The 229,303-nt window shown below is 43.2% G+C and overlaps 6 protein-coding genes and 3 long non-coding RNA genes across 14 annotated transcripts; 4 read left to right on the top strand and 5 right to left on the bottom strand.

The window, feature by feature from the left end:
* Positions 1 to 24,790: 24,790 nt before the first annotated feature.
* LOC118232858 (neuritin-like) lies at positions 24,791 to 31,832 on the bottom strand. The gene is made up of 3 exons (XM_035428030.1): positions 31,596 to 31,832; positions 27,577 to 27,721; positions 24,791 to 26,253 (listed from the first exon to the last, which is right to left on the bottom strand). The coding sequence occupies exons 1-3, from the start codon at positions 31,648 to 31,650 to the stop codon at positions 26,025 to 26,027; spliced, it is 429 nt and encodes a 142-aa protein (XP_035283921.1). The 5' UTR covers positions 31,651 to 31,832; the 3' UTR covers positions 24,791 to 26,024.
* Positions 31,833 to 65,621: 33,789 nt separating this feature from the next.
* On the top strand, positions 65,622 to 123,895 carry LOC118233845 (ras-responsive element-binding protein 1-like). 4 transcript variants are annotated; one of them, XM_035429861.1, is made up of 13 exons: positions 65,622 to 65,937; positions 99,300 to 99,425; positions 99,729 to 99,928; positions 102,945 to 102,980; positions 103,223 to 103,309; positions 104,458 to 104,621; positions 112,226 to 112,367; positions 112,504 to 112,643; positions 114,891 to 115,080; positions 115,294 to 117,862; positions 118,714 to 118,872; positions 119,618 to 120,394; positions 120,769 to 123,895. In XM_035429861.1, the coding sequence occupies exons 1-13, from the start codon at positions 65,898 to 65,900 to the stop codon at positions 121,281 to 121,283; spliced, it is 5,145 nt and encodes a 1,714-aa protein (XP_035285752.1). In that variant the 5' UTR covers positions 65,622 to 65,897; the 3' UTR covers positions 121,284 to 123,895. The 4 variants fall into 4 exon arrangements, with proteins under 4 accessions (XP_035285752.1, XP_035285750.1, XP_035285751.1 ...); XM_035429859.1 differs by lacking the exon at positions 65,622 to 65,937 and adding an exon at positions 66,064 to 66,291; XM_035429862.1 differs by lacking the exon at positions 65,622 to 65,937 and adding an exon at positions 66,342 to 66,851.
* A 603-nt stretch (positions 123,896 to 124,498) lies between these two features.
* On the bottom strand, positions 124,499 to 131,098 carry ssr1 (signal sequence receptor, alpha). 2 transcript variants are annotated; one of them, XM_035430689.1, is made up of 9 exons: positions 130,879 to 131,098; positions 129,343 to 129,455; positions 128,955 to 129,051; positions 128,571 to 128,833; positions 128,131 to 128,207; positions 127,690 to 127,768; positions 127,430 to 127,523; positions 126,850 to 126,864; positions 124,499 to 126,288 (listed from the first exon to the last, which is right to left on the bottom strand). In XM_035430689.1, the coding sequence occupies exons 1-9, from the start codon at positions 130,946 to 130,948 to the stop codon at positions 126,221 to 126,223; spliced, it is 876 nt and encodes a 291-aa protein (XP_035286580.1). In that variant the 5' UTR covers positions 130,949 to 131,098; the 3' UTR covers positions 124,499 to 126,220. The 2 variants fall into 2 exon arrangements, with proteins under 2 accessions (XP_035286580.1, XP_035286582.1); XM_035430691.1 differs by lacking the exon at positions 126,850 to 126,864 and having other exon boundaries at positions 130,879 to 131,097.
* A 1,086-nt stretch (positions 131,099 to 132,184) lies between these two features.
* Positions 132,185 to 140,665, top strand: riok1 (RIO kinase 1 (yeast)). Its single transcript, XM_035429719.1, has 17 exons — positions 132,185 to 132,365; positions 132,678 to 132,897; positions 133,106 to 133,196; positions 133,938 to 134,007; positions 134,113 to 134,155; positions 134,260 to 134,352; positions 134,967 to 135,079; positions 135,213 to 135,293; positions 136,514 to 136,600; positions 136,956 to 137,093; positions 137,202 to 137,305; positions 137,797 to 137,903; positions 138,090 to 138,155; positions 138,701 to 138,820; positions 139,007 to 139,060; positions 139,411 to 139,542; positions 139,808 to 140,665. The coding sequence occupies exons 1-17, from the start codon at positions 132,310 to 132,312 to the stop codon at positions 139,916 to 139,918; spliced, it is 1,686 nt and encodes a 561-aa protein (XP_035285610.1). The 5' UTR covers positions 132,185 to 132,309; the 3' UTR covers positions 139,919 to 140,665.
* Positions 140,666 to 140,667: 2 nt separating this feature from the next.
* Positions 140,668 to 195,307, bottom strand: nebl (nebulette). Of its 2 annotated transcripts, none has more exons than XM_035429721.1 (7): positions 194,437 to 195,307; positions 190,569 to 190,663; positions 167,612 to 167,696; positions 160,849 to 160,956; positions 143,309 to 143,477; positions 142,626 to 142,744; positions 140,668 to 142,115 (listed from the first exon to the last, which is right to left on the bottom strand). In XM_035429721.1, the coding sequence occupies exons 1-7, from the start codon at positions 194,503 to 194,505 to the stop codon at positions 141,939 to 141,941; spliced, it is 822 nt and encodes a 273-aa protein (XP_035285612.1). In that variant the 5' UTR covers positions 194,506 to 195,307; the 3' UTR covers positions 140,668 to 141,938. The 2 variants fall into 2 exon arrangements, with proteins under 2 accessions (XP_035285612.1, XP_035285611.1); XM_035429720.1 differs by having other exon boundaries at positions 140,668 to 142,118; positions 194,437 to 195,303.
* Positions 143,512 to 147,075, bottom strand: LOC118233783. The gene is made up of 2 exons (XR_004766566.1): positions 146,512 to 147,075; positions 143,512 to 146,478 (listed from the first exon to the last, which is right to left on the bottom strand). It is a non-coding gene; the product is annotated as an uncharacterized LOC118233783 (long non-coding RNA).
* Positions 188,408 to 189,065, top strand: LOC118233784. The gene is made up of 2 exons (XR_004766567.1): positions 188,408 to 188,489; positions 189,013 to 189,065. It is a non-coding gene; the product is annotated as an uncharacterized LOC118233784 (long non-coding RNA).
* A 24,860-nt stretch (positions 195,308 to 220,167) lies between the features above and the next one.
* On the bottom strand, positions 220,168 to 221,814 carry LOC118233578 (SKI/DACH domain-containing protein 1-like). The gene is made up of 2 exons (XM_035429337.1): positions 220,423 to 221,814; positions 220,168 to 220,195 (listed from the first exon to the last, which is right to left on the bottom strand). The coding sequence occupies exons 1-2, from the start codon at positions 221,490 to 221,492 to the stop codon at positions 220,168 to 220,170; spliced, it is 1,098 nt and encodes a 365-aa protein (XP_035285228.1). The 5' UTR covers positions 221,493 to 221,814.
* A 176-nt stretch (positions 221,815 to 221,990) lies between these two features.
* Positions 221,991 to 223,062, top strand: LOC118233176. The gene is made up of 2 exons (XR_004766470.1): positions 221,991 to 222,192; positions 222,827 to 223,062. It is a non-coding gene; the product is annotated as an uncharacterized LOC118233176 (long non-coding RNA).
* Positions 223,063 to 229,303: the final 6,241 nt, after the last annotated feature.

Here is a 229,303-nt window from a genome sequence, read left to right as displayed (position 1 = left end):
TCTAGTAAACCAAGCACAAGATTAGCATTAATAGGCATTTTCTGTAAATTACATATGTCCAGTACGAAAAAGTTTTTCCCCAACTTAGCTTAATAGGTATAGCTACCAAATTTAACATGGTGCACATTGTAACAGAAAAATTAACTCTGACTTAATCCACTGAGAAAAAAGGGTTTAACTAATATGCAAATTTGTACTTTTTCATTATTTCTGACCTAATTTGCATATGTTCCTAGAACATAAATAAAAGTCATAATGCAAAAAATATTTGCAGCTATGTCAACATTCAAAATATATAATGTCATTTTGATTGGAGGAAAGGCATTTTTTGCACTATTCACCTGTGGTACCTACCCTTTTACATGTGTTAGGTTACTATGGTTAATAGCTATACAGATATGAGCATCAGTTGAGACCTGTTCCCACATAAATTTCCTTGATCATTGGTTGTCACAGAACTAAGACCATCAGGATTTGTTTTTTAAACTACTGCTCATGGCTGTAGTAAAACTGTTCCTTTTATTCTGAAATGAAATTCTAAGAACTGACAGAAATTTTATTGATCGGGTACATTTCCAAACATCTGAATTAAATTTCTCATAATTATTTTATGAGACATTAACAGAATACAGCATGTGATTTTTAAAAATTTATACATTGTAATCAAATTTTGTGTTGGAAAGGGAAAAAATGCATGACTCAGCTAAGCTGTTTTTATGTCTTTCCAGTCACGGTAATAATAACGGATGCCGGAATTCTTGGAGAGATGTTCGGTAAAGCAGGTTTAATTGGGACTTATCTCACAGCCTGGCGAATCAAATAAAGCACAGAATGAAGGAAGCTCTCTCACTCCCTCTTCCTGTCTTTCTTCTTTTGGCCTTTCCCTCACTTCAGTCTTAGTCGCTCATCTCCTTCTGTTTCTCTCCTCATTTTGCTCTCATCTCTTCTTCTGCCTGTTTCTCATCTTTCTCTCTAATCTAAATTCAAATTCAATTGTGGCCTAATGGAATGCCCACACCAATAGCATTTATGTGCTGTGGTATATGTGTTGATTATTTAGTCATGCCACCAACAATGCAGACATAGATAATAACTAAGATGAAAAAATAAAAAGTTGATGCTTATCTTTTGACGCTCCAGCTGAGCTGTAGTCTGACAGGTTATCTGCCAACCCTGTTCTCATCAGGCCAGTTGGCAGGTACATACTGCACCTTACTAGTCATGCAATCTACTCTCCCATTACAGAAGGGTTTCACAGCCGTCGCTGTGTCAGACTCTCTGTTTTTCATGCATAGTCCGTTACTCTCTCTCTCTCTCTCTCTCTCTCTCAGTCTCCTCTCTCTCCACTCTGTTTCCACTGAGCTGTGTTTAACAGGGGAATTCCAATTAGTCACTTTTTCTTTTTTTTGTACCTCACAGATGTGTCTTCATGTTTTCCTGTTATTTAGAGACTGGCTGTGTTGATTGGAATGGGAAATTGGCTGAGAGCCAATGAAGTAGTGCAGGCAGACTTTGGCCAATCACACGTTGAGTAGTTTGACTAGTAAGATGCATTTTCACTGACTTAACCTTTGAACTTGTGTTTCTACACTTTGATAGCACATGGTAATTAAAAAACTGTGTAGCTGTTTTGTGAATATTGCTATAAGGTATTTTTTTAAACAAAATCCAGCTGTGATAGAGGTTTTCCCAACAATATAACATAAACCACCATAATCATCAAATGGATATAATAACCATACTATTATTATTATTATTATTATTATTATTATTATTATTATTAGCAGTAGTAGTAGTAGTTGTAATAATGATAATGATTTAATGACTAGTGTTGAGTTAAGACCAGAATTGAGTTCCTCGTGATCTAGAGTCCATCCTTCTCTAATTGCCACAATAAGGTACAGCTTTTCCTTCTACAAGGAAGTATAAAGATTGCTTGTGTTCCACTCTGGAATTTGCAACTGATCCTTAAAGTGATCATGAGAGACAGACGTGCCTTAATGCCTGGGCTAACTTCATTAAGATCTGTTGTCGAACGACCCCCTGCAATCAGTAAGAGCAGCACAACCACCAGGCATTAGCCCAGCTCAGATGGGGGTGGGTTTTTAGGCGCAAGAACAGCTGAAATCTGTGCACCGTTGATCGAGTTCGGCTTTCTCCCTCTCAATTAAGAAGGATTGTTTCCTTAGCGGCTCGCCTGCAACGGGCTGTGTTAATCATATCAGTGTTGAGGCCTGAGACTTGGGCAGACGCATTGCTGTGGGGGGGTGGGGGGGGCAGTGCGAGGGGTGTGGACGGAGGAATCCTCGGCTTTCAAGGCTGTCTTGATGAGGCACATCGCACACGTATTGCAGGAACATCTGAAAAAACGAGGAGAACATTCTATTAATCAACGATCAGCCACAACGGAGCAAACCGAAGCGGCGCACAGAGCAGCCACAATGCAAACTGTGATCTGCGCACGGCAAACATCGCCGATTTCTCCAGCCTGGCAGCCATTCGCCGATTTTTAAACTGCGCCTGAGTCCATCCATCTCTGCTTAATGGCCTGCTGAACGAGGGTGACGTCTCCTTGCAGAAAGCTGCCAGTTGAGCCCTCTCCTTCCTCCCCCCTCGGAGCTGAGGACTGCTCTTACGAAGGGCGTTTGATCCGTGGCTTTCAGTCTGTTTTTGGCCGAGTTCTGCCGGCTCACTTCAGCAGGAATCAGGAAGGCAGAGGTGGAAGTCGGCGATGTTCTCCTACCTCTTGTTTTATATGTTGCTTAGTGGCGTTGATATAGCCTGCACCGGTGGCAGTTCAAATGTATTTCAAGTCGGCCGACTGGCCACAGCGTGATGCACGGACAAGTAATGGACTCGCAATATTCCTAACGATGCTCATGCAGGTAATCCAGAGGTCCAAGAAACAGAAATCTTTCTCAAATATCCTTTTATGTTATGCAAACACCCCCCCCCCCCAAAAAAAAAGAACTAGACATGCAGACTTACCACCAGCTGTGTATGTGAAGAATTCAGGAGGGGAGGCGGTGCCTTGCACCGATCACACTGCCATAATAACAGCTTTACTGTCAGCCCCGTGGTGCTATGGGACTCATTAAGCAGCACAGTTATTCTGATCCTGTCCCATTAAGGAACCCTGTGCCCCCACACCCCCCCTCCACCCCCCACCGAGCCACGCCTGCTTCTCCAGGTGCAACATGCATCAGTCACAGGTCAGCCCACTCCTCCCCACCCCCCCCATGTCTCCACAGATTAATTTCCATTCATTGCATCTATAAGGGCATTGTATACCCATTCCCACTGTTAGATCTAAATCTCTTACCTTAAAATCAGCACAGCACTTGTGTACTATATGTATATTTGAATACACACACACACACACACATACACATACAAACACATATCCCAACGCTGGATTCTTTCAGTGTTCAAATATTGCAGTCGTTGCGCAACTTGGAATATGATTTGAGCTCCATGTTCTCCATGAGCAGTCTCTGATACCCGCTCACGGAAACCGCATCTGCTCCGTGTTGCATGCAAATCGCTGATCCACTGGCTACAGGCTGCGAAACCATCCGAAAGGGCATCTGAAAGAGCGCCTGTTTGGTCCTGGAGGAGGATCAAGGGCACTTTATTGACTGCCCCCAAGAGGACATTTAAAATGACAGCTGCAACCTGTACATGCAAGTCATACATACAGGGTGTGCACTACATCAAAAATATTACAGTACAGCACACAAAAGAAAAAAAACACCGTGATGGTGCACCCCCAAGAGGAATGAAAAATAATGTATTCTTCAGCATCCCTGGTTTTGTCTCCCTGGAATATTGTGTGGCGGCGTATGGTTTAATACATAGTTAATCTCATACTTGATGCATTTCATTTCTGCGTGCGTATTGGACATGCTCAAGTGGTCGATCTATATGTGATATGAAGTCTTCACCTTGACTTATAACAGGATTTCGTCTTGTGTAATTGACATTCTGTAGGCTCAGCACATTTCAGGATGACTGACTTTCAGACACAAAATGAATTATTTATTTATTTATTTTTAATCATCGTGTGATGTCATTTCTTATATACTGTCAGATGAGAGCTTGTGGTTCATAATTATCATACCTTGCCCCTTTGATCTCTGAAGGTGCACGTGGAATTGTCTTTATAAATACAGTTTATATTTTTTGAGCTCCTCATGAATACATATTAAAAATGTAAATGAGTGGCATTTGGTTTGGCCCGTATACTACTGCTCCTATGAGATATATTATCATTTTGACATGGAGCAGTGACCAGCAGTGTAGCCAGAATCATGAAATAAATTCAAAAGCCTGAGTCTTTTCTCTTCTCCTCTGCTAAAATCAGTTCCATTTTGGGCTCATATGTTACCCCAGACTTTTCCTTCTATCTAACTGCAGTGTCTTTGCCATGGTTTTTCGCATTTTCACATTGTTTGGACCATAATCAAAAACAGGGTAAATGAACAAAATTAAGAATTGATGTATGCCATAAACATACATATGCCCAGTACAGCACCATTCTCAGTGACCAATTAGACATTTGCATTATCGTACAAGAATATAGAACAGCTTATGAAGCAGTCAACTCCTTGGAAGAGTGGGAAGAGACTAGAGGAGTTCTAAGATTCAAAGCCCCCTCCAATCCCCCATACCTGCTAGCATTCTGGTCATTTCTAGGTTGTATAGTATTTTCAGGGGTTTGAACTGTTGGTTTTGAGCAGACTGACCCACACCGGTGTTGTGCTATCCTTTCCATAAATTTTAATATGACGGAGTGTAGCACAGCGGGTAAGGAACTGGGCTTGTAACCGAAAGGTCGCAGGTTCGATTCCCGGGTAGGACACTTCCGTTGTACCCTTGAGCAAGGTACTTAACCGAAATTGCTTCAGTATATATCCAGCTGTATAAATGGATACAATGTAAAATGCTATGTAAAAAGCTGTGTAAGTCGCTCTGGATAAGAGCGTCTGCTAAATGCCTGTAATGTAATGTAATATTTAACAGACATGTTTATCTGGAGAAAATTACACTGCTTTCAGTCTTCACATGTAAACAATTTACACTACTGGATATTTACCAAATCAATTTACAAATAAGGTATGGTACCTACCCAGGTACAAAGGGCAGGGTCCAAACTTGGCAATTGAACTTTCATCTTTGGATATGCAAGCATGGTTGAAAGTCAAGGCGAGCTGTGCATGAGGTGAGTGGCTCTCATCAGGTCTGAACAGTTTATGCAGGCTTTTGCAAAAAGCAGGGAAAAGGTCAAGAACGTGAATTTATGCCAATCCTCTAGAACTCCTTCAAAGAGGCTGATGCATAGGTTCTTTAGAGGTTCTTTTTTATAGATCTGCAGAATAAAATGTGTGGATGGCACTAAACGCATGGCCAGTGAAAGCTGCTGACTCAGCGAATTATGTCAACAATGTTCTCCTTTACAAAGTCATTAGAAAGTACAAAAGTCTTTGAAGGGTTTTGTTTTCTGTAGTTTGTGAGCCATTGCTTCCCTCCTTGTTTTTAGAGATGTCTGTTCTTATTTGGTTTTATGTAGTGTAATAAAAAAAACATATCAAATTCATAATATGTTCTTCGAAAAGTACTTGAGTGAATATTGTATGTTCCCCAATTTTTCCGCTGGCATTGTTGAATGGTTTTCAGATTACAGCAGTGCAGCATAATGGTTAGGAAACCAGTTTTACAACTTCAAGGATTTGGGTTTGTTTCGTAGTGAGGCCCCTGTCATTGTATCCTTAAGCAATGTGCTTATTCTAAATTGCTTCAGTAAATATCCAGCTGTATAAATGCATTGTATGTGAAAGGCTGTAAGCTGTGTGAGTCGCTCTGGATAATGGTGTCTGCTAAATGCCTTAAATATAAGCTTGATGTAAGTGGCAGTGCAGTACCTGGCTTTAGACTGCTGAGATGAACAAACTGTTCTCTGTTTTTTTTTTCGCCCGCAGTTGTTGCTCGTCTCATTTTCATGTCTCTCGGTTTCACGTTGATTAATTGAACTGTTACAGCTCAACCCAGCTCCAGAGAACACGGCCCTCAATGGCCATCGCATCAGAGCGTAATGACCCTGAGCCCAACAGCTCTGTGGAGGCCTGAGGAACAATCGTCAATGATTATGTGTTCACCACCTCCCATATGCTCCTGAGACCCGGCAGAAAAGGAGAAAAATTAAGTATTTTATTTTTTCACATTATACCAGTGCCTAGGATAACAAAAACTTGTTGCAGTGAATTTCAAAATTATTTATTGTATTAGTATTGAACATCCCTTGTAGTGTAGCTTTTGGCATAGTAGAATAAATGGTTAATGAGATTAACACCAGAGACTTGTGTCCCCTACAAGGGACAAAAATTGTTGGGTCTTAGAAGTATAGCCCTTAAATTGAGGGAAACAGACTCGGTCCTTTTGCAAGCTTCCTCAGTCTGTTTCCTTGAAGCGTGGATGATTTTATATGTAAATAGCTTTGGCTCTCATCCTTGTATCAAAGAGAACTGGAGCATCTGGAATTACCCTTTTCCCTGACAAATGCAAAATTCACTTTGCAGAGACAACCCCTTCCTAAGAAATGAGTCCATTTCTCGTTGGATCACTTCTCCAATCATTTGGTTACCTTTGCAGAAATATTTTTATTAGGTCTAGACTTGGCTTAATTTTTGAATTTGCTCTCTCATTTATATTGTCTAGAAAAACACTTATGTTTGTAACTTTTTATTTTATATTATTTGTCATGTTATGCTGTTTGTCCTTTCCTGTTTTTCAAATGAATGTACTGGATCACAGGCACCACTGAGTGTGAAAATCAGTAGAATCAATATACCTATGGGAGTTGCATACTACACATTTGTACTGTGAAACGTGTGATTTCTTGTAAGTCATAAAGTGAGCATTGACTCACTAAGCGTTATTGTCTTGCAAAATATCACACCTGTAGCTTTACAAAGTCATAAAATTATAAATGATGAACCTTGGTCTGTCTGCGGTACAGTCTCACCAACCAGTTTGGCTGTTCTTGCAGTTGTCCACTTTATATCCTGTGACAGTTTTATTAAGTATGATGTTAAGCTTTTTGTCAGCCTCTTTACCCACAGACATCATTTCTGTGCTTCTCCAATTGAGCTCAGACCTCTTTGTGTCGCTCATGAAGCACTCGTTTGCAGTTGTTATACAAAGGACTCAAACATTTATGAAAATGATTTTCTCTCCTCTGCTGGGGTCATTTGTGGGGTCTTAGCTTCCCCCGACCTGCATTACCCTGACCCCCAAATCACACATACACATTCCAGTGTTTATAAATGGATGGGCAATCGTGATGGGTTGATGATGTCAGACCATTATCCAAGTTCTGCGTAATGGGTCTATGGAAATTGATTCACTCCACCACCCACCCACCCCCCACCCCCTCCTCCCCTCTCATGCCAGGGCTTTGTTTGCTTGCTGGTTTGTTTGTTTGGTTGGCTTGGTGGTTAGGGGGGGGGGGGGGTCCAGAGGGGTTTGTTACTTGGCTGAATGAAGCATAGGGGTGCAGGGGTGACACTTCTGCCTGTAGGGGCCAAATCAGAATATCGAAAGAGTGCAGACTAAAATCTGCCAGAGCTGAATGGTTGCCATGGAAATTTAGTTCATGTTAGAGGCATATTTCATCCAGACAATGTCAGATGTGAATTTTTGATGTTGCGCATAATATCAATGCAGGAAGCACATTTTTAGCACGCATAAGTTTTACAAAGCGTTCTTGTGTTTTAGCAGTGGAAAGAAATATCACTCTTCCAGAAAGAAATGCCAGGCGACCAGCAGGAGATAATCTCATTGGGGCAGATGGGGACAGTGAAAAAACCAGTAAAAAAAATGGAAAGGAGGCTGTTTGCGCTGCAGTCACGTTGATTTTTTCCCCAACGTGACCAGACCGTGCTTCATCATGTATTCCAGAATTAAACAAGTGTGAAATTTGTCCTTTCCGTTCTCAGCCTTGTAGCTACCGCAGCTGACTAATGAAAACACATAATGAGAAAATGTTAAACTTGCTTCAGATTGATACTGAATAAAAACATGAACGTGCAAAACATGACCATTCATCTGCCTGTCTTGCATTCATCAGTTTGGCATATATCTCTAATAATAATCATTAAACAGCGTCATTGTTTGTGTGATACCGTCAGAGTTGATGACTCATGTATTGTGCCGAGACTGGATGTGGGTGTGGGTATTGCTTTCAAGATGCTTTAAGATTGAGCCCATGAACATGGCTTCATCTAGTCACCGTTCCCAAGATTCCTGTCTTTTCTGGTGCCCTCAATGAGCAAAAGAAGAAAGTCAACCTGGTTGTGTTCCAGCAAGTTTCAGGCAAACTGAGACTCACCTTTACCATTTCTTCAAAAAAACAGGGTTCCCTGCGCAGACATGTAAATGGGTTCAGGCAGCTGGGCTTTTTGTTTTTTAAGGTTAAAAAACAGATACACAAATGAGTCAAAGCGAGAGTAAAACAGCTCAAACAGTGCTGCCGTGAAGAAGGCGGGCCTAGATCAGCTCCCAATTGGGTTTTTTTTATTTATTCTCGCAAATGCAAGGCAGATATTTTTAGAAGTGAGTGAATCACGCTCCCAAAACGTGATCACCATACGCATCTCACAGCGTTATTGTCGAACTCTCACGCTGCACTGGAAATGATGAAGTGATAAAGACATCTCAGCCACTGACGCACGCCCAGAATCAGACGCAGGGGATACAGACCCATCTCACAGTGGCTTTTTACCTCCTGCGTACAGAGAGGGGGGTGAAAGTGAGACAGAAGGTGTGTGTGTGTGTGTGTGTTTGTGTGTTGTGTGCGTGAATATATATGTGTGTGTGTGTATGCTTGTGTGTGTGCGTGTTGTGTGTGTATATGTGTGTATGTGTGTGCGTGTGTGTGCGCGCGTGTATATATGTGTATATGTGTGTGTGTGTGTGTGTGTTGTGCATGTGTGTGTGTATGTGTGTGTGTGTTGTACGCTTGTGTGTGTGTGAAAGAGAGACTGTATATGTGTGAGTATGCATGTTTGTAGGTATGAGAGTGTGTGTTTATGTGTGTTAAAGTCAGAGAGAAAAAGAGAAAACCCAATTTGTGGCATGTGTTTCCCATTTTTACCCTACTTTATAAGTACACTGCATTATGAATTAATACTTGGATTTTTATGCATTTTTTTATTTCACTGAGAGGCCGTTTGTTTATGGAAATGAGGCAAGTTTGAAAGTAGAACTGTCCTCTGAAGTTATGTGCTGAGGGTCTGTCTTTTTTCTCCCTCTGACTGCATGTCTCCATATGGACACAGAAGGGTGAGCAAGCGGCCTGATTCACTGATGTGGAGTCAGTGCCTTGGACATGAGAGGGTGTCACTGGCCTCGGTGGAATTTAATCAGAGGATCAGAGCTGATATACAGTGCTGGGTGCTTTCAGAAACGTCAAGCTCAACAAAACACACGTGTAATCAAACACACACACAGCCAAACAGGCTCATGCCCACTCACTCTCACCCAACACACATAAGGGCACACATGGCTGCGTCAGTGACATTCCTGCACCCAGTCTGTTGAGTGAAGTCACAGAACATGTGTTCTCCTACAGACAGTGAAATCTGCACACAAGCACATGCACGTGCCCCCCCCCCCCCTCTGTAGTTAAAATAAAATGAACGAATAATACAGCAGAGAAAAAAGAATAACAGGTGAGTTACTGACCGAGGTAGTCACTCTCTCCCTCTCTCCTTCCATCTCTCTCTCTCCCTAATGCATATACACACACACACACACACACACAAACACACAGTAGTCTAATTAGACTGCTTTTTCAAGTCCACATCTTGCTCGGTTCTTTGCATATCCATGCAACCCTCAACAAACCCTTACACACAGGGGGTGTGTGCAACGTCTTCACTGGAGAATCGCTGAATGAATTAACAGCAGGATGAACACAAGGAAGGTAGAAAGGAGGAAAGGCGCTTCAGAGGAATTAATAGCACTGCTGTACTGCATTTCTGTACTGATGTCTGCATGTTCCCTGCTGTGGTTTAGCAGGTCACCGTTCTCTGAGAGTTTCTCTGGCAGCTTGCTCTGTGAGACGATCCTAATTTTCATTAATTCCGTCAAAAGCTCGCGTATTGAGTTTCTAGGATACATTATTCATTTGGTTAGCCTGTGCCGCTTCCCAGTGCCTGATAATCGCTGCTGCTCATTCCTGCAGCCGAGATTATGTGGGACTAAGTAGGCTGAACAGTGGCCGGGGGAGAGAATGGCTCTCCTCTCCGGACCCAGCTGCCGAAACCTCCGCTATCGATCGGGAAGCCTGCAGATGAGCACGTGCCCGCCTCCGAACGTGATGTCAGCCCCCGCTTCATACTGCACCGCTGTTCGCAGGTGGGGCTCTACAGGTCCAATGTCCTAAGGTATTTTAAAAATAAATGTGTTTGTCCAACTTAATGTAAGTAACAGATGGTCATCTTGGCTGTCTTCATGACCGTGATGAGAGAGACAGAGAGAGGGAGAAGAGAGAGCCAACAGGACAGAAGAACAGTGAGGAAATCAAATTTAGTCCTTGGCTACTGGCTCCTTTCTACTATTGTCTTTTGTTTTGCCAAGGGTTCGAAGTCAACACGCTGCACCTCGGCTGCTCTTGCCATGGGGTGCTGAGCAGTCGCATGTGCAGCCCGCCGCACCATTAGCATCGGAGCTGAGTAAACAACACTGCGATCGCTCGCCCTGCACAAGTAACTGGAGGACCACAAGGCCTTGTTGAAACAGGAAACTGAGTCAATCGTCTGACTGCTTTTTAAAGAGGTTCCAAAGCACCTCTGATGTTTGTACTTCTTTTTTTTGGAGATGGTTGGAACAGCGCCAGCCTTAGAAGTAATCAATAAGAGATACATCTCTCCTGTAATCAACACTAACTCTCTTAAGAAAATTGTCACTGGCTCTCAGGTACGAGAATCAGATGGGGTATGCTCTTTACCAGCAGTGCCCTGTGTATGGGGGTAGTTGTGTCACAGCAGTGACAAGAGGGACACATTTGGCAGTGTCACGTTTTGCTTTTGGGGAGACTTATTCGGTTCATTTAATGTCCGGCTGTTAAAGTTATATTAGTTAAGGCTAATTTATGAATGACCGGTGAATATTACATGTTCTGGCACCTGCACAATTCAGAGGATGGTGTGCACTGCATGTGCAAAGAAAAGCAACAGGGGGCATGGAAATTTGATTATGAGCAGCAGAAATTATTATTTTTAGAACAATGTGTGCTGGGAGTCTCGCAGACAAGAGATTCAATTTCATGCTTTAATTGATACGTGCATAGCTTCCAATTACATTTGATCTCTGCAGGTAGATGCTACGTGCAGCGCGATATGCTGCTGCCAACCCCAGGACATGTGACAGGTCTGAAGTTAATTGATCCCCAGAAAGACAAGTCAGAAGTTACCACATTGATATTTCACTACAAAATACAGACTGAAGTATTTAAAGATTGAGTGTGTGTGTGTGTGTGTGTGTGCGTGCGTGTATGCGTGTGTGTGTGTCTGTGTGCTTAAAATGCTGAATTATATTGATTTGCTAAAAACAAATAAATACTGAGGAATTTTGTCCTGCATTAAAAAACATAGAAGAAAGATGAAAGCGATACTATTGTTATTTTAATTCATGTTTCATACTTGTGTTGTTGTGTGTAATTAAAATATTGTTTTGTATTCAGGCGCATGTGTTGGTAAAAGAATCTCTTTATTTTAATTTCCTGCTGAGAATAGTCCTATTTAAGGAACTACAGGAGAAAAGTGTGAATATGCTCCTGTCAGGGTACAACTGTTGTCACAGAAAAAAACTAATGAAAGAGCCTTATTCATTTGAAAAGAACCACCATCAAGTCATCAGGTATTTTTTCACTGAAATCTATTGAGTCCTGTTCACACTATAGCTAAGTATGGCTGGGAGTTATTTTTCTTCACTTAGTATGGCTATGTTCACATACAATATGGTTATGAAAAGTAGTAACATTTCATTGCCAGCCCTGCTGTCGTAAGATTTATCTCAGCTTTATAGTGCGGTGTATGAAATGTGGGATTTATTTATTCATGCACCAGCTCAAAGCAAAAAAATAATTCAGCCGCCTCTGACCAAAGGCTTACAGAAATGTTCCTTGCATTTTCTAGGCTTCCTCTCTGACTAAGTGTGACGTTTTGAGTGATAGACACAGAAAAAACCATGTCTGAAAAATAGGGTGTAACAGTAGCTAATACTGACGTGATTTCACATCATGTTTTTTTGTTGTTGTTGTTGCCATGTCCCCTTGATATATACGCTCAGTGGCCACTTCATTTGGTACACCCATCTAGTACCAGGTAGGAACCACTTTGGCCTCCAGAATAGCCTGAATTCTTAGCGGCATGGATTCGACAAGGTGCCTAATACGTGGTGAAGTGTAAAATTATAGAAGAAATCAGATATAATGTTAATTGATGCTTAACCGTTAATTACATTATGTTCTCCCCGTGTCCACGTGGCTTTCCTCCGGGGACATGCAGGTAAGGCTAATTGGAGACTCTAAATTGCCCATAGGTATGACTGTGCGAGTGAACGGTGTGTGCGCCCTGGGATAGATTGGCAGCCTGTCTAGAGAGTATTCCTGCCTCTCGCCCAATGCATGCTGGGATAGGCTCCAGCAGCTCCAGCAGCCCCTGCGACCCTGCCTAGGATAAGTGGGTACAGATAATGGATGGATGGGCAGATTAATTAGATTAAATTAATTATTAGCAAAATAAATGACTAGTTGATTAATGATTAAGCTGAAATATATAGTATGCATGTTTTAATTACACTGTTTATATACTATATATATATATATATATATATATATATAATATTATATGAATAAATGAGCAATTAACCTCCTGTCATGCTCAATGAAAATGCAGAGCAGGCTTAGTTGACTGTCAATTTTGGATCAAGATGGCAAGAGGAAAAGATCTAAGTGACTTTGAAAGAGGGTTCATTATTGGGACACAGATGGCAGGAGCTGTGTCAGCAAGAACAGTTCATCAACAACTACATACAGTAGTGAGGGATAATACAGTAGGGTTGCAGTGCATAAACCCCCGTGTGCATGTGTGGCGTACACCAAGAGAATGGTACAGGCCTGAATGCTTGACCCCTATTGTGAGGGTGTTCGTGGCTCTGTTACACCGTGGGGGGAATTTTCCTGGCATGGTTTGAGTACACTTTTCACTTTTGAGAAAAGTGTCACTGCAAATCAGTACATATTTATTCTAAATGATCACCTTTATTCAATGATGAAACATTTCTATCCTGATGGGAGTGGTCTCTTCCAGGATGACAATGCCCCCATCCACTGGGCATGAGGGGTCACTGAATGGATTGATGAGTATGAAAATGATGTGAATCATATGCTATTGCCTTCGCAGTCACCAGATCTCAACCCAACTGAACACCTATAGGAGATTTTGGACCATCGTGTCCAAACGTGTCAAGGAACCACCATAAAAATAAGAAGAAAAGCCTTCTTCTCCAAGGCTCCAAAACCAACTGCAACACCGCTCCAAAATTTCCCTGGGGCCATCTTTACATACCTTACCCAGCAGCAGCAGGGCTTGAGGACGCGTGCCCACATTGGTTGAGGCCCGGTTAAGGTGTGGAAAAAAGGGGTTGGGGAGCAGTCTCATTTATGCAAGGACCAGCCCATCTAAAAGCTGACAATTTATTTAGGAATCAAAGTGACATTATGTTGTTGAAAGCAGGGATAAGTACCATGATTATCATTATCAAAATATTTATGATATTAGCCTCTTTCTAATGAGACCAAACATTAATTTGTTAGGACATAATTCAGCTCTGCAACTGAATACCTCTACAAGACAGAAATTTCCTCCTGCTTTTAACAACAGATGTGATGGTTATTGGTGTGTATGTTAGAGGAGGCGCACCAGGGACTAGCGAATAGTGTGATTTTAGGTTTGGCTGAGAAAACAACATTGGATGCCGTGTATGAGCTTTGTCAGTGCAACTGATAGAATATGCAGTTTCACTGTAGCCTGATACTCCCGATCTCTCCCGAAAGGCAGATCGTGGCGACATTTTAATTGTTCACGATCTAATAACGTCATATCGCCCACCCCTAGTTGCAAATTCCAACTGGAATTCCACAACAACCAGTCTACTTAGACAGGAATTTCGGGTGATGACTTCAATCAAATGTTGTGGATTGGCATTCAAACTTAAATGGGAAAAAGGAAACTATGACCTTCATGGCAATCTGCGGCCACAATGGGCCCTCACACCCCATAAATAGCTTTGTGTTCTGGTGTCTCTTCAGAGACAAATTGTGCAGGTGGGACCCGTAGATTGTACGGCTAGCTTAGAGTATCAGCATGGCTTTTAATTGCCCCAAGGATGTTTCCATTGATGTTTGTGGAGGGGACAACAGGTGGAGAATTATATCACTATCCAAATACTTATGGACCACACAGTACATCTGTCCCTTACTGGTTAAATTGTCCCATTGAAGACAGGAAATTACATACAGTGCTCATAAAGTGAATTGGAGTTCATAAACTGTAAATGCTTAACTTAGGACTGTTACACAATGGCACTAAAAAGACACTTTTATCATCATATATTCTTATTTGTTCAGACACTTCAGAGGGTGCGAGAAAGACATTTCCGCATGACTATTAAAGAATATATGATGGATAAAGTTAGCCTTGTGAGTGTGAAACCACCACCCGTTCTTAATTAAAACTGTCCTATCTGCCAGTTTCTGTCAACTAACATCCACTTTTGAATATTATCCACAGGTGCGAGTTCACACATTCGTCCCTGCTTTAGCAATGTGGTCCAGGTAAGGAGAATAAGATGTTCAGCTACTGGGAGGACTTGGTGTTGTGACAAGATACAACAAAATCAACTTATTTGAGCGTATTTAAGACAATCTATTATGCTCATCATTCTATTTAAGATAAATTATATGTCTTTCTTTCTACTCTAATTCTAATAACAGCTGCGTTCCTATGAATTAACTAGCTTTCCTGGCAGGGTCAACCAAAATTATGCATCTAAGAGAGTGTATCCATGATTTACCGATTCAATGCACAGTGCCACAGAAAATGATGCCCACAATATTTTTTTCTTCAAAGTCAAATTAATCCCACGAGTTACAGGAAACAGACTCAAAATAGTAACAATTACCACAGGGATCAGTGCTTAATTTATCTCCTAATGACTTGCTAATGAAAGATCATCGCTCTAGTGAACAGTGTTATTTCCCAAATTGTTACAGAAATTATTCAGATGTCTGAGTATTTTTTGACAGCAGAATTTTGCAGATTGTCTTTGCCTTAATTTTGTGCATGACTCAGGGAGATTTCAATGTTTTACCTCAATGTTACAAAAGCTGACATAAAGTATAGTGTTGTGGTCAGGGGTGGGGGTTGGAGGGCCTTGACTGACAGGTTAGGGGTGGTCTGGGGTGGTGGGGCCCAATGTGAGATCTGCTTGGAGCCCAAATGCCCTGGTAGCACCCCTGGATATAGTCCACAATTAGTTTTGATCTGGTGTGCATGAAGAATATTGTGATAACAGGAATGTAATAATACAAGGACAAAATCATATTACCTTAATGTAGTGTTGAGATATATGTCTGCACTTCTAAAGCATTGGCTATATAAATTACCACTCACAACTTAATTGGGAGAATAATGTGGGGCACAGGGGCCCAGAGTTCCTGGACGTACAGATCACACAAAGGCCCTTTACATCTTGCTGGAACTTGAGCAACAGTCATCAAGTTATCTGAAAACAGAGTTGTCGTTATTTTCTTCTTCTAATATTTTATATTACTTCACAATAACGATGGTCTAACCAAGACATTCTAATATCATGCATAGTTCAATCAATAATGGTTGCCGGTATGGGTAATTTAAAAACAAACCGTCAAAATAATAATAACAGAAATATATTTAAAAGGGTTTTGGTCAGTAGTGAAACTATAATATTTTACATTATCATGTACGATCAATTATTAAATAAATTGAATTGTTTATCAAAATTCGATGTTACGCGTGGGATGGGCAAGGAGCATAACTTGATGAAGCACAGTAGCCTATGCTTACTGTGTGAATTAACGTGTTGGTAACCTACGTTGCCTACACAAGTCGACATAAAAATACAAAATGAGCAAATGGCTACCAGGAACAGGACGCTAACAGTTTTTTGGTTACAGTGGCTCCTCATCTAAGTGGAGCACGAAAAAGGTAAATAGAAAGAGAAGGCTGGGAAGGTAGGCAGGCTACCAAAACGTGTTCTACTGGCCACACTGTGCCTGTGGAAAATGTTAGCTTCACGGAGATGGGAACGACCAATGTTGCCAACGTTAGACCAGCTTCCATGTCTTGTTAGGCGGTAGTTTTGGAAAGGTTCGCTTTGGAAACAAACTCACCAGGTAATTTAAATATTATATAATAGCGAAGGCCCCGTGCAAAGCTACTGGCCATTTCCCTAATCGCTCTTTTCTTCTCATACTCGGAGGAGGTAGGTCACGCGCCACTTCGATTAACTTGATGAGGATAAATTGGCTAATGCTGAGCGTTATTTCAAAAGATGCTTATTTATGACTCAGATAATGCAGATTCTCAAGTTTTCGATCTACGGTATGAAGCGATGCAGCCAACTACCTTCCATTCCGAAAGGATTGATTAACTTTTTAAGGAAGTGGTACGATTTAGTGGACGTTTATGAACAGGCTTTAAAGAGGACATGTCAAAGCTGACTTCTGTAATATAACTGGGGGGGGGGGGGGGGAAGTTAATTGTTGATAGTAACAGTATCAATGCCAGTTTTTGTGGAATATGAACATCTGTGCCTTTTCCCATTTCGGTAACCGTCGTAGAAATCATTCTCAAAACTTAAACTTATAAAGAGCTATTTGAAGAGCATGATGGGACGGTAGCGATTTTCTGAACTTGGATTCTGTTCGTGGAGAATGACCCTGCAAGGACGTTCTCAAGAAGATTACTACTGTACTTTGAAGAGAGCGGGGCAAGAAACAGAGTATATGTCTGAAATGATTGAGTAGACTGCATATTTACTGTTTTATTCATGGTGCATCTCGTGTAAGTGCACATTCATGTATTCAGATTCCAAATTGTGTTTTATTTCTTGATTTCTGGGTGGAGTTTGTTGTTTGGCTGGTGGGCTGGGTGGCACTCCTATTCTTTGCATGACGGCCCGGAGGAAAGTGCACTGCAGTCAGGGCCATCCCGGACTTTTTGGGCTGTATATGAAGTTTTATTTGGACCTTTTTTCTTTCCATGACTATCATCCAAGCTAGGAGGGCGGGTGTGTAATTGCGATCGCAGACTGGGGGGCTGTGATTATGGACCGGGGGGTGGGGGTGGGGGTGGGTAGGGTGACGGTGACAGGGCCCCTGAAAGCTTTCCATTCCCATTACCCCTCCCCCCTGCGTGGGCCTGACTGCAGTAATAACAGTGTGTGGAGATGAATACCTGAACAGCTCAAAAGCAGTCTGCACAGTAAAAATTGCCTCCGTTAATTCGGACCATATGTACTCTAAAGAGCTGATTTAACGCTGACCGTTTTACTGTGTAGCCTTTTAATGTCAAGCAGCCATGTGCTGTGTTTGAACCGTCCCCTAAAAGTAAAAGCCATTGCTGAAAGAAGAGAAACAAACCATTGCTTTAATGAGATGTGTGGAAGATACCTATGGGGAGATTTTGCAATATTTGAGATTAATAACAAAGAAAGTCTGTGGTCTCGGGGCAGGGTAATGCAAATCTCGATTCAAATTTGTGTCCTCAGAGGCTACGCAATCACGTCTTTCCGCAAGAATATTCAAAGTGAACAAAAATCTAACCACTCAAGTGTGAAAATGCATTGTCGATGAATTTTGCTGTAACTTTCCAAGTGATCAGAGAGCTTTTTTTTTTTTTTTTTGCAGTGACAGGTATGGCAGATTTACCTTGTTGAGCCACTGCACAAGAAAGAGAATTTGGTTGATCAGCATCATCAGGCATTGCACGGATGTGAATGTGATTGGGTGTGCCTTGCATCGGATGATGAAATAAGGCGTTATTGCCAGCATGTTGCTGTAATGAGAACAGGCCTCCCTGGGTAGAACTGCATATAGTGTTTCATTTAAGCTGGCGTAGTCGGGTGGAACACAGGTGAAAGAGAAACACGATGTTGATTCACCTGACTCAACATTACATTTCTGAAGCGTTACTCTTATTTCCTTTAAGGGTGCACCAATAGGGCTATTGTTGTGATTTGTATTAGAACCGCCAATGAAATGTCAGATGTAAGTACCCAATGAATAATTGACAACTAAATGTACCATTTATGTCATGCTCCCCTTTAATGGTGGTTTGAGTGTGCAGCCGATAGCGTTTGCTTATTCTCTTATTCACAGAATTGACTTCTTGGTCAGTGCAAATACTATAATGTTACAGTATTTTGGAATTTGCCGTTTCTGTGTTATGAAGAACTTGTGTCAGTATTCTTTCAGTATTCTTTGCCTGTAAACTGTAAATATGAATTTAATAATGAATGGTGAAGGGGGCTGTACAAGTCAACCCATTTCTTTAAATAATTAAAAACCTTACATAAAGGGAGACAACAATGTTATTTATTGTTATTATCACCCTTTTGAAAGCCTCAGTTATCTTGACAAGTAGGCAGAGAAAGTGAACTGCTTGTCTTTATCCAGCAGGTTTCTGGCATTGTACCGGGGGGCACATTTTGAATATCTTCCAGGACTGTGACTCTATGTTGATTTTTTTATGCAGAAGTGTTTCTGCTGGGCATGTACAGTACACAAGTAAATGTAGTAGACAAATCCAATACCTGTGAACCAATCAGGTTCGATTACTGTGAGCCCTGCTCCTGGTACCATAGATATTATTATATGCAGGTTAGTGCACTACGCAGGCCCCCAGGAGTTGGCTCTGGCTTCATCTCAACATTCTCAAAATAGTCCTGGATTTTACCTAAATGCATTGCACCATCTGTACATTACATTACATTATATTACATTAGTCGCTTAGCAGACGCTCTTATCCAGAGCTACTTACAAAAGTGAAGAACATCAGTGTTCATCTCAGGAATATGAAAGTGCCTTATCACCAAGAAGGCACAGTAGGCTCATTTGCAACCAGTGAATCGATCACTGTAACATTAAGTCACAAGCAAGGTTTTGAAGATATCATTGTGTTTGTTTGGCAGCAGTGCAGCATAATTGTAAGGGAAATAGGCTTGCAACCTCCAAGGCTGTAAGTTTGATTCTCAGGTCGGTCTCTGCTGTTGTACTCTTTGTTAGGGATCCCTAGTGCACACATTCCCCTTTGGCACTTTTTGGGTTACTTTTCTTTCTTTGATTTGAGGTCATTAGCCAGCTCGGAGGGTGGAGCCAGGATAACACAGCACCTGATGACTGGACTCATGACCCCTTGAGCAAGGTTCTAAATTTGAATTGTTTCCGTAAAATAGCCAGCAGTATAAATGAATTGTATGTAAAAAATAAATAAATAAATAAAGAATGTTAGCTATGTAAGCCATTCTGGTTAAGAGCATCTGCTAAATGGTCAAATGCAATGTAAGGATGCTGTTCCACTGGCCACTACAGACTGGATGGAGAGTTGGGCTAAAATGAGTGAAGCACCACATCCTGTTCCACTGGATGATTTGTAAAACATTATGGGTGCTTTGAAGACGAGTACAGGGGCACTTTACTCAGATAATGAGTTGAAAGGCGAGGAAATGGGGATTTGCTGTAATGGATTGTGTGCGGTTGTGCTTGTTGAATGGAGGCTGATCGATGAAAGACATTTTACTGCTACTGTGAGGAAACAGAATATGCACATGGATAATTATCCATCTGAAACAGGAAGTGGTGGAAAGGACAGGAGGAAATGCCACGATGGTCTCCATTGTATGAGCTATTGTATCGTTAAAGATATATTATCTCAGAGTTCATGTACCACTCAATTTGAAATTGATATATGTTGATAAAATGCAATTATATGCAGGGAGGTGGCAACAATAGCCTATATGTGCTCTATTTTTTCACTGAGCTGTACATTTCTGTGAGCTTCAAAATATTCCTCTTGAGGAATATTGAGTAAATCACATTGTGCAGTATGTGCACCAACATGTGTAAATCACATGTCCCAGAAACTTAGTAATGTGTTCTTACTACTATTAATATCTTAATTTCACAAACTACATAGGCCTACTGTATTATAATTTGTTTTTATTGGTCCTTCCCTGGTTTAGACACATCACCCAAAGATTTTTTACATTTACAGTAGAGTGTGCACATTTGCATTCACTAATTGGATTTACCTCCATGGTTTGTGTTACTGGAATTTTCTAACAGTTACCATAATAGCTCCCTTTTCTTTAATTTGATGTCTCGTTTAAGTTGAAAGTCATTATCTCACAGGCTTTTCTGATAGTATACTAAAAATGATCTTACGCCAGTTCAAATGTTCATGTTTCTCAAGTCCACAACATTCAGTACCTTTACAAATTCATGCAGATGACTTTGGCCACAGACAAGATAAGATATTCCAGATAGCAAATGCTCCAACATGACCTTTTTAGAGAGTTCTACTCATATTATCAGAATACTAATCAACATTATTTAGGCTTCAACATGACTCTTTAAAAGTGACCAGCTTTTTGTATGTCGCCAGCAGAGCTTCAAGTGAAACACCTGCTCTGAGGTTTTGTTTCTGATGGATTGTCATATTGATTTCCCAACGCTTGAAGAGGTTTCTGAAACTGGCGCAGGCAGAGTTCATGAAAGACCCTGTCCTCTGTTCTTGTGACTAAAATCTGAGGAGTAACACAGTCCTCCATGGCTGGGGAGGGACCAGTGTTCGTAAATGGAGAGCATCGAACATCGGTGAGCAAACAGCATGCCTTAGTGTCAGATCTGCACAATGAAAGTTAGCAGCAGACATGAAAGCAGGGAGGTCTGAGTGGTGTCTGACGTTTGGTCTGTTGTTTATGATCTCTTATCTTTACATTACATAACAGTCACTTAGTAGATGATGTTATCCAGAGTGTCTTAAAGAAGGGGAGAACATCAGTGTTAGTCTCATGAATACAGAAGTACCATATCACCAAGAAGGCTCAGACGGCCCACTCATAATCAATAAGTGTCAAGGCCAAACAAACCAACAATTAGTATTGTAAACAAAAGTAAACACCATGACACAGCTGGCATACTATCAACAGTCATTGCCCCTGTAAACCATCTGGTTGTCATTCTCTCCTCTGTTTCGGTTGCTTTTCATACAGCATTGCTCTGTACACACATCTGATATGCTGTCATCTTTTCTCCAAAAAGTATCTTTTTCTTGCTGGGTCCTGGAATGGAAATGGATTTGGTAGGATGCATTGTGGCAGATGTTGACAGTGAGTGTTGGCTGTGCAGAACAACTGTGAATAGAATTGTCCCAGCTGTTAATGTATCCTTTTGTTTTTGATTGATTTGGCAGCAGAAGGTAAAGAGCATTTCATGCAGGTATTTGCTGTGAATATGGGCTGTCAAAAAGATGCCAGTGTAAACTTACTCCTGGTTTCTGTTGATTATCTAGATGGATTGATTGACTACACGGTAAAATGTCCAGTCTTAATTCAACAGTGACAGAGTACATATTGGTCCAGTAGAGACGGTATGTGCTCTGTAAGAGTTGATTTAACTCTCAGCATTGTACAGTGTAGGCTGCAATGTTTGAGAAGCAAAGCAGTGACGCTTTGGCAACGATGTATTCCCTGCTATTATAATACAGGCCTTTACAATGAGTCTTACCTTAATATTTTAACATGAGATTTTTGAAGTGTGTTTGATGTTTCACTGATCAGCTTCTGTCTCTGTATGGAAAATTAATTTGTCCATGCGTTCGTTCATTCATTCACTCATTCGTATTATTTTTCAAGATAAATTTTCACATTTATAGCTACAAGGATATGTGGTTCATAGCTCTGGTTTTCTTTTATGCACTGGTTACCATGGTGATTATGATTTTTTTTTTAACCCTATTTTTGTACAGCCGAATTCCTAACCCGTGGAAAACAGTGGTGTGCTCATATTTCTTGTTGATATGCCTGAGTTTGTAGTGAACAGGTACTGAATACTTCCTTCAAGGTGATATTGTAAGGACCAGCAGGCCCTTTTAACAGGCGGTTTAGTAACGCATGTGAACAGGGCGTGTTTTGCTTCTGGCCGGTGTTTTAGACACCACAGTCTGCTCCTGACATCATGGTTTGATCCCAGTGGCAGTGAGTTCTGCGTTCTGATGACTCAACGCAAATAGAGGGTGGTAAATGATGCGGTTGTGCGCGAGGCTTTCAGATAATTAGCAGGGGTGGTGTGCATCTGAATGTAGGTCAGAAAAATAAGTGGAAAGCCAAATGATCATAAGACCTTAAAAAGGGAAAGTCATTTTTGAACACGTGCTTCCCAGGAGTGTGTGCCCATGCAGCTCACGCATCCTTCATTCACACATCTCTCACTGCTCCTCCCACACTGCTCCTCCCACATTGATAAATGAAGACTAATATTTCTGTCAGTGTCCTTATCACTTGCGTCAATATATATATATATATATATATATATATATATATACTTCCGGTGGCATTACCTCTCATCTACCTTTGTTTCTAACGGAAGTTATTTGTAAACGGCCGACTAGACGCTTTTTAAGTAGTCCATATAGCATACTAACTGCCCATGTGAGGTCTACTTGATATCTCACTTTCTCACATCGCCATTGTGATTTCAGCAGGTAACACTGAAATTTTATTTAATTTTAATTCACTACAAAAATAGCTTGCATGTGTTTTTTCTAAGATATACTCACTCAAATATTTTTTCTTTCAATTAAACGATTTTTCTAGAAATGGAGACACAGTCTCTGCTTTCAATACCAATAGCCTATTTTTTGACAATAATCTGGATCATCTCTTGAGCGTACAGATGTTTTTGCACTTTTTACACTTTAGGCAAAAGATGCTAGTAAAAATGAAGAGAAATGCCAGTTATAGCCGGACAAAGAAAACGTGAATCTATCTTTCGGTCACTTGTGTTTATAGTTTCCAAATATATGCTTGCCTGAGAAACTAATCTGTTCACCAAATTATCTTAAGAGAAGAGAGAAAATTGACCAAGCGATAGCCTACTTTAAAAAAATCGAGATATTTTTGTTAGCCTGCTTTAAAATAGGCTACTTCTTTACGTGCCGAAAAATTTCTGTTTCAATCGTTCTACTCACAGTATAGGCTATATGCTACCATTGCGTTGTAAGAATGTATTATATAAAAGTAAGCTATTTGCATTGAAAACTAATAATTTAAATAAGTCATTAAATAAATAGCGGTCACACGTGGAGAGACATGCGAAGTGTCACCCAGCACAATCCGTCATTAACGCTGATGATTAGGCTACTTAACTCCACACTCGGATTCTTTCATAAAGCTAGTGTTTAGTTGTTTTAAAAGACTGTAAAAAATGTAGAGACGTATCTTGAAACTGTAAATAAATATGTAGCCTATCACTCGGCCTAAAAGTTGTCACTTACCTAAATATTATTACTGACTAATGGTTGAAGTTTAAAAATATATAGCCTGCTAAAAGTTAATAAAAAAATTAGCATTCTGTAAGTTATCTTTGCATCTCAAATCGCATTTAATTTTTTATTTCTGTCCTTTTTGCGATAATATTTGCAGAACGTGTTCATACAACTGTCAATAGGCTAAATGTATATGCCTATGAATTCAGCTGGAAAATCAGCTGTTTTCTATGGTAAATTTAAATATTTTACCATTGTATCTATTTTTATTTTCCAGCGCAGTTTGATGTAAGCCTCTATGGTATGTAAAACATAATGATATATGATATATAAAATAATATGATGTGTGCTTATTATAAATACAAAAAGAAATAAGCTCGTACAAGTTGGTAGAAATAAGAATATGCAACTAGGCTATTTGTGTCAAATTCAAAGACTTGTAGGCTACTGTCGGTAAATGCTTTCTGTTTACAAAAATGTTATGATTAATTTGTTTTACACACTGACGAAATGCAAACAGGTTTTTTTTTTTTTTTTTTTTTACAATTTCACAAATTTACAATTAATACTATATAAAATATTCACATAGTCACTCTGCAATAGCTGGTGTTTTTCTCCTTTAATCTAGCCATCTGACAAAATGCGCCATCTGTGCTAAAAATAGGCCAAAGCTGGGGCTACACACGGTGCCAAATCGATAGGAAGCAGCTTAATGCCATTCGTCCAGGGGTGCCTTATTAATTATGAAACTATGTCTGCTTCTACATAGATCGCCGAATTTTAGCGGTTTTGTCATTTATAAATATCTCATATGCCCGGCCTTAGATTTTTTGTTGTTGTTATTGTTAAAATAAAGACAAATTTGGCGCCCTTGCAAAGAATTCATGCATGACTGTCGTTGGTTGCTTGCAAAAAAAAAAAAAAAAATTGCTTGGACGGAGAAGCCTTCAGTGACGTTATTAGCCTTTAAATAATTAAAATCGTTTTTAAATATTAAACCCGCAGTTTACAGTATGAGTGGGGGCTTAGTTTATATTCCTATGACCTATCATGTAGTAATTGGTATTTCCTTAAACCATATTATTACAGACTTTGCGAGTAAAACAATCCATTATGGTTGAAAGAACACCACACCAATATTTCAAACAGTAAATGGTTTATTTAATATATATTTTAATAATTTGTAGCAATCTGAATTTTAAATCTCTTGGGTTTAAGTTATCACTCTTTCTTAAAATCATCTGATATACATCTTGCCATTGCGGTTTCCCGTAGGCTATCTATGGTTTTGGAATATTCAGGTATTATAAGTAACATCCCCATAAACAAACAAAATACATATACTTGTAAAGGCTGTGAAACGTGATCTATGCCTTGGCAACATCAAATAAAGCTAGCAAATTTCACTTCATCCAACTGTTTTTTTTTCTTTTCTTCTTTTTTTGCAGCCATCATGTTGTGGTGATACAGTACGTTTCTTTTATTTATTTTTTATCCTCTATGTAGCCTATATGACAACATTATATGACGGAAACACTGTGGGGCGCGGTGGTAACAGTCAAAATGTATTCTGGGTTCTTCTGAGATATTGGGCGACGGCATTGGCTTCCAGATATCCAGTTGCCATAGTTTGGTTCCATGGTTACCTCCGTCTCACCGTGTTCCTCTCCTTTCTGCACAAGTTTTTTACGGACTCCAACCGTTCTTCTTTTTAACTTGTATTTCCTCTTTTGTTGATCAGAACGCAATGGGTGAGTCTGAGCAAGAAATGGAAACCACGGTGCAATCCACCACTACTTGCTCCAACTTGACTTGGCATTATAAATTTGCAGAATGAAAAAAAGTTCTAAATTAAAGTAATGAGGAAGCAGACCTGGGATTAACTGTTTGAACTTAATTACTTTGTAATTAAATTAACAGTCAAAACGCTGTTTGACTGCCATGCGTGCTGCTTCACAAAATGATAAACGTGATTCTAAATTCTCTGGGAGATGAATCTGATTAGCAGCTTGGCCGATATGGAATAGGAAATTTAGCATTTTCTTAAGAATGCATAATTGAACTGTAATCGATTAAGGCGGTAATGAGGAGAAATAACATTGAAATTCAGACGTATACGCTGCTAAGTGCTTATAGCCTAAATAAGAACTGGAATGAACCCCAGACCAGGTCTGAAAGCGACGATGAAGTATTCCCAGAGGGCTGCCTGCCAATTTTTAAAAATAAAAAAATCAGGTCGTCTCTTCTGAATGAGGGTGATTTTCAAAAGTATATAAATCCATGTCGGTGTAGCTACAATAAAGTGTATTAAATTGACAGAATTAATTGTATTATTACGTTGATAGTCATCATCATCGTTGTTGTTTTTTTCCCTTAAAAAGCAAGCCATGTCACTAGCGCGGAAAGTGCTGCCAGAAGCATCGTGACGCCGATCGGCACAGTGGGTCGGGGGGCCCCGTTCTCTCCTCCGCACAGTTCAAACAAGCTGCCACGGAACTCCAGTTTTCGGGATTCTTTTTGGAGTTTTACCCATAGATCCGTTGCTTCTTCCGGGCAGTCCGCGAGCGCGGTTTTGGCGCAGACGTTGAAGTCATCCCAGTATCTGCAAATCGAATAATCAGAGAGGTTTTTCATGAATCCGATTCTATTGGAATATTAGGCCTGTAAATGTGGCTATGGATGGGGCATATCTGTTTTTTCAACCGTTATTCACTCTTATGTGTTGCCTTTTTGTTTCTATATTTTTGCTGATAGCCTATTGTCCACATTAGTTCGCTATTCTCCTTGATTGTATTTTGTAATTAATATGTCATAAACGATAACACATCTCGATCTAATAACGTAAAAATAGTGCTAATGTACCATGCTATTAGAAATAAATCCTATTTAGTACATATCTTTAGTGACATTTAATTAGTAAGTCCTTCGTGAATGAAAATAACCAAAAACAGGTCAAATGCTGATAGTAAATTCTGTTTTCAAAATAAACGCACTTTGATGGTTCACTTGAAGGATCTCTATCCCACCCACCCTTCGGCTGATATGGTGAAACTATGCTGAGTTCATACATTTGTAATAAATAATGAAATATAGGCCTACACATGCCAAGGGGGCCTTCCCGCTGTAATCGCGTCTCCCCGTGGGAAATCAAGGCTTCCCCCTCCTTTCATGTGCACTGAAGAAGGGACTAGACACTGGAGAAACGCACCTGACCCGCGGTATTTAACCCTTTGGCAGTCTGGCATGGATTTTCAGCATTTACATTTACTCGCACATAATAAAAGCCGATCTATTTTTTCCAGTATATTTTGCAAAATTATATGTATTGAAAATCCATCTACTTTGACCACAAAAAATTGGCGTATACTGGGATGGTGTAGTATCCATTGGACCGCCTTCCGTTTTTCAGTATGAAAAGATGGGAGTTCACAAGTACAGAGTCGTATTCTTAACAGTAATGCCAAAGCCGCCACAAAACGTAATTTGATGTTTAAATTCAGTTTAATTAGTATTCATTCCTTTTTATACGCATTTTCTCATTGGAAGATGCTCTGGCCGACAGAACTGAATTTAAATTTGAAATACTGATATATTCCTAAATCGTGGGGCGCTCAAAGTGACCAAATCCCACCCCTCCGCAAAATGTACCAATCGAATTCAATAGCAAAATACCTCAAGACGATGCAGTGGCAATGGTTATATTCCCTTCCTGTTAGTAAATGTGATCTGAACAGGGGCTCTGTGCCCTAACGCGCGCTTGCTGGTGGTTTTGGTGAGGGCGCTTAAGAATGAATAAGAGAGGTCTCATCTCGTGCCATCTGTCTTCAAATCTCAGCCTGAGTTAACTGGGTCACGGTGTAACCCCCCCCCCCCCCCCCCCTCCCCTCACATCGAACGTATTCTGCAGGGTAAAAATTCCACTTACGAACAGATGGTCTGTAGGTTTTCTCTTTCGTCCAGTTCCTTTGGGTAGTTCACCATTTTCTGTCCCAGTCTGAGCAGGCAGTCTGAGAAGCCTTCAAATACGATATTACATTTCCCTGTAGCACCCACTGCCTGCAGCAGATACGCTGAAATTAGAAAAGAGAAACGTGAATTACTAATTGAATTACGGGTGTTATGCATTGCGGCTATATCCATGACCAGTTATACTTACAGTAATGTATGAAATCATTATCGGTAGGCTATTATATTCCATAGTTCGTGCATGCTATTATTATGTATTAAATATATTACCTCTAAATTGTTACATTTGTGTAAGCATCTAGTTTTAACATATTTAACGCATCGTTATAAACGAACAGACATGGTATAATAATTATTTTTAATTTGACACCTTCGTTTGATTAATGTGGGTTTAATAACCTGTCCGAGTTATTATTTGCACACAAAAAATATGGTGCGTATTGCCCATATGACTTATTTCAAATTGTGTGTGTCTATGTCTGAATGAACAGACACACACATTGTTTTATTTCCCTATATCTGTGAATAAAATGACCATGTATCGTGCGTTATCAAACGAGGCTGAAGCCACAATGGAACATGAGGTAATGCTTTTAAAGTAAGGATGGGAGATCTATTTCTTTGTGGTGCTGTGGTTGTGAGTGGAGATGGGTGGGCTGGGTGGGCGTGGCACAATGCTTAATATACAGGAAAGGCTTGAAATTCATTCGATGTGTGTGTGCGTGTTCGTACGTGCGCGCGCGCGCGTACACGCCTGCCTGCGTGCGCGCGTGGGCATAGAGAGTCCATTAAGTGTAGTAGCCTAATAAGACGTGGTTCAGGTGTGGGGGAGGTGTCCAAATGCTTACATATACACAGGTGATGAATAAAAGTTGGTTCCAAGCAGAGGCGCTGTAAGGTTATCTCTTTAATCTTGGCCAAGCTATTTTTTTCGCGTTGGAACACGGGGGTGGGAGGCACGGGTTTTCCCCTTCCGGGGCTCAGGCTTCGTTGAGCAGGAGATTCAGTCAATTGATCAGATTGTAACAATCCTACGAGCTGTCCGCTTGAGTGGCTGTGGTCAGACAGTGGAGCCGCTTGCCTCTTATTTATCCTCGTCTACTGATAGAGGCGGTCGTGAGAGAGCTTCGGCACGATTGACCAATACAACTGTTTTAATGGCAATTAATGGCAAGAATCATTTTTAAAATTAATAATAATAATAATAATAATAATAATAATAAATGATTGCTATTTTGTTTCTAATATAGACCTTTTGAATCGTTTTTCGTAGTCTACCGGAAATTTCGAGCTTCCACAAATCCAACTGTGGACTAGTTTAAACCTGATAATCATGAACACTGACAGTATTTTGCATTAGAAATAGGCTCAATCGACAAAACCATAAAGGAATTAATCTAGGGTGTTTTACTTCCCACAGACCTCCGCATGCCCGTGGCGTATAGGATGCTACGAACTGCCTTTTACGTACCACCCTTATGCACTTACAACCTCCATACGTTATTACAACATATTATATTCAGATTCGGTCCCAAATATGATGTAACTTTACTAACCTTGATTTCACGAGCCCTGATTCTTCGAAGTATCTTTTCCAACCCATTGCAAAATTCTATTCTTTTTACTGGAAACCACCAACGATGCTGCCACTATTTTCTTATGGGACTACATATTCCAACTGGTAGGTTTTGTGTACGTGGTTACAATCCGTTACTTTACCAATCCGATGCGCTCAATAAAACTGAATACAACGTTGGCTGTTTTATATTCAGCAAGCCCTGCGAATATTTTAGACGATGGATACACATAAAGAGATAGATCACAACGCAAGTTAGCCTTGTGTATCGAGTACAAATTGTACTATATACCACCGATTTATTTTATTCAGAAGGAAGTGATGTCATAAACAGGCTTCGTTTGCATTTTGTCCGTTCAAATGATCTCCGGACAAGTATCTGATGGGCAAGCTCTGCTCTTAATTTTTTTTAGACATTATATAGCCTAGCTACCTGCTTTAAAAACATTAATTATTTACGAGGACGCATCTATTTCTGTAAAGGTCATCCAAAATCCCATGGTATACAGGAATTGTAGCCTACATGCGCAATTGATAAAATCGTGCTTTCTTGGCAGCCCAGGCTTTCTTTCCTTTTTTTTGGGGGGGGGGGGGGGGGGGGGGGGGGCAGATCTACAACTGCTGCAGGAGATATGCTGTGCGTACTATGCCCGAATCAACCCTCCTTGAAATACTCTAAAAACAATGCAAGCCATTTCCACTCAGCGAAGTCGGTTGTTGCATAACCTATTGTAGTTCTCTGTAAAGGGCGCAAAGAAACGAAATAATGCAACATTTTAGCATATATCAAATCTTACACTTCTCGCACTATTTATGTAATAAAAGAGGGGTAATTTATTATCGTACAATTGTATTACTACCTTGTTAATTCATTATCTAAAAAAATTGGAATTGTCCCATAGTTATCATTGTATGTGATACCAACAATGTTTTAAAATAAGCATTTGGCAAATACAAAACTGCAGGCTATTAAGTACATTTAATATTCCTTTATTCCACTCTGTCATAAACGCTAACACTTCTCAGATAGCCATATTAAATGTGCTCTGTAAGTAGTTTCAGCCAATAGTAGGCTAAATTGCTAAATTGTAAAAGTGTTGGTCAATACCCCGATGTTGTTAATGGTAATCGGGGTGATTAGAAACCAAATGTTTCAGTTGGAGTGTATAATGCAGTGGAGCAAGGTTTGTATACAAAAATCAATTAGTGAAAACAGTGTGCATAAATGTGTCATGTTTGGCATGAATGGTTTGATGGTTTTCAACAGAAACTGAAGATTTGTAAATATATAATTTTCTTTCAGTTTTTCAATTATTTGTCCATAGTCCCTGCCCTCAAAAAACCCAATTATGCGTTACAGTATCAAAACCACCAGTCTATCAAATCAACAAAGCGGTCATGTCTATGACACTGTCACCAATGTTATCAATACCTTTTGGTACCGAATTTTAAATTATATAAGAAATAACTATTTATGTTGTTAAACGCGTGGATATTAATATATTGTTTAGATAGACATGTTCCATATAAAATGGTTATAGACTACCACGTCCACGTTGGTGTTATAGAAACACTGTTCCTGGCTCCAGCCGTTGCCGTTGAGGTAGTAAATTTTTTTAATTTCTGTAATAGACTACACTGCCATGGTGACTTCATGTGTAAAAGAACATAGCATAGTGCTCGGCATGCATTTGCAAAGTGTTTTTTGACCTGCTCTGCATGTGAGCGTTTAGCCCGAATAAAAATAATTCAGTGCAGATTCATGTGAAATATTTCTCTCCAGTGGCACGCACTGATGCGGCTTGAAATACTGAAATAACCCATGCCTGCTGCTTATTAAGACGCGATTGCCACTGTACTACCTTCTCTAGCTGTAATGTTATGCAATGTTTCGAGAGATGGCTGCACTGTTATGCGGGTAACTGTTAATTCGTGACCTTGTCCGTTCAAATAAAACCTTCGCACGAACCAATATAGCCAAATATTAGGCTACTTATTGGACATATTTAAATAAAAAATGCTATTTGGTTCGCAAAGAGAGGCAATACATCGCTCACTACATCACATTTCTAATTCTTTCGCAAGTGCCAAGAATCTCCTCAGTTCATACAGGACACACGTTATTCGTTTAATTTGGATCTTTTTTTCACAGCTCAAAGTTTTAAAATAAAAAAAGCCAAATTTTGTGATTTATATGAATGTAATTTGTTATTTTGCCTTGATTCACGTGACACCACATTATGACAGTCTTTTTTTATAATTAAAGCATTCTCTGTAACATGCTTTAATGTTATTCGTTTAAAATGCCCCGCCTACTAAATTATTAACCGATTAGGACAAAACACTAAAGCATGCAATACTTTTTTTTTTCAAAATATAGAAAACTGTGTCGTCCGACTCACCTAATTGCACTGCAAGAAACAGTGAGATATATCTGCCGTTCAAAGTTAATCCCATCCTACGTTCAGTAAAACCATTTGAGTGTGCACATCTTAAATAACTGGACGGAAAGGCGGGAGTAAATTCTGCACATCAGACATTGCCGCAACGTCCGAGCAGCAGCAGCAGTTTCTCTCGTTTTCCTTTCCCTTTTTTACGCGCGCGGACAGTGAGGCGGAGAGGCGAGAAACTGTGCACCCCATTAAGCTAGGGCGGTGATGCTTTTTGCCTCACGCCCACATTGCTCGGGTGACGTCGAAATGATTGACAGACCCCCTTTTTCTTCGTTTTTCTTATTTGCCAGGGAAGGCAAGCACTTCATTCTTTTTTTTCTTTACACACACATTTCAGGGGACCGCGGTGATTCCACATTTGGGTCATGGACGCGCCTGTAGGCTACGCCGAAGACCACCACTCTCCGGCGTTGACCCCATAGTGCTTATTGTGCATAGCGTTGATGTTTCGTTGTTAATGGTATTTTAACATAAAATGACAGACGCTGTTGATAGATAGATACATAGATATATAGACAGATAGAATTATACTTAAATACATACATACATGAACACACGCACACACACCACACACACACGCACGCACGCGCACACACACGCACACACAGACTTATGGATTGTCCGGTGGCTGCTGCCTGTATACTGATTTGCCCACGGTAACACTTCCTCCCAGGCCGCGGGGAATTAGACACCGGACGCCCTGGTGTGAAGTCGGGACAGTTATTACGTTTGTGCACCATATTAGCCATCTGCTGCACTTATTCATCTTGTGGAATGTTTGTGATGTTCTGCAGAGCAGCATTCTGAAAGGATGCAGTAACCAGCTATAGATCGTACCCTGGTCCTGTCATAATGCGACCAAGATGAGTGATGATCCTCCTGCAAAAATACACAAGTTATGACGTGAAAATAACTTTGAGCATTTCTGCTTTGCTCGTGTTTAAATAATTTAGGAGAATCCGAATGTGATGGCTGGAGGGGGAAAGTGGGTAAATGGGTGTGTTTCTCGGGATCACCTAAATGGACGAAAGAATGACGCTCGACCTCTTCGCAGAGAAATCATTTGTTCTCCCCCATTCTGAAGTTAATTAAATTCAGAGAGATGCCGACTTTAATTACTGGCTTTTTCGTTTGTTTCGCACCATACGCGTCTGATGAAATTAAGCCGTGCGCCCATTAATAAGGAGAATTCACGGCAATGAGACCACTCGCTTCTCCTGCAGCAAAGACTACTGCCTTTCTCCCGCGTGCGTACCCAACTGCTGAATAATTGGGTCCCCGGACAGCTCATTTACAGTGGCCAAATCATAATGTGCGTTTAGGAAGCTAGATTCAGGCATGGTTGCGCGGTTCCCACAAGGGTAGTTCTACCAGCCTGAGTTATTTCCTGAATATTTTCCGCCACATTCATTTAGACACTGTGAACTTTGTCCAGTGGTTTGACACTTACAGTATGCAATAGGCTAACTTGGACGAGAGGGTCGTCCCTGGATTAGCATGAATGTGTGTCATTGTTAGAATAGACAGCAAAGACAACATTCACCTTTAGATCTCCATTTTTCTGTTTCGTGCTAATTCTGATTCATTTAAAATTCTGATTAAGTCTATTTAGGAAAGGCTTGTTGAGTTAAACCAAATTATACTGGTTGGAGAAGCTCTCCATCAGCAGGGTTTCCTTAATGGCAAGTTAAAATAATTACAGATCAGAAATAACAACTCAGGTGCAAACTGACCTATTGTTAGATGAATGTAGAAAAACTCAAACTAGCAAGTAGTGGGCTGCTCCCTTTTTTTTCAATGGGGAACCCAGGCAGCGATCTATGATTTAATTAAGAATTTCTCGCCCTCTTGTGGTGTATGATGGTAATTGACCTGGCAGGGTGGCGTGAACAGGCCTATGACGCACTTCCAATGATTCTCAGAAGCGGTCACGACGCCCGGTGTTTGAAGAGAAAGAAATTTCGAAAGCGGACACTGAAATTTTGGAAAAATACAGTTTTTTTAAAAGTACATAGGTATGTGGATTAAAGCACGACTTTAACATGCAGAATACTGAATACAATAAATATAAAACGAAGAGGTTTTGCTCCCCTGATGGATATAATAGCTTTTGTTTCACAGCCATATTGGTAAGCACTGTATGTTTATTCTAGAAGAAATTAGACATCATAGATGGAATATCAAAATAAGGCGCTTATTCTAGCATTGTGAGACATGACTACCCGAATATGTCCGGCATCCAAGGCATTGAATTACAGTATTTAGCGGAAAGTCTTGTCCAGAGCACCATTCGAAATTGTATTTTCTCATACAATCAACTTATACAGCTGGATATTTTACTGAAGAAATTCAGGATGAGCACCATGCTCAAGGGTCCAGTGGCGGTGCCCCTGCTAGGAATCAAACCCGTTAACTTTGTGTTACAGGCCCAGTCTAAATATTGCCAGACCTAAGTAACTGTCGCATCGCCCAGGGAGACAGTGTTTCAATGGGCAGGGTAACCCCTGAGACCTGCAAGCTGCTTTAGACTCCGGAATTAATGGAGGGACTGATTGGACTACTGCAACTACAACTAGCCATTACTACTATGACAAATGCTATTGTCTTTTAGCTAAAATCAGCTGTGTTAGCGACCCTCAACTGCTGTGCTCAGCAGACCCAGTAATCACTGGCTTCATGTCCTAATGAGTCTCACAAGGTCTTTATCCCCAACCGCAGTGTCACCATTCTGCTTTTCGCCGTTTATCTATGGACCATCCCCTGTTCTTTAAACATTTTGTAACCTTGTCCATTTCTTTGTTCTTTTCCTGGAAGTACAAATCCCAGGCACGTCCGTGTGGTGCTTAGCACGGGTAACGCTGGGTTGTTCAGTCATGCCTCCTCTCCTGTTGGAGAATGACCAGGAGACACGGGGGATTCTGACCGAGATCGTTTTTCCCCTCACGCGCCGACACGGACGTGCGCTGTCACCCTGACATTTCCATTGGCGGTAAAAAGGCAGGAAGAGGTGTTCCTCTCCTCCCGCGCTCTGCCTCCTATCATGGGGGGCTCTCAGGCTTCCGAAGAAGCTGCAGACTCGTCAGAGACGCGAGCCGACGCACGTCAGGGGCTCGCAGGATGATGCGGGGGGAGCTCTACAGACAAATAGCTGCTGCTGCAGCTTCAGTGACCTAGAAACGAGCAACGCTCAGGCAGGATGGAGAGGCACGAAAGGGGAGGGAGAATATCGCTCACATTCACCTTTGCATGCCTGCATGCACGTGTGGACACAGGTTTATGCACGGTCCCCTTTCCAGACAGATGTCTGCAGGTTATGCAGCAGGTATAACGTGCCTCCCAGATCAGGAAGATTCTGCTGTAATCTCCTGAATACTCACAAATTCCGTTTTTTTACCCCCAACCTGGCACTTTTGTTTTTGTTTGTGAAACACCAATTCAATCCTGTTTGGAGAGAGTATTACATTTTTTCAGTTCAGTGCCAGATTTATGCAAATCAGCAATGAATACCTTCAGCTACCTTCCAATGCTGAACATGTTTCCTATAATTGCAGGCTGAGGTTGACACTGATATGGGAATCAAACATGGGTTGTCAAGTTGTCCCAATAGGATTTTGACCCCTGGCCATTTGAGGGGCAAGAACAAAAGCCGAACAAAGGAAGTACACTTCAGTTTTTTTTTTTTAACCACCTCTTCGCTCCACCTCGCCCTCAAAAAAATCTCTTCCAACCCACTCAAGTCATCCTTCAATATGATCAAGTTTCTGGAATCGTGGAATGGCGCTGCACCTCGCCCGTAAGAGGCTTGGCTGGCCGAGCTCTCGGTTCACGTCGCCTCATTGTCTTTCGACGGTGGCCTGGCAGTCTGTGCCTGTGAAATGTGGCACAGACACTGTTAGTGTGTGCCACGGGTTCGGTCCCCAGCAATTACAAACTGAGGGCCGATGTGAACTCTGCGTGCGTCTGAGTGAAAATTGAGTGAAAATGTACTGTCGCCCTCCTAGTGTCTGTGGGGTAGTCGTGCATGTGCAGTGATGATAAACCCTGGGTCCTTACATAGTAAATTGGAGGGAAATGGGTCCCTGCAGGTATGCTATTCCAGACACATTTCTTTGAAGGGGTGCGTGCGTGCCAGCAGAATCGCAGCGTGGTGCGCGGACCGAGCCCGCAGTCACCCGGGCATGCCGCATGCGTCTGTCACTCTGAATGTTCTGTACGGCAAAGATCGGCATTCTGAGTCAAATTGATATTCAGTCTACGGCAGCGCCGTGCTTCCTCATTCAGCATGTGTCCCTATAAATAGCTGGAGAGGCATTTAAAATGCATGACCTGATTAGACTGAATCCCCCAGTGTTCCAGGGTCCACTCCCTCGCAAGAGCATTGTCACTGCAGCCTCTATCAAAACGCTCTGGGCTGACGGTCATGCGCCCACCCCCCCCCCCCCCCCCCCCCCCCCCCCCCCCCCCCAGGCCGCAGAGAGCCTCTTGTTGCATGAAGCCCCCCCCCCCCCCCCCCATTCCCTCCGCTGGGAATTCCTCCCGTCAGCTCGCGGTGCCTCCCAGCTCTTCTGCACAGATTTCGGGCTCAGTCTCAGGATCCCGTTCCCGTCATCAGTCAGTCAGCCCGCGTCCTCAGGGCACGTCCTCTTCCGTCTCGCGCGGCTGGCCATCGCCTCATCACCGGGACGCCCTGAGGAGTGCTGTCCCACCCGAAACAGTGTCCCAGGCTTAGCAGGAGGAGGACTGTTTGCGCTCACTGCACTTGGACGTACTTGTGGGGTCTGTTCTCTCTCACAGACTGGTTAGATGGCAGCTCTTCTCAGCTGGGGAGCATGGGGGAGAATGTCTGTTGTGCTCACTACGTTGAGATTTCCCCAAACAAGCTGGACGATGCAGGAGTTTCCCTCTCAGGGTGTTTTCACTCTTGGTTTGTTTCAGCTTCTCAAGTAGACTTAGACCAATGACTCAGCATTTTTTGTGGATATGTGATCATGGCTAAAAATAAATAGCAGAATGGCTGCTGGTGATGTTCTGGTGATTGTGTGGTCAGAATAAACCTGTGCTCTTCATTCATCAGCTTCCTCAAAATGTAGCACACCCAAATGATAAACACAACTGCAGGCTGTCTTGAAGAAAATTACCCATAATCATCGATTTACATAAGTGGTACGTAAATACACATTAACTACACATTAACTGCAAAAAGACCAAAATGCACAGAAATGTTATGACATAATGGTGCAAATACCTACCTATTTTTAGGTACACATTCCATTAGGAAATCAAATTGCCATGCATTTCAATCTTTTTGCCATTGATGTGTACTTACCTACCACTTACATCAACCCCAGCCCATATCCAATGTTACAGCAACGGGGTCCCAGTTCTAAAGCAGCTGGTCCAAGATGGTGATGAAAGTGGTCTGAGATCTCATCAATGCTTAAGCAGACCAGAAAGAGAGCCAAGTTCTCTTTCAAGTCCACTTACAATGAGAACACAAAAAGGACTGCGTTCATTTGCACCTGGTTCAAATTAATTTGTGCAGTTCATTTTAAAAGAACTATATGTGAAAGAATCCTTAGGCCCTTCAATGCACATAAACAGCTAAAATCATAAACAGTATGCTGAACAGCTGAACATTTAAAAAATGAGTTCAGCCTTTTTAAAGAAACAGCCAATAGATGCTAAATCCAGAGAAGCATTCAGTTAACAGTGCAGGCAATCAAAACAAGGTTATCTTTAAAAAAAAAAGAATATTGGGTCCTAAGCAGGAAACTCCTCTAGTGAGTGGTTATAACACAGCCCCTGGATATATTAATACCAACATTTCCTATAAGCACAGAAATCTGGTATGAGCAAAATGCCTTTGCCCTTAATGCAATTTTTTTTGTTTAATTTCACAACACATTGCTAACACAAACAAAGGCCATTGCAAAGAAAGCGCACCTGGGCATGTTTGAGAGCTTGAACACCAGCAAGGCCACATCTGTGCAAGCATAATGGAAATGAGAAACAAGTATTAAAAATCCCTCTTAGGAAAAAAACAATGTTTCTTTCTTACCCCAGTGGCAGGAAATGGTAAAGTTTAATTCATTGATTTGGAGAGATAATGTGGGGAATATTATGCAGTATCAAGTAACAAAGGCAGAGTTCTCATGAAAATGTCATTAAGTGTTTCAAAGGAGTACCCTGGGGGAAGCTGCTTTGTTGGACGTATTCAGCTCTCATGGAGAGAATCTCTCCCACAAGGGGGGCCTACAGGTGCTTGGTGCTGTATGGCCAGCAAAATGTTTTCCTGAGGAGGTGTTTCTGTCAGGGTGTTGAGCTAGGGAGCAGGGGCCTGAAGACATTTTGGCTTCCGCACTGGTCTCGGAGGGACCTTAAGTCTCCTCGCACTGCCATCTGCCAGCAAGTATTCCCTTCCTGTGGAGATCTGCCAAAACAGAACCCCTTATTCCCAAGAACTGTCATTTTCTTCCCTCTCTAAACACAGCCCCTGAATTTAAATGGCCTGCTAATAACCACGCTTTTCCCTGTGTTTGGTATATGTGGCTCCCGTTTTAGCAAGATTCTGAAAATGTTTCTGCCTCATCACCTGCATCTTTTTTGCCAGCAGAAGCTATCGGCTCTGACCCTGATGACTTGGCATCAGCGCTGTTCTTTGCCAAAGTCTGCATGCACTCATGTAGTTTGCTCTGGACAAGCATCTGCTAAATGCCTAAATGTCAATGTAGAAGCTGCCTTGTGTGCAATATATGGCCATTTGAGTAGGGGGGTTTCTTTCTCTTTTTTGGGGGGTGGGGGGGGAGACTGCTGTCAGGGTAGTTATCATACTCCCCCTCCCCCACTCTGAGATGAGCATTAAGTCTGCGGAGACAATGAGATTCAGCAGCGCATTTTGGGGGGGGGGGTTTGACTGGGGGTTTTTGGTGTTTTATTGTGTGAGGTCAGTCTTCATTTGTAGGCATGCATCACAAATCGAAATTGCAGGTTGAATGGTTCTGCCTGGCATGGAAATAGAACGGGATTGGTCAGGGGAACCCCAGTAACCTCGTATCCCCACTTATGATTGTTCTTGCATGAGCTTAATTGCATAACTGCTCCCTGAAGATGGGTGCTGTGGTTACTGTTTATCCAGGTTTTTCATTTTTATTTTTATCCAAATATTATCCAATTATTATCCTCTTTCTCTCTCACATACACACACACACACACACACCTACACACACACACACACACACACACACAGGTTTGAATAACGTCCCCTTTCCCATTTAGTGACTGGTGGAACTCATCCCTTTTCCCGGTAGCGATCGGTATTACATTACATTACATTACAGGCATTTAGCAGACGCTCTTATCCAGAGCGACTTACACAACTTTTTACATAGCACTTTACATTGTATCCATTTATACAGCTGGATATATATACTGAAGCAATGCAGGTTAAGTACCTTGCTCAAGGGTACAACGGCAGTGTCCTTACCCGGGAATCGAACCTGCGACCTTTCGGTTACAAGCGCAGTTCCTTACCCACTGTGCCACACTCCGTCCTACGGTAGTGTTGCTCACTCCCCTTCTGGTTAGTGAGTCACTCGGAACCTTTTATTAACAGCCGTAAAAGCTGAGCCTGGGTGTAATGAAGGATGAGTCTGCACCAGAACACGCGCGCGTTTATGTAGCTTCTTTTTCCATTTTTCGCGCCGTCGCTGGTTTCTCGGGCCAGGGTTAGAGGAGAAGTTCATTAGAGCGCAACCTCCCGTAATGACATTACGCTGCGGTGTGCCAGCGGCTGTCCTGCCTGCCGTGGCACGTGTTGTTTTTCCCAGCGCGCACACCCCCAGCAGGCTCCCAGGATGATTCAGACCAAATGGGAGCATAACTCTGATGCGGAGACATTTATGTGCGGCACTTCAACGAGGACTGAACACACTTCACAGATCTTTAGATACCAGCCTTCCCCCTCCCAATTTAAGGAGGTATTTCGGATGTTCTGCTGCTGGGGGTGGGGTGGGGTGGGGGGGGGGATCTTCTGTTCAGTGAGCAAACGCCAGTTGCCTCAGTGCCCAGATGAGGGAGAGCCATGGTCAGGGTATGTCAAATAGGGCTCCGCAGTGGTGGCCAGGTAGACCTGGCATGCGGGCACTGCTCACTGACACAGAAGGTTGTGGGTTCAGAACCCATTGAGATGCAAAATCCTTGCTTATAATGAAAGTAACTATTCACATATATGCAACCAAACACTTGTCCTGTTTTTATAGTTTTTTTTGTCCAGTAAGCAACTGTAAATTCACTTTAGAGCACTGTGCACATTCCCACATAAAATCGAAATACCAAAATGAGTGAATGGACTGTGAAGTCTTCTTCTTTCTGCTGCTGTGTGTCTGGCAAGGTTGTACATAATCCCTGCAGTTTGAACATGGGGTGCCGTCGGACGCAGCGGCACGGAGGAACCCCCAAAAAAGGAGCACAGCTGAAGCTGGACATAGGATAATATTGTAACGATACATTTCAAATGAGACCTTTGCAGTTTTGCTCTCGGTTCATTATTCAAAGCAACCAATCAGAAAGGTCTCTGGCCTAGAAGTGGGGTACAAGGTTACCCTAATTACTGCGGCTCGCCTCCCCTCGGAGGTTGTGACATTTCCGTCCAAGTCACCTGCTCCCAGACGTCACCCTCGACGAGCCAATTTACAGTAGTGAATACAAATTGGGGGGTGGGGGGAATCCGGTCCAGGGTGACGGCCTGTCTTGTAGGCCGGCGAAGCTCCAATCTTAGCCCTGCTGACTCTCATTACCGTTAAAGACAGTGAATCAGCCCTGCACCTCCATTAGAGAGCCCGCGTACCAGCAGGATCGCCTTTAATCTCTGCCTCGTCTCCCAGTGGAGAGCATGTGCTGTGCTGAATGTCTCATACAGACCAGTAGTCCTGTTGCGAATGGAATGAAGTGGCACTGACTTATTCATTGTTGCAGTCTTTCTGGCTGACAATTGCAAAAAAAAAAAAAGAAAAGGTAAGAGAGCATGAGTACATGTAACACATTAACACACATGAAAATATACTCTGGGCAGTGTATTTTCCTCCCAGTTTGGAATGCCAAATTTGTGTCTGTTCTTGCTTGTTTCTGCAACCGCTGTCTGTCTGTCTGTCTGAGAGAGAGCGGACAAGCAAGCGGGCCTCTCTGAACTGTGCGCTGTCAGCCGCTGCGTCTTTCCACCACGGTCCCCCTGTTAAACGTGCGTTTACATCGAGGAGTCTGCTTCATGTGCAGCTTGTGCAAGCAGACTGCGGGTAATCCGATTGACCAGAAGGGGGCGTCGCTGAGCAGTGAGACACAGATGTCCAGCCGATTGCAGTCCCTATCCCTACAAGCCCTGTTATGGTCCCGATTCGGTAACAGACCATGGGGCAGATCTACACGCTGGAGCTATGTCTTAAAACACAGTGAACCTAGCAGCAGCCCTGGAAAGGATTCAAATTTGAAAGCTGTAATTCTACTGATCTTGCATGCAGAAATGGCCAGAGGAACAACAGAGCAGGAGTTTACAGTAAAACAGCAGTGGAGTTTTACACAACACAACCCCCAATAAAAAATTACTTTGTTGGCTTAATCTCTTTCACCAGGTCCAAGACACATTCAGATTCTAAAAATATGTGCTTGGCCCATTGCCGTTTGCTGCTGTTCCAGCAGTCAACGAATCAGGTGTGGAGGGCGGTGATGTCAATGGAGTCAGTCCACGCAAACGTCACCCTTCTCTTCTCCCACTCGCAAATGCAGTTTAATGGTTTATGAATGAAGGGCAGCCGCACTTGTGCCATCAGAATCAGTGACAGGTGAGGCCCAGTCAAAACGGGGACGTTACTCAATCCTCAATGAGGTGGCCTTCAGAACGCAATCCTGTTCTCCAGTACTGCTCAATGAATTATTAAACAAACGTGTCAAGCATTTTCCCCTTGTCTGTCATAAGCATTTTCCCCCCCCCTTTAATTTGTTTATTTGTTTTATGGAGAAACAGCAGGGCTATAGCATTTGCGGCAGATGATTTTCAGCGAGAGCTTTCAGACAGTTGTGTTCCACACTCGCTGCTTCGCTTGGTCGCATTCGGCGGACCTTAATGGTGCCGCTAAGCAAACAGAAGCAGGTTTCTGCAAAGTCTGTTTCGTGCGGAACAATAAATTCAAAACTCAGACAGGACATTTTACGCACACTGCTGTTTACATCTGATCCAACCCGGTTGTATATCATTCCTGTCTTGCAGATGTTGTGGCCAGACTTTTGGTCTCATGCTACTTACACGTTCTTATTTGCACTAATAAAAAAGAAATTAGAAAGCGGGGCTTGTACCAACAGGATGGCTTGAGTTCCAATCTATTGTGATTCTGCAGAACAAAAGTATAAGATTTATGTCAAATGTGTAAACCCACAGCTGTGCTTCTTGTCCTTTTACTTGATAAACAGTCAATGTGAACCAGCAACCTCCTGGTTCCACCCAGCCAAAGACTCACAGACTTGTGGTCCTTTTTTGCTTTGGACAAATCATCCACACCTGCTCTGTTCTGATGATATTCTTTATCTTTGATACTGGCTGGTGATGTTTAGTAGTAGCTTGCTGCTGGGTAGCAGCTGGTCAGGAACTATACCAGATGGGTACTGGATTGAACTGTGGTTGCTGCTGCTGCTGTATTATTATTATTATTATTATTATCATTATTATTATAGGCTGGCTAACATAACGAAAAATTTGGAGATTTATACTTTCATATTCATACATACGTGCAGTCATCATACAACGTTTCGAGGAAGTCAAGGAAAGAATACCTTTCTCCATTTAATCTGCAGTGCAATACACTTCGTAGAATGACGGACATCTGCTCGCCCGCATTGGCTGACCAGGAAGAGTGCCGTTCGGAACAGCGAGACTCAGTCCTTTATAGGGCGAGGGCCGCTTCCCCGCTTCTCCCTTCAGAAGCATGGAAATGGTAAATTAATTGGAGCAACAAAGGGAACACGGCTTAAATTATTCATGCCGCTCAGCACGGTCGCGTTATTCCAGCATTCATCCGCGGGCTCATTATGTGATTATTGCCGCCTTGGCGGGGATCGCTATTGTGATAGAGCCGGGAGAATGGCGTTTGTCTCCGTGCGGACCGGTCCCACTCGAATAGGGCGAGCGCCTTTTCATTTTCGTGAGCAGAGCAAATAATAGCCTTCGATCATAGTATCATTTCTTTTTTAATGCGTGTGGTTTTTTTTTTTTTTTGAGTGAATGTAATGAAATATATTGGATTGTCTCCGTTGGTGTTGACATTGTTCTGCTTGTGTTATCTGGCATATCTGCCTTCGGAGAAAATCCTAATTGACGCGCACTTCCTGTTTTTGTTTCCCCTGGAGGGGTCTCTGCAAAAGGAGCCTTGCTGCTTGACCTGCCAAGTGTGAAAATCAGCAGATCTGGCTCCACTCAAGCGTGGGCTGGTACCAGGGGTGTCCACTCCCCATCCTGGAGATCTACGGTCCTGTGGGATCAAGGGCTATCTTTCAATCACCCGTTGATTGGCATCTGTAACAACAGGTGATTCAAGTTCCTGTCCAACCAGTGTATCCAATTATATTATTAGAACCCGGAATGTCATGAAGGAAAGAGATCTGTAGTATCAAAGCATGCGGTACACACTCTAAAACCAGAACTGGTGCTGGAAGAAAGGGGAATCATGCAAGGTAGAAAATATCCCCTGAGCAGTTTAACTATCCAAACCGAAATGTATTAGCTTCGGGGCAAAGACGTATCAGTGTTGTGCCCTAGCCTTTGTCAGAGGTGGCATCACCTGTAGAAAGTGTCACCTGGTTGAAATGTTCTTTGTTGTCCAGCCAAGAAATCAGTAAATAGGGATGTTTTTAAGGCTGCAGTGAGGAGAATGGCTTCTGGGAAATGCCTCAGGGCTGTTTTTACTGTGCCAGCATGAATCGGAAGGCTTCCAACAGCACGGGAGTTAGGCGTTCATCTGAAGCCCAATACCGGAACCGCCCCCATTCCAAATACAGACACAGACACAGACGTGGATCATTTCGCTGGTTTGAACAGACACAGACACAGATGGTGTTGTCAGTACACACCCCTATTGCGAATATTACACGTCACTGTTCTTTTTCTCTTTCATTTCTCAGGGTTGAAGTTTGGGCCTCCTCTTGCCATTTTTAAGAAAGTATAAATTATATTTCATGCTGCAAACCCCCCCCCCCCCCCCCCCCCCCACCTCCCAGGGGCCGCCTCCCCACACTCTGCCAATGAGCACCCGGGGCTGGGGGCTGTGGAAAATCCTTTTTAATTGCTGTGGTTAATAATCTAATAGCTTTGAATTATTCTGCGGATGAGTCGGAGGCAGGCTTTTGATCATCCTAATTGCGAGGAATCCCAGTCTGAAGTGTGAGAGGCGATGAGTCGTGTGGAACCTTCTTCTCCACCATATTTTTCCCTTCTCTGTCACTACAGAACCTTGTGTCTTCCACACTAAGGTTTCTGTTCAATACAATTGCAGTACATCTCTTGAAAACTGAAAACATTGTCATGAATGAATGAACCTGTTCTGATGATTTTACGTAATTGACTGACTTGTCCTTTTAAATTGGTTTGTGACATCTTTCTTGACATGCAGGCCCGTTTTAATGTTGCTGTAGCATTTATTGTAAAATGTGCAAAATTACTGCTGTACAGTAATGTTACACATTTTGAATGGTGTCTTCTACGTAAAATGCAAAACACCATGGGCTATCACTGGGTGGCTCATCCTTTAAAATGTGTAGTTCACTTTCTGGGGTTTTTAAAACTATAATTTCTGTTTTAGTGCATGCTTTCGATTAGCCCAGACAACTTTTGTGTGCGTCGCAATGAAGGATATTTTAGACATTTAGAGAAGTCTAAGAAGAATTGCTGACTCTAAAACAACAAGCTGCTTAGGAGTTACTTGAGGTGTATTTTCATGCTTTGGACCACAACCCGCCAAAGCACTGTATGTGCCATTGTAAAGCTGACGGGTCAAGAGAAACTTCAAAAAAATGTCTAAATACAGGTGGAATTTCTCTACTAGAGCTGACTCAAATATTAAACATGAACAAAGAAAAAAAGGTTCAGGACAAAATAAAGCAGGTGTCGGAGCTGTCAGGTGGAAAATCCAGTCACAGGTTAAAAACAGAGCGAAGAACAACTTCATTTCTGCGAAAAGGGACCACATATTCTATATTCTGTGTTAATTAACAAAACAGAAGCAGAGAACGTTTTAAAAACAAACTTTGGTAGGAGCAGCCTTTGACCTACACAAATTAAGCTTCAGACTTTTAGAGCCTAGCTCCCGGAAGAACACCCACTGATTGAAATATTATGTGATTCGGGCAGTGTCAGAATAACAATAATGAAAATTGTTTACAAAATGACAGGCCTATTTGTTTCAGTCTTAAGTTCTTATAACCCCCGGTGGCCATTTAAATGAGACATCAGCATCTAATGATCGTTTAATAAACATTTTATACAGTCTGAGGGGAAAAGGATTAATATTTGATTAAATAATTCCAGCCATAATTGAACATTAGCTGAGCACTACTTGCACTTTTTTATTTTTTTGTGTACATTGTTTGAGGGGGTTAAAAACAAAGCTTTAAAAGACTGCTAAACTACACGGTAATGTACGCTAATGAACGCCAAGCTTTCAGACACTTTTCCCATCAGCCTTATTCCCACATTAACATTATCCATATTGGGCCAGGTTTATCACATTGCCCGCTATAATGAAAAGAGAATATTTATTTATATATCTATCCAGTGTATTGATAAAGAAATAACCACAGCATACAACTTTTTAATGAAAATTTTAAGGCTCGTAGGTTTATGAAAGGGTAAATATCATTTCCATCCTGATTTTCATCGATTTGTTTAAATTGGCTCGGGATAGCCGCACACCCATCCATCACCCGCTTATTGTTCACAAGTCAACAGATTCCAAAGGGTCGGGGCTATCAGATGACACTGACAGTGCATGTTGCTGGAGAGAAAAACATTTGTCTTTTTGTCGTAATGATACCACCACCTTGTTTATGAGGAAAGCAAAGCATCCTGGGAAGATCTCTCAAGAGTGCAGACCCACAATGTTTCACTGATCGCTGTATTTTGCCAGCACAGCAGGATATGCTTGATTTATGCTTTATTTGCACACATGCGCTTCCTCCCTTTGTTATCCCCGCACTGAGGGTCTAAACAGGGGCCTTACCTAGAAATCCACGGCTGATCTGCACCCCAACAATTGCAACCGTACCCCTGTGTGTTTCTGCCTCTTCCTGGGGGCATCAGTCCAGTCGTAATACACCTCCCAAAAGTCCAAGTACCTCTCCAAACGGGTCATTAATAAAGATGGTGGCACATCTGAGCACCCTAATTGCTCTCTCTTTGTCCCTCATTGAGCAAATCATCTCAGCCGGTGTCTTCAAAGGTCAATCCATCCGATTGCGGAACGCCAATAGGAATGTAATGGCATCATTTTTCACTTAGTGAATTAACAGCCGCTAATTCTCCCCCATTCTCTTTTCACCTATAGCTTTAATTTAAAATGCATGCTTGCTAAGCCTTTCTGTGCATTTTAAATGTGTTTATCTGTTTCCCGTACAATGGCATCATTTGTCTTGTGCCCTCTGGGTTTTGAAAATGTCCTCCCAGCAGAAACCTTTATTAAGTTATAGACAAGCACAAATGGTTTGTTGTTCTTTTCTTTTAACTGGGAGACTGGAACATAATATTTCAATGATGGTACAGGCACTCGCGGCTAAACCTTTGTGGTGTGGACGCTACGCTAGGCTTGGCTCTCAGCTAGTTTTGATTCATAAGGTGTAGGTTAGCCAGAGGCAGCAGTAGCACACTAATGCAGTCATATCGAACCCGCGTCCCTGTGATGTGATGTGCATTCCCTGTGCTTTCTCTAACAGAAAGGATCAGGTGAGGATATGTCAGTTTTTCCCACAGACTATAAGGAGTCTCCCTCAGTGGAATAAGGATAAATTGAGTGGTTGTTAAGTTAATAACGATGATATCCTTTCATGATCTTCGGATTGAATGCTCTGCCAGATGCCACTGTTTATCAAAGCTGGTATTACCCGCTGATGAATGTGATCTGTTTTAAATGAAGTGTTTGTATGGCAGTGAGGTGGCCCAAAGTGCATCTCCCCTTTGTGGTGTGTGTGTGTGTGTGTGTGTGTGTGTGCTCATGTACAGGTCTGCTTGAATGTTGCTGCTAAGACCACCGACAGGCATGCCAGCATGTCTGTCGTGTTTTTGACTTAGTGCCCAGGGTTATGTTATAAGTGGCCGTGTTAGCTGTGATGAATTGTGGGATAGCATGGCCCAGTATCACTGCATCTCAGTAAATCAGTTTAAGGTGGGTCAGGATGGCGGTCGGGAGTGGGGGGGGGAGACCTTGCCTGGAGCCCAGCCCCTGGGTCTCGCTAATTTAGCTGCATGTTATTTATGGGGGATGGCTTCTCTCTCTCTCTCTCTGTCTCTGTCTCTCACTCTCCCTTTCTCTCTCTATTCTTCTCTTTCTCTCTCGCTCCTTGTCTCATTCTCACTCTGTCTAAAGCTCTTCCTCTCTCTATATATTCTTCTCTTTCTCTCTCTCTCCCTTTCTCTCTCTCTATTCTGCTCACAATTTTTGTTTAATTCTCTCACTCTCTCTCTCTCTCTTTCTCTCTCATTCCCTGTCTCCCCTTCCTATGACACAGATGCCACCAGCTCTACCTCTCTAATGCAGTATATTTTGCGCAGTAGGTTCCCAGTGTTATACACTTGACACTGTTTTTATTTCTTTTTTTTGGGGGGGGGGGATGAGGGTGGTGCAGGCCACCCTGGGACACAGGTCTGTCAATCAGAGCAGGGATGAAAAAAAAAATCTACCAGAAATTGACATCTGAAGGGTTTGAGAGTGGTACCTGCCGCACCCCTGTAACCTTTACCGCCATTGATCTTGCTGACAAACCAGAAGTGCTTTCATAGGAAGTGGGGTCAGTTGTCCAATCAGGTAATGGCACTTTTAAACTCACGAGTACTTGTCCCCACCTCTGTCCACACTGACGGGGGTAATAATAACTGTCTGGGTTTGTGGCCATATCAGCAAATAAAGAGACTTTGTAAGAGACACACCAGTGTGCGCAGGAGCCTGCTGGGACACAGGGGGCCATTAAGCATCTCAGAAAACATCCCTCCAACAAACATCAGAAGCTGGCCTGTGCCCGGACTGACAGAGACCGGTCAGGCCGTATTTGTGTGTTTACGAAGCCCAAATGTCCAAACGGGATAAAGTGCTCATCCGGAACATTTAGAGCTGTGACCTGAATGTTGAGGCTGACTGAGGGGAAAAATGTTTTGTTTTGACTACCCACCGACACCGGAGACATTCCCAGAGAGTCCTTTCTTTTGACCGGCTGCACCCCCGTGCGCTGCCCCGTGTGAGCGTTCGCCTGGTGTGACCTACTATTTGAGGAGCTCTCATACTGCCGGGACATCTGCTCATCTATTCCTTCATCAAATGGGCGGAAGCAGAAGATGATAATCTGAAAGGTGAAGCTTAGCGTTCTGTTAGAGGTATCAAGCCTGCTGAACGAAAGGCTCTGTAAAGGCTCCTTACGTGCGGCTTCTTAAATGCAAACAGCTTGTTCTCGGGCTTTAAAGCGGTGGTATTTACGCGGCGTAGGAAAATGCCGTGGCATTTCGTTTATTAAGCAGCTCGCTCACGCGCCATAATGCGGCACGGAGAGAGCTCCGCGGCATTCAGAACTTTGAAGGGCGGAGCAGCGCTCGCTGAACGCACGGACCGCTGGGGGGTGATGTCACTGCGTTAGCCCCGTTACACCATGACTGTAGGGTGGTGTTATGGATCAGAACAACGAGCTCAGTTTGGGATCCGAGCCCACCTGGACCCCTCTCCTGCCGTTCACAGACTCCAGCTGTGTGCCTTCACCAGAACAAAGGATGGATTCCTCCACATATGAGTCTCTTCATGAGTGCTTTACTGTAGTCGTACAGAGTAAATAACTGGACACGGTCTCTGTCCATTTTCTGTCAGTGAGTGAACGAACATAACTCATAGTTTTCAGTTCCTGGAACAGAGCACAGATGTTTCAGATCATATGGGTGTGGAAGCAGTGGGTCATTCTCTGTTGTCCATATCCATTCAGATGGACATTCACAAATCATTATTTCTGAAATACATGTTAGTGTGTAGTGTGTGGGGCATTTTTAACAGTCAAGTGAACTGTATTATTCTTAATCTCAGGTGAGATATTTAACGGTTTAGCCAAAGTGACTTGTTTGTTTTCTTCATTAGAATTGTGTTGAATTTACAGGTGGGCACCTGTGCTGTGTATGTGCGTGTGTGCGCATGCGTGCGTGCGTGTGTGTGAGCCTGCGCGTTTATAGTACGTCTGTGTGTGTCTGTGTGCACGTGATGTAAACACACCTTGTTCCAGGTGACATGGTTATAGCATAGTTATAGTGAACAGTCATGGAGGACTTCTGTTCTGGAAATATGAGATGACCTCGTTTCAACCCAAGCACAATTAACCATGTTTGATTGAGTATTTAATTGTCTTGAGTTTGATATCACTCTGCTGTGCATTGATTCTTTTATTTTCTTTTTTCTTTTTTGATTGAGGATGGTGGTGTAGTGGCTTTGCTTTTAAAAACTAACTGGCACAGACCGGTTTAACACCACATAATGTATTTGCTTAGCCTTTATACAGGGTTTCTTTAAAATGGCATAATGCACAATCTAGATGCACTTTGTCCTCTTTCCTATCATGGGTAAAATATGGAGGGAACAGCGGCCCCTCTTCTAAGATTACAAACTAACTTTCCAGGTACAATCAAGCTCTCTTAATTAACCACTTCACCTCACCAGTGCTGTTATGTAGTGAGCTCAGGGAGAGGAAAAGCCTGTTTTGAGACAGGCCGCAGGTTGGCCCAGATAATACTGCGGGTATGACACAGAAAATATATTTTCCCTTGGTTATGTAGTCTGTTAATGTATCCCGACACAAATAGAACATCTATATTTTTATATTTAACCGCAGGAACACTGGGGTTTATGTGAATAAAGCAGTTGCAGATGTTTAAAAAATCTTTAAAGAGGCAATTCATATTTGCTGACAATTATTGGTCATGACACAAGGTGTGACTTTCTGACAGTCTGTATTGGCAAGATTTGTTAAAAAAATAGCCAAAAAAGCTCTGGCAGAGTCCTGACGTTTATTTGTTGTAGCGTGTCAATATCCTGCCACTCACCGATGTTTTTTGAAGTTTCTGATTTGTGTGTTGTTCAAAAAAGTGTCAGTATTAAGGGCTGTTCCATAATCACTTGATGGATTGGAGCTATTGAAGAAACAGCCCAACCTTGGCGTACCTCCTGGTGGAACTGGTATGCGCCAAGTGCTTGTTAATTGATTAATTGATTAGCAGTAGAGCGTTTCCTTCTTGCCCATTGGACAGTCAATCAATTGAATTATGCCTAAAGTAATTATCGTATGTACTGTGTGAGTGGGTTTTCTGTCATAACATCAATGCGGCACATCTTAGCATCATCCGGTACCTGGGAAATGGGTTCAGTTGTGACTTTGATTTATTGTGTCCATTGTAGCAATGCTTTTCCTTTGTGGGACAAAGTTTGGGGTTTATTTATAGAGGCAGAAAGGAAAGAGTTTTTGTTTAAGATGTACTTTGCATGAGAAGATGCCTCTCTTCTCTGTATCTCAGTGGTGCCCAGTGGATATCTGCTGGTTTCTGGTCATTGCTCTAAGGATTGGTTGCCACTGATTGGACAGGATCTTTATTCATCACAATGGTCCAAGTTTCATTCAAGTATTGATTTAGAAGCACTTAAAACCCTTACTGTAAGCGTATGCCTGGAACGTTTCTGACCACATCTCTACCCGATATTCTTTACTGCAGTGATATCAAATCGCTATGTTCAAAAGATCACTGCACACCACCCTACTGGACGAGCCTGCACTGAACTCAACAGCACAAGCTTTAGCAGTTTGCTGTCCTGCAGACTAGTACTACTCTAGATTTCAGCCAGAATTCCTTAACGTCTTTTCAGTTTTATTCATTTTTTATATTATTTTTTATCGTCAAAGCTTTCCTCTCTGTCCCCGTGTAACCATGCAACAAGCACTTAGGTAACGGTTAGGTGACCTGTGCCTCATGTTGCATCGAGACCGTCACTTCCAGTGGAAGGCTCATATAAGTGTTTTTTGTCTGCTCTTGCCTGGACACACCCTATTACGTGGGGTGTTTGCGAACGCAGGCAGTGATCCAGTACACACACACAACTCCCTTTCACCTTTGTACCCCCCTAGCTATCTAGCCAGCTACCGTTACATCAGTTGTGTTTTCATTTTGGTGCTGACACAATTCCCACCTTTTTCCACTAGGGGGGACTTGTAGACGGCACCTTTCAAGGGCTGAGGTCTGTGGGATTCCTCCCCTGTGTGCAGTAACCTAGCGCTGTGATGCATTATACAAGATTTGTCCTTGAACAGGGGTTTGACCTTGAATGTTTGTGAAAATATGTTGACAGCTGCAATATAGACCCGCTATATCCCTGTTTTCCCTCTCTCTGCACCTCATTCCTTATCAGACCTTCTATGCCCACCCCACCCCGCCCCTTCAACCTCTGACCTCCACAGCTGGATGTAGTGCAGATGGGGGCCCCCTCTGGAAGGTCGCATCACAGATAAATCTACAGCCCCTGCCTTTGCCCCTGCTTCCTTCCACAAAGGCATCCAGGGAGTGCACCTGCTCCATTGATCTGTGTTCAGAGAGTCCTCTCGCCTTTCCATGGAGAGAGGAGCTGCCTGAGAATATTTCATCCAGACGTTTTGTTTATGACCAGCACTCCCCAGCTAGAGAGCTGAACATACTGCAACAGGACAGAAATAACCTCACCCTTTCACAATCTTATTCATACTTTATACCGTAGCAACTGGAAAATTATGCAAACAAATTGTTTGTGAAAGGAATTCAGATTCTGTCGAGTGGGCTCTGCCAGTCTGCAGTGTGTCTCATTGGCCAGGAGGGGGCATATGAAACTTGTGAATGACCGTGCCTGGCTGCCTAGACTCTTGCTGTCTCTTATTTATTGAATGGGAACTAATAACCCACTGCGCCGTCACGCCTGTCTGTTTAACTTCGACGGCAATCTTCAATGCTACCTCCTTATGGCCGTTTGTTCGCTATACGGTTGTTGAGCTGTCAGGCCACAACTACGCAATGAGAGCAAAACACCCAGTTTGACTTAAAAATGTTTTTACTGACCGACATTACACTGTGATAGATTCCATTAAATTTTCTACTTTCCACATTCGTCAGGCCATATTCGTCAAGACCAAAACTGTTTTTTTAAATTATTGTTATTTGCATCACAAACAGTAAATTAAATTAACACTATTCGGGGGAAGTGAGCTATTTGTCATTTTCAGGGGGTTGAAATGTATTGTATCCATTTTAACGTCAAACCCATTTGTAAACCCGATATCCGCTATTTCAATGTCATTCACGTTACCGCATTCCCGTCAATTTCGCCGGCACAAGGTACATAATCCCAAAATGTATGTAGCTGAATTACGCGCGCTGTGAAAGCGTAACGCTGTAGAAACCCTGTTGGCCAAGCCGCCTGTAAATCTAAATTTGTCATACTGTCCAGTTACCACAAGGACCTGCCGTGAACTGGGTATGTGCATTTTTCCAAACCGACAAGAACAGGAAAGGCAATTTTACTGTTCACCAGCACCACCTAATGGCAAATCCTGTTAAAAATCAGGCTAAAGTAGGGCACCCTACTGGAATCCTGAGGATCACCCGGAGAAAAGAATTCTTTCACATGCCTTGATCTCGAGGGGGATGTAAGCCAGTAGGCTTTGACCATGTTGTGCTCCAGAAATAGCAGCACTTAAGAGGATGCATTGCACTGGGTGACTTCCTTGTTTTGTCAAATGCAGCGCATGCAAAACATGATCTGGCAAGATGAGGTGTGTTCTCTAAAAGCAAAATCAGGTGAGCTAATAAATGGAAGATTCACAAGCGCTACGAATTTGTGAGGAAACTGCAGAGCTTATATTGCAGAATGTAAGTGTCCCTGTGATTCATGGAAGGGTTCTTCTTCCGACTGATCTGTAAGGTCTCCTTATGTGGGAGGAGGTACTTGGTGTCTAGTCCTGCCATTATATCCATTGTGTAGGCCTTTTTGTACATAGTCCCCCCATTTTATGGGAGCAAAAGTATTTGGACTAAATGATATATTTAGTACTTGGTTGAAAATCATTTGTACTTGATGACTGCCTGTAGTATGTGACCATATATATGGTCCATAATGTTTTGAACAAAGGGTATTTTTACCCTGTAGAAATTACAGCACTTTTTATACATTAGGCCAGAATGACTGACAGGTCAATGGTTACAAGGTGACTGTTGCTAGCGGCATGTGGCCACAGAAGGGAGACCATTTCTATTTGTTTCATTAGGATCTCCATCTTTACCATATAATCATAGTATATATCCCTGTAATACCCATATTAAGTAATAAGATATATTATATGATGGCACACATTTATACATAAATTGTACATATACATATAAATACAAACATATACATATACATACATACACACTTTCATACAAGATTTACAAGATGTGTTACCATGAGGAGCCCTGTTGAGCCAAGAGATGTTGTTTAAATAAGGTTTTGAATCAATCTTCATTATTTTCTTGGATAATATACATAGGCAGAGTATTCCTTGTAACCATTGTTCTGTACAGAACTGTACTCTGAAATATATTAGTATTCAGAGGATTGAGCTGCTGTTCCCATAAACTTGTAAATTAATATTCAGTAAGAGGTGCCTGTTTACTGTCATATTTCATCAGTTCTACACAAATAAAATGCTGAAGCAGGAAACTGATTCCTATGGTTCATTAGCAGCCATTGGACATTTATGCTGTAAGGGTAAGATATGATCATCAGATCTTTGTTTCCATAAAGACAGATTTGTTATTTTACTCTGCAATGAATAAAGTTCCATAAATACACTTTAAATGTAGCAGCTTCAATTTCAGTGCTACGTTGATTCAGATTTCATTTCTCTATACACACAGTTGCTCATTCATGGATCAACAGTCATGGCGGGAGTTGAGACCAGATCAACACAGTGAGGGTTTTCTTGAAACCACAGGTCGAATGACAAGACCTGATGGCCTGAACTCCCTGTTCATTTTATAAATCAGTCCTTTTATATTGTCATTGGAACATTTGATTTGGCACATTGAAATTCATTATTAGGACATGGAGCCAGCCTCTGCTCTGACACCTTTAATGGCTTGCTTTCACTAATTGGCTGTGATGGCCTTTCTTTTGTGGCCTGGGGCCATTGTTCTCTAATCTCCTTGACAACGCTGATCTGTGATCAGTCACTCAGTGAGTGAACAAAGTGAATGATGTTCTTAGTATTTACTGCATATCAAGACTGATGAGGAGAATCAGGACTGGCTTTACAATGCAATCCAGGACAGCGTTTCTCCTTAATCAAGCTTCTCTCTCTATTTCAGAGTGCTGACGAATGTTGGCACCGGCAATCACTTGAAAATCTTCTGGTTACACTGAATGAAGGTTTTCTTTTCACTGACTTTCTTCCTGGAAACCGCCTCTTTCCTTCTGCCCAGCTTCTACATGATTCCATGTGACTGCGATTAAAAGCCAGTGAACACACAATTCTTTGATTCTCTGTGATTAAAAACATCCTCCAAAATATTAGTGTGTGTGGTGGGGGGGGGGGGGGGGGTCATCTGGGTACTTCTCTCATGATGCACAGCTTAACATATTCAGCTCAAATTGAATCTAGAAAATGATTTAACGAAACAGAGGTTTTCTGAGGAGGAAGCACAACAGTTTGTCAGTTTCCTCCCAAGTGATTCTACTGACTTTCAGGGTTGGGTCTGTTTCACTTTCTCTTTGAGCTCCAAGAGCTTTCTTCTTTTCCGGAAACCCCCCCCCAAAGAAAATAGCAGAAACTAAAAGTTTCCTCAATCAGGGTACCAGAACATCACCACCCTTAGTGTTTGAGCTATTTCCTTCCCATAAACCAAACTCTTTAGAATTCTCTGCTGGGATTGTTGGTTCCCTAATAAATGGCATGGCTGTGTTTAATTGACTGTTTAAGGTGGGGGGGGGGGGGGAGGTTGTAGCAATGATTTGCACTTCTCCCATTCCATCAGTGGAAGGGAGGGCCATAATTGCTCTGGAAGGACAGTACTGTGCCATCACACACGGGAGCCTCCCTGACCCCATTCTCAAAGCAATTTTATATGCTGCCATTAATTGCTGTGTATCATATTCTCTGAGGAACCTTAAACGCTTCAGGACCTGATCCACAAGGCTCTGTAATCACTGTAATTAGATCATAAACATGGCACTGGCTAGCAAATCACAGCCATTTGTGTTCTCTGTTTTGTTATCAGGGCGTCTCATCCGTAGTGACTGGCATTGGTATCAATGAACTCTATTGACCACTGGATATTTCCCAGTGCACGGGTGATTAAAGAAGGGTTCTACCAGGAATCAGAACACAGGGACACTGTTTAGTTTGGACAACTTGAAATTTTTTTAAAAATGGCCCTGCACACATATGCACACACACACATGCACACACGCACACATACAGTGCACAATACATATCCCCAGTTTAAAACCAGCAATTAAACACAACAAAAGCCGGGGTTTCTTATACATAGTGAGTGCTGTATCAGGAAATTTGTGGCTGGGGTGACATTTTGCCTAAGTGTGAGTGTGTGTGCGTGTGTATATGTGTGTCGTTTGCAGGAATTGCTGTATTTGTTGCTGGTTCTGACATCTGTTTGTCTATAGAATTACATATTTGAACCATATGCTACACTAATATGGTGCATATGGTATTAGATCTGCTTTGACTTCAATAACATGTGTTGTTACGCCAGCAAATGAAATTGTGCGGTTGAAGCACTGTTGGGTGGTTGAGTGGAATCGGATCTGACAAAGCTCTCTGTGTGATCCGCTAAGTGATCTTTGTCATCAGATCAAGCAACATCCTGGGTTCCCAAATGATATTTGTATGCACAAGTCACTAGACATCACTGTTTTATCAGAAAAATAAATGAACCAAAATCTAAATCACGTGTTTGTTTGACATGTCACGGTTACCCGAAATACAGGACATTCGCAGAAAACAAGACCGATTTTCAACAAGAGAACAAAAGAGAGTAGATTGACGAGTCACTCACCTTGTTTGTCAAATCGTGAGTGTGGTTATGAAGAGTGATCAGAGATATCAAGTTCCACTGGTACTAGTGAATGGAACCCAAAGAAGACAATTATTTATAGGGGTTGTCATGGAAGTGAGAGTTGGAACTCAGTCTGGCCCACAGAAAGACATGTTGAAACTCTTTGGGAGAACCCACACAGTGATGTCTAATTTTGGTCAATAAGAAAGAGTTACTGGGGTCAATTTGGTAACATTATGCTGGGAAAAAGCACAATTCCCTACAATTGCAGCACAATTATTCACCTATAGAGGGGGCTGTTGGGCATATGAAGAGTCACCTTACATGCAAAGAAGGAATCCTGAAGATAGCCTTTCCAACTGGCCACTTTGTTTTCAAACAATTGCTATCTTTACATTTAATTTTTTACTCCTTTAAAAATTGGGATCCCACAAATTTAAATTTTTGTTTTGGCAAAACTACTACTTTTTTGTAAACAGAGCATCTTTGTGTCACTGGCCTGCTAGTGAGTTTCCCCTACCCATCCCCCGCCCTCTGTCTGAAGTGGACCATGAAGCCCCATGATAGCTTGACTCTCCTGTGGAGCAACAGTTTTTAAGGAGAGGTGTTTGAGTTCAGGCGACTGATCCATCTCTTCCGGGGGTTGGGGAAGGGAAGGGGGGGAGGGGGGCTGTGGGGGTGTTAGGCAGCACACTTCATCCTGCATCTGTTCCAACTATCAGCCGTAGCTGCCCTTCCTACAGGGGAGAATGACCGCGGCATGTGCAGAGACTGCCTTTTGCACAGAATAAAGACGCAGTTATTCACACAGCAGAGTGTACCCCCCTCCAAACCCCCCCCCCCACACACACACACACGCACCACTCCTACCCGCTCCCTCAACATCTGCTGTGGCTTCATCTCACATCACATCTATGCAGTTACAAAAGTTGAACCCCAAAAAAGCGTTGGTTTCTGTATACTAAACATTTGAGTTTTAGATTTAATTATATTTGTTTTACATCTGTATATACTGTAGAATGATTGGAGCTGTCTATCCTATAACAACAACAACAACAACAACAATAATAATAATAACAATAATAATAATAATAATAATAATAATAATAATAAGAATAATAATAATAATAATAATAATAACTAAGCACTTTCTAGTTCCATAATACAGAGATATTTTGCAGGGTTGAACATTGTCATATTTATTAAACTGTTCCAGCTCTTTAGGTCTGGATCTCCTTCAGGTATAAATATTATAAATATTTTAATCCTGTTTGTATAAATGTGATGTTTATTCAGATAGATACTTTTAGTACACCATATTAATTAACACAAGTCAAGTTAAAAAAATTATTTTCTTATTGAACTCAGACACCAACAGTAACGACTATATAAAACATTATCACCGAACATTTACTCATTGATAATAAGTGCCACAATCAGAAGTCTCATTCTCCTCTAATCCAGTTGAATGGAGCCAAATGAAGGTATGCAGGAGTTCTCCGTCACCTTGCCTGACGATAGTAGGGTTATTTAGGCCACAGGAATGATCCAGGTGACTGTGGGTCAAAGGCACTGTGTGGTTTACTATGTAACCAGCTGTATCAATAAACCCAGTGCAGACTTTCACTGTTACGTAATAGGCCGCATGCAGGTAGTATGGCACCCTCTTGTGGCTGCATGTGAACATACGTGGTCCTGTACGTCTGTGTCCCAGATTCTTCATGGCCCTGAACATAAACACACAAGGAAAGAATGCTGTTTCCTTTACATATATTGCACTTTGCTAAAAAAAACAAAAAACAAAAAAAAAACAAAGAAGAAGAAAAGTAATGACTGAGCCATCGTAAACAGCTGAGAAAGGCTGCACAAGGTACTGCACCGGACCTCCGGATCAATACCAGCTTCCTCAGCCCAGAATCGGAGAGCCACACTGAGCCATTTCTAAAGTATCACTCGTTTCATCACAGCCCAGCAGCCAAAGACACAGATGAGCCCAGCCGTCCGGCACTTTGACATCTGCAAAGTGCAATGCCTCACCTCTGTTGAGACCGGGTACAGATATGCCTTTAATGGTCTGCTTTATCGCACTACGTATCAGAAAGCGTACTGTTCCTGCAGCATTGGCCAGCCGTTTTGGTGATTTTTTTTTTGACAGTATGATTAGAGCAAGGTTCCGCTGTGCAGTGATAACAGGCCTCTCCCCGTACAGGGTGCAGTATACAGGAGGTGTGTTTCACTTCTAACGCTTTACCTTGACCAAAGGTCCTATTCCTCAACCCCTTTTTTTATCGGGCGGGACAGTCACACCAGGTCGTAACTCAGCCTCCATCTTGCCCTTGGATCGTGCGACTGTTCAAACAAAGGACATAAATCCTTATCGCTTTGTCCTGGGTACCAAAGGTCCATTTCTTCACACAGTTGATAAAGCCGGATGTGAAAAATTAGTAATGAAGTTGCAGTAAACAGAATTGCAGTGGAGCAGATCTTACTTTCTTTCTGTGGCCTGCATTTTTGCAGTGTGTTGCGCAATACAGATAAGTTCCCTGCATGCAACTGCAATGGTGCTGACATGTTCTGTTCTTGATGTGGTGGTGCAGTGGTGATTCCACAGTTTCAGACTGCAATGTTCTTCCCCAAAATGCATCCTCACTGATCTGTAATGGTGGAAGGTGTTGTTTGTTGCCTGGTGTTAAGCTGTGCAGGAACAGGCTGGCTGAGCACTCCTGCGTTAGACTGTGGAGAGCTAAACAGACATCTTTAGTGAGCATGTGCTCCCCAACAAGCCCCACCCCTCCTCAGGTCCGTCCCTGACCGCTCTGACGGTGCTGCTGGCCTCCACCGAGTCACCCATCACCCCAGTGACATCCAGACCAAGCGCACGGCAGACTCACAGCAGGGGACATGGCTCCGACACCAGCCGGTCACTGATTAACCCTGGGCCAGCATCTTCACGCTCCTTGCTTTCACACTAACGCCGTGTTAAACAGTGACAGTGGTCTCTGAACATTTGTGGACTCCCAGAGCACTGGCAAGGGTCTGAAAGCAGCTGGGCGGCTGAAGTGTGTCACGGGATGGTCCAAGCACACTGTGGCCTTGTGGGTAAAAATAGGCCAGACTATGCCAGTGCATTTGAGCATAGAGTCATGAGTAATGCTGTTAACACCATCCGGCTGATTTTGTTTTGTTTTATTTCTGTTTTTTTGTTTTGTTTTTTGCATAGATCCTCTGACTATGATTTGTTCCAGACTTTTGTCTAGATCTTGACCCAGGACTTCATTCACTCTCCATAATCGTTGGCCTCTCGCCAACTGATAAATGTTGCACAGGGCATTCAAGTTTCCCTTAATGCTCTGTTTAGTCAGATGCATGTTTATCCACCAGTGTTTGCAGACAAATTGGGTGTGACAATACGTCGTCACCATGAGACAAGGGGTGTATCCAAATCCATTATCTAATCTTTACTAGCTTACTTAACTCAGTGCATCAACTGGTTTTGGCAGATGCAAGCAAAATGGTCGCCATGCTGGGGGTTGTCCTGATCTATACACAGGCAAGTGAAAGAAGCCTCTGTTGGCCTCCAGTATGTATCAACCGCTCTCCCCTTTGAAAAACCATACCAATTCCTTGGAAGAAAGATAGGACAACCAGGACAGTCTACTAAGAAGAAAATGTGTGACAAAAAAGGATGTTCATCACAGTCAATTCAACTTTATTTGAAATAAAACTGATATTATTTTTTAATGATATTTAAATATTTATTTGGCAGATTCACTAGGCGGTTTATACCCATTATATATTCCCGACAAGTTGTAATACCAAAGCAAACAGAGAAGCCAATATTTTGCGGGCATTCAAATTTACAAATTTGAATAAATTTGGCTAATATGTGACCAGAGCAAATTGATTCATTTGATGGAATAATCTAAGACTATATAATTGACAAAAAAGAACAGGAATGCTTGCCAGACAGGCAGTTTCTCCTTGCAGCTGTTGTTTCTGGCTTGCTTTTACAGGGGTTAGGCCAGGCCAGGTTAAGCTTTGTAAGTTGATTGTGACAAATCATTTGCGCATGAGCAATGTAAATAAATATCGACTTGCTTAGATTTTGTAAATGTTGGGTAGAAAAGTGTACAGAAAACACTTCAAATTAAATATGTTATTTTACCTGAAATATGCCATCAAAGAAGGGAAAACACAATGCACGCACACACACACACACACACACACACATACACACACAAATGTAAAATACACAGGAGAGACCGCTAAAAAATAAATAATCATTGTTCATGGGGTTAACAATAAAGCTCTCAGCATCAGACCAGCTGCTCAAAGCTGAACAGAACCTGCTGTTGCTGTCAATCTTTCCAAGACCAAAACATCAAGAAAATAACAGGGAGCAAAGTAATATCAGATTAATCTTGGGCCCTGCCAGCCCTTCACTGTTGATATTTTAGAAGTTAAAAAGCAATCTCCTGTGATCATTTTATCAAATGCAATCCTTGAATAAAGGGGGCAGCCCTGGGTATGTGAACATCCGAATAGGGCAACACTTCCACAACAGATGTGAAATAATACATTAAAAATGCTTGCAAATAACATATCTGTGAAGTACAATGCAATGTATCATAAGAGGTTCTACCACAGGTTCTGCCATCAAAAACTTTCATTTTGAAGCTACAATAAGGAGATGTACAATGCCCAATGTACAAATTTTTAAACATTTTACTTGTTGAGAAACTATTTCTAGGGTGAAGAAATATTTACCTAAATAACACTACAATTTTAATTCACCTCTAAAGCTAAGTCCCAGGCCCCAAGTGTAATCTGGACCAATGAGAACAAGAAGGTGGGACTGCAATGATCTGTGTCAGAGAACACACATAAGCTCAAAGGGCAGATGGCAGAATATCATACTAGTAATAAGATGTAGAAGACAGACATTCTGTCTGTTTTGCATCTTGTATTGACCAAAGTTCTTGTGTATTAAATAAATAATGATTTTTTCATAGGGCTAAAAGGGACAGGCAGAAGGTGCCTGTCAAGAAGGATTGTTGTGCCAACCTGGGAAAAATACAAGGAAATTAAATTGCATTTCTAAAAGGCATCCTTAATGCATATATGGCAATGCATATGTTTGGATGAAGGTCTGTAATCACCAATGTATTATGCTGATAATTGATTGCATTAAATAAATTGATTTGTATCTTGTGATCTCAAAGTGCTTCACAGTAAAGGGGAAACACAGCTCAACCACTACTAATTCTGTTTGAAATCATGAAGGTTCCCACATTTACACTAAATCAGCAGTTTATGTAAGAAAGCAGATTTTTAATCAGTATTGACAATACTGGATAAGTATTGCTAATATTGAAATAAACTTCAAATTGTTAGTCAATGAGACATAATTTGCTAATCATGTGTCTCCTCCAAACGTAACACCAAATAGAATTCATAAATTCATATACTTGAATTAAAAGATTAAAAAGTGACCAAAGATCAAACAGTTTTTATGGATAAAATGTAAATCTGTCTATTCTATTTTGCTGATTCTGTTATTATTATTATTATTTATTATTATTATTATTATTATTATTATTATTATTATTATTATTATTATTATTATTAGTCTGTATATTGTTTTTATATGACCATGAAGAGAAGCTTGATGTATATCTATTATATGCTCCCAACATTTTACATTTTAGTTTAAAATTTAAGAATTAAATAAAAAACATTTTAGATTAATAAATTCCTTTTATGGATTACCCAACAACTACTGTAGGTAAAACAGTGATGCAATTCACAAATCAGGCCCGTGGAAGCTGCTCCAGTTTATATTAATGATTCATCAATGCTTTCTAGATCACTAGTAATAAAAACAGACGCACAGGATAAAATCTATGCAATCTTATCTATGGTTGGTGTTACTTGGAAATAAAATGGCTGCAATCGAAAGACAGACAATAAATTAAAAGACAACAAAAAGCCTTCGTTTTAAAAGTGTTTCAACTGAGCACCCCCGTTTAAGTAAGATTGCATACAGACCCTGCATTAATATATTGGCTACGGTAGGATACATTTTGTGTGCATGGTACTTAGGAATGTGGCAGCTAACCAGCCATGCTAGAAATTCTTCAGCTAAGGTCAGATAACACCCAAACTGCGGGCCACCACACGAGCCTATAAGCGTCCCATCAGCATATTGTTTTAACTGAAGAGCAAGTCCAGTCGAGTCCTTTCGAAACTAAAATTTGACTGCTGCGTTATTATTGTATACCGTTCACTTTAAAGGTTATTCAGTGGGGGCCATTTACATTGCTTCTCGGTTACAGGCAAACAAGTGTTACCCACAAATCATCCGTTGCCATGGGAAACCGGTTTCTACCACTCCCTCCTCTCTGTCCTTATCTATACTTTCCCCAGTGCCGCGTGGTGCACAGCAGTTGAGAATCGGTGCAAATATACACCGCCTCGTCATCTAGCTGTAAATTCTACTCGTGCACAGTATGTATTATGTCGACATTCTTTAACTAACGATATGATTTTAGTACTAGTTCTTGAAAGAAACGGAGAGCCAAAGTTAGTTTTTTTTAAAGCGTGTCATAGTTAAGATTTCGCAAGCCTTCGCCTCCCTGGGTTTTCCTTTTCCCTCCCTGCCAAAGGCTGCCAGTCTCGTTCTCGAGCGCTCAAGATAGAAGCCTTCAGTGCGCAGGCGCGTCACCGATTTGGTACCATGCTTGTGTAAGAATGCTCAGGTCATTAATTTTAATACGGCTGCAAAGAGCTGCCAGTGCGAGCGTATGTGAGTGGGGGATGCTGCGCAGCACTTCAATGTTTTTTTTTACAGTGCTGCGCTCGATGTTTATTGGGCCTAAGTGAAAATAACACGTCACCAAATGCAGTTGTTTTGCACTATAATAACCTATTAAATCTCGCATTGTTAAAGTCGAAAACGACGAAGCCACTGTTACTTGAATGAAGCCTCTGGATTACGTTCCCCTAAAAGGTGCATTTCAGCTGCCAATTTAAAACCTATTGTCCTTCCCTTATAAAATAAAATGATTAACAATTTCTGTTTAAAAAGTTAAAAAACAGGAACGTGAAGCGTTTCCAGTTTACTTTTAAGTTTAATTGGCACGAAGCCGCAAATAAACGTGTCATTTTTTTCTTTTTCAAAAAGCCAAAAGCACAAAACGTCTGACGCCTTTTTATGTTAGTAATCGGTGTAGTGGATAAGGTATTGATTACACTTCAATTTATCACCAGACTGAGACGACCAACAGGTGTTCGTCTCATGTGATGGGGGAGGCGCTGTAGTGCGAGGGGGATGGTATCCGTCCATCGTCCTCGATTACACACTTTTTGTTACGAATTATAGGCTATTTTCTACAATCCTATGTGGAACTTGTGTATTTTGCGATTAAATGCGGAGTATTCCGATTATTTTATTGTGTGTACACGAACACTTCTTTTTGTCGATTGTGAGAACGTTGAGGAAGGGATCCAGCGAAAACAGTCGGTCGTGTAGAAGTATTCCCACTCGTATTTTCATCTGATCCGCCTGAAGTTGCATCCCATTTGCTGAGCTAGACCTAACCTGGGTGGAAAGTAAGCGTTCCTGTTTTGCGCCAGTGTCAAACTCGTCAGTACTCGATCTCGCGGTGGATGAGGAACACCTTTTGTTGCCGTTCAAGAGGGCAGGTGGTAATTCCTAGGCAACCAAGCTGGGCTCGGACACCTTAGTTACGGCGAATAAATAACATCACTCGTTTTCTACCATTGTTTGGTCATTTCGCTAACGCCCCTTTTCAAGCATACTTCTCATTTTAAATGTCCAAACTGTATTTTACACACTTTATCTTTTACATAATAGACTATATAAAAACATTTCAAACATCATTAAAACTAAATGGTGAAATATAATTAGCATGAACCTTTCCCAATCATCCATTGCTTTTGTTTTATATACAAAAGATGCAAACTTGGTTATTCACATAGCAGTTGCATCACTTATTCCAGGTTTAGTGATGTTTATCCCTCTATTCGAAGTTGGGTAGACAGTTGTGAAGCGAGGTCTTTTATGCAAGAGACCTGTTCAAACCTGCCCGTACACTCTGCCCGATGAGTCTGCTCCCAAAGTTCCCACAATACCAACTGCATTGACCTCACCCAGTTTTACTTAATGTTAAATGACAAATTAAATTATTTGAGAGAGAGTTGACAGTTGCATACTCACACGGTTACGGTAATTGTTTCATTTGTTTCATCACCAAAGAATAGCTGAATTTTCTCACTGATGTCTCCCCAAAGATATCAGTGAGCAATAACAAATACAGGACTCTTTGCCCAGGTGGACACTGTAGGATTAATTGTAATTTATCTATATGTTTATGCCCCTTGATGCAAGACCACATACTTATTTTTATTAATATTATTTTTATTTATATTTAATGAAGCTGTTAAGGTGAACATGCCAGGAATCAGTTTAGAATAAGTGCCTACCCATCTGGTCCAAGGATAGAACAATGACACAATGCAATATACCCACTTTTAAAGGTAGCAACCAGCCCACAGTTTACAGTCTCCCTGGTGACCAGTGGGCATTGAAAATTTGATGTGCAGCGAGTGTTCAGTCACAAAATGGCTGCCATGCATCACACAGGTGTGGGTGGGGGTTGATTTGAGTTTACTATTTTGATATCATGAGATGAAAAGTGTACTATATCCATTGTTATTGTGGATAAGGTGATCACCACTGGCTTTGAGTGACACCATAATTGACAGGCGGTACAGCAGTCTCCCTTTACAGTGTAGTGCAAGAATATCTGGCAAAACTTGTTGGTTTGTCTTTCTTCTTGGGGGATCACCAGCCCACCACAGCTTTCCTTTCTTCTACACTCTTGTGGCACTTTTGATGGGTTTTCTGGCTAGACTATTCTATTCATGCTAATGCTAATCAACATAACATGGTCATTTTAGAAATATTTATATTTGTACAAATGTAAATATCTGCAATATATGCTTATGTATGTGTATTCATGTTTTAAATCTCTGTATAATGTAGATGTAACTTGTTAGTAGTCTTGAAGACCCTGCTGGTTTGTGTGATCACAGACAGCTTGAGTATGATATTAGTGATAATAATGAGGAGACCTTTGTGTGTGCATCTGTGTGTGTGTGTGTGTGTGTGTGAGAGAGAGAGAGAGAGAGAGAGAGAGAGAGAGAGAGAGAGAGAGAGATAATTTTTATGAAATAAGTTGGTTTTATGTTTACAGTATTTTAGAGAGAACATGAAATTAATAATAACCCTATTAAATGTTTAGGTACACCCTATGAAAACCTATCAAAAACGGTATGTTTTCATCGTAGGCTACTTTATGTTAGCGGCAGTGTAAAGTCTTGGGGTTGGTCACTCTGAGACATGTTTAAACGGCGAAACGAACATAACCGTCGAATATATCTAAATACATATATTTTATCTACAAAGGAGTTTAGTGGCATGGTACCAATGACTTTGGCAAACTTTTTCAAACCCTTCCTCTGTTCTGCTCGATAGAGACCCCCTCCTGTGGAGATGCTTGCAGGCAGAAGTCTAGTGGTAGCAGCCTCAGTAACACGTCCCCTTGGAGACTAGGGAGCAACACGTGATGCGTATACTTATCAGGTTTAGAGAGCAGCGCTTAGAGACGGAGTGAGAGAGAGGAGAGCGAAATAAGTGAGACTTTTTTATACCTCCCTCCGGTCAACTCTATTCTCTCATCTTCCTAGTCCTGGAAGAAAAAGTGAGAAAGGGGTGACAATATAAAGTTGGCGAACTTTGTTCATCCTCAGAAACGCCATTTTGCTTCCTCTCCGGAACAAGTTTGTAGCTTTTTTTTCTTAGTCCATCATCACCATTTACCATCATCCCCATGTCTCGGCGCAAGCAGCCCAACCCCAACAAAGTCAAACGTAAGTACTTGGATCGTTTTCTAAACGCCTCGCTGTTTTCTGTCGACATCTGGTCGGATTTAAGCAATATGTGTACCGGGTAAATGTTTTGTGTCACGAATGTTGAGTAAAGTAGGGTAAGGGATGTGTAGATATTTAGTTTTCGCAACAGGATTGCTTCCTAGTTTTCGCTCATGGACCTGATGCTCATCCATGATTAAAACGTCTGAGCTGTGGAATTTCACTGGGTCTCTTTCTCGTGCTCGTATATTTTTAACTACCTGTGTATGCTAACCGAGAAAATCAGCAAAGGATCGATCGACTTCGAACTTTTTCCAGAGTTTAGTTTGGAAGGATGCGGGCTTGCGCCGAAAGGTACAAAGTTTATTACTTCTGTTGCGCGTAGCATCCACATCTTTAATGTACTTTGGCCAGAGCGTACGGGGTGGCCATGCGTCCTTTTACGTTTTGACCTTGCACAGACATTTACTTGTTTTTTTGTAATAGACTAATATACATATTTACTGTTTGCTTGCATTTTATTCCTTAAAAACTCATCATATGACTGTTCGTCAGTCGGACATGTTTTGGAAAGATATTCTTGAAATGAGCATCGCCGAAAAGGAGGAAGTCACAACTGTCTGAAATTAAAAGTACTTTATTGCGAATTGTGTAGTCTCTGGCGTTGCCATGTGGAAACTGTGATGGTTCGCGTCGAATCAAGGATGCAAACATGCGTCGTCGTTAACTTTTAAGTTAAGAATTGTTTGGTGTTTTACACAAGGAGGGAGCATCACGATAATAGCAACTCAAAGGTCATTTTATCGTCTCGCTACTTCGTATGAGTTATTGGCAGCTTGGTGGGACACTGAAAAGTTTCGCGGCATTGTGAGTGAATTGATGTCTACTTAGTTCATCCAGTATTGCGCTTTACGGTAAGCTTTTAGATTTACTTTGTGCATCTTATTTGTAACCATCTTAACATGTAGTTCAAAAGTTTTTTTAGTCGTGCAGGTATTTTGCTATAACGATAAATCCGCTATTGGTTAATCTTATGGACAGTTTCGATGGATGTAGTTATGTTTGGGCGTGTTGGCAAAAAAAAAAAAAAACCTGCGGTGGTTCCAGCGAGGTTCTATCGTGATCTGGTTTTCGCGTTCCCCTCCGTGGCCACTTGGATAGAGCCATAGAGTGTAGGTCCGGATGAGCAGTTCACATTCCATCACGAAATTCTACACGGGTTTCGAGCCGGCCTACAGAGGCAACACCACACATTCACTGTTTGAAAGCATACAATTTGAAACCACCGAAAGAGTTCGGTTCTGAGGAAGGCGTAAAGATGCCCACAGACCGAAAAGTTATGCTACTTTTAAAAAAATTTAAAATCGTAATCTTGTTTCTTGTCGCATCCATTAAGCAATAGTTCCCTTGTTTTTCATCATTGCTCCACGTGCAAGGAGTTAACCAGTATGACTGACTTTCAAAACCCATGACGGTAATGTAAGAGACTGATGTCAGCGGGGTTCCATCAACCTAAGGGTCTAGATGTGGGCAATTAGCCAAGAAAGTGGGCTGAAGTTGTATCTGGCAAAATGGCAGCATCCAAAACGTGTTCGTATTGTTTTAGTCTTAATTGTGTTTGTAAATTTAAACAAACGTTAGTTAACTACAGAGTACTATCTGTTTATTAAATATGTAAACAATATAAAGGTAAATACAAATCTGTGAGCCAAAACGTCAGTGATTATCGTTATTTATTTATTTATTATTTTTATTGACACACTGTTTTGTATAGGCTAGTAACCTGTTTGAATTTGGTCATGGTTTTGTCTTTGTTGTTTTACGTGTAAATAGGATTTATGGCTGATTGAGTGATCTCAGCGGTGAACAGAGTTCAATCCAGTGGAGTCTGTAAATCTGACTCACCTAGCATAACGTAGGTGTCAGAACCCAGCTGTGTTTTTCATCAGTAATGCAGAATCATCATCTCCTCCATTACATTACATTTATTTAGCAGACGCTTTTATCAAAAGCGATGTACAACAGTGCATATCATGGTCGTGGGGACAACTACAAAACACAGGTTCGATCCATGATTGATTCTCGTCTCCCAGGATTTCTGTCTCTGGAAGCTGACTTGTAGCCTAATTGTTCTTTCCCCAATGTCCATGCTGCCTCGTTTGTTTTCTCTCTGTTTGATTGGACCTCACCAGCCTGCTTCTGCGGTGAATATTTCTTTATCCCCTGGTTATCGAGGGTTAGCCGATGTTGCTGACTTGTTTCTTAAATGTAGTCAAAATGACGCCGTTGACTCGTTTGAAGCTTTTAAGTTTGTCATGCTTTATATGTAAATACTGCAGTTTGTGTTGTACTACAAATGCAGTGTTATACATCAAGATACATTTGTTATTGGGATGTAAATGTGGTCCAAAATCTGCTTTAATCTTGTCCTATGACTAAATGGATTAAAACAGGTGGGTTGGGTGACATTTCATCTTTTTGAAACCAATGTCCAGTTAGTTATCATCAGTCACTTAGATGATGATATTAATGAGGAATCAGTCCAGTGGTCAAGGAGTGACAAGAAAAGACTTCAGTTCTACCTGTATTGTACGACAAAATACATTAGTATTTTAACTGTTGCTGGCTTTGCCAGGTGAAGAATATTAGATTAAATCACTTTTTCTGAAGTGGTAATGAATGGCCATCTTTTTTTGGTGTTACGTGCTGTCATATCTGTCAATGCAGTCAGCTGGATACCAGTGTGTGCATTCAGTATATTAGTTAGTTTTAACTCTATACGGTTATACGGTCACAAGCGTGTTTAATAATTCTGTTGTATTTCTATTTTTCCCATTTTATGTGAGGTCTGCCACCCCTTTTGATTTATCTGTGAATTACAGTTCATAGGCTCCTCTGAATGTTGAATGAAAATTGTATTGTAAGTATTTGTTAGATTGTGAGGGAGTAGCAAGTTTAAAAAAAGTTTTGTTCTTGTTCAGTTTTTAGATATGAGCTGTTTGTCCTGTGCAGTTGTCCTTGGCCTTTAGTAACCACCCAGTTTTCTGAGCACTGAGCATCTCTGAATGGTGGTCTGTTACAGAGCAGACTAAATCAAGCAATTTTCACTATTTTAGCTTGGTGGATGTCTATTGTAGTATGGAATGGGTGAAGATTTTATTTATTTAAATTTAAGTCTATTTTGTTATTTCACTCCAAGAGAAGTTGGAAGTTCCTGTTTTTTAAGTGATCATTTTGATGAAGCTTGCACTAAAGTTGGGAGCCTTTTCAGAAACTCAGAAAGTTTTAAGGAAGTTTCCATTTGCTTCACTGGTGGATGTGGGGGGGCGTGTAAGATGGAGAAAGTTTTCTCTGTGGCTTTCTGTGACTGCTGCTAGGGCTGTTCTTTCACATTTTGCGTACCTTCCGTCCCAGTCAAAATTATGGGTACATTGATGGACCAGCCGAAGAGGAGAGTTCTCCAGAACTGGCGCTGAGTCTGGGGTAGCCGATCACCCTGCAGATCTACCTCTGAATCCTGAAACCTTTCCTCCACGTTTTCCCCCCTCTTGAAAAGGCAGTGCTCACAAAAGAAGTAGGTGATGGGTGGAGATTTGTTTGTTCAGTGCGATTCAGACACGTGAAGCCAGGAGCACCGGGAAAAGTCAGACACAGGCAGCCTGAATGGTCCAGCAGGGATTGAGGTATAATCTGCCCTGCTCTCAATGGAGGGGGTCGTCAGAGGAATGGGAGAGGTCATTGTACGCCATTGTAAGAGGCCACATGGGATCAGCCAAACAGGCATGAACACATGGTATTTTGTGTGTGTCTCACAAATTCACCCCCCTCCCCTTTACTTTTATTGACATTTGTTGCTCCTGTCAACATAAGTGATGAACTTCCTATGTAACTTTTTCAGTGTGAAGGTGGGTCAAATTATATGTGTTTATTTATATTCACAATGATTAGATGTATGCTTTGTCTGAGAGGAGGCATCCTTTGTTAGCTTGTGATGCTTAAATGAATCCACACCACCGAAGCCTTGTCGGCAGTTCTTCTCCAGAGTGGCGGTAATGATGTGTCCCTCATTCCTTCAGTCTCTGCTGCAGAGGTCTGGACATGAGCAGTTCATTTGAACACACCCTGCCCCCAACGGCTTTTCTGTCAATTAAACAGTTCAGTAATTTAACCCACATGGGAGGGGAAACTACCTGGCCACCATTTACGGTTGTCACAATGCACACAACGTCCCAGATTTATTTTTTACTTTTATTTTATAAAATGTTTTCCTTTCTAGGGCTAATAATAAGAAAAGCCCTCTATGGCATTTAAGAAGAAGCAAGAAATGTCTCTGAAATGAAAATATTTCCCTGCAACAGTAGAGAAGTAAAAGATATAAGTTAACTGATGCACCCATCCCAAAACGACCCATTTCTCACCCCTTGTGATGGAGTTTGACTCACCCAAGGGTACACATGGGCTCCCTGTGTGGCTCACCAGGCTATTTTTAACCAGTCTATTTTAGATAAGGTTATGTTCCATCCTGGGACAGGGTGCTGATGGGCAGTCTGGACGGCTGAGCCAAAGGAGTAATGAGGTACAGTACCTGCCTCTTGAACAGGAAGAGGAAGTGGGGGGGGGGGGGGGGGGGCAGGAGCAGGATAGCTGTGCTCTCCACATTCCAGGGCCCTTTGATCACAAGAAGTGATCACATGGATGTGGAAATACTTGGCCAATTACTTCTGTACAGCATACACCTGCTCAATGCTGCTGAATAAATTTTTTGTGGTAAGGCAGAACATTTGTATAAGGATGTATTTCTAATTTATACACTTTTTACAATTCACCCAGGATTTTAAGAGGTTGTATGGAAATCTTGTTAGGGCTATAGAGTTAAGATATTAGGAGTTTCATCAGTATAAATAAATGAGTAGAACTACAAAATGTCCTTTCAGTACTGATAAGGAATATTGTCATGGAATTTTAGAATCCATGTTGAGTAGGGTAATTGTACATTAAAAATGGTTCCCCCTCCACTTTTACAAATTGAACTATATTTGACAGTCTTTTATATATAATAAAGTTAAGAGGGGTAGTTTTTAATGGTTTGAATGTGAACTATCCATATAGAGCCATCTCGTCTCTCTTCCCCAGTGGAATGCAGCACGTAGACGACCTGCCCCAAAACGTCTGGCAGCTTCCTCCTGGGCCCCATGTAAATATAGAGGGAGGGAAGCGGTTATATTTGTGTGGGGAGAGAAAACACCTTTGTGTAGTTTGTCTTTGGGGCAGTGCAGGTTCATCCCAGCTGATTGGATACACATCCTGCACAAAGCCGCAGTGCCGAGAGGACCAAAAACCCGCGGACATCATTTTGTGGTCCTGCGCACTATAGACGTATGCAGAAGAGGTTTTGGCTTGATGTTTAATCTGAATGGTGTCGCTCAGGAAAGGTAGTTGTCGTAAAGCTCAGACGCACAAGTTAACATGGGATTCTAAATAAATAATTAATTAAGCTTTTCCCAGAATGAAAGGCACGTGGGTGACAAAAGAAGGGCAAAAGTTCTCACACAGCTACTACACGAGTGCTAAATTGTGGACTGTTACAGATTTTCTGAATGCGGAATCATAGCATTATTTATAAACAGCGATGTTTGCCAGTAGGAAAGGTGTCTAGTCATGTATGAGGTCTGACAACAGAGAAACAGATTACTTCATCCCTCATTACTGCACATGACATTATCTGGGTGTGGGGGATGTTCCACATTACAGCTTCAGTTGTACAAAGCCAACTATCAAAATCATTTTCATCGTTAAAGCAAAAGGCTAGAGCAGCTCGGTTAGGGACTCAGTCTTCAGCCTTAGTTTGGAACTGAAACTTTTCGACCTTAGAAAGCCTGCAGTAGGCACCGCTCATTGCTACTCTTATTTTCTTAAGTGCTGGAGGGGGCAGGTAAATATCCACACGCCACGTGATCTCTCCGCATAGCGATGTTTTGCACACCGTGAGACCGTGTTTTGGAGCGTTTCGTGGGACCGGGAGGATCAGTAATGTGTATAATAAGGCAATCGCTCGGTCTGTGGCTTTCTCACCTTGGGAACAGGATATTCTTAGGAGTGCCATGTCTGTCCTCATGTGACATCATGTGCATGAGGGGAGCTGGTATATAAAGCGTGTGCTGCGCTCTCCTTCGGCCTTGAAGTGGCAATCTGTCAGTAGCGGTGCTGATAGTGTGAATAAACTGTCCTCCCGTTCTTGTTTGATTTTGCAGAAATATTACAATGTCTGTCACAGCCTATGCCCTGTGTTTTTTTTTGTTGTTTTTTTTTAATTAATTTGTTTTTTCTTTTACTCGTGCACACAAAGGCAAGAAAATATTGTGCCCTGGGCGCGTTGTGCTCACGTCACGCATGTTTTCGGTTTTCTCCTTGTGCTAATTTCAGGCACACCGTAACAGGATTCTGCTTCATGCTGAGCATTTGAAATTTTACTTATGTCATTTGAGCGTTAAAGATGCAATTGTATGTGTATTTACTATTATTATTATTATTATTATTATTAGTATTAGTATTATTATTCTTTTGAAGAAGCCTATTTTTATTGCTGTTAGGGTCATGCATTAATTAGACATGCCTTATGGAATGACTATTAGCACAGACAATTGTGGCGTTTTCCTGCGGCTGTGTCTTCTGAACGTGGACGCGCCCAGAACAGTTGAACTCAATGTGAGACCGTGAAGCTTCAACATCAGTGTGTGAGCGGCTAGGATACGGTCCTCATTCTCAGTGAACGGCATTGATGGCCCATCCGTCCTTCTGATTAGCACGTGGTCGAACTGTGAAGCCACAACTAATGCATTGATTTGTGCAGCGAGGCAAGATGAAGTGTCTGTTCATTGGGCCTAAGGAGGGGAGTGTATCTGTTTGTTCCCTCAACATGGGTCACTATATTCCTGCTGGGTCCTTCGTAACGCTGTGGAATAAGCAACTGAATGCCTCAAATATGCAATCCTGTCAAAAAAAAAAGGGCGAGGTACAAATTTGGTGAGTGAGTATAGCAAGGCGGGCGATTCTGGTGATGTTGGGATGGGCCTCTGTTCTGTTTCCCACGTGAGCACTGGTAGCAGTGAGGATAATGGGCCTGAAACCTTGTTACAACCTTGTCAGGAGTCTCCTAGGTCACTTCTTCCAAACAGAAAGTAAAATGAGGCAGCCATTTTACTGGTGAATGCCTGATATCTGTGGTTTTCTGGGGTCGTGGAACTACCACCGGTGACTGCAACCGTCCTTTGAAAGTTGTGTAAGTTTAGTGTGGGCATATTTTAGCGACCTGCCTGTCGTAGCCCATATGGCAGTGCGGTGTGGTACGGTGCACTATGGAGCCCAGTACTGACACAGTGTGCCCTGCCTCCTCCCACAGCTGAGAGTGGCAAATAAAGCAGGTACTTACTGTGGGTTCAAAGTCTGCTGCAGGGCTGTGTCACTGATGTGAAAGAATGCGCCAAGGAAGAAGAGGGGGAGGGAAGAAAGAGGGAGAGGAGAGGGAGGGAGGCGGAGAAAGAGAAGAAAATGGTGGCTGCAGCAGCCGCACCTGGGGCCATGCGTGAAGGAGGAGGAGGAGGAGAGGGATATGGAGGACAGGAAGTGAAACAGTCTGTGCCGGCAGGGCAGAGCGATGGAGGAAGTGTTCAGACAATGGTGTGAAGCAATCGCTCTCTCTCTCTCTCTCTCTCGCTGTCTCTCTCGCTCTCTGTCTCTGTCTCTCTCTCAAGCTACTTTTTTTTTTGTTTCCATCCTGGTCAAACATGGTCCATCAACTCTAGTAGTGGAGGAGGATTGAGTGTTTGGTTGTGGGCCCCCACGCCCAACACCCACCACCCCCTCAGGGGCTGCCGCAAAGCTGTCAATCTTGAGAATCACCCTGACCCCTCCCGTCACCACGGCTACTCCCTCCTCCCACCCCCCCTTACCTCACAGTCTGAGGCTGTGTTTGCCTCTCCTGTGCAGAGCGCTGCCTGCATGTACAGTCAGAGTGGAAACAAAAGGTTAACAGGCAGAGGAGATAGAGCGATGGAGATGTGTGAGAGAGAGAGAGAAAGAGAGCAGTAGGCGGAGAGGATGATGAGTGCCTACAACAAGAATGGCTGCCTCGTTCTTTCTTGCTCTCTCTCTCTCTCTCTTTCTCTCTCCCTCTCTCTCTCTGCAGCCCCCACCCCTCTGTCCCTCCCTCCCTCCCTGGCTCTGTTGCTGACTAAACAGTTTTGTCAGCTGGCAGTTGTTCAGTGGATTTGCGATAGCTTCTAGAGGCTGGGGGAGGGGTGGTACTCGTAGACAGCACTTGTTGCTCAGTGGAGTTGAGAGAGAGAGAGAGAGAGAGAGGGAGGGAGGGCGGGAGAGAGAGAGAGAGAGAGGAGGGTGAAAAAAAGGAGCGCCCGGCAACAGCATCGTCCAACCTGTTTCTCTGGAAGCGGCAGCCCCTTTTGTAAACCTTCCCAGGCGCAGGGCGCCTCGGGCCCGTGTGGAACTATGCAGCATGCAGCGGCATTTTAGAGAGCTGCCACGGTGAAGCTGCATTTGGGTGATTAGCCTCTTACTTTAACATACACAAATTATTATTTTTTTAAATCTAACTTATGGTCCAGATTCAGGGGAGCGACTTTGTTCCTCTGCATTCACTAATCTTTCTATCAGATGCTAGCTGCTTTTGTTTGCCTGGGTGGTGCTGTCTCTCTCCTGTGGGTGGATATCGAGAGTGGATGTACGGTAGTTTACCTGTGCAGTGCATGCTGGGAGGAGACTTGGTCAGGTGATGCATATGCTTGAGTGCAGGGCACTCCGTAGCAGAGCCAGTGAGCCGTCTGCAGGCAGGGACCACGCCGCAGAACAGAGTGTCCAGCAAATGGCACAAAGCAGAGTGCATGCTGGGATATTTTTGTTCTTCTTCCTGAAATGAATTGCGAATTGTTTCTTTCATTAGTGGGGATAAAAGTGTATTCTTTTTGTCCACTTCAAATGCAGATTTCTGGTGGCTGGCTCGGCATTGAATATCTTTTGTTGCACATTCTGGAAAATCTTCCCTTCTGATATTATTGGGAGGGTGAGGAGACGAAAGGTTTGTTGGTTATGTGTGCCAATGAGCTGATGTATAAACTAAATTTGGCATCATGAATGAGAGAGGTCTAGTTTAAACTCTTTTAAAGCTTTGTGTTTTTGAACAATCTTCTGTTTTCTGCTGTCCTTGAAAGTCATCCAGGGCTAAAAGAAATATTTTATCACTACTTGATTTCTTTTTTACTCAATTACGTGAGTCTAAAAGGAGACTGACTTAACATTAAAGGGAGTACCAAAATAGTATTTGGTTGGATGTACTAAGTATGGACTTACAAAGCTGAGCATAACATATTTTCTATGGCCAAATGACTACTTTCCCTGGGTTATTATTTTTTCAGACACCAAGTGTATGTTCTTTTGAAACTTATACGGAACAAAGTTATTTTTCTTTCTTTAATTGTAAGGTAGACTCTACTGAGAATAATTCTTTTGTCCACTGAGTAACCCTGGGTGTCCTGTAAGGCGTTTAGTGCTTACATCTGTTGCCAATATGGCGATCCTTCCCGTGAAGGGGGGGGTCGACTGGAGTCTGTGAATGGGATTGGGTGGCAGCCACAAACTTGGACAGGGACTCGCCGGGGATCACATAGAGGCATATCTGACACTGCAGCTTCACCGGCGCTAACAGCCAACCGCAGAGTTTCACTTCTCTAACTGTCGCGCTCTGTCCTCAGAGGGATGAACTGGTCCTCCTCAGCACTCTGAATGCGATCTGCAATGGAAACCACATGCTTTTTTTTTTCTTCATGGATTCTGTTTCCCCACACGACGTAGATATGTGTTGTCTTGCCCCAAAAGTTTTACGCTGTGTGGGCTTTGAGTGAAATGGCCACGTGGATTCGAGGAGACTCCACACTCTAGATGCTGAAGAGGACCGGCTGTGGTTGAAGGCTTAGCGCTCTTCATTTTTACAGGCGTGAATGAAAATCCTCCCCCCTCTGCAGCAAGGGCTTCCCACCTGTTGGGCGGACCCCCCCTGCCCTCGTCCTGTTAGAATGGGCTGTAAAGTCTTCACACACGTACACACCTCTCATGCCCCCCTGCTGCCCTGCTGAAAAGGTACCATTGTTTGGTCTGCAAACAAAGGCCACACCTTGTCTCCAAGGAGACCAGAGTCTTTGCACTTGTCTTGTTGAACGTTGCTGCTCCTTGTGCCTGAAAAGAGTTGGCTACAAACATGCATGTGCGCACACACACAACCCAGAAACGCACACAAAGAAACACACACACACGCAAAACACAGAAGCACAGATACACATATGCACGCACGTACACAGACACATTCACGGACCAGATTACCCATCTTCTAGCATCTTCCTGGGGGGAGGGGAGCACTGGTGGGTGTGGTACAGGGACAGAGAAGGCACAATGTGTCAGAGAATGTGGGTGGGGGGGGGGGGGGGTCATGAAAGCGGGTGGGGTGTCTGCGGATTCTCTTGGGGGGTGACGCCATGCATGACCTAGGGGGACTTTTAAATTGCACAGTAGTCTGGAATATTGTTCACTTCAGGAATTTTAAATTGTGAAACGCTGTAGGAGGAAGTAGATGGAGACAGGAAGTACCACCTTGGAGATTAAGAGGTGTCAGATTGGTTTAGTGTTTTATTGAGGAAAGCGGTGTTATTTGAAACAAACCAAAAGTTTTATCTGATTATACCCTATTACTGGCATAACAGGTGGTACAGGATATATCATCTTTAAAATATTAATACCATATTTGAAATTATTTGATCACAAATGTGGCTAAATTAACAACAAAATTCACACCCAGGACTATAATGAATGTTATATCAAATAGTCCTCGACAGTCCTGGGTGTGAACATTGTTATTAATTAATCCATATTTGCTTTTAGGAACTTCAGGCGCTGGATGTTCTCCAAGACCCGAGCGGATATTTTGGGTCGATAATAAGCTGCATATGTATGGCCTGTCCTACTTTTAGACTACGGGCATGCTCCTTTATTAATGTCTGTCATTAGACATATGACTCACACGGACCCTGAATGAGCTACGGGGCGCAAGGTGTCATTAGGGTCACATGATGATCGATGAAGCCAGCAAGTCCCTCCCACCCCATCATCAGGGCACTGCCCAAATGCCAGCAGTGCTGACTCGCGGCCTGTCGTCACGCGGGGCGAGGCCGCTATACGGAAACTCCCCGAGGTTTTCAGCTTTGGAGCAGAGAAGGGCGGGAGAGCAGGGCCGACCTCGTGCTGCAAAATCCCGGCTCCCGGCAGGGATTAAACCCGCCATCGGTCCTGTCTCATCTAGAGACTGCGGCATCGAGTGGAAGGATTGTACAGGGCTGAGACCAGGACTGTTTCTAAAACAGTTTTGTTATTGTTTTCCCCCTGTAAAGCATGAGGGGGCATGGTGGAGAAGGTGCAATCCAATGTGGCTCTTTAAGCAGGGGGTGGGTGTCCCCAGGATGGGGTTATGGTACACTATCATCATCCTCCAGGAAGAGGGTCAGACAGATTTATCCCAGAAGGCCCCAGGGCAGGGTGGACAATGAGCCAGTGAAACTTTGTCTCTCCCCCCTTCAGAAGGTGCAAATGCAAAGGCGAGACTGGTGAACTGTTCCTCTCCCAAAATCTGCTCCCACATTCACAGGTGAAGCAGCAAAGCCACAACCTTCTGCCATGAACACCATGTTGGCTCTTGCGTTAAATATATATATATTTACTCACCAAGTGAACAAAACAGCCAGCCCATCCTCATGTTTTTCACTCAGCAACCCATAGGCTAAGAAGAAGAAATCTTGAGAGGACCCCGGATATTGAGGGGAGCCCGTCCTTCACTGGCTGGCCTGGTGTCAATAGGCTAAATAAATGAGCTAGTAAAGAAGTTAAAGATAAGCTAGATGGTAATAGACAGGTAATTGGGAATCTACTGGAGCAAATAATCAGAACTGTTGGGCAGAAACAACCTGAGGCATTAAAATAGCTGGTAAAATAGACACTCCAAGTGAAGAGGTGCATATATATGCAGATCAGAAAGGCCAATGTGATGCATCTGAGCCACCAGGTTGAATCATAGTGGTAAGGTTGGGGGGGGGGGAATGTAGGAGCTGGAGGTCCTATAGCACAGACCAAATATGCAGTTCAGCAGTTTCCTTGTGTTAGTGATTGGTTTACCTTTTCAGCCATATTGCTGCCACTGACTTGTTTGCTTTTTCCTTAGCCTGTGAATGTGCATTACCCACAGCACTGCGTGATTTTACCTTTGCTTTCGTTTAATATCGGATGTGTTTGTTTATACTCCTGGTTGACCAGCTTTGCCAAAACTGAAGAGTAACAGATTTAAAAATGACCCTGCCAGTTATCAAAAACCCAGTGAGAGCTGATGGTGTTCTGGCATCTGCACATTTGAATGAGGATAGGGGCAGATCACAGTTTGAGGATATTTTGTTATGTAAAGCTCATGCACGTTCAGTTCACCAAGCTGCTGTGTCACCCCAGATCCTCCATTTTGCAGGACGCGCACCTCTAAGACCCAGACTGTTTTCCCACTCTCTCACTATTCAGCCAATGGTGTCTGGGCATCTCACTCTATCCACAAGTCCTCATCCTCTCTTAACTTAAGCGGGTCTTACCGCTGTTCTCCCCACAAGCACACAGATGCTCCTGTGCTGGAGTGCAGGCCGAGGATCGCTGGCACACTGCTGCCTGTGGGCAGCCTACAGTGCTTGAGTTTGTTTAGCAAACATGCCCAAGGCTTGGCATGCCTGAGTTTGTTGTGGAAAGCTGTTGATGAGGTCATAGCATAAGGCTCTAGAGGGCACCCGTTGCATCGCGGTGTTGAGATGTGAGGGTAAGCGCTGCAGAGAGGTTATTGGGAGGTGGATTAGCTGCTATCTCTCTGCCCCTGCCGTGCACCCATCTCGCCAGAGAAAATGGAGGACAGCATTGGGTCTGACCCTAAAGGAGGAGGAGTAGATAATGGGAGATTTGGGGTTGGGAGATACCGGCAACTGCCAGTTCTGAAAACAAAGGAAACACTTGAGTAAATTAGGGTTACAATGTATATTGAAAGCAGGTGTTTCCACACGGGTGTGGTTCCTGGGTTTCTTAAACAATTAACATCCCTACATGCTCAGGGTTATGTATAAAAATGCCAGGAAGGCCCAGGTACCCATTATTTTGGGTAGACCTCAGTGAGACAAGAGACCTCACTGACTTTGAATGAGGGGTTTTTGTTGGGTGATGTTGACATGGAAGTGTGAGTGTAAGACATCTGCAACTATGGGCAATTGTGGATCAAAAATCATACTCCTCAACGTGGATGTCCATGCATTGGTTTGAGATGCAAGGCAAAACAGATGAGCAAATATGAATCAGTCGAATTCAAATTTCAATCTCAATCACAGTTTCATCAAGAACTTTACAGAGAATTGCTATTGTTGGTGTTCCTCTTATTTTGTCAGTTTCCTGTGTTTGTGGTGTTTGCCCTACGTGATGGAAGACGGTGTGCTCCAGAGCGGAGCACTCTCCTGCAGCCTGGTAGTGATGCAGGGCTTTCTCTCTCCTCTGCAGTCCTGTTATCATTAACTCCCGGTTAGGCAGCGTCACGCCATTTTGCAGTGAACTTTGGTACCTCTGCTGGAAGGTGGAACGGAGCAGAAGCGGTCATGAACCTGAGCGATGAAGTCGGAACCGCTCGGCCCTGGGGCAGTCGCCGTGGTACGCGCGTTCCGGATGGGCTGGGTTGGGCTGATCATCCCGCTCTCGCCTGTGGTCACCTTCTCCCAGATGGCCACACCCTCACCTGCTCGCTGGGTCCAGTCTTCCTGTTTGCGAGTCTCCACGCCAAAGACACAGCGTGTTTCACTAAAAGGCCCGAGGTCCCAGTGAGACATGTGTTAGGTTAATCAGTCTCCATAATCATACTAATTAAGCTATAGGGAGCTCAGGTGGAATTAAGCTTAGAAGACAATTGGAGGCCCAGTGGGATTTGGGGGCGGGGATGGGCTGTTCTCTCCTTTGGAGTGAGTGTTCATTCATTCATTAATGATTTGGATTAAGTCAGTTGTGGACCCCTCTGGATTTGCCAGCCTTTGGGGCGTTTCCAGGTGATGCTACATCCCTGGATACCACATGTCGTTCCTGCAACGTTTTGGCAACATAGAATAGCATTGCGCGAAACACATGAAATGTTGTGACAACGTTATTTGTAAGCCAGAAGGGAAGTGCACCTCCTAGAGGGAATAGCATCCTGTGATGAAATATGTGGTACCACATGCAGAAAGAAAAACATTTTCTTAATTTGATACAGAAAGTGTGTTTAAATGTACTATATGTAGACACACATTAATGTGTCACTAGGTCTTATCTGATCTCAATATGATGATGAACATTAACTAAAAACACTTATCTGGAACCTTGTCTGCCTGCCACATTCATATAACACACACATACACACATACATGCGCAAACGCACATATAACACGCATATACACACATACTTGCACACACAAACAAAAACATCCTTTGAGATGGTGCATTTGTACCTTCATCTGGACAGGAAACTGTGAAAGCTTTGTTTTTTCAGGTTTTTCACAGTTAGGATAAATGCTGTAAATCATTGCGGGGGTCACTCTGCCTAAAGGAGGGGGACGGGATGGGACGGGGGAGGCAGGAGCGCTCCTGCAGGAAGAGGCGGCCCCTTTGAAGGAAGAAAAAAAACACACACACACAGGAGGGTGAGGGGGAGAACTCCAGGCAAAGTTCACCCCTCGCACTCCCAAAGCCTGTTTGGAGCTGGGGTTACAGTGAAATATTAACTACTTTATCACACTGCCAGGGACATGTTCTCCCACACAGCCCCTTAGCACTGGGGGCCACGTGTGAGTGTGCCCCCCCCCCTCCCCAAACACCCCACCTCATCACTTTGGAGTAAGCTCATGCCCCAGGAGATAATCACCCCTCTCCCGAATGGAATTAACCCATTTTTGTTTGCGCTGGTGGGACCTGACAGAGTGCGGGGAGCCCCAATCTGCCGAGCGCCGTCTGACGGGGGCCGTCTCAAGTGCCCCGTTGGCCAAACGTTGGGGGGGGGGGGGGGGGGGGGAGAACACAGATGCAAATGAGGCCTTTGTATTTAAAAGTAAACTCCCGCTCGTGGCATTGATGCGGCCGACGGCTTACGGACCCAGCCGCTCCTGTAGCGCGGAGCGTGTGCAGCAACCCCCAATTGCCCCCCACCGCGCAACCGCGGGGGTTCTGCTTGCATACGCTCCGGAGTTCCCCCGCGTTACGTCCGGGCGCATTCTGACACGCCGCACCCCAGTTTCTGCGCCGGCGTCTGCTCCTAAACATACTGTTTTGTGAGGAAGATATGTCTGTGTACAGCGGTAACTCTTCATATCCTGTAGCTGGCTGTATCAAATAAAGCTTGGCTTTAATCCCTGCAAGCCGTGTATGAAACGCAAGTCCATCTGTGTGAAAAGAGCTGAAGGATTTCAGGCAGTCATGCTGTTATCAGTGTGGGGCTATTCATCAGTGTTGAAGATTGTTGTTAAGCAAAGAGACCTTGACTGCTGATCAATGATCAGGTCATTTTATGATCAGATTTTCAAGTCATAAAATATTCGGTCTTGTCCTCATTTAGCTTGAGACGTGGTTTTAGTATTTTTGTTTGTTTCTTTTTTTTGTTTTTTTTTGCCAGTGAGGCTTTCGTACCATTTGGGTGGACTCCTCCATGTTGTTTTGATCAGAGGCTTCAAAGGTTTTATTGCCAAACTCCTGCTGTCGTAGTTCTGCGTGCATCTGCATACATTTGCCTGCGACAAGTCTTTTTCTTTCTGTTTGGCAGGAAAATGCTTGTCAAACACGTTAAGAGTGTTTGGGCCAGACACACAGTAAAAAAAAAAAAGAAAAACTTTTTCTTTGTAAGCCTCTTCCATGCTCTGAAAGAAAAATGCATTGCGGAAGAACAGTGAAATGTTCATTTTTATGAACGATATTGTTCCCGTTTTCCTGTTTCGAGTGAGCGGATTACAGATGCACATGGAGCGCAGAGAGTGTGTGTATGTTTCTGTCCATTTGGGTTCTGAAGTATTCGGCTTGACTGGAGCCTTTTCTCCCACCCTGGACATCCCCCTGACGGGTCCCTGCTCCTCATCCTCTTCACAAGATGAATCGCTGCCTTGTAGGAGCATGTCCTCGGGCCCTGCCTTGCAGAGAGAGCCCAGCTCAACTGGAGCTGCTGAAGCACAATGTGGCTCTTATTTCAGAGTGGGCCGGGGGGGCCGGGGGGGCCGGGGGGGGGGGGGAGCGTGAGATATGCGACGTGATGCTGGGGAGCTCCCGCGCGTCCGCGTCGCGGGTGATGGATAACCCCTGCTGCACGGCCCGGCCCTGCTGTCACTCACACCCACCCGCCACCTCTCCGCTGCAACAGCTGGCCGCCGCTCCCCGATTGGCCCGCGGCAGAGCACGTGACTGGCCGTGTGGGAGGAGTCATGGCTCCAGGGCTGTGGTGGGGGGTGGGAGACACCACGGCAACAGTTGGCTGATGTTGTGGCCTTGTACTTTGGCCTGCATCCTCACGCTGGAGTATTTGGTCATGTCGATTCATTGGGGGGAGGAGGAGGGGAGATGGAGGGCTTGGGGGATTGGGAAGAGAGAGATTAATTTGGAGGTCAGGAGGATGGTATCAGGGGGTTTAGGCAAAACAGGGCAAACCTGGCTGGCCACTTTACTGAGGGAGCTCACTTTTCCTACTGCCTTCAAGGCAGAATGATCATCACCGTAGAAACAGGTCCTGAGCAGCAACTGAAGATGAGTCACGTAAAAATATTGTGTGACTGCATTCGTATGTGCGTTAGCAAGAACGCCTTTATTTATTTTTTTTGTTATTTGTTTTTAATTATTATTATGCAAAATGATGTGTGCGTACCATTATAGAGAAGCTGGCTTCAAATGAATTGTCAAATTTTGGAGAGAAAGACAATGGGAAAAACTGAGAATTGATACAATGCGTACCCTCTGTCCTACAAAGAGCTCTATTGTTGCATTGCTTGTGATAGTTGTCATTATAGCCATCAGCACTGTCTGAACTATGTTTACACCTCAGAAAGATGAACAACACCCTCTAGCCTTCCCAGGAGCAGAAGCCCTTGCTTGCCTCTACTCTGAGCATCAGGTTTTTCATCTTAAAGTTTTCCTGTGTAATTATTTTGGAAAAAATTGCCTTGTGGAGATGATTTAGGAAAATGTCCTGCTTGTGACATCATAATTGTGGCCATGATTTAGGAAGATGCACAGCTTGTGACATCATAATTATAGAGGTGATTTAGGTGGATGCACAGGTTGTGACATCATAGGCTACGTCATACCTACTTGTTTTGAAAGTGCTTTATTGTCCACTGGATTCTGAATATTTTAGAACAGAGACAACTGGAGAGGAAACCTTAAGGAATCTTCTCCTGCTGCCTTGTTCTGTGTAATAAAATGGAAGGTGGATTATATAATGAGACGTTTCTGTTGTCTGATGTATCAAAAACATACACTAAAACTGAAATAATATCAGAAACCCCAGACAGTGGAGTATCTCTTAAATTCAGTCACGTGTAGACTTGTGGTCACATTTTACCCTCCTGTTTTAAGGAGATGTATGATCCATTTTGTTGCCCAGTATGGTATTGATAGTAGCTCCTTAGAGTATGTAACTATTGCGCATGCTGTGTTTAAGCTGTGTCAGGCTTGCCTATGTGTGCATGCTCTCACGGTGGAGAAGGTGGTCTCTCTCTGGCACTGTTGTTCTTCACTGTAAGAGAGAAGCTGAATAAGTGGTATTGTTATTTATATTTGGAGTTTTGGATTAAATCAGTTTGCACATGTAAGCTAGACTATGTTCTGTATTTTCCTTTGGGTTCTCACAGTGGTCTCAGCCTGGTCAGGCCTCACTCTGTAATGTTTTTGATTTAGTAAAACAAACACAGGACAAATGTCTTGCAGTGCATTGCCTGAACTGCAAGAGAGACAGAGTAGCACAGAATGTTTCTTTTCCTGTGGGACTGAGGCTGGTTGTTACGACATGACTTTCCATCATGTAAGACTGAGACTATGTGAATTTACTCTGACTCTCCCTCCTGTGGACTGAGGTCTGCCAGTATGATCTGTGACTCCCTGCTCGAATGATCTGTGACTCCCTGCCTGAATCCTCTGAGGCTCCTTGCCCAAATGCTCTGTGACTTCCTGCTCGAATGATCTGTGACTCCCTGCCTGAATGCTCTGAGGCTCCTTGCCCAAATGCTCTGTGACTTCCTGCTCGAATGCTCTGTGACTCCCTGCCTGTATGGTCTGTGACTCCCTGCCTGTATGATCTGTGACTCCCTGCTGAATGCGCTGTGACTCCCTGCCTGTATGATCTATGACTCCTGGCCCGAATGCTCTGTGACTCCCTGCTCGAATGCTCTGTGACTCCCTGCCTGAATGCTCTGTGACTCCCTGCCTGTATGATCTGTGACTCCCTGCTGAATGCGCTGTGACTCCCTGCCCTACAGAAGTGAGGGCTGCTCTGCTCTGCTCTGCCTGCTCGTGCCCCTCTGCCTGGGAGCTCTAGAATTTATTGAGTGGAGCAGTGACACTGTGGCCTGTGAATGAATGTGCCATTTGTTGAGCAGGGAGACAACTGCTCTGCCTGCACTGCCATAAAAGCCCTGCTGGGGGCTGAGGGAAGGAGGGAGGGAGGGAAGGAGAGAGGGAAATGGAGGGAGAGTGAGGGAGAGAGAGAGAGAGGGACACAGATCACATTAGTGGGAGGGAGGGAGCATTTGAAAGAGAGGGTGAGAAACTGAGACAGAGAGACAAAGGAATGGGCAAGAGTGTGAAAGAGGAGGCAGTTGGAGGTGAGGGAGGCAGAGAAGGGTGGCTGAAGAGCAGGAGCTGAGGACTCGCAGGAGGGCAAAGAGGGATGGAGCGTCTCAGTGAGCAGTTCAGTGCCGAAGAGTTGCAGTTTGACCAAGACTGCGATGGCTCTGCTCTTGGAGTCAGAGGTCATTTAAGTGTGCCCTCTCTAGCCAGCCCATTGTTATGAAATAACAGGTACAAATGCAATCTGTGAGGTAGATTTGCTGCAGGCGCAGGTTTTTAAATAGCCTGGTATGCCCAGCGCTGGAAGTTCAGTGTGTTCCTGTGTCTGTGGACAGCACCTGTCAAAGCCGCTGCAGTCTGTCAGCACAACGACTCTGCACCGGCAGTCCCTGCCCCAGGATCTACCTGCTAACCTGTGTGATTGTGTGCATACATGTGTGCTTGGGTTTGTGCTTTTATCTGTGTGTGTGTACGTGCATGTGTGTGCGTGAGTGTGTTTGAGTATGTGTGTGCACGTGTGTGTTTGTGTGCGTGAGTGTGTTTGAGTATGTGTGTGCGCATGTGTGTTTGTGAGTGTATTTGTGTGTGTGTGCATGTGTGTGTGAGTGTGTTTGAGTATGTGTGTGCGCATGTGTGTGTGTGAGTGTGTTTGTGTGCGTGAGTGTGTTTGTGAGTGTATTTGTATGTGTGTGCACGTTTACATGGTACACTCTTGTCCACATCTGCACACACTGTTCAGACACATTTGTGCTGGTGTTCCTTGCTCCTGTGTGCCAGGCCCGCTGGTCTGGTAATTGAGCTGAACTGGCCTGCAGGGAACGGTGGAGGCCAGCAGGCCAGCGGTGGAGCTTAACCCAGACGAGGCCCTGCCCCCTGCTTTCAAAACCCCGCCCCCTGCTTTCAGAACCCCGCCCCCTGCTTTCAGAGCCCTGCCCCCACTTACAGATAAGGACTGACTGACTGTCCCTCAGATGGTCTTTGGAGAGGCATACAGCGGCGCAGGCTAAGCTAGCCCTCATGCTATTTAGCCCAAAACAAAACGGGGCGGTGTGGAAAAAGGCTGAGATGTCCTGTCAAGGGCACCTGCTCGGAGTGACAGCTGAGTCCTGGGCTGTTCCAGCGTCCTGCTTCTCCTGTTAACCCTTGAGAAGCCGGGGTCCTGGTCCATACATCAGCGCATAACGTGCAGACAACCTCTGGCCTCTTAAGAGCCTGACAGCGTCTAAGATTGTGATGTCCCTTTTATGATATCTTAGTTGACCAGATGTTTAAGGCTAATAAATGCTAACTTTTTGTAGTAATTGTTGTTTAGCATATTAACTTATATTTCAGTTTTGAATACACAAATTTCCGGACACAAAAAGTAGTGCTCTGTTATTGCTTCCGTTATGAATGAAATGCTGACTGAGCCATCCCGAACCAGATCACTGATCCCAGGCCAGTCTAACACCTCCCCATCTGAACTTCAGCCATGTTTTTAGAGCTGTGGGAGCTGATCTGGGATCAGGGAACAGAACTGGTCTGTGCTATGGCAGAACGAGGGGAACTGAACCTTCTGTGCGCGTGACGCAGAGACGCTCCCCACGGTTTCTGCTCGGCCAATGCTTTTGCAGCGGCGCGCAAGGCGCGCGGGGACGAGCACGGGCCAATGGGAGCGCGCCTCCTGACGGGCCCGTCTGTCTCAGGGCGGGCACAGCCCATATTCAGCGTGACAGACGCGGGTTCTGTCAGGCTTACTCTGCCTGGGCCATATTTGGAGAGAGATGGACAGATGCAGCTCTCTTGCACAGCTCTCGTCTAGTAGGCAGGGCCTGGGTGAGGACTGGGGAAATATGCATGGTCCCCCACCACACACATGCACACACACACACACGCACGCACACGCACACACATGCACATGCACACACACACACACACGTACGCACACACACACACACGTACGCGCGCACACACACACACACACACACAGTGAAGTGGGTTGATGGCAGCAAAGTGCTCGGGAACCCTGGGGCATCCCACAGATGACAGAGAAAGACACCTGCAGAACTGGTCTGACCTGTTTCTCACACACACACACACACACACACACACACGCTGCTACACGAGCTGAGAGTCATTTCTGCCTCACACTCTTGCTCCCTGATGCACTTCATCCCCCATCTCCCAGTTTCTCTCTCCTCTTCTCCCTCTCTCTTTTTTTATCTCTGTCCTCTTCTCATTCTCTCACTCTCTTCTCCTCTCCCTCTCTCTTTCTCTTGCTCTCTGCCTCTCTCTCTCTGTCTCTCCCTCCCCCTCTCCCTCTGTTGAAGCTGATATAGGTGGAGGATGGAGTGTGGAGCAGGCTCTCAGTGGTATCTCCCTGTGCCAGAAGCTGCTCAGACCCAGGGCTGCGCACTTGTCTGTGCCTGTCAACCCGCCCAGCAGCAACATGCAGCATTCTTTCTCACACACACACACGCGCTGAGACACGCATGCGCACACTCACACACGCGCTGAGACACGCATGCGCACACTCACACACGCGCCGAGACACGCATGCGCACACTCACACACGCGCTGAGACACACATGCGCACACTCACACACACACACGCGCGCTGAGACACGCATGCGCACACTCACACACACGCTGAGACACGCATGCGCACACACACACACACGCTGAGACACGCATGCGCACACTCACACACACGCTGAGACACGCATGCGCACACTCACACACACGCTGAGACACGCATGCGCACACTCACACACGCGCTGAGACACGCATGCGCACACTCACACACTCTTAGAAGAAACTCATACATCCACACACATGCGCACACTCACACACTCTTAGGAGAAACTCATACATCCACACACATGCGCACACTCACACACTCTTAGGAGAAACTCATACATCCACACGCATGCGCACACTCACACACTCCGAGCCACTCATACATCCACACACATGCGCACACTCACACACTCCGAGCCACTCATACATCCACACACTACACACACAGGCAAGCAGGAGTGTCCCTTTGTCACCCACATTAAAGCATCCTAAGCTGGACGTTGGCCCGTATCTTTGACTGTCTGGTCGGTCAGTGTGGTGCAGAGGCCTTGTTTAGCAGGAGCCTCTATTCCTGGCCCAAACGGTGATGGACCGGGTCACCGCCCCCCCGCTTTCTGGGGGGGTGCAGAGAGAGTTATGCGCTCGAGCTCTGCTGCCGGGGGAATAGCAAGTGAGCCGTAAACGTCTCCTCAGCCCAGCCCATTATAACTACCTCCCTGACACTTAATTGGGCAGGTCTTACCAGCTTCTAATCTGCTAATCTCTGTCCCGTCTGCTTCACCCCCCCACCCCCGTCTCTCTCTCTCTCCCCCCCTCTGTCTCATTCTCTTTCATTCTTTCCATTCTCATCACCTCCTTTTCAAGCCTCTTCCCCATAGTACTACGTAAGCTGTCAGAGATATGTGCAATACCTCTCTCTCACCCTCTCCTTTCTTCCTTATTCATCTTTATTTCTCTTTCTCTTTTCGCCTCCCTCTCTCTCTCTCGGTTTCAGAGTGTTAGCCAATGCGAGTCTTGGAGCTCGTGTTCTTCTCAGGGTGGGATAAACGCAGGCCTGTCGTAACACGCTGGCTGCACAGCCCTGCTCTGCTCGGATAACCGCCACTGAGGAGAGAGAGATTCAGAGAGGATGAGTAGGCCTCACCTGGCCGTCTTTGTGCCTGCGTGCCCTTTTCTGTTCTCTGCCCTATTTATCGGTTCGTTGGTATGATAATTACAGCACGCCAACATTAGTAACATTAATGATAATAATAATAATAAGCCTCATCATCACCATCGTCATCGTCACCATAGTCCACAAACCGAAAGTGTTTCGCGTTTCTGTTTGTTTGCTGGTTGATGTCTGCGTGTCCCGTGACACAGTCCTCTCTGAGCATGCTCAGTTGTTTACGCAGATTAGTTGGGTGTGTAGGGCACACAAGGAATGTAATACCTGCCTGTGTGCTTGACGTGTACGTTTTGGCAGAGTTTTCTAAAACTGAAAGATTGATTTCACAATCGTCTCTCTTTTATAGTTCAACTCATCATGTTAGCAAATCATCCTCTGGATGTTTTTTTTTCCGAAGCAGCCATGTTAAGATATTTAATGCAGGTTTTAGGATGTAAGGGTAGGCCATGATCCTGTGATCTTATTGTGCAACTTTATTCTTTGGCTGCAGTAGTACACCTTGGTGTAAGAAGCAATTTATCTGTGTTAACTGGTTCACAGTTGGAACTGTACTTATCTGTCCAGTGTCTTTTGGCACCTTTGAGTCAATAGAAATTTCTAAATTCTCAGGACACCAATCAGACATCCCTTTATAGGTCACATGGTATGCTCCATGTCTTTGATGCATGGCGTGCTGGGAGCAGACAGGAAGTATCCATTTACAGCTTAAAAGCGAGGCCTTAAAGCACAATTGTCTGTTCTTCCTGTTACCTTTGGACACCTGAAGTGGTGCATGATGGGACGGATGTCACCTGATCTGAGGACAGGCCGCTGCGTGCTGTGCGCTGTGCTTCCAGTGGACGGACAGGCTCAACGCACGCGTTACACTTCCCCCCTCGTACCCAGGCCCAACACCGACCAGTTTAGCCCAGGGTGCTTCGTGGAAAATATGCTGGACAAACCTGAAAAAGCAGATAAAGAAACATTGTAATTTAGTGTGTGTGTGTGTGTGTGTGTGAGTGCATGCATGCATGCATGTGTGTGTGTATGGTCTGCACATGCATGTTTACGAGTGTGATCTGCGTACGTGTGTATGTGTGCGTGTGTGTGTGTCTGTGTGCATGTGCAGGCCTGTGTGTGTGTGCGTGTGTACATACACATGTTGTGTGTGCGATCTGCTGTGCTGTATAATCTCCAGGATATGGTATCACAGTCCGTCACCATTGTCTTGCGGTGTTTATATGGAGTGAGGACGCAGGCTCGGTCAGGGCGTACATGTTATTGTAGTTAGAGTGAGGCATGATAATCAGATGCAGTGCATGAACCAAAGGCTTTTGTCTTGGTACATTCCATTCCTGACTCATCAGATCGGCCCACTTCATTCTCATCATTGCCGTGGCCTTATTGTCCAATATGGACTGAGTCATTATCTGTTTCTTGTTGCGGCAGGGTGATTTGTTTACTGTTTTTAATCTTGTTTTGCTAATCTGGGGCATGGAGCATGCATGCTTACCTATTTTGTTGAGTGGCTGCGATCGGCCAAAGTACTACTGGAGCTGCTGTGGCCAGCCCATTAAATCTGGTTTTGTCTTGCTGATTAGTGTCGCCGTAGAACAGCGTTTCTGATTGGCTGGCTGGTGCGCATCTTACCGAGAAGTCCCAGTTTTGCGCTCGGGAAGATGGATTCCTGCATTTCGCTGTCGACTGCCTTAGCTGTTCTTGTTGTTTTAAAACATTAGAAAAGCGTTTACTAGCACCTCCTGTGTTTGGTATTTTCTGGTCATCTGTCACATGTCACCGAACTGGAATAAACCATTATGGCAGCATCCGTAGGGAGGTTATTTAAGGGCTTCAGTTTATTTTTCCCTCTCTGCCGGCATCCAGCCTTGCGGATTTTCGAGCCGAGTTAGACGGGAAGAGTGAGCTTAGGCCCAACCCTTTCATCCCAGATGCCAATTATCCCGGGCAGGGAAGAGGAAAGGGAAGCCATGTTTCCTTCATTTTAGATCTGTCCACCCCCACAGCCATGCATCGCTGAACATGTTATGTAATACAATACAGTACAATATACTGTAATATCATTTAATATGATACAATACAATAAATTCATCCGAACATATAATGTACTGCATAAGTACTGGTTCTCGTCATCAGTATTGTCCTTCCCTCTGTCGCTAGGCTGGTGCCCTTCCGTTGCCTGGGTAAATGTTGCAAGGCCTGGTGTCTGTGCTTATCTGTGACTCAGGAGGGCAGCTTCTGCTAACAACCTGTTTGGGCCGAAGGGGGGAGGATGCAACATGCGACGCTTTGATAGGGCCAGCCTTTCTGGAACAGGGATTAAGGCTGAATGTGCATGTGTGTGTGTGTGTGTGTGTGTGTGTGTGTGTGTGTGTGTGTGTGTGTGCGTGTGCCTGTGTGTGTGAGTACCTATGTATATGTGTGTGTGTGTGTGTGCATGCTTGTGTGGCGATGAGTGGGCGTGTGTATGTGTGTGTGTGTGTAGATATGTGTATGACTCATTAGGTTTTGCGATGATAAGCATTTGCATTTGTGTTCCTTTGCTTGTAGGAGCCCCACACACCCACAGCTGTGCTTTGAAACCGTGTGCAGTCATATGTGCACTGGACCACTGTGCACTGCACACCATGCTGATGTCACAGGCCCAGGCCACTAATTCCTGTTTGCTGTGATACATGAAGACAGAATGGTGCGCGTGTGTTCTTTAGACAAAGCTTTATTCCCGTTGAATGCCATGCTCTCCCACACTGCTTAGTGCCATAAAGAGTCAAAATGGTTCTTTTGTGCGTAGTTAGTTGCATAATATTACGCGGCCACATAGCTGGGCTAATACGATGTTCCATCTCCTGCTGTAGTACTGTAGGCTGTGTGCTGCCCTCGGGAGTGGTTGTGCAACACGCTGAAACATTTGAGGAGAGAGAACAACCTGGATATGTGGCCCTGCTGTGTGTGTGTGTGTGTGTGTGTGTGTGTGTGTGTGTGCGCAGTCTGCAGTGAGGGTGAATGATAGTTCCATACCCCCACCCCTGCACGGTGGCTAGGGGAATGCTCTGCCTTAGTGAACTTTGCCCAGAGCACACTGGAGGGATATGCAGTAAGAAGGTGTGTGTGTGTGTGTGTGTGTGTGTGAGTGTGCGCGCATGCGTGTGTTTGTATGTGTGCGTTTGAGTGCGTGTGTGTGTTCGCATGTGTGTGTGCGTTTGAGTGCGCTCGTGTGTGTGCGCATGTGTACTTGTGCGTGTGTGTGCTGTGCATGCTGTCAGGTTTTAGTGTGGCCCTGTATGATATTTGTACAGCACTCCCCCCTGACCTGAACCATATAACCATCCCATCATTCAGATCAGATAGTGCTTATTACGCTGTGCTTGACAATAATAAAGATTTCAACAGAGTGCTCAGGTCTAATGTATTATCGGCACTGTCACTGTGCTCAGAAGCCGTGCTGCAGAGTGTTAAGGTCTATGGGTTAACAGACTGAGATCGCAGAGGATAATTGATAGCTGCCATGTGGCAGTTGCTCACCCCACCCTTCCCACCCACACCCCCCTCCCCAGAAGCCCAACCCCCCTCCAGCCAGCTCAGCAGTGTGAGTGGAGTCCTGTACACCCATCCCCTCAGGAAAGACACACACACACACACACACACCACTACCTGTACCTCCACATGCAGGCCAGTGTGTCAGTTGTGAAGCTAACAGCTGTCCTTCCTCTCTGTGTCTGTAGTTGTCGTGTGTCAGTTAGTCAGCTCTTCCTCTCTGTGTCTGTAGTTTTGTGTGTGTGTGTCAGTTACTCAGCTCTTCCTCTCTGTATCTGTAGTTGTGTGTGTGTGTCAGTTATTCAGCTTTTCCTCTCTGTGACTGTAGTTGTGTGTGTCGGTTACTCAGCTCTTCCTCTCTGTGTCTGTAGTTTTGTGTGTGTGTGTCAGTTACTCAGCTCTTCCTCTCTGTGACTGTAGTTGTGTGTGTCGGTTACTCAGCTCTTCCTCTCTGTGTCTGTAGTTTTGTGTGTGTGTGTCAGTTACTCAGCTCTTCCTCTCTGTGACTGTAGTTGTGTGTGTCGGTGACTCAGCTCTTCCTCTCTGTGTCTGTAGTTGTGTGTGTGCTTTGGCTCATGTGCACAGCCTGTGAGCTGCTCTCAGGGGATCGATAGCTCTGCTAGTATAAATAAACGGGTAGTGAAGCCAGGGGCACGCCGTGTCAGTGCTGCCCATTTGGCCGTTTATCTCACATTGGCACACAACTGTCTCTGCAACTGAAGGGGTCTGCTGTTTTATTCAGCCAATTTTTACACTCATCCTTCTGAAGCTCATCTGCCTAATACTGCACCTGCTACATACAAACCCTGTGTCATCAGCCAGGCTGATGAGTCGTTTCCAAATAAAGTTCCACCGGACACAGGGCTACTCCACCCCCACAGCTCTTGCCATTGTAATGCGATGGTGTTGTAATGAGGCAGCATCATTCCAGTAGTGGAGCTGTACGTGTGGCGGTTGTTTAGCATAATGGGTAGGGAACTGGTTAACCCAAAGGTTTCGGGTTTCGATTCCCAGGTAGGACACTGCTGTTGTACCTTCGCTTCAGTGTATATCCGGCTGTATAAACGGGTACCGTGTAAAAATGCTAAAGGTTGTGTGAGTCGCCCTGGATGAAGGCCGGTAATGTGCATGCCACACGGCAGGAAGTCTCTTCCTGAGGGGACCTCCGAGCTCCTGTTCATTCCTGGCAGTCGCTCGGGCCGCAGAGGGCCAGTGGGCCACCCCGCCCTTTATTGGAGGGGCGCGGGGGCGGAGCGCTGTGGCTGAAAAGCGCACGCTTCTTTCTCTGGCTGGTCCACCGGCGGTTCTCCAGGTGCGTGCTGCGGTCGTGCCAAGCGGGCCCGAGCGAGGGTGCCGACGGCGCCGGGGGAGTTTCCCAAACCGCTAGCTGGCTAGCGCGCTGGCGGAACGCGGGAAGCCCTCGCTCTCTCTCTCTCTCTCTCTCTCTCTCTCTCGCTCTCTCTCTCTCTCCGCAGCGGCCAGAGGTCGCCCCCGCGGAGGGGAAGGAGGGAGCAGTTTGGAATGTGAACCCAGGGCTGGAGGAGAGGAAAGAGGGCAGACTAGTGCTGAACACCTCAGACATTTAACACCAGAGGGGCCGTCACAGAACTGGTTTCAGGCCCTTTGTTCTGCCATTTGTGTGTGTGTGTGTGTGTGTGTGTGTGTGTATGCATTCTGAGAAAGAAAAGGGCAAGAGAAAAAGAAAAATGAGAGTGGGCTGAACGTAAAAGTGAAGATGGAGTGTTGCAGAGAGAGAGAGAGACAGAGGGAGAGACAGCGAGAGACAGAGAGAGAGAGAGACGATGGAATAAAGGAGGTGCATTCCTGGGGCCGGTGCAGCTTGAATGCCGAACAGGAATCACATGTGTTCCTCAATCGAAAATAGCCAGGAGACTGGGGGGGGGGGGGGGTACTGGGTGCCATCCTTACACACGGAGCCACTGGCCCCATCACCACTGTTACTCTCTTTGTCTGTCCTGATTACTTTTACAAGGATGTGTGAGATTTTCAGGGCTGGGGGTTTGGTGTATGTGTGGTGAGGAGGCGGGGGGGGGGGAGTGAAGGAGGGGAACAGATGCTGGAACAGCAGCCGCAGCTGCCCTGCTCTCCTCCTCCCGTCCGTGGAAGTGAACGGGGGGGTTGGGGGGTCAGCCCCAAACAAGTGTGGCAGTCTTCTCTAACAGGCCTCCTGTTCTGAACTATCACTGAGACATTACACCCTGCTGGAAGCTGTCTCAGACTGTCTCTCTCTGTCTCTATCCCTCTCTCTGTCCACCTCTCTCACTGTTTCTCTGTCTCTATCCCTCTCTCTGTCCACCTCTTTCACTGTTTCTCTCTGTCTATCCCTCTCTCTGTTCATCTCTCTCTGACTGTCTCTCTCTGTCCATCTCTCTCTCTCTGTCTCTATCCCTCTCTCTGTCCATCTCTCGCTGTCTCTGTCTGTCTTATACTCTCTTCCTCTCTCCCCCACTCTACCTAATTTTCTGTTTCTTGCTCTGTGTCTCTCCCTGTCTCTCCCTGGTCTCTCACTCTCTTCCTTGTTCTCTCTCTCACTCTGTCTCTCCCTCCCTCTCTCTCTCTATCCCTCTCTGTCTATCCCCCTCGCTGGTGATATTATTTTCTCCATCTGTTATGATCAGTTTTAGCACTTAATTAATTGCTGCCCCAGAACCCGGCCCTGCAGCCAGATAGCCAGCTAATACAGAAGATTAAATCCTCTGATAATCTCAGATCTGCAGGGTTGTCCTTTATCTCCATCTTGCTTTGGGGAATTTTGTTTCATCAGCATTAGGATTTACTTTAAAACCCCTAATATACCCACCAGAACAACCCAAATTAATGGATTTTTTTTTTTGTTAAGTCATTTTTACTTTGTCTAGATTGTAGCTCCTTGATTGCGGTTGTATATTGGACATTGGACAAGGCCCCTGACTCTTTTAGGTGGTCCTGATAGGGAAGAAGATGGCCGCACTCACGATTGAACATTAACTAGTGAGCGAGCGGCAGCAGTGATAGACAGCTGTGGGGTGGGCTGGGGGGGGAGGCGGTTTGGGGGGAGACGGATGGGGAGGGGTTGGGGGGTAATATGAACACTCTGGGGTGACGTGTGGCAAGCACAATGCAGAGAAATCCATCTCTGCCCCTGGGGTAAATATCTGACACTGTGCACCTGCTTTGAGAATGTGTGTCCAGGTGGATGTGAGCGGGTTTGTTCTGTTCATAGTGTACCCTTTTGCCAACGGTGTGAAAACGCACTGTGGACACCACCTGCAGCCCACCCCCCAATGCCCTTACACACATACACACACACACTCACACACACACCTACACACCTACACACGTGCACACGCACACACATATGCACACCTACACCCACACATGCGCACACACACACACACACACACACACACTTACGCACACCTACACACACACACATGCACGCACATGCACACCTACACACATACGCACACGCACGCGCGGCTCTACTCCTGCAGTCGCCCCCTCTTCAGGTCATATCTCAGGGAGCACATGGCGACTGGGAGCCTGCTGCTACCCTGCCCTGCTGCTCTCAGCCACTTCCTGTTCTTGCGCTCCACCCCCTCCCTGTGGCCATGCCCATCAGGCATTTAAGCCCTCCTGTGTTTCCCTCTGCCTGAGTAATATTCCAAAGGTGTGCATGTCTCTGCCCCTCATCTCTCTCTGCCCATTCTCTTCACCTCCTTTTCAGGTCTCATTCACATAGTACTGCCTAAGCTGTCAGAGCTGCGTAATACTTTTCTCTCACCCTCTCCTTTCTTCCATATTTATCTTTGTTTCTCTTTCTCTTCCTCCTTCCCTCCCACAGCCAGTCCATCTCCTCTTAGGTTGGGCTTCAGTGCACAGTAGAAATACCCACCAGCTCTCCCCCCCCCCCCCCCCCCACCCACACACACACACACACACAGACACAGTCATTGGAAAAAGAGGCCTTGTCTGATGTCTCCTGTCTTTGACTGTTGTGGACTACACTGAGGGAGAAGCAGTTGCTCTCTCTTTGTCACTTGTGAGAGCTCTAAAGACCGAACTGGACTTTGAAAGAACAGCGGACTGATTGTTTGAGGCGGCTCAGCGGATTCAGAGCTTCCTGCTTCAGCTCCTGTGACGCGCGCTTTTCTCCTTTGCTTAGGCTGGCAGAAAATAAAGACGTAGTTTTACTGGGACAGACGCCATTACCATTGATTCATTCCTTGCGTTTGTTCTTGTTGCCGCCCTTTTGACGGTTACTGTTTTCATTCTGGCATTGTAAGTGTTTGCACTGTTCATGGATGTAGCTTGGTGAGGCGCTGGAAGACCGTGGACTGGAGCGTGAGCGATTGAGCGATCGAGGGCAGTGGTTGGCATTTGTGTGCGGAGAAGCGGCTGACTGCTTCTGTATCTGTGCTGCCTTCACTTCTCTGCACCTCCCCCTCATAAGGAGGAAGTGGAATGGACCGGAGAGGAGTTTCCTGTGGGCTATGCAAGGGAAGCAGCAATTAGCCGGGGGGGGGGGAGACTGTTTGACTGCATCTCTCTGGTGCTCAGTACTGTTCTCTTGTCACTCTCCTCCCTACTTGGGCATCAGAGGGATTCTAGTGCAGTGCATCTCCAAATGTCCTTACTGAACAGAAACATGCTGCCATTGTGCAACGTCAGTAGATAAAGGGCTGCTAGGAGTCAACCATACGACCACGGCAGGCCTACTCCCATCCCCCTCCCCCCATCCTGTCTTCTTCTGAGCACCCCTCCCGATCAGACAGACCCTGTGCTGCTCAGCAGAGATTAACTGGGCGTGTGCAGTGAGGACCAGAATGCGGAGGGAGGAGGGGGGAGGGGGGACTGAGGGACATCCTGGGGTTAGCGTTCAGGGGAAAAAGGCCCATTCTGGCTGTGGAATTTTACGCAGGATAAACACGCTTCCCACTCCCTGCCACGGCCTGGGCTCCAGGTGGAAAACCCGTAACACGCCTGGGATCGGGGAACATTCTGTCAGCCAGGGTCACGTTGCCATGGTCACCTCTGGGTCTCCACAGGTGCGGCCGGACCTGTGACTAATTTGGGTCAGCGGAAACTCAGAGATTCTGATGGTGACGCTTGTGCAGTGGGAGAAAAATGGGGTGTGGCCTGGGTGGAGCCTCTCAGCCTGATTTCCCACACACGGACCCATCGACACAGTTTTTATTCATACTGTACCATTGAAAGGCAGCCCAAGCGGTGTCATTTTACTTTGAATTCAAGAGCAGCATTGTTGCATTGTGGGTAACTGCAGAAGGCCTGATTCCATAATAAAGGAACTGGTGGGTGAATGAGGATGAGGGCACCAGCTGTGGACTCAGGGCTGGTCCTTGGGAGGACAGATGGAGATTACCTTGTGTCTGGCTGTGATGCATTCTGGGTAATCTCCCTGCAGTCCACCTGGATGCTGTGTAGTAGGGCCTCTGAAGGACGCTATCACCTACAGCCAATAGGAGCACAGCTCTACAGCACAAGCTAACAGTGCCAACCAGTAATCGCATACTTATTGTTGATTACTTTTAGAATACAAAAAAATATATCATAAAATCCCTAACAGACATATTTAATCTCTGACAGACATTTAAGTCATATCTGTTTTACGATATGTGTAAGAGCAGCAGCATTTGGACCTGTGACCATGTATTAGAAAGTGGCTAAGGGGTCATGTGCTCACAGATGGACAGACAGACAGACAGGCAGAGCGCTATCTTCCAAGCTGTGTATGAGATGCATTTTGGATATAATATCATGAGAGGAGCCAGCCCTTTGTCACAAGACAATTGTGTGATGTGTTACCACAACCAGTCAGTCAGCATCCACTGCCTCTCAAGACTGCAACTACAGCAGATCTCCTTCCTACTTACAGAGTAATCGTATCCTGTGTTCTTCACTGCGTGTACTGTACAAGGCCATGTTTTTTAATTCCTTTTGATCCTTCATAGTTTTTAAACTTTAATAGTGCAGCTGATGGAAATCCGATCCCCAGTTCAACAAACTTTATTTTTTATGATTTCAGTGAGGCTTGTGCTCCCCGAATGTTTAAGTCAGTGAACTGGTGTTGATTTTGGCCCTTTCTAATTTGACCTCAGGCAGTGTACTTCCTTGCTTGGTTCTGTTTTGTTAAGCTTCTGCCATCCAGTCAGATTCCGTGTGACGTGTCGGAGCTGTTGAAATGTCAGAGTTCTTCATTTTCTGAATTCTTGTAAGTTTTAGGTAACCTCAAGCATTCAAACAGGTGAAAGCCCATCTGCATGACTTGTTGTTTATCTTTGTTGACACACAACGTCTTGCTGCGAGTGAACTTTCCTATACAGAGTCGGAGTTAAACATTTTTTTAAAAATCAGTCTTAACTATATCACTGTAAGTGTACAATTTCCTGGGCAAAGCTTCCCCTGTGAGGTTGCTTGGTAATAGGTTTCCCCTGTACATTTGCTTCCCTATTGCTTTTGCTACTGGTTGGTCACCCTACAGTGGTACTGGTAGAATTTCCATCTGGGTCTTTTTTTCCCCCTTTGACAACTTCCGGTCTGTCTTCAACCGGAGGTGAGTATTTATGCATTTAACAAATGTCAAACCAAATCCCATCTGGGTAGATAAGTGGAGGGCTCTCTTTTTTTAAAAAGAAACCCCAACATCAAGGATTTGAGATCATAAAAACATTCTCACAGGAACTCCTCTACTGTCCTTCTCTGTCTGATCTTGATGCTTTAGTTGCCATGTTTATGTATTGTGTGGAAGTTCCCACTGCTTTGCTTGGCTGCGCTGATTGGACATATTTGTCTTGCCATGAGGATGTTGCTCCGTACAGAACCCTTGATGACTGTTTATTTTCCATGTGGACTAAATAGTATGTACTTTGTTCATCTACAAACAGTTTGTATTAAGGGTACAGGAGAAATGCTTGAATGGAGATTTGAACACATGCACTTCTGGGGTATGTGCCCAGTTCCACAATGATGCTTCACCAAGATAGGCCCCCTTTGTTGTGGTTTTGTGGACGTGTTACTCTGTGATCAGCCCACTGGGGTTTTCTGTGTGACAGACCCAGTCCTTGTGATTGCTGGGCTGTTGGTCTCTGAGAGCCGTTTGATGTGGCTCTCTGGGGCTTCTGCTCTGACCCGAGACGCTCCTGACCTGCGTTTTCTCTCCCTGTCCTTTGCGCAGTAATGGAAGGCGCCACTGAAGACAAGGGACTGGGGGAAGGGGTCAGCGGGGCTCTGAGCACGGCCACGGAACGTTCCGGAGAGAAGGAGAACCTCACTTCTGCACAGACACACAAGGAGCACGCCGGTGAGAAGACCGAGACGGCACCCGCCCTTTTATTTTTCCCTCCCGTTTCTTTCAGACAGATGTGTCATTGTCTTCCCCATGAGCTACATGTGGTCCCTCTCCATCTAAACTACATACATACAAGGAAGCCTCAGGGTGTTTATATTGCTCATTCATTAAGGAACAACTAAGAAAAGCTGCATTTTAGTAAACCGTGTTTCTCCACACTGCCCCCTACTGGCCTGGCGTCCTGCCTGCTGGGCAGCTGTGTGGACGTGTGTGGGTCCTGAGCTCTGGGTAATGGAGACGTCTGTGGTTTGACAGAAAAGAGCAGCGAGGCAGAGGAGGACGAAGCTGGCGAGGCAGACGGAGGGGACGGGGTGGACCTGTCCTCCATCAACGCCATGATGTCCACTGTGATGAGCGCGGGTCAGCTCAACGGGGGCAGAGACTCCGCCTCCACCAGCCCCGCCAAGACGCCCACCAAGTCGCCGTCCGTGAACCGCGCAGGGAGGAAGAGCCAGGTATAAATGCACATGCAGACAGGCACACGCACGCACCCATACCCACACACAAGTCACTGAACAACTCTGACACTGATTGGTGGAAACGTCCCGGTAATTTCCAGGGATACTTGTATATGGAACTGTAGTGAGAGAATTTCTACAGATCGCTGTTGTTGTGGCATTCTAATTGTTGTTACCAGCCTACTCTGTGATTGGTGGGTTTCTGTAGGTTTTCTGTGTCGTTATCCCTGACAAAGACCGCAGAAGACATTGCTGCATATTATACTGAGTGCTTGTCAAAGTGATCAGTGATCACGTGTTCAGGGTCTTTGGTGATCAGTGTTCATGAAACATGGAAAATTGCCTGTTCTACAGCACACGCTTATTTCACTGTACCCAGACTTAAGGAGAAAACATTGGGTACGAGGTTAGGAAAGGTGAACTTGTGTCTAGGTCTTGCTCGCTGGTAAGTGTTTAGGTTTAGAAATTCCACTGGGGGGATTCGTTTAACAGACAGACTCATGGGAAGAAGATGTAGGTGAACAGGGGGTCAGATGAGTGTCCAGCGGGACACAAGCTGAGAAACGTATCGCGACAAATGGCCCTGGGAGTCCTTCAATCGCCCCTTTGTCTGCGGAGATGCGCATCCCATGCCTCCGATTAAAGCGTGGGATTCGCACTGAAATGCCCCTCTGTCCAGTAATAAACAGGTGTCACAGTCTCCACCCCCCTGCTCGCTTCTTGGGGCCTGTAGCCCCTCCCCCAGTCGTGCTCTGGCCCCTCCCCCATTCATTCAACACCATCAGGAAAGTTTTGTCTCTGGACAAAATGTCTGCTCTGCTCTAGAATTACGTATGACTGCCAGCAGGACTCGAGGCTCGCTCAACTGAGCTGGAGCAGGATGCTTGAACTTTATTTCATATCAGAGACCGTATCTCTTTAAAGTTCTCTAATTTTGTCTTGATAAGTTAGCATGGACCCACGTTGCCCAGAACTCTAGCTCTTGTTTAGAAAACCTTTTAGATGTGCCTCTTTCTCCCTGACATTGTGTTCACTGGTTTCCATGTCTTGGTCTTGTCCTTTTGTACCATCGCTAACTGCGCTTGTTAACTATTTGGTTGCGCGGCTTCTCGATTTCCATCAATAATTTTGGGAATCTATCATTATTATGGCACAGATGGCGTTTGCAGTTATTGAGCAATAAGCCGCATGGGCTGCTCTTAGCATTCTTTCTTTGACGGATCTACCCCTCAGATATCTCACTTTCCCTGGTGAGATTCCCGATTGAGTAACAAAAGCAGTAAATAAAATTTGCAATATTATTCAGTAGAATTTGGGGGTTTGTTAGCCTACAGGGGAGAGCTGTGGTTTCACAAAGTTCAGAAGAGGAAATGTCAAGGGAACCTGGTCTGGCCAACCGCTCTCTTGCTGGCTCAAGGTAAAGGAAGCAAAACTGTATCTGTTTCCAGGGCAACTGCGGAATTCAGCCAATGTTTTGTTTAGCCAGTTGGCCCACTGCTTAGCAGTGCATCATATTATATGAGAGAGGGAGGGAGGGAGGGGGGGGGGGTGAGGGTGAGGGTGGGGGAGAGAGAAAGAGGCAGAGAGGGAGTGAAGGAGATAGGGAGGGAGAGAGACACACACACAGGTGGAGTGAAAGAGGGGGAGAAAGAAAGAGGGAGTGAGTGTACTAGCTCCGAGTAGCTTGTGTGTATGTAAGAGTCCACTGCATGTTCTGGTATGCTGCTGAGTGGAGTTAATGTTCAGCCCCAGTGTCAACATCAGCAGGAGTCTGAGCACTGTGGTTGCACTGGTTCACTGCTCTCTGTGGAACACACGTACCGGTATGCACCAACATACACTTACACATACTGATGATCATTTATTAAATGGGAAATGTCTGCCACTTGTTCTTAATATGTCTTTTCCTTGTCTTGTTAAGTAGATGCTTTAGTGTACCTTACCTACCTAAAAAAAACATTGTGTTGGAGATTTGAGTAACTTTCAGAGTGACAAAAATACTCTGATTACTTTATGAGAACACATGGTGAGAGTAATCACAGGTGCAGCTAATGATTATCAAGCTCTGAGAACAACTAGATCGAAACTTTCCACGGGAACTTTATCCTTCATTTAAAGATGACTTCTACACCACGCAGGACATTTTCATTACAGACTTCACCTTTCTCTGTAACCCAGAGCTACAGTTCAAGTCCAGTGCAATGTCTGCTGGTGTAAACTTTAACATTTTTCCACTGTCTCACTAGAGTGGTTCTTATCTGTCCTCCCAGGTCTGCCGTTGGCACCTTGTAGATCAGTGCAAGCGGCTTGATTGGAGTGAAGCCCACTGTATTTTCAGGAATGACAGCAGGCGACATTGATGATTGAATCCAACACCAACCCTTAAGACAAAAGCAAATTGCAATCAAGCTCTTAAAATGAAACCAGGAAAAGGCAAAGATTGTAAGAGATGTCTAGTGCATTGCCTTAATGTCTCTCCTTACTAAAGAGCTTCATTGCAGCCCTACAACCATCTCACCATCCCATTCAGTCTAAAATGCTGTTGCATTTATGTTCTAAGCCAGATTTCCAACTGAGCCCTTCCCATCTATTTACATTGGAGCACATGCAGTACACATCTACATTAGATCTGTAATGGATATGCAAGCAGAAATACCTTATTAATTCACGTGTGTGTGCGTGTGTGTGTGCGTGCGTACCTGCGTACAGTTTAGTTTTTGCACAAATGATGCATGTGTATATGAATGTCTCTTACAAGTGCTGCTTCTGTTTTTAGCATAAGCATTTCAACACTTCATCTTCAAGAAAACCTTTGCTCCATGATTTGGAGTTTGCTTCAGAATGAAAATAAGTGGTGCTTGCCTAGTTGCCCTCAGGGCTGGGAGGCGACTTCCAGGATAAAGACGCTCGCGTTGAAGTGTTGAGGGTTGGCGAATGGTGTAAATGGCATTTGAAGCCAGCGCGGAAGGTTGTGGGTGCAGTTTGGGTGATGTGTTTGTGTGTGATTCCCCAGGCTGCACAGATGACTCCAAACTGTGGCTCATCACAGGTGTGTGAAAAAGGGTTTTTTTTATCCCCCCCCCCCCTTTAAAAAACTTTTATATGTGCCATTATCTGTATTGTCTATTTTACCTGCTATGGACCTCTTTTTAAGATGAGTCTTGAATAAAGTTGAAATGGAAAAAAAAAAAAAACGAATGTGGCTCTCTCCCCGTGTCACGCGCACGCAGAGACCCGCGGGACGCGCCGAGCGTCTCTGATGCTGTCACTGAAGCCCTCGCTCTGTTTCAGGAGCCCCGAGACGACCGCTCCTTCATCTGCCCCCTGTGTGACAAGAACTGCGGCACTCAGCATCAGCTCACTATGCACATCCGACAGGTACGACACACGCGCGCGTGCACGCGCACGCCCAACGTGGTTATACATTTCTCTGAATGGGTAACAAGCTTAACCAATGATTTTCAGCCTCAGAAACACTCCTCCATCCCATGTTATATATTTGTCATATCCATGTTACAGATTTATTTTTTATGTCACAGGCTTACTGTCCTCCTTAACAAAACTGTAAGCTAGGTTAGGGAATTGTGAGTGTAGCAGAAACATGGACGCTTTCTTACAAACCAGTCTAGTGGACTAAGGTGTGAGTCGCAGACCCTGCTTGCCAGTGCTCCAGAAATAAAAGGCATTAATATTATTGGCAGAATTGAGCTTTTATGGCCTGGTGTTGCATCTCTGCAGCCCTACTGAAACTGTGAACTCCTGCTACTCATGTAGATGTAGACGTGCAAAACTTTGCTGTGCGTGCGTTCTCTTTCCTGGAGGTGTGTCTGTACACCATGCATAACATTTTGACTGACTTACCATTCCTCTGGTTGTGCTATACCGTAAAACCATAGCAATTTGGGTGAATGTAGCATATTTAAATCAACCATACAAGGGGCCTTTGAGCAGTCGAGTGTCGGGTATGTCCAGCTAAAAACTTTCCAGGGGGCTATTCTTTGAATACGTTTGAAAGCCTTCTAGAAAAATGTATTTCAAAGTCAAATTAGGTCGTTATACATGCACGGTTAAAACTGTAAGATAAAACCAGTGACTGTTTTTCAGAGAACAGACATTTCTGCCTTTTTATGGAATGCTGTCACGTATTGCATAGAGAGCTAGTGTTGAATCAGCCAATCTGAACTGCTTGATTAATACACGTTCTGGCCTTTTTGAATCTGCTGATTTTGCTCTACTACTGGTGCATGTACCTGAGAGAACAGTTACAGGTAAAGGGCACACTGACAGGCATCCTGTAGGTTGTTCTAATGCGTTTCCTTCATATAGAGTACTATGCTCCATCTCATGTAATATGATGACTGTGTTGTGTTCAATTCTGTTCAGTTCAGCTCAGTTTTGTTTAGTGTATTTTAATGGACACACTGTCACAAGGACACTTTCCATAAACAGGAAATGGGAATAATTAGGCCAGACTAAGCCTGAACCTGTTCCGCAGTTAATACCTGTACCCACCCCACCCCCCGCAGCACAACACTGACAGTGGGGGAACGGACCACTGCTGCAGCATCTGTGGAAAGGCCCTGAGCTCAGCCAGCTCCCTGGACCGGCACATGCTGGTGCACAGCGGGGAGAGGCCCTACAAGTGCTCTGTGTGTGGCCAGACCTTCACCACCAACGGCAACATGCACAGGTAGCGCCCCACCCCTCTCCTGTCTCCCTCCCTATGAGCTCACACACAAATAAGACTCCACACCTCCCCTTTCCCCCTCCCTCCTGGTTTACTCACAGGTATGACCCCGCACCTCCCCTTTCCCCCTCCCTCCTGGTTTACTCACGGGTATGACCCTGCACCTCACAACAGCCAGGGCTCGATAAGGTGCCAGCTTCTGAAGAAGAAAAATAAAAACCTGTCTGACCGCCTGCTTTACTGCGCGGTGGGTTCCGGAACGTTTTTCTGAAATGGCGGGAGCGGGGGCTCTGATAAATGGCCGGCCCCCTGTGCAGCCCTTTTGTCGGACATCGACCGGCGCGCATGCTGAAAGTTAGACCGGGCAGCGCAGTTGAGTAAATTCGGGTTTTCCTGTTTTGGTGGCTTGTTCCCAGCGGGTCATGTGTTCTGAACATGCATGAACTTACACTGGAGGAAAGTGTCTCTCTCACTCACTACCTCCAGTCATCCTATACAGGCCAAACGAGTATCACCTTTTTGATGCAAATGAGCCATAAATCTCTGGATGAATTTCTTCTCCCGGACTGTTTTTGTGCAGTACGTGCCCTTTTTAAAGGGTGTGTCTGTGCTCCTAGAAACTTGGAAAGGTGGAAGGATAGATTTCACATAATGAAACTTTCCAAAGATTTGGCCACACCTTATTCACCCAAGTTGATTGAGCCACACATCTGCTCATAACTGAACACATGCTGACACATGCCTCTTGATCACAAATTAGGAATTAAACTAAATAACTAAAGCCCCCACACTTGCCATATTTGGTAAGTTCGGCTCTACAGAATACACCTGTCAATGCCATAACCTAAACTTAAAATACACTGGCGTTGAAGGAATTTCAACTGGCTACAGATTTTATCAACTGAGCTGCATGAGAGGAATTGTTCTTATTTTCATGCCGGAACTTTTATCATTTTTTGAACTTGGAGAGCACAACTCTTGAAAAATGGAATGACATCACAAACTTTTTTGTTTGTACGACACATACAGCAAAACAGTAATTTTAGGAATTCTATCTGTATTTACAAATTGTGACAAGCATGTATGTATTTTAATAATACAATTACTTTATTGTCTTGATAATCTGTGATTTGTAAACGTAACAAATTGCAATAGTGCCATGAGAAAATGACTCCTCAAGGAAACATATTTCCGTAGTTGTCTGAGCAGAGGTTGTGTCAGGTTGTGCTCTAATTTGGACTTGACAGCACACCACTACTGCTGTTAGCAGAACCAATCAGAACACAGAGATCAGTTAAGAAGGGTTCTCAACGGCTGCAAAAAATAAAAACCGTATCAGCATCCATCAGACACACGCACATGCTCCTGTTGGTGGTACTCAATTTGGAATGCCGCATTGTAATTAAAGGCCTATCCCATATTTGTGTTGCTGTTCGCCGGTCCAGAAGGGCACACAAGTACATATTTACAGTCAAATCTGAGAATATGATTGTGTTTTAAATAAAGCCCAATTGTCCATTTGCTAAGCGATTTGGATTGCCTCAAGCTAAAAATTAATTAACTTTTTTTTAACACAAGAGACACAAAAATACTGTTCATGTAATGAATTGCTTATTGTGGAATTTTTTCATTTTATTGTATTGCACTTTGAAATGAAGTTTGAAGTTCTTTGTTCCTTGAAACAAAGTAGCCCTGCCTAAATTTATTATGAAATGCTGAGTCACCACAGCGACCGGCTTTATGATTGACCTGAAGTTAAAAACGGGTTGGTGGCACAGCCGAACTTGCCAGTTCACTGCAACGAACTGGTGTTGAGGACGTGTACGAGACGGTTTGCGTTGACTTTGATTTCATTTTATTAAAGTTTGACGGGGGCGTTTCTTCTGCAGACTGCGGAATTTTAGCACTGAGCTATCGCTTGGTGCATTTGCTGTTGAATTTCAAAGCTACAAGCTGATTTTATGACGTTCACAGTGTAATTATCAAAACGCCTCTGACTGTGACAGGCATTCCTGAGGGCTGTGTCTGTAGTTTGTATCGGCCCCTGGTTCTTACTAAGGAACACAAAGGCCTCGGTCTCAGTTCAGAGCTGATTTTTTTATTGGCTGTGTTTCTTTAGCTTCTCTCCCAGATTGATAACATGTTTGAAAGCAGCTTGATGATTCACTACAAATGTGTGGTGCAGTCAGAGCCCTAATGTAGTTCGAGCGGGAACAAGTCTACGTGTTATAAGATTTACGGACAGTGCTAGGCAATTCACTCCCATCCCTTACGAAACAGGAGAGCATCTGTAGGAGTTGATGGAACTGTGAATATCACCAAATTCTGTATAGCGCCTTTATAACTCTGTGAGGGTGTCGTTTGTAGCTGCGATGTTATTGATGGTACTGTCTTAGTTTGTTGCTAGGATCACAGTGAGAATCAAGGATCCATTCAGGTTTTATTTTGTTTTGTTTTTTTTACGTCGCAGCCATTGTTCATGGTTGCCATAGCGACCACATTAACTGTTGAGTTGATGAAGCAGGTTCGATCTTATGGCAGAATTTGCTGCGAAATAAAGGTGCTTTAGGGGTTTCCTGTCACATTGGTCCATTGAGAATGGACTCTAACAGCATACCAGACCTCTAAGGCTTTATACACGAGCTTAGAGCTAGGATTTGGGAATAAAAGGAAATCCCTCGGTTTTTTTTTTTCGTCTTTTGCAGATGTTTTCGGTTCGTGGCAACAAAAGATTTAGATCGGATTACACATTACAGAGCTACAAGGCGTGTGAGGTCACCGTTCACACAGTGGTTTGTGCTTTCTGAGCAGAGCCTTTGGCTCTTGACTGCTCACAAGTGTTAAACATGAACAGGAGTCAGTGTAACTTTAACTTTTCTGACCGGCCGCATTCCCAGCATGCCTCTGACCTTACTGCAGTGTCATGATGCGCCGACTGAAGCATTCAGAGAATACAGTTCATTTGCAACACATTCTGCCCTGATTTTAAAGTGGAAGGATATCCACAGTGTAAAATTTACAGTGTTAAATCAACTCTAACTGAGTACATGTGGTCTCTGTTGGACTCAGATGTACTTTGTTAGAGTTGAATCGACGCTGGACATTTTATTGTGCAAGTAAGTGCTTATTTTGACTTCTGTTTTTGTCCAGCTTTGGTGAAAGCTTCAGCTGCCTGTATGGTTTTGGGAGAAAGCTTCTATTGTGGGAAAAAGTCTAATCTTGCATGTTTGCACCTAGTCTTAGACTGCCAGATCGCCAGGAGAGTGGGAGAGGAGTGCTCCCCTAAGATAAATGGTGCTGTTGGGCGCATGTGTTACATATATTCGTGTGGGTTTGTGTGTTTGTGTGTGTGTATGTTTTGTATCTGTGTGTGTGTGTGTGTGTGTGTGTGTGTGTGTGTGTGTGTGGGTGGGTGGGTTGTGAAAGGGGCAAACAGAGCTGTCCTTCGTGGAGGCGAGTGGATGTGCCGGTTGTTGATTGGCAGAGAGGAAGAGCAGGAAGTGGGAAGACAGCTTCGGTCTCTTCCCCGTCTGTAATGGTATCTGGGCCCAGCAGGCCGAGCCGATGCTGGAGATAAACAGCCATTTCCTGCCCAGCCGGCCCGGCCCACCTTGTGACTCCGCATCACCCAGGGAGGAAGAGGAAGAGCATGCAGTGAGGAAGGGGGGAGGTGGAGTAGAGGGTTGCTCAGGAGACCTTTTATGTGATGTCTTCTGTAAGTGTGCAGTGGCAGGGTCGGTGTGTGTGTGCGTGCGTGTGTGTGTGTGCTTCTGGCCTGTAGAGCACCTTCCTGCTTCCTGTGTAGTTCAGGCATGCTGACATTCCTGATGGAGGCGGGAAGAGGAGGCAGGGCAGAGGGGGTCGGAGGTGTGTGTGTGTGTGTGTGTGTGTGTGTGTGTATTTATAAAGACGGTTGCATTGTAAGACATTTCGTGGTCCTTCAGCACTATACCTCCTCTGTTATCTTCCAGTTTTAAAAAAACACCCCATACCACAGAGTGGAATTATGCTTTTAATTATTATTTGTATGATAATACTATGTATTATTCTGCAGGTTTTTTAAATGTATTATTTATTATAACTTAATGTTTTACTTTCAGGAATATGTGTGAGATGTCAAGCACATTCATCATTAAGGAGTACTATACTTAACTGGTGTGGAAACAAATTTTGTGCACATGGCCTGGTTTCATTATAAGCAGTTTCCTACTTTCACTGTGAATGGGTGCACAGGTTTTGAACCTGATGGAGACATTGTGAGAGTAAACTGCTCCTGTTACTGGAAATAGGTGGCAATTTTCTTTGCCAGAGCAGTGCATTATGGGGATGTTAATTTTAGTTTTTTATCCCTTTATGTCTTTGTGTATTTTATTAAATGCCTCAAACAGATGAAGTGTCCCTGCGACCAAATGGAGGAAGCTGCCAAAGGTTACATGCTGGTCCTGATATGACAAAGCAAATAATAAGGGCACCAGATCCACAGCACCCTCTGCACTCATGAAGATGTATTGCATTAGAATTTCAGGATCAGTGCAAACTGTAATTGCAAAGCTGTGGAAGAGAGAAACCAGGTTTTCCGGTCCATGTTAGGCCTGGATAGTGGGCCATAAGGCACTGGCAGTTGTCCTGTAGCTCTGCCACCACAAAAAATATTCCTGGCAAAGTAACACACCACGTCTCAAATGATGCTGCATGATTTTGCATAATTTTGTTGGGAAAGTTGTAGAAAGCTCTCTTGTCTAGTGCCTCATGCTCCTATTGGTTATTAGCTTCATAGGAGAAAACCTCACTGGACAGTTTTGAAAGACCCTGTCATTAACACTCCTCTTGCAACACCCCCCTACCCCCCCCCCCCCCAACCCTCCATTAATTTATGGTTAAATAATTGTAAGTTAAAAGGCTGTGTTCATCCAATTGCAGTACGCTGGCATGGCGGCGTATCCTAGGGCAACGGGGGCCTGAGGGACAAGGGAGAGCAGGCCGTGGCCTGTCAGGTCCATACATGGGCGTCCAGCGCTCTGCCCGCTTTTAATAACCATCTAACAGGAGAGTGAAAACCGCGACCCGCAGCTTACCGCTGGCTGGACGGCGCTTCACGCACGTGCACACACGCGTGCACTCGCGCGCTCACACTCTTACGCACGCACCGCCCTGCACACTCTTCTGTCACACGCGCTGTCTGTCTCCCCCTCTCGTAAGCACGGGAGCACGGAGAGGCGTAGAGTCACATGCCTGCTGGAGCCTGAAGGGCAGGTTAGAAGTTTGTTTTGCTGCAGGTGACGGGAGATCTGGGGGGGGGGGGGGAGGCGGAGGAGGGGGGGGGGGGGGGGACATGCCCCAGCGTGTCTCTGTGTGCCGTTTTGTTCAGTTTCACTTGATTTAATCTCTCCTCTCACTGCATTTGTTCCTTAGTGGGATAGAGAAAGGGAGAGAGAAAGAGAGTCAGAAGAATGGAGATAGGGAGAGAAAGATAAACAGGGAGGGAGGGAGACAGACAAAGTGATTGTGGGAAGCTTTTAGGGAGCATTTTTCATTGTTTTTAAAGGTGAAGGGCTCCCTTAGTTCCCTGTCTCAATTGTCATTCCACCACACATATACTTACTGTAAGTTCCTTTGAAATAAATTTTCTCTGTAAATGAAAAAGGATTGAAAAATGAAATGTTGACATCAAGCTTTATTTGTAATGCCCACACAAACATGAGCACATAGTTTGCCATGTCTGATGTATGTACAAACGCACGAATGTGCGCGCACACACACACACACACACACACACATAAACACACAAAGTAGAGTTTACCATACAGTATGTCTGATTTATATTGTAGATTGTTTAAGGACAGAAACCCAATGGGTGGTTTCAGATCGAGGACGGTATTTGGCCTACCAGTAGGGACCCCTTAGAGAGGCCAGTCCCCCCTTACCTGCCCCCCTGAGAAGCTTTATCGAAATAAAGGACGAGGAGTCATGCAAATCCATGTCCCACGGCCTCTTTCATTTGCATATTCAAATCTAATTTCGTTCATTTTCTACACGTCTCACTCCCTCCTTCATTTCCCTGTTTTTCTCCCTTCCATTCCCTCACTCCTCTCCTGTAGGTTTTCTCTCCCTCTCTCCCTCCCACTTTCCACCCCTGTCTCTTCTCCTGCCCCCCCCCCCCCCCCACCCATTAGACACAACACGGCAGCTGAAGTGTGTCACTGTCGCAAAGCCTCCTTTCTAAGAAGGGAAGTGTTGGGGGGGGGGGGTATAGGAGAGAATGAGAGGGAAGGAAAGAGAGAAGGCGGGGGGTGGGGTAGGTGGTGTGGTTATTTACGCCATGTCTTCCCCCCCCAGTGTCTTGCACCATTACGCAGACAGCCGGTTAAATATAGACTCAGAGGCCAACCAGGGGACTTGGACGTCCCAGGCAAAGTGTCACAAACAAAGGAGGGAGGCGATGCCAAGCAAGCAAAGGGCTTCTCTCACTCACATGCACACACGCACACATGCACACACACACACATGCACACACATGCACACACATGCACGCACACACACATGCACACACATGCACATACATGCACGCACACACACACACACACACACACACACACGCACACACATGCACACACATGCACACACACGCACGCACGCACACACACACACACACGCACACACATGCACACACACACATGTACTCGCGCACATGCACACACACAAGCCCACACTCACGCATGCACGCACACACACACACGCCCACACACATGCATGCGCGTATACACATGCACACGCATGCATGCACACACACACACACACACGCCCACGCACATGCATGCGCGTATACACATGCACACGCATGCATGCACACACACACTGCAATATTCCGTGAATATGTCTCCAGCTCCGAGTCATGGAGTCCCACGAAATGCAACTGAACGCAGGGCAAAGCAGTGTGGGGCGCGTAGGTGACTTGCGTGATTTTAAAAGTGGCTGATGCCTCTGCCACTGACACCTCCCCATGTGTGGTACATCCTGCACGTGCTTCTGAAATTGTGCCAGTCAGCGGACGTGATTGCATTGGCCAGTTTTCCCCACACAGGGCGTGTCGGTACGGCCGCAGACGGGCTCTTTCTGCCCTGGTGTAATACCTGTGGGCCAACGCTGGGACTCCACCGCAGGGGAACCCTCTCAGTCCAAAGCTCTGTCGATCTGGCCGGAGCCGAGCCCGGAGGGACTCTGCAGCAGTGTGAATGGGTTTGCTGTGACTCACAGCACTGCCATGCCTGTGTCAGCGGGTCTGACATCACAGGGCTGAGGCTTAATTTAGCCCCATGCATCTTTGTTTGATCAATCCTGCAGGATTTGCTTTGTGAGCTAAAAGTCCGTTCTTGGACACTTTGCTTGTTTGCTTCAAACTGCTGTTAAATTAATATTCTCCTGTTTAAACAAGCTGTATGTGTTCCAGCTTGGAACTAGCTTTGGGAGATTTGAAAATAAGGGGAATTGATTGGCTGTTTCTCATTGTTTATTGCATGACTCACCTATAACTGGTGTTTCGGTGTACTGCGGCTTACCAGAGTGCTGGATGGGGTTTATAGGCATTCTTTTCTTATGTGTTTTCGTAGACACATGAAGATTCATGACAAGGACCCAAGCATCATGGCCTCCAATCCCCCCTCCCCCATCAAGCGGCGACGCCCCTCCGCCAAGAGGAAGCCCAGCCTGGAGGACGATGGAGATCAGGGCGAGGAGCCGCCCATTAAAAAGGTATGCCCCGCCCACCTCCCCCCGTCATCCCCAATGGCTTTCGCCCCTCTCCCTGGCCCCGTCTGGTCCATGCCCCCCACCAGGAGGGCGACAGGCAGGAGAGAGTGACTAACGCTGGCCTGCCTGTCTGCTCCAGGCCTCTGATGACAGCCTGCGGGATAAGAGGAACACTGTGCAGGGGGAGGAGGAGCTGCACTGTCCCATTTGCTTCAAGACCTTCATCTGCAAGTTTGAACTGGAGTCGCACATGGAGACGCACCCAGACGCCTCTCTCAGGTACGGGACATCTCGAAACACATACATGCTCACCGATGGGACCCCACCCCCCCGCCCCAATTCCACACATAGAGTGCACGTCGTTCCAGGGCTTCAGACAGTCTCTGATTGGTCTGTACTGGAGGAATAGCCCCTCAGCCTTCCAGAACTTTCCACGGTTCTATCTGTTGTTCCTTCTACCCCGACAAAGGGTGTAAGTCCATAAGAGCGGCGGACCAAAACTTTAAATGCACTGCCTTCAACCACAAAAGGAGAAGCATGTATTTCAAATGCATAACGTCCTTTCTTTATACTGATGAGCTTTGTTCTGTCATACGCATGAAGGTACGTCCATTACTGCAGGAGTGGAATAAAAATCCACTCTTTAGTCCCTGTTTGCACAATTGGACACTTGAGCTCGGGAGGGCAGCTTTGTGTGGCGTTTTGTTTTGCGGTGGCCCAGCCCTGTTGCCGGGGGGAGGGCAGACATTGGGGCTTTCAGGACCGTCTCCACGGTTGCCAGGAGACAGCCGGGGCATCCCACAGAAGCATGCTTTGTGCAGCGGGGGTTATAATTTAATATATCCGAGCCGGGCGGGCGGCTGAGCGCATACCAACGGTGGGGAGAGGCGTCGCGAGGGCGGGCCCAGGCCGTTAATCCGCCGCTTCCCGCCGAGGGCTTTCGCGGCCGGCGCAACGGCCCATCGGCCCCGGCGCGTCCGCGGAGCCGCCGGCGCTGAAGCCGGGGGGGGAGGCGCCGCGCCGCCGCGCGCCTCGGTCAGACACGCTGTCCGTCATTCCTCAGTTCCACCGGCGTGGGGTGTCACGGTGGGGGGGCCGGGTCAGTCGACTGTGCTGGCTGAGAGCACCGCTAAAACAGAGGAGATGGGGGAGGGACGGTTTTTTTTTTTTGGAGGGGGTATTAACACTCATAGTGCTGGACACTGGCCTGGGCGTAGCGCGGGTGGGTGGAGCTGTGAATCGCAGCCACCTTGGCACCTCCCTAGACCCCTCTCTGAATCGCTAGTAAAACTTATAAACAAGTGTTTGTGGGGGTATCAAATAAAAGAGTGGAAGTGGAATGGAGGGAGGGGGGCTGATTGTGAGTTGCAGCGACGCGCTATTTTTGAAGAGCGGCTAATTTAGCCCTGATCCTGTTTCATAACACGGGCAGCAGTAGGTCAGCTAAGAGGATGCTAGCTGCGCTTCGCTGGGGCAAGGGGGCCCGTCTGCAGGGCTACTGGGAAGCAGAGGTCCTGTCGCCACGGCATCGAGCCTGCCGGACAGGAGGGTAATCTGGGGGGGGAGAGCTCCTGGGGATAATTACAGGTGACAGGACTGAACGAGGAGCGTTAATCCTAAAATAGACTGAAGAGCTGTGAGTCTGGACATGCTGTACGCACGATACTTACACACACACACACACACATACACAGAGTCATTATGGACACTCATATATGCACATCTGCAGTCATTGTGTGTAAACACACATGCACATAGAGGGGTATGCACAATAAGTTGTATGTGTAAAGCATAACGGGCCATTATAACATAGCAATATATGTTTATATATATTTTTTACAGTTATATATTACCCTAAAATAGATACAGCACCCTGTTGCAAGGCTAAACATGTTATAGTGGCTAGGCGGAATCACAAAACCAGCCCAGTGGATACTGCTCACGCCAGTGGCTGAATGTTCCCCAGCAGAGCGAGAGCATGTCCGGTTAAAGAGAGGGCAGGAGGGGGTGACTCCAGAGATTAGCTATCCCAGCATTCCCTGCCCCTGCCCTGTAGTGAGCTATGATAAGGCAGATTAGGGCCCTGTGGATAGACACGTCCCTGCAGCAGTGTCACAGTCACCACAGAGTGAGAGGCAGAGGATACACAGCTGACTCGCTTAGCGTGGAGCGCTGCGGCTAAGCTGAGCCTCTCTCACACCTGACACAGCCACTTGCTGGATATCTGCCTCTTGTGCTATTAAAAAAAATAATAAAATCATCAATATGTGTTGTGATTTCTTTCTTTTGAAAGGTATTTCAGATGAAGAGAGTGTGGGAGTGAAGGAGGGAAAGGGGTCCTTCTTTCTGTTTGTGTTCATATCTGGGAGGATGATGTGAAAGTTAGCGACACGTTGTACTTCATACAGCAACCATGGAACGTGACCTTGCGGGTGGTAGCCGTGATGTTCGTAGCTCAGGTGATGCTGAAGACAGTGATGGTGATTGGTGATAGGTGGATATGACGGGAAGGCTCCTCCCCCTCAGGTGTGACCAGTGCTGCCTCACCTTCCGCACGCACCGGGGCCTGCTGCGCCACAACGTGGTCATCCACAAGCTGCTGCCGACCGACCCCTCTGGGCGCCCCTTCATCCAGAACAACCCCTCCATCCCCCTGGGCTTCAACGACCTGGCCTTCATCGACTTCTCCTGCCTCAAGTTCCCCCACATCGCCCAGGTGAGCCCTGGTCCTCAGCACCTCAGCAACACCTGCTGACTGCAAAATGCAACCACAGATTAAGTCCAACAACAGACTGCGTTTAATTATGGTCATTTTTTCTGAACAGAATTACACTGAATTTGAATTTTTTAAAATGTGGTCTTGATTATGTTGTGTGCTTGATTTCAGCCTGTTTTTAAACTGGTTTAAACTGGTTTTTGCTTTAAACAGGCCTGGTGTGAAACAAACCTGCGGCGAAGCACCAGCAAGTTCCACCGCTTTGTGTGTGAGACCTGCAACAAAGCCTTTCCCCTGCAGTCTGCCCTGGACCTGCATTTGGCCACACACAGCCCTGAGGATGGGTCAGAGGAGAACACCACGCCCACTTCTCGCCAGGACACGCCCCCTGTGGCGGATAAGGCCAGCTTCATGGAGTCCCTGGGTCTTCAGCACATCTCCCAGGTCAAGCCTGTCCCCACAGAGGAAGAGACCCTTCAAGCGGTGCTGGACAGCATTCGGGTAATCCATGTGGACCCGCCCACGTCCAGTCTACCTCAGGAGGCTGACGGGCTCAGCCTCCCCTTGCTGGACCCCACCGCCATCCAGGGCCTGACCCAAAATGGTGCCTTCAACTTCCTGTCCCTGCAGCCCTTCATCGTCCAGCCGGATGGCGGCATGGTGGTGAAGCCCTTCTGCGGTGAGACCGGGCTGGAACTGGCCGACATCCAGCAGATCCTGAAGATGGCGAACCAGATCACCCTGCCGCCGCTGTCCAAGGCCCCCTGCAACCCCACGCAGTCCAGCTGCAAGCAGATGCCCCCCCTGAAACCAAAGCCCCTGGTAGCCCCGCGTACCAACATGGCCGCCTCTACCCCGCCCCCTCTCATGAGCGCCCAGCAGGCTTCCCCGTGCTGCATCAGCCCAAATCTTCCTCCCCCCACCAACCAGCTGCTGAAGAGCCCTGGGGAGTCCTCCTCCTCATCCTCGAGCAGCCTAGGCAGTGGACAGGAGCTGGAGAAGAGTCCGATGGAGGTGGATGGCATGTTGGACACGATGATGCCAGCGGGCGCAGGCGAGCGGAAGATCAAGCAGGAGGTAGGCGAGGAGAAAGAGGTGGAAGCGGGAGGGAAGAAAGCCGGACGCCCGGGTCAGTACCCCTGCCGCTTCTGCGACCAGGTCTTTGCCTTCTCCGGGGTCCTGCAGGCCCACATGCGCTACCACCTGCGCATCTCGCCATACCAGTGCAACATCTGCGACTACATGGCCCCCGACAAGGCCACGCTGATCCGCCACCTGCGCACCCACAGCGGGGAGCGGCCCTACGTCTGCCGCGTCTGCCACTACCCCTTCACCGTCAAGGCCAACTGCGAGCGCCACCTGCGCAAGAAGCACATGAAGAACTCCCGCAAGGAGATCGAGAAGAACATCGAGTACGTGACCACCAGTGCGGGCGGAGTCGGCGCCACCACCCTGGACCTGCTGGACTCGGCCAGCGCCGGGGACACCACCTGCCGCTACTGCGGGGAGAACCTGAAGAGCTACCGGGCCCTGCAGATCCACCTTCGAACCCACAACGGATGCCAGCGCAAGCCCTTTGAGTGCCGCCAGTGCGGGGCAGCCTTCCTGGCCAAGAGAAACTGCATCCACCACCTGCTGAAGCAGCATCCAGAGGTGCAGGAACGGGAGATAGAGGAGCACATTGTCACCCTGCTGCCCGTCGTGACCCCTCAAGCTAACCCCCCCACCCAAAACGGCCAGGTATCCAACGTGGCCTCTCGGACCGTCAAGGTTGAAGACATGAGCTTCTATGCCAGAGATACAGACCAGCCCCTGGACTTCTCCAGAAAGGGCCACGCTGGAGTGGGAAGCACAGGGGTCTCACCCGGGATCAAGCTGGAAGGATCGTATCCTTCTCAGCTCTACCTGTACGAGAGCTCCATGGAGCCCATTGACCTTTCCATGCCCAAGAAGCCGGAAAAGAGGCTGAAGAAAGAGGCCACTGCCACGGAGGTCACGAACAAGCAGGCCTCTCCCAACTCTGACGACCCCCGTCCTCAGGAGAAGCCCGGTCTGTCCGCAGCCTACCAGCTGTCCTACCCCGTGGCCTCCCCTCTCAATGGCGTCAACCAGAACGCTGGCCGACCCCTCCGGCTGAAGCCCCTCCTGCCTAAACCGACCTCCGCCTCCAGCAAGGAGCTGCCCCCCCTGGCTTCCATCGCCCAGATCATCTCTTCCGTGTCAGCCGCTCCCTCCTTGCTGAAGAGGGAGGGTGTCTCTGGCAGCCCCTGCCTGGGAGCATCGCCAGAAAAGAGTCGTACATTTAAAGGGCTCCATGCCGACCTGGAGCTGTCCAGGCGGGAGCAGAGGCTTGCGGATGCGGGCAGCCCAGACGCCTCGGCAGACAGCTCGTCTCCAGAAGAGTCCAAGAACAGGGGAAAGAAACGACCCTGCCGCAGCAAAGAGAGGCCCCCCAACTTCGCCGAGTTGGGAACGGGCAGCGGAATCGACCTGGAGTCCAGCGGGGAATTCGCCAGCGTGGAGAAGATGCTGGCCACCACGGACGCCAACAAGTTCAGCCCATATCTGCACCCCAACTCACTGGCTCCTGGGAAGGCGGAGGGGGAGCGGCCGTCCACCAGCGAGGACGAGAGGGAGGGTCAGGAGGAGAAGCAGTCGCGCCTGCAGGCTAAAGGAAAGAAGAATGCCTACTCTAACTCCCTGCAGAAAATGACCTGCCCCTACTGCCCCCGTGTCTTCCCCTGGGCCAGCTCCTTGCAGAGACACATGCTCACACACACAGGTGAGACACACTTTTTCAGCCGGTAGGAGAGTGCAAGTGTGATTGCATGTCTGTGTGTGAGCATGAGAGAGGCAGGGAGAGGGAGAGAGAGAGAGTGATAGGCAGGCAGTATGGGGATAATCAAAGTGGTCAAAGATTCAGACTATTTCTCTCTCGCTCACACACAAACACACACACACACACACCTTGCTGATACTTCACTTGGAAAAACTATTAATCATTGACAGCTGATGGCTTTCTTTGGCAGGCTCAAACTCTGTGAAGAAAGATGTGGCACTGATAGGCAGATACTGTAAACCACTGCCTGTGAAGTGATTAAAGGAAGATATAGTCTCATGTTGCTCACTTTGGTTAAAAAGTTACATTTGAAGTGGTATTGCGTACTGCAGACTGTCATTATCTGATCTTGTAATGTCTGCCTTTATGAAAATGTTATACATTTAAGTAGGAGTCATGATCCACCTGCATGTCCTAATAAAATTATATGACTGGTTATTACTGCATGTGTTTCCTCTGTACTATCTACTAGGTACTGGGCAAGAGCATAATTTTTGCATCTGAAGTGTTAAGTCAGAGTTAATATAAATGTTTTCATAAGAATTGAGCATGACGGCCTGTACATTTTTTTTTTTTTTTTGCATTCCAGGCAAGTTTCTATGACTGTGAATAGATGTCTGCATCATGTTCTTAAATTGGAATGCTTATTTCAGTCTAAAATATGCATTTCTGGCCATGGGGTCTGTCAGGGTAATGGTACTGTGTGTACCGTATATATTATGGCAGTTTTCCCGATTGCAGAAGTTAGCCCACTGGTCTGTGGCTCACGTTTTGTGTGTATGCATGTCCTGCAGGTCAAAAGCCGTTCCCCTGCCCACAGTGTGATGCCTTCTTCTCCACCAAGTCCAACTGCGAGAGGCACCTTCTGCGGAAGCACGGGGTGGCCAATCGCACGCTGCGACACAACGGCGGCCTGGGCAAAGCCAAGGATGATGGGTCGCATGAGAGCGCAGGTATGCTTACGCAGCACACAATCAAGACAGAGAGGCATTTATGCTGCTGCCATGATTCATGGGTCAAAGGTCACTGATTTTTTTTTTTTTAATTACAAGTTTGTCTCACTGTTTCTGAGATGCTTTATGCAAACTTACGGAGGTTAACTTAAAAAAAAAAAGAAAAAGTGCTTAATGTGCATAACAGTTATAGAGGCCAAAATTAATTCAGCTATTAATTATTTGTCAATAATTTATGAGTAGGTCCAAAACTATGGGCAGCAGTTCTCGGCAAAATGGCTTTAAGCAAAATTATGATCAATAGGAATTTGAAAACTGCATCATAGACAAATAATGGCATTAACCGATGTATGTGTGGCTGTGAATTTGCTATGAAAAATGCATTTATTTTTCAGGTTATGTTTCAGGCACTGAGAGAACTCCCAGTTAAAATGTATGGCCATTAAAAACCTGTAGATTATGTTGTAAATAAGCATCTCAAAGCCTTGTTTTGTTCTCTACTGACACCCAGTGGATTTTCAGTGGCATTTTATTTAGTTAATGTGTGTTGAGCTTTGTGGGGCATACCTACAAGCCAGAATATTATACTGTTTTTGCATAATGTATAAACATCGCTTTGGACAGCATTGTCATTGTAAGATGGGGTCATGATAGGATATTGATTTCATTTGTGTCTATCATTTCTTTTGGATCAAGGCGGTGATTTCTGGTCTTTGCAGAGACTAAGTCTGTGTCTGTGTTTCAGAGAGCATGTCGGATACGGACACGGTCACTGGAGAAGCTCTGGACCTCACCGCTTCTGAGTCGAAAGAAGCGACTGATTCCCAGGGTTCTTTCTCAGATGGTCAGTCAGAAATTACCATGTCAGAACTGCCAGGCCTCCAGGGGGAGCGAGAGAGCCAGGGAGTCCACGTAGGGCCAAAGACCACAGAGAGCAACACTGATGAAAATGACGAAGATTCTCAGAGCAACAAAAGCCTGGACCTGAACTTTGCCCGCAAGCTGATAGACTTCAAATTCTCTGATGGGGAGCAGCACCAGCAACAGCCAGCAGAGGGCAGCGTGGGTCCAGAGAGCTGTCTGCAGGAGGAGGCCAAGCACACCTGCGGGAGCTGTGGAAAGAGCTTCCGCTATGCAGCCACCCTGACCCGCCACCAGAGGGCGCACTTGTCAGACTGCCAGACAGAGGGAGGGAGGAAGGCATCTCTGCAATCAGATTCCAGCCAGGAGCCCCATAGCCCAGAGGGGGAGCTTGTAGAGGAGATGGAGTCAGAGGAAAAGAAGGGATCGGTGGAGGGGGAGGGAAACTGCAGTGGAGCAGACAGTGGCTCAGAGGAAGAGGACAAAGACAGGGAAGACAAGAGTGAAGAGGAGGGCGGAGCCACTGAATCAAAGAGTGGCGACGGCGAGGTGGTGGGAGGGGCCGGGAACAAAGCTGACAAGAGGAAGAAAATCTGCAGCGTGTGCAACAAGCGCTTTTGGTCACTGCAAGACCTAACCAGACACATGCGGTCTCACACAGGTAAATATTGACTGTAAGTTATGTGCACAGTACCGCCTGCAAAATTTGATCTATAATTTACACGTGCTCTAACGCAGATAAATGCTAATTGTAAACGTACTGTCTCACTCAGGAAAGCACTGGCTGTACAATGCTGATACATGGCCAGCTGACCAGCACTGTAATACCTTATACTTTCAACATTGAGCAGACTCTCTTATCCGGAGCAACTTTCACAGATTACGTTCTACAGACCATTTAAAAAGTTGCATATTTTACCGAAGTAGTTCAGGATAAGCGCCTTGCTCAAGAGCACAGAGGCAGTCCCACCCTTAACCATCATACGTCCTTTGTGAGCCCTGTGCTGAGTCTGTTCTCTCTGTCTCTCGTCTCAGGTGAGAGGCCCTACCAGTGCCAGACGTGCGAGCGCACCTTCACCCTGAAACACAGCCTGGTGCGGCACCAGCGCATCCACCAGAAGCCCCGTGGGGGCGAGGAGGGGGGCGAGGGGGCGGGAGGAGCGGGCAGAACCAGAGGCGGGGGCAGTGAGGAAGAGGTAGCCAGCGGCCCCTCGGGCAGCGAGAGCGACTCCACCCAAATCAGCACCAGCCCCCCCTCGGAGAATGAGAACGAGGGTGAGTCAGCTGGTGGGTCCCAGGCCGGTGAGCAGGCGGAGTCAGGTGACCTGGGGGACGAGAGCGGGGATAGCCAAAAGCAGAATTCGCCCCAGACACAAGACTCCGCCCTTTCTACGGAGGTACCTCCCTCGGAACCCTTGGGTGAGCCAGCCCCCCCCACTACCACAGAGCCTGCAGGGGACTACATCCAAGGCCTGCTGGAGATCCACACCAAGCCCGCCCTGGACCACCTTGTGCCCTCTGGCGAGCCCCCATTGGTGGGGGTGGAGTGATGACCTGCCCCTTTTCACCTTGGAGTCAGCTGATTGGTCAGTGCTGCTGTGTCACATTGCCACGACAGCTACTGTACCGGAATAGGAGATGGTGCCATACTCCAAACACCTTTCTAATGCAATGAATTGTTCAAAAAAGAATCAAAGACCACCTTGCTTCCGAGTGCCTTACTACTACTTTTGAATCAAGTTACATTAAATGGATGATATTATTTTTCATAGAATTTTTATGATTATTTCTTTGAACTTTTTTGAAAGAAATGTACTGAAAATAGAAAAATCTACAAAAAATGTGTGACTTACTGCAGCGATCTGTATGATTGACAAAGAGAAGAGGTAAACATGTTCCATGGTCGTAGTTCAGCGTTCAGCTGCTGAAAAGACAGCAAAACTAACACCGTCAGAACTGAAGAAAGAGGCAGTAAATTTGATCACAGAACTGGAAAACACCTAAAGACTACATGTTGCCTTTTGTCCTCAGCTCAGAACACACAGTTTGACAGGTTTTTCATCTCCATTGGAACTGAGTAAATGGCCTGGTTTGTTTGTGAGACAATGAGAGAGACTGGAAGAGAAGTGGTAAATTAAGCCTCCTGAGTCCCCTATTTTTACAACAAAATCCAAACAATGTATTTTTATCCCATTTTCTGTTCTTTCTCTTTCTCTCTCTCTGAGTTATTGTGAGGAGTGTTCTCTGTTACCAGATAACAGAGAAATATGGGCAATATTTGCCTTGGAGTGTTTTTTTTTTCCTTTATTTTTTCCTCTATCGCAATTATAGCATGTCTTTCTAGCTGCCTACAGTTTATAAACCCTGAATGGTTTTGGTTCTGAGAGCTGAGTGGTCAGTCAGTTGCCAGGTTTAACTCTCTCTGGCCCATGGGTACCAGTGTGAGGTTCTTAGCCCTCGCAGTTGTTGATTCACACCCCAAAGACATCCTCTGCAAGGCCTTCCACCGCTTCTGTCTCTGTGCCCTACATTAGGCTCCTGATGTGTTTTGACAGAACTCCTGGCACTCTCCCATTATCTGGAGTAAAGTGACCTGTGGAGGTTTTTGTCCCATACTTGAACTGTCACACTGCTGTTCCTGAAACCTAGCCTCTTGCCTTCTAGAACCTTCCGTGAGGAGGATTTCGGCCACAATCACCAGTCCAGTTGTTGGCCTGGATTTTGTTTATGATGATTGGGTTTTTATATCTGTACTTTTTTTAACGGAACCTCAGCAAACAAACAAAGCAAACCTCAAGCGCCTACATTCTCCAATGTACAGAGAGACCTGCTGGAAACTGCACGTCACCAGAGAGTGGGCGTGGTTTTGCCCGGTAGCCATCCATGTATCCAGTCCAATATTCTCAAATCTGGCACTAACCAAAATGAAACATGAGAAACGCGAAAGTATATAAGAGGAGTGACACAACTGTGAGCAAGAAGCAATACTGAGAATAAACAATGCAAGAGACCAGTGGGTTTGGGTAGGGCATGTGATGGGGAAGCAGCCGTCTGATTGGATGCTACCTCACATAGTTCACAAATGAGCATTCTTCCTTCAGGATGGATTGGTGGGTGTGGAGTTTCAATCCCTGCTGTTTCCTATCCAGAATCCCACAAAAACACATCCTCTGATTTTTGCTGCAATTCAGGCTGAACTCTACGTTGGTTAACAATCATTTAAAACAACTGCGACTTGGAAATTTCCATCACTGGTTTTGTTGTGTGTATGTGTGTATCCCGAAATAATTTCTCCTAATGAACACATGGACTGTTTTTAATGTATTTATTGAGGACCCAGTGGGTGGTGAGAGCTAATCTGTGGAGAAGCCATTTATTTTCACATTTGCTGTTGAGAGTCCAATGGATTAGTTTCCTAGCAGCAGACTCCTATTAGCAACAATCACTATTGATCCTAAAGCTTTATGCAGACCTTCATCTATGTTGGTAGAATGTATGGTCTCTTATTATTATTACTTTAACTCTATGTGAGGATATATAAATATATATATAAAACTGTGAAAAGTATGCGCTGAGCTGTGGGTGAATCATAGGCTAGTTTTGCATGTTAACCTAATTTGTTCTAATTAATTTCTTTAATGATTTGATTTCCTTTCTCAGGGCTTTTACAAAATATGCATATACACTATTTCCCTTTATGTTCCTGAGTTTCAAAAAAATTCATCAGGTTTATGATAAAATGTCAATCACTACATTTAGCACTTGACTGTGAATTTAGAGAGGGAAGAGAGAACATACATAGTGTACCCCTGCCTCCCACCTCGTTTCAGTTGACATGGCTACTTTTACCATGCTATTTTGCGTGTTGCTCTCCTCTTTCTTTTAATGGGAGATGGAACGGGGTTAGGCTGTTAAAAGAAAATGGCCACATTAATCTCCATTGGACGTTCTGGCTGTTTTACTGTTAAAGGGAACTTTACCCTGCTGCTACAAAGCCACCAACATGGACAGGTTTCAATTCTGCCAGCTCAGGGTGACCCGAGCGCTTGGTACTTCACTCCTCCTTCAGACGACATTGTACAGTGCTTTGGAATTGAGAAATGGAAGCTGTTCTGTATCAAAATCATTTAATAAAAATATATTAAGGAAGAATGTGAGACAAGCTTTGCTTTGTTTGCTTTTTTTGTAGCAGTCGGCTACTAGTGGACTATTGACAAATTCACTGCACTCGTTACTGCAACAAAGGCTTGTTCATTTTGTTAGACGTAAAGGTTCTGGGGACTAATTTATAGAATTTTCTCATTTCAATCTAGTTTTGAGCTTACGCATAAATGAATAAATATGAGTAAGCTACAAATATATGCGCCTGTGAACCAACTTAATTCACTACCTTGACTCTTTTTCCTGCATAAATGGTTCACCAACTGCATGATGGCTGAAAATAAGCAAGCAAAAGAAATCCCTGCAGCTGACTAGCTATGAGGGATAGTTTGTACCATGATCTGAGCCAAGGTAAGCACTTTTTTTTAGTCTGGTTTAAATCATCCTTCGCTGCCGTTTTTGGCTGTATGTCGTCTTCTGTATATTATGCTGCACTGCCATCTCTGTTAAAATGAGCACTCTTCATATTCCCATCTTTGTTGTTACTTTGTAAAGTCAGAAGCAATTTAATATTACAGAAAACCACCAGTCTACAAGGTTTTTTGGATGAGTCAAAGCAAGATTGAAGCATACCAAAAGTAATCATCACACACATGCAAAAAAGTGAGAAAAGTTAAATCTTTATTTTCAATTTTCTGAATCAAACCAATACATCCCTGCCAACAGACATACAAAAGTTTTAATCAGACTGTACAATATCCAGGAAAACAAAATCTAGATTCAAAATGACTGCAAAACATCATTATAATTTTGGGGAAATTGGAGTAATGAAAAATGATGTAACTATTTAGTAGTCTATACCATAATATGAATTTTTTTTAAAAACTGAACTGGTTGGAGATTCAGGCCCATGATGAATAAATGTTCTCTGGAATCTAAGATTAGTTCTATTAAAAACAGCTATTGCTAAATCTGAAAAAAATGGCAATTAATAAATAATTGGCTTAAATCACAATTTGTAACTGCTTAGTAAAGAATCTGCATGAATACAGTCCAATGACCATAATGTTCAGCTTTATGAAATGACACCAACATAAAAGCAAATTCATGCAAATTGGGATTCACTTACTGGTAAGGGTTTGCACCCAACTGTAGGTCATTCACACAACAGCGCTAAGAAACCATGGTATTACACTCCTTTAAGTCTTAAGTTTTAATGTTCATAGTTCTAGGCCACTTCACTCAGTAGTGTCTGCATTTAAATCATACCAGCGCCTCAGGAACATTTCCACCACCAAATAGGGCTCGCAAATTACAAGATACACAGCACATAAATCATAAATCTACGCAGACTGAGTGCACAAAAGTCTACTTTTACATTTGGCGTTTGTCCCTCGGCAGATTCGGAACAATTTTCAGCCCATTTTACAGTGCGTTCCGAGGTTTGCAGCAAAAAGAATCATTTTTTAAAATTATTTGTATTTATTTATTTTAAACGACTCTCCTGAAGTCACACTGGTCCTTTTCTTCTGGGGAACATATTCCGACCGAACGCTTACAGTGAACTCCCGCCAAGGAGTAAGACGTCTGAAAAGGACTGAAAGCCTCCATTGTCAATCAGAGAACAGGACACACTCAAGACAATCACACTCATTCACAAATTAATGAAGCATCACAAGAGCATAGCACAAAATCATTTAACTGGTTCAGTGCATTTCGAGCAGGGAACTCCATCCATTTCTGCGTTTCCAGACGACAAACGCAGCACCCGCGCGTTACCCCAACATTTGTGCAGCCAATAACCAGTGCAAAAAAAAAGCAGGAAAATAAACTAAGCTCCTGGGCTTTCTGCGAAATGCTACCTTTACAAAAAAATAAAAATCTCAATTATCTCAGGCCAAGCTTTCCCAATGACCTCCCCCAAAGAAAAAGGCAACTGCAGACAGAGGCAAAAAAAAAAAAACTAAACAAAAAAAAAAAAAAAAAACCCTGAGCTTCACCCCTCCTGCTCATTATATTATACAGTGCACCAGCTTTCTGTAAACCCCTCCCCCTGAACCAACCAGAATCTACAAAATTAAAAAAATATGAACACAATTCACAATGGAAGCATTTTCAGGTTTCAATTTTCTAAAGTGAAATGGATATTTGGGTAAGAAAAAAAAAATCCAAAAGAAAAACAAATTGTTACAATACAATGGGTTGGTTTTTTTTTTCTTATAGTTTTGCCATTATGGTAGTGTTGGCTACCTCCCAGAGGGGTGGAGCTTGTGGTACTTAAAGGGCATGTCTGGCTGTGTGACCCCTCCCCCTCGCTGGCATGCTGAATTGTATTGCCAGGTTCCGGTGCCTCGTGGCGGCTTGTGACCGCCGCGCCATGCCGCTCTCACTCGTCCGAGCCGGCAGACCTTTTCTGGGCTCTCTTGCGGGGTGACCGTTTTGGGGAGGCTTTGTCTGCAGAGGAGAAATGGGGGCGTGTTCAAATCCTTGACTGACAGGCATAGCGCACAGCAAAAGACATTTAATCAATGTTAGTTCTTCTTAAATGAGAAAAAACACAGTAAAACTAAATGCCCACAAAACAGTGAGTGGCAGCACGGCCATGCTTGTTTGTGCACTCCACAATTTACAGAGGAGGTGCAGCGATGAGACTCGTCTGGCAATACAAATGGGCCTTCCAAATCAGGACAGGATGAAAAATAGGGGTAACTTCTGGGTGCGATAGGAAAAAAAATGATAAACAAGCTGTCTAACTTCTGAGGGTCATTGCAGGACTGCAGGATTTTCCCCAAAGTCATCATTACCTACTGTACTCTAGAGCAGCTCCCTGCACAAAGGCCACAGAGGTGCATGATGGGAGTAGCCCAACGCGCGTTCCCGTGGCGATGCTGGAGGTCGGAATGCGTGTGCAGCCCACGAACGGCTACTTCGTTCGCAAACAGCACAGCGCCGCCGCGTCTCACTCATCACACTACACTATCACACAACCCTGAAAGGAGCACGGAGGGTCCTCACCTCGTCTGCTCAGCACTGAGGAGCCGCGGGATAAGAGAGCGAAGCGAGGGAAGACAGAACAGAGAGCCGCATCACCAGCAAAACCAAGAGGAAAAACCAAGACATTCACAACCAAGCCACTGACAAGGATTTGTATTCTCTGCATTGAAATGGAGAAAGTTTCTGTGCCAGTCAATGTATGAACGAAGAAGAGGAACTTCGTCAGATGCACAGGAAGTGGAAATGACATGCAGGTGCCTTCACTGCAGAGGACAGTGGGCCAGATCTGTGGTGAGGTCGGTGAGACTTGCAGAGTAGTTACAGAATGTAAGTGGTTTAAATTACAGAGTGCTTAGACCATGCAAAGATTGAATACAGCCTTTAGATAAGGATAGCTTTCAGTGCCACCAGAGAGGAGCAGAGATGCCATTTTGTTTTCATTCTCTCTTAAGTTCAACACTCTTACGGCCATTACAGTATACATCCATAAAAATTCACTGGCAATTGCCTACTGCATTGGAGAGAGACAACAGGCGGTTACATTTGTGCTAAACTGAAATGAGACCTAATAAATGGACTTGCATTGAGGATTGTGACTTACTGATCTGGTTGAGGGTTTCCTGGGGGATCCAGCTCATGTCCACGTTGTTGTGGCTGGTTGTTCCCATCTCCACTTTAGGGGCAGGTCTCCTTCTCTGCAGGGTTGCCACATTCAGCCACTTACTCCCCATTTCACAACCCCTTCTCCATTATTTGTGTGTGTGTGTGTGTGTGTGTGTGTGTGTCGAAGGGACGCAGACTGAGATGGAGCTGTCTGTCGTGGATGTGTATGCAAGAAAGAGAGTATGAGTATTTTCTTACCTTCCTAGACTCTAGCAGTTGGTGCAGCCCAACCACCACCAACAGACCCAGACCAGACAGGAAAACATACAGGAAGATCCTGAGGAAGCAAAAACCATTTTTACACAATGGTATCATCATCAGGACAACGGTCTAGCATCGCAATCCTATAAGAAAACTTGCTATTAGCAGTTCTGGAGCATTTGTTAATGGTTTACCAAAATGAAAACCATTTAATATTTTGATCTGTTGCAGCACCTAAAACAAGGGTAAAAGTCTTCATGGCCTTTGATTATTGCTGATGCAACCATGTGTGTGCCCGTCTGTGTATGAAGAGCACCTACTGTAACTGCTTTGTACACTATCACAGGCCCCTGTTATAACTGGCCTGCCTCCCCTATGCTGAACGTTGCAAGGCCACTGCTAGATTCCAGAAAGCTGCACGCGAAGGCCGTTGCTTACGTTTCACCATCCAGGCCATCCTCTCTTTCGATGATGGTCACGGTCTGGTTGAACACAGCGTCCTGGAACACATTGCCCTAAAAGAGCACAACATGGCAGGTCAAGACTGTAACCAAACTTTAGTGCCCCACTGTTTTACAGGCCCACCGAATAGATCCACATGTACTACCACCACAGAGCTGGATCTGTCTTGTTGAGCAAGGCTTCCTTAAAACCCGCTGCCAAGCGTATTCTTCATTGAGATAAGTGCATGGACTCCCCCTAACTGTAGGGAAGAGAACTGTGTTGCCTACTTGTCTGTTATGCAATGAGAAACGCCCACTGTGCGCTGGCTGAGCAAGTGAACGAAGCATTGGAACGGTTTAGATAAGTGACTCTGAATGCTATCGACACAGCCATGCTTTGCAAGGCCGGGCACAGCAGAGCTGCACGCCACTCACGCTGTTGTCCTTGTAGTTGAGGTTGATGACCAGGCCAAAGGGGCGCCCGCCCATGGGCTCGGCGGGGATGAAGGAGTACTCGAAGGTGGCCTGGCGCTGGGGCGGCACCACGGTACCCAGCTGGAGGGCCGTGAAGTTCTGGATGTAGAACTGGAAGTCCTGGGGGTAGCGGAAAGAGGCGTCCAGGGACTCCACCACAAACTCCTCGCTGCCCTTGTTGCTGAAGCCCACCAAGAACTTGACGATGTCGTTGGCGGGAAAGTCTAGGTAGAGAGAGGTGAATCCCGAGTCAGTGATAAAGGTGGGGGGAATGGGGGGCTGGGAAAAGATTGCTACATGCGAGGATGTGAAAAATATGGAAGCAATTTCATCTGGAGGGCCTACCATCTCCCTTGACAAAAAGGATAGTGGTGTCAGCGTGGGGGGAAGCCTTCACATCCCCTGACGAGGCTTCCTCCTCTTCCTCTTCTTTCTCCTCCGTCTAAAAGTGCACAAACAGGAGAGAGAAACCGTAAAGCCAGTGTTGAAACAGGTTTCAGAGCTCTGCCATGCAAGTGTTAGAATGTGGGAGTCTATTGTTCGGTGACCTTTCAATGTCAAGTATCAACTGGCACATCAAAAGTCATTTTTAATCAAGCAGTGCTGAAGTCATGACAAAACATTCCCTCACATAGAATACAGCACTAATCCAGCCATTTCTAACACCAACACATACATGTAAATAAATTAAAGGGTGGCAATGCATGTGTGCATCTTCGGAGGAAAGTATTACCAACTCAGTGTTCTCATCATCCTCAACTTCAGCCTCATCATCTTCATCTTCTGCAGTAACCTCATCTGCTGCCTCCTCATCCTCAGTTGCATCTTGTGCTGCCACTAAAGGACCTGGATAAGGAAGTCAAATAAAAATACAGTAGCAATAATCTCAATCATTGTATGCCCAACTACATATGTGCAGTGGACCACAAAATTAGCACACACTGGGATCATAAACAATAAATATGTTTATTTAAAAAAATATGCAGTATGAAAATAAGGGGGGAAAATATGGTCGTTTGATTCACGTCACTGTATATAAAGAAAAACTCTACTTATAACGCTAGTACCCAGCACCCATCACTGCTAATTTAATAACATAGTCTGTCGTAAATACTAGAAAGAGGATTAAAGACTAGATTCCGTTGTACACCGTTATCTGTGTCCTGATTCTCCATTACCTTTCGAAACTATAGATTAAATAGATGCATGCACAAGGGAACTTTGCACTGAGATTGGAACAACGCGGATATCTTGACCCCCGTACACAGACTAATCACGTCAATCAGTTAGCCTATAACTTTTTGTCAGTGCAGTTCAGTAGCTAGCTAATTAATTAAACCTAGCTAGCCAACTGCAAACTGCGAGATAAAAAGATTAAAGAGACTAGCTTTACCAAGCTATACGTTACAATTCTTAGCTACCTAAAAGGCGGAGACCATGCCCCATTAGCTAAGTAAAGATAGCACAACCTTGCTAAGTAGCTTGCTAAGTAGAGAGGACCAGGCCTCAGCTAAGGCATGTGAATGTGCGTTAGGCTAGCTAGCAGTAACTAGCGCCATTAGTCCTGCTCATTAGCAGCTAGCGCTAACTGATGCTATGTTCGTTGATCTGGGATTTTCTGTCAACCAGCTAAAATAGCTTGGAAGTTAACAAGTAGATGACCAACCATAAAATACGTTGCAACTGGCTCACTACAACTAGACAACACAAACCAAAAAGCTAGCTAGTGGCATGGAACATGCGGAATGTTTTGGCAACCACTGTGCATCCACTGACATCGTATAAGGACACGTCAGCCCAAACGCACTGCTAAATGTGAAACATTGTGCCAAATTGCACAATTGTACCACAATTCAATTGGTACTTAGTTGACTAACAGATGCAAGTTTAGATGTTAGCTAAAACAGCAACTGTAAGTCGTCACAGTTGATAAGTCTTGGGGAAATCTGACCACATTTTCAGCAAAATAGCTAACGTTAGCTGCCTGGCTAGCTAGCTCTACCATGCTCTGGTAGGATTCATTGCACTTCCGTCTAGTATACTAGGAAGCTAGTTTTTATCTTTCATTACATTAAAATAAACCACGAAATGTATTCGTAAATTATTTTATCAGTTTATGCCAAAACCATCCATTTAACAAAAACAGCTGATCATTCTGAGAGAATCACCCACAAAGAAACGACAAATGTCATGTCAAAAATAGCCCGTTAGCTCTAGCTAGATAAAACAAGCAAAGTGGATAGCTGGTTAACACGTTTGAGGTACTCACCTTTCATAAGAATCGTTGCCGGGAAAGCCAGCAACAACAGCAAAAGTAATTTGTGAAGTATTTTCATCATGATTCTTAATCAAAATCTGACCAGACCCCTGTCAGTGGCAACTACAATCTGAACTGTGTAAGCATACAGCTGATCGTGCTCCTATTACAGATGGCGCATAGGCTAGTGCTCATCCGGGGAGCTAGTCTCTGAGTGACCTCCCTTCTTCCTGAAGAGCATTGCCTCACTCCCAATGAACTACGTTCTTATACACTTCAGGGCTGACTTCTTTTCAATTTCATCATTTCTCACACTGTCCCAGCGTCGAACAATCATCCAACGTAATATAACTTATCAAAAAATTATAAACATAAAAAAAAACAGCTGGTCAAGAACACCTCTGCAACTACATTGGCCAAACACTCAAGAAAACCGCACTCTGCAAACCTCAGAGCCAAAAATAATAATTTTATTCAGAAAACAAAAAGCTTCACAGTTTCTCGATTATTTAAAAAAAACTAATTACACAGGCTACACAAAAATAATTATTCTGTCGACAGGATATTAAAGGACTATTGGCGTTACAGTTAAAGCCTGCAAATTATATTGTAGAACTTTCCATTCACTCATTAATTAATTAATTCATTCATTCATTTTTGCGTGGACTTTTCCAGCACACTTGCTAAATATATCCCAAGGGAATCCTCTAATCTGACGAAATGAAAACTAATGCTCTTTCACCCTCTAGATCGCGCTGAACAGTTATTCTCGCTACATCGCTATGGATTCCAGTTTGTTTTCATTCGAAAGAAATAAACAAAAAGTTTTCAATATGTTGTTCGGTGTTGTAGGATAGAAATAAAAAATAGACTTGCTTTCAGATTCTGTTTGTACAATTTATAGGCCTAGCCTAAGGGTGATTTTTAACGGCATTAACTAAAAATGTTGTGGTAAGTTGCAAGTCTTTTCATTTTGCATGAATTCGTTTCTGAAAAAAGTGATGTGATAATTGTTTGCAGGAGAAACTAATTCCGTAACGGCAACTAGACTTTGAGGAAAGGGGCATGCAATAATATTTATATCGTGCACAACACTATCAAGTTATGGTAGCCTATTTCATTTGGAAATGATTTAATTTGCAAGAAAAATAATCAGTTTCATTCATCAGTAATGTTTTACACCCGTAGCTTTTGTGCAAGATGGTTTGAGACGTTCTAAACAGAAAAGCCATCGAAATGGAATATCAAGTAAATAATGCTCAAACGCGTTTTACATAGGAGCATGTTGTGGGGTGCATATTGAGCCTCTGCAGTTTCCGTAATCACGTTGTTGAAATTACATAGGAAGAAACGTGCGCTTTGACATAGCCTACTAGAAGCAGCCTCTCTGGACGAATAAACAATATTTTTTCATTTGAAAATAGTTTTCACTGTCAAATCGCCATGTCTGACGCACAGGTTGTACCTGGCCAGTTTGACGACGCAGATGAATCTGAAAGGTTTGTATAGCTTAGGTAACAATTAGCTACCTAGCTGCCAGCATTTTGGAGTGTGGATTCTGGTGCTGCACTGTTGAATGTGCGCTAGCTAAGTAAGATAGCTTCTTGGTGATTTGTTACAGTCTTTTCAGTGATATTACTTAGCAACGGTCGTAGACGTAGCAAATACGTGGGGACAATGAGTTAGCTAAATTTAGCGATATGAATTACGGTCTAATATTTAGTGCTCTAAATATGTAGCACGTTACGCGCTTACTTCACTGCTGGAAAATAATAGACTATTGGAGGACATTTTCCCTTGTCTCCGTGCAGCGAGGAGTCCAGCTGTGACCTACCGACTGAAGAAATACCGGCGCTACAGGTGGAACTGAGCGGAGTGAACCTAAGTGCACAAGCTGAGGACCAAAGAGAGGAAGAGGAAGATGAAGATGAGGTGGATGATGATGATGACGACGACGAGTGGGATTGGAGTCAGAATGGGAGAGATTTGACCAAGCGCTACACAGCCCTGAGAACAGGCCTTAATCAACAGGTAACAGTTAAGGATGCCGTACAGTACATTGCATAGGACTATTATGGAGTGTATCATTTCAAAATAGAAGACTTTGTCATTAGGACAAAGATCAAACACAGCATGCAGTGTGATTTTGTTTAGATGAAACAATGCTGAAGGCGTTGGTTTGGTAAGCAAACAGTTGTGATATAGTTATTGACATACAGTGATTTTTGTTGTTTTGTAGGCAAATAAACAAAATCCCAGCAGCAAATCAGCGAAGATGTCTACCCCCACCGACAAGGCACTGAGGAAATTTGAGCATAAAATAAACCTTGGTGAGGCCAAGAATACTGCCAAATAGAACTTCAATAACCCTAACATTCAGTTTGCTAATGTTGCTGTACATACCGTTGCTATGATTTATTTTATTGTAAGTGTCTCTGGGTAAGAGCTTCTACAAAATTGAAGTAATTAAATAATGATGAAGTAGAAGTTAATGATATAGCAATGAGCAAAGATCTGCACAGCTTTATTTTAGAATCCAAGGCAATATGATGTGTTCCGGCAACACCACAATTAAATTAATTGAATAGAAACCAAGATCCGAATGATGAAAACAGTGCTTGATTTGAATTGGATTAAAAGCCATGGTAGAAGACCACATGGTCAACTGACACTGTAAACAATCAGAATAAACACATATTATTGTTCCGGCTCTGGAGTTTGTCCACACTACAATATTGACTGAAAATGCCGTTTTTGTGAAACTTAGGGGAAAGATTGTGGTAGTGATTACTAGCAGCAGTTGTCAGCAGTGATTGCTATGGAAGTGCAAGTATATCATGTCATTGCATACAGCTGTGACCTTGAGGAAATGCAACTTTGAATCCCATAATGCACTTTACCTAGACACAGGAGATGGTGGGACTGCGTCACTCATCAGAACACATTTGAACCACCTGTATTATCAGTCTGTTTCTTTGCCTTGTCTTCATCTCCTACCTGAGAACAAGTAGAGTATGGTGGGTTTTTATAACAATGAAGCACAACTTAGTCAAGCTTTCCTGCTTTCCCAGATAAACTGAACTATGCAGATTCTGTGATCAACAAAGTGACAGAGATGCAGAGGCAAAGGGAAGCAGACACGTATGTGAACAATTTAATGTTTTTCCTCAGTCTTGGTTTGCTCCGTGGGATGTCTTATCATACACTACTGGTGCCATTTGGTCTTAGAATCTGTTTGTTCTTTAGGTATCGAGTGAAAGACAAATCGGACAGGGCTACTGTGGAACAGGTTTGTATATGAATAATCCACAATTACTTTGAACTAATCTATAAAACAAAGTTAGACATAATAAAATCCTCTGTTTTTCATGATTTATTTTTCACCTTGGCCAGGTTTTGGACCCGAGGACGCGTATGATTCTGTTTAAGATGTTGAGCAGGGGAGTGTTCTCAGAAATCAATGGCTGCATCAGCACAGGCAAGGAGGCAAGTGTCCCCTTCACATCCTGTTATTCCTTTCTTTCAAGTCCATTTCAAGTCCAGCCACTGGAGAGCAATTGACATTAACCCTTTAAGGTGTAAATTTACAAATATGTTATTAAAATGTTCTTAACTGAACATGGTGATGCTAATGTAACAATCACCACTGGTAATTGAGATCTGTGGAGTTCTGGAACACTGGCTTAGAACTTTGGGTAAAAACATTCTAAAAAACCTTTTCTTGGCAGGGTTAAAAATGTATTTTAGAACAGTTTAAAATGGCGGGGCATTTTGGCTGTGAGCCTTAAACAGGGTAATGTTGCAAGAGACAAAAACAGTGGATTGTCTCCTGCAATATTGCCCTGACAAAGGCTCCCAGTCAAAACGTGTTTGCATTTTGAAGTGTTTTACAATAAATATATTTTTAACTTCCGTCAGTCTCCAAGATTGGCAAGTCCAGTATGGAATTAGGTCTTCACTGATTAACTAGTGGCATTTCAGTAGCCCAAAATAATTTTTTCCACAAGACTATTTGAGTCAGTAGGCCCCTGAATGAATGGCTTTCCTTACCCTGCTGTTTATGCCTCCCGCCCCCTTCCCCCCCGCCCCTCTCTGTATAGGCAAATGTTTACCATGCAACCACCGCTGGGGGAGAGAACAGGGCAATTAAAATCTACAAGACCTCTATTCTGCAGTTCAAGGATCGGGACAAGTACGTCAGCGGGGAGTTCAGGTGAGACGTGCATTGCTACGGCTTTATGCGTGCGCTTCTATTTTCTGTGAGTTTTAAAGCGCTGGATTAGTGCTGAGGCCTGACCAATGAGCACTGCCCATTTCGAATAGCGCTGAGAGAGTCTGTCCCCCAGGTTTCGTCACGGCTACTGCAAAGGAAACCCCAGGAAAATGGTGCGGACCTGGGCCGAGAAGGAAATGAGGAACCTGATCAGGTGAGCCTGCCAGAACTAACCTGGGAAAGTTTTACTCCTCCCGCATTAGCGTTCAGTGGTGGTTGAGTAAGCTAGCAAATCTGACAAAATAGTACAAAAAAAAAAAAAAATGTTTTACGTGCGTTTTGGTGTAGCGCTGTTTATAAGATGAGTGTAAATGAAATTCATGATTATGTACAAGAGCAGTAATGGGCTTGTCTGTTCTTTGAAAAAAGATGACTCCGAGGCATTAAGATGGCATGAGATGATTAAGATTTGTGTCCCAATTTAGGGTTTGTGATATGAAATGCCCATGGTATGTTGTGTAAAAAAAAGTTGAATGGAACAACTATTAACTTAATCACTGCTGAATATCAAAGATTTTTTGCAAAAGATTTGGGTTGTTATACATAGAGTATGATCCGTTTTATAAATGTTTTCTAAATTTCTACCTAGGTTTTCACAACCACCAGTGCTTAGTTAGTGACCAAATCAAGCCAGCCTGATTTTTACTAGATGATTTAAATTTTTGTCACATGTTGGCGTTGACTCTGGCACGAATACATTAACGGTTGGACGAATCAGTAAAAATTAAAATAAGCACAGCAGCCAACGCCATTTCAAAATGTCAAATGCAAAATTGAATTCATTTTACAAACTGTTTTGTGTAGAGTGTACTGCACTCATATCAAAGTTGGCACTTAGGCTGTCAATCTTGATTGAACCTGAACGTTAACATTTCACTGAGGGTGTGGGATAATCCAGTAGATCTGTTAGGAGGGAGGTGGCTATGTGGGAGTTTACAGTAATTTAATTTTTCAATACACTATACAGGGACATGTTTCATACTGCCATGGTTTTGCATCATAAAATTTGATTAAAATGAATTCTGGGCTTTTTTATTTTTTTTATGTCTTTTGTAAAGAGACTATTCAAATTCAGCCCTCAGAAAGTATTTCTCTGGTGGTACTTAAGGCCCAGATGATGAAGTGCCTGTTCATGGATTCATGTTTTTCGGAGAATTGTTAAATGTGCTCTTCAAACTGATTGATAAAGTAAACCTACGTTGATAAATTGCGGAATTTAAGCAGTACGGGTAAGTGCGCCAGGGAAATGTGTAATCATGATTAGACAGTGTTCATATGTAAATCCATTTGTGAATGAGGATAATCTGTGTGTCTGTGTGTGTGTGTGTGTGTGTGCGTGCGTGCGTGTGCGTGTGTGTGTGCGTGTGTCATCAGGCTGCAGACCGCCCAGATCCCCAGTCCGGAACCAATAATTCTCCGCAGCCATGTCCTCGTCATGGGTTTCATCGGCAAGAACGACATGTACGTATCTGTTGGAGCATTCTGGGACAGCACGCAAGCTTGTAAATGCATTATACTGTACAGCAGGCATACAGTGAAATCAGGTTAAGGCTAAGCCAGTCTGCATTTTGTTTGATCATTCGCGTTTCATTTATAAACTAAGTAGAAACAGCAATAGTTGTTTGACCAACAATAGAAAACCTACAGCTCCGATAAATCGTACCTTAAACCCACCTACTCTTAAGACATTAATCCTTTTTTGGCACTGAAGTGTGATCGTATTGGCGTTGTAACTCCAGGTTGTGGGATTGGTTGGGTCTGGAGGATGGCGGCGTGGTTTAGCGTAGCTGATGGTGTACGTGTTCTCCCGCCCCAGGCCGGCCCCGCTGCTGAAGAACGCGGTGCTGTCGGAGTCCAAGGCGCGGGAGCTGTACCTGCAGGTCATCCAGAACATGAGGAGGATGTACCAGGAGGCCCGGCTGGTTCACGCCGACCTCAGCGAGTTTAACATGCTGTCAGTTTAACCAGCCTCCCACACGCAGGAAGTTCCGGCGTAACCAAGTCTCGTCCGCCGCAGCGTGGCGTAGGGCTCACCGGCTCCGCTCTGTTTCTCTTTTTGAAGGTACCACAACGGCGACGCCTACATCATCGACGTGTCTCAGTCTGTGGAGCACGACCATCCGCACGCGTTAGAGTTCCTGCGCAAGGACTGCTCTAACGTCAACGGTGAGCACGACCACGGCCTGCAGGCCTGTTAGGGACCCTTCTCACCGGCCACGGTCATAGCGACCGCCTCCATTATTATCAGTGGGACATTTGTGCCTGAGAATGTGGAAACAAACCACAAACCTGTCATGGACACGCTGCCGCTGCTTGTCAGTTGCATTTTTTAAACATTCACCACTTGACGTAAAAATACACAACCACTCTGCTGCTTTAATTCTTTCCGTCTTTGTTGTTTTTGCAATCAGCTGCCGGTGATGTCATGCTGGTAATGTTGCCATAGAAACAGTTGGACACACCCTATGAGCAATCGTTACAGATACTGTAGCTAACAGCTTTTAGAAGCGGTTGAACCTGACCTGTGAGAATGGCACATTAGCCACGTGTGCTAAGAGCTTGGATGTTGACTCGGGACCAGAATGCCCCGTCCACAGAGGTATTTGTCAGGTGAATCTGATTGACCGATTGCTTTTGATTGATGTGTCCTCTCTCAGACTTTTTCGTGAAATACAACGTCGCAGTAATGACGGTCCGGGAGCTGTTTGAGTTTGTTACTGACCCCTCCATCACCGGTGACAACATCGACCAGTACTTGGAAAAGGTCAGGAGGATGGAACTTCCACTTTGGAGTAGACAGCAGAGCCTTAGTTACACTGTGTGTGTGTGTGTGTGTGTGTGTGTGTGCATGCGTGTGCATGTGTGTTTGATAATTGTCAACATTTGCAGCCAGTCTTGCACTGCCATGTTGCCATGTTAGTGTTAAGAATGTGTGATTTTTATTTTTCAGGCAATGGAGATAGCTTCAGACAGGACAGCAGAAGAAAGGTCAAATCAGGACAAAGTGGATGAAGAGGTAGAGGCTAATACAGAATTATCATGATGCAGGCTTCCAAATGAGCAGAGAACAAAACTAACTGTAGCACCAGCCTTAACCTTCGCTTCTGAGCATAACTCAAATCTTGCTTCGAGCCTAACACTAATCATATTCCTAACCCTACCGCTAATCCCAGCCAGAATAATACATAGCACCTCCCATCAGAGCTCAAGAGCACCATCACCTGTAGTCTTATTTATTAGGTGTCAAGAAAACACTGATATAGGATAGCATGCAATTCTTCACAGAATAGCTGTGTCTGAAATGTCATACACCTGAACTCTGCACTCCCAAACCCTACCTCCTATCAGTATGGGATGAACTCAATACCTTATGGTGATTTTTCAGCCCCCCCCAGGAATTACGAAGAAATTTGAACCCTGGGTGACAGAGTTAAGAGTTGGTCCGTTGCAAAAGTATTGTAGAGCTATCATAATCTGGCATCGCTAAAATTTGTTATACTTGATTTTATTAGCAAACGCCTTGATTCTCTTTCATTATTGAATGCTGTTTTTGAATGGCAGGTTTTCAAGAATGCCTACATCCCTCGCACGCTGACAGACGTAACGCACTACGAGCGCGACGTGGACGACATGATGAGGATGAAAGAGGAGGATACTTTGTTCGCCGCGCAGAACGACAACGTGAGTCTACGTGGGCACAGAACAGGGTGTGAACAGGCCTGGTGGGCTTCGTGCTGTGGGCTGGTCACTGAACCGCACCCCCTGGTCTGCCGGCTTATTCATAAAGGCCCAAAAGGTGCCGGCTTTAAAAGTAGAATGCTCACTATTACTATAGGTTTAAATTAATGTGGTGTTTTTGTCTGACAGATCCTGTACCAGACAGTCACAGGACTAAAGAAGGACTTATCTGGTGTGCAAACGGTAAGACTACTGCTAAGGCAAAGCCATTTTCTTCTGTCAAAATTTAAGCGTGCGATGCCTAAGTTAACCAGTCTTTCTGAAATGTGTTTTAAGCAACACCATGGAAGAATGGCATTGTCTCTGTGCCTGGGTTTTCTTGAAGGTTTGCTGTTGAACCGACCGTATAATTGCCCACTGCATTCTGGGATTTATGAGGCTTTTTTGTGGAGGGACTGTGGCCTGGATTCAGTCTGTATTCATCCGTGACTAATTAGACACCAGTGCTCTGCTCGCTGAACTGTGTTTTCAGAGGAAAGAAACCGAATATAATTATGACTTAAAATCAATTGTCCCTCTGCATCCCCATTCAGGTGCCGGCTCTGTTGGAGGACTGTGATGAGGAGGAGAGTTCGGGTTCTGAGGAAGAGGGAAGTGAGGGGTCTGAAACCGACGAGGAGTGCCCTAACAAGGATGGCGAGGAGGCGTCACAGATTGACAAGAAGGTCAGGCTCAACTCAGCAGGATGTGGAGGGGGGAGCACCTTTCAGCAAAATACAGAAAATTGATTTATTTTTTCATGACGTAAAAACTGTGTGATATTTATCCTGTTGAATGTGGGGTTAATACTGTTTGTAATTGAAGTCTCTGCTTGGGGTTGTTTTCTTTGGTTTCTGTGGTTAAACCTGCTGTTTGAACAGCACAAAGGCTCTTGAGTTTGATGCATGGCATTGCGCACCATCACACAATGTGGCCTGCTGTTATTTTTAGGAAAGAAAGAAATTGGCAAAAGACGCCCAAAGAGAGAAGAGGAAGAACAAGGTGCCAAAACATGTGAAGAAGCGTAAAGAGAAAGTGGCTAAAATGAAGAAAGGAAGATAGAGGGGGCAACAACCAAAGATCTCTGTGACTATTTAAAACTCCTCCACCCACAAGGGGGCACCATTCAACAGGCTTTTGGTTATCCTGTCACCAGTACACTCAAGACTTACAGACTTTTCTACAGAATCTAAGTGGTGTGGAATGTTGCTCCTGCCTAATTAAACAATGTGCAATGCGGTCAATGGCAGGCTCTTGCATAAGAATTGAATTGAACTGGAACTAGTGCATGTGATCCAATTGGAGGTCCTTGTCTTCACAGGAACTGTGACAACAAGATGTTGGCAGTTTATTATGATTTAGTCTGTGGGGAGGTTGGTAATACTCAAATTGCAAAATATTTTAAATTTGTGACAACATCGCTACTGCATCAAACACACTTTATTTAAATTGTCTTGACATGTTTGCAAAATGAGATTGATTGTGTGCTGTGGCTCAGCATAATGGAATAAATTTCCAGATTTTATTTGATGGTCCACTATGAAATGTTTGGTAAAATACTGATGAAATGCTCATATAACACTATTATTAATGAAAATGAACGTTCAAGACAGAGTACCTGGCAATCATTCTCATTGAAAGCAAATTCCCTTTGCCTAGAACATAAATTTTCATTTTGACTGGTGATCCTTTGATGTGAAACCTGAAATATTACCGCATAGTAACCTTGCTTATTGCAGTCTAAGCTTTTAATGCAGCTTTGCATAGAATTAAAGAACATTCATTAATGAAGCAAGTCATCAACTGCAACCGATGATTGACACAGCTGTTTATTTTTTCACATGAGATACTGCAATATACAAAAAAAACCCATTACCAGACAGTATGCAACATCTCTTGATTCCCAACTGTTGACTTCAACTTGTGGCCAGTAATTACACACCAACATTGGAAGGGATAATTGCGGCTGTCCTTGAACAGAAAAGGTGAATGGACAGGAATGACCTGTAAATTCTTACAGCTAAGATTCTGTCTCTGGTACATTTATATATTAATTCCTTCATATTTACTGAAAATGGTACAAACCTGTTATACAGTTTGTTTTAGGGTATATAGCATACTTGCTAAATAAAGTAAGTAAGGAGTAAGTATCTTACAATTCTTTGCCAACATTAAGTGTCCTATAATTGACTATAATTTGACTGAATTGCATTGTAGTGTGTATTTTGAAACTTTACTGCCCACCACACACGTATGTGAACTCAAAGCACAACAACATTTGTAGCTTATTTGTTACTCTGGAAATTTTTTAGGCAGTTACATACTCGTTCAGTCCCAATTGCACTAAATGGTATTCACTAAACGTAAAATAAAATATCTGCAAGCCAAGTAGTTTTTGTCAAAATTTCGGAAAGAGATCGGGTCTTTTCCTCTATGTCACAAATCACATGACAAAACATGAGAGTCCATTGTATACTGAACAGAAAGAGTATTTGATCCTTATCTGTCAAGGATTTTCAGTACTGGAGATGGAACAGTTTCCACTTAAGACTCCTTATGTACTCAACTGGAGTGGTAGAAGACGTATGACTCATTCCGCTATTTCTGTCCACAGTCAGCGAGTGGCCAAATCTCGGCATGAAAAAATAATGATAACTCACAGCAGGAAATGACATGAATTACACTTTGTGTGGTACGGGCTAACACAAATGTGTCTGTCCAGCTAATGCTGGGAAATTACACAATGCGGTGTGCATTAAAAGATAACAAAGATGGCTACTGTGCAGCATGATTAATGAGGCAGAAGGGACAGTAGTGAGTAGTCTTCCGTCACATTTATGAAAAAAAAAATCAAAAGCTAGTGTATCTGTGAATGAAGCAACAGTATGCATGTAAAAAAGGAAATAGATGGGTACTATGCCCCTCTCTGGTCATGGAGGAGTGTAGTGTGTGCCTCTAATGTTAGATGAATGGGCACTGCAATGAAGATAGATACGTGTGCTTTTTTTCCAGAATAAAAGTTCCTGCTACACCTTCCCACCAGGGCCATGTTACCCTGTGGGACAGTTCTGGGGGTCCGACCCTAGTTGAAACCCTCTATGTAGTTGGCGGGGAGCATGCCGGATTTGCCTGTCCTCTGCACCGTGCCGTACATCCAGCCCTCATCGATGGGCTGCACGTTAAAGATGACGTCACCATCCCGGAAGGACACCTCGTCGTGATCCTGTGCTGCATAGTCGTAAATGGCTCTGTACACTCTCTGCTGTAGGGAAACACCAGAAAGCCCCCTTTCAGTGCGCAATATTAAACAATAATATAAAAAAACAGGACATTTTGTCTTCAGATCTTCCCATGTCAATTTGGATGAAGTAAATATACAGCATCAAATTGTGGGTACCCATGCTGAACTCTCAGTGGCTTTCCCCATTGACAGAATTCATGGTGGTTATTTATTTAGCTGATTTTTCAGTAGGATTCGTGTATGATAATTCTGAGCATGGCAACACGCACCTGAGCGCCGCTGTAATCTCAGTTTAACACTGAGCTCAGATATGGGTGCATTGTGTTCAGAGATAAAGGTCAATGTGACTACAAGAATTAAATGAAGATTCCATAGTCACTGTTGTACACATCCATTATTAAATACTGACTGCATTAAGAGATGATACATTTTAAGAAACACCTCAGGATAAACTGGAAAGCAGAAGCGGCATTGCACATAGGAAGGAATCAGGAAGATCATGGGACAGGATGGGGGACAGGGACTCACCATGGGGGTAGGGTGTGGGGGGGATTGCACAGATCTCATAGAGGACATGCTGGTCTGGTGCATGTAGCCGTACCCCTGGGGGTGCGCACTGGGATGGTACGCTCCAGGCAGCACAGGGGCTTCAGTATGGACGGACAGACAGACGGAGAAATAGTGATTGGTATATCATGAGATTATTTACTTACAAAACCTTCAACAAGGTTATGATCACCCTGATCTACATTTTGAAGGAAGTGAAGCACAATTATTTATCTTCCGCAGGACAGAAGGGCTAATTTATTAAGACAGACTACAGAAACAGATATAATAAGCAACCTGACCTGACTAAAAGAAAGAGTACACAGATTAAACCAACTAAGCAAATATTTTATAAATCTATAAAACTACTTCTCAGCCAGAAAGCCAACTCACTTTTCCTTGAAAAAAATCTTTCTTGGCCCGAAAGCACAATGCATTCTCAAAACTCTGTGGATAATTTTGCGTATGCCTGCCAAATGTTGGTAAAAGGTTGGTGAAATTTCAGTCAAAGGTTGGTGAAAGGTTGGTAAAAGGTTAGTGAAATTTCAGTAAAAGGTTGATGAAATTTCAGTAAATGTTTGGTGAAAGGTTGGTGAAATTTCAGTAAAAGGTAGGTAATAGTTTGGTGAAAGTTCAGTAAAATGTTGCTAAGAAAAAGGACTCACCCACAATAACACCAGGCCTCCGGTCCACCTCCACCATGTGCGAGTGCATGCCCTTGTACGGGTCGCTCATCATCTGATGGTTCCTCCGCACCTGCTCGAAACTGGGTTCATCTGTCCCAGGAACAAACCCTCGCCCCTTCGTCCTCTCAAAATCCTCGTGGTATTTTGCCTGTTGGGGTTTTTTAAATTTATTTTTAGAGACGTTGGGCAAAAGAGCATGTGAATTGGTAGCTCTCATAAATGATACATTAACATCATGAGACATGAACATTAAGTTCTCAAATAGCTGTATAATAAAGTTGTGATAAATTATACAGCATTCAGGTGATCGGCTAGATAAATTAAACTGTATGGGTGGTAACAACCACACCCACACAAACACACACAACATGTGCACAGACACACACATAATGTAAGGATCGAGTGCATTTTTTTAAGGAAAAAACACCCACACAGAAAGTCAAGTATAGGGGGTGTATGGTATTTTATTAAGAAATGTTTTACCCATTTCTTCTCTTGACACTTCCTTCAGACCAATGTGATATTTATACTTTCTTTGCATTTTCTTCCTTTTGTCTGATTTTTCACTCTGTCCTTTCTCTGTTCCTCCTCTCCATCTCTTTCATTCTCTTCTACATCTCTTTTCTCTCTCCTTCTCCCTCTCCATAATTTTCTCCTCTTCTTGCATACTCTGTTGTAGATCATCCTCATTTAACTTCTGCTCTCAGACTGAGCCTCATTGTAATTCCTCAAATTATAACTTTAAATAAACCATCATAGTATACACTATTGCTGCTCCCAAGTTCCTGCTGTTCACAGTACATTACATGGCATTCACTTATCTACACAGACATACAATGTAGGAAAATGCCTCAACCTGATTTATATGAGTAATAGTGCCAGACCTGGCCAATAATATACCCCAGCAAATGTATGCAACAATATTAAGGCGCTAATGCAAATTAAGAGCAGCGCTCATTATCAAAATATCTTTTCTGGTGTGCTACTCCTTTTTTACCACAAGGCGGTGCTGTGAAACAGACAGCAATAATATACATGACAGGGATGGAACATGTCCAGTTCACTCAAGGTTAGTGGTTCATTTAAAGGAAAAAAGATCCTCATTCATAGGCAATGTACCACCTGGAGCATGAAAACCTGGCTGTTAAATTTTGGCAGAAAACGTGACTTTTCCAAAATATAACAATCCCAAGTTGTGTCTCATAAAACTACCCAAACCATATCTGTGAAATACTCATATCTAAGTTACTTCACACAGACATTTACAAGGATGCCCCCTAGGGTTTTGAAAATAAAAATATATTTCTAAATAATCTAGTGGCTCAACATGGACAATTAAAAATGGCCACAGTGTGCTGTACATTACAAACAGATAGGGATGCATCAATATGTATGCCAATCAATATTGTGTCTCAAGTAGTTATTAGAGGGGCACTAGTGGTGATGGGGCTGATGTGTACAGAACCTGCATCATAGCTAGCCAACATGTCCTTCAGTAACCTTTGGTTCATACTACACATACTTACTGCTGTTCTTATACCCACTCACTGCTAAGTGAGGATGTGTTATCTCTGCAGTGGCAACAAAATGCCTATCAGCCAAGAATAAAAAAATAAAAAAATATGTCCTGCCTAATTACTGTAACTTCAGGCTACATCATTACGTGTCTCTAAGGGCAACTCGAGCCTTTGTTTTCATCTCTGTCATGCATAATACTAATAGATTTAAGATTGAAATGGAACAGCTAGACCTCACCAATATGCACGGAAGGTAAATGTTGACATTCACACTGAATGCTAAATTTGAGAGACAGAAACAGAAGGGAGAATTTCATTTGTGTTGAGGGTAATTGACAATATGTAAAAATATCTTAATGTGTTTTCACAAGGCTCCAGCAGGGAGTCCTGTGTTGTGAAGACTCATTTGATTTTCGCTGAGTCACAATGCTGCTTGGCAAACATACAATGTTTTTACAGGCAAAATACAGAATACTGAAGGGAAGGTTCTCTGATATTGCTTTTCCCTTCCCCTTTCACGGCGATCAGGAGTATGAGCTTATCTTTATACCTTATTACTGCCATTGCATTGATACCAGCATTTAAGTACTGTACAGCACCCCCTCAAGGCTTGGAGACGTTAGGATAAGCAAACATTTTCTTCATGGTAAGAACCACAGACTGTAGACGAGCTAACTGAAAACTGTGTGGAAACCACGGAGCCAGGGGGTCGCGGGGGGCGCCCAGCATGTATTGGGTGAGAGGCACATGATAGGCCAGCAATCTATCACAGTGGCTGTTGTGTGACAGCATACAATTTTCATAATTCTGGGAGAAGTATAATTGCCGCAGTTAGGAATTATAATGTGTGCCCCTGCATCAGAATGGAGCGGTGGTGATGGAGGCAGTGACCCAAGTACTCCTCTACACTGTTACTGGACCCATGCCAGCCACAGTGAGAATGTATGAGGTGACATCCAAGGCTCCAGACCCTTCCAGAAGGCTGCAGATTTATCTCTGAAAGTAACGGGTGGTGGCTGACTGCTGGAGTTCCAATCACTGTCCAAGGGGAATGTATAATGTATATGCACACACACACTTCCAGAACTTCAACTAAGGAGCCTCTTATTATAATAATAATAATAATAATTATTATTATTATTATTATTATTATTATTATTAATATCATTATTAGTATTAGTATTATTATATTTTTCCATCTCTCCGATTCAGGTGAGAAGATACTGTCCCCAAACATAAATTATTGTCTACTGTCGAAATAGAGTCACTCTAAAGCAATTGGCAGCTTGGTTGTGTGAATTAAATGCACTGTAGAGAAGGATAGCATGTGGAGAGAAATTTTTAAAACTTGGAAGGAGCTCCATGACATTAGACAGAGGTCAAGTGCAGCATAAAAGCATAGTATTGATCGGCATTAGTTCTGAGATACAGCCTTTCTTCACATTTGAATTTACACTGCATTTTACATTCAGCAGACACTCTTATCCACAGCGACTTACACTGCCTACATTCCTTTCTCATTTGTGCAGCTGGCTGACAAGGGAACAACACTACTTCCCCATCGCCAGGCATATTGCTGACTTCATCCTTTTCCTGTCCGACACACCCTCCTGCAGGTCTGATAAACAGAATCTGTAGCAATACACCCCTCCCCCCCACCCCCACCCATCAACAGACAGGCATGACAAAGCTGGTCTGTGGCCCACAGCACGAACAGCCCATCTATCACTTGACACATTCGTGATAATTCGCTTGCATATATATAGATACATAAGTTTAAAGAGAGGCATGACACTCTTGTATGGAAAATATATCTCTAGACCAAAATGTCATGTATGTTATCCAATAAACTAAAGATGTATTTTCCATATGAGAGTGCCTCACTGTACCCTTATTAGTTGCTATATTTAAGGGTGCAACCTGATTGTTGCTGGGGCATGGATTATTTCTCCCACTTGTATATATAAATACATACTCAGCATCCTTTCCTTCCTTTCAGTGGGCATGAGTAGGTGACTCTGCAGGGCACCCAGCTCCCCGGGACACCGTGGAAACACAGCTGGGACTCACAAGCAGACGCAAAGGTGAGGGAGTCAGAGCCGAGCGGCGAGCGGCGCTCCCGCATTAATGGCGACAGAGCGGCAGTGGGCCGACAGAGCGGCGGTGGGCTGACAGAGCAGCGGTGGGCTGACAGAGCGGCGGTGGGCTGACAGAGCGGCGGTGGGCTGACAGAGCGGCGGTGGCGGTGGGCCGACAGAGTGGCGGTAGGCTGACAGAGCGGCGGTGGGCTGACAGAGCGGCGGTGGGCTGACAGAGCGGCGGTGGCGGTGGGCCGACAGAGCGGCGGTGGGCTGACAGAGCGGCGGTGGGCTGACAGAGCGGCGGTGGGCTGACAGAGCGGCGGTGGCGGTGGGCCGACAGAGTGGCGGTAGGCTGACAGAGCGGCGGTGGGCTGACTCAGCTGTCCCTCCGCAGAGTGACACACCGGGGACTCTGTGCAGGCACACAGGTCACTAATGAACGCTTTCAGAACTCCATCAGTACAGCGCAGCCCAGTCCAGTTTTGAGTCACTACTACTTGCGATATTCTGTGCAAATCTGAAATGACCGCCAGCCGTTGTAAGAAATACCAATGTCATTTCTTACTTGTACAGACGGCCCACCATCAGAATGTGAGCACAAATATCTACACCAAAAGGACCAGGACAGGGTCTCAGATAGCAGGCCAGGCAATAGAGCTGACTCATTCCTACTGCTGACCTTTCAAAAGTCCTGATCTTTACCCTGTCAGATATTATGCTCACTTCACCTCATAAATAGGTTGCAGCTTCTACTTCATGTTTCAACACACTTATTCATTTCTTTATGCAAAATAAAATATATGTTTTTGCATATTTTTAAATCAAAAGGAACCACAGAATACCCTGGAGAGGTAATTGATTTGTGCAAATGCAATCTAAAATAGTTGTTTGTTTTATGTATAATACAAAGAGAAATGCTTCAGTGCTTATGAGCTTTATTTGGGAAAATTTGGGAGTTATGGCTCAATATTTTGTGTCCCTCCAAAAAATTAGGTCATGGAGAGTGACACACCCCTCTCACTCTGATAAAAAATGAGCCCATAAAATAACAGTGAGTCTCAAGGCTGATGCTTACATGGCTTTCAGCTCTGGCTGGGCATCCTCTGACTGTCCTTCATCTTTCATTACGCTTTTCAAAAACAAAAAACAAAAATCCCCCAAAAAATAAAAACGTTTGGCTACTTAAAGCATAAGATGCATCCCTGGCAGACAATGATAGTGCAGTTCTTATTGTTCTGGAATGTTCAGGCACTGCTGCTCCATCTGGGATAAGGGAGCTTAGAAAGGATAAAAGAACTGGTGCACCACTCTCAGCATCGCACCGCCCCAAATGTTCCAAAACTGCACTGCCACCTCTATCACTCACGCGATATTGAGCTGAAATTGAACAATCTCACTAAGAAATGTAAGGAAGAAAGTTTTATCACAATAATGTATGTAATTTGGAATTTTATCTGCATTTTAATGAATGAAAAAATGAGTGATAGAAAAGTGCACTCGTCTGTTTACAGAGACCAGCAAGGGAGATTGTGACTGATTTCTTTTCCGGATGGTCATCCATCATTACACAAACTAACTGAGGTTTCATTGAGAAATGCAGGCTCTTCACTTTCCTGTAGTAAAACACAGCACAGTAATGCATACAGTCAGGATGTTGTGGCTTGATGATCAAGCTTTAGGGGTGCCCTAGTTTTTCATGGTGATGCGTATTGAGAGTGGCATCTCTGCCTGCAGGAGGCTTAGGTTGTGTTACAGGATACTAGTGCTGAGCTGCATCACTAAGCATTCAGTCCTGGCAGCATCCTCACAAATCTACAAGCGCCATTTTAATACTCCTTATTATTCTGTGTGTGCACTTGTGTATGCTCGTGTGAGCACATGTGTGTGCATTTGTGTATGCATGCATATATGCATGTGTGTATGTGTGTGTGCATGTGTGTGATATGTTTCATTGTTGAACTACTGACCCTTACTTACAATTGGATAACTATGCTCACACAACAGGGTGGTTTATTTGGTAAAATATTTACACTTAAGCTTATTATGAACCACTACATTAATGAAGATGCTGTATTGTCAGCAAAATGGGCCATTAAAACCACGACATTCCCATTTCTTCTTTTCGATTATAATATGTAACCATAGAAATACATACAAATATTGAAACCCTATCATTTTTGAATAAAATAAAATCCATCCCACTGGAAAGGTCTCTTTAGAAAAGGAAACAGAGACTAACCTATCTAGTCGTATATTAAACCATTTATTGAACATAGAGGAACCTGAGGAGCGGGGTAATGCCATCATTAAAGCCAGGACTCTTCGCACTGCTGATCTCCATGTTGTGAGTGAGTTGTAGCAAGGCTGGCTTCATGGGTTTCTGTGTCTTTCTGTTTGGCAATGCCCAGTTTCTCTAAACAGGGACTCGTCTATATATGCCATTCAGAGATTAAGAATGTTCACCAATGTGATGCTACTGTAGCAAATTTCACCGTAAATTCCTAAGATCTGAAAAATAATTTTTGTCCCCTGGAGGGGACATGAGTTTCTTGTCTCAATAATCATACCATGCTGAGAACCTACACTACAACGAATATTCGGTAAAAATAAAGTAATATTTTTGAATTTTTTTCACGGCAACTTGTTTCTGTCATCCAAGAAATTTACATGAACAAAACAAAACAAACTTTCTTTCTGCCGGGTCTCCTATGGGTAATGTTTCACTGTATGACAAAACATGCTGTGCTGTAAAATCCGTCTGACTTCCCGTATTCTGTGTGCATGTGTTTGGTGGCTAGACTCAAATAAAGACTCAAATGGAGGATCCGGCCTTTGAAAAAAAACACAGGAAATGGTGGAGAAAGCGAGTGGCAATGCATCATTAGCACTGTTATTATTTTAGATCTAAGCCAGGATGGGCTGATTAGCCTAGCGTCACCAGCAAAATATCCAGAAGGAATAAAATAAAAGCATAAACAATTACACAACCAAAATAGTTGGCTATCCAAGTACATAATAATTTAAGAGCTAAATGTCGCATCAAAATGGGAGTTTAGAAGTCACATTTTCAGGCTCGAAACAGATTTTTACAGATATTCACACAATATAAAGGATCACCAAGAACAAGAGTCACCAGCGACACACTATTTAATTCCTCCCAATGAATATACACTGATGTGATAAGCAGCGCAGCAGAGATAAGGGACGGCTACGCTCCATTTAGCTCAGCAATGACAGATGCGCACTCGCGCTGGGAAACCCTTGGATGCCTTGGCATGAATGAATCCAGGCGTGGGTGCCTGTCCCGCTGCAGCAGGGGCCCGCAGACAGAAGGGATCTGATGAGTCTCACCGCCGTCCTCCTTCCCAAACAAAGCAAACATAAGGCAGCCCTTTAAAACCATTGAACCCTGGGATTGTGCTTGGTTGGACACGTCATTTATGGCCAGCCCTTATAGTTTACCCGTGCCCAGCATCCCCATTGCTTCCACTGTTTCCTGAACAGGCCCTCTCAATGCAAGGACACACAATTCTGCTTCTGAAAAGGAAGTCTGCGTGACTCACTCTGGAAAAGATCATCTACTAAATGCTGAAATGTAAACGCAAATATATTGATGTATACATACACATATAAGCACTGATTGGTAGATTAAAGTGAGGCAAAATTCAAACAGGCTCTCTAATTTAAGCTCAGCACTATGACACCTCATTTGACTTAACAAGGCCTTGATTGAGTACCATGATTAGTGAATTAGTTAAATTAGGCGTCATAGTGCTGAGCTAAAGCAAAAACCTGCACCCACATTGGAATAGGATATGATTGGACACCCCTGCTCTAACTCATAAGAGATACAGCATAAAAAAGCATTGTGGCTCAGAAGACACACCTGAAAGGCAGACTAGCAGTCAGTCTGACCCCCCCAGCCAATTTCAGAGCTGCAGCTCTGCTGATCTCTCTGCCCCAGAGGATCATGGGTCTCTCTCCTCATCCCCAGCAGACTCAGCCACCCCTGCTGGATGCCTCAAAGGCACATAAATGAAGTACAGAAAGTTCCATTATTCTCTCAAATCCATTTCAGGTGGTGAGAGCAGTGGGTTGTGTAAAGATTAAATATTGATTCTGTGCCTTCTTTTTTTGTAGTCAACTGCCGAATATCTCACCTTTCCCTGGTCTTCTCCTCCTAAAGTCAGATCAGCAGCTGTTATCTGGGTCTTTCGGTAGATGCCGGTTTGTTTCTACCTGGCCCAGGACTACGATTCACAGACACAGGGATCAGTGACCGAGGTGGAGTGAGTTAGCCAAGATGTGTGCTGACCTTCAAGAGCCTTCCCTTCAAGGTCAACTACCCACAGTGCCATGTGTTTGTGCACAGACAGCCAATGAGGGCAAGCAGCAGGTGGGTAACCCTGTCAACACCACTGAGCATCTTGCTTATCTTAGCATTTGACCTAAGTAAGTACTTAATTAGTTATTTGCTTCAGTACCTAGCCAACTGTACTAACGGATACAGTGCAAGTTACCTGAAATAAGGGTATCGGCAAAGTAAACAACCGACACCCCTGCAGAATGAAGCAGCTAGCAGGGCAGAAAACTTTATGTGCCCTGGACACATTGTGCCGTTCTGCTCACCGCAAAGATCACGTCCAGATCCAATTAACAATATTAACAACTCAATATGAATCCCCAGTACGTTACATTCCAATTAAATTTGAAGGTGACAGATTTGGACGGGCAAGCTGCCCTTGGCTGACTGCAGACAGTCATATCTGAGAGACGGGGACCATAAGACCATATCCGTTCTGTTTCCCAGGAGGCCCACATTCCCTCTCTTAAATACAGAGAAAATGCCAAATACTTAAATATGGATTTAAATCCACCACATCTGGCCTATGGCACACACGCTGTGCTTGGAGGGGTGGGGGTGCGAAGAATGGTTGTCGCATCTCAGGTTATTTCCAAGGCCTGCCATCCACTGGAGCCCGGCAAACTCCCACGGAAACTGTCAGGGCACCGAGGGGGAAGCCCCATGGGGACACGCCTCATTTCCTGCCCTGTGGTTGCCAGGTGATGCTCGTGGTGAGGCCACGGGCGTGCGAGACAAAGCGCAGACTGTGGCGGGCCGGCACAATGGTGGCGGCAGGAATGCGGCCTGTCTGGAGTGAGGCAGAGACACTGACAAAGCTCTTGGCCAATGCTGTCAACAGCCTTCCCCTCTCATTTAGCTCTGAATAGGGAAACGCCAAAAGACACAAATCCTCCTCTCTTACAGCGTGGCGCCCAGGAATTTGTGCCCCCACAGCGCCCTATTTTGCCCTTATTATGGCTTTCCCTGTCAGGAGTCACCATCACTGAAGCCTATTGGATGTAAGGGTATCTGCCCGTCAGATTTCCCAAACATCACACCTCACCTGACCTGGGACAGGACAGCGAGACCCACCACCAATGGAATACTCCAGAATAACTTCATATACCATTCTGTTGCTACAGGACCATAAGCTGTTCAACAGTATATTTATTAATGAAATACTGTACATAAAATATGATAAAATAGCCACCCTGTTTCTCACGTAGATAGTTTAAAAGGCATTAAACCATGTGGTAATTTAACACCATTTCCAATGTCCTGTTATCAAATATATATTTCATTACGAAATCTTTCATTGTTCAACCAAAACAGCCAAACTAGCAAAGAGAGCCTTTTTCTCCCATAATTTCCTCTGTTCATGCATAAGACACTGGTAGAACACTGACTGATGGGATTAAGGAGAAAATTAAGGAGTAAATGAGGACAAGAATTTATACCAGAAACTATCAGGATCTAGAAACTCTCTAATTATCCTGGAAAGATAGAAAAGGCCTAGAAAGCCAATGGAACTATTTTTAAAAAACAAAACAAAGAAAAAAAAACTGAAAAGAAAAAGTCCAGTTTCAAATACAGTTAAATTAATTAAATTAGAGTATTTGTTAATAATTAGTAAAACAATTTTTACTTTAAACATTTTCATCAAAAGTTTAAAGGCAGTAGTTGGCTGATGGGGAAAGGCTCATAAATATCCTTAATTATGATGCCCGTTTGCCTCATGACTGACTCTGTAATTAGGACAGACTTAGAGACGCATCTGGGATATTTTAGATCACAAACAGATTGTAATTATGCACATTGTAGGGCAAATTAATTGTTGTATAACCAGGAGTGGGAATTTGAAAAAAGGGCATTTTGCCAATGGCTTCCATTTTTCCAGCATGCGCTTCTATTTCCACTCTTTGTCCATTAGATAAATTTATGTGAAGAAATGGAAGACAGTGGGTGAGTTCACGACCTGTAAAGTTACATGTTCACCTCACTCCTTTCTACCTTGTTCATTTCTATGGTCAGGGCCAGGGACCTGGAAGAATCCCAGCTGGCGAGCTCTAGTGATGAGGAAACAAGGTGAACACTGTGTGGAGCTGTCAATCACTGACTTCTCAGGCAATCCAAACTCGCTTCACAACAAAGCAGAATTACTGCATCAAATCAGTTAGTTACTGGTAGCGTACTGGTAGCGGCTCAATGTTGTGTCCCGATGCCTCGTTCATCCGTCAGTAGAAAGTGCCTCTCTTCTCTAGAGTAAAAGACAGGCGAGCCAGCTAAATGTGGAACAAAGCAAGGGAACTGCTGGAGGGGCCTTAATAAGTTTGACTGGCACAACAGTAATCGGCTGCTTAAACTCTGATGACACCAGTTTCTTTGATAAAACACTCCTGAGTCATATGTCCCCGCAAATCGACCACTGCAAGTTAACCTGGCTCTCTCTCAGCACAGGGAAATCAACAATTTTAGGTATTGAATACAGGCACTAAAAATACATATTTCTCTATACTTCAGGCAGTTCTCCTGGCAGGGCAATATTGAAGGATCTTATGGTGCTTGAACTTTGCTGTGGATGATTGCCTGCTGCTCGCCGTGCCTTTAGACTACGCTGAAAAAGTCTCCAGTCCCCTTCAAATAAATCAGCCCGCATTAGATGAATGCAGTCTTTGTTTCCATAAAGACTCACTGAGTATCAAAGCTCCCTGAAACTTTATTTGTGTAACACACAGCGTGATTTTGCTGTGAACGGTATCTAAAATGGAATTGCAAGGCTCGGTGCAGACTTCTGGAGTGGTCTGGCTGAAATGATTTATCAGCATGGAGTCTGCGGTCTTCAGAAATGCTTCATAATTATAGAATTTTTTCTAGCGAGCAGTGGAGATATCTGTGATAAGAGTGTTCATTCAGCGTGAAGAAAACCCACGTCTTGACTCCCCTCCAATTACCGATCAGTTCCAGTATATGCAGGATCATGGTGCTGTGGGGATAGTGTGAGGAGAATTCTCCTTCAGCTGAGATACTTTTCTCTACATTTGATAATAAGTTTGCAAACATCTAGCGCTCAGTCATCAGCCCAGATCAACGTCAGGCCAAATATGGTCTCTGCTCCTCGCTGTGAAATAATGCTTCAAATGCACAGCAAAGGCTGCAAATTATAGAGCTTCAGCAGAAATGAATTTTCACCACCCAATTTCAGCTTAGTGGGAGTTATGAAGATGGGTGGAGGCCAGTCCCACACAATGGTGTTTGTGCCTCCTCATCTGCTAGAAATATAAAGATTATAGTAGGTGAAATTCTCTGATTCAAGTGTGATTAATCATGCTCCAAAAGTCAAGCCAGACCAAGCACAGTGGGCAAGTAAAAGGTGTTCATGTAGCAACTACACCTGTAATTAGGTAAATCACTAAGTACCCAAGGAAACTAACTGAAGAAAATGAATTCTTACTGGGTTACATGGTCATCATTACCCCCATCATATAAAGTGTTTTTTTTTTAAGTTTTACATTTTTAAAAAAGGATAGTTCACTTTGGAAAAATGGAGGCTTAGAGCAAAGCCACTGTAAAGTAGTTGTGCAAGTTACTTTGGAGCTAAATTAAGAGCTGTTTTTAGTCAAGAACCCAAAGTGCATGTACACCAGCTATTGTAAAGCCAGCTGGTTGTCAGAAACTTCTTTAGGTATGTAAAATATATTTCACTGTACAGAAAACTATCTGGGAAAATCTAAGAAACGTATGCTAACACAATACTGAAAGCTGACTTTATTGTAAAGCTCTGAACAGCCAATATATATGAAAAGGTTCAGTTCCCCCTACAGTATCAACTCCAAAAGAATCAGACCATCCAATCAACACTAGGAAGCTCCAAATGATCCAAGGAAGCACCCAATCAAATGAAGGAGACCTTAACTATACAATCAACATGAATAAACCCTGACCGTCCAATCAATTTTAAGCGTCTCTGACTTCGCAATCAAAAGTAAAGAGGCTCTTGTCATTCAGTCAACAAAAAGAGTTTTCCTCTCTAAGTCCTGTTTTTTTTCTTTCATTTTTTCAGCTGCAGTGCCCATCAGTTCTTTATGGCTACACACAGACATTCATTAAAATACATCACAGCTGCGGAATGAATAAAATATGTGCATATGCCCATACATAAATCCAAATGTAACAAACACAAGGAAAAATACAAATCAATGCATAAGAGAACACATATAAATCAATTACACAGATAAAATGTATTCAACTGATCTTGACGCATTGCTTAACAAATAAAATTCTGTTCTCGATTCACCAGCATTTTTTTTATCCCACAGTCTGCTTCTTGTTGCGATCTAAGCTCATGCCCTTAGATCAGCACATGTGACAAGCCAGTGTATATATAAAAATAGGGATAATAATAAATGTGTATAGTTTGGCAAGAGGAATGAAGGAGTGAAGGTGTGTTGTGACTGACTGAGTGATCCAACAGTTCTTCTGGAGTTTGTGCCATTACAATGCAATGCACCAGAATTACCGTGATCTGCAAGAACACTGTTTAGCGTGTGGGTGAAGCCTTTCTGCTGCCACTCTATCGCAGATTTCTCTCGCCAGGTAGAGAATCAAGGGAAGAATAAAATGTCTCTAGGAAGAGGGGAAAACTGAAGGCAGAGCACAGAGAACCTGCGAAAAAAGAAATAAGCACAAGGCTGTGGTTTTGTATCAATCAACCTGCTGCTTTTTTATCCCTTTGTTCGCTGAGCCTCAGCAGATAAGGCTGTGTGGAGGTGACTTTATAAGCTGAACTATCAGTGATCTGTGGAAAACAGCTCGCACCCCAGCTAGGAGTAAGCACTGAAAGTGACTCTACCTCCGGTGTTCGAACAGACACTCTGCCTTCTGAATAACCCTCCGGGGATGGTGGAGTAAAAACTAATGCTCCGTGGACTGGGGAACATACCGTCAGAGCGAGTCGAACTTGCTGAGAAACAGCATCCAGTGAGCCTCAGTATGACTAACCTACAGATACGTGGGGGGGGGTGGGCTGTGGAAACGTAGCAGGGGGGACGGGGTACTGCCTGCATATTACGGTGAATGAAAATCAAGTTTGGAGCAAGGTGCTGTGAGCCGCAGATCTGCATTAGCACCCAGCGGGACGTTAGTGGCTGATGACACAGGGCAGCCATCTGTCTGTTTGTTTAAAACCACCAACTCAACACGAGCAAGGGGAGCAAATCTGCACACAACAGACTCACAATATTCAACACGGGAAAAAAACACCCTGCTATTCCCGTCAGTAAATAAAGGTTGTTTTCTGCTTCTCACAGTCATGGCGCTACTGATGTGCCACAATGCTGGTTCAACAGTATCCTTTTGCAAAAGATATACAATGTGCAGGATTTTATTACCTTTCCTTTGACAGCAACAATATAGAGAAAAGAGAACTGCTTTTATAAATACCATATTTCAAATAATTCATTCAAATATATATTTATAGAGAGAGACAGAGGAACAGAAAGGGGGAGGGGGAGGAGGGAGGAGGGAGAGAGAGAGAGAGAGGGAGAGAGAGAGAGAGAGAGTCTCCCTACTCCCAATGTTTATTAACCTTTGAGGGTGGGTGTTTCCAGAGAGGGATCTGGTCCCAGCCAGAAATGTCACACCAGAGAATAGTTACCGGGGGTAACGGCAGAGGGAGGGAGAAGGAATGTTTTTGGCACGGTCACAAAGCACTCCACGGGCAAACAGAGAGAACAACACCACCACTACCGTGCACCAAACGTCCCCTCCCATAAACAGCACTGCAGAATCCACCCCACCCCGCAGAGGAACGAGACTCCGGGCCCTCCGCCGCCAACCCTGAACAATTAGGTCTGCTCCATATCTTCAAAACATCTGTTTCGCCGTGTCCGTCTGACGTCTGTCTTGGCTGGAATAGAAAATTACGGAGTTGGTTGCATCTAAAAGCAGGGTGGGCCTAGGCTTACGCTGCCCACCCACAGACCTCATTCATGGCCATCTTGACAGGCACTGAATAACAGAGTAGTAAGGAATCCTGGGTCTAGAGATGCTAAATACATATGCTAAGCCAATTAGTGGGGTTGGGTGTGCAGTGTGGCGAAAATGTGGAAGAGATGAACCCATAGAGAGCAGTTCCACAAAGACCTACCACAGAAACAGCCCCATATTTACAGGCAGGCTGCTGCATAAAAATGGAAAACCACGACTCAAAACATGCAAATCACTGATGCTGGTGCTGTTGCATTTCTCCTTGTTTGCTAACTTGTTTCGGAAATGTTCCGATGTTATACATGACACTGCGTGAATTTAGAGTTTCTTTACACCTTTCCCATCCTTGAATGAAAAAATTATAAACACCATATCAAAAAGCACTGAAACGTCTTCTCTGGGGTTTCAAAAGAGAAATGAATTAACAGTACCGATTTTACAACCTGAATTTGGGCTCAGTTTATTTGCAAAATACCCTGAAGACCTGCAAGGATTTAATCAAACTATGAAATCACTGTGAACAAGCAAGCAACCTCAGTAGAGATCAGTGTATTGGGGCTTTCATGTCACCATCCTTGTTTGCGCACATTAATTCGGGTGAATACTGTTGACAAGCACAGTTCAAATACAGACAGAGCGTGTGCAGATGTTTTCAAGCTTCTCCCTCCGTGACGCTAACAGGATGCTCTGCATTCCTGATGGGCTCTTCCGCCCGTCAGAGTCTGCGCTCCTGCCGAATTCACACGGGGGAATTCGAGCTTCCCCCTCCTCCTCGCGTCCAAGTTAATTACCTCCCCGACTGCTTTGTCAAGTGGGGGTTTACCTAATCAAATAATGGACTGCTCTTTGAGAAAGGCCAACATCGCCCCCCTCTTCCTCCCCCTCCATCTCCTAACCCACACAGGCGCTAAATTAATTAACTGTTGAGGATGTTACATGTACTGGTGTGTGAATAATGCGATTTCACGACCACGGAAGCAGGGATGGTTATGGTCTGATTACCTGATGAAGCACTGGGATGCCCATCACTCTGGGAAGGGTCTCAAACCTGGGATTGTTTCATCCCATCTGCCCCCATAGCACCACCAAACAGAGGTGAAGCACACAGTCACAGTCAAAGCAAGTTGTTAAGTAACACTGGTTGTAATTAAAAGAGGGAGGCAGAAACGTGATTTCTCACCTTGAACAGAATAAGCACTGAACCCATCTCTCGCCACTTCCTAGACACTGCAAGGCAGAGAGGAGGTGAGTGGACACTCAACTCTATTTCTCTTTCCCGTCCACTGACACTCAGCTTGAGGCACACATCTCCGCTTGCCTAGCTGACATCTCCAGTAGGATGTCTGCCCACCAGCTCAAGCAAATCTCGACAAGACCAAGTTGCTCTTTTTCCCTGGCAAATCCTGCCCTCTGCAGGACCTCTCCGTCTCCATCGACAACACCACAGGGACTCCAGCCCAGACTACCAGGAATCTCTGTGTGACTTTAGACAGCCAGCTGTCTTACATGGCTCTCACTGCAGCCATAATGCTATCCTGCAGGTTCGCTCTTCACAAGCTCCGCCGAATCAGACACTTCCTCACCAGGGATGCTACCCAGCTCCTAGTTCAAGCTCTCATCATCTCCCAACTGGAATACTGCAACTCCGTCCTGACTCTCAGGTCCCTTCAGTTCATCCAAAGTGCTGCAGCCCACTGGGATTTCAACCTTCCATGTTTTCCCATGTCACCCCTCTCCTGAATTCCCTCCAGTGACTCCCGATGGCTGCTCGCATCCAATTCAAAACTGTAATGTTGGTGTACAAGACTACAAAAGGAGCTGCACCCCCATACCTTCAAGCCATGGTCCACCCCTACACCCGATCCCATGCTCTACACACTGCTGCCACTGGCTCTCCCCTTCCTGTGGAAACCTGGTCATCGTTCCTCCCAACCCTGACTTCTCACTTCTAGCACCGCAATGGCGGAATGACCTGCCCACCTCAGTCAGAACAGCAGAGTCCTTCCTTACCTTCTGGCACAGCTGGAAGACCCATCTCTTCAGAACATACCTTGTCTCCCTTTCTCAACCCTAACTCCAGTTCCCTTCTTCCATCCCTTTTCCTATCAATCCAATATTTCCCTACCCCAAAAAACTCTCTATCTTCCCGTCCACATGTTAATTTCAGTAACAAAGGATTACCTATCATCCATATATTATGGCCTGACCATTACAGTCTCATTAATTGCTTGTCTGAAAGTTGGTGATTTATGAATCTAGGCCATTTCTTTGTGCAATAATCGTAAGTGGCTCTAGATAAGAGCATCAGCTAAATCCCTAAAATGTAACCTTTTGCTGATTTTACAGGCATAATTCAGAAAACTGTAAATGAGGAGAGTACCTGTTTTCCAATGTTGAATCTATACAATTCATTCAAATATCACTGTTTTATGGGTCTTCTCATTTTTAGTATCATCGTGCATATTCTTAAGCAAGTGTATTCACAAATGCTGCTCTCTTGGCTTGGTGCCATTGAGAAGGAGACGTCCGCCTCAATGGGGTTCTTCCTGAATCAATAAAGGATAAATAAACAGGCTAATTCCTAATTTGGCATTACCTCAGGAACTGCCACTTGAAAAAATGACACCAATTACTCCAGGCACAGAACAGACTGCAAGTGGAGCTCTACCCCAAACACTTTGATGGTGCAGAATATTTGAAAATGATGTAATTCCAGCTTCCAGTAAGACACAGTAGAACGCATTCACATTTTCAGTGGCACCGACTGTTGCCAGTACTTGCATGATGATTTCTAAACCTAAAGGCTTAAAGATAGATTATTGGCTGTGGGGGTGTACTCTGCCTAGCTGTTTAGTTTGCTCAGAAAGTTAGTCAAAGTCATACAAAAAAACTTGCTGCTTCTAACTCTCCTTTCCCTTCATATCCTCATTTCCCCTGTGCTCTTTGCCCTCCTCCTCACATGGTGGTTTCAGGTATCTTTTAAAATTTAACACCCTCCTAACTTTACAAATTAGTAGGAGATAAACTTTCCTTTGTGTTCTGGGAATAGTCACAGAGCCAGTGTTTCTGCACATGGCACAAACACACTACAATGACAATAAGCATTTTTAAGGATCAAAAGAAATTTACATCCAGGAACGATTAAGAGGTTAAATGTCATTGTTGGCTTCCCCTGTTCATCCTCTTTATATTACAGACTATATTCTTTCATACAAATTGCAGTCAACATGTTAATAATAGTCAGATCACTGTATAAATTACTTGCAAAGGCCCTCTATCTGCCTCCCATTAGAATAGAATGTGACCAGTGATCAGTCAGAGAAAAGATGAGGTCATATAAGAGAATAGGACAATTTACCACATTTGTTAAAATTAGTGTGTTAAATGATAAACCACAAAAATGCACCCAATAGCACAAGTACACGCGCGCGCGCACACACAGCATTTCCATCTTCCACACTCTATTTCCCAGCATATCTCTCTCTTTCTCTCTCACACACTCTCTCTCTCTCTCGACTTTCCAGTATCCTCTGTTATCCATCATTGCATTACTGAAAAGCAGTAGCCAGAATGGGCTGGGGTCAAGCATACGTTACTGATCTGTTCCTGGGTTTTCCTCAGTCTCTGCAGCTCTGGAGTGTCCGACACTACGCTGAATCCCCGACCTTTGCTCTCCTCAAAGTCCTTCTTGTACTTCACCTGGAAACAGAGGCATAGAGAGATAAGGTCACAGTCAAAACTGACACAAAACATAACACTAACAGCCAGGTATGTGTGTGCTGGTGTTGCTGATGATGTTCAGAAATAGCTTACTGTGGCAGAAACACTAAAACACTGAACTGCTCATTTCTGAACTTGTCATTAGCAGCATCTTGCAAATAATGACAACTAAGAATGATAAAATACATTAATCCCAACAGAACTGGTAAAACAATCCAAACATTTAAAAGCAGTATATGTAGTCATACAAAAAGCTATCTACAGATTACTCTCAGGTGAATATTACATGCTGAAAGTAAGCCATTTTGACCAATGCACAAATTAAAAAATATATTATACAGAAAAGTACATGTATGAAACAGAAAAGGACAACATTCAGACCTTTATTGCCCCAGTAATTCCAGAGCTCTTGTAGTGCTTAATTATTCAAGGAGGATTTGAAATTTCATTTCTGTGATTCATTATCTACACCATGTTCACTCTCAGATCGCCCTCCGACTGTGCAAACCCACTTTACTCTTTCATTTTTAAATGGTGTAGAGAGCAGAAACTGTAGACACGTTGGAGCAAATACACTGCAGTTTACTGTTCTGTTTTTCTGCACCTTCTTCACTATGGCTGCCCAACAGATGCATTTTCTAACCATTTCAGTACATTTCCTGCACTGAAAATTGCATTAGACACCCAACGGTTACAAAATTTAACTTAATCTAATTGGCCAGGAGTGAAAAGGTTAAATATCATCCAAACTTATTTGTTTTAAAGTTGAAAACATAAATAAGTAAATAAAAATTTAACTAAAATTGTTAATCCATTTGTGCCTTTTATTTGTTCTTGTACTCCTGTCACACTGTACTCCTGCAATTTCTGATGACTCACTGCCCTTCCTTAACATATTTACCTTTTAGGTAACAAGGATTTATGAATTTAGCCAGTGCTCATTGCACTTTATTAAGAATAATTACATGGAGAGAAGCTCTACACAAGGCCAGAAGAAAACAGATCTTCCCCCAAAAAACCAGTCCTAGAGCGTTCAATTAATGTTTCTGTTAAGTCAAAAACAATCCAAATAGGAGAAAATAGCAAAACAGACAGTGTTTCTTAGCCTGATTTTTAATGTACTCAAGATTCTCTCACTATTACTTTACATTTGTTTGAAGATTCCACTGCCAAGTCAGTCTAACAAAAATAAGCCAACGAGGTCACATAAATGTGAGAATGTCTATTTTGAATAAAAATATTTTATATAGGACACATTGTAGGCCTATGCTATTTTAATATAAGCAGTGTATAGTCCCACCATCTGTGATGAGAAAGCTCTGGCTTTGAGCCCAGTTCCCTAACCACTACCCCACACTGCCCCCATAAAGACACAAGCTGTATTTAATTTTAATTTTAGAGGTGGGTCACATTTTACAATTTCCTCCAAAAAACTGCAAGCCCATTTGTGTGATTTCCTCGTGTTTACTCCAGTACTCTTCATTGTTTTTTTTAGGCATAGTTCTACCATTCCTCCCACCCTAGGTGAAACTGCCAACTGTGTGTGTGTGTGTGTGTGTGTGTGCGTGCATGCGTGTTGACCCATTCCATTACTGTCCATTACTGAATGATGCAAAAAAAAAAAAAAGATTTCCAATTTTTTCCCTAAATGTTTAAGACTGTGCTGGTGAGTACTCATTTACTTGAGTAAAGAGTCCCACCCCTAGTATTTGCTCACTCACAGAGTCAGGATGTCTTCCCTTCTGTTTTTGTTTTGAGCACAGGCCTGTACTTATGTAAAACACACAACAATTCAATGAAGAAGCAAAAATACAATGATAACTGTAACACGTCCTTTCATCGTGCCACAAATACTATTCATTTCTTATATTTATCCTTTCTTCGCTGCAAAAAATTCTGTCTTAACAAGTGTTTTAGTCTTGTAAAGAGACTTAAAATCTTATTCTAATATTAGCTTGTTTTAAGTTAACTTGACAAGTGAAATTGTCACACGCCATTGGAACATCTTGAAATAAGTGAAACTGTCCCACCTCATTGGCACTCTTCTTGTTTTATTTAGAAAAAAATTAAAAAGAAATAAAATTGTAAGTTTAAATATGATAAAATACTTGTTTTTTTGGTTTTTGCTGTGTCTTGTGTCTTCTTTTTCATTTTTTCTTTATAAATTTCTGCCTGAAATCACCTCAAAATGAAAGCAATTTTTCACAATCCTCATTTGTGCCTCATGCAGGAGGGAAGATGACTGTGCCCCGGGTTCTCAGAAGCAGGGGTCTGATATGGATCCGTGCCAGTGTAGCTCCATTTTTCACTCAGTGTTAGCACTAGCTGTGGGCGAGCACTCCAGTATAAGCTATCCTTTATTTCTTCCCGTACGCCTGCCCTGTTCTACCCTTAGTGATTTTCACGTCTCTTTCCTGACCCTCCGGTGCCAATCGCACATCCATTACCTCCAAAATAACAGCTCTGCAGAATTTCCATAAGAATTATAATAGGATAAATGGAGATGGGAGTAGGGACCTTGCCTATGAGAGAGTTTCTCCAGAGCAGCCCTGCAGAGCAGCAAAGTTTTTACAGACATGCTAACGTGAGATGCTAACATATTTAGCCTAGTGAACAGGGTCGAGGGCTGCAGCAAGGTGCTGTTGTTTTTAAGTCACTGCTACTGTGCCTCAGTTTACCATCAGACAATGAGATTCCCAACCATAACCTTCCAATAGGACATTAAATGATACCAGGGGCTTTTCTCCACATCTACACAGTAAAATATCCAGTGTTAATTCAACTCTTAACCGATAATATTTGGTCCCACGTTCCAGAGCGGGACCAAATGTTACCTATTAAGAGTTGAATTAACACTGGACATTTTACTGTGTACTGGAATTTGGAACTGAGCTTTTTCTTCGGGGAAAGTTGACCCTCTTCCCTAGAGGTAAATAATCTCTTTTAGAAGGAAGAGCAGGCCATGAGGCAGCACGGTGAATTAAAAACATCTCAAAGAGGAATTCACATTATAACACATTTATGCAAATTCACAGGCAACTAATTATATGATTTGGCCATCTAGAGAAGTGCTCAAACATGTCAGCACACCAGATCTAGGTGAAAGTAACCTTTTGTGTTAAACAATACCATGTCTGTTAAACAATAAAGTTAGACCATTTGCTCTGTCATTCTGTGTCTATAGGTTTTCTGGGCCAGAAATGTTTACCAAAGGTGCATTTTGCAAATACACCAGAGTCAATAAAAGTAGACATTCAAGAATTTCAAAACATGTATGTGATATACTGTATGACAAATCCTCACTTGTAGGGACCCACATTTTACTTTATTTAGCTCAGGAGAACAATGGTAATAATGGACAGAGAGAAACTGCATGGCTAATCCCATAATAAAACTTTCAACAAAAATAATTAAAAAATATAATCTGTATAACATGTACAGTACATGAAGAGAGTAGTAAATTGATAGAGGCAGAGATTCTGAAGTTGCATAATGAATATGCTTGTACACTTGTACAAAGTAATTTTTCAGTGACTACATTAACAATCAAATGGGGAATGATGAGCATTCTATTTAATTGCCAATGCCTAGAGTGGAGCATTCTAAAGTTACAATACCTGTAGACTGCTTAGCTAGGTCAGCCTACACAATAAAGGACCATTCCTGTAAAAACAATAATGGTTATTGTCAAGCAACAACATTGCTGAGAACAGCAGAAAGCTAGCAGCTATCATGGAAAAGCATGTGCAGCTATTCCTGCTTATACATTTGTTGTTGGTTTTACCCTCATTGTCATGATAATACCTAAATATTTTGGTCTAAGCAAAGACTAAAAGGAATGCCATGTCTAAGACAAAAAAATGGTTTTGGTCACATTTCCAGTTCCTGAACCACTATGTCTCCCTGGAGGTATCAGGTTTATATTTGAAAAAATTAAATGCCTGCTGTATTTACAATGTTGAACGGACGGCTCGCGCGTTCCCTGTGCTTTTTAAGCAGAGCCGAGTGGGTCATTGTGCAGAGCATCAGTGTCTGGCTGTGTGGACACAGATGGCAGTGGGGGTATGCTGTACCTGCTTGTGGGGGCGAAGGGGCGAGGGGGGTGTGGCTCGGAGATCCGGTGAACCGGTGGGCCGGTGACTCACATGATGTGTATGCTCGCAGTGTAGCACAGTGGTTAGAGAACTGGGCGTTCAATTCCAAGGTTGTGGGTTCGATTCCCAGCAGCAGCTTGTAAAATATTTTTTCTACGAAGAATGTATGCAGTGAAAGTCACCCGGGATGAGACTGTCTACTAAACACCTAAAATGTACCCACAATGTGATGTAAATGAGTCCAGCAGGCTTGCGAGCAAACCGATGCAAAACTGAGAAGGTCACTGATGGCTTCCTACCAGAGAAGAGGATGGTAGAGAGAGATCCAGAATGCAAGGACAGACAACAGAGTCCACAGAGATGGGAGGGAGATAAATCCTCTTGAGGCAAAAGCAGGCCAGAGAAAGATAGCACATTGGTGTTTGCTTTCAGACTAATTTTCACCTACAGTGGAACAGTGATCTCTCCTTTCAAGGTTTAACGACAGATGCAGCTGGGACATCAACATCTCCATGTTTTCCAGACAGATGGCGCACAGGCACCTCCCATCGAAAAAAATCATGAAACAGTGCCATGAGGGAACAGGACTATCTCCTAAACAGATACTCAATATCAGCCAAGACTGCAGACCACAGCAGTAAGGAACTACGTCAAAGACCAGTTGAGTTGGTTTCCTGTGTTACTCAAACTGCATTAACGCACACAGACCTTCCTGTTTATTCCTTTATAACAAATTGATTCTTAACCAATTAGAAGTTTCGATCAACAAACTTAGATGAAGCAGTACTGCGTATCACCACTTTCCTCGTTTTAATAAGGACATTTAATGTGGAAGTAAACACGGCCATTAAACCGACATTGTGTTCAGCTTGCATGAGCACCACATCAGTTAAGAGATGCAAGATAAAATCCTTGAGAATCCTCAAGCCTCTGATTATTTACAAATCCAGTGTTGGGCTACAGTGGGGTAAATGAAGGAAGACTTTCCATCATGCAAGAACACAAAAGCAGGAAAACTGTGAAATACAGGTAGGTCAGAGAACAGGGTGGGCGACCGGATGGAGACAAAACAGGGACACCTCGCTACAGAGGCGGTCGCAGTGCCAGCACTGGAGATTCGTGGTACTGGTGAGGGAAGGACCCCCGCATACGTGGCAGCACCGTCCCACTGACGCCAGCGGGACTCTAGGGGAGACCGCCGAGCGGACAGCTGTCCCGCTCCTACTTCACCGAAATCCCACAATCTGCCACCCCCATTCACCCTGGCATGAGACGCATCCCATATACCAGCATGCCTTCTGTCATTCCAAAGTCTAACAGACCTTCCAGCAGCCTCACAAGAGCAGAGAGACTGTGCAGGCACAGAGGCACCTGAGTTTATAATAAAGCTGAGGAGAATGTACACTGAACATGGGTACCCCACCCAGCTACTGCTCATTTACTATCCATTTCATCATCAATACCCACTTATCCTGAGCAGGGTCGCGGGGGGTGCTGGAGCCTATCCCAACGTGCATTGGGCAAGAGGCAGGAATATACCCTGGACAGGCTACCAATCTATCGCAGGGCCCTTATTTACTAGACAGACCAGAATATGTTGTGACCTACCCATCGCTAATGATTATACTACAGAACAACCATGTATTTAAACATATAATAATTAACCAACTAGAATAATTATTTATGATGGAATGATGCTTTATGCCTTTTCACATGCCCTGGGTGTTATCTACACGTGTTCTCTCTGAGATAGCTGTGAGATATAGACAGCACCCCTGCATTCACAGGTCTATTTTGTGATGGGTTACACAGAGGAAGTGTTTCTGGAACCCAGTCAGCTTTTCAGATTAAACATTTGGAGCTGAAATAACATAATTACTGAAGGCTGGATGGGTCACGGAGGAGATGGGGGTGTGGGGGGGGGGGCGGGGTGTGTAAAGGGAGAGGAAACCCGTGACTATCAGTGAGAGTGCTAAAGGGTCTGAAGCGGATGCAAACTTCCTGCAGAGGAATTACTTCTGATTTTGAGGAAGAAGCCAGAGGACTTCCAGTCCAAGCTGAACACCATTTATGAAAACTCTCAGGCGCACCTCTAACATTTTACGACCATAATGGCCGCTCGGGGTGACTCTGAGAATGATGCTAATGTCTTCTGTTGCCAGGTGTTTTCATTTTGTGTAGATTCTTGGGACCTCACCAGCCCACACAAAGCAATAATGCCAATGTCTATGGATGCCCTGAGACCTGCATCCGGACTGAACCAGACCGTCTCCTCCTGTTTAAATGAGAGCGCAACTTTTCCCCAGTGCTGCCCTAACACTGCCTCCACTGCCAGACTCTGACTGTGCCTCTCCTGCCAGCCTCAGCCTCTCCATGTGCGACTGCGCAGTGTGAGGTGGCCCAGACAGATGGTCCTGACTGTGTCATCGCATCCCGCTGCGCAGGCCCTGATCGATCAGACGCAGGGTGAACAGAAAGCTGCTGGGGGACTGCGCACAGCTGCGCAGATCTGCGCAGGGGCGGACAGCACGTCTGCTCACCTGACTCTGCAGCTCGCTCTGATGTTTCAGACGCAGGTTCTCCGGGGTGTCTGCGACGATGGTGAACGATTGCTTCGGATAGTGCCTGGAAGAGGAAAAAAAGGGGAAAGCACGTATATCAGAGGGAAGAAACAATCGCTGTTACTCCAGAGCTGCGGGGCTCACACAGGCCTGAGCTGAACTGCACATCACACTGCGGATGTGTCAGGAGAACTGATAGCATAAGTACAGGGTCAGTTACAAACACACAACTGCAGCAGCACTGGGAGGAACCCGCACATTAAAAAGATGCCGACAGACAGTGTGACAGAACATCACAAAAACTACGGGGTCAACTGAGCTCAGGTTCTAGCAGGTTTGATTCTGGAGACCAAACACGACCCCTGTATTCGAAACAGCCTAAAAAACACCCCAGCCCACTCCCTTACTTGTTAAAGTTCTGCTATGCCGTAGGACAGTGCTATCTGTTAAAAGTCAGCATTGCGGTAACAAAGGGGAAGGGAATATGGGCACCAAGAGGACCACCGTTACCTGGGAAACACAAAGCTTCACCCACAAACATTGTGTGAAGGTGGGGCTTGCCCAGCGCACCCTGGAAGTGTAGGGTGGTGCGGGCGTAAGGCTAAACTAAATGCGCTCATTGAGGCCAGGACACAGATGAGTGCACGATTACATAGCCAAAGGCAACAGGAAACAAAACAACACAAAAGGAGGTTACAGCTTGTGGAGGAAGAGATGCGGAGGTAAGATGGTCTGCAAGGGAAAAGAAGTGTTGCAGTGCAGGGCCTGTGGAAATAAACACTGATGCACAAGCACCTGCCAGAACCAGAGCTAAGACAGATCATCAGGATCTGCCAGAACCCAAGAACACCAGGACCAGCCAGAACCCAAGAACACCAGGACCAGCCAGAACCCAAGAACACCAGGACCAGCCAGAACCCAAGAACACCAGGACCTGCCAGAACCCAAGAACAGCAGGACCTGCCGGAACCCAAGCTAAGACAAAGAACACAAGGGCCTACTAGACCTAGAGCTAAGACATAGAACGCGAGGGCCTGCCAGACCAAAAGCTAAAAGAGAGAACAAGAGGACCAGCCAGACTCTGAGCTCAGAGAGAGCAGAGCTCAGCAGGCCTGGTGCACGGGATAAAAGCGTCTCACTGGCACGGCGTCAGCTACCCCTGTCAGTTCCAAATATGAGACGTGACCCTGGCAGCAAAGACTCGTCTGGTTCTGCTGCCGCCTGCCTGGAAGGAACACAATCCCCCTCTTTCTCTTTCCTAAAGAGCAGGGCAGTGCTCAGACGCACTCAGGAGAGCGAGCAGGTCTCAAACTTTTCATTCCATAACCAAAGCCCCCTAAAGCAGCACAGGAAAAATGTGACTGGAGAGGAACTGATCCATCTGGCTCCTGCAGTTCAGTGTGAGACATCGCAGTTTGAACAGAGAGCTTGATCATTAGGTCACTGTGCATGCATGTATGAATTTGATGAAACTGCAATGCAACCACCTGCAGAAAGAGAACAGATTGAGAGTGGTCTTCAAATAGCCCATTATATCATCTATGATATAATTGATAAAATGATAATCTATTTGAACCTGGAGAATTCTGATAGTAGTGCGTGTGCATATGCCTATGCACGCATGTGTGAGAATGTATGTGTGTGTGCGTGCATGCATATGTGGGAATTTGTGTATGTGCTTGTGTATGTAAGCATGGCTTGTGTGAGTGCGTGCACATGTGTAAGCGTGGTTGCATGTGTGTGTGTGTGTGTGTGTGTGTGTGTGTATGTGTGCGTGTGTGTGCATTTGTAAGTAAGTGTGAGTGTGCTTATATATCGAAAGCTCAATATGCAGCCCCAGGACCCCACACCTTGCAGCGATGAGAATGATTGCTGCTATAAAAGGTTCACAGCCCCAGGGTGGCTCAACACGATCCAGGAGCTCAGTAGGTCTCACTGAATGTGTTTCTGACACCCGTCACCAGTGGCTGGAACACTTTATTTAAGCAGTACTTCACCCCAAATAACTCTTCTCCTGAAGAACATCCAGGGTTTTTAGTCACGCCCAAAATAAAAGAGCTCGCTCCAGGCTCTGTCACATGCCTGAGGCTCTGTCCGCAGCTGCCACAGAGTCATCCGCCATGTTAAAGGACCACAGAGCGTACAGAAACTCTCTGCGCACCCAGGACCCACGTCTGAGCACGTGCGCTACTTCCGGTGCCGTGAGAAGGAGGGTTGGGCCATTGGCAGGGATTACGATCGGTAAAAGAACAGAGGCCCTGGGCGATCCAACAGTGAGACAGTGGAGCAAAGCCCAGAGGACAAAGCAGTCCCAGTGCAGATCCTCCTCGTAACAAGCCCTCCAGTGCCTCATAAAAGCCGCGTTTCCACCGCAGGAACTTTACCCCGGAACTAGGAACTTTTTGAGGAACTCAGTGCGTTTCGACCGCAGGAACTAGGGTCTAAATTAAGTTCCGGGACTTTATTTCACCCCCAAAAAAGTCCCTGCTCAGGGGGTAGTACTTTCCAAAAGTACTGGAACTTTTGGGGTGGGGCGCAAGCCCTGATAATTTCTGATTGGTCGACTACTCGCAGTGTTTTATTTAAACTGCCATTTTAAAAAATCTGCAGCCGCAAACTGATTTATTTTCATAATAACTTGAAATCAAACTTGTATGTTATGCGGCGCAGTAGCCTACTTTTGGTTATAGCCTGCCAACGTCTTGGAATTATAACAGGTGTGCTCTTCTGTTCTTTTCTTGCTTTAGTATTTGTTTTATAAAATATTAAGCATTCGTGCTGGGACAGCATATTACGTACCAAAACATTCAAACGGTTTAATTCGGTTGCTGAATATTTTCTTCCGGATTTTCTTTGTTAGCCCATTGTAATTGTATCAAAACGTTTGATACAGTTATGTGAGGTATGCGGTAGTTCTGCATAATTTACATTGGTGATACAGTAAAAGCAAACTGGAAATCACCTTCCGCACTTTTTGTCAGGGTAAAATAACAGTAAAATGACAGTAATTCTAGAAATCGTCCCTTTTGCTTTTTCAGACTGCCATAATTTTACTCTGCCATTCTTCAATTCCACAAAAAGACCAGGAAGACTATGGACTAATTTATGGTGCATGGTTCGCATCTGGAGGGCACACTTCGCTGCTCGGCTAGCAGTAACTTTGAAGGAAAGCAAACGGTGGCTGTACCACTGCTAATTAAAATTTTCATGCAAGTCCGAGTTTTCGTTCTATTCTTGTCATTTTGCGATTAGCTTATATGGAATTGACGATGAGAAAGTAATCAATTCAACAGCAAATTGTTTACGACGTGTGCATGTTTTCTGCTGTTGTTGCCAGTTATTTGTGGAATGTGAATGCATTCTGTCGCCTCGGATGTCAAGACATGAAAGTGAATGTTCGCATAAAAACATAATGAATGTGTTTGAGAGGATATATAAAACAGTTACAATCTGACTATTGGCCTGTTATATCCTATTTGTTGCATAACAACGGTCCAAGTCCAACTACCAACGACAGTTTTGCTTGACAACGGTAAAATATGCCCAAACGGCCACAGAAGAATATTTCAATTTCAGGTGATTAAATCGATAAAAATCAATAAATACAAAAGTAGCCATATAGTCATTGTTGGTAACCCGTTGTATATAAGTGGAATAAACCCCTCCGGGCTATCCCGGTTATTAGAAAATAATGTAGGCTACTTCGGTGGTAGTATGGGGTTACAGAAGAAATCATAGGACGGATGGACCAACGACAACGTTGCTTTTTCATACGTCAGTGGGCTAATTTGCCTAATCTTCGGGGGACTTTGGACCGCAGTGGAAAGTCAGACAACAATGGGCTGAAGGAACCTTTTAGTTCCTTGAAAAGTAAAAGGTCCGGGTACTTTTGGTGGAAACGCGGCTAAACTTCCTGTCACTGCCCCTGTGATATTCAGTCGATGGCTCGGTTGGTGCAGACCTGCTATCAAAGCAGGAACCAGTAGGGGTTCTGAGACCCTAACTGCATTGTAATTGCAGCCAGACAAAGAGCAGTTTTAGTTTTACTATGCGCGCATGGCTGTGACTGCATTAGGCCCCTGGAGAGATCTCCTTAGTGCTTGACTGTGACAAGAACATGAATAGGCAGCCCTCCTACAAAGCCACAGGTGTGACATGGAGCTTTTTAAAGTAAATGTAACAAGCAGCAGGGAGTAGCACTATCCCGAGGGTACAGGGTGGCCTGCAAAATGTTTGGAATAATCATAAAAAAGACCAGATGACAGCCATCACTGAGCTAAATCCCATCCTTTAGCTAAGTATTAAAAACCAATCGAATAGTAGGTTTTTTGGAATGTTTTGTTTTTCAAAGCCAGTGTTCTAGAACTCCCTTGCTTCCAATTACCAGCAGTGATTGTTACAACAGCATTCGAATGTTCAATTAAGAACATTCTAACCACATATTTCTGGTCTTACACCAGACATATGTGATTTACCAGTGTTAACAGCGACGACTGAAGACTCACCTCTTCAGGCTGCACCTCTCCCCATCCCTCCCTACCTCCCTGTAGTCTCTAATTGACGATGTAAGCTTAGGTTTGTAACTAGGTAAGCTGTTTATCTTTAGTTATTGCACTCGTGCCTACTTAATTATTGCTTGTATTATTTGCATAGACTGCTTTGTTGCTGCTTTTGTTTGTGTTGATCAGATTAACCTACAGGGTCCAAGTTAAACTATGCGGTCGCTCCCTGCACTTGGAACTGTACTTCCCTCTAGGGTTTTCAACACACTTGTTCCTGGTTATGGTTATACACCTTGTTGTACGTCGCTCTGGATAAAAGCGCCTGCCAAATGCCTGTAATGTAATGTAATTTGGTGGAAACATGCCTCAGAATCATGTTTTAAAACATAATTGTTTAATTGTATATATATATAATCAGAGCTAGGATAAAAAGTCTAAATCTGATTTATTATCATTATTTTATTTGCATCTATAGCAAGTGCATTTTAATGATGGCTTGTTTTTATGGTCGATCTCCAATCTTTCTTATGGTTAACAGGATGTAGATATATGCCTAGTCTTTTCATGTAAAAGTCCAAATGATTTCCTGTGAAAAACCACAATGCTATTTCATTAGATGCACTCAAGTCGCGAGGGAAATGGTGATCCTCATGTAAACCGACAGATTGTCAATGAGCAGCAATGACGATAAACAGGCCAAGGACAACTCAGAGGTAAGATAAGGATAAATGTATTATTCTGCCTCCTGTATTTCAAGCTTACAGGCCTCCACTGTTTTTTCTTTTTTTTTGGACAAGAAAGCCCCCTCTGACTTCTTAAAAAAACAACTCCTGGTAGAAGGACCAGCACAGAAGAGGGACTAACCGTGCCGGAGGTAGACAATAGGGAAACCTCATGAATCAGCCTTGCTTCTTTGTACGTGCAGGGAAAGGTCCCGTGGGCCCACAGCACTCCACCACAGAGACGAAAAAAAAATCCTGTTTAAAGCGGCCATAATTCCATCAGAGCCACAATCAGCCTCCCGGAGCTTCGCGTGAATGAGTCTGAGAATCCGAAAAACAACAAGTATACCACAGAGAGCGGCACGATTTTAACGGCAAACCACAACACAAGTAAATAAATATCCAGAAGCATTACTTTAACATCGCTGGGATGTTATTCTTTTCTCGGGTGGCGTGCTGGGACGATTAATCTCAGCGCTTACATCAACAACAGACCCCAGGAGAAGGATGTTTTTGGGGCTGCTGGAGGGTGCGTCCAGGTAAAATACTTATCAGTGCAGTGATGTTCCAGAAGGTCTGAAACTGAATCCTGACTGTGGCCACCACACTTTAGCATAGCGTCAACAATGGATGTGTGTGTGTGTGGATGTGTGTTGGGGGGGTTTGATCGGTAAGGCCCCCCCCTACCTCACCATGCAAGAGCGACCCCTCCTGGTCAGGGGAGTACTGAGTTCTGCGGCCCATCTGCCTCAGCTGTAAGCCGTGCAGCTCAGCTGGTGGACCGCAGCAGCTGAGAAAAGGCAGTTTGGAGGAAGTACGCAGGGCAGCCTGATGGAGGATGTTGACGGATTGGGAGGGGCCAATAAATCGGATTTGTCACAGAACAGCAGACAGGCAAACCAAGACTGGAGTACTGTCACAGAGGGGAGGGGTACCTGTGAGGAGGCATTTTCAACTGAGCCCCCACCCTCCTTCTCCCCCAACCTCCGCCCCGCCCCCCAGTACTCTGTCTCTTGTGCAGACCCTTGACGGAGTGCCCTGTATCCCGCAACATAATCTCCGGCAACAATGGACTGCTCAGCAGGACGGTACGTCCCAAAAACAAGACATGCAATTAGCCATCCGCGGCTGAGCCCACGCAAAGGGGCTCCTTGTTTTTCAAGAACCCTTTTTACGCTAGGCCTCAGCTTCCTCTCAGAGAACGGCCCTGTTTGTTTAGTCTCTCTGCCTGTTCCTGAGGCACAAAACCGAATTCTCTTTCCTCCTACAGCTGCTCACACTGTTACAATGTCCGTCTGAGAAAGGCAGGGAATATCAAAAGGGTTCGGGGGGTGGGGGGTGGGGGGGCCAAAATAATCTTTTGATGTTCTTAGAGATGGAGTCTGCATTTCTGTGGAGCCGAGAGAGAGAGAGAGAGAGAGAGAGAGAGAGAGAGAGAGAGAGAGAGAGAGACAGAGAAAGACAGAGACAGCAAGAGAGAGAGACAGAGAAAGACAGAGAGAGCAAGAGAGAGAGAGAGAGAGAGAGCGAGAAAGAGAGAGAGAGAAAGAGAGAGAGAGAGAGACTGCCTTTTCTTATTTCAAAGTCAAAGCAAGGGACTCTCTTTACATTCATGTAAAGGAGAGAAGAAAGGGAGCAGCGGCTAAAGCTCCAGTCCTCTCCAGGAGCGAGGAACAAGTGTTTTCCCAGCTGCGGCAGCAGCTTTTCATCGAGACACCAGGAGACAAGGGAAGAAGAAAAGACCTCAGCAAAAACAGGAGAGCGCTCATTAAGGGGGACTTCCTCTGGTTAACCCTGGGCTTGAGATGCAGTAATTAAATAGCAAGAGCTGCTTCATGCAGAACGAGGACAGGTGCAATGCCCAACAACACTGCTCCATCTCTCCTAATGCTCCATGCTGACGCCCTGCTGGTTTCAACCTTATTCCTTCAAACCTCATCACCAGTCATCATTTGAAAGAAACACATTTTAACTACCTGGAATAAACACTCATGCTGATTCCCTTTAGTTCATGGCCCTCTCAGTTCAGATCTCCATGTAAAACCCAACCAATCTGACTGGCCTGTGTGTCTTAATTTTCTCTTCTTTGTCAATTGGTTAATTGAATAATTGATTGACGGATTAGTCCATCCCAAAAAAAGGCTATGAGAAATCAATGTAACAAGTACACTAGGTGCCTTTCTGTTGCAATGGTGAGCGGATGCACAGAGAAAATGCATTGCAGTATTAATTAGCTAAGCAGAGGCTACTCTGTAGCACAGAGGAATATACACCTATATAGTGTATACCCTTTATATGGCCATACAAATACAGATATTTCCTGAACTAATACAAGCTACAGTTGAGTTTGCCCAAAGCTTCAATAGCGCAATCCTACTAAAGATTCAAACCAAAACCCTCACTATCTTGAACATGAAACCCACAGGCCCTATTCAACCGCCACTACTTTACATTACATTACATTACATTACAAGCATTTAGCAAATGCTCTTATCCAGGGCGACTTACACAACTTTCACATAACGTTTACATTGCATCCATTTATACCAATAGGATGCATACTGAAGTAATGCAGGTTAAGTACCTTGTTCAAGGGTACAATGACAATGTCGGGAATCGAACCTCTGACCTTCAGGTTACAAGACCAGCTCCTTAATCGTCATACTACACTGCCCTCAGAAAGAGAGCTGGGGTGAGGTGAAGTGCTGACTCAGAGACACTGTAGTCTCTACCCCTGCAGGAGACGCAGAGGGTGCCGTGGCTCTGATACTATAGCTCACTGGAATAGCCAGCGAAAGCTCTACGGCTTTAGCCCACCCCTGCAGCATCATTTCTGTTTACAGTAACAGAGCAGGTGAAGATATCCTTCTGACAATTTACTGGCACAATAATATTTTGGAAGTACTACAGAAAATGGGATTTTGTTTTAACTCAATAACTTTTTAAACTATTTTATTCTGTGTGGTTTTCACAGAATAGAATAGAATAGAATAGAATATACATATTATTGCCACATGGCCTATGCCTTATGCCAGTGGTACAGCATGACTGAATAAACTCTGACTTCATACTGTGAACATACACAGAGCATTACATAGACACAAGCAGAACATCACACTAATACAAAGCCACTGACACACAAAAAAACACATGATGCACACAAAACAGCATATAGTCCAAAATGGTGAGGTAGTAATGTTTAGCATCCTGACACAGCAGTAAGGAACGAAGCTGTTCCTAAAACAGGTTTTAGTTGTTCAGCATCTGTAGTGTCTACCAGAGAAAGAAGTGATGAATGAATGGGCTGAATGAGACAGGTCAGAGATGATCTTATCTGGTTTTATATTTCATTCCATTATTTACACTTTCTGCATAATAAAAGCAAACTCAAATTGCGTACAGGTGTAAGAACCTTTCTTTGTGGCCGAGTGGATGCCTCATAAATGTCTGTATCTCATGAACATGATAGGTAAGTATTTTCTTGGTCGGGATGATATATAAATGATGGCAGGAGATTTTTACATCAGGGGCACTGATTGGTGTTTATGTATTGCAGTCTCTTCTAATAAAAATATAAAGCATACAGAAAATTATAGAAAGAATATAGACCCCCAGCTAGTGAAATGCGAATGAAATATTGCCGCACTAACCCCAGATTCAATTTACAAATGCAGATGTCTTCCATTCTAATGACATTCTGCTGCAAGTTTATGTACGTTAACACCCTGCTGTTACACTAATTTAGCTCCAGCGTGGATGACTGCTGTCAGATAGCGCTGTACATTGAATATAGTCTGCTCTAAAACACAACAGCTTTCGTCAGGCCAAATGTTACGTGACTGTTTACTATAAATAGAGGAGAACAGGACTGGCCAATATTCAATGCAATATATACTGGCTGACACAGTGATTTCGTTGTTTTTTCCCACCTGCACTTTAGTATAGAATGCAGGTGCTTTCAGGAGCCTTGAAAAGCTGCCCTCTAGCCAGTTAAAATTTAAAGTGAACATGCTTAATTTCTAGTTCTTTCCACAAAATTATAAGGGAGACTTTATTTCTTGTTTCTTTCAAAGTGTCAGTCAAACTTGTGAGGCCAAACTGAGGCGACACCAAGTGAAACTCTCCATAAATCACAATTATAACTTCTAATTTATTTTTTGTATAGGTCCAGTAATGTGCCACAATGCCGTGGCACAATAACAATGCTTAGTAGTTGAAAAAAAGGCATTTAAAAATTATATACACACAGCAAGAGTTTGTCAGTCAGCCCACAGACTAGCAGCTGAAATGGCTGGCAATGACTGAGGCTCTAAACACACTGTCATTCAGTGACTGACAACTGCAACACTGACAGACTTCGGTGGAAGAGCTCAAGTATGAATGAGCTATTTTTATTTTTTGAATGAGCATGCAAGACGGGAAATTCAACAAAGAGGAACTTGAAAGGTAATTGAAAATGTATCTGTAATTCCAATCCAATAACAAATACAGATGATTATTATTATTATTACAAATATCTCATATTTAAAATGGGTTTACAAAAGTTATTTGTTGTAATAAAATGGTGTGGCTTCATGTAATGATTGTCATTTTCTTCTGTGGTCTATCACTGGCTTGCAACCAATCACTGACTTTGACCTCTACAGCAAAATGGAATGTCAAAAAAACACAAAACTCCCATTCATTTTCAGGGTTTGCAAATCTTCATTCTGCTGTCACCGATATAGGACAGTTTCTCAGCTGAGACCCCAAAATGACCAAGGAGAAATCTGCACACTGGTCAAGCACGAGGCGAAGACTGACGGCACAACAGGGGCCCTCGGATTCGGTGAGAACATGGTGAAATGGAACCCCTGCCGGTGCATCTGGGAGACGGACTGAGACGGAGCCACTCAAGTCAAATGCCTACAGAAAGCCTTCTGTGTGACTCAGTACCAGCACTGCAGGTGACTGCCTTTCAGAACCACTAGAACTGTAAGTGCACTGAAAAGAAAATAGGCTTGAGTGACAGGAGAGCCAAAAAGGCAGGGAAACAAAGTGAAAAAAAAAAACAGGAGGGGGAAACGAGGACAGAGGATGACAGAATTCAGAGATCTTGGAGGGTATAATCACATCAGAAATGCACTAAGTAATCATGATGTTCTTCATGCATACAACACGTGTCTACATTTAAAGATTTTTCCAAGTTGTTTTCAAAATTGAGGACATTTTGAAATCCTATTTCAGCTCAGCAAAGCCCTGCGTAAAAACCGGAAGACACTGTTTCACTTAAGCAGACAGAACAAGATGAAAACATTAAACAGGGGACTTGATGTTTTATGACCGCACCTTGTGCATGACCAGAAGGCTGATATGGAGATTGGAAGAAAACTGGTGTGATGAAGTGAGTTATAAATCAAGAGCTCTCTCATCAGTCACGCACAAGTTGCATGCTGATATGTGACTTATGATAAATTGTGGAAAACTCTGAAGCTATGTCCTCATCGAAGTCCTCACCTAGTAAAATATAAGCAAAGAAAGAAAAATATGTTGAATATTTTAAAAGGTTAGATTTTAAAGATGTTGTTCTTTTAGCTCTTTACTCTGTAGCTCCCACGTCATGCTATCTATTTATATAGCAGCAGGAAAATTCTGGAAAGTACAGCTTGTGATTGTGTTAAAATACAGACATCTGTCACGTAACAGATTTTGAAAAACAAGGTGGAAACTTCACATCGCTTGTCTTGCGTAGGTAGCCTATTCAATTAAGAACTAAACAACTACAACAGCTTTCCCTGCAAGTTAAATGCATTGTAGCTCTTGAACAATTGTGTCCTTACAATTCCAAAGAAATGGAAATGCATTGTTAAGTGACTCCTATAGCAGCTCAGTTTGTAATACAAATGAGGTTATAGACCCTCTCTTGGAATTAATGAAAACAATTAACAGCAAAGTTTCAGACATTGCAAATCCGAGTGCAGCATTCGAACCTACATCACTACCTAATGCAATGCAAACTTCCTGATGACAGCAGTCTCTGCCCTGAAATCAATAATGCTGCTTGTGGTCCAGGCTGGCGGATCATTCTCATATTTAGCCAGAGCACTAATCACATGTTTTGTTCGATGATGTCACAACGAGGGCTGAGTGTGTCTACAGAGGAACAAAAAGCCATGGTTCCCATAGCAACAGCCTCTCGCTCTCCTCTGCGTCACCAGGAGTTCATTGATGAAAGACTATTTTGGAAGTATTTTGATTGTGGAAGGAGATGGGGTAAGGGTGCATGAAGTCCAGTAAGGAAGGACTGTTTTTTGCTCTTCTAAATCCTTGATCTTAAATGTGAACATTTTTTACAGGGCCATTTGATTATTGATTATGGAGTGCGGTCCAATGCTCATCCAGGCCTCTTATTTAATAATAATATTAAGAATTAAAAGACTGAGGGCTTCAAAAGACTATTTAAAGGAATAAACTTCGTCCTTTCATCCTCTCCCAAAAAAAAAAACAAAAGCATGAAATGTGACTGTCGGTAGGAACAGAAATTTCACACTGCAATCCCAACGCCTACGTTTGCTTATTCACACACTGGAGATCTTGTCCCAGAGGGCCATTTGGTTACACAAAAAATACTCAATTTGCATCTGTCCTCCCCGGTGGCAGGGGCATATCCATTGTGCGTGAGGCGGGGAAGCCTGCTTTGAAACCCAGCCCACATCCTGACTGGCAGGGGGGAGGGGGGGGCTGACCGGTGAAGGCCAGCAACTCAGTGAGCAGAGTGGGGCCACACGCAGCAACCGCGCTCACTCACAATGTGATGAGGTGCATCACCACCGCCATCAAATCCTGCCCATGCCCACAGCGCAGAGAGGTCCATGGTCGGCTATAGGTGAGCTCAGGGAGAGAGGAGTTCAGTGGGCGGGGTATTCTGCACCTCCCCGTGCAACATCGACTCCTCCGGTCAGTCAGTCGCCTCCATTCTGCCTGTGGCTGCTACAGAAGGAGCTCAGTCCTCCACCACGCTGACCGCACAGCTCAGCTGCTGGATCGCAGAGTAAACAGAAACGATGGCTGGCTGCATGAGTCATTAGCACTGCAAGCTAGTCTGTGCTCCAATGGGTCAGAACAACAAGTACCACCCGGAATTACAAATTTTGGGGAGAAAAAGTTAAAGTAGGGGAAGAAAATGTCAAAATAAATAAGTAAATATATAAATAGTGGCCCCATTTGACCTTGTCCACAAATCAAAATAGAGAGGTAATGAGGTTCCCTTGAGCAAGGGGTGAAAAGTCACAATCCTCCCTCTGCTCAAATTAATAGGTTCCAGAGGAAACAGACCAGGACTTCAGGGATGTAACCCAATACAGTCTTCACCACTTAGACATGAAGCAAAGAGCCAGTATGGCTTCCTGACTCCCGTGGTAGACACGCAGTTGGTCATGCCTTCGACTGGAGCCCATCAAAGCACTTTGCTCGCCGCAACAATCAACTGGTTCAAATTATAGAGAGTACCTAATAGACTGACCTATTCTGGGGCTTCTCTCAACATGGAGTCCATCCACATCATAACCATACACATTAACTGCATTCCCAGTCCAGTGGAACAATATATTTAGTTTTTTTTCAAAGTTGTAACAATAAATGCAGTTCCAAAGGACTGGATATACTAATGAAGGTTCTAATTCAAACTCCTACATGCTCACTCCATTTCAAGTGGAGTGTATCCTGAACAAAGGATAAACATGCAGGTTCATTAAGGCTTTCCTCACAAGACTTGATTCCTAGTGAGACACTAAGGCACTACCTTATGAAAATATAAAATAAATAAAAAGTTCTATGTAGCAACAAATACAGTGTGGCAGGTGTCCACAATGTAATTAATTAATTACATTTAATTAAAACATTTTAATAAAAACCTTCATAAAAAGGCCCAACAGCTGGGGATTCACCACAGTCCCACTGAAAGAAGAGACTGGTATGACTCCAGCAGGGCAGACAGGCCTCTGGCATTGGGACTGCAGCAACATCAGGGTGCACTTTCTTTTTCTTTTAAATTTATCTACGAAAGAATAAAAGCAGTGTTCAGAAAGCAAAAAAAAACACAGCATCGGATGCAAACTCTATCTGATTTTCAGTGGGTTCGTGTCCTGCAGCGTGAAGGAAATTGAAAAAGTGGAGAAAAAAGAAAGAAGTGAAAACGGGAAAGAAGGAGAAAGAAAGAAATTTTAAGATTAAAGAAAATAATTTAATGGCAGGAAGAGAAGAAAAGGAAAGAGAAATTCCACATGAAATAGGGGAATAATTTATGGACTCTTGAACTAATAATTAATGACTGCATAATTAGCTGGGAGGGAGAAGTGAGTGTTGGAGCTGATGTTTAAAGGTGGTGTTTGATGTGTTAGATGATGATGATGATGATGATGATGATGATGGGGTAGATTTTCACATGCATGAGGGACAAGGGCATACACAGAGGTGGGGAATCCCAAAGAGGGTGTGGGGGCAGGGCGGGGCATTCATTGGCTGCCGGGGGAAGAGGCCCTGGAACCCCAAATAACTACCCAAACTTTGGACTGGATTCAATCAATGTTTGTCCAAAACCATTATTTGTCAAACCAAGTTCCGGATGAATGCTGATTGAATCCAGGCTGTCATCACTCCTTACTCATCATGGGCAGATTAGGGTAAGGAACAATCACGAGTGATGAATCATTTAAGACGATCCCTTCGACTACATGGCGGTTATGAAATATTTAGTATAAATGCTTGCTGTACAACGGTGCCACTGAACCATATCCGGCTTTTAGCATTGAGCACTTATCATTTCTCCTTTCTTTAAGCACATAGGACACAAGGAAAAAAAATATTGCATTACCTTCTGCTCTCTTACTTAAATTCCTATCACCATCAAGAAAATAAATAGGACTTAAGGATAATAAGCAAACTTTTACATTTGTTAAGAAGCTTAGGAAAGAGTTATTTACTCATGAAAATGAAATGCAAAACGCTTAGCAAATCCAGTTAACTCCCCTTTGTCAGGCCTATCTTCGGTGTTTACATGGCTTGCTTACTGTTCATCATTCTACCAGCAAACATGGTAAATGGGGTTTTGCATCTCTATCAAATCTGCAGTACAAAAACCGATGTCCTGACTTGTCACTGATTAGCTTTCTGTCTCCACAGGATATCATAAATATAAACTAGGCTTTTTGAATCATTTCTAATAATAAGCATGAACATCCTGCTTATCGGTGTACAATGCAGAAACACGTGGTCTTGAAGCATTGTTTTACATTGTATTGATGTCGACGGGAGGCACTCCCTGGTGCTGTGCTGGATTTGGTTTAATTTTGGGTTTGTTTGGTTTCCTGTGAGAAAGGCTGCCCTGATGTCAGGGCAAAAGAGTCACTTCCTGTGATTTATTTTGGCCCTGTAAGGGGCCATTTCCAAAGCTATCTGTTATGCCTGCAAGCCCTTGGCAAACAGTGACTATGACATCATTGCGGTCTTGTCAGAGGAAGGGGGCCGGGACAGTTGTAAATGGGCGATGCTCTTTTATATCAAACTAACATCTACATGTAGATATTTCACTTGACAAACACAGCTAGCTTTTTTTTTTTTTACACACAATCCATTTATACAGCTGGGTATTTCAACTGAACCAATTCAGTTTAAGTACCATGCTCAAGGATACAACGGCAGCACCCCATCTGAGAGTCAAACCCACAGACTCAGAGCTGGAGTTCCCCAATCAGTGTGCTACCCTTCCAACAAAGTCACCATGGCAACCATGTAGTCATGTCCTAACTTATATAATTGCAGAAAGCAAACTGACATGGCCAGATACTGGAAGCACAATGAATAAGCAGTAATTGACAGGTCAGGAAAGCACAACTGTAAACACATAAGCTGACATCAGCCAGCTGTCAGTGCGATTACGATTCTCTGCACTGACGTTCATTCATCAATTGTGCAAAGCTAAATGGAGGAATTCATGCGCAGCGCTGTCCTCTCCTGGGCGGGGGCCTGCAGTGCTTTCTGGGAGATCATTTTAAAGTCACCATCACTGTTAACCTTTTGCCACAACTCGTCTGAGGGCTCAAACCCAACTTTCCTGAAGGTGGACGTAGGCACTGTAAGAAACTGAACGTCAGGTCTGGTTCCCAAAATAAGGGCTCCAGAGATAACCTAGAAACACAGCCAAGATGACAGATGGAGGAAGGCGAGGTGACATTCTGCTTGCCCGCCCACCTAGAGATAACAAGTACTGCTCCATCCCCACCATCTAGGTACTAGTGTCCAGAGATGAAGTCCCTTAGAGTCTGTCCAGCCAGCCTGTACACACATCAAAATGCTGTATAAAGTCTGTTAAAATAAATTTCACTCCAGTAAAGTGCATTTCGTCCATTTTTGGGTTCATTTAGACACTTATAAAGTTGAAGTGAACAGTGTATTTGTCTGTGTAGGAGGGTATTATGTTTCTGAATGCTGATTAGATTAGAGTGAGGTGTGCCTGGGGCTCTTAACAGGGTATTATAAAGACCGTTGAAAGGTGCAGCACCTTGCAAATGATCACTCCTGCTCACAAGCATAAAACTCCAGTTTTTGTAGCATGTTTTCCCGGTAATATCCCAGCTACAAGGCGCAGGTATGCCGAGACGAATATTGTGACAAGCACTTTGAATCAAATGCATTAATAAAGCACATTTTGCAATTAGATTTAATTACAGTAATTGCCATCGGGAGAGAAAAGGCACCACGATCCCCGCTGCGGTTTTCCAGGCGCTATTTGGCCATCTAAAAGATAGAAAAACGAATTAAAAAACACAATTGTGTATTTAAAGAGTATTTAAAGTCTATTTAAAGTTACTGCACTTCTTTAGTCTAATAATTATACCTGTACACTGTCATTTTCACACAGCAGAGAGCAGGAGTGTTAATGGCAGGCTTGTCTGCACTTGGCACCAGCCCAGCTGATACGTGCTTGAAGGGATGTAGGCACGCCCACTCACACCACTCACACCGCCCCCTCCGCGGCCCACTGGTGGGAGGCTCACTCACGCGGGACCAGATATGAAACGCAACACTACTCGCTGCAGGCCCTACTTCAGTGGAAGGGCAGAATTCTCAGAACCATAGAGCCCATGAGAGACGCTCACCGTGCAACTGAGCAGTGTTTCCACCCAGTCCGCGCTTAGCGAGAACTATTCCCTTCCCTACCCACGGCAGAGCACACACCTGTTTCACCTAAACAAAGCGGCATTCTGATCCGTGTCCATGTCAAAGAGTTACCACTCTTTGTGCCCTCATGTCACAATTCTCCTGCCCCTGACAGCCCACATTTAGCCTGGGGATAACCGCAGAGCCAGCAAGCCCACAACCGTCTTTCTGTCAATTTCCATCTCCTCCAAAATATTCCTCCACCCAACACTGGATATTTTGGGGCTTCACTTAGCCCTTTAAGGTGTGAGGTCAGATATATTCTTAACTGAACATTCTAATGCTGAAGTACCAATCATTGCTGGTAAATGAAAACATGGAGTTCTAAAACATTTACTTTTGAAAAAAATCAACTCTTCAAAGGGTGAAGCACTAGATAGGGGCATCTGCAAAATGAATGTAATGCAATGGTTTCCAGGTGCAGCATCTTACATCCTTAAATATGCTTCATCCATCATGTAAATCACAGAGAAGTTCCATTTCCTAAAATAAATTGGGCTCAGTACCCAGCCAAAGGCTATAAAGGCAGCATTCCACCCAGAATTTCAATCTGCTTTCAAACCAAGCTCCCTAGACTCCACAATGCCAACTTAGTTTACAGCATACTGCAGATGCCTTGACTACATACCCAATATGGTATTTTTAGATTACTTTAAGATTTACATTGTGGTTACAAAAGCCTTATACTTGTAAATAGATGGCTGTACTCATAGCTCAGGGGGTGAACAAGTTAACAGTGAATAGGAAATCTGAACAACACCTAAAGCTCCATTTTGCAATTTATATTTGCATATCCTTTCCTATGGTTTGGCACATCCTGCGTATAACCTCTGTGATAACTCACACACAGTCCTCCTCAATCAGGTCCTCAGATCTGATAGGACACCACAATGATAAAATTGACCACGCCTTCTGGCAGAGGCAGAAAGAGGAGTGCTTTTCCAGCAGACAAAACCAAAGATTTACCAGCGTAAGAGCCTGTCCTGCAAAGCAGACACGGTTAAACACAGTTGAGGGTAGGTAATGCAGTCCACCTTTGGCATCATTCTCTGAAAAAAAGTTCCATGGCTCCAGAATGTTTTTTGTCTTCTGGTGTAAAAAAAAATATATATATAAAAAATAAAAAATGGGCAAGCTCCTCTGTGCCAAGGAGCCATTTTCTCTAAAAGTGCTTTTCAGTCCTCCCTGCCCACGTTCCTTAGAAACCTTAAATGCCACCATTGGCTTGTTTTGTGTTAGCTGAAGGGTCTGATGAGAACCCAAAGCTGAGGAAAGCAGAAGCAATTCAGCACACCTGCTGGGTTTACCATTAATGCAGAAGCCATTAAACCCTCTCACTTGCACAGACCTCCACAAGCTGTGAAGTCCTTCTGCTCACCAGACTGCTTTTCCTAATTATTCTATGTGATTGTTCTCACTGAGTTGCTATCATATGACTTAATGCACAGTGTTTTCTGCAGACAGTTTTCGCTGCACCATTTTGTGCTCATTGTGTTTCCAGCACAAGAAAAGGGTTTTTTTTTCTTTGCACAGATATGATAATACATAAATGATACGGTTAAATATTTTATTAAAAGAATGGTAAAAACGTGGCCAGAGTGTAGCTCATTGACACAGAGGCAACTTTCAGATGGTGATGAGCACAGCAGACTTCCACCATTCCAGTTAGGTCAAGAAATAAATGAACAATCAGCTACTTGTACCCCTTAAAAATGCATAGGTCAGATGATGCAGAAAGAAAAAGCAATTGGACAACGGAACACCTTTCAGTTATAGCGATATAAGAACAAAATCAGTGAACGGACGTTAGAGTGAATTTCGGTAGAAGAGGTTGTGGGTTGTGAGGTGTAATTACTGACAAGCTGACATTTAAAGTATCTTGTTTTGTTGTGTTTGGATAAATAAAAGCCAGCTGGGTAGCACAGTCTAATTTTAAAATGCATTATGTTCATAGCTGTGCCATATATGACGTGAGCTAGCTTAAGTGGAACATGGCCTTAATAGACACCTTACGCTGCAAGCATAAAATTCATTTTACCACATTAAACATTCATACATGCTGCATTATTTTGCCAAGACCCCCTTGAGCCATTTCACAAAAGGCAGTAATACCCGGAATACCAGCGAGAAGGAAACAAATTCTCTTTGCTTGCATCATTTTTCTCCGAAAGGCGAAATTACTCCTCTAAACAGGATGCACTGGAAGAAAAAAAATCCCTTTTAAGTGGGCACAACCAAAGCTACCTGTCCTTCATGATGCATAATTGAACCTGCCAGTTCCTTTCCCCGGCTGCAAATACATGAGGGTGTCCGATAATGTCAATGTTAAGTGCACTGAATGTTCATGAATGCACAGTCCGGGGCTTTCAGGTTCCTTATTCAGGCACTTGTGCTGAGCAGGTAGGGTAGTTACGTGCATCTATCCAATATACATGGACACGGACAACTCAGCCACAATAGAGACAGTTGGCCAGAACTTCCATCAACAGTGCATAAGCGTTAAGTGTTAACTTCACATAAAAGCAGTAAATGCTGTCTCACTCTCAGCAAAGACCTTAGCACACGCCACACGGATGATGCACAAACAATTCCAAATACGCGCATTCAACACATCAATAGATTTCTGAATCCCATGTGTTAAGCCTTTACCAGCCAGCAAGGGAATTTCTCAAACAATGGCCATCTACTGCTAAATTTACTTCAAAGTCAAGTAGTGTTGCAAAGCTTAGTCAAAACATTCATATCCAGAAATACTAAAGAAGGCAACGTCACACTAAGTAGGGTTCAGAGGCCTGCATATGCTGGGGCCTGAAACACCTAGAGCACATTTTCTGATAATGTGCTTCCACAGTCCATCATTCTTTTCTCTATAATCTTCCAGGGATTATGGGAACTTTGGAATTAAACAATGAAGCAACGAAGGAAGCCGTGCAGAGAGAGAGCTGTTGAAAAGGGCCTGTCGTATCCCTCTCACACACACACAAACACAAGTGCACACACACCAATCTACAAATCTACAACTAAGCAAAGTGTTAATTATCAGTTACACATTTGATCTATGAAGCCAAAAGCACTGGTTTACAGTTGTCATTGATGAAAGTAAACACTACCCTGCCAGCCACTGTTTGCATGCATACAAGTAGGGTTTAATTGCAGCTTGCCTCTGGGTACCTCCAAGTTATTAAAAAATGGGGTCAGTTGATTCTGAGAAGCAGTGCAAAAGTGTAAAGGTTAAAGGTCACCGCCACCATTAAGACAAGCTAAACTTAAGGCAGAGCTCAGTGCCCTAGGGCAATGTGTACACATCACATTGAACAACTTGAAAGTTTGAGCAAGTCGCTTTGTGTTAAAATCTCTTTGTGTGACCCTTACAGGCCAAGTTTTCCCCAGTAGGAGATTACAACTTTTGCCACAAATCTGTCCTTTCAGGGTGAGAAGCTTGCAATTATTAATTTTAAATCATATCCAGAGTATCGTAATGAAAGAAACAGGACTGTAATTTGGAGGACTTTAAAATACCCATAGACACAGGATATCCCTAATAAGTACTGTGCTTAGAAGAAGCAATGTTTGCTTATTTTAGTATGAGGTGGCCTGCTATGAACGGAAATTGGTCCGTTGCATTTAGGGTCACTGAATTTAGCCAAAATATCTATTAAATAAGCACAATTGTCAAAGTAAAAGGAGAGAGTTGGGGAGGGCGTGCTATGTCACTCAAAATTTAAGAGGAACATATCCCCTCACGTCCATGTTCCTCATAAATTAATTAAAGACAATAACTTCTAATGAACATTTATCCTGGACAGAATGTACTGGATCCAGAGCATGGATGCCAATCTGACTCATAGAACAGCTTTCCATTTCTTAGGCCATACTGAGTGAATCAAAAGTCATGCAGACGATTTGTGCCCAGAAGCACCCTTTTTAAATCTGTCATGGTGGCTTCACCCTCCCTCTCCTACAGGGTTTGAGGTGTGACATGGGAAACATCACTGAAGTGGCATGGTGTTTTTCTGAATGCCCTCCCAGTCCTTCACAGGGGATTTAGGAAGGCCCGCCCACAGAAGGGCAAATCATACTGATAGCATGAAGGACAGGTAGACTTGCAGTGAAACATTAGCAGGGACGTCAGGAAAACATGCACAGCTAATAAATCATCTCGTTAAAAAATAATAAATTGTGCGAACAGGACCAACCCTCATTCCTTTTTTTGTTTTGGCTTTATTCAGACGGATGGAAAGCAGAGAGGGTATCAGATAGAGATGGGGTCACAGCTCTGAAGGCAACAGGGCTGGGAGTGAACCCATGTCCACAGAAGAGGGATTCGCATTACCTAAAGGGACCATTATCTAAAGGCAGAAGCCCCAGCTAAGGCAATAACAACCCATTTTCATCTGTCGGGGAGCGATGTCACTTTCAACAGCCTACACAGTACTGGTAAACAAACTTGTAATACTATACATGTATTATTTACCAAGTCATGTTAGGTGCTGATGAGAAAGTAGAGGGAAGGAATGGAGAGGCGTTCCAAGTATGACAGACCTATGAGTAATTCTAATACTTAATGTGAGCAGGAAGTTCTTGAGTAATCATTAAAAGTAAATGTTGTAAAGAGATATATATAATTACGTTAAATGTATCCAGATTTTAAATAATAATTAACCTCAGCTGTAAGCTGTGTTTTCCACTAAATAATATGAAAGGGGGTGTAAATAAAAAAAGAAGTAATCCTCCAATTTACAATATTTTTTATCATTTATGAATGACTGCTTGGTATATTGCCAAAAAAGAGCCTGTTCTAGCATGTATGGGAAAATATGAACTCTCGGAGCAAATGCTAAATTAATAATTAAAGACATGAAATGGTGACAATGAAAATAAACAGTGTGTGTATCAATCAATCAATCAAATTTTATTTGTATAGTGTATTTTACAGCAGTTATCACAATAGGCTTTACAGACAACCCTGGCCTAAACCCCCACAGGAGAAAGCCTAAGACAACAGTGGCAAGGGAAAACTCCCTGTGGCAGATGGGAAGAAACCTCGGGAGGAACCAGGCTCAAGGGGGAAACCCATGCTCCTCTGGTCGGCTGTATGTGTGTGTGTTTATGTGTGTAAGTACTTGTGTGTACCAAACACCCAGTAATGGTTTGCAGATCAGAAGCTAAATCATATATGGCCAGCATCAGTCAGATGGTTTTATGTTCCCAGTGACTGAAAATAGCTGACTCCATTTGCTTTTTTGAAATGCTGGTTTAATAAACATGTTTTTAGGGTGCAGTGTGATGCCCTCCACCCTCCTCCCTCCTCCCTCCTCTTTAAGTCCCACACATGAAAGACTGTCTTTCCCAGTGCTTGGAAAATGAAAAGACTGCTGAAACTACACACAAACAAATCAAAAGTATCAACTGCCATAAAGAAACCGTCTGGCAGAAAGCAGCCAAAAGGCGGGATTATCTACACATCGCACATCTGTAGAGCGGGAGATATCTTTCTTATGCAGTCCCAAAACCTTCTGTGGTGCTGTGACATGCCAGAGAATTCTGATCCTTTTCATTTTTTATTTTTGAATGTTTTTGTCCTGCCCTACCCATTCACTGATGTGCCAACAGCTGCTCAGGACAGACAAAAACAAGTCATCTGCAGTCTCTCCCTCCTTGCTGCTCAGGGAAAACGTTTGTTTGGTCGTGGCCACAACCACAGTCTTGCTGAAGACCAGAGAGTTCCCATTTTGATTCAACACTGAGCCCAGCCTTCTTCTTAAATTCTGACAACTGCCTTAGCCAACAGACAACAATCCCCTTCACCTATGATACCTTTAAACCAATTTATCTGTATAGCACTTTTTATATGGACACTGTCACAGAGACACTATACAGTGAGAGACAATGGGAAATTGGGCACAAAAACAAGGCCTGACCCTCCAAAAATAAAGCAATTGAGGTAAAAAAAAAATAATAATAATAAAAACTCCCCAGTGGGAAGAAATCCTGGGAGCCCATGTTCCAGTGACCGGCAGTAACAGTTAAGATAGACTGAATGGCAACAGAAATGTAATGAGGGATCTGAGCAAGTGATAAAACGGAAACGACAAGGTTAGCCATTTCCTCAACATACTCTGCACAGATCTCCTCAGTGGGGGAAAAAACGAAAAACAAATACATCAGAAACGCATACTATAATACACAATTATTTTGTATGTGTATTCAATAATTCATATCACAATTCAATAATACACAAAAGTGCATATCAAGGTCATTGGAACAACTACAAATTTCACATAATATAGATGCTATATGAAGTCTACATGAATGATTGGGACCTCCAACATATTTCATTTAGATCTGATGCAATAATCTGCTGCAGATCATATAAACTTGAGAACATGATTATTTTCTATGATACATTTTTTGTAAGGGTGGTTTTCATGCTCTGTGGTTAAGGGCCTTGGAACACAAATCTCCAGTCGGCTCAAGGCTAGACACCGCTCAAAGACTCATTCCTGCATTACTTACGCATTGCAGTAGGGCTTCTTCTCATAGCCTTTGTAGTTCTTCATGTTGAGGGTCATTTTGCACACTTCACAGTGGAAGCATCCTTTGTGCCAGTTCTGGAGGGGAAAGACCAAAATGAATAACCTTTGGAGCAGCACTCTTCTCAAAATGGACAAGACATATTACTCACACAAGCGAAAAGTATCCTCATTGAATTGAAATGCTTATTCGTTCCAGCCCCTTTTCAATATTTTAAGTCACATTATTATCATACTTCTTTATATACAAATCTACCCACATACCTACATATATATGCATATACATGTGAGGATGGCCAGCAGTCAAACAGAACCCAACAACAGAAATAGGGTGAATGGTGAAAGTTATTTTATTAAAGTTGGGGGGGGGGAAACAACAAACAAAATAATTACAAAACAAAATACGCAAATAAAGAAACCAGGTAATGACTACCCAAGCGTTTCCTTAGGTAGGACTGAGTAGGCTCTTCACTTAATCACAAGCTCTCCCTACTGATCCAAATGGAGGCCCGAAACAAGTTAACCCCCCTCAGACCGTACCATCCTTACCATTCAAATCAATTAACTAAACAGAAATCATAAAAGTGTTAAAAATAAAAATTTGTTATCCCACCTATAAAACATGATAATACACAAACACACATTCAACAAATATGCTTCCCCCACTACCAATAATCACAATTACATAGAACATTAGAACCGATTCCCCCTCTGCAAGAAACCGCTGTGAACTACACTACCCACAAGGCATAAAACCACTACGATCAGTGTAACTCTACTTTGCCCAAATGCTGCAGAAACGATTCACCGTGAGTATAACCGCGATTTAACATGGCGTACTGGAAATAGAAATTAACTTGTGCACCCGTTAAAATATATATATATAAACAGTTCGAAATGATTAATAGTAAAATATAAACCTGTAGGGATTATGGATTGTTTTTGTTTTTATGTATACTGACTATCTCCCATACAACTTTCACAAACAAACATGAAACAGACATGGTGTGGCGCATTTAAAATATATAGAATACGCTTCTAAAAAGACGCGCGTCTTCCTCGCTTCCTCTGAGCGAAGCGTACAGTGAACTTTGGAGCGGAGAATTAAAAACGGAATTAGTTCTCGGTCACAATACACATTACACATACATATGTTCACTTACAGTTGAGGCCAAAACTTTACGTACACCGTGGCTAAAGACATTCAAACTCAATTTTTCAAAACTCCACACATTTAATGTTACCATACATTTCCTGTGTTAAGTCAATTAGGGTATGTAGGCCTACTTTATTTCCATAAGAGGTAATTCCAAAATAATAGCTAAGAGACAGATTTATTTCAGCTTTTATGTACTATATCAGATTTTCAGTACGACAAACGTTTACATACACTTTGTTAATATTTGGAGGCATTGCTTTTTAATTGCTTAACTTGAATCAAACGCTTGGGGTAACCTTCCACAAGCTTGTCACAATACTTCGCCAGAATTTTTTGCCATTCCTCCTGACAGAACTGGTGTAACTCTATCAGGTTTGTAAGCCTCCTTGCTCGGACATGCTTTTTCAGTTCAGTCCACAAATTTTCTATGGGATTCAGGGCTTTGTGATGGCCACTCCAATACTTTTACTTTGTTGCCTTTAAGCCATGTTGTTACAACTATGGAGGTATGCTTAGGATCCTGCTGGAAACCCAGTTGCGACGAAGTTTTAACTTTCTAGCTGATGTCTTGAGGCGTTGCTTCAGTATTTCTAGATAATCCTCCTTCCTCATGATGCCATCTATTTTCTGAAGTGCACCAGTCCCTTTTCCAGCAAAACACACCCACAAAATGATGCTGCCACCCCCATAACATGATGCTGCCACCCCCATGATCTACATTTGGGGTGGTGTTCTTCGGATTAAAAGCCTCACCCCTTTTCCTTCAAACATAGTGCTGATTATTATGGCAAAACAGTTCAATTTATGTTTCATCTGACCAGACAGCACATTGCATTACATTTATTTGGCAGGCGCTTTTATCCAAAGTGACATACAAAAGTGCATAGCACTCCTTCAAAAGGCTAGGTCTTCGTCCCGGTGATCACCTGCAAACTTCTTTCTGGCTTTTTTTTACCCTGTTGTAATTCATGGCCTATCCATATGATTATATTTTCCTCACTATTTTTGTTGTACACTGTTTTGTATTTTTGTAAAAAATATTTCATATGCTTTATCCATATCTTCTCTATATTAATTTCCCGTCTTGTGCTAATAATGCTCTTTGAAATGCATTCATGGCTTTTTCGGTTTGAACACATTTGTATTTTAACTTCTATCCATCTTCATTCTTCTTATAATTTCAGTCATTTCATGGACTTGGCTGTCTGCTGCAGCAAACCATGTTTGCTTGAGTCAAACCATTAAAATGTATGATTTTTTCCCCAATTATTTATGTGATCTAAATATCATGAATAATTACAATCATTCTTATGGATAATCTGTTTCAGTCCGTTACTGGCAACAATCAAATAACAAACAGAATTGCTGTAAGTACTTCAGGGGAAAAAGTGGCGTCTAATGTTTAATACTTCACACATCAAATACTGTATGCATTTTTTATTTTATCCATCAAATGTCCTCATGAAAAAGTGTTGGAAAATGAAACTCAGCTTAAAAGCTGTGTTGTAAAACCTGAGTGATGAACTAACCTCAGTGTGCAGATTAGTTTGCAGGGTATACATCCAATGGTTCTGAACGCAAAATCTCCTGTTCTACCTGACCATTCCCCAGGGCTACCCACATGCTGTCAATTCCTCATCCTTGGCCAACCAAGAACCCTGAAGAGCTTAGTCAAGTTCTGGGAAAACAGGCTTTGATGCAAACAGCCATGTATTTGTCCTGCTTCCAGAGCTGTTTGCTTGTATGTCAGTGCTTCCACATACAATACCTGCCTGTGCTAACATCTGAGGCGTCTCATCGTCTCCAGCATTCCAATTAGTTTGCATTACGCTGGAGTAATTGTAGGTTTGACAGGGAGGGGTTTCTTGGACAGAATTAGAACCGTCTCCACAGAAACTGCAATTTCCACTTAAGGACATCATAGAGGCCACAGGAGAAGGAGGAGGGCATTGGAAAAGGGCACTGGGGAAGGGTACAGAAGGGCACTGAAGGAGGGCACTAGGGAAGGGTACTGGGGAAGGGCACTAGGGAAGGGTACAGGAGACAGGCTCTAGGGAAGGGTACAGGAGAAGGGTACTGGGTAAAGGTACTGGAGAAGGGCACTGGAATGGAGCTCTAGGGATTAAGCATAGCCACGAGGGCCACTGCAAGCCCTCCGGAGGCAGAGGGGGCAGAGTGCCAGTCGTGCGGGAATGCAAGGAAATCAGGGAACTTTTCTCGTGCCTGTGACAAAGTGAAAAAATGTACCATCCACAGCTCCTAACAATTTGTCCCCACAAAACACAGGACTCTTGCCCTTTAGGAAATATAACCATCTTAAGTGCAGGTCTTTATAACATTAATAATGCACAAGCCGTATTGTATAATGTTTAATTCGCTGATTTGAAAGTGCATGACCTACCAACTCACAACCCACATGCCTATATAAGCAAGAACGTCTGAAATGTTTCTTAATGCAATATGTTATTTTCTCGTAGGATGAAAACATATTGCAGCCCTGCTGGCGCCTGTTTCAACATCTTTCAATACATTTTAATGACAGATAGCAGGTAGGCTACTTGACAATCGTGAAGAGAGGCATCAACGTCCTCCCGACGAAGTTACAAATCATTACAAAGCTATGACATTAAAATTATATGAACAAATGCTGGGATTTCTAATATTCGAATTTCTCGCCATTAAAAATGTTTACCTTATCCAGGCAGTTCACTTTTTCTGTCGGGTAGACAATTTTTCCACAGCGTGCGCACTGAGGGTTCATCTCTATTGATGTTTGATTTCCTTCTTTAGGTCAAGTTCAATTTGGAATCTGTTAGGATTTAAATTGTTGGGCGAACCACGCCGCTTCACATCTCGAAGTTAAGCGAAATAATTCAAACTGCAAAGGCAAACAAATTAAATGAAACAAACAATGAAAAACAAACAAAAGCGGAAGTAGCTAAATTGGCGTCCCGGTAATGTACTTCCCACAACCCCGATGCTGTCGGCTCAGGATGGATGCCGCAGTAGAACTGGATGGACGCAGGGTGTACCTTCGTGTGTGATAGTGAGAAACACACGCAGCAACTAAAACTACCGAGCTGCGGGGCTCAGTGACGCTTCGGCAGCAAGCCCACTCCACACCACATATTGAGAGCGAGAGAGAGAGAGGTTTTTACAGTGAACGACAGGCAGCAAGAAAGTATCATTCGCACAACAGAGCTGCATGCTGCGTTGAATAATATAGATTCATCAGTACGAAAGCATTATCATATAGATTAATCGACACGATAGCATTATAACGATCCGTCTATAATTTCTTATTTAAAATGTATACTTTCAACGTTTCTATGTTTGTGTATTTGAGATATTCCATAAAGTCGATTAAATGCCATTTAAATGTATAAATACGCTTTATTCCTCCTTCCGCAGTCTTCTCTAGTCCGACGGGTTGTACAAATGATGCCCGTCTCTGCTGTCTGTGTCTGTTGAAAAAGAATTTTGCCGAAATCAAAATCAGATGTGATGTGCATACAATAATTCCCAGGTGGAAATGTATATCTCTTGCATGGCAATTTATTTTGTTATGGCTGTGATTTTTTAGCAGTTCCAATCGCTTCAAGGAGTGGCGCTGTTCTATACTCCGTGCGCACATCTACACACGAACGCCCCATGATGCGTCATTTTGTCTATACTCGACAAGGTTACAAACACCATAATATGAGTTATTTTAACGTGTGTTTTAAGAGTGCTGGCAACCCTGAAGCATGTCGGTGCTAGGCGAAGGATAATCGATTATAATAAACAGATGGAAAGTTTATATATATATATATATATATGCATGCATGCTGTGGGTATTATTATTATTTTTTTTTTTGTTTACGAGCCCAACCCATGTGTCTCTCTCTCATTCTGTGGCATAGGTTATATACAACAATGCACCCTCACAGGTCTGCTGGACGAAAACTACGAAGGGTCATCTTGGGACAGAGTGGAGCGCTTGATCGTTTTAACCTGGCAGCCAGAGGGATATTGACAAATGGCCTCCTCCACTTCTTGGCAAATCTTCCCAGCCCCTTTCCCAAGCAGGTGAGCCGTGAATCTGTCCCTTAATGGCTCTCGTCCTTCAGAGACACGTGATAGATTCTGAGCCTCGGTTGTCTGCGCTTTTAAGCATCGTCTCCCGGACTGTTTGGTTTGTTTCTGTACAAATGGCTCTCTCTGCTGGTCGGTTTTGTACACGCATGTTCTTTCATACTTGCGACCGAAGGGCAGTTGAATCTTGTCTGTTCATATCTCTTCACATCTCGAAATGATTTCCAATTTCAGCACACTTTCACTGAAAATTAACTTGTATGCTGGTCTGTGTTAAACTTTAATTCATACGGTTATTTCTTCAATTTGGCATGAAGAAATGTTAGGAATTGTCACCATGGGTCGGCATAGTTTATTCATTAAATATTAGTGTATGTGTGTATTTAAATACAGTGTATGTGTATATGTAAAAGCACCAGTATCAAAATGAAGTGAGTCACAACATGAAGTGAGTCACAGACACCAAATAAACTGAGCTTTGAAACAAACTAAATAATCTCCAGAGACCACAAAATAATTCTACCCATTTGTGGCAATGCTGCAGGAACACCTTTCCTTGTTTCAGTAGGCCAATTAAAAAAACATCTCAGAAGATAACAAGGCAATTATGTAAATACACAGAAGTGATAATGTCCTGTGTTCTGTATGGGGCACATGAGGGAGAGTACATACCACAGCCACCATCAACAGGTATCACATCAAATTATTCTCATTCTATAAGTGATAATTTCATCAGATTTCATTTAAACACACTGGGAACTTTAAAAAGCAGTGAATCAACAAACATGAGATGACCAAATAGATTTTATAAAAGTAAAACAAAATAAATAAGTAATATTGAACAGCGTTTTTATACAAATCCATGACAGCTGGCCTTTTTTTTTTTGCTTTGAAGAGAGCCTGTAGTTCCTCTCCTTTGACCTTGTGTTTGTTTTCCAAAGCCTGCCCCTCTGCTGAAAGAGAGTGAAGAGGGAAGAAAGGGACAGAGCTGGGCAGAGGAGGGCAGCTGCGTGCACGTCCTGCGGGAGCTGTGTGGGGGGGCCTGTCGGGGGCACAGCTCTGATGTGAGGGGGGTGCTGTGGGGGAGCTGGGGGAGGGGGGGGGGTTGGGCTGCGGGGGGGCTGCGTTTGTGTTGGAAGTTACCTGCCGGCTTCAGGTCTGCAGCAGGGGAAGGAACACCAAGAGGCGTGTGAAAGAGGTGAGACAGAGCAAAGCCAAGACACGGTCTTTGTGACCTCGTCAACCATGGTGTGCGCTGACCCAAACGGAGAGGCAAATTCCACCTCACGAGGGATCCCATCCCGGTCCAAAAAAAAAAGAGGCCTGGCTTGCTTTTACATTTCCTCCCCCGCTGGGATCATTTGTCACTCGGGAGCTGGCAGTGTGCGCCGGAATGATTAATGGGGGGGGGGGGGGGGGGGTAGAGAAACGGTGGGCTAAATGAACTCCACTCGGCTCAGGGGTGCAGAGTGTCATGGGGGGTCGGTGAGGGGCTTATTGTGACGTTTGGACACTGCCGTTTTTGGATGCAAGGCCTGCGATCACCTGTGGGCACCCACCCTTTGAGACCCCCCCACCTTCAAAGGCAGCTGTCAGAGGAGACGCAACAGCAGACAGGCACACAGAAGGAAGGTCCACTGGTGCTTTCAGCGGGCCGGGACTCCAACTGACACAATAACCACCGTCAGTCAATTCCCCACTAAAAGCAGAAAGCTTTCTGACTAAGAGGTTTAGTGTTTCAGAAAGATATCCCATCAACCTCTGTGACTGTATCTCTACTGCTTTGCTGTGCTGGAGGAACCTGTACTTCTGCTCAACCACATGCTGGGAGGGGGAGGGGCATCAGTGCTGACAACTCTAGGGCAGAAACTGACCCAGAACATTCTCTGGAACTCTCAAGTACCTACTGAGTTCTAGTTGGCACCGACAGCTTGTGCAGCTTGTTAATGACTGTGGCATGCCCACTTAACCAGCAGGGGTCACTGGAGAGCAATGAGACATACCGTGAGTCCCAATACTTTAATAATGTATCCTTTCAACCACCGCCATGCCGTCTCCTCTGTGTCCCGCAAACTCATCTTTGTGCCCTCCCTCCCTCCAGTGTCTCAGTATTGGAGGAGAAAAGCAAAGCGCACAGAAATGTATTGGCAAAGCGGCTTCTAACTTGTCTTCTCCCCTCCTTTCCTTCACGAACTTCTGGGTAGGAGGCAAGTGGTGGTGGGGGAGTGGAGGAAAGGAGATGAGGAGTGAAGACTAATGGGACGCACCCATAGTCAACCTGGGCAGACTGAAACCTTCCCTCCCTGGGCAACTTCACGTGTCACCCTCCAGAGCTGGCAGTCAACATAGGCTATAGCACTGGTACAGCCTGGGATCCATGGGGCTGGTACACATCCTGGAACAGTGTCTTAACAGGGTAAGCCACCCCACAGCTCCTTTTTTTGATTTTATTTTTTAAATCCTGTTACTATTTTAATAACTGCCCTGTTTTTTTTCTTCTAATCACTCATATGGTACTACAGTATAGAATTGTTCTCCTAATAAGAATAACGATAAAGATACTCTTCAAAAAGAAAAACAGATCTAAAATCTAAAGTCTCACTCCGGCACTACTTCCTTGTTCTTTTGCATTTCATTCATCTTCGTTTTTGATAACTGAGTGTTTTTGTAGTCCTTGCGCAGCTCGTCACCATGGAAACGAAATCACCACTCACTCGTCAGTTAATATATCGAAAGGAATAAAGCATGCCTAACTACCTCAGATGTACTTGACATTGCCGCAATAGCCTTATACGAAGTGCAACAGTAACAAAGCCTCGGTAGGCGAAGCAAAGTTGTTGCTCTTGTTACCAAGACGCCAGTGCAAGACGTTAAAAACTCCGAGTACCATGATCCACCGAGGTACTTAGTTGCCGTCGCGTAATTTTCGTTGAGTGGGGCTTTAAGGTAGATCACAAATACGTGATTAGAATGTTTACAGCACACTTATGCTGATTTAACAATCACTATTGGTAATTGAAAGTAATGAAGTTCTAGGACACGGAATTAAATTTTTGAAAAGACATTCCAAAAAACATACTCTTCAAAGGGTTAAATTGAATGTCATTCTTCTTTTACAATTTTCATATTCTGTTCGTTGTTTTGTCTCTCTATAGCCTACTTGCACCTATTTACAATAATATTTTTGGTGATTCCTTGTCATTTGTTTCTCCATTTTGTAATTCGCAAAGCATCCTGAAAAGACCCTGAGTGAAAGGTGAATAATTTTGAAAATTGTACTGACTGACCGTATCGCTCAGGGGTGTCATCTAGTTTTTTTCCCTACAGCCTAAAATAATAAATAAATAAATAAATAAATAAATAAATAAATATGTGGGAAAGGACAATAATTATCTTTCTGCTGCAGCAGAGGGGCCCACATATTACAGGCATGGTAGCCCTATGTTGTCCGCTAATATGATGCAGCGGTTCCTTTCTCTGTCCTGACGGTCCACAGGCCCATCTCATCAGCAAACTCCCTGTAGTATGAGAAAAAAAGATTTTTGGTCAGACTTTCCTGACGTACCACACAACACTTTATAGTTGCTTTACAACCCCGAGTTCCCTCCTGTAGCCTGTCCCCGTCTGCCTCCAAACATAGAATAATCGGTTTTGCCAATATGACGGATTTGGTTGAATATCTCCTAAATGAATCAATTTGTATAGGCTACACACCCTGTGGACTGCTATGTATTTCTTCTTCTATGCCAGATCTTCCCTAAAAGGTGCCTGGGTGTTTCAGACGTCAACATAAAATGTCTTAGAAGCTATCAGCTGCTCTTCCTGGGCCTGGTTTTTCATAACTATTCTTTTGCAACACTCGTCAGACTGTTTCTGGAAAGTACACTTTTAAAAAATGTAATAGTGACTCAAGGTGGAATGCTGACAAAATCCAAGCCATGGTCTCGCGAGACAAGACCGTGCAACGGCGCACATGCCTGCCTGAGCCGATTTCTCCAAACCTAAGATGAAAATTCTCCTGAGGAACATGCTTTAAAAAATAATATAAGTAATAATAATAATAATTTTAAAAAAAGATTACAATTACGTTAACAAAACGGTGAAAACATTAAATAACACAATATATTGTATGATGCAAAAAGTGATTGTATAAAGAAACCTGAAGGCCTATTTGCTACTGATACTGATCAGTTACTAAACTAAAGCTACTGCTGCAGACCATTAAACTGTTTTAATCTGAGTCATTTAATTATTCGACTGTTAAACCTGAATAACCTCGGTTGGCTACGGTTAGAATCAATACATGCCATAATGCTAATATGATATTACATACATTTAAGCAGAATATAATTATAGGCAACATTCCTATAAGAACTGCCTTTAAATATAATTTCCACTGAATTAATTCTTGCAGTGTATATTTTTTTCTTTTCTTTTGGATCGACTCACCATCCATTTCAGAATAGAGCGTTTTTAACTGCATTTAAAGATCCTTTCTGAAGACCATCAATGAGAGCGTTGGGAAACACTCATCAAAAGTCAGACACACTCAGCCACGATCGTTAAAAATGTACATGTTTTCGGGAACACAGGTCTGGATTGAAACGTATGGTGGTTGAAGCAGCAGTAAAAAGAAACAATCACGCGGTAAAATAAATAAATTAATTAATAAGATGATAGGCTATATGGTTTGAGCATTTCATAAATAGCGTTTTTGTGTTGCATGACAAATGCACTGGGTTGATTTGTTTGTCGCTGGGCTATATGTAAAGCACTTAATCAGAAAAATGAAACCTTCGAACAGCTGCCCTGCAACGAGAGGGTCGTCATGGCAATTCGTAGAACTGGGAGGGAAACTTGACTGGTGATATAATTTGCGATCCCGTGCGTTGAGGCAAGACCACATAGTCTACAGTAGACCTGCGCATCTCCAATAAAGTAAACATTAATATGAACATGGATTGGTTCAGGGAATGCCACACTTAGAGCTCTGAGATTGTAGCCAGATTACATTAACAATAGTATCAGGCCTACGTTATCGTGCGTCGTATGTTGAATGCAGCTAGGGAAGCAGGTGTGAACTCCTTCAGCATCAGCGGACATGGAACTCTGACACTATTTGACATTTAAGTTTTGAGATAAGGCTGGCGTGACGAGGTTGATTGTGCGGCGTGGGAGGGGGGTTGATTTTGTCTTGTTGAGTTAAAAATAAATAAATAAATAAAAAACTCAGTGGCCTAGGCTACATCAGTGGTCCTGGAGTACCCCTGTGTGTGCTGTTTTTTCCAGCGAGTTTAATTGATTGAAAACGTGTTCCTTTAACAGACCACAGTGCTGGTTTGGCACATTACCATTTAGTTTCTATTTGAACTCTTCATTTCCCACGTATGATTTAGTATGAAGGACCAGTTATACACATTCAAGACTTGACTGATTTCAGCTGTAGGTCTATCAATTAATTAATCCATACAAAATGCTAAATGTAACCTTTTTCGAAATCAATCAGTTAGCCTAACACGGCACGTAACTGAGTTGTCTAAAAATTGAAGACTGACTGAATGTCCTTACATTGATATGGGTTATGAATTATTTTTAACATGATTATCATTCTGATATTTGTAATTCAGAGTAACCATCCCTCATCAGACCTTAAACGTGTCTATATAAATACAACTAATAGCTATTGATGCGTCAGGGATTGCGATAAAGTTTTTACTAATAACCTGCATGCACAGGGGTACTCCAGGACCAGGGTTGAAAACCACAGGCCTACAATTATCCTGGCATTTTATGAAACATTACTATGCGCATTGTATGAATTTACCGACCAGCTCCTTTATGTAAGGGACATCTACACAGCGTAGGTCAACTGTATTAAACAAAATACGCGTAATTTCGGGCTCGTGGATAGTGTCAGGAGAACTTTAATTTTTACACAGCAATTATTTTTTCTGTACTGTGCGTATGCGCAGTTTAGGCGGCTATATAAATATACTGATGAAGTCCTCAAGATAAAGAAGTAGCCTACGTATTCAAAACTATATGTTAAAATAACTGCCAATTTATATCTCAGCTTTGCTGTTATGAGTTTTATGTGAAGATCACACTGATTTAATGTGTCATCGTGCCATGCACAGGGTTTCTGTACATGGAAAACTATTGATCTTCAGAACGTTAAACTACTTCCCGTAGGAATAGTGCAAGTCAAGACAAAGACACTCAGGCGCCGACGGAGGAACAACCAAAGTTTTTATAACAATTTTTGAGAGAATCTGGATTGGTTCAATTGAGAGCGGATCCAGGATTATAACTTACCACGGATAGGTTCATATTATATTATATTATATTATATTATATTATATTATATTATATTATATTATATTATATTATATTATATTATATTATATTATATTAAAATGAAACAAGAAAAAAGGACAATGCATGCATAATGAGACATTGTTTGAGGACGGAAATTATTTATTATTAAGAAATACATATTATTATTTCTCTTGTAAAATAAATGTATAATAATAATAACTAGAAAGGTTACAATTCCTGAAGGAATTGTGTGGGCTTGCCTTGCTGAAAATCATTACCAGAATACTTGAAGAAAGGATGAAGTAAGGATAAAGTCTGAAGTAACTGCCACTGTCCTCAAGCCTCAATGCATTTCAAAGAGGGCGCATAGCTCAGAAAAAGTGTAATAGCAGCAAAATGATAAAAGGAAAAGCTTAGATATTTGAATATGAGTGCAAGGAGGAGTTGATGAAGGTTTGTGTGCGATTATGTGTAATTCCGTTTGTTTCCTCTGTGACGATCTAAAAACATGTATCAAAACTGTAAAATCACCAACTTCAGCTCGAGTGGGCAGTCCATTCATGTGTATGTGGAGCGCGACTGTCAAGCAAATGCCAATCCTGGGAGACTGAAACATGCGATTCCAAAAAAAAATTAGTGAGAGGGTAGACAAATAGCCGAACGTTTTGATGTCAAAAAAGTCTAATTTAAAGGAGCTGTGACGGGTTAGAAAACTGCAAAGAAATGCTGAAAAACCAAGTGCCACACTCTAGGATCTGAACATTCTACAGTGCTTTCCTATGGGGGAAAATTGCTCACAACAAGTTGAATAGTTTTATTGAAGTTTTGAATATTTTATTAGTGGGCGAAGCAAGCCCACTAATAATAATAAAAACACCCTACTGGCTGAAGGTTTGCTCTGATAGAAACAAGACACGCATAATTACCACATGACTTGATAACCTTCTACAATACAAAAATGTATTTAAGTGGTCAAAATACAATATTCTAGAATTTCACATGATTTGTTTAAAAATCACTAACTACAACTTAGAAATGTTAGTATTCAGTTGTTTATTATTTTATAATGTGCCCTGTCTTCATAGACAGAAAACGCCTTTTGCTCCAAAAGAAATGACATCGAAAGAATGTTCAAGAGGGCTTTTGATACTCTCAGAACAATGGCAAGGCAAGACTTTTTGGATGTGAATGGTAAAGTGGAGCTACTGAATAACTGAATTTTCCCCAGCTATAGGCTACTTTGTACCAACTGAAGATCGTGGAATCCGGAATTGCACACCTTGGTTCATGCAAAATCAATCCTGGAGGAAAAGAGTAGGCTACTGATTTTGAGACCATTTTAAAGGTTGGCTAAATTGAATAATGGTGACTACACCTTCTCCATGGTGTTCTGTTATCAGAATGCCTGTGTATTTTTTGTTTACGCCAACATCTGAATTTATCTGACTTAAAACGCATTTAAAGATCTCTCTCTCTCTCTCAAACATTTTAATAAACTGTATCCAAATTTTCAATGTCAGAATAAATATGTATTTTGAAAAATGGTTATACACTAATGAGTAGGTTACACCAAGGAGATTAGTTGCTTGGCTGTGTGTGAACGGAAAGGGCTTCTTAATTTTCGATGTCTAAAAGCGTTAGTTCCTGACTCTTTAAATTCAATTAAGTAGTTCGATAGTTATTGAAATTTCTGAAATCTACTTAGCCACTCGAACTGTCCATGCTTTAATTGTGTTTGGTTCGATTCTTTGATTGGTTGGCACATCTACCTTATCACCTCTATTAATCCGTATTGGAAATAGATTGTGAGGCTAATACACGCTGCATGTATTGTTTATCTTCGTGTCATAACATTACATGTATTGTCACAACGGCTTTAAATGATCGAAAAAAACTCACGAGACCCTTAAACAACAACACTAATATAGTCGACTAATCTTGCCCGTGTCAAGAAAAAAAAACTCAAATCAAAGATGTAAAAATAAGTATGCAAAGTATGCACCGACGTGATAGAAATAAAATAAATGCCTAATTTTCAAGACATTGTGTGCTCGTTGTCTGTTTCAAATGCAGACTTAATGCAGATTTGATTAACTCCTTCTTGATGTTTCAAAACCAGCAAATGTCTGTAGGCTATGTGCGGGTAACTTATTTATCCTGGAAAACAAGAAACAGATTCTTGTGTAGAACGACTATGTTATTCGACTTCCACATGTTTATAATGCTGTCCTGTTCAGAGCGCTTAAATTCGGATTCAGTCGGATTCGATAACAAAATCTAACCAACCCGGTGTTTAGATAAAACAAGCAATACTAATGCAGTTTCGAATATCTCATGTGTGTATCTTTTTTACTTGGTTAAATTATTCCAAATGAAAGTAGGCAAAAACACTGCATCTGGCCCATTTGGAGTCAACTGGATACCAGCAATGATTAACTTCAAGTGCTGCAGTGCATCAATATATTATTCGTTATCTCAGCGTTTGGCGTAACCTATTGCAACAGGCTATCTTTTTCCAAACGGAATTTCCCGGAAAGGTCTTGATGCCAGTTCGTTCCACCTTAAATATAAGTTTCCGGCTCTCCAACCTTCCCCTTTAAGAGAATTTTTTCTGTAATGCGTAGCAGCCGAATGGGGGCGCCAAGTGATCACTTCCCTGTCGTGACTGCATATTGTGCATGGAGGTTACAGCATCAGTGTTAAAAAATAACTTGCATTGTGCTTGCGAACTACTTTGCGCTGTATTCAATTTACAACACAATGTGTCGGCCGTCTTATTTGCGTTATGTAGACTGACTATGTGTGACTCCAACGTGTTTTCACTGTGTAGCCCAATTCCCAACGTGACAACGAACAATCATCACAGAGGATATCCCAGAAAATATTCAAAACGTAAAATAATTAAATCTTTCTCATTTTGGCTTTGCAGTCTGAAATGGTAGCCTATATACACTAAATGACGTGAACCAAATATCCCTTTTACGCAAAGCTGTTGAGCAGGCCTATTATTATTATTATTATTATTATTATTATTATTATTATTATTAATAATAATAATAATAATAATAATAATAATAATAATAAACATTTTAAAGCTATTCCCTAAAACGGAAATAGGTTAAAGGCTTACCGTATCATTTCTCATAGGACTTAATTGCTGCACGTAATTTTGGGCCACCTCCACCAACTAGCGAAGCACATGTTAGTTTTAAGATGACGGAATTCCTTTTGTCACAGAGGAACCGTACATTTGGAATATCTGAACGTGCCATTTCTTGCTATGGCAGTTCTCGTGAATGATGTTTCTCGTGGATAATCTGCAACAATGGTTGAAAACTGTGAATGCGAACGCTGTTAGTGTTACAGTGTGACAGGCTTCAACATTTTGGTGTGAAACTGGTTTGTTTCGTGGTTGGAATCCCTGGTCATGATTATTGGGCCTGTTGTATTATTACATAACATGACAATCATCAAAACATATATAAGCATTATCTCAAAGGGCATTTGAAACTAACATCTCACATTTTATGTTATATGAAGTTTGTCTTCTCTTTGTCGCTGTACCTGCTCCACCTTCAGTTAGAGATATCGGGTATAAACACGCTCCACACACGCATGCACACACACACAGTGAGTTGACATACACTCAATATTATAACATTAATTCACATATAGCCTACATTTTTTTTATCTGTAGTTCAGTTCATAGAACTGTTCTTTTCCAAATGATCGTCACCGATAACCACTTGCTTGGGCAAAATTAATAAGCGTGAAGGCATTTCCAAAGGGAGTTAAAGCAAAGCTATGTCTACATTTTACCAAAATTGAAAATGCTTGACAAACATATTCCTTGGAAATAATTCTCGATGACTCAATATTTTCACAGTTCTATTCTGCTTTTCTCATGAGCTATTTTATTGGATGCAAAAACTTGTGCTTTTCTCATAATCTGTTGCAAAAACCAAATTAGAAATTCTTAAAAGAAATCGCCAAAAAGTAGTCAGTCATTGCATAAATTGGTCTCTTAGGTTCATTATACAAGTATGACCAATCATATATAAGTATATGCGATTTTTTTTAAATGACAAGCGAATGCTTCGAAATTATGAAATATTAGGCGAAATTCAGCTGTACGAAACACATACATTCCCAAAGGTGGATGACTTTAAGTGTTAATATAACAATCTAGAGTACGCTCATGTCTACTATCAATTATACATAGCTACACTTTAACATTCCCTTTACCGGGTTCATCTTTCTCTCACTTTGAAGTATGTAGCAACTGTTATCAGATTTATATAAGGTAAAGAAATTTAGCTGGCTCTCCGCTAAATTGTCAACGTATGGCCCTGGCTCTTCTAACATACACACGATAGAAAGAACATTTAAAAACAACCAACAAATAAATAAATAAATGTAATTAACCAATAAAATCAGTTGAGAATATTGCAATTGGTAGATAGGCCATTTGATGACACTATGGTGCAGGAGTTAACTTCGCTGAGTCAAACCAGAACGTCGAGACGCACAAAATATGGTAGGCAGAATGTAACCTAACATTTTAAGTAAATGCTAATTACCACAAATGACATACTATTTAAAATGCATTGCTTGGTATGTCTCTATAGCTAAGCTACAGTTCACAAGCTTGTTTATTGGAGGATTTTGATTTTAAATATCTCCTTGTGTGTTGCATGTTTTTTCAGAGTCAGACCGTGGATTCGATTACTCTGAAAACAGGTTTCAGTTAAAACCTTTAACCTGCGAATGCATAAAATCACGGATTAGGCCTACTAAAACCGGGAATAAAGAATGGCCTAGGTTTACATAATGAGAAACGCAATTCTACACGGATTTAAGCAATTTAGCTGCTACACGTCATCATTTTAAAATAGACGCTTTTGTCGTGCAGGCGTGATCTGAAATAGGCTTTTTTATATTACAGCGACCAGTATGCACTGCTTGAAATTCGAATTTACACGAATGTCGCAACTGAAGAAGCTGTCCTGCTTCACTAACCCGTTTTATTTTTTAATAAAACCTGTATTACTAAATTACTCTTGCATACGCGTGGCGCGTTCGCAAACAGCAGGTTCAATTATTTTGTAGCTGTTTCTTTGTTTCTTTATTGTTTAATCCATATTATCTCACTCAACAGTATTTACTCTCTTACATTTCGTCCTGTTGCCGAACACAATTAATATAAATAAACACTTAACTACATGCCATTAAAGGTGTAGGCCTAATTTGTGTTTTTTAGTTGGTTCATTCACAGAGGCTAAATTTAAAGCTCAGCTTAAGATGGTGATAAGATAAAGTATTGACTTCTCAATTTAACCTTATGGGATTTCCTTGCAGCACTTTAGACAATTACCAGGGGGTAATCTTTTCATACATACAGCAAGTGCACTGGGTTTTGCCTATCACTGGTAAAATTAAAATTAATTAACACACCGAATATGGACGAACTCCTTAATTAGAGAATGAGAACTTTCAGCAAATCTCTCACACTGACTGGTTTACAATTACAACTACACATAGTTGCATAATACTTAGCTGATGGGAGAGTTGGGTCTTCTATTCAAATAAATAAATAATAAGGGAACTGTTAAAGCTCTATTCCTGGGTGATTTTCAAAGTGGATTTGAAGCCCCTCTAGAAATTGCATTGGCTAGTCTGGGATTTAAGATATCCGATATGGTGGGTCACAGGAGGTCAAAGATGGATTCAGTGTTTGAAAATTCCAATATGAAAGGAAAATCCCTCTGGCCTGGACTGCTGTGACTGCTTCTGCCTATATGATCGTGCCACGCAAAACCTGTGACGCCAGGTGTTGAATATCCTGGGGTGTGTGACCATTTGCATTTTATTGACTCTGAATTACAATCATACGCACACACATATTTTATATATGTATGTATATATATCTTGCAATAATCACAGTGCATTTGGATCTCTATCCCAATAAACATTCGCCCCTAAATAATACTTTTAGCCCAAGCCTACATAAAGCGACAGAGGACATTATAAGATTTGTGACCTACATCACCATTGATGACCAGCCCAAAACACTGGTATAATTTTGGTCCATGATGTAAAGCCCAGATCATCTAAGCCATAAGCAACTGCAGTCATAATGGTTATCATGTCAGTGCAGCAACAGTTTTGAAAGCACTGCTCTGAACAATCTGGCTACCCACAACAGGCGTGCCATCAGTTACATTTGTAAAACTTGAACTGGAAGAACTATTCCTGTGTGGTTTCACACTCGATGTTTGGCCTACAAATCATGTGTGTAGTATGCCAAATATAGTAAATTATTTGGCACCATTTTTCACCCAAGCAGTTGTCATGTTTGCTTGGACTTTCGCTGAGCAGGTTCTTTTTTGTTTTGTAATTCTTTCAGATTATTGATCATTTATGCCCCTTTCCCTAAATTAAGGACAGAAGCAGCAAAACATAACAAAGGGTAATGAAATGAAAAGTCACATTGTAAAATAATCACAGGCAACGTTTATAATCTAATAGAAATTACCCCACTTCAACAAAGTGCTTGAAATGACGCAGCTCAACTTTATTTTGAACTGCGTGTTTTACATATTTCATATGAAAAGTAATTAAAAAAAATTTGGTCATGTAAACTGATCCGCTGCAGTACCATTTCACACTCAAATCAGGGATGGGAATTAATCAGTTGAGTTTTCTGGTGACAGTCAGAAGTTTTAAGCTTAAATTGCAGGACCTTGCTCCTGCTTTTGACTTTAAAGTCCATATAGAATTGTGCGCCTGGCGCTTACTCTCTTAATAACTTGCACGCATTGCATTCTTGTTGGGTGGTGAACCGTGTGGGAGTTCTTCATGAAAACTGGAACACGTGCAAACCCGAATACAGTTTTCCCGCAACACTGTGTACAGATAGATATTCAGTGTAGACTATGCGTGCATTTTGATCGCTATATTTGTGTTTTATCACTTTTGGATAGTTTTGATTTAACTGTGAACATTTAGCTAAGCATTCTACCCACTATGAAGCAGCAGGTGATCGAATGCACGTCCTGTTGAATACCGCTTTGTCAATCATTTTAACATGCTCGCGGAGTCCTAAGAGACGGTATAGCCTATGGAACGAATACACACAAATGAAAGTAATTTGTGAGGTTTTAATTTGCGTTGTGACGGTACAGGGCAGTAGAAACTAAGTAGCTCACGATTTTCACCAACTGACCCAATTTTTTTCCGCAGATAACATTGCAGTCATAGTTCTACCATCCTCGTGCAAAAATAGGCTATCGGCTGTCTACTCGCGTTTTGTTCGGCGATGAAGTTTCTTTTGTCATTTAAGTTAATCCGTTTGTGGGCATAATAACAAACTCTAAGCCTCTTTTTCGTGCTTTGTGATGTTCTAGCTTTTGTGAATTACATCGAGGCAAGTCGACTTGAGAAATAACAATAAACGTTATGAGTGAAGTGGACCAAAGCCTCTATTTCTCCTCTCCGAAAGACACGTGATGTTGAGAGCATTTTAAATGGCTTCCGCCGAAGGATGTGTTCTTATTTTGATGGGCACATTTAAGCGCTGTAGCATAATAAAGCAAACAGGCCCTTAATTCAAAGATCAAGCATAATTGTATGCTGTTAAGCTACTAGCATAAATAATAACTAACTGTGATGCAGATCACACGAGTTAGGCTATAAGGGGGATCATTTTGCATTAAAATGTGGTCAGTTTAAAATTTAAAAATATAGGATGATGTGTTGTTTATTATGTATTCAAAAGAGTTTGAGAGGCAAGGTATTTAGCAGAAATTATCTTTATATAATCATAACTCAGATTGTTTTTAAAAGCAAAGTGGAAAAAACGTTTTTTCGCTATTTTAAACAAGTGGTTTGTATCAGTCAAATTTACAATTACAAATGTTTAGTCCGTAAAAGTAATTAGTCTAAGAAAAAGTATTCAGGAAATTAAAATGGTTATATATAAGAATAACTACATATTCCTAATAAACAGGCTGTATAGCAAATAACTAATTAAATTACTAAATAAATACAGAAATAATTGTCCTGGTTTAATTTGCAATACATTAATTCAGTACAGCATGTCAGAATAGCGCCCAAGTATGCTCCATGTTATTAGCATAAATAATTCCGACTTGATGGCCAATGTAATGGCCTATGTAGTTTATGGAAATTCACGTAAAATAATCTCTAGAATTGTCAGCATAAATATGTAGGCTAAAAATGATCAAAGTATCGATGACGGTGTATTATAGTTATTTTAACATTTATATGCTATTGCCTATACTTTCCTATCCCAATCTAATGCGTGGGGTTTGTTTTTTTCCGTTGACTGTAATTAATCCTTTTCCCTGGGGTCAGATAGGTCTCCGGTGTCAATCAAACTGAGCTGATTCAGAAATGCCATTGTTTGGAGGCACGTCTATAGCTTTCCTCTTATTTTCAGCATACAATGCTAGTTCCTCTGATCACTCATTCATTATTCACCAGAAAGCGCCAAGAAAAGGTTTGGTTTGATAAAAATATGCAATATTACTAATGTGAATGGGGTTTAATTAAATCTCGGCTCATTTTAAGACTGCCAGTTTATTTATATGGAACCCTTTCTTAGACGAAATACGTTAATGTAATAAGAAAATCCAAGAACTTTTCATTCAAAGGCGTGTGTGTATGTGTTTGTGTTCCACGACTACATTGTTCGGTTGTTGTGTTTTGTAATAGGCCATGTAGGTCAAATGTAATAGGCCAAAAAATTTTAGCAACCTAATTATTACCGGTCATTCAAATAATCGCAATAGTGTGTAGGCACTTATTGTGGTGCCACGAATGCATGAGGCAGTCAAAGTCAGAAAAGCACTGTATTCTGGTTTTCGTCGGTCGCTGAAGCTCCGATGCTGTGCGGGTCTTCAACACTAAGTACATCCCTCGCGCTCCATTGCTAATGACAACTGCTGTGGGCTCATGTACACAGGCTGCTCCTTATACAAATTTACCTAATTATCTCACAATACAGTAGACCAAAACATTTGAATGCTGATATTTTGTCCAAGTAAGTTGAATGCAGTTATCGATCATCAGAAACGGAAATGATGCTGAAATACTTACATTGCAAATTAATATTTTACTATTTCAATCTAAACTTTAGTCGGCCTAAAGGTGCTAAAGTTGGTGGCACACAGCTACTTCTGTGCCCCTTTTTTGACACCAAGGCGGAAGTTATTCGGCTGTTCTTAAGAATTTCTGGTACGTAATCATCGGATAGGTTAATATAAAGCTCGAATATATGAGCTAGTTTGGTTCACAGTTATTTGGGCAGTCTACTACTACTAGTCTACTACAGCTTTCCTCTTCAGTGTGTCCTCTATCCTATCATCTCAATTAACACAATGAGATAGTTATTGTATGGCAAACTAACTGAAAAAACGGCCACAGTATCCAGGACAAAGGGCAATGTCTTCTTGTTTTAAAGTATTTTAAACGTGAGAGGAGAAAAAAGTATTTACCCTTTCAATGTGTCATTATCTTTCTCCAGAGATTTATTTATTTATTTATTTATTTATTTATTTATTTATTTATTTATTTATTTCCATAAATTTACCTTAAAGATGGCGGTAAGCAACATATTTAATGTCGGCCACCTATCAAGATGAGGGTTGTTTCTTTTTTAAGTTAGTTTATAATTGAATATAGACAACAGTAAGGAGGGTACTGCAACTGTCAACACTGTTAACAGATTTGCATCTTATTTTTGTTCAATTTAAATACCAAATGGTATCATTCCCAGCCTGCGATACAATGTGATGTTTGTTTTATATCAGGCCGATCGTTTAACAAGCTAATCAACTTCAATAGCTTGTCACTAACTATTATAACTAAGTTTTAACAAGCTGTTAAAAGCATCGGTGATGTGAAGACCTCAACACTAAGAAAAAGATTGACATCAATGTGCTGACAGAATTCTCGCGGCTGGGTGTGTGGGGTAACGCAGAATTTAATCTTCGAACACTGTAAAAACTGAAATGTGTTATCTTTCCCTTTAGGCTGCGGACGGGAAGGGAATAGATGGTCCCTTTTCCTGTTTCCATAAACGTGTGAATTCTGATTATGTCATGGAAGCACAAGCTCGGCATTGCCAGGATGCGATAAATGCATTGTAACACTATTTCGCAATACATCTGCACTTTACATGCTTCTATTGTTATATGTTAAGTGTCCTTTGACAAGACTGTCGCCTTTCCTAATACATACCTGTCCAGCCTGGTTACCCTCTATTTTACTCGCTTAACTCAACACGTTATTGCTACCGCGATGTTTTTCTCACTCCCAATTTACAGGCTGTGCCCCTGTGTTCCTGTTCACTGTAGGCCTGTAGCTTTCCTTAATAGTGAAGTAATGTGTATTAAGCCTACTGTGTATGCGCGCATTTGTGTGTGCATGTGTGTGACAGTATTAAAGCTTCATTTTATGCGTTTGACTGCTTTAACTGATTCAATGTTGATATACATGGTCTGACCCTGTGTGGTTTTGGATGCGGTTTGCCAGAACTGACCAACATTCAACACCATTAGGAGAAAAGCGCGACCGTACATTTAAGACTGAGGAGAGAGCGGAACTCTCAGGGTTTTTGTGCAATCAATACAGTCTTCGACCGCATGCTTTCCTTCCCGAACTGCTCTCTACGTTCGCCAGTCAGCCTCTGGCCTCTACATTATGGACTGGGGGTTGTGTCGAACGCGGCCTCTGACTGCAACGCCAAGCGAGGGAGGAAAGGGAAAACAGGGCAATCTTTTTAATGCAGAGAGGGGAAACTTGATTACTGGCATCTGGTTCTGTGTCGAAGCAAAGAGGAGTGTGGAAATGGGGTGAGCCAACTCTATATTGCAGACTAATTGTCTACAACGAATCCTCATTCCTGCTAACACATGGCTTGTCTGTTTTTTCCTCTTGTCCACGGTCGAGAACCGCGCAAATGCGGCGTAACTTTGTGGATTAACTGGGGCTAAATGCAGGGCGCCCCAATATTCCCAGTCGCATTATTGTGCATGAGAAGAAAGTCCGTCTGAGGCCTGTTAGAATTCAAGATGGTCGTCGTCCTCCATCGGAGATGATGTCCTTTTTGTTATTAGTGACTTTGGTGATTATCTGGACTTACACATATGCGATGAAGGTGATTACCAAATAGACGGAATGTGTGTTCGTGTTCATATAACAAGCGTTGTAGAGGTTTTTTTTATTTTACAAGTGCAACAGTGCTTACTCTTTTACAGTGTTAAACATTGATGATAAAATTAAAACCACGCGTAGATTTTTATGTGTTGTCTGGCTGGTGATAAACGAGTGGACTAAAAGATGGAGTGTTTGGAAAATAATTCTAACTAATGCGTGATATTTTCACATCATTGGTCAATTTTGAATGAGCTATTCAAGTACTGTAACATAGTTACAGTTCCTAATTTTATTTTCATGGCAACACTTCCGTTTGGAAATATGTCATACAGTAGGATACATATTGAGTGATTCATAAAATGAACTATTATAGCATTGTCATTAAATGAATTATTTGTTTACTTAAACTAATAAATAAATGATTTGAATGCCACATATCAACTGCTTAATCTGAAGGCAATGACCTGATAAATTAATTCCGCATTACTTTATTTCGGTAATATATTATTTTGTTATTTTTACTCTTTGATTTGCACTTTTTAACTGGTCACGCTTTATTTCCTCAAATGGTCTCGCATGAATTCAACCCTGAAGTTTTACATTTTCATCCTCTCAAATCAGGGTTTGCGTCGCCATTACAAAAAAAAAAAAACCCTCGAGAAAATCCGTCTGCAGTCCACAAAAATCAGCCTTTGTCTTTGTGGTCTCCACTGATCCACCCGTAGTGTAGGCCGTCCGAAATAATCACTTCACCCCCCCCCCCCCACCACCACCACCATCACTTCACACACGCACACACACACACTTCCCCGGTCATATGTTTACTAAAACCGTAAACGTCATCCATCACGACGTTGTTTGATGAGATGAGTTACCACACGCGAGTAAACATGATTGAACTTTAGCATCGTAACCAGCAAGCTTATTGAACCAATAACATTATACAGACTTATAGCACGACGTCTTCTTTTATGAGAAAAATATACGGCAACTGAGCATTAGAACTACATTTGGTCAATAACCTTGTACGGGAATAACAGATAACTCTTACTCCCTAAACAGGTTTAAGCAGAAGCAGTGTGTAGACATGTAGCCTAATCCTGTCCAATATGTAACCTAAAATACGATGATTTGGGGAGGAGGCTTTTTCTCTGTATCCCTTCTGAAAGTCATACTAATGTCAAAAGCAAAGAAAAATGTCTTGGACGAGATGAGGTAACAAGTGATGGACATTGAAGAAACCTTTTCTATTTCTCGAGGAATATGTGTTGAAGAGCCTTTCTAATCTCCTCAGAAATCAAGAATGCTTTCCCGTTACCCATGTCAAAACAGAAAATATTACTGTTGAAGGAAATACCTCACCTGGATTACACAACCAAACATTTGTTGACGGAACACTGCAATTTATTTTTAATCATTGCTGTTTATGTAATCTGTCGCAGCACATCCGTTGCTTTAGAAAACTTTTTCACAATAGCCTATATTCCGATATCAGTGTTGGAGCCTATGGTTGTAGCCCACCAAACCCCCCACCCCCCGCCCCCCCTACCCCGTTTGCTAGTCACACAGTTTAAATACAACCATTGATGATCGTCAACACAATTAACCATCCATGTCATCATAAAATGGTCAACACAAGGGGTTACTATTTGCAGACAATTAGCCAATCTAGAGATGGATAATAATCATAAGTATAATTTCACTAATTTCGCAATTGACCATCTAACAGTTGTTGCGTGAGTTAAACAATCAAATTACACCCTTCATGCCCCCCACAGATTCCCATGTCTTCTGCTAAAAACTCATTTAAAGAAAGAAGTACACTTTCCCGTGCCTCTGTAAGTAATTACGCAAATTTTGCATCTTAATAGACCTAAAGATTAACCGAATACCTGTTTGTACGTTGTTATGATAAATAAAACTAAACGGACATGGCCTTCCGACAACATAATTTGGAAACTGTACGTGGTTTGTTTTCATTACCATTGAGGTCAGTAGGCTACACCTAATGTGCAATGTGCGTTATGATTCAAATATTATTTTTTACATGTCGAAAATGAGCTATCACGACAGCGTGGGAATATAATGTTGTGCAATTAAACAAAAAAAGTTTTTTTATCCATTAATTCACCTCATTCTTGTGTTTATACGATTAAAGGACTGATGTTTACGAGTAAGCTATATGCCCACATTTTAAGTTTTTGTATCCATGGTTTTCAGACTACTGGCTATTTTCTTAATGATTGCAGATTATGTGTGCTGATGAATGGTCTGACAACAGGAATTGGATTGTTTTTAAATCCATTTGCTTGCTTTGTGTTTAACTCTTAATGCTCTCAGATAGGTTTTTCATTGTGTGTGTGCGTGTGTGTGTGTGGCAGGTGAGAGAAGATCAGAACATAAATGAATTCTCGTTGCAACAAGACCTTCAGAATAAATCATTTCTGTGTTCAGTTTCCTCTCTCTCTCTCTTTCACACACACACACACACACACACACACACACACACACACACACAACCGTAACTCCAAATGGTAACCTCTCGTTTTAGATTATGTGATCACCTGCAGTTCTGTTTACATCTTCGAAAGGGAAAACGTAGAGAAAAGCCCTCAACCTCATCACGTTGGTCTTGTTGCTATTGCTCATCACATGGCTGTACACTCTGGCATTGCACACATTCTTATTTAACGCCCATAGCAGCAACAAATAAAGCACTCGGTCATTTACACTCAAATGAATTTAATGAACAATTAATTGCTCAAAGGAAAGTGCTTCAGAATTCACCATTCAAGTTTCCATTTCGAGTGCGTTTATCCTACACATCCATGATATTACAAAAGGTGTAAATCACAAAAATAAATATTTACTTTTCTATGCACAACCAGTGACTTAAAGTGTCTCGTCAAAATCTGACCTCAAGTATCGCAGTTGATGCAAGGGAGATGAGTTTTCGGCTCGGGCCGCGATGCATTGATCAGACCCCACTGCCAGATTTTCATAGCTGTATGTGGAACCGACTCAAAATGAAATCACGTGTCATTGTCTAAGAGCGGAATTAATATTAATTCATATGTTTTCCGCTGCAAAGATAAGTCTCCGTGCGACGTTGGTGTGTTTCTTGTTCACCCCATTAAAGCATAGCATTATGTGACAGGAGATCTTACGGAAATAACAGATTGAGTTAAAGGAGTGACTGATATCATTTTTGCCTTTCATAATCTGAAATAATTAATTAATCTATGTGATAGGGCTATCCAGTGCACGACCATGTGCCCATGACCAGGCCTTTACATCCAAACACAGAATAAACATCATTCATTAGGCAAGTTTAGAAAAGTATGTAGGGATTCTTATTTTAAATGGAAATGTTTTTAATTCACTGAAGACGAGCAACTGTGGTGTTTTCAGTCAGGAAAGCTTTCTTCGTCCCAGTGGTAACTGCACTGCCTTGTATGTTATTAAAATTGTTTCGCTGCGTGATGTTATGGCCTGCGTTAACAATGTGCTGTCGGATTGGTATGTCCTCGTTAATGATTGCAAACAAAGCTTGTCAATGAGATGAGCGCAGTCCATACATAGCCACTGAAGTTAATGCTTTTTAAAGGAAAATGGACTGTAGCATCTAAAGTAGCCTAAAACATCTAACTGTACGACTAACAATTATGCTATATATAATTTCAAATGCCACATAATGTCTTCATACATGGTGATTTATGATCAATATAGCGAGTTCTTAGGAATTCCAGGTCACGTTCGAGAGCCCAAACTGGACGGCGGGTTGAAAAAGCATGCCCTAATCTGTTGGTCGGCACAATAGAAAAGCGTGTGTTCAAATGGTCCTATCGTAATATTCTTCCAATCCTCAAAATGAATTTACGAAACATTTTCCCTCTAAGACCGGACGTTTCAGGGAAACCGTTTTAATCGTTAATTCCACCCTGCACCTTTGTGAATAACATACAAATGTACATTCTGTAGCTCTTGATTAGTATAACGAGGTTTGTCTATAACCAGATATATTTACACTAAAAGTTCTGTCTGGCCTAGCCCTATTTTGCCTAGACCGTAGCCTACGCAAAAAATGAACTATGAGGTTGAATATAGACAGGCCTATGTCTACCCTGACTGCACGGCATTCGGTTTATTTTCAGCTTTCCTGAAAAGATGGGAAGATAAGTATCGCGTTTATCTTTACGAAAAAACATACGTTTTGCTTGTCTTTTCAGTGGAATTGTGATTTGCATTCCGATGTAGGCCTATATATAACACCATTTACACAACCAACACCGCCAGTTTACAGTTTTTAAAGACAACTGAATTCATGCCCAAACATATCCAAGGATAGCAGCGCCGCTTTTAGGGATTTAAATCTGAAAAGAACTGGTTGGATATGTTTATCGTTTAGCATAGTTTATATAGCTTCTCTAACACGACACATTCCATATTGTTTTCAAATTTTCTTACAATTGATAATAATGCATCGTTGATTGCCTTATTCGAGTAGCTACTGTTTCCGTTTGTTTTGCCCTTACAAAATACAAAGAAATATCTTTCCTCTCTCACTGACAGAGCAGAGGCAGTCATTTGACTGCAGTCCCCCATTTGTTCAAGTTTCCAGGAATAGGCTGCATAAAAATGACGCTGATTGTTGCTGTTGTGATTTCTTGTACCCCCGTGTAAACTGATGCAGGGGGAGTCTGGCATTTTGTTTTCACGAGGGAAAGACGCTTTGAACAGCATTTGACTAAAGCAGAGCAATGGCAATGGCCTCTTTGTGTTTATAAGTCTACATGTGGCATCGCTACAAAACGTTAAATTGCCGAAATTATCTTGACTGAGCACTGAAATTATTATATGCTGGTGCCCTGTTTTGTCCTAAACTTTAGGCCTAATGTTTGGATACCCAGTCCGTCAGGACATACACCGAACACGTAGTGTGATTTCGCTAAATGTTCTACATAATTTGAAAGAATGTGCTAGCAATGTATTGATTTTGGGAGTTTGTGTGCAAATCTAAAAAGCCTCACATGATTGTCAGGAAATAAGGCTGGCCGTGGTGGGCCTATACAGTGAACTGCGTGTTGTTCGTGTGTGTGTGTGTGCGCGCGCGCGTGCGTGCGTGTGTCTGTGTGTGTACAATTTAAATTATAGTTTCCCTCGGTACATGGTAACTGGCTAGCACAATTAAATCAGCCCAAGAAACACACAAAGACGGCGAATAAAAAGATGGTAGGAGCCTATAAAGATATCTAACAGTGTTGTCAACATTGTTCGGGGAATCCGTACAGTAAGGTTGAAACATGAATCTGAAAAAAAAAATACTACCTACAATTCAATCAATTAATGGTAATAAACATTTCACAGCAAGGCAACTGAGGTTTTGCAAAAGAGTGTCCCGGGCAATCATTTCAAGTGTAGCTGTTTAACTGAATGCAGTATAACATGGAAAACTCTTGGAACCATCATGTCAACATTTTTGCAAAACCACATCGCACAAATCGAATGGCTGTTGTTTAGTTTTCATCGGTACAAATCCTTGAGGTATTGGTGTGAGACGTAAACTGGAACGTGTTCAAGCTCCCGATGAGCTACATTGCAGTTTCTGTATAGGAGGGTTTAAATAACAGCGTGGAATGGCAACCCACCAAGACGAAAGCAAATCAACTACCAGAGCAGGTCCTCAGTGCTTGTTATTCCATTTAAGACGTTTTCACAGATTTGGCATATCGGTAGGATGCCACAGATTTTCTCAAAAAGATCTTTGTTAAATTAGAATTTCCTGAATCTGTGACTGGGTGGGAGGGGTACGGCAGAACCACCAAGTTGCCACTTCCAGACCGGGTGAGACCTGAAGAGCGACTGCTCACCGTTTGTAGACTTCAGGGAGTAAGCAGGGCTCAAATCCCCGTCACTGCCAATAATTAGTGAAGGAGGAGACGGAAAATTAGCCATGAGTTTGAACGGTTTTTTCACCGCTGCTACGTTGATGGTTGCGCGTTTGCGTTTGTTTGTGCCGGTAAAATCCTCTGGCGATCCTTCACAGTGCTCATGTTTACCTGTAGAATGCACAGTCCTGTCAGCTTTCGTCCTCGGAATTCCAGATTGTTTCCCCAGCACCAAAGTCCTGTAGTTCTTCCTTACCTTCGCGCCGTTTTTGTACTCTCCTTCTTCCGGACAACGAGTGCATAAAGTGCTTTTAAATTCCTGGGTCCTTTCAGGAGAGTTTCGTGAGGTCGCGGGGTTTTCAGCGTCTTCAGTGGCTTTATTTGTGTAGTTTAAATTGTATACTGGTTTGTCCTCTCCTTTCAGACATTGCGCATCGGCCTGGTTGCATTGATATTCCGATCCGAATCCAGGGATCTCAGACGAGTGCTGGTACTCCTCAAAGTTCTCTTCCACTTTGATTTTAACATTGTGCAGTAGAGTTGGCGGCGTTTTTGCTGCGGTGGCGTTCTCGCTGTGGCAACTTGGGGGTGTGCTTTTCTCCTCTCTTTCTGTCTTGATAGTACAGTGATGTGGGTAGACATGGCTAATACTGGTTTCCTTCTTGAAATTTGCACCTAATGAATGATTTTTGTCGGGGGACTGGGAAACCCCAGTTTCTTTGTCATGAGCACAGTTTGAGATCAATGGCTGGGGGTATTTATTCGCCTGTCCGGGTACCCTTTGTTTAGGGGAGTCTTTGTTTTCTTGTAAGCAAGGTAAAGGGCCTCCTCCTTTTATATGGTTTATTATGTGGTCGGTACACTTTGGGTCATGAAGAAGTCCGAAGTGTGACAATGCAGTCTGAGGAATTCCCTCCCTCCTTGATTCGGGAGATCTACTTCGAAGAATAAGTGGACAGGGTTTACGCTGCCTCGATGCGCCGGTCTCCACTTGTTCATTCACAGAGAGTTTTAAATCGCAATTTTGCAGTTTCCTGTTAGAGACTCTGTAATCCAACACGGGTGTCCCGCTTTGATTTTGTGTCCTGTGCTGGAGTTCGTAGTGAAAAGTAGGTTGTGTTAGTAAAGGTGCTTTACTGTTGAAGGCTGAAAAGCTCGTTCGCCTGAATCGAATACTCTGCAATGAAACTTGGCTCGAGACGGAGCTGGAATCTGACTGGGAAGAACTGTCCTCGTCTGAACTGACATCCGAAGATTCCGACACAGAGTCATCTTCTTCGTCTGAAGTCCCAGAGTTACTGGTAGCGGACAAACTCGACCCAAAATCTGAGTCGTTGTCGGCACGTCCAGAATACGAGCTGGATTCTGTGTCGCTGCTGCAGCTTTCCTGGAAATTCCCTATGTGCTGGTGATCGATGTATAAATCTTGTTCAAGATTAAATCTGTTTAAAGATCCATTTAATAGTTTTGACTTGCAGCACTTGGGGACGAGTAAAACACGGCGACTGTGTCTGCCTGTATTCCAAAAGTGCCACCCTGTGTTCTCGTGCTGTCTTTTTCTTTTATACGTCAGGTCGGCAGCGCTAGAGAGCTTGGACTGTACCGCAATGGCGGATTGATAGAGCGAGGACTGTCTGGCGCAAACCACGCTCCTAAAAATCGAATGACCCGGGTTAAAAAGGAAACTATTCCTAGGTATCTGAGCTGTTTCATAGTTTTTAGATGTCCTACATGCAGATTTTGCACTGGTATGGTTGCCATGGCTTGTGCATTTACTGTGAATCTGAGGTAGATTACAAGCCGGGGTTGAGACAGACTCAGCAAGCTTCCGCCCGGTTCTGTTCTTAAACGCGAGAGGCTGATGCACCCCGTGCAAACTGAGCCAAACTTTTTCTCTCCAAAAACTGTTGCTAGGATCGGAGCAAATCTGTTCATCATATAGATACTCGGATGACTTCGTTTTTAGTTTGCTTCTTTTGGATTTCAGCACCCGTTCCGTTTTGCAAGAAACATATAAAGCTTCCACGTCTTCCCTTGAAATTAGAGTACATTTAGCCGCATGGAAAGCTATAGAATTTATTGCTTTGAGTTTTCGCAGTTCCTCCAGATCACAGTGGTGTTTTTTCACGTTTAAGTGGTCCATTCGTTTGTGCACAGTGGTCCTTGGGATATTTTTCAAGAGGTCGGTGAAAACTTGCGAAAGGGCAAACATTTGCTTTCCTTTAATAACCAGGTAACCCAGTTTCACGCCATCCATCTCTTCAAAACCAGACTCCAAATCCCCCATTTTGTCTATTGTATTAATCCACACATCTGGCTTGATAGGTGTCCACAGCAAAAAATGTCCATTTTTTTATCTCAAGGCATTTTTCTTCAGATAACACATGCTATACATTGCATCAAGAAATATGTATCTATAAAAGTTCCAGAATTTGAAAAAACAAAAATAAGAGAAAAAATTAATCCATGGCTCTGGGAAGGACATAAGTGATGGACTGCATGATGTTGCCAATAGGCAGTATGCCGTCTGCCTGTGTACCTGCGGTCTTATGCTTCACTTCCCATATGCTCAGGGAGGAGGAGGAAGGTGAACCACTCTGACTGAATGAGAGGGATACAGAGAGAGAGAGAGAGAGAGAGAGGGAGGGTGTGTGTGAGAGAGAGAGAGAGAGAGAGAGAGTGTGCATATGAGAGAGAGAGCAAGAGAGTATGTGTGTGTGTGTGTGTGTGAGAGAGAGAGAGAGAGAGAGAGAGGGAGTGTGTGTGCATATGAGAGAGAGAGAGCAATAGAGTATGTGTTTGTGTGTGTGTGTGTGAGAGAGAGAGAGAGAGAGAGAGAGAGAGAGAGAATAAGAGCCAAAATGCAGCTGCTCTTCCCGCCGCTGGTTTAGCCACAAATAGACTGACAGACTGGAGCAAGCAAGTCCTGAGACACCTTCATCAATTAATGCCCCCAGAGCTGGGTGCCGATTGGATGCTGCTGACAGGTGATGCAGTAAAAATTGATATTCCTCCCCCTTAACACCCCCACTCAGCTAATTACCATACTATTGAACATACACCTCTCTGCTTAAAGTAAATAATACAGCCGTATCCTTATTTCAGTAGAGGTATTGGATTATAAGTCGACAAATGAACTATTTTTCCAGTTCAAGCTACGTGGCAGCCAGTGTTGTGATATGCGTACTACTGATGACTCAAAACCTGTACGCGTAGGCCTATGTTAGAAATTTATTTTATAATCATTTCATTATTTCCACATGGAAGTGTAACTTCCATTTTCGGTATAATGTCTAGTGTACTAAAATGCCTTGAGGTATATAAACCCCGAAGTAATAATTTTTTTTTTTTTAATTAAAAAAAAATTAAATTCTGGATCATGATTTTAGTATTCCCTGTTTTTACGTGTGGACACGTCTTAGTTTTGCAAAGTAATAGCAGTCATTTGGCCTTATGCAGTTTGAGTTGCCATCATTATTTTAATTGAGAACAAAAATATAGAAAAAAAAATTTGTACTCTGCTGTGTATTCTATTAAATTCTCTCTCTCTTTCTCTCTGTTTGTGTGTGTGTGTGTGTATGTGTGTGTACTTGCTTGATTGCTTGCTTGCTCGCTGTAAAGGTTTAAAGGCTCAATGGAGGAAATTCCACACCGGTTTTTGCTCAGTGGCAGCGAAAACCCCCCCTAGAAATAATAGGGTCGCTTGGGCAGTCGGAGGATGTTGTACATTACATACCTTTAACCCGATTGTCTGCATATTCAGTAAATAAATAAGCACAAAATATCTGTGGCATTGGACGCTAAATGTTGCTTAAATGTCCAGCCCAAAGAATACTAAAATAAACTTTATTCAATTAGCAGTTGTTTTCCTGACTACCTGCACTTCCATCGTACAGCGTCATTCAGTAAAATGATTTCAATAGTTGTTTCCACCAGCAAACCAGCAGTACTTCAACGAGTCTTTGTGCAAATATAATTTTCCAGCAAAACAGTTGTCGTGTTGGGAAAAATGACTTGTTAAGTTATTCTGCTGCGCAAATAATTATTGGTGAAAGTTCGAAGCGCACGTAGTGTGCTTTTGTCTGCCAGGATAGTGTTTATGCGCCGCCGAAATATTTAATACCTATACAAGTTCCACACAGACATGCAGTCTCTGGAGCCGATATATGTGCTTGAACGTGTAGGCTTTGTTGGTGGATATGATTTTTTTTTAAAACTGATTATGCGGTGCAGAAAGAATCAAGGCTTTTGTTAATATCGTCTGAGAACACTTTTCTATGTCCCTTGTCCCTTCATTAGCGTAAGATTTTACGGCTCAAAATCTGTTGTGAATTAATAAAACATGAAATATAATAAATCATTTCAATTTATTCGTATAAAAAGACCAGCGTAAATGCTGTCATTTTTTCGCGAGGGGAGTATGAAGACGGCTCTTCACCACAGCGCTGTTGATTCGGAACGTGCAGGAAAGAAGCTGCAGATGACGAGGGTAATGAGAACGGCTCGTCAGGGCTCCGTGCAGATCCATGAAAGACATGCTCCCTCTGATAGATTTGAACACCCAAGGGAATGCGATCGATTGCTCCTAACGTTTATCATGGGTTGTGATGAAAATTGTAAATTTAAAAAAAGAAAAAAGAAAATTAAAAAATAAAATAAAAAATTCCCCAAAATTGAAGCAGAAACTCTTTATTCAGCGCCTTTCATAATGACTTTTTATTCTTGGGGCGTATGACCTAGCTAATGGTTTATTTGTGAAACGACACACGATAATGAGAGAGCAGCATAGGTGACACAGAAGGCAAATTGGCATTTCCTTTAACGTTTTTAATTGATTTATTTGTCCTACAAATAAAGCATATTTTTGCTGCATGTCTACAGCTTGCGAAGTTATTCCCGACGCATTACACGGTTCCTAATGAAAACTATCACAAGGATGTCGCTTGATTTCTACTTAGAATAGCTGGCTGGAGGCCTTATATTTGCTTAATGTCATAGTGTTTTTAGTCGTTCTTATCATTAATTAATTAATATTATTCACATTCAGTGCTGTGTCCTATGGCGCACTGCATTCGAAGCCAACGCAAGTCCATAACATAAAGTATACGAATAATATTTGGAACCACATTTCAGCAAGTGCCTTACACAATAAAATTATAATATATTTTTATTTTTAATTAATTGCACACCGATGAACGTTTACTGTCAACTTTACTCATAGAAACCAAATTGTTCTGTTTAATTTACGACTCTTACTCTTTGGAGCTGTGTTTGTACATAGACCCCCCCCCCCCCCCTTCCCGGTTGGAAAAAAGTTTCCAACCAGTTCAGCGGCTACTGGTGTTCTGGGTGTTCAGCATCTTATTAAAATGAAAAGATTCTCTGTTTCTTTCTTTGCTGCCATGTCCGAACTGATATAAATCATTTGTAATTAATTTATCTACAGGTATGCTAATGTTGTACAGCACTATTCAAACGGCCATTCATTTATCGGTTTATTTTTACAAGTAAGGACCGAAGGCAAAACGCTTAGCTACCTCCATCTCTGAAATGCTCATAGCAAATACACAACAATGACACTTTATTTACTTGCATTACACCTCTAATTAAAGTTGATTAAATTATAGGGAGAAAAACACTGCCTTAAAACTGTACTGAACAGCAGTGTTAAAATATTTGGCTAAATCAACTTAATATAATCTCAGTATTTAGATGGAACACTAATGTGTGTCATATGATGCCATTGAAACTAACCGTTTATCTACCGTTCTGTGAAGAACCATATCTACTATGTGCAAGTTGTGTGTAGGCCTACTTTTTTGAATATTTAAACCTTCACTTTTGTCGTGAAAAGTATTTTGATGAGCAAAGCGAAACCGCCACGGAGAGCAAGGAGTTGATCCGTTTCAAACGTAGAATGCTTGGTCAGCTGAGTGGAGGCAGATTTGCATGATTTGATAAATATAATTCTGTATCCGTACAGGGGGCTTCTTGGTACAAATAATTCAACATAGGTTACTATACGTAGGTGACACCATTTAACATCTTATGTTTGAATATTTAAGCCTTTAAATCAGCTTTAATTTTTTTTGGCTCTGCTTAATGTTCAATCATTGGCCTTTCTGACCCGATTTTAAGATAGCCCATCTAAATTTTAGGACTTGTAGGCCTACAACCAGTTGACCTACGCAGGAGCTACTCTGAACAGGCTCGGGGACACAGGCATTGTTCCCGAGGCTTACATGTAGGGGTGAAAGGCTTCCCAGTAAGAAGGGCCCTCATCACGAACCATACAGTTTCCAAACCGCGTGGTTAATTGAAATGATAATTGTTGGTAAAATACTGAAATCAGATTCTTTTGCGAACATTCACTTTTTTCCATGTACGCGCTTCACAAAGTTTTGCATAAAAAGGCCTATAAATAACGATAAATAAATAAATAAATAAACAAACAAATAAATAAATAACGAAGGAATTACATCTGTAAATCTGAATTACATAGATCACTCATACTAAAAATCACTCATCTTGTCATTATGTGTGTGTTTTGTTTCTGCCTTTATCATTAGTAAAATATGGTAGCCTACTTTGTTAATTCTGGCTTCCCTAAATCACGGCTATTTTAAAGTTTATTTTAAAAGCACCAACGTCTTGAAAGTTTCATTCCTGTTATTTTATTAAATTTTGATTTTAAGAAATATTTATGCTATATATTTCGTGTGCATATGTGATAAGCTATTTTCTATATAAGTCTCATGTTACGACTTATATAAAACATTTCAGCCGATACTAGTGTGTGCTACTATGGTTTCAGCAAAATGCATGCATAACCAATCACGTGTTTCAAACACACTTAAATTTCTTATCAATTCCTTTTATAGTAAGTTAATTTCCAGATGACTAAAATGGACCTCCCGTTTTGGTCATTTACATTTAAAATGTTCGTTTTTCACAGTTTCTGACAAGAATACCAGCCACCATCCTAAAACATTTCATTAAGCTGTTCATGCTTGATGCATTGGATAATATGATTTCAAAAGTGCTTCCCACGGATCACCGAAGAACATGCATTGCATTGTTTTTTGCATTTTATACACACAGCTAAGCTTGGCATATCATAGCTTACTTTCGCTTTATTATATCTTTTTGCTTATAGGCTACGCATTAAACGTATGAGCATAGTTAATATAGACAACCGCTCCTCTATACACTTCGTTATTTTTTAGTTTTCTTTATTGGTACAAAGCAATGATTTTCCTGCGAGAGGGTTTCGCGCGGGTCCCTTGAAAATGTAGACCTCCACCACGCTTATTTTCTCCATCAAGACGGGCCCGGAGAGTGCAAATGAGACCAATTCACCAAGCAGGGGTCCGCATAGTTGCGACAACGTGCTCGGATTCGCAAAGTTTGAGTGAGGAATACTTCGGATGACTAAGTAAATCCTTACATGGCGAGTTATTGTTTCTAGATAGTAGCCGAAACGTGTGTATATTTTCACGGAGATTGTGTGCGCAAAGTTTGATGGAGAAGATGTCAGATTAGAGCGAATGTAAGGTAAGAACACGAACTTCAATCGATACAACTGAAAATAACGATAGAACAAAGAGAAAATATGTTTCGTTTTTCCGAATTTAGGTATGTACAGCCCCCTTCGGTTTTGCAATTTCACGAATTTACTGCTATGGAAGATTAGTTACTCCTAAGTAGCCTATGTTTTTTGTTCAAGCAAACATAACTACGATTGCAAAAATAGAAAATTGATTGATTCGATTTTTCCAGGCTATTTAAGTTTTGTTTGGACTCAATGTTGCGCATACACCCGTAGGCTTAATTTTTTTTAAGCAAAAGAACTAAAAAAAAAAAAAAAACCAAAACCTTCACGTAGAGGGAAAACGCTGCCCCTAAAAAAACTTGGCAGTCTTTAAACCTTAGTCGTAAAAGAGTTGCTACTTCATGCAGTTTCCCCCTATGAACGAATGTGAAATTGAAATGCGCACATAACCTTTATAGTGTTGGTCAAAAATATCAACCACTTATTTGGGGAAAGGCTACATATGAATTCAGAATTTACTAACATGAATAAAAATGTATTCAATCGTTATACTGTGTGGAAATTGAGGCAACATATAATGTATAGGCTAATGTACGCGTGTGCCCAAAGGCAAATACCCACGTCATGCTAACTATGTAAATAGTGAAGAACAGTTGCTAAGATGATATCTTTGTACCTTACAACGACACCGCTTTCGAACGTCTTAAATTCAGCTACCTCGTGGTTTTCAGGGGATCTGTCTGGAAACACCAGTATGTATGGAATAATATTAACAGGATAGGTGCTTTTTTTGGTATACATACAGCCCAGTAGTGTCACGGCGCATAATCCGTTCGTTCTAATACCGGAAATGTGCCATGCTATCCGAAAAATCAAGTACTGCAAATGTGTGTGTGTGTGTGTGTGAGTGTGTGTGTGCGCGCGCGCGCATGTATGTGTGGCTGAGGGCGGGGGAGTGGGTTCCAACGACCTTTCACCTCGCTATGTAGCTCCTCTCGTGTTTTTGTGGACCCTCGCATTACCCACAAATCTCTGCGCGAAGCCCGCTCGTGCCACACTAGAATCCCCCCACACATAGGTCTGAGGGTCCGTGCTGAGAATGCTCCCATGCTCTGATCATGTATAGATGGCGAACAATTGAACTTTTTTATTTGGATTATTGATTTCACAGTTAACATGTTATGTTCTGGAAATGGCGGTTGGATAATTGGTCTCCTTGAGTTAATTTCAATACAATTAAAACGGCATCTTTAAGAATGATTAACGCGTATTATAATTGCATAATACGTGCAGACGCTCAATGTCCAAGGAATGCGCTTGTATATTAATACATTAGTATGTGAATATCAGGAGAATGCTTGTTCCTTCGTGGTCATGCCAGTCGTGTTCAAGGTATGTTGCACCAAATGCATTATAAGAATATATATACACCAAATGCATAATGAGAATTTTCTCATTATGCATTTGATGCAATATTCCTTGAACACGACTAGAATGAACGCGAAGGAACATGCATTTCCCTGATATTCACATTATATATTAATGCAATTATAAATTTTATATGTATCATGTTTCTTTGTGTGTCCTGTAAAATAAACAAATTATTATTATTAATAATAATAATAATAATAATAATAATAATAATATTGATGATGATGATGATGATGAGCAGTTGTATTTATCTTTGGCCAAAGAGAACCACTCTTTATTTACTCCCTTTTTCTCCAATTGTTAAACTTTCCAACAAACTGAAACAGAACAAGTCACCTTATATATTCTACCCATTTCATTACATTGCCCATTTCAGTTTGGACTTCTGAGAGCCAGACCTATGTTCATCTGACAGTGTGTTTGGTCACATTTCTATACACTGATTCCCTTTTATAGTTCAGCAATTGCACAGCAATTTAAAAAAATGTTTTTTTTTTTTTTAGTTTGGTGGTAGGAAAGGGACAGGGACACTGTTGAACTTAATAGTTCTGTATTTGTAACATTCAGGTCAGTCATGAAGCACCCTTCTCCAGTTGGCTTCCTTGTAAAAGTTGAGCCAAAAACATTTCCGAATTCTTGACGGGCTGTTGCTCAGGCGACGGAATGCAACATGATGTAATTCAGTGAGCAGATTTGTATGAGATATTAGCACTTTCTAAATATAGCAATAATATCACTGCACCAGCCAAAGCACGTGTTGTTGAGGGAACTAAGCTGCTTGATATTCAACCTCCCCACCCCCCACACAACCGCAGCCAGCCCTAGTTTGTAAAAAAAATACATAAATAAATAAATTGTATATATATATATAGAGAGAGAGAGAGAGAGAGAGAGAAAGAGAGAGAGAGAATAGAGAGACAGTGCGGTGGTGCAACAAACGCATATCAAATCATAGCCAGTGATTTTTTCCCCAAAACTCACTTTTTCGGATCACAAATATACACTCATTGGCCACTTTATTAGGTACATCTGCTTGTATACACAAATAGCCTGCTCGTTCACACAGTGAATCATGTGGCTGCAACTCAATAGGCCTATATATAAAGCATTCAAAA

This window comes from Anguilla anguilla, chromosome 8 (assembly GCF_013347855.1).
Source record: "Anguilla anguilla isolate fAngAng1 chromosome 8, fAngAng1.pri, whole genome shotgun sequence".
In the NCBI taxonomy this organism is placed as follows: Eukaryota; Metazoa; Chordata; class Actinopteri; order Anguilliformes; family Anguillidae; genus Anguilla; species Anguilla anguilla.
Note: the sequence above shows the minus strand (reverse complement) of the source record. Positions and strands in the feature narration are given on the sequence as shown.

Excerpts from the sequence above, each read along its gene's own strand:
- LOC118232858 (XM_035428030.1), bottom strand. The coding sequence starts at position 31,650 with ATGGGATTAACTTTGAACGGCAGATATATCTCACTGTTTCTTGCAGTG. Across the intron at positions 27,722-31,595 it reads GTTTCTTGCAGTGCAATTAG|CGTATCTGCTGCAGGCAGTG; the intron begins GTGAGTCGGACG and ends TTCTAATTTCAG. Across the intron at positions 26,254-27,576 it reads AACCTACAGACCATCTGTTC|ATACTGGGATGACTTCAACG; the intron begins GTAAGTGGAATT and ends TTCGATTTGCAG.
- LOC118233845 (XM_035429859.1), top strand. The coding sequence starts at position 66,204 with ATGCTAACCGAGAAAATCAGCAAAGGATCGATCGACTTCGAACTTTTT. Across the intron at positions 99,426-99,728 it reads GACACACAAGGAGCACGCCG|AAAAGAGCAGCGAGGCAGAG; the intron begins GTGAGAAGACCG and ends GTGGTTTGACAG. Across the intron at positions 112,368-112,503 it reads AGGAGCCGCCCATTAAAAAG|GCCTCTGATGACAGCCTGCG; the intron begins GTATGCCCCGCC and ends TGTCTGCTCCAG.
- ssr1 (XM_035430689.1), bottom strand. The coding sequence starts at position 130,948 with ATGATGAAAATACTTCACAAATTACTTTTGCTGTTGTTGCTGGCTTTC. Across the intron at positions 129,456-130,878 it reads GGCAACGATTCTTATGAAAG|GTCCTTTAGTGGCAGCACAA; the intron begins GTGAGTACCTCA and ends TTCCTTATCCAG. Across the intron at positions 127,524-127,689 it reads AACTGCTAGAGTCTAGGAAG|AGAAGGAGACCTGCCCCTAA; the intron begins GTAAGAAAATAC and ends GCAACCCTGCAG.
- riok1 (XM_035429719.1), top strand. The coding sequence starts at position 132,310 with ATGTCTGACGCACAGGTTGTACCTGGCCAGTTTGACGACGCAGATGAA. Across the intron at positions 134,156-134,259 it reads ACAGGGCTACTGTGGAACAG|GTTTTGGACCCGAGGACGCG; the intron begins GTTTGTATATGA and ends CACCTTGGCCAG. Across the intron at positions 138,156-138,700 it reads AGGACAAAGTGGATGAAGAG|GTTTTCAAGAATGCCTACAT; the intron begins GTAGAGGCTAAT and ends TTTGAATGGCAG.
- nebl (XM_035429720.1), bottom strand. The coding sequence starts at position 194,505 with ATGAACCCTCAGTGCGCACGCTGTGGAAAAATTGTCTACCCGACAGAA. Across the intron at positions 167,697-190,568 it reads AAGAAGCCCTACTGCAATGC|GCACTATCCGAAGCAATCGT; the intron begins GTAAGTAATGCA and ends TTCCTCTTCCAG. Across the intron at positions 142,119-142,625 it reads CCCCACACCCTACCCCCATG|CAGAGAGTGTACAGAGCCAT; the intron begins GTGAGTCCCTGT and ends GTTTCCCTACAG.
- LOC118233578 (XM_035429337.1), bottom strand. The coding sequence starts at position 221,492 with ATGGGGGATTTGGAGTCTGGTTTTGAAGAGATGGATGGCGTGAAACTG. Across the intron at positions 220,196-220,422 it reads GACGAGGACAGTTCTTCCCA|TGGAGACCGGCGCATCGAGG; the intron begins GTCAGATTCCAG and ends TGAATGAACAAG.